This window comes from Gobius niger, assembly GCF_951799975.1.
Source record: "Gobius niger genome assembly, chromosome: 6".
In the NCBI taxonomy this organism is placed as follows: domain Eukaryota; kingdom Metazoa; phylum Chordata; class Actinopteri; order Gobiiformes; family Gobiidae; genus Gobius; species Gobius niger.
Genome location: NC_136857.1, coordinates 14,341,071 through 14,584,863, shown reverse-complemented (window position 1 = coordinate 14,584,863; position 243,793 = coordinate 14,341,071). Strand labels below are relative to the sequence as shown.

The following is a 243,793-nucleotide window of genomic DNA, read 5'->3' as shown; positions in this document are numbered from 1 at the left end:
CACTGACACCTCCTCTGAGCTGCAACGAGTCCGTGCGTACTGCGTAGCTCCGTGGGCGCGCGCTCCAGTTGGCTCCAGTTGACGCGCGGCCCAGACGTTGGCCGAAGCGAGCAGCGCGAGCGGCCACGGGTTGATGCGTAGAGGGCGGGTGCGTACTGCGTAGCTCCGAGGGCGCGCGCTCCAGTTGACGCAAGATCCAGACGTTGGCCGAAGCGAGCAGCCCGAGCGGCCCCGAGTTTGATGCGTGGAGGGCGGGCAGTTGGCGCTGGCAAGTCCCGCTGGATCCTGGATGTAACTGCCGGGCGGCTTTTGCGTCGCGGTGTCCACAGGCTAACCTCCGCTCGATGTTGTCACAGAAAACGGTCACGGCACCAGTGTAACGTGGATGACTCTGCGTTGTGTTATTTAGTAACGGTCAGGAGACGGGGTTGTTTTACAAGGGTTCTTTATCTGTGCAACAGACAAAAACGGCTGGTCAGCCTTGAACCTGGAACACCAACACTCATAGCAGCTCGGCTGCGCATTGACAGAATGGTCAAAATAAATACAATAAATGTAAAAATTAATAAATGTACCTGTGCAACAGACAAAAACGGCTGGTCAGCCTTGAACCTGGAACACCAACACTCATAGCAGCTAGTGGGGGGGGGGTACACGTTAGAAACCGTTAGTGGTGGTTTAACAAGTAATCAAATAAAAATGTAGAAATTATATAACTAAAACATGTCCTTAATAATTCTACAATCATACGACATTTATACAAATGATAATTAAATGTAGAAATAAAACTTAAACAGACACCCCAACAACCGTGACCTTACCTCGGCTGCGCATTGACAGAATGGTGCCGGGCTCACGCCGTCCCCACTATTTATAGAGTTTGCCGCCACTAGAGGGCGCTGCCCCACGATTAACACCAGTATCAAGTGGAATACAATAATTATCTGTTACACCAGCATATGCTAGTCAGTGTATACTAAAGTGTTTTGAATCATCTTGTCAAGTCGTTCTCATACTTTTCACATCAAGTACCACCTCATATAATATTTGATCTTCAAAGTACCACCAGACCACCAGAAGATAAGAAGAGGACTAAACAGACTAAAACATCTTTGATGTCTAAACAACACACCTGACTTAAACAAATTACCTCCTGCACAATGAAAGTTTATTAGAATGATTAGAATAAGTAAGATGAAATAGCAGTTGGCCCTTACACAGGTTCTCTCACGGGTAGATAAGCACAGGTAGATAAGCAGGGAGGTTGATGGTTAAACTTTAAGTGGGTCTGAGGGCGTGGGCTTGTTTAAAGGATGATAAGTCAACATATTCTCTGGTCTATGTCAACATCAGTGTGGCCTTTCTGGTTTGAACATCACACTTCTCATGTGATAGGCTGCTTGGACTGAATAAGCAGCTCATGTCAAAATATTCCTGTTGTTTTATTGTTTCTGGAAATGATCACAGATTAGGCTACTGGGAAACACTTGTAGGAGGAAGACACCTGCTATTATTGACTAACATTACAGGAAATTACAGCTCTCCGTCAACAGAGGGTGCTATAAAGTGATGTACAAAAAGTAAGATACTTGGTGCCATAGTTGACTTTTGGTTTGTTGATTCAAAATGTTTACTGCAACTTATTATCAGGTTGTATAGATTCATAGGCCAGATTTAAAAAGAAAAAAATAAATTACATAATATATAAGTAGCATGTAACATATTAACGCTGCAATAAAACGATAGGCTAGTGGTCTGATAATAACCTACTGCTATGATTGACAAATTGTCTACACTAGTATTAAGCCCCTCATGGACAACACCTCCCGCTCACTGCCCGAGACTGTAGGGGAGCTGAGCAGCTCCTTCAGTGACAGACTGAGGCGCCCTCACTACTAGAAGGAGAGTTACCGCAGATCCTTCATCCCCATTGTCATTGCTGTACAACCCTGCTGTGAAATGAAAAGGATAATTATTATGATTAACGTTGACATTTTATATTATGATTTCATTTAATTATTTCTATTATTTTCCCCTTTTTAAAGTTTTATTCATTTATTGTGCATAAGATAACTTTATTACTTGATTTACCGCACTACGCTGTTCTTTAATTCCCTTTTTTCCTGACTATTTGCACCCCTGAGTTTGGTTGAGAACTGATGTATCAGGTGAATTTCTCCATTGTGAGATGAAGTCCTATTTGTTAACCTTATCTCTTTGTGCACATACGTTAAAAGCAAACAATGACCCCCCTGGTATCAATCAATTACCACCAGTCTGAATGTAGCCTAGAGACCTTCCTAAAATAATGCTCCACACATTGCAACATTCGGACGCTAGGGCGCGCCCTAGACCCGCCGATTGGAGAGCATTTGGTTTGGGGCTCTGTGAGAGTGAGAGAGAACCAGAGGGAGTGGAGGAGGTCGCGGCGGTGGGAATGTACTGTAGGTCGGGCTGGGAACAGACAAGGTTGTCCGGTCGGTTTGGCAGCCTTCCTTTCGCCAAGCTGTTGGAGCTGCTGGCCCGCCTCGTCGGCGTGAACCCGACCGCGTGTAAAGCGGCGGACGGCCGCTGCGTCCTGGACCAAATTCGGCTCTTTAAACTAGAGCTCCACTGCAGTATTACTCTTTGGAAAGCCAATGGTAAGTGCACTGCTATTGCTGTCTCTCTGAGCTTTTCCCGCGGCTCTGACCGATAGGAGCTGCTCCGCACAGTGATATTTGGTACAGGTAGGAAACACAGTAATCCGATAGCAGTCGGACAAACGCGAACATCTGACTTGTACTATGTTTCCGTGCCGCTGTGATGATCGCTGCGGCGCTGGAACTGTTCTGCAGGACTGTACGAACCAGCGTGCCTCATACGCACAACACATTTTAATTGTGACACTCAAGTAGGATCAGACGTGCAAGACCGTGAGGGTGTTTTGTGGCACGTAAAGCAGCCAGTAGCCGAGCCTCTCTTTCCTTTGCGACCACTGACCTGTTTTTTCTTCCAAACATATCGCTGAGCCCATTAGGGGGCTGTTGGGCCCGGTGTGTCGCCTATGTGGAGACCCGGTTATTATGTATTCTTGCCCACAGCCTCCAAGATTCTTGGCAAGCTCTATGGTTAAAACCCATTGCCTAAGTTATCCAACGGAATTCTTTACTCTGAAGTTGCTGAGGTGCTGGATCGTGTCGGGGAGCACTTTCTCTCACAGCCTGCGCACACTGAGCAGGAGTTAACACAGGGCAATTGAAGACTACATTTGAACATCGGGGAGCTGTCGACTTCGCCTGTAGGCTACTTGGTGCATCCTGTTATGTAATGGGCTACTTCGGCCGATCGCCCGCAACCAAACCGCCGGGGCCCACACGTGTTAAATCTAAATGTTATTTTCAACATTGAGCCTTCTCAAACTTTATTGAAAGATTAGAAGTTGTCCTGTGTGTATAGGAGGAGATGGTGACTCGAGTCGTACTGATCTTCATTTACACAGTTTACATTACAAAGTGGCCTGTCATAATTGTATCAAACCTGACAGAGTTGTGTTGGTCAAACACATCACCGGAGCTTCCCTTTATTTGTCCACATTTCCAGGTTACGTGCTAAACTGATGCTCCATGTTTGGGATCTTTGTATCACAATAAATTGCACATTGAATTGTCTATTGATCCAGTCACTTTAGATGAACGAGGGATTAATGGCTGTCGGTTTGGTTATCCAGAGAAAACTGAGCCTTTGAGAGCAGAGAGGGATGTTAAAAAAAAAAAAAAAAATGAATTTGGGGTTGAATTATGCATACATAGACTGCAATTTTTCTGCCTTGTGTTCCGCCACATGAAAACATATTTTGGTTTATTTGTATTCTCTGTAGGAAAGTGGGTCATGAACAAGCTTACAGTATTTGGGCAGCAGCTGCTGGAGCACTTGATTATGATGAGTTTTTACTACTGTCTGGTAATGACATTGTGCTTTGCAAATGCAGGCACATAGGCTGGTGTTTATTGTACACATGTGCAGTGTGCAGTTGGCTGTTTGTCACAGCTCCCAGCCTGGCAGAGATTTGCCTATTAAGTTTAGAGGTTAGCAGTGTCCTTGACATGTTCTGCCAGAAGCCAACCATAGTGAGTCATCAAAGCTAATGGGGGAAGCATGGGCAATTTAATGTGGACTGGAGAGCTCTTGATCTCTGATGGTGCCCACTCAGAGAGGCTTTTGTTGTCAAATAGAGCACACCCATTGCTGCCCACTAGAGATGTGAGGTCAAAGTGCACTGATAGAGTTGAGAGTTTTCTTTTTATTGTTATCTTCAGTATTTGATTATGGCTTGAACCAGCCATGTGTCCCATCAGACGGTAACCAAAAAGATTTTGAACAGAAAACATCAGATTATTTCCACAAAATCGTCTTTTTCGGATGCTAGGAAGTGGGAAAGTAATTTGCTGGACATTATTCCCTGGCTATTGATCGTTGAAGTTCTGCCAATGTATCATGCATAAACACATGACTACTCACAAAATTACCACAGCTAATCAACAGCTTAATTATTGAAAAATGTTTGTGTTTATTGTAATAATCCTGATGTCACCCTGGACTGTGATCACTCAAAGTTATTATGTCTAAATTTTCCAGGAAAACTGGGGGAAAGAGGAGCGATGGACAGGGGACAGTTGCGCTGTCTGTCACTGAGACTCTGGTAGACACACCTCTGATGCCTCTGGCAGCACTGAGCTCATGGTGTGTGATCGCTGGGATCAACTAGTGGCACACAACAAAGCCCACACAGGTGAGGATACCGAAGGCATTGGTCTTTTCACAGCTCTGTCTGAATGTTTCTTCTGCTTATGGTGTGTAGGATGTCGTGGGCCAGAGGGCTCTTTGTACGAAGAGTGGACGAGCGAAAAACGGCATGGGGAGAGCGCAACGGCAAGAAGCGAAAAGACAGTTCATCTCTGTGCAACCCCCGCTATATGAGCTGTCTGCGGGATGCTGAAGACCTTGATTCTCCTAATGCAACCACTCAGAATTACCCCGGTGGGGCAGGTTCCAGTGCGGGCAACTATAACCTGCGCTGTGTGTGGCAGGAGGACCACTACCTGAAGAAGCCCAGTGCTGGAGACCTAGGTCTAAAGGCTGTGGACCTGGGATTTGAAGATGGTGACGTGAAGAGCAGGAAGGAAGAGGAACTGGGGGAACAGGGAGAGGGCAACTGTAAGGCCATGAGCATGGCAGACTGCTGGAGGAAAGTCATTTGGGTTTTTCAATCAAAGAAGTTTAGTTCAGCCAAGCTGGAGCGTCTCTACCAGCGCTACTTCTTCAGACTCAACCAGAGCTCTCTGACCATGCTAATGGGGGTTCTGGTGGTGGTATGTGGGGTCATGCTGGCATTTCACTGCACCAATGCGAGTCCAGACATTGCCTACGTCTCTGTCCTCTCTGTGGCCATGGCACTGTTCCTGGCCATGATGGTAGTGTGTAATCGTAATGGCTTCCATCAGGACTACATGTGGATGGTCAGTTACCTGGTGATGGGAGTGCTCATTGTGGTGCAGGTTTTTGGGGTGCTCATGGTACAGCCGCGCAGTGCCTCGGAGGGCGTCTGGTGGACAGTCTTCTTCATTTACATCATCTACACTCTGCTGCCTGTGCGCATGAGAGCCGCAGTGCTCAGTGGAGCTGTGCTGTCAACCATCCACCTGGTCACAGCCTGGCACCGCAACCAAGAGGACAAGTTCATTTTCACACAGGTAGGACAAACCACAGACTAGTTACAAATCAGCCACATCAAATTCATCACAGTACGACAGCAAAGCATTCTTGTTTCAAAAAACAATTCCCGTTGAAGTTAAGACGGTTAATTCTGATGATGTATTGTATTGATGACATTTTTGGTAACGATAAGCAGTAAGTTACTAGTTGCTGCAGGAGTTGTTGGGAGTTTACAGCACTTTACAAAAGGCTGTTTCGCTGATTCATTTGCAGCATTCCTGGTTATTAAGTTCACACCCAAACACAAGAACTGCTTTTAACTTTTGAGTGGCTATAAATAATAACATATTTAATTACACAATCTATAGTGTCACCACTTTCTGAGCTTGCTTCGATGGATATTGCAACACAAAACATCTGTGGTATGGACATGCAAATGCTCATTCATGAACAAAACAAAGCCTAGTTTCTCTAATTGGGACCTATACAATTTAGCACAATGTTGTTACTGTACTCGCCAGTGGAAACGCCCTACTTTCTCTCTCCATCGATGTGTGGCTAACAGTGTGGCAGGCCTCTCCTCCACTTTTCCTTGTCAGAGGTGGCATGCTAAAAGTAGATGGTGCTGTAGATGTTGGCAGCCTCTCAAATGAGATTTTTAATGAGCTTGTGTTTTGTCCTGTGTCTTTGAGCCGGTGACAGCTCTGTAGGGGTTTGTCGGAAGTCGTCTGGGTTGAGCGAAGCCTTTAGCAGCAGTGTGTGGAGAAAATATCATGATAATGTAGCATGGTGCCATTCAGGCCAGCTATCCCGCAAGACAAGGAGGCTATTGTAGTCAAATGAAAAAGGGTGGGATACGGAGATTGCGCAATGAAGTTGATGCAAAACAACATGATTAGTTCCTTGTATTCGATTCTGAGGAAAGGCATAAACAGATTTAAAAGTGTTTAGCAGCACATGGAACACATGGAAGCTATTGACTGCTTTACTGTATTTTTTTGTTGTTGGGGGGGGTTGGGGAGCCATATATTCTTTTTGGAATGGTGGTAGAAGTAGGTCACTCAAATCATGACTTCAATTCATTTATTTATATGACACACTGAAAACACCCAGAGCTTATGGTGTCAGAGGATTAAACAAACAGAATATCCAGGTCTTAATTATTTACAGCAATTATCCAAAAGTAAGTCTTAAATTGTGTCACTGTCAGCATCTTCTACAGTATTTGCACTGTTCCTGCCATTTTCAGTAAAGCCTTGAATATACTATCGCTTTATGTCAAAGACACCACAGTCCAGGCATGCAACAAAAATGGGCTATTATGCAAAAGCAGCACTAACTAATATTAAAGCTGCAAAAGTGTGTATTGTGTGTTTCTTCCAACAGACTTTATCTTGAAAAGCCTCAACAAACTCTCACGCTATTACAGTTTTCAGTCTGACTGCGTTGACCCTTTTGCACATTGATTAAGTTAGATATGATTGACACACTTTGATTGAATTCATCTGAATGTCCAGTTAAAGCACATTCAGCAAACAGGCTCCTCTGTTCCCCTGAGTGGAGTCATGCTCTGCTCTCCCAAACTTCAGCATTGGCCAACCTCACGAATATGGAGCCTGCACTGTGAATGAAGCAATATTGACTTAGCGCTGCTGGTCCACTGAGCTTTGTGCTAAGTGCCATGTCCCAGCGCAGGCAGTGCCCCTGCACCCAGGCCGGTCTGCTGGCTCCGTGCTGTGGGCTCGAGTTGGCTGTAGTCTGATGGAGTGCTGCTCTGCCCCAGGGCCCGGACCCGAATGCTCTACGTTCCACTTCTTTGAACAATCAATGATGGGACATGGGCCTGTGGTGTCGGACTGAGCGCTTACTTTCTCTGTTGGGATGTCTAGTGCTTCTCCACACTTGTTTAGGTTTTACACTAACCTGCCCTCTAGATTTTAATCTTTATATTGAGTTGATCATTTAGCTGCGCCTTGAAGGTTATGCATATTTTTATTCCAAACCCAACAATCAACGTTCCAGAGTGTCAAAACAAAAAAAACAACAAGCAATATCTCAACACTGACACTCGTTTGGCTTCTGTTGCCAACTTGCCGTGCTGTGATGTTATCTACATAGTCTTGATTGCTACACTTCATTCAAAAACATGTCAAATAGGCCAGAATGAATGCAGTGAGTGAGTGGTTGGACAGACTGGTCGCCTCGCCTCTGTCAGTCTACCCCAGGGCAGCTGTGGCTATATTAGTAGTTTACCACCATAGGGTATGGAGTGAATGAGTAATGACGACAGTGCGGTGCTTTGAGAAACTTTGTAATACAGCCTTGTAAAGCGCAACACAAGTGTAAGCCATTATTGTTGTTGCTGTAGTGGTAGTTGTAGTCCAATCTACCCAGGCTTGAGACTGGCACAACAAGAACACTTTACTTGTTATGTACCTAGAATGTATTTTTTTTATTTTGCTGGGTGCCTTTTTCAGGACATTTTACCATTAAAGGTTTTTGTTTATTCTTGATTGTTTGTAGTTTGGACTCATGTATACAGTGAATGGTCTTAACATTTCTGCTCGGCACGATGGCAGTTTGGCTTTCATGTCTGAACAATTCCAAGCCAGCATTATCTGGAAAAAACACCAGGTCTACATTACAGTGAAAGTTGATGATTAATTTGGATTTGGGACCAATCAGGCAACCAGTACCGCAGTTTGAGAACCACTGTACTTCTTTCTGGTAGTGTAGTTTCACCCTGGAGCGGTGAAATAGAGATGTTTCAGACTGACTTGCAGCTACTCAGTTCTGTGAATACTGGACCCATTGAGTCCATCACACGCTCCTCATCACACACGTAAGCCTCCGCAGCACACTGTGGCTCGGGGCGTCACATGGTCAGACATCCTGATCTGGGAACGCTGCAGCCTCTTCTTCAGGGATCTCACCGTCCTCGAGCTTTCTCTCTTTATCTTATCCTTTTTTTTTGTTTGTATGTTCCCTGCGGAGATGTTGAGGCAGAATCGGAGCTCAGAAGATGCAAGCCTGATGACGGATGGGACAATAGGGCTCTTTGTAGAGGACCTCCTCAAAGGGGCAGGGGGTTGTGGCGGTGACAAGGGGACGTCCATGGATAGTGTGAAATGAAGCTGGGTTGACGCATCGCTCTGTTAAAGCCCGTCGGTCTTTTTCCTTTCTGTGAGTCAGAGAAAATCCTCAGATGAAGTGGGCTTTTATTGGTGAGCTGCTCATAGGGATTGTGTCCATGATGTGCAGGCTTTAAAGTGCCTCCTTGGACCGCTGCAGAGAGATGAGGTGAAGCCTGTCAGAAAAAAAGATTAGCTCTGTTTTAGGGGAAAGATGGCACTGCCAGGGAAGGCATTCATACAGGTGGTTTTTGGTGGGAATTCTAATATAGAAATGACATTTTATCTAATAAACATGACTTCTCTGGTCCTCAGTTCTTTGACTTGCATTTACATTAAACCAAAGTTTAACCTTTGATATCCAGTATAGATATTATAATGTGGATTTATCACGTATTAAACATCCAATTATGATTAACTAAAGAATCGTATAGATATGTGTTGCGTAATGTTTAGTTACACTGAACATAGGGTAAAGATTCTTTATGTACAGTTCAGTACAGTATGTTTTTGACATGGGCATTAGTTTACTACCCATTCAAAAAGAACATGTGTCAGTTGAGACTCATTTTTTACTTCAAGTTAAATAATGGTTTACTGCAGACAACAGGTTTCTGCTCATCTTGCGATTGCAATCAATCCACGTTATAATGTTTATGGTGTTCACTCCCTCTGGAGCTACAGTTAAGATACATCAGGGTCCTTTCATTGTTCCCATGTCATCACTCATGTTACTTGGATTTTGCACGCTTCATCCTTTCGCTGCGTTTGGTTAGTGTCTGCTGCAGGCAGCTGTGACAGCTGAAGCTGTTTTGGAAGCTGTTTATTTCCTGCTGCTTGGCTGATAACCAGTATCTTTCGGTTGTTAGCCTTGACAACTTTTTCATTGTTAGTCAGTTTTTTGCTAATTTCTGATGTGGGATTCTGCTATGTAGCTGCTCTCCAGATAAGACCTAAGGCAAAGATAAAGCTGATTGCTGTGTAAAATGCCTCTTTATCTTGGTGTATCTTTAGCCTAGTCATCTGAGGTATGATTTCACCTCCGTGCAGAAACTGTGGCTTCAAGTCAAACTTGTCCAGCACAAATCGTCACATGTTTCACTGACTCCAGGCTGTTTCTGTGAGAGACCACCTGTCCCTCATGGTCTGTGTTTGAGGGAAGCCGCTCACTTTCAGATGAGCGATGTCCCAAAGTAAATTCCAGTTGATATTAGTTGTACATATACGACAGCTGTGCACTTCTGTGTCTTTGCAGGGATTACAAGACTTATCAAACAATTGTTTTAGTTCTAAAAATGATCAGCTATCTGGTGTGCAAGATTTCAAAGAGAGATTAACAACAAACTCCACACAAGAAGTTCTTTTATGTGATATATTTGGATAAGCAAATCACAAGTGGAGTCCTTCAGAGATGAGCTACCGGCTGCTGGTTGGAGTGTGTCTCAGAGGAACATCCGTCTGTGCGTTTGTTATTGTGAGCTAAAGCTGGAGCTAGAGGAAAAACCAGTTCTCTAAGCAGAGCGGCTGTTTTGGGGTCATCGCATGAGGGAGTATGGAAACGTACCGCGACCTATGGGGAAATGAAAGATAGGCCTACCATCACTACAATGACACTGACAACTAGAGGTGCAACGATCCAGCTTTTTTGCTACCAGTTTGAGTGTCTGCCGATATCCAATATTTATCAATGCCAAGAGACTTTCTTAAAAGTGGCTTTCTCTGTGTGAAAAATGGAATTGAGTCTTTTCTCCATTTAAGATCAATAAAGTCATGTTTTTTTGTCATGATGTTACAGATCAATTATATCTATTGATAAACTAATGGATGAACAATAACTAGGATCACTGGCCTTTTCTACGCTATTATTCTTGGGTATATTACATTAACAACTCACATGAAGTGATCTGATCTTTACAAATATGTCAGATCAGTTATTTCTTGAACTAAAGTAGGCAAGGCAAGTTTATTTGTAGAGCACAATTCATTCACAAGGCAATTCAAAGTGCTTCACAGTAGCATATAATTACAAGACAACAGACAAAATTAATAAAAACATCAATATAAAATTCATCAATTACGGTAAAAGGCAAGAGTTCAGATAAAATGCTTTCAGAGTTGAGGCCTGTCTCACAACTAACAGGTTCTTAGCTTTAAACGTATATACAGTATGCCCATATTAATTTAGATTAAGGTGGTAAAAGTTGTGTTTTTAAGGCGTTGAGAGCCAAAAATGATATTCGTACAGTATCGGATATTTGCAGCCGATACCCGATATCATATTTTTTCCAGTATCGGCTCCAGTATCCAATACCAGTATGGGATCGGCGCATCCCTACTAACAACCAGGGAATGCAAATGGATTTAGACTAGAACACTGTTCTTATGTAACAAACGCCTGACAAACATCACACTGTGCAGTTTAGCCTATAGGCGTCTCCTGATGTGCTCTCGGAGTGCACTGTCACCTATGTACCCTTCAATACAGCCATGGTTCTCTTGTAATACAATCATAGAATTTGAGATTAAGAACAATAATTAAAAGTATTGTAGACCCAGTTAACCAACATAATGACAACAACATTATGTGAGAACGTCATGTTATTTTAATTCATTTTTAAACGAAGGGTCAACAGTTTACTTAGTGGTCATGTTACTCAGCAATGTCACAAGAAATCCATGTGCTTGTCTTCAAGAGGTTTAGTTGACAATGTTCTATTGATTTAGCCAGTGCTTATGAACACAGCACTAATTGGACAACATATGATTAATGCGTGCTTCCTGTAGTGTCAAACTAATTATTGCCGTTGTCCTTGTTTATGTTGCTCTTCCACAAAAGCCGCTTGTGTGAGTTGAATGGATCATCTGCGCTTGCCTTGTGGCTACTATCAAATGGTGAGAACATCTTCAGGTACAGTGTAGGCCTAAACAATGAATGAAGTCAAATAATAGATCCCCTTTAGTACAACCCCACCCCCTGTGAGTGAGGGAGAGCTTGTGACTCATCCACTTATTGTATTACCACCAGAGGCAGTGATATGAGCCCGGATAACTTGCAGTATCAACAAGTGCGAGCACAATTAGGACCAGCGATAAGCAAAATATTGCTCTAAAAACAGCCGCTGATAAGAAAATAATAGCTCGACTATTAATAGCTTTGGATTGGGAAGTGTAGGCTCCTATTAACAGTTAATGGTTTACCAGCAACCAAAAGTAAACAGAGAGATTAAATGCGGAACTGCCATGGCACTGAGCCAGTAAATACATCTCAGAAGTCAATTAGTAGTGCTAAACGTCGAACTATGTGTTGTGCAACTCCCTGGGCTTTGAGTGGTGTTCGATTCAGCGCCGGGTTAAGCCAGGCGGCCGACACGCACACGAGACAACTGTTCGTTTGGCTATTTGTGTTACAATTATGTTCGGCTGCTATCAACATGTGTTAGATCAGTGAGAGGATAGTGTTAGTACGTGTTACACGCTTCACCTTTCTCACCACTGAAACAGACACCACATAACAAGACGCCACACGGCACGCAGATTGCTTTTATTATTGTGCAAAATAGAGGTTGTCTTTTCACTCCCTTCGCCATGTCCCCAAATGTCTCACGGTTAATCTTTTTGTTGATAATGTTGCACTCTTCCAGCTTGTTCTAATTTTCAGTAAATGATGTCAAGAACAATAACAGAGCCCTCGTCCCATGATGTCACTTCACTCACTCAGTGGACTGTGCGTCTTTTGCTGGCTCCTCCTACGGGACTTAACAGAATCACATATTGTGGTAATTTAATGATGGAGCTGTGTTTGCTGTTTGGCTGTTTATTACTTAATAAAGATTTGTGATTACTCGGGCTGCGCTCTATATCACTCAATGAGTGTTATTGCAATATTAGGTAACACAATATCCATGGACACTTTCAAAACTGTGCAAAAGTTCAGTTTTAGTCATGATTTTCCTTATTTATTTCCTCTTTTGGACCTGTTCTAGTATTTTTTTGAATGTTGATCTGAAGTTGAAGGATTGAAGCATTCATGTGCATATTATTTGTGTTATCCTGTTGTCCTGGGACTGACCTATAGCAAACGTTACTATGGAGGATGATGGTAGAACACTTTGTGACTTAATATCCTTCTTCGCACCGCTTTTAACTAAAATCGCAGCATTCCTTTCTCAATAAACGCACCCCATTAGTCTCTGTCAGTGAAATTATGACCGTGCTTCTTTTATAGCATGTTGTTCTTAAAAGGAAAAAGAGGCAGCAGAAATTCCTACATGATAAGCTCACAGTCCAACAAATCATCCGGCAAAGGAAGCGCAAACGGCTGCTAGATTCGCAAATTAATACACACTTCATAGGTGCGTGGTTGATCTTTGCTTTTGCGGCTGTTTGGATGTGAGCGGAGGGTGACTGAGGACAGGGATGGGAGGGACCGTTGGTTCCAAACAATGACCCCCTCCCTACGGGACACCAATACTATTGACAAACAGAAAGAGCACGTGACATTTCAAACAGCTTTAACTGTAACACTAATGCAGCATTATGTAACGCAGGGTAGTACACCTTATGTTTATCTTGGCCTTATCGTAGAATTATAATTGTCGGCATTAGCTTAATGCACTTTTGAATGTCTAGTTTCTTACTTGACCATTTGGACAGGCCTTTAAAGATCATGATCATTCTTAACCGCTCATAAATTTAGAAAAGACGGCAGAAGGTCGATGCATCTGCAAATGAGTGTCCAGTTTACTTTTTTAAAATCTGGGTATTGATATTTTGTGTTTACGCCCTAAGCCATGTGGATATTGCATCACCCAATGTTAACATTAATTTGGCGATATATTGTGCGCCCCTAGATGTAAAAGTAAATCTAATGGGCAACATGTGAATGAATGTGAGAGTTAAAGATCATGTAAGTCCTGAGGTGAACCAACCATTCCCAGGGTGAACCCCGTCTAAGGCCCATAGTTTCTGGCACTATGATCCAAACATGACCTGGAAGAAGATGAATGAATAGTTTATTATTAAATTGTCCACTCTCATATATTTGTATTACCAGGAGCTGTTGACATGTCTCTGTTAAATTCAATATTTATTCTGTTCGGTCATTTTATTTCCTGAAAGTGATATCTTGGAGAGGAAATGTCTTTTTTTCTTTTTTTTTTTTTACCAGAAAGACACCTAATACCTTTTATTAAATTCCTTCAAAGCTTTGGCAGGTTTCAACAAACAGGGACATAACTGTGCACGGATATTTACAACATGATGTTGTAATGTGTGATGCTCGTTTGTTACCGTTTTTCAGTGGATGCCTGTCCTTTTGTCTGGGCTCGAGAATCTGTTCAATACGAGTTTTTTACCTGATTTATAATACAGTTATAAATCTGTATTGTGTGCACTCTAGAGGCTTTTATTAATTCTCTACTCTACATGTTTTGTGCCGCACTGAGTGTCTGAAACAAATCAAACATTTTAACTTCTGTTGCCACATTGTTACCATGTTGTAGCATCATCTGCACTCTATAGATATACATTTTATGGGATTTAGTGAATACAAGTGTTGAAAAATAAAAATAAAGTTTATGGACATGTATGTTCCTCGTCTTAGTCACATGCTGTGTCCATGTCCAAGAAGAACGTGAACTAACCATCACAAAAACCACGGGAAACTTGGACCTTTTTCAATCAAAGTCTTATGTTTTTGTATATTGCATGTACTGGTAAGAGTTCTATACACTTGAAGTCCAATCATTTGAGAAACCATTTATCTCCCCTGTAAACTGTCTGGAGTTTGTTTTACTGAGTTATCTGGATGGGCCGGATATTTAATGTGTTTGCTCAGCGTTTATCAGTTACTCTTAATTCAGACTCTGTTTTTCTGACTGATGTGGGGCCTGCACAGAGCTTCACACAATCCGCTCCGGCATTTTCACAAAGATTACTTTCTGGCCTTACTGGTCGACTGAGACCAATTTTGGTTTTGGGCTCTATCCACAGCGAAAATGGAGCTCGTGGTCCAAGTGGCAGGGGCCCAAGATGGCACCGAGCGGCCGTCCCCTCCCTCCTCACTCTGTAGCATTTATCTTTATAAGGAATAACCGTGTTCTTGTGACAGGAATTGTCCTTCATGGTGTTTTCTATTTTTAACATTGGCTGACCACATGTTTTCATTGCAGTGTGTGTGTGTTAACATTTTGTAAGTCATTTTGAAAGCTCCTCTTGTTTCCTGTCATGAGCAGAGACTAGCCCTGAAGTCAAGAGCATTGTCCCCCGTGTGTTGACTCTTTGACCATTCAAAGTTTAAACTTGTAGCTTAAAGCGCAGGTCATGGATAGGGACGGAGCTCAACTTTCCTCACATTGCAAGTCTTTCCAAATACTTCCAGATAAGAGAGAAATCTATCCATGGATTATTTCTGAACAATAGCTGTATTTCACAACAGTGTCATTGGTCCAACAGTCTGTGCCACCATTTCACCGGGTTGTCACGCAAGTAAATACAAGCTTGAGCAATCTTCCAGGAGAAATCTTGGAAATAGATTTCTAATGCTCAAAGGATATAGTAGGGGCTAAATATACACAAATAAAGAGAACTAATTGTGTTTTATAATGCTAAAAACGAGCACAGTTTTCCAAATACCAGGTAAGTTTTACCTGGTAGTACCTGGTAAATAGTAATTTAAAGATATTATTTGGTTTTATCGTTCTACAATTGTTACAGCTTTGGGACTAACAAAAATACTCATATTTAAAGCAGTACTAAGTAACTCATGCCCCTAGAGGCCATAAGCGCCACTGCAAGTGTAGTAGCATGTTACGTTTTTTACTCATGAATTGTCCGTGAGAGTAAATAACTACACTGACAGAAAAGACTCAAACTTGACTGCAAATACTGTTAAAGTGGCGCTAGCCCACAGTTAGCTTTGCTGGTTAGCCTGTTAGCTTCTTCTTCATGATTCCATTAGTGTGTATTGGGGCCTCCGATCCGGAGGCAGCAAAGTTGCAATTGTGGTTATCTAGCCAGAGACACCAGGGGGAGATGAAAGACCCCCCAATCATCCCATTAACCCTTGTATTACTCCCAGAGGGACCATGAAAAGGATTTATTAAGGTAAACAAGTCACTTTGTGCTGCTTTAAAATAATTAAAAGGGGGCAGTAATGAGAAAATAATATAATATATATAGCTATATCATGTAGATAAATTCAGTGCAAAGTGTTGTGGTAAAAGAGAAATTGCATTTTATTCTACATATCTGGGATTTATTTGGGGGGGGGAGAATAGCTCTGCTGTTTGTTTGCAAGACCCAGATCTGCCCAAATCCTTTCCCTTCATTTTCTGTTTAATGCTCGATCCATCTGTCTTATTTCGTAAAGCACCTTGCCGTGAGCCGCACCTTATAAGCTAATGTTTGGTCTTCTTTTAACTTCACCGCCAGAGCTTCCTTCCAAAATAGACGTTGAGAATCACGGGCCCAAAGAGACTGGAGAAATAAGTCCAAAGCGCTGTTGCTGTGTTTTCGGTCTCTCTGTGTTGTGTTTGGGAGTGCCGGAGCAGAGCAGGCCAGGCAGGCGCACTGCTGGATTGTGAGGCCTGGATGATATAAGTGCATCAACAGACACAACACGCTGAGGATCAAAGAGCTGCCAGCGCAAAAAGAGTCACCCCCACAGCTCTCACTTCAAGATTTATTCAAAAACCTTCGTGAATGCCCCGCAATAATCTGCAGACAGAGCGGTGACTAAGCATCAGCATAAGTTGGCATTAACACCAACTTTGTTCACCGTGTTTCGCACTGCACTTATACTGTTACATGAAGACATCAGTCAAGAGCTGAGTCACCTATAATAATGCTAATCAGGGATGGAGGAGGCTGAGTGGATATATTAGACTTTTTGTTTGAGTTGTCGACTAAACCATGACTAAATTTTCACGGATCCGTTTTAAACTGCCTTGTTATTTACTGATACAATTTAGCGATTGGTTGCGCTGTCAATTTGAATAGGCAAATATGTGTTATCAGAACCTCCCTGAACAGGACTTTTAGATTGTCTCTAAAGTCAGGCATTGAGCTTGTTGCCAAACCTCCAGTCAAATCTGATTAGGATGATGTTACCTGTATGGGAGTTTTGATCGCTCCTCAGAGTGCTCTTCAGAGCTCCGTCCTGGGAACGACAGGTGGCCCAGTGTCTCAGACTGAAAACTTAACAAAGTTACGGCTTCTCTTTGTTCAGAGCCATCTGTTTAACTGGATGTGATCAATTTTTAGTGCAGACCCTCCACTGGTGGTCCAGTGTGCACGCATTAGAAGGACTCTGCCCTGTGAGGAGGACAAAGGCTAATCTCTGAGTGGCCGACAGGAGACAACTGCAATAACGCACAGTGCACATGAGTGGATGTTCTGCAGGTTTGTACGGATTTTTGATGGAGGGGTGATGAGGTGTCTCGCACCTCTTGGCAGCTTTGATCTGAATCATGTTTGATCTGTTATTCTTTATCATCCAGCGTCAAGGAGTTCATCAGAATGTGCTCCTTTCTTCAGGGTCTGGGCCTCTGAAATAAAAACTCCAGTTGTTGTGATGCTGACTCCCGTTGGTATTTGCCCTGTACATCAAAGACATGTTTTCTTCTCTATTAACTATGAATGGTTTTATTTTCATAATTACTCCAGAATTAGTTTATCCATTTATTAAAGTTACTCTTAATCCTCTTTGAACTGCTCTTGCTCTGGGTATTTGCCTATGGCAGTTCAGTGTTACTGTTGTTTTGTTTCATGTCCAGCTTGTTGGATGGTCTGTTGTGGCAATAGGGGCCCAGCCCTTGTGTGTACAGTGTAAACCTCAACCGCTGCCATCACTTTCACAGTTTATGGCTTTGTGTTTGTCAGAAATGTTATATTACCAGGCCACTACAGTGCAGCGTATTTAAGAGTTTAAACTGATAAAAAAGCAGGGTCACTACAACTATGCTGCGAATCCAGTCTCCAAGATAATCATCGTCTCTGCACTGGGTCTGGGCTTTTCTCATAGACTCAGTAGAAATACACACATGTGTACACACACACATACACACGCACACACAGGTTTGGCAGCATACCAGCAGATTCATAGTAAAGTGGTGTGGGTTTAAGTCGTGATGTTATTTTAAATGATTGTGAAGTCTCTTTGTTTAAGCGCATCCATCATGTTTACATGTTTTTTTCTCATTATTGATGATTTCATCTTCAGAGGAAACACTGTGTGCTCTGGTCATGGGTCAAGTGACTTTCCCAGGCTGAGTGTGTGCCTGTGTGTGTAGTGTAGTTCATTGTGGTGTCTGTTTTAAGGAACGCGGGGAAGTCCACAGCATCATACTGTAGACCAGAGGTGCTCAAGGAAACTTTTTACATTTTTATGATTTACATTTTTGTTGTCTCATAAAAACACACGTGACAGTGTATGGTGTTTTGTATGCACATGTATGAACAAAGTAACTGTTTTAATCTTCCTGAGGGTGCAGATGACAGGAATCAGCCTACACAAGAAAATAATGAAAATGTAAAGAAAGTTGCAATTATTTAGTGATATTTGTCTTTGAGAGTAGAGATGTATGTGATGATCAGCTGATGCCATCATTTTGGTCTTAAGAAATGTATAGACATTTATATTCTTCACATGCTCACATCATGCCCAAAATGTAAATTCACTGGAATGAACCTTGACGATGATTAGAATGATCAGCGTTATCCACTGCATTTGTACCGATTAGCTGGTTTTGTCCACTTGCACGGACATTGCGAGCCTGCCTTCCACAGAGGCACAGAGCATGCAGTGCAGAGGAATGCTTTTAAGGCCAATGACCCTGTAAAGCTAACTATCTAAACTGTACTTGCTCCATCGAGAGATAATGCTGTTATGTGCTTAAAAGACTTATTGTATAACTAGAATACCTCTGCACTCGGCACATGGAGCCTAAGATCTTGAACTGGGCTTTTTCTGTCTGCCATCCGCCATCTTTTAATGTCCATTTTGGATTTGGATTTTTATTATACATTTATAAAACCTCTATTATTGTATGTCTTTCCTGTTGTTATTTTTTTGTGTGTTGAATATTTGTGTTGGTTTTTTGGCTTTAATTTTCCATAAAAGGCCGATTTTTGTTTTCATTAATAATATCCTTCATGTACTACACAAGAAAATTAGGCAGAATTGTCTTTTTTTGCGATGTCTCTTTTTACTGGTCTTCGCTACAGACTGTGTCAGTGTATTATTAAACCATTTTGTCCGCAGTACATTTTGATCTGGGTACTGAAGGCCCTTGGTCCCTGAGGTCTCTACCACACTCCTAAATATAAGAGTCCAATGGCTGTGACACTTCTTAGTCCTGGTTCACATAGTTAAGTTGTGGTTTTGTTCTGAAATTGGGAACCTATAGTCCGTCTTTTGTCCAGTGGCATGTTTCACAGTAATTCTGTGTCCATTCCTCTGGACTCTGTTGTTTTGAGTCTTGACTGGAGTAACATTTGTACTGTCTCCTTCTATTACATTACATTCTGTTTATTTTAATGTATCCTTTCCGTAGTTCCTCTGAGGATGATACAAGTGTTAATGGGATGATTGGGGGGTCTTTCATCTCCCCCGGTGTTTATGGCCAGATATTTTCCGAACTATAAGTCGCACTTTTATTCATAGCTTGGGGTGTGACTTAAAGGGGCTAGATGCAAGTTTGCCATTTTATGCTCACTACTGCCATCTCAGGTAATACGTGTCACTGCACCCTCTATATTAAGCTCATGCATGACGGCACTTCGGACCCGAATTAACACCTTTTTGAGTGACATGATTTTAGAGGCAGTTGTGGTGAACAGGTCTGGGCTCATTCTACACATTAGGACATGGCTGGAACATGTAGGGGGAGGAAAATACATTATTTCAAGATTTTTAAACTCTGTATAGTCCCTTTAAATTCGGGTGCGACGTATCTATCAAAATGTATAATTTCACATGTCATAAGCGGAGGTTACTCTTACTGCAATGAAGATAACAAAAAAAAAAAGCTTATCGCGGGCTAAAAGCTAGATGGCCACAGCTAGAGGAACGAGTTTGCAAATGAGAGCTTGAACAGCGTGATGCCGGGAGAGGCTTGTCAACGGTGCAGTTTCGCCTCCATGCCCCCACTTATACTGAAACTACAGTAATTGTGATTATATTTAATTATTGCAACAGCACGTTTAGATTTATGAGAGGACATAAATAGAAACGGCAAAACTAAAACCGCAATGTATTTCAGAATACGTCTGCTTGTCTAAAAAAATGGGTTGGAATGACCCTTTGGTGTGGACGGGACATTGAGTTGCACAGCTTAATTAATTGCAATCATTGAAACTGAAATTAGTTGTGCTGCCCAAATACTGATGGCTCCCCAGGGGTTCATTTGAGGAATGTCGCAGTAAATGACATGGAGTGTTATCAACTTAGTTCTGTTGACCTCACCCAGGTCAGGCAGAGTTCACCCTGCTTTGTGATTTGACACGCACATACTTGGAGGGATTCAATGTGATTTTTCCCTTATTTGACCATGTTATGTGAATGTTTGCTTTCCAGATCAGTGCCAACGTGCTGGTCTTTCTGTGCACTAACATGATTGGGATTTGCACGCACTACCCCGCCGAAGTGTCCCAGAGGCAGGCCTTTCAAGAGACAAGAGGGTACATCCAGGCCAGGCTACATCTACAGAGGGAGAACCAGCAGCAGGTATATCGGCATACATGATTCCCAAGCAAATGAGCTCCACGCAGCCACATTCAAATGTGCAAAAGGAGCAGAGGGGTGTTTCCATTTTCTAATTTGTTTGTGTCAGGTACCAACAATATGTTCTGGAGTGTATTGAGTTGCGCCATCTCTCTGTGCTAGATGCTAGACTCGCACGATCCCACGCGTTGGCCAGCGTGGCACAGTGACTCATCGAGCCTTCACACATGAAAATAAATGAATGGACACAGCCTTTCTCTCCATATCTGTCTAATTTCCACTTATCCCTCCCCCCCCCCCCCCCCCCCCCCCCGCTCTCTGTCTCCCAGGAGCGCCTACTACTGTCGGTGCTGCCAAGGCATGTAGCCGTTGAGATGAAGGAGGACATCAATGCCAAGAAGGAAGATATGATGTTCCACAAGATCTACATCCAAAAGCATGACAATGTTAGGTAAATACCGTACAGTGGATTTGAATGTGATCAAAACAGTGGGAAACGAGAATGAACTAGAATGTCTATGTGTTTGTATTGTAAACTATATGAACCATTTCCCTCTGTTTTTAAATGCTGTGCTACGACAATCCCCATAATGAATAATTGTGATCTCGTAAGTAATGTTCTTGGACAAGGAGATGAGTTTGTAGGACGGATTAGCCTCTGCTAAGGGCACCTCAAGTTACAGCCAAAGTCAAATGCAAATCACTGCTGCAGAGAGGAAGAGAAATGTAAACAGTTTGTCGTTGTATTCATCCTAAGCTTTTACCTCGGCTTTTGTGTTTCAAGTTGGATAGAGATTGATATTTTACTAGGACTTGTTTAAATACTACTAATATCTCGCGCAGTTTTAAAAGCTTGATGCCTTTTTCTCTCCAGCTGGCTCTAAAGCAGGCAATGTGGGTGAAGTGTCTTGAGAGTATGTGACACAAAGACAATATGTGTATCTAGCAGGTGGGCAAGCGCTGAAACCTCATAAAGTAATATGAGTGGAAGTTGTTCGATGTGGTGGTTTGAAAATTACAACTTATATTAGAAAATGGGTTGATTGAGTTGAGGAAGCTTCACTTCTATGTTCACAAGCTTCTTTGTGCTAAGACTGGTAAAACACACTGCAGAGGTCTATGTAAACTCTGGTCACTAATGAGCGAAGTGGTCAGGGCTGCAATAACCCCTCATACGACATTTCACTGAACAATGTTTGTAATGGGCTGGGGGGAAACTGCGAAGCCTCTGAAGATGGAAGCGAAACGTTCTCTGTCAACCCAGTCCAGTCGACAGTGTATAAAATTACATTATCATCTTTTATACTTACAAGTTATGCAGGATATTCCTGTGTATTTATGTATATGCACTTTTTTTTTATACAAGTCACTTGGGTTGGCGACATTTCAAAAGTTGTGTATTATTTAAGCATGATGCGGGACTGGAGGACATGCAAACCCCCTGTGAACGCTCAACTGTATTTTCACGTCTCTAGTTGAGATTGTGTAACAAACAAGGTCAAAAACATGCATTTGTCATTTCGTTTTTTATTATGTTTCTAGGCAAAGATACGGTGAATCAAAGTTTTCTGAAATGGTCACATTGTTGCTGATTTGTTGAGAATTTGTTGTATGCAACATCCGACATGATTCAGGGATGACACACTGTGCCATCTGGTTTGTCCGTTGTCAAAGCATTATTTTGTTTTCAGCAGTACAATGACCCTAAACATGCCTCCAAGCTGAAAGTAATTTGACCGAGAAGCAGAGTAATGGGGTCCTGCATCAGATAACTTGCAACAGACAGGATTCAGGGCCCAGACGGATGAATAAACTCAAATGCACAGCATATGTGGCTATAGCTCAGGCGTTACAGAAAAGTATTCTAAGGAAGCTTCGCTAAAAGCTTGGGTGGTGCACTTCTTTATGACCATTTACTTATATAAAAGAGTGGCTTGTGGTTTTATCTCACACTGACACTTGAGTTACACCTTATTCTCATTCCTGATGGTGTGCATAAAACATGTGACATTGGCAAAAACACTAAGAGTGAAATTGCAATCTGCTTCAAATAGTGTGTTGAAGTTTAGTTCTGTGTTGGGAATCGTTTGGAACTGGGATAGTCCTAGTATGGTCATATAACAATTTGTCAGTACTTCTTCAGTTTTGTCACAATTGGTATGCACTTTGTATTGGCATTACATGACCAGGCATCTGCAACTGGCTGTAGATTCATATGCAGCTCTTTGCCCTTGGTAGAGTCCACACTTTGGCTCTAACATGTGGTAAAGTTCAGGGTTAGACGTGTCCTGGACTGGAGATACTTCGACCTGGTCTAATGTGGAGTCAGTTCTTAGTGAAACATTTTTTATACGGATTCAGTTGCAGCTAAACCTACTTAGTTGATTGTGGCTTTTATGGACAAGAATTTTGTCATTTTGGGAAAGATTGTTTTTTTGTATTGAAAAGGCTCCAGAACACTGAACTAAACTACTGAGCGCTCGCATTTCACTGTGATGGGTCGAATCCACCCGTCACTCACTCACAGCATGATGAAATCTGACCAGTAAGAGAAGAAGTTGACAAAAGTTGACAACTGATTTGGACCTAGTTTAGACCTTGGTTACTCTGGAGTTAGGTTCATTTCAGCTCACACCGCTGATATGAGTTGCAGTGTTTTTAATTTCTTCCACCTGACACCTGTGCACAATATGCATACAATACTGACACAACCACTTTACTTTACGTCATTTTGACTTTATGCAACCGCTACAATCTGGTTCACATTGAGTGGTGAATATGGTTTTCATGTTTTACAATAGCCCATTTTGTGAGCCCAGCTTGTGGCGTTGAATGTGCAGAGGATGAAATGAGGTTGCAGCAGAGATCTCCTCTTAGAGGTGACCCAAATAGTTGCAGGTGATGCTCTTAGTCGAACAAGTTGTTGAAGCCGCTCTGCTCTAAAAGGTGTATACTTACTAAAACAATCCATTACTTAAATGTAACCCTAGATTAGGGGCCTCCAATGCCCCCCATTCGACACAGGTCATATCCAAGTGCACCTGCCCCGGACAACGAACGCATATAAGATATTAATGAGGCAGATGGAGGTCAGATTTCATCGCCAGGGTTTGTTCTGCAGGGCTAGTTTTAATTATGGCCAACAATAGCACTTAGACTTCATCATAATTATTCTTTTGCACAACACGATACTGTTGTTTTACCTACATCTCGTGAGCAAACTCATTTGTACCATGCAGAGGCTTACATTACTTTACTTCACTGGACAGGCGGACATGTTGAACCTACTTTACATTTGAAACTACCTTTAATGCAGCATTGGTGAGTAAAAAATGTGTTGATGACCCTGCTGCTGATCAATTTGCTTGGTAAACGATCGCCGTGCATTTAATGTCTACTGCCTTTTAAATAAAGATTTGGGTTAGAGATGCAGGTCATCAAACTAGAGCTAAAAGGTTTTGATTCTTTGTTCCTCGTTATATAAAATAAACAGATTAATAAATATAATATAATCACTATATTATAACAATGCTCTCAACTTCCACGTGTAGTCAACTTCACTGACAGTCACCGTCTGTCACAATCAGGCAATACCACAATAATATGGTTATAATGTTTAATACAGAACAACTTTCCTATCACTGTATTTCACATTACCTATATACCTACTTACTGTATTATATCACATTCAATTCAGTCTGAGTGCTGCCCCCTAAAGGCCATAAGTGCACACAGCAAAATTCACTGTACATAAATAATCAACTTAACAGGAGAAGAGCGTTGCATGATGTTGCTTTACACTGAGGCTCAAAGCGTCACAATGCCAGCACTGACAGGTTTGACCGTTAGTTCCTGATCAGATGTTGGCTGGACAAAGTTCTTAAGAGGTGCAGAATTGTGTATGATTCTACTCGTGGGACACTTGCCAGTCTTTCAATATTTGAAAAGTCTGTATTCAGGAATATACAACATTTTAGAGCCTGTTTATGAATCTTTAATGTATTTTTAGGCCTGGGACCAGTAGTTGGCATAATAAGGTCGTGATCATCATAAAAAGGTTTTCACTGCCTTCAAGTGCAATGAGTTACTTAAACGTTTCAACATCAAAATTCATACTGTGACACGTCTGTTTAACAGGCTTTTAAAATGGCCTCCACTGTGACACCCAAATGAGCTTTGATAGTGGACTCTGACTCCTAAGTGTTGTCTTGAGATGAGACCAAAGATGTTGCTTGCTTAGTTGTGAAAAACGTGTTGGTGCTAACAGTGCCCCCTGTTGTCTCAGAGTGGAACTGTGCATCAGAGCTGTCGTTGTGTTACTATCAAAAGTAAGCAATGTGAGGCATGCAGGCATGGAGACAAGGGCTGCTGTCAATCAGAGGAACAGACAGGACGAGGTGACCTACATTGGACAGTGATGAGATCCAGAGTTGGACAACTGTCTGACCCCTCTGCCCTCCCTAAAGCATGAAGCAGCTGGCCAGTATACAGGTCAAACAAGGGGCTAGGATGTGCCACTATAATCAATCTTGTTCATATAACAATATAAAATGTCCTCTGTTTTATTTTCCACAGTATACTTTTTGCAGACATCGAAGGCTTCACCAGCCTGGCGTCCCAGTGCACAGCGCAGGAGCTGGTCATGACACTGAATGAGCTGTTTGCTCGCTTTGACAAACTGGCCTCGGTAAGAAACCTGCTGTGACCGTTTTCCCTAGGGAACTTTGAACAGTGTCCCTTATGTAACCAGACTGTAAATGACACACGGGATGCATAGGGAGAGATTACTGAAGTGTTGTGTAACAAATGAGACCACATGATGATCTATTTAAATTATGCATTATAAAGGCACTTAATGCACTGGTCTTTGCTGTGCAGGAGAACCACTGCCTGCGTATCAAGATCCTCGGAGACTGTTACTACTGTGTGTCAGGGCTGCCTGAGCCCCGCGCTGACCACGCCCACTGCTGTGTCGAGATGGGAGTCGACATGATTGAAGCCATTTCGTGAGTTTCAACATTCTCCTTGTGATCCCTCGTCGTCTTTTTCTTTCTCCCAAAGAAGCATTCATTATTCTAACTCATACACTGCTGTGCCGTCACTGTTTTGCTTAGGCACCAAAAGGTTGAGGTTAATTATAGGAAAGTGAGACTCACTACACTTTCGCTTGGTTTGAAGCCCTGGTTTTGTAATGAAGTCAGTGTCATAGTGGCTGCAGACACACAATGATTCTGATTAGATACTGTACTACAGGCACGCAGACCATTGGGAAAAGCATGAGCACTTGAAATGAGGCTGATGTTCAGGGGTAATACAGCTCTACAATCTTCATCTATTCATTGTCTTCAAAGTATTTGTGGATGGATAGTAGTCACATGAAATCCACGTAACTCACTGACTTTGAGTTTGTAAAACTCATGGCAAGAACCAGAATAGTTGAATAACTGCATTTGTTTTCTGGCAGGCTGGTGAGAGAGGTGACGGGAGTTAACGTGAACATGCGGGTGGGCATCCACAGTGGGAGAGTTCACTGTGGGGTGCTGGGTCTTCGCAAGTGGCAGTTTGACGTTTGGTCCAACGACGTGACTCTTGCCAACCAGATGGAGGCGGGGGGCAAAGCTGGGTAGGCCTCACAAAATCCATCTGCCTCTAGCCTCTTGGTCAAATGCTCTTCTCATTTATGATTTAACTTTGTGTTTAGGCGGATCCACATCACCAAAGCCACTCTGCAGTATCTAAACGGAGACTATGAGGTGGAGCCGGGGCATGGAGGGGAGAGGAACGCTTACCTGAAAGAGCAAGACATCGAAACATTCTTGGTGCTGGGCTGTAGCCAGAAGAGGGTTAGTCGCACATACGCACATCTCCTTGACCTCTCAACGATATCACAGCGGTGTCATATTTCACACAAACAGTATAATGGATTATGAGCTGACACAGTAGACCTTGTTTGTCATAGCATCTGCTCTAAAGCCTGTCCTGCTGGTGTCTTTGCAGAAGGAGGAGAAGGCCATGATGGCCAAGATGCAGAGAGCACGCGCAAACTCAGCGGACGGACCCATTTCACACTGGGTACAGGACAGATACTCCAGAAACAAGGGCTCCAAAGTCTTAAGGCAGATGGTGAGCTACACAAACACAAACCTGAGTAAAACAAGGCACCTGTTTACAGTTTGATATTTGATAAAAACAGCCATTACCGGATTACATTTTCTTGAGTAAGGCAAGAGCAATTTATTTGTAGAGCAACATTTTTTGCAGAATGCAAAATACTGTCAAAGTAAAGTGCTTTTTCGGAACAATGTGATGGTCAAATTGAGAATTATGTCAAGTGTATTCACTTTTGTAAACAAATGCTGTGGCCTGCGACTGAACTGCCAAAGGCTGAGTGTACACTTTGAGAGGGATGGGAAAAGGCATTTTCCAAGGCATATTGCAAAGTTAGTTATTCTATCTTTCTAACTTTTTTTTCTCTCAATTATGCTTTGTTTTGATAATAAATCCCCTCAGACCACATAACACCAGTTCCATCAGCTCCACTGGTGTCTGGTAAACTAAAGGACTGAACACAAACTTCTGTTAAGCTTCAAATCTCTCCATCATCTGGCCCCCACGTACATCTCCAACTTGATTCAGCTTTACACCCCATCGTGCTCACTCTGGCCCTTGTCTGCTACCCTGCTGTCCACACCCACCTTCAAACTAACCACGATGCTCCTGTAGCCTTCAACTGCTCAGCCTCCAGCTGAGCGCACTCCCACAGCACATCCATACTCTGGACTCTATAGACCTGTTCAAATCTGAAAACACACTTGTTCAAAGCTGTCTACTCACTCTGTCTTGTTTTAATTGTAAGGTGACCTTGGGTGGTAGAAAGGCGCCATCTAATAAAATGTACTATTATTAAATCTTGATAAGCATTGTTGAAAGGCAGCAAACATTTTTTTAAGAAGTTAAAAGTCAAGGGTAAGAAAATGGATTGACAGAAGCAGGGATGGTGCACGACTGAGCTCTCTGGGATCCCTGTAGCCTCATTACTACTCCGTCTAATCTGGTGAGGCTTCAGCTGGAGATCCTCCATCCTTCTGCTTCTTTCTGCCACTTCCTGAGTCTCTGTGAAGCATAAGTCTCATTTCCTCCTCTCCCATGCATTCTTACCATACCCTTAATGTCATTTTGTCCTCTCTCTCTCAGAGGGGTTTAAACCCAGGGGGCGACTTGGGTGTAATTTGAACCCTTCAAGCATTAATTAAAACATCAGTCTGGCTCGCAGGGATTAGCTGTGCAGATGTCCGAGGCACAGTCTATTTTTCAGTTGCGCAGACGCTTCATGATAATTCCCTACAGTCCACACTGTGCTTTACAGGGTTTAGGACGTTTTCAGATAAATATTGTATTTCATATTGTACTCGTCTGATGCTACAATCACATCCATTACATTTCTATCAGTAAAAGATGCATTAAAAGTCATAGGTTGAAGTTCAATGTCTTTGGTAGAAGCACGGCCAATCCAAAAAGCTGCTAGGGCTGGTAGAAGCTAAGACAAGATGCAATAACAGAAGTGTCAATCAACAATTCCTTAATGCTCTGTATATGTTCATGTACTGACTGGGATCTGTGTTGCCCGCAGGGCATCGATGAGGCCTCCAGCAAAGACAAGTGAGTCAAACCTTCCAACTTGTTGTTTGCTAAATCACATCTGTTTCCAAATGGCTGTACGTCTCATGTCTAACATTTAAACAAGTAAAAAACACACACCTTGTGAAAATCTGACTTACCAGATCTCGAGGTGTACAGGTGCAGAACAGAAGCTCCGTGTTACAACGGACTATAAATACCTGGGAATTATTTTTGATTCACAATTTACATTAAAAATATCAAGACGAAAGTCATTCAAACGTTGAACTAAATCTTGCAAATGTTAGGTACATCAGATAGAGTTTAGATACAGAAGCTGCTGAATTATTTTTCAATACTATGTTGATGCCACATCTGTCGTTTTGCGTCATCAGCTGGTCTCAGGGCTGTAAGACGACTCTGATACCAATCTATTCTGTCTATAAGCAGGCTCTGAAAGTCCTGGACATGAAACCTTTTCCTCATCGCCACTGCGTATATTGGATACATATTAACAGCTGAATTGGGAGTTCAAGATGCTAATCTGGTTTTTAAAATCCTGCGTGGCTTTGCCCCAGCACCACTTTCTAATTTTGTAAACCTGAGCAAGAGACAAACTAGATCCGCAACCTCAAATAACCCGATAGTCTCCCTCAAGAAAAGTGCCTTCAGCCAGTCGGCCTCCTCAGTGAGGGCAGTCCAGTTCTGGAACACTAACCCTTCTCATTTACGTAACGTTGATGCATTTAGAAATTTAAAAAAAAAAGAAAAGAAAAAGCTAAAATCAGGGTTACTCACTTGTGTGCATGACCGTTAATGTCTTTTATATTGTCTCCTGCTGGTTTTGTGTTACAATGTTACAGTGTTATTGTTCATGGTGCTGATGTTTAGTGCTTGTTGCCGTATGGTTGTGTGTGAGATCATATTAATATTGTTTTACTAGTTTCAGGTAGGCTACTAATGACTGTTGTTGTGTCTTGTTTGCGGCCGGCAATTTACATCTTACCCAGGGACGACAGTTGAAAATGAGTTATATAGCTCAAACAAATGTTGTTAATATGCATTGTTCCTGTTGTGACAATGCAATGCAATAAAAAATTTAAACCTACTAGCTCTGAGTCACACACTCACTGTCACAACACTGCCCCTCTCAAACCCCACAGTGATTTATGGTTTTGTGCGCCTTTAGTCGTTGCGCTCAAGAGTCGCTGAACCCTGAGGACGAGGTGGATGAGTTTCTGGGACGAGCCATTGACGCACGCAGCATCGACCAGCTCCGACGAGACCACGTCAAGAAGTTTTTCCTCACGTTTCAGACTCCGGACTTGGAAAAAAAGGTTTGCAGTTTTGCAGAGCGTATAGGGTAGTGAACAGTTGAGAATATAAACATTCATGAAAAAAGAACAAGAAAGAAAACATATATGGACAATTAAGTTGCAACTCTTACATTTTCTGATTCCAGTACTCCAAAAAGGTGGATGACCGTTTTGGAGGATACGTGGCCTGCACTCTTTTTGTATTCTGTTTCATCTGCTCCATTCAGATGACTGTATTTCAAAAGTAAGGATCTGTTTTGAACTATTAAATGCTAAGCATTTCCCCGTTAGCGTTGGACTGAACAGAGCATGGGAAATGTTGTGTGTACTAGTTTACAGTGAGCGCTATGCTTCATCATTTGTCCCCTTCTTCACAGAACTGCGCTTATGGTCGGCCTTTACATCAGTATCTTCATCTTGCTCGTCAACATCCTTTTCATTTGTGCCATTTACTCCTGTATAAAGGTAAGAAAATACTTGACAATACTGACATGTAATTATCGCTTCTCTGTAGTTATTGATCTTCGCTTCACTGTCATCTGTTATTCTAGCTCTTCCCAGCTGCCTTGCAGACTGCGACCAGGAAAATTGTCCAGTCTCGTGCACACAGTACTTTAGTGGGCGTCTTCACCATCCTCCTGCTCTTCATCTCATCCTTTGTTAACATGGTAAGCTGACAATTTTGTGACCATCTAGGTTCATCATTGATCACAATAACTAGTTATGGTACAGGGACGGGTTACAGCACAAAGGCAAATTTACACCTGTATTCCCAGTAAGCGATGCTGTATTCGAGACCTCATGAAACACAGCACATTGCTCAATGCACTATTATAGATATAAGATGCATCGGGGATCTATCTGCTGGAATACATGGAGAAGTGAACCGAGGCCTCGTTTACAGGGGATCTGAAGCAGCGCTCAAAACACTTCATTAGATCAGTGGTTCACAACCTTTTTTTATAGCCACGTCCCCCATTTTAACAGTTCATTAGGATCGTGACCCTTGCCCGGGTCAGACCATGGGAAAAACACATTAACCTATATAATTCTTAAAAAACAAAGAAAAAACAATGGCTAGAATAAAATTAATCAAATTTGGAACAAATAATAGCATGGTAAAATAAGCATGTATGCTACAATACCATAATAATAATATTGAAATATATATTTTTATCTATATGCTCTGGCGAGTGGCGACCCCCCCAAATTTGTCTCACCCCAGGTTGAGAACCCCTGCATTAGATCATGAGCAGTGAGCTCCAGCTTAATATCACTCGTCCCTGGATCGTCCCCAATCTATAAGTCAGTTTTACACATAAGTAGAACCGGGAAATGTTTAGTCCTGGTTCAGTTCTCAGATTCCCCCCGGTTGTTATGTTTTTTTGTTTGTTTTTTTGTCACATTATTATCACTTTTGTCACTTTTTTGTCACTTTTTTTTTTTTTTATCTAATGCCAATCAATTAGTCTTTATAAAGTACTTTTTACGAATTAAGCACTGGTTAAAACCCCTCACGCGATGGAAGGTTGGTGATTTAAGAGCCAGATAGTGACTGTGGTAGTTGATGTGAAATGTTTCTAAAATCACTGTGTTTACAAAGGGCTCTCCATCACTCTGCTTTATCTGTTAGAAGTGTATGTGATGAAATCCTGCATCGGTGTGGCATTTGCACAATTAGAGCATTGGCCTAAGGGGGCGCTATATTTAGAGGCTGAGCTGTAATTGCTCAAAATTCGCCTGTGTTGACAGATGGGGTGATCTATTTTTATCTGCCATATTTCTATTTACAAACACTGAGGACGGGGCGATATGTCAGTGGTTAAAGGGCAAGAAAATATATTAGTTGTAAATTTCGAAAGTGAGGTGTAGCAGCTCGATTTATGCATCGAGAAGGGTATTTTTTGGAAACCGTGTCTCACGTCGCTCTGTCCCAGGATGTTGCCTTCATTTTGTGGCCTGTCACGGTTTGCAGAGTGTGACTTTGGTCTTAATGTCTCGCCTGTCTCTCGTGCGCTCGGCTCCTTCGACCACGTTTGAATTTCTTAAGGATTATGCGCCGACTCACATGCTCCGTTCAGCACCTGCCTCTCCTAATCCTGCGCTGTTAAGCCCTCATACAACCAGCTTCTCTGTATGAATGTTGTATTCTGCGCTGCCTATTAACTGATAAGATTTCAGTGTCCTGAATGTTGCACGCTGCAATGATCCAAGGTCATTTGAGGAAACAATAACAGATCGGACGGTTAAGATTGAATAACTTGAACCCTATTATCAGATGCTACAGTATGCTCTTTGCATGCACTGGTTAAAGCACTTGCATTATGTAAATCAACTTGATCCTCCAAAAATATTACTGTTTTTTAATGAATAAATCACTTTTGGCTTCTGTAGCTTGGTATTACTGTTGGTGTCCGTAGCACTTTACTTTGTACAGTGATAGTGTGGTATTAGGATGGAAATAGTGTGGTGCCTAAAAGTGGGATAACATGGTAATTTTAACTGTAGCATTAACCCAGTGCAAAAAACTCATCTTTAGCAGTTTCTTAATAATCATTTTAAAAAACAAGGCTGCAATGCACTTTCCATTATTCCATATTATCTATCGTTATCCTGCTTTTACCATCTTATTACCATGTTAATACTGTGTTGTACATAAAGTGCCACCAAAGAATGTGATAACTGTATTTTTAATATTTTTAATAATATGAATTTAAATGCTTAAATGTCTGTGGTCAGACACTGCTTTTGTCAAGTTTCTGTCCCGCCTCAGGCCCCAAGCAGCAGCCAAACACTTAGAATTCCTGACTAACATTTCAGTTTATTTTCCACAAAAGACACAGCTGCACATAATTCAATTCTTTGACATGCACTTTTCAAAACTGGTAATATGACAAATGGATGTCAAAGAAGCTAAATCCATAATTATTAAAGGATAATTATTAAAGCAAATGATCACATGAAGCGCTCACTCCAGTTTGTTCCCAGACAGCTAACCTGCTTTCTCTTTCTGGATATAGTTCACATGCAGTATTGAGCGTCTGGACAAGTGCGTGGAAAAGGAGCTGAACACTTCAGTGAATCTGTGTCTCCTGCACAACCTGAGCGCCATGGCGAAAGACGGCCTGACTCTGTGCACCGCACAGTCCATGCCCTGCCATTTCCCTGAGGTCAGCATCAAAACATTTCACTGTGTTTGCTCTAGTGTAAACCAGCTCAGACTTAGCAGAGCTATATGTCAGCAGTGACAGCAGCAGACAACTTTGTAAGAGGACTAGAATAATATTTATAACCCTAAACTGAACATTCCTGAATGGAGCCTAAACATTACATGCTTTTTCAGGTAATATGGCTGCACGTTCTACTTATGTTTCATTAACATACACACAAAAAGTCATTTCCGCAACTAAACCCTCTCTTCAAATATAAATCTACACTTGTTATGTGCCTTAGTCAAATGAAGGTTACAGTAAAAAAAAAAAGGGTTTCATATATTTTTAATATCCTATAGATCTTTCAAAGCCTACTTATAATTAATTACATAATTTTCCTTAAATTTCACAATGCACACATCAGAGATGCACGTATGCTTGAACGTCTGTCTCCCTTCATCCCTCTCTCTCTCTCGTGTTCTCTGTCTCTCTGCCGCAGTATTTCTGCTACAGCGTGCTGCTGACCCTGCTGGCCTGCTCCGTGTTCCTGCACATCAGCAGCATTGGGAAGCTGGCTCTGATGCTCTTCGTTCAGTTCACTTTCCTACTGCTGCTGGAGTGGCCTCAGGTGGCTCTGTTTGACAACGCAGATATGCTCGTCAGCGCCATCACCCTGTGAGTATCCACACAGAAATAAACCAGACTGAGCTTTAGTGTCATTTACTTTGGAATGAGGAACAGATGATGAACACGGTGTTTGTTACTGTCTGTAATTAAATGTAGGTGTTTAACTATAGACCGACCTTTATTGAATCATTTTTAATCAAAACTGCTATTTTCTTCTACATTCGAACTTTTAAGGTACTTTTACATCTGTGGTATAAAAGTATACATATGTGTTAAATAATGAATATATTGAATCTATCATTATTATGTTCTCCTCTTTCCTCTAGGCCTAGTTTCAATGAAACAACAGAACAGTGGTAACTACCATTTTAATAGCACTATTATAGTACAGTTCACTCATAAAAATATTCACTATTAAAATCTACATTGTTTTCCACTTTAGCCTGGACAGTGTGAACAAAGTTCCCCTAAAAGTCATGACCCCTGTGATCCTCACTGTGTTTGTCCTTGCACTATACCTGCACGGCCAGCAGGTGGAGTCCACAGCACGCCTCGACTTCCTCTGGAAGCTACAGGTAACTTTGTAAAGTCATTTGTTCTCATACAGTGGTTCACATCATGTTAAATGTAGAAATAGATGTTTTTTTCATTCTTTAATTGTGCGATTTGCAATGTTTGTTTGTGTAGGCGACGGAGGAGAAAGAAGAGATGGAGGAGCTCCAGGCCTATAACAGACGTCTGCTCCACAACATTCTGCCCAAAGATGTAGCCGCTCACTTTTTGGCTCGAGAGCGGCGTAATGATGAGCTGTACTATCAGTCCTGTGAGTGCGTGGCTGTCATGTTCGCGTCCATCAGTAACTTTTCAGAGTTTTATGTGGAGCTGGAGGCAAACAATGAGGGTGTGGAGTGTCTTCGGCTGCTCAATGAGATCATCGCTGACTTTGACGAGGTGAGTGGGGTTTGCTAGTTCTTCCTCAGCTCTTCCTACCATAATTTTACCTGAGTTCTACCTGTCCCTTTGCATTTCCTATTGTCAGGTGTGATTTCTTCAGTCTATTCTCGCCTCACTGGCTCTTGTTTGTCCATAGATCATCAGTGAGGATCGCTTTCGTCAGCTGGAAAAGATCAAGACCATAGGTTCCACATACATGGCAGCTTCAGGCCTGAACGACTCCACTTACGACAAAGAGGGGAGGTCCCACATTCTGGCACTGGCCGACTACGCCATGAGGCTGAGGGAGCAGATGAAGTACATCAACGAGCACTCCTTCAACAACTTTCAGATGAAGATTGGTGAGTCTAAGAAATCGGGCTGAACGATTTACGGGAAAATGTGATTTTTGTGATGCAATTTATTTCAGGCAAGTATTGCTTTTGCACAAAACACCCTAATATTATTTCAGTGGAGTCATGTGGCTGTAGCATATAGTTCTGCTACTTCATCAGTGTATTTGTGTTAAACGGCTTGTTTTTTGTTTTTGGGATGTTTTTCATTTTGACTGTCACTGACCCACTAACCTTTATTCAATCGAGAAACAAAGAAAGAAATATATTGCAACGGATTTTTCAAAAGTAAATACTTAAAATGTAGTCTGTTTAAACAATTGGTGATTTGTTGTTTGAATATTCAGTGCTTTAGAAAACTATTAAGTGGGGGGAAATATAGTACATTACATTATATATAACAGATTAAACCGCACTGGTCTATGGGTTGAGATTTCTATTTGGGTCGTGAATAATGGAGCGTGAGAGATTTATCCTGTTCTACATCTGTATAAACATGAATGGTACAGGTCACACTCTCGCCGTTTCATCAGGAACAGGAGATCAATGACAGGTGGAATGAAATCCAAGTTAAAGGAATAGGCCACCGTTTTTACATACTGAGATATGTTCTTTAGGACCTGTCTGATCTTCCCCTGTGCCTTCAATCACGTAAACACAGCGCAGACGGCGTTAGCATTTAGCCTCTCCCCCCTCCACTATAGCTCCAAAACAGGTCGAGATAGAAGCTACCAAGCTCTTCCACGTTTTCCCTATTTAAATATGGTTACGTGAAGTGTTCCACTACAAAGTATAATTACACAAAATTAAACAATGTGGATTTTCTAGGCAGATAAAAGGGGGAACTATATTGTAAGGCGTAATAATACCAGGAGTAGTTCGAAATCCGCGCAGTAATCTTCACTTTACTGCTCAGTAATCTTCACTTTACTGTGCGGATGCCAAACTACTCCTGGTATTACTACGCCTTATATTATAGTTCCCCCTTTTATCAGCTTAGAAAATCCACATTGTTTAATTTTGTGTAATTATACTTTGTAGTGTAACACTTCACGTAACCATATTTTAATAGGGAAAACGTGGAAGAGCTTGGTAGCTTCTATCTTGACCTGTTTTGGAGCTATAGAGGGGAGGGGGAGAGGCTAAATGCTAACGCCGTCTGTGCTGTGTTTACGTGATTGAAGGCACGGGGGAAGATCAGACAGGTCCTAAAGAACTTGTCTAAGGTAAGAACATATCTCAGTATGTAAAAACGGTGGCCTATTCCTTTAAACCCTGTTACACGATAGGTGGTGATGCCTTTACTTATAGACAGTATGATTGTGATTGTTCAGGTCTGAACATGGGGCCCGTGGTGGCTGGAGTGATCGGAGCCAGGAAACCTCAGTATGACATCTGGGGGAACACGGTGAACGTGGCCAGCCGAATGGACAGCACAGGAGTCCCGGATTATATACAGGTGAACTATAACACGCTGTGACCATGCCTTCTATAAAATGTCATGGCTGTTTTAAAGTTATATGAATTACTGCATTCAATATTGTTGTATATTATTCTGCTGTAGCCAGAAGTCAATTTGTTGTTGCTACATTATAGGACAAAATATGTAGGATCATTACTCTTACGTCTTATTTAATTTTTAGTCTGTTTTACACAGTGTAATTATGTTTACCACTTAGAGTGTGATACTTTTATAGAGAAGATACTATTAATTATTATTGTGGTTCTTCCTGTAATCACCTACAGTAAACCAATAAACAGGAACATCACAGTTCTCCAAACAACCTTTAATGCAGCTCATTAATCTCTCTCCTCGTATTTGGCAAAATGTTGGATCACTTCCATTTCTGGATGGTTAATCTTATTGGACTTTTTGACCCAAATATTTTCTCCTCTAGAGAGGGAACAGAGGAGCAGTGCTGCTACCTGTTGCATATTATGTAGAACTACATAAAGAAATATGTTAGGGATTGAAATGGTAATTTATGATTTACAGGCACTTTCATGTATTGATTATTATTATCATTATCATTATCATTATCATTATTGTTCATATTCATTGTTATCATCATTAATATTTATTACTGATTCAATAAGTTCCATAGAAAAACATTATTTCTATTAAACATTCTGTGTATTAAAAGGGAGGAATATTGGTACGTTACAGATGTAGTAATAAACAAAACAGGTTTAGTGCATTTTAAAAATAATAACTAAATGAAAAGTCTGTAATAAAATCTAGGTCCTAACACCTCACCTTTTGTGGAGTAATGTTTCTTTGTAATATTTGTACTCTAGTAGAAGCAAGTAAGTAAGAAGTAGTGACCTAAAAATAATTATGTGAAAAATTACTTGGTAGAAATATTAGTTGATGATTGTGAGTACCGAATGGCTGTTTGAATATTTGTAGTGTTGTTGTAAACGTTGTATAATATTGATAATTGCATTTGATTCATTAAAAATCCTAATATTTCCAAAGAAATGAGCTAAAACAAATAATTCTCAAAAGGAGCCACGAGAAAACTCATCCTTTTCTCATATTTCAACATGAAGCTGGAGTAAGTGCAGCGGAGGACTTCCTGCCTCTGACTACAGTGTGATTAAGTTTCCCGTGTCTCCTTTTATTTTGTCTCAGGTGACGACAGACTTGTACCGCGTGCTTCTCCATCACGGATACAAGCTGGACTGTCGCGGCCTGGTCAAAGTCAAGGGGAAGGGCGAGATGACCACTTATTTCCTCACCAGCGGCCCTCAAGGCAGTTAACGACTGACCGCACTGCAGACAGTGTGAAACCCCTCCGCTGCACTGAGAGGACAGAGACTCCCAAAAAGAGTGGTCCATTTGGCTTTGAACACTAACGGATGGCGCGGATATGGCGGAGACGCAAGATGGCCGACCCAGATGACCCTCGTCTGGCAGAAGAAGAAGAAGCAGGAAGTGGTCATGAGTGAAGACTTTTTCCCCTGGAGCTGCTTGAAAAGAGATCACAAAAGCCCAGTTGCCTTAGGACGGAAGTGGCTATGCTTTTATGAGCAATAGTACAAGAATTTCATTGAGTCGTTATTTATTTTCATGGTTGGATTTGTTTTTGTGTGAATATACTGTACACTACTTAAAACGAAAATATGCAAACTGATGCACATGAAGGATGACTATGACCAAAGAACAAACATTTGATATGAGAAGTACAATAATGCTACGTAATTTATTCCTTTTTTTTTTTTTTTTCCTTTTCTTTTTTTTTCACTGCAAAAGGCCACGGAAAAAAACACACGTCTCAGCTGTGCACAGAGACCTGAAAGAGCACTCAAAAATCAAAAAAACTACTCATGCAAAATAATAACTTTGGCTAGGATTACTTTGATTTCCTGCCAGGGCGGTTTGTCTCTTTCTTAGCCTCGGTTTCGGCGCACACAGCTAACACATGAAATGTACGTTTGATGACTGCAATGTTTTTTTGTTCTTTTTTTTTTTTGCCAAATGAAATGGCACTTGAAGGACAGAAGAGTAATAATCTAATGGTACAATGAAGAGATTATGGAGATGTTTTGAAGAATGCGAGCACATGCATCTGATAGGGGCATACTGTACTTGTTCACTGTGAGGTTTTTACTGTACGAAAAACACTTTTTTTGCCAAACCGGTTGCGACGAGGCATGTTTTGTATTATTTCTCAAAATTATAATTGATTTAATAAGACGAGACGATAGACGATTTGAGAATAATTACTACATCTGTTGCAACTTTTACTGGACTGTGATTTCATTCCAACAAACGAAGAAGCCCGTCGTGTTTTTCTTGTTTTGTTTGGGACAGTTTCTCTGTGGCTTCAGTATTGACTGTATGGAGGGGGAAAAAAAGCTATTCTTTTTCACAAGTATTGCCTTTCAGAATATGCAGTTCAAGTCCATGTGTTATTTATGGACCAAAAATAACCACTTATGACAACAGTATTCGACAAACGCTAGTTACTACATTGGGCACTTGGAGGCCGTTTCTCCCCTTCAAATCGAAACAATCACTATTTGAATGTATTCGTCCACTATGAAGCTACTACTGAGGAGAACCACTTGTAAAAAAAATGCCTTTGGTACTGATAGAGGAGCAAAATAATTTATGTTGAAGTGATTTTATGACATAGGAGGTTTTTATTTTCCGCTATTTTCTACCTGAGCCTAAACTGTTGCCTTATCGGCTAAAGAAGTCCAATTTCTTCTGTTTGTCCCTCTGTGTCCTGGACTTATCAGGTCAATAAATCGCTGTTGCATTTTCTTTAAAATCAACAGTCTAAGGAACAGTGCTGTCATTGGTTTGAGTTATTCTCCTTTCAACTATGTCGGGCCGTTTTGTTTTTGAATGATGTAATTCTGGTCATTTCCACACACTGAAGATAATGGGTGAAAGTTCTATATCAGTGGTTCTCAAACGGTGGTACCATTGGTGGGCTTATTCAGGTAATGTTAGGCTATTCATTTTAATTGAAGATGAGCTGCATGAACGCTTTAGTAATACATGGTGTTTAAAACATGGTTTACACCCAGTTTCTATACAATTTGGTCTAAATAAGATCTACTTTAGACCTGGTTTTGTCCTGATGACTTAGTGACTTATTGGAATGCCAAATGTTTAATGAGGCTGTACTAGGTGTGAAACGTTTGAGAACCTTCATCAAAGCTTCCTATTTTATGGTTTGTGCTGGCGTTTTTGGACAACTTGGCGATGAGCAAGAAAAAGTCGAGCATAACGCTCGAATTACTGGATTGAAGCAGTTTAAATAAGGTAAAGAGTCAATAGCTGCTGACTAATGGCAAGAAATCATTTGAAGTTGAGGCAGTGCTGAAAGTGTTCAGTAATGTTGGACTTTAAAATCTTATGACATCAAAAGACCGTGTTTTGAAGTGTGTAAAACGAGGTGAACTGAACATGCAGGATTATTGAAACATGCATGAGTGAATCAAAACACCTACATGCTTGTTTTTAACCATGGACCATTATAGGGTTAAACATTTGGCGTTCCAATAAGTCACTAGATCAAGATTAAATGGGGACAAAACCAGGTCGACCTGAAATAGACCAAATGGTGTAAAAACTGGGAGTAAACCATGTTTAACCAGAATACGTTACTAAAGCACACATGAACTCATCTTTAAAAAATATGTTTTTTAAAGTTTTTAATTATGATCGTCTTTGTCAATTGTTGGTAACTGGTCTGATCTGGGCCATTTTTTAAATCTTAGTTATGGAGCAATTTTTGTCCCTTTTTTTTTTTCTTCTTTTATTACATTCATTATGTCTTCTGGTTTACAAAGTACCGGTACCTTTTAATGACAATTTTTGTCCCGTTATATATTTTTCCCCCATTTAAGTAAAATTGGTGAATTTGGACACAGCCCATGAGTGAAATAGGAGAAAGACAGAATTGTATGTCTTAAAGGCACACTATGCAACCTTTTTATGCAACGACAAAAAAGGTGATATTTGTGCGTTTGACATTGTAGTGACCCAGTAGCTCTATGAGTGGTCAGCATGGCGCATTTGCTTTTGATCACCGTGGTCCCTGCAAGGCTTCAGGATCAATTGTTTTGTAGGTTTTTGGTGTGAGGGTCCGTCAGGAGTAAAAACCTTCCAAACAACGGATCCTGGAGCGTCCTCGAGACCACTGTGATGGGAAGTAAAGGCTCCATGCGGACCACTCATACCGCTACTGGGTCATCACAATGTCAAATACACACAAATATCAACTTTTTTTCCCCACATATAAAGTTGCATAGTGCATCTTTCATTGTTAAATGTAATTTCACCACATCATACATTCACTGTTCATGAAATAAGGCTGTGTAGTTGTGGTGCCTGTTTGATGAAAGTGCATACCACAAAGCCGGTTTGGTCACATCTCTATCTGGTCTAAACTGGGAGTGTGCTGGCCAGGCGACACCTTTTGTTTTGCATAACTTTACCTACTAAGTATAGCACTCTATAAACTCTCTTTAAACATGACATTACTTAGAATACCACATCCCTGGCAGCGATCTTTTTTTCTTTTTTTTTTACCCATCAATCTGCACAGTACAATCAAGATTTCTGACCATGACAGTAACCCGAGACACACCTGCTTCTTCTCTCAATAAACCGGGCTACAGTTACAGGAGGGTGACACGAGACAGAGTACTTAATTTCTGGCATATGAATAATGTATTTGTGCAAAGGTAATGCCATGTTGTTCACTTGCAGCCCTCTATGCTGGTCATTAATTAAACAACATCAATTCTGCTAATCCCAGCTGAATAGACAATAATGTTACACCCCCTCGGGCGCCTGTGCAGTGACATGTACGTCTATCAGCTTACACATGTAGTTGTAATGTTTATCATTTTGCACCAATAGAGAACAATGAACTACTTAGCCGTGAGGATGTGCAGCGCCGTGTTTGTCCTGCAAGAACACTTGTGATTCATTTGCGGATACATGCCACTAAAGCTGGTGGTATAAAAGTATCTGAAAAACCCTGAAAGTTCTCAAGTTGTCTCAAGGCTATTCTGTGTGTACGTTTTAAAAGTTCATAGAGGCCGACTTGATGATAAAACACATTCTCACAGGCCAGTTAAAGTTTGATTAAGCACTCAACTATAAGCGGAGGGGGAAGAGTAGCTAAGAATACCAAAGATTACAAATATTTAGAAAAGTAACAGGCCTTTAGGCGATGTAAAATGAAAGTTAAAACATGAAAAGTACAAATAGTGATTTTTCTAAAGAACCCAGTGTTGGGGAGAATACTTGTATTTAGTTACTGAATACTGAAAACTTTCACATATTCTGTTACTTTGTCCAATTAGAGTTGTGTATACTGAATACTTTGAATACTTTTAGAATACATTGACTGTCATTATAGTTATGTATAAATGTGTCAAATATTTACAAACTGAAGACTTGTAACTTGTAACACCTGTTACAAACTCACTTAACATTAAACTCTAGGCAGATGGAGCAGCAGATGCAGCATCATGTGACACGTGTGCAGTGTTTGTATGAACTGTGGCATAAGGTGTTTTAGAAGGAAAACCGGTCAACATTAAAGGTTTTTCTTTATAATGTTGTGCAATACGGAGCTAAAAGTTAATGATTGATGTGTATTCCCTTGATATTTGGAAAGTAGCTGTATTCTAAATACTCTCAAATGAAAGTGTAACTTTACCGAAATACAGTTACTCAAAATGAGTATTCTAAATACTTATTCTAAGTGTATGTGTAGTTACTCTCCAACACTGAGAATACCATAAGCATTTGATGAGTCACTGAGAGACAGAATGTCACAGTGGGAGGAGTAACCAAAACCTTTATTCTATGAACTATACCCAACCGTTTCCTTCAAAAAGTAGGCTATTATTCAAGTACAAATAAAAGGTTTTGTTTAGGAAATAATCTACTTTTTTTGAGAAGTGTGATTTCTTTATATTTTTTAGTTGAAAGTTAAATGTAACTTACTTGAATAAGTGTAGGTACAGTGGAGAGAGAATCATACATTTGTGTGACTGCGTTTATTTGGAATATTAAAAGACACGACGCACAAGTATGTCCCGGTTTGCCAACACAAAGTTTGAAACTATTCTCTACTTCAAACAGCCTCCCCTTCAAAGTGTGACACTGTAGCCACCGCGTACCTGCCCAGCCCCAGTGCCATGTGCGCCATTGGACCAGCAGGGGTCTCACTGCAGCCAATCACTTCGACAATGGCACCTGTTCACTGTAAAGGGGAAGAGACAGGGAGGACGAGCCTCTTTCATCCAGCCTCATTCACAAATTATCGCTTTTCAACTTTTCCAACGCGTATTCACTGAGCGGCTCCCGCGGCGAACATCGAGGGACGGAAAACTGACACAGCAGCGCGGAAGATCAGACCCGACACAGGTACAACTGGTCCAAGTGAGTGAAGCTGACGAAGACGCACAACAAGTGCCGTGGTGGTGGTGTCATTGTGGCCACACAGTTAGTTTTGTTTCATGATCAGTCGACACTAAATGAAAGCCACTCAAAAAAAAACCAAAAAAAAAGAAATACGCGCGAAGTTTGCGAGTCATCCTTCCTCTTTCGTATTGGTTAGTTTACCGACGTGTGATTTATTTATTTATTTATTTGTTTATTTATATTGAGTTCTGTTGTCATTCTTTCATCTAATAATTCATTTCAAATGTTGAATCTAACTTGGCTTAGGCTGCAGTCAGTGCGTCCTCGGCTTTAGAGAGAGAGTCTGTTTTGTGGCAACACAGTGGGTGGATATACTGGTTGTCCCTAAAGAGTGTCCTCCACTTTAATCAGTAATGAAGTGCTTGAATAAATTAATCATGACCAAGTAAAAGTGAGTCTGACCGAGCTGTGATCACTAAAGGACACCGTCTGATGTCCTTGCTTTGTATTGATATCCTGTTTCACATTTCAGGAAACTGCCTCTCTATCGTGCCAAGGTTGAGCTTGAGCGTCCTGGTCATGCTTTGCCACACCTCCTGTGTGCAGGCAGACGATGTGGGCTTTGCCTTGTGCAGCTCATTGTAAAAGAGTGTCTTTGGAGAGGTGTGCATCACTCATTAACTAGAGTTGCCATCTGCTGCCACGTGGGGTCCTCAAGGAGTGTGCGCGGCTGTGTGGGGCAGGTGGCGTCAGGTGTTTACAAAGAGGTGTGGTGTTTGTTCTGTCTCTCCCCTCTCACATGTGCCTCCCTGCTCTCCCGCCCCACCTGCCTTCTGGGACTAAATTCCCCAGGTAGAGAGACAAGGGAGTGAGCTGGGAGTGTGGCTTGCGTTCTATTGTTGCTGCAATGACGCTTGATGAAAGACTCATTGAACCTGTTTTAATGCAATTTTTCTAAAGCTTGACATGTTTTGCTTTTGTAGGAACGACTTGAAGATGAAAAGATACGCACGTCAGAGGAAAAAGACCGTAGAATAGTGGTGTTTTTTCTCTGCTACTTGGACCTGTGAGAGAAACATGCGTCTCTTTCTGCGGCGCCGTCTGTCCCCCTTGAAGCTGGTCGTGTTCGGGGGGACACTCTTCATGGTGGCTTTAGTTGTTCTTCAAAAGGATGTTGTTTCTTCACCTGCGGTGGATCCCTGGTTTCAGGATCTGGTGGAGAGAAAAGACAAGATGATGGGTATGGTCCGAGAGGCCGTGAACAATATTGGGTTCCAAATAGGAGCTCCTCAGCCTCCCCCGGCCAATGAGCAGCCCACGGAGGACGCCAACTGTCCTTCTGGCTTCTACACACAGGCTGAGCTCAGGCCACACATGGAGAGGCCACTGCAAGACCGCTATTCCCCCGGAGCTGATGGGAAAGCGTTTCAGAAAGATAGCATGACCCCTGAAGAGGAGAAGGAGAAGGAGGAAGGCATGACGAGGCACTGTTTTAACCAGTTTGCCAGTGACCGGATCTCGCTGAGCCGAAGCCTTGGAGACGACACTCGACCCCCAGAGTGAGTCCTACATATTACTGTCACTAATCAGTGTTTTCCAACAGCCCTGCTCATGCCACAGGTGCACCGATAACGCTTCAAGAGTTTGCTGGAAGGCTGGTCAATTATTTACATTAATTTTAATACTGTCAGCTTCACTGCTCACACGTAATATAAATAACTCCCTTGAGTGAAACTTCTATATTGTAAATGTTACTGAAGAGTGCGCAGGTGCTTGAGTTCGTTTTAAAAAAGGTTATTATGGTGAATGATGTGTGTATTAATGAGTGCAGTGCTATAACTATCGGTGCCTGATACTAAAACTAGGGTGATTGTATTATAATCTCGGATTTTTAGTTATTACAAAATAATATAAAGAAATAAAAAGAGTTTGAAAGCACACATAGTGCAAAACTTTCAACGTCAGACTGCTGACTACACTTACTATACTTACCTTATTTATCACAAGTGAAGATAGAAGGATTTCTAACCATACAGTATGTGAATAGTGAAATATGTTGTTCATTTTTTATTAGTTTTATCGACTACATCAGTGTTAAGTCAAGCCCCACAGTTTGAAGCAGAACCATTGAACAATGACTTGGTTGTTCTTGAGGAACTTTCTTTGCCAATTCTCCCTCTCTCTCACATTGTATCTTGTGTTTCAGGTGCGTTGAAAGAAAGTTCCGCCGCTGCCCTCCTCTGCCCACCACCAGTGTCATTATCGTCTTCCACAACGAGGCCTGGTCCACTCTGCTCAGGACAGTCTTCAGCGTGATCTACTCCTCCCCTGCCCAGTTCCTCAAAGAAATCATTTTGGTGGACGACGCCAGTACAGCGGGTAAGGGCTACTAATGTGTATGCTTTCCAAAAGCTTAATAATCTGTCAACAATCATTATCAGTGAAACCTTCTGGAGTGGCAGTCAAATAAATCGACGAACAAACTGACAAACGCCTCTAGAAAACTCATATCCTTGTTGCAACGATGTGGTATCAGTTAAGTGCATTATTTACCTTTGTATAAGTGGTGGGAAAACAAAAGTCAAGATCAGACATTTCATCCCCGTGTGCATTATGGACCGACCTGAGTCACATGTTTTAACACTGGGAGAACAGGCACACTCTGCACAGACAAGCGTTTCACATCTGGGAATCGAAACCAGAACCTTTTTTTTTCTGTGAGTTAGTTTTGACACAACATTGACACTTCAAACTTGATTTTGATACAAAAGAAAACCCGCAAGTCGATACAACTTTTGATATCTCTACAAAATAATAAAAATACACTGCTTCAACATTTAATGCACAGTTTCTTATTAACTCCTTACTATTTATTTAGAATATTCAATACACATTACTTATTATATGACTGATTTTAGCATGCATTTTTACACTACTCTTTAAATTGAATAGTACAGAAGGCCTACCTGCTCCAGTGAGTATCTGTTTTAGATGCTAAGTTTTGTGTCAATCAGTATTTGATTATCTTTTCTCTGGGACAACCTTCGATGCCAGACAGTCCTAATCCGTGCACCATCACGCTGTCTGCTGGAAAATGCATTAATAAGTTATGAGTTTTTGTAGTGCACTTTGTGGGCTTTGTTCGACATTTTGGCACCGCGCAGTATGTCTCAAAATGTATGCAGAAAAATACCAATTTATTTCCCATACCTTGGATATTATCCAAAAGAGCTTCAAAGGAAATTACTTGGAGCTTGACTTTACACTTAATTTGTACTCTTTGAACTGTGGCATCAGTAAACTCATCTCTCAAATCTGAACCCCTGCTGTGACTTTTCACCAGAGAGAGCAGACAATGGAGATATTTTTAAAGGGCACGAAAGCAAATACCAGGAAGTGTTTGGGTTATTTCTGACGGCTGCTGAGGCTTTGTCACTTAGAGGAGGGGACAAGTCACAAAACACGATACGAGTATGAATGACTGCGTGGTTTAGCAAGTTGTGGTCAAGGCCCTGTGCAGATTATATGGCAAAATGAAATGTTTTTTGTTTGGGGAAGGATCTGTCCTTAAAATTCAGCTGATCTCCTTACCCTTGGTGCTGCCTCTCAAATATAATCAAAGACTGGGTCACTGGAGGCAGACAGCACTGACAGTGGCTTGTCTGCAGGTCATTGTGTTTTACAGACAAATGCACTGCATTATCCCAGGCTAAATACATTTTTAGATTTTTAGATTTTTGATTCAATACTTATATTCTTATATTTGCTACTTTAGGTATACAAGTTTCCCTACGTGGACATTCCATTAAGTCCGCTTTACTTTTATGGTGGTGTTTTTATGAGGGCGGGGACGTTTTGATAATAATTGATAATAATTGTTTTTCTGACACCACGGTCCTTCCAAACGGTGCTTACTGCTGCTAAACAAAACTACAACTCGATGTGTTTTTCAAAGGGAGTTTCCTACTGTACAGATAGTTCCTCTTCTGCTTCTGCTTTCTCAGTCAACATGTTATGTTCGATGCATTATACAAAGTCGCTGGTCCAACCATGGAGGCCATCTCTTATCTCACTGCTGCTCCTATTCTCATGGTTGTAATTAGAAGTCATTAGTCTGACGAGGCAGAAACGTTTTATGACTGTTGACATTTCCGTTAAGCCAAAACGTGGCCCACGTCCTGTTCGCTCTGCTCACAGGTGTGTTTCCCAGTAACCACAATGAAGCCATCAGGGCACCATAATACAAATGCCACGAACCTCAATATAATTATACTAATAGACAAGAGCAATAGTTCTTGAACACACCAAGTACCATTTCATAATATCTAATCGTCCTTGGGAGCACCGGGCCTAGATTGTGATTCAGTCAGAACTGTAAATCAACTCTAAACGTGACTTAATTATGTCTAAGTAAGTCTTACCAAGTGTAAGCAATGACTACACCAGAAAAACACTGAATGTAAAGCCACACAGTGTAACATTTCACCCAATAAATGCTTTTTTTTGTGAAATTTGAATCATGATTTATGTTAAGTAAAGAAGCCCATACTCTTCATTTGAGATTTTAACTTCAGAACATATTTGGGGATATCCTTCTATCTGGTAGTTCTCCACCCCTTCAAAGTTGTTCCCCTATGGGTTTATGATGCTTTTTATTATTATCTTGTACTTGTTGGACACAATCTGCAAGCATTTTTGAAAATATAGTAAAGTAATAAGTTGTTGTTTGTGTTGAAAATTCATTTTGGCTGCAAACAGTCCATTAGTAAAAGAAGCTCAAGGGGGGAGAAAAGGTGGAATACTTCTGTCGTAAATGCTCACATTAATCTTTGTTCCGTTTCCTCCTCAGACCATTTGAAGGAGCAGCTTGAGGTCTTTGTGGCTCAGCTGAAGATCGTGCGTATAATGAGACAACTGGAGAGAAAGGGCCTGATCACAGCTCGGCTCTTGGGGGCCAGTATCGCTCGGGGAGAAGTGCTCACCTTCTTGGACGCTCACTGTAAGAAGACACACACTTAATGCATGAATGAGTTCCTAACCACATCCACCCATTTACAGGGTTGAGCATGCATTTTTAATGATTGATTTTTACTGTGGTTGTCAATGCTTGTAACTCGCAAACATAATGTAATGTGCAAAGAAGGAGAATGTGGTTTCAGCTTTGAGCTTTTTATTACATGTGACAAAGCTTGTGGTTAATGGCCCTAAAGACCTTATCCCTAATTGTACCTTTTTGGAAGCCTGTAAAAAAAAAAATGGCTAGTTTTCAATTGTTAACTGTGGTCCAAATTTATTACTCACAACGTATTTGTAACATCCCGAATCTCCCTGGGAGTGACTTTATTAGCACACAGTTTTCAGGGAGCAGGACAGCGTGACCACAGAAACAAAATGAGTCTCTTGCTTTGACACTCTGTCCGTAATGTTGGAATAAAAATTATGGAAATGTATACCTTGAATATTTCCTTTTCCTTGTCCAGGTGAGTGTTTCCACGGCTGGTTGGAGCCACTGTTGCACCGGATCGTGGAAGAACCCACAGCTGTGGTCAGCCCAGAGATCAGCTCCATTGACATGAACTCCTTTCAGTTTCACAAACCAGTGGCCACTAACCGCGCCTACAACCGCGGCAACTTTGACTGGAGTCTGACATTTGGCTGGGAGCCAATCCCAGAGGAAGCCAAAAAGCTACGAAAAGATGAGACTTATCCAGTAAAGTAAGAAGCAATGATTTTACTGCTTATTTATACAGTCATTAAGCTATTTTATTTTTTATCTTTAGAACACCAACTTTTGCTGGAGGCCTCTTCTCGATATCAAAGAAGTATTTTGAGTACATTGGGACTTATGACGACAAGATGGAGATTTGGGGTGGTGAGAATGTGGAAATGTCATTCAGGGTGAGTACATAACATGATTAGATTCAGCTTTGACGAAACATTTCATTATAAAAGGCCAAGTTCAGTTCAGTATTAACACTAAATGTGTTTTAGTTGATATTATTGTTGTCTTTTTGACACAATCTGACCCTGCATTTAGTTTGACGTGTACAGATATTGTGTAAATTGAGGCACAAACATAGCGTTCAAGACTTCTGTTTTTGCCATGTCAGGTGTGGCAGTGTGGAGGTCAGCTTGAGATCATCCCTTGCTCTGTTGTGGGACATGTTTTCCGTTCAAAAAGCCCCCACACTTTCCCTAAAGGCACAGAAGTCATCACGCGCAACCAGGTCCGCCTTGCTGAGGTGTGGATGGACGACTACAAGAAGATCTTCTATCGTCGCAATAAGAACGCAGCCACTATGGCCAGTCAGGTGGGCGTCTTACAGCAAACTGGAGCCGGTTTAGACTTCGCTACATGCATGACACGCATTTGAATTGTATCTCACACAGAATCAATTTGGAGACATTTCTCAACGTTTGACGCTCAGGGAGCAGCTGCATTGCAAAAATTTCAGCTGGTATTTAAACACGGTCTACCCAGAGGGGTTCATCCCAGACCTGGACCCAGTCAAGTTTGGAGCCGTGAGTCACGTTTTCTTTCATTTGAATAAAGATATGAGCTGCCAGACTCACTGTCTGTTTGATAACTGTAAATACATGCTGTTATGTGTGTGTTTGCATTAGATTAAGAATTTGGGATCACAGAGTTGCCTTGACGTTGGTGAAAACAACCAAGGAGGCAAAGCTGTTATTATGTATCAATGTCATAACATGGGAGGAAACCAGGTACAAAACTAGGAAAAATGTGTTTCAACTTTTAATTCAACAGTTTCTGATAATTTTGTATGTTTTCTTCATAGTACTTCGAATACACATCCCACCGAGAGCTTCGGCACAACATCGGTAAGCAGCTGTGTCTTCACGCCCATGAGCAGCCCGATATGGTGAAGATCGAAGACTGCTGGTTAAAAGGAAAAGGCACAGTTTTGGCACCATATCAAGAGTGGATTTTCACTGAGGTAAGGAGCACCTTCTCTCGATGACTGTAGCTATGTTTTTTTTTTTATCTCTAACCAAGCATTTGCATCCCATGGAATATCAAAGAAATATTGCTCAAAAGATTCATGCTGTAATATTGTTTCATTGGTAGGTTGAAGAGGTGCAATCAAAAATAAGATAAGATAAACTTCATTAGCCCCAGAGGGAAATTTGTCTTGGGCTGCAGTGCCACTCGTCTGCGCACACAGTCCTACTATGACATTCACACTGAACAAAAAGTGCCACGTCTGCAGTGTCTATTACATTTGTTAAAAAAAAAAAAAGTGTCCCAGAGAAGCATCCTACTTAAACAATTATGTGCCAAGACTGTCTTCTCATAAATCACTTGGAGTCACGAAATCTCAGCAGGTCCAACTATTTTCATTGCAACCCGCACAAGTCACGAAAGATTTACTTTACCAAACAGATTTTTGGAAAGCTTTTATTTGCCGACAAACAAATAACGCTACACGTTTCAGTTATCCAACTCCTGCGGTCTGTCTCCATTACATTAGCTGGCAGTTGGCAGCTGTTACTTTCAGCCACATCAAAAGTGTTTCACTCCCCCTTGTGCAGAGGATGAATCCATGTGCTAAGGTGGAATTTAATTGAGTTACTTTCCACACATTTGTTTAAAGGGACTATACAGAGTTTAAGAATGTTAAAATTAAGTATTTCCCTTCCCCTACATGTTCCAGCAATGTCCTAATGTGTAGAATGAACCCAGACCTATTCACCACAACTCTCAACCACAACCTCTTAAATTCTGCACTGTATCTCAAAAAGGTGTTAATTCGGGTCCGAAGTGCCGTGCACAAGCTTAATATAGAACCTGCAGTTACGCGCAAGACCTGAGGTGGCAGTAGTGAGTGTAAAAATGACCAACTTGCATCTAGTCCCCTTAAAGGAACAGGCCACGTTTTTTCCATAATGAGATGTTCTTACCTGAGCTTAGACCAGTTGATGCGTACTTGTCTGGTCTTTGTGCGTGCCCTCGGTCACGCAAAACAACCCAAGATGTTGTTAGCATTTGGCCTCTCCCAGTATATTCCTATAGCTCCAAATGGGGTGAAGTTAGAAGCGACCAAGCTCTTCCACGGGCATGCACAAAGACCAGACAGGTACGTATCAACTCAGGGAAGAACATATCTCAGTATGGAAAAACAGTGGCCTGTTCCTTTTAAGGTCTTTTACATGAAATACCAATGCTAAAGTTTAAAAAAGTAAATAATATAACACAGATAAAAGACAGGCCTATTCAACCCAAAGGCCCCCCTCACTTCATCAAATTCATTAAGCCATGACTTAAAATAAACTGAATAAATCATGACCATTTGTAGCACTCTCTTGGCACATGTCGATGCTTACATGTTTTGGAGGAAGCTCCCCAGTGAGAGACGGGGACACTCCCCTCCTCCTGTATTCCCTTTTCTAAATCTGTGACCGTGATTTATATGTTTGAGGAATCCGATAAACAAAAATGCCCACCTTCTGTTGATTTATTAACTTGTAATTACAAAAGAAGACACAATTGCCGAGCACAGTTTGACCCCTTGTGAACCGCAGATAAGAAGTTATTAATTCCCTTTTTATTTTCCAGGAAAACCTTTTGAAGAATCCGACAAGTGGAAAGTGTTTGCGGCTGATTGGAGGCCAGATTCAGATAGACCAGTGCAACGCCGCTGATCTGTTCCAACACTGGACTTTTAGTTGACCCCCGGCCCCCGCAGTACAACTATGAACCAAAGAAAACCCTTTTCTCACCCGAGACTTGCCAAAGACCTTGATCCCGGTGCGGGAGCTGGGAGGACTTTGCGTTACAGACAAGCCGTAATTAACATGCAGGGAGACAGAGCAAAGAGAAGTGCGAAGCTTTTTGTTGGCGTTTGTTTGTTTTAAATTTATTTATGACGGAAACTCAGGAAGCACTGTTGAAGGTGGTGGGCGTCCCTCGAGTAAGGAGAGGAGAGCGGCAGCTTTGACCATGTGGAAAAGGCTGGGATTTGCAATAATGTGAAAGAAAATTTAAAGCACATTGAGCTGGAGATGAACATTTCCATTCCATTTTGTGACTTTTGTCTGGCACTCCATATTTAAGATAATGAGGAAATTGAGCAAGACTCGATATGCTTTTATTAATAATAAAATGCAAACGTGTCAGATGATACACTGTTGGTGATGTTTTATTAAAGTTTTATTGATTTTGGGCTTGGCTTATTTATACTGCATTGTTGCACGTTCACTGAAGCTTATCTGCATGCCACAATATTTGCTGGATATCTTTACAGAGCAAAAGGCGTGTCACTCTTTGACACAGTAACTGGTTTCTCAACATTGACTTAAGAAGTGGTCAAGGAGCAAGGGTTGTTTGTTAAATGTGCACCTGTTTCAACACACACAGAAGTTGAAGTAAAGACACCTGTACCTGAAGCATGAGATGAAAATTTTAGACCTAAAGGCATGCATATAAAATCAAATGGGTTTTATCTGGGTCAACATGGTTTTGGATCAGCAGGTGGCAGCATTTTCTTTGTCATGTTTTCTGCTCTGCAATGATGACAAGAGATTTCCACACACACACACTGTGCCGGCTGCAAAGGCTCAAACTTAAAGGAGAAAGTCCAATGCGTGGTTCAGGTTCACTGAGACACCGGACAGTTCAGAAATGTCCTATGAAGCAAACCGCAGTGAAGTGATAGGGCAGCTGAGGAAAGAGCTGTATGATGATCCACTGTCCACTCAAAAGGCTTACATTTTCGTTATCTTTGGAGCTTCAGTGAGTACAACTTTTTCCAAATAAATACTTTACAAGTCAGAACAGGATGTCTAAACATGATTTTGTGTGTATGTTTTTGTATGTTGTTTTTACAGCTGGTTGTTGGGTCAGTGTTGTAGCAGTGCTTATAAAGTGCTGATTTCTTTTGGTGTCCCCTAGTTTACAAACAGGTTACTCTTATCAATTAGACAAGGGTCGGTTTACAAGTTGATTTAGTTGTGGGACATGCACTAAAGGTTCTATAGATGTCTTTGTTTAATGTCTTACCCAGGGAGATCTTGCAAAGAAGAAAATCTACCCAACACTGTGGTAAGTTAATATTGATTTGCTGAAATTCTTGCAAAAGGCTTCTTGTTCTATTATGTAATATGGAGGAGGCTGAATTGCCCAATACTGACCGGCTCGGTTCACCTAGGTGGCTGTACAGAGATTACCTGCTCCCAGATGAGACCTACTTTGTGGGTTTTGCTCGCTCCAGCCTGACTATCCAGGACATCAAAACTGCATGCCTGCCACATATGAAAGTATGTATGGATAAATAGAGGCTCATTTTGCCAGTTCAAAGTGAGTCATAAAAGTATTTTTCTTCATGAGCGGTTTCTGGTAAAATGTCTATTACACACTGCATGAAATGTATTTTTGAATCCAATTCTTTGCACCCGGGTGAGTTATTACACTCAACAAAATTAAACGCAACCCCTTTTTCATGGGGTGAACTCAGACAACTTTTTCTATATACACAATTTCTTAAAGTGCATTTGACACATTAGACACATTCAAATGTAGTGAACACAATTATATTTAAGATTTTGCTAAGAATTGTGCCCAGCTTTCTTTAGTTTGACCATTTTTGTGATATTTATATTTTCACTTCCTTATTGGACAACAACAGGAAGTGACATAGAAGAAGGTAAACAATTGTTGCCGTGTTAAATCAATGGGAGAGGAGTCATGCTGCTATGGAATGTTACAAAAATGACTTTTCTCCCCAACATTTCTTCATTAAAATTGCTGCTTCACTGAAATGAACTTGTAACTGATGTTATCCTTCTAAATAAGCCATATTTCAAAAGCATTCAAACCTGTATATGCACTTTAAGTATTGTTCACACATCTATCGAGCACTTCTGTCCAGATATCACAGGCGTGGCATATCAAGATGCTGATCAGACCACATGAATATTGACCAGGTGTACCATAGGCTGTCCATGATAAAAGGACACTCTGAACAGTTTTACCCAGCACAATGCCACAGATGTTGTTTTGAGGGATCATGCCGTTTGCATGCTGACTGCAGGAATGTCCACCGGAGCTGTTGCATTGACTGCTCATTGCTCTTCCATAAAACGTCTCCAAAGGCGATTCAGTGAATTTGTCAGTACATCCACCGCTATCACAACTGCATACCACATGTAACCACACCAGACCTGGACTCCGCATGTTCATCTCGTCTGAGTCAGCTGCTGCAACAGTTTGCATAACCGAAGAATTTCTGCATAAACTGTCAGGAAGCATCTCCTTGAAGCTCATCTGCTGATCGTCGTCCTCAACGTGAATCTCGACCAGTAACCGACTTGAGCGGAGAAATGCAAAATTGGATGGTCTTCTTTCTTCGCAGGTGAATGTTCAGGGCAGATGGCAGACAGCGTTTGTGTCGTCGTGTGGGTGAGCGGTTTGCTGGCGTCAAAGGTTGTGCATCGAGTGGCCCATGGTGGCTGTGGGGTTATGGGCACAGAGACACTGGCTACGTTAACATGGAGATCTGATCTGATCTGATCATAATCTGATTTCTGGAGTTCAGATTATTGAAGGGACATGTAAACAGCATAATCTGATATACATTATCTGATATTCATATAATCTGATTTCTTCCTGATCTTTCACACATGTGACCTCAGGGAAACACATCAAAAAGGCCAAAATCATGTCAAAGATTTAAAGATATCCATGAAATAGTTATCCATGCAAAAGATAACTTGGATAAGTGGTTCTGCAGCTGGGCCTGATTGAAGGGAGGGGTGGAGACAATTCCTGCAGTTTTGGATTCTCCGATTTCTGAAGAGAAGGAAATATCTGATTATTGGGTTATCTGATTTCTACAGTTATCAGATTTTTCTGACCATGTAAACGTAGCCAATGTGCCCATTGTTGCGCCACATATTCATGGCCATGATCTCATGTTGCAGCATTATGATGTTACAACATGTTGCAAGGATCTGTTGCAAGCATCTGTACACAATTGCTGAAAGCTGAAAACATCACAGTTCTTGCATGATCAGAATACTGACTGGACATTCCCATTCAGCATGTTTGGGATGCTCAATGAGCAACATTCCACGGGCCACAATAGACAACTTGATCAACTCTACATGAAGGTGCGTTGAAGCTGCATTTCGTGATGAATGCTTCCTGCCCACAAGCAGAACGTACTGAAACGTACGATTTTTTTCCCCTCATGCGTAATCTTAGTCACTCTTGAATGCTCAAACTAGTGCAATGTTTTCTTGATTTCATGTCTCCAGGTCATGCACTGAAGGTGAAAAACTTCTCCTGAATAAGAGATCCAGACTCGGTTTCAGTTTTTTCCCTGGAGCAATCTCATGCACCTGCCTGCTTCATTGTCAATGTCTCCAAGAAGCTCACTTGGTGACTTAGGTCGGTGGCGCTGACATCTGTAGTCATGTCTGTTGAGTGCATGGTTATGCCCCACCTCAAGTCTATCACCGCATCAACCCTCTGTAGGTGGATCACTGACTTCCTGACAGACCAGAGGCGTTTTGTGCAGCTGTTTAAAGACTGTCTCGTACACCCTGACTATCAGCAGGACAATGTACAGTACTTTCCCCTTGATTTCCTCCCTGTTCACTAACTTCTGCACCTCGATCAGCCTGTAAAACTGACCACCCTCTTCAGGCTCATCTGGGATGTTGTTGAGTCTAGGCAGCAGAGAGGTGGGCCGGCTGGTATCTTGGCACAGCAGCTCATCAAGAAGGAGGATGTTCTTTCAACGGCAGCTGATGTTGATGCAGAAGCCTATGGTTGATGGGGTTTCAGTTGTGTTATTGTTTTATTCATTATTTATTTTTATACAGTTTTCTATTTTGCCCATTCTCTTGTGCAGCACTGTGATTTTTATCTGTGAAAGCACTTCAGAAATTATAATACAAAAGTAACCTTACTTATTATTTATGTCTGAAGTATTTGTTTATTGTAATACATGCCCTTTATGGCTTTATTATTATTACTTGCATGAACAAAAGAATAAATAGTTTGTGAATGCTGACAATGGTGGTGATTCTGATTCCTTTTCTTCACAGGTCACAGATGAGGAGAGTGACCGCCTGGCGTCCTTCTTTAGTAAAAACTCTTACATTAGCGGACGGTATGACGATGCCCCTTCCTTTAACAAACTCAATGATCATTTGTCGTCTCTGCCCAATGGAGCTGAGGCCAACCGGCTGTTCTACCTGGCGCTGCCTCCTACAGTGTACAAGAGCGTTACCACAAACATCAGCACACACTGCATCAGCCCCAAGTCGGTAAAGCTTAGCAGAAATCCCTCACATGCACTGCTCTGATCCCACTCTAATCAGCTGACATTGTGTGGGACAGGGGCTGGAGCAGGGTCATAGTGGAGAAGCCGTTTGGACGTGACCTGCAGAGTTCTCAGGAGCTCTCCTCTCACCTCTCCTCTCTCTTCAAAGAGGACCAGATCTACCGCATCGACCACTACCTGGGGAAGGAGATGGTTCAGAACCTCATGGTTCTAAGGTTCTTCATTTAAATGTGCCCTCACAAATCAAACCTTTTATATAACAAACAAGGTGCACTAATAGTGCTGCTCAATATGAGGGGAATGTATTTAGATGTTTGAATATTGAGATGCTTGAAGTGGAAAAGACTGCACACACAATTATATAGCATTTATTTGGACATTTCGATCCAAGTGCAGTTTAGCACACACACAAAATCAAGCATATCAATGGTCAATCCATTAACTATTGGAATTGTCAGTTCTACTGACTATAAAGTCCATGTACAGGAAATCTGAGATGTTTAATTGGAGTTATTATTATTTATTTTATCTTGATACCTTCAGTCGTATTTAAACAAAAAAAAGTCACCAGTTTTTTATTTTTTATTTTAATTCATCATGTTTTGTCAATATAGAATTATTATATTGTAAATCAGAGCCAATTAAAGGCTTTGAACTACATTTTAAAAATCATAGCCACAACTGAAATGTTGTACATTAAGTTACCGGCTGTTTTGATTGAAGGCTGTTCACCTCTGTCAGATGGAAAACCTGATTTTGCATTGTAGCTTCTTGCAATGTGGATACTGCATGCTGTGAAAATTTTGCAATGATTTATCAATATACTGAACAACCCTTGTTCATATTGAATAATTCCCACAGAACAACTCAAACTAGCGTGCTTCACTTTTGTGATTTTATAATGTCCTTTGTGGCAGGTTTGGAAACCGTATTTTCGGGCCGATCTGGAACAGGAACAGTGTGGCCTGTGTGGTCCTCACTTTTAAGGAGCCGTTTGGGACTCAGGGCCGCGGGGGCTACTTTGACAACTTCGGGATCATTCGGTATCTGAACGAACCGTGAAAACATTTGCTATTCCAACATTAAGGCATCTTCGACACTTGCATTCGTGCCCTTTCCTGCAGGGATGTGATGCAGAACCACTTGCTGCAAATTCTCTGTTTGGTTGCCATGGAGACGCCTGCATCTACTAACCCCGATGACGTGCGGGACGAAAAGGTAAAAACCTATGATTGCCAGTTTAGTTCATGTGCAAAGAATTTCTACATTAGGACATTACCGAAATTCAATTCAACTTAATTTCTATAACAGGTTTCATCAACAGTATTTTTTATTCACAACCAATTATCAAAGTAATAATCCAATAAAACCAGCTGATACCAGTACAGTATACAAAAAGTAATGCATGTTTAAAACTATCAAACCAGTAAAGCCAACACAAAAATAAAACCCCAACAAATCACTGAAGATTTGTTTAATAAAACACACAGAGGACTACACTACTCGTGCCAAAAGCCAGAGCATAAAAGTAGGACGGGACACTCGACTGTGGGGGATGAACTGACCACAGAAAAGGCCCTGTCCCCCCTTGACCAAGTGCATATAAACTAAAGATATGAATTTGGGCTGTACAGAGTAAGTCAGTAGGATGACGCTGCACAATAGATATTCTCAAAGTGGAAATGACTAACTCCTATATTATTCCTGAGAAAAGTTCTTGTGTTGTTTGCTTACCGATTACAGGTGAAAGTGTTGAAGTGCGTGTCCCCTGTCTCTGCCTCTGATGTGGTCCTGGGACAGTATGTGGGGGATCCAAATGGAGAGGGACAGGCCCGGTTTGGTTACCTTGATGACCCCACTGTCCCAGCTGGGTCATGCACACCGACCTATGCCACTGCAGTGCTCTATGTTCAAAACGAGCGATGGGATGGTGAGACCATTAAAGCCTAATGCTTTTGGCTTATGACACATTGACCCGTTGGATTTGACTTCTTTCCTATAATGTGGAGGCCTCAACTCCTGTGGTTCTGCTTCTGTGTGCATACCAAGTGTAGTCCAAATGATCTACCATCTCTGCATGTCCCTCGGTCAGGAGTTCCCTTCATCCTGCGCTGCGGTAAAGCCTTGAATGAGCGGAAAGCAGAATTGAGGCTGCAGTTCACTGATGTGCCGGGAGATATTTTCGGCGGGAGGTGTCAGAGGAATGAGCTGGTGGTGCGGGTGCAGCCGAATGAGGCCATTTACCTGAAGATGATGACCAAGAGCCCCGGGGTTCATTTTAGCCCCGTGGAGACGGAGCTGGATCTGACATACAAGAACAGATACAAGGTACAACAACTAAACATTAACTGCCCTGAAACACGACGTACTTTATAGGCAACTGGCAAACAAGTGCAGAAGGATAAAACTTCATTAGTCAATTATTTATCAGAGGAAATGGAACCCTTGCTACTTCGTTAATATTTGGTGTTGGTTAAGTTGAGGTTATTGTTAGAGCCGATCTAAGGCACGGGCCCAAGCTGCAGGTCTTGGGCGTCTTCAGGTGGTACTCGGGGTCATCTGTAATATTGGACTTTATTGATGTTAGAGATAGTTTCCATATAGTTTAGACACAATTTAGTCAGAATTGGCTTTAGTTTTGCATTAATTTGATCTTGATCTAGGCCTGGTGGCAAAAAGCTACTTCTTCTTTAAGGATTCTTGATTTTTAGTAACTTTGGGACTGAGCCGAAGTGCACAATTTTACAACACAAAGAAAGAAGGTGAATTTAGTGTCCTTCTATTAAGTCAGCGTGTCAGTCAATGATTGCAGATTGTGTTGTTTTTAAACAGTTATTTGGTGCTCATTTAGAAAATTATCTTCACATATTGTTTCACTTAAATATAACATATAAGTATAATATAAGCATGGATAATAGAAAAGAGGGATGTGGGGGGGAATGTAGAATTACTATCATTTTGTCTATAGTATTTATATATGTATAGGCTGTTTCTTTATATCTGGGCGTATCAATCAAATTTATGATTTATTTATTTCAAATATGAATCCTACTCCGGTTGAAATTTACTTTTCTGTTGTTGTGTTTGATGGATTGTGGCTTTCCTTGTTACCATGAAAAGAATAAATAAAATGAAATGCAGAAGTCCACTGGGGAGCTTTCTGAAAATCGCTGAGAAGCTTCTGATTGGAGACCACTGATTTAGATTGACCTATCCTCTTTATAAACTTGTGGTCACCTTTGTTTTATCCAGTACTGTGACTGGAAGCTGCTCTCTCATCTTTCTAGAATGTGAAGTTGCCAGATGCTTATGAAAGACTGATCCTGGATGTCTTCTGCGGAAATCAGATGCACTTTGTCCGGAGGTTAGCCTAAATATTTTTCACTTTCAAGTCCAGCAGAAAAATGCTATAATTTTTGAATAACCCGACACTCACTTGTGTTGTAGTGACGAGCTGCGGGAGGCCTGGAGAATCTTCACTCCACTCCTCTACAAGATAGAGGGCGAACAGACTGCCCCCACAAACTACACATATGGAAGGTACAATTTGGAGCCATATAACAGTTTATTTGGGTCACAGACCACATTTTTCTACAATGTAGTAAATCTAAACTAATTCACTTCAACTTGCTATGTTTTTCCCGCTTGTTTTTTCTTCATAGCCGTGGTCCAGCGGAGGCGGATGACCTCATGAGAAGGGTTGGATTTAACTATGGGGGAACATACAAGTGGGTGCAGCCCCACTTATGAAAAGTGTTGTTTACACATAAACTCAAGACCACGTGTTTGTTTACAGTGACCTTTTCATACCTGCATGAACAGCTCTTATGAATCATGTAGCAGCTTGACGTTCACTTGAAAAATGTTAATCTTAATAAATCATTGCACTTGTCTTATATCCTCCAATGAAGCATCACTTAAAGGCCCAGTACCTGATTTATTTTTTTCTCTCAAGAAAGTGAATTACAATGTTTTGACCCTCAGTTACTGTAAAAGGAGAAAAAGCCTGTATGCTGTGCTTGTAATGAAATGAAAGGAAATTTTCCCTCTGCATTTGACCCGTCCTTCGGTGCTGCTGGGGCAACCTGTAAGGAGCAATGGGCTTTTTCATTGTTTGCCTACAAAAAAAAATCAGGAATATGGCTTTTAAATAACATTTTTTTCTTTTAAAACCATTGCCTTCAAAAACAAAACATGTGTAATAATGTGTCACTTAGTAAAACAGGTCACAAACCAGTTCTGCACAAGGTAAGATGATTTTTTTTTTTTTTAAACCACTGAATTATTAACAAAACTAAACCATATAGATGCCTGATTATGTTCCCTCATTGTCATGAGCCATTTGAAATCTTTATTGTCTTGATAATGCTATTTTTATTGTTGTTTTATTGCCAGGCACATAGTCTGACCAGGAGTATAGGACAGTACAAATACTGTCCCTGCCAATATCTGGAGGACTCCGGGAAACCCAGCAAAAGGAACACATGTTGAACTCCTGTGGGACGGGTGCACCCCTTTTATGTGTGTGCTGCCGAGAAGTCATTGTGATGGAAATGTGACACAATGTGGAGTTACAGTACATTATGGGAAACTGTTGCATTTAAAACATATGACACAAGTTGATTGCAAGTAGACGTGTTACTGCTGTTTATAGATGAAAATTGCATAGATGAATAACAAACAAAGAGACTGACTTGTATGTTTGTTTTACTTGATGCTTGCAGCATAAATAAAGTTCATAATTTTGAAATTCAGCACTATAAAAATAATACCAAAAATAAATACATTGTTGCTTAACGGGGGTGGGCACAAGTGTGTGTGCATGGTGGACTAGTTCTGACACCAGCCTCTAGTCCAGGATGTATCTCCTCTCAGATGTCTCTTCTTTGCCTTTAATGGCTGTGTTGTCCTCTATGCCACGAGCGTATAGTCGGACCAACTGACCATGAACTCTGAAAGAGAAAAAGTTAAAATATAAGTCTTTTAGTTCCATGTTCCCTGTGAGCTTTGCTAAATTATGAGTACCCCTTCATTTGAGTTTATTTATTTTAGAAAGTAAGCAACCAAAACTGTTAAGCTAAACTTGCAAAGCTCAAAACAGAAATAAACATGCTACACACAGTGCATAGAGAAGGATGTAATTCAGTATATAAACCTTTGGCTCTTAGCAAAGTTATGGTCTGAGAAGTGGCGTGCTCACTCACTGTAGACTTGTGTAGATCATGTTATTCTTTTTATCAGTTATAATGTTACTCAGTGTGACTTTAATAGGGAGTAACATGGATGGGTAGGATTAGGAATAAGGTCATTTGCAGGTGATACAATACAGATACATTTAACTATTTCATAAAATGGGTCATTTCCAGCTCAAAACGCTACACAGACATACAGATACTCGTCATATAATTAGAATATCATGAAAACGTGCATTGACTTCTGTTATTCAACTTAAACTGTGAAACTAATATAGACTCACTACATGCAAAGTAAGATTTATAGCCTTTATTTGTGATCATTATGGCTCACAGCTTGTAAAAACACCAAATCAAAAATCTCAGAAAACTAGAATATTGTAAGCCATCATTATCAAAATGATATCAAACAAAGGCTTGACATTATGTCACTTTGCATGTAATGAGTCTATATCATATACTAGTTTCACACTTTAAGTTGAATTACAGAAGTAAATGCACTTTTTCATGACATTCTAAGTATATGACGAGTACCTGTAGAAGGCAACATGGATGTTTTGCCCAAAAACATTTTAACAATAAGCACTGACAGGACAGAAGCATCAACCTATGGATCAGAGGATGAACACTCCAAACTAAACTACAGACGAAAGTAAAGATGGTCAGATGACACCTCGAGTTGTGTGCCACACTTCCATGATTGTATCACACAGTATCACACAGTGAGCCTAAAAAATGAAGTAAACACTGGCTAATTTATTCTCATTCAGAAATGTGAACAAATGGTCACCAATGAGCTAAACAGCTGAGAATAAAATCCTCTTTCATAAAGAGATAACTGCAAAAAATATAAAAATAAAGATTCTTTTTTAACGGAGCATAATTAAGATAAATCCACAAGACAAAATGAACTGCCGCCTTTGTTCGTTGCATGTGACACTAAATGATACAAATTATCACGGAAAAGTGTCGGCCATGTGACTTTTCTTAAAATGAGACACACAGTGAAACAGCTCGGCTGAGGTGCTACTTTTTATGTCGGTGCATCGGATAATTGAGCCCATCACTAGACTGACCCTGTACATGCATGGCCTCTTTGTGCCTGGATGTACCTTGAATAGTGCGAGACTCTCCTGGACTGACCTGCAGTGAATCTCGGTGTAGGGTAGGATCTCTCCATCGCAGTTCCACACAGAAACCGCAGGGGTTTTCCTGCAGCACAGTCCACAGAGGAGCGAAGCAGGACTCTTCTTCTTCTTCTCCTGGTCACTCTCCACAAGATGCTGCTGAGAGCCACTGGTGCTCACTGTCTCTATACTGCTGGCCTTGTTACCTTTCTCTGCATCTGCGCTGGGACCGGCCACCTCCTGGTATCTCTCATCGTCTTCAGAGGAGAGGAAGAACTGGAAGGCCTTGACACGGTGGACTTCCACAAAAGGCAGGTCAAACTGCGGAGACAGGGGGCTATAAACTGGGAAAAACTACTGCTATAATCTTGAATCTATAGGAGGAATGTTCTTACCTGGTCTGCTGAGTTGGTATGTCTGTACAGGAATTTTAGAAAATTCAGTGGGTGAGTGTCCCACACCAAAATGAGGTCTCCCGTCCCATCAGCTAGGTGAGCAGAAGGGGACAGGCCCAGAGGACTTTTGGGGCAGGAGCTGGACATACAGGTGAGAGAGACACACCTGAATCTGCCTTTGACACTCAACCACTCTCCTAAAACGATTAACAGGATTCTCAAATTGTTTGCTCTTTACCCTAATGTCCGCTGTGTGCAGTGTTACCTTCAGAGTCACTGCTGAACTGGTTGAATTGGGAGCTGCACAGTGAAGCAGAATCAGCCGAGACGGGGAACAGTTTCTCTGAGCTCCTGGAGCAAATGCTGCATCTGATCAAGCAAAATACAACTGGATGACACAAACTGCAGATCAATTGTGTGAACTCAGCAAACAAACACTACACATTTATTGAGTTTCAAAGGTTTTTTCAAAAAGTTTGAAAATGTTTCCCCTAAGAGCAGAGAGCTTCTGCCTCAGACAAAGACATGGACTGAGGTATTCAGGCCGACAGAGCACGCTGCTCACCTTACATCAGATCAAGTTCCTTTGGTACTGGTCCTTAAGGTTCAACCAACACCTGAGCTACTGCTGTAGGCACTAGGGTTACAGCATCGACACTCACCTTGACCCATTTACTGCTACTTATACAATACCAAACTGCCCAAAACTATTTTCATCCCTGGGAAACAAAGATTCTTACAATATCATATTACATAAGATCAACAGCAGTGTCACAAACATTTATAAAAACACACATTCATATTCTTTGGTAGCTTCTTGACTGTCGTTTTTTTAATTGCCCCATGGGTATAATTGAAGTTGTTTGAAGTACAATTCTTTTTATTAATTTTATTGTTCTAGACAACAAAGACTGGACTGCAGATTTGTCGGTTCTGTGACTTACCCTGAGAGGCATCGTGTTTTGTCTCTGGGGCTGGAGAGCAGTGGGTCGGCTGGTAGGTACTGAACTATGCCAGCATAGCTCCTGTTGCTCAAATACACCATAGCACCTGTAAAAGAAGCAATGTTTGGGTTTTTTTACACTTTGACTTGGTGATGCATTTGATCATCTACAATATGTGGCTCATTTAGGTCTTGACCTGAGTAGTCATATCTGAGGGGCCCCATCCAGCGGTGCTTCTCACTCTCAGCCAAGACGTCTCCATAAAACCCATAGCCCACCAAAGAGACAGAGTAGTGCACCGGAGTGGACGGATGATGGACCGATGACACATCTAAAGGCTGGGAGTCTCCTGATCAAGGATAATGTGATTGGTATTCAATACAAATTCATGGCTTCTAATTTACAGTGGTGTTCTTTTATTTCTACCTATAATAATATGTAAAGCTGAGGTAACCGGGTCTATCACTCCCACTGTTGCGTAACATACACAGTCCGTGGAGCCTGCACATGCACAGAATGTTAGAAATTAGTTCACACTTGTTAAAGGGATATTTCGGGATTTTTGACATAGAGCCTCATTTCCTAGCTATCCAGAGTGTTGTGATTTCTGGAGATATATAAATGTATTTTTTTTTTTTATTCATGCAGTCCTTATGTTTGAATAGTTTAGTGGTGCTAGGCTAGCGCATGTCTACGGTAACTAGTAGCCTATATTAAAAACAGTCAGACCCAAGCACAGTGCACCTGAGGCAAATCACTTATAACACCAGACTACCCATTTAAAATAACTTATATTTGAGCAGCACCAGCTTCCTGGTTGTAAGGTGAGCAGCGGCGGAGTGATCTGCTAGGTTACCGGATCTACAGTAGTTTGTTTACCTGCGGCCGGCATTACTACACGTGGAATTCACAAAGGAGCTTTCTACAAATCAGATATGGCAACATTTGGAGGACGACCTGATGATTTTGAAGAGGTTTTTAATGCAGGCTACTAGTTACCAAAGACATGCGCTACAACCAGGAAGTTGATGCTGCTCAGATATAATTTCTTTTCAATGTGAAATGGCTATATTTCAAAAATGATTCAGTCAACACAGACATTTATATCGGTAGTCTGGTGTTATAAGTGATTTGCCTCAGGCGCACTGTGGTTGGGTCAGATTGTTTTTAATGCAGGCTACTAGTTACCATAGACATGCGCTAGCCTAGCACTAGCCTAGCACCACTAAACTCTTCAAATAGAAGGACTGCATGAATTTAAAAAATATATATCTCCAGAAATCAGCAACACTCTGGATAACTAGGAAATGAGGCCCTATGTCAAAAATCCTGAAACATCCCTTTAACCATGGAGTATGTGTAATGACAGTGATATTCAGTACCTGCAGGGATGATGCCAATATGAAGTGGGCAGGGATGCAGAGTCACGGTGGGGTCGTTCTCACAAAGGCCCGCCTCCTGCTGCGTGCGCCCAATCAAACCATGGAGTATTTCGCTGAACATGCCGTCTCCACCCACACACACCACACTGTCGAGAACACAAGAGGCTCTATAATGAAAAGGGCCTACCATGTGCTTAGCAATAATAAGACTTTCTAAACCACAGAGTTGACGTCGCTCTGACAGACCGCATGAAACGTCACTACTCGGCGGAAGTAAAATACAGTTTGGGAGCTACTTTAAGTCGTGCGGACATTTTTTGATCATCTCATCTATTGTTTTTTACTTTTTTTTAATTTAGCACAATTCTTAAGACAGGCATGTGCTTGTTTTTTGGTTGTGCAACATTGCTCTGACAGCTCTCACCCATCAAAACCGGTCAGGTCCTTTTTAAGCAGGTAGTCTCTGGCCTGGTTCGCCCGGTTGGTCACTAGAAAATAAACATGTACTTTTCTTAATTTTTTTTTTTTTTTTTTTTTACATACAACATCAGAACATTGCATAGACAGAGCAGTGGAAAGGAAACCTACCTATTACATGTGAGCTTATGCCAGCAAGCTCAAACAATGGTGCAACAAGGGTATGAAAGATTTGCTGTCCTTTCTTCTTGCCACCGAATGGGTTGATAAACACCAACAATCGGTTAGGACGCAATGGACCTACAGGGATGTCAGTGACAAAGACTATAGATTACTAAAATCAAAGGTAGAGGACAATGTTTTTGGATTATCTCAACATAATAAAGTACTTATAAAGATCTGTTCCCTTACTTACTGTGTGTTTTTTGAGCAGTACGCAGTTGTTTTGTCCACTGGTCTCTCAAGACTCGACTTGGACATGTGAACTGGGTCTGGCCGAGTCTCCACAGCACACCAGAGGAGCTCGCACGACTGCAGCGCTTGATATAAAAAACTACAAGAGACAAAGTAAACCACAGCGGCATTATGTAAAAAGAACCACACTGAGTAAACATAAACCAGTGGTGCAGAGTGCACTGGGGATAAATAATGAAAAGTCTCATCCAATAATAAAGCAGCAGCCCTTAACATTGCGCGCTTTAAAACTTGAGGTTTATGAAATGGGGTGCATTTTGGGGTTTGTAACACACTAAGGTGAAACTTAGAAAAATAAAATATTGTTCAAAAGTTCATTTAGCTCTGTAATTCAACTTAAAATGTGAAACTAATATATGATAGACTCATTACATGCAAAGTGACCAATTTTATTTGTTATCATTTTGATGATTATGGCTTTCAGTCCATTTTTAAAATATTCTAATTTTATGAGATCTTTAATTTGGGGTTTTTACAAGCTGAGCCATAATATTCAAAATTATTACAAACAAAGGCTATACATATCTCACTTTCCATGCAATGAGTCTACATCTTGTATTAGTTTCACAGTTTGAGTTGAATTACAGAAATGAATGCACTTTTTAGCGATATTCAAATTTTCCGAGTTTCACCTGCAGAAGGAGCCCCCACCTGTGAAGTCTTTGTCCGTGTCCTCGACCGACTTGTGGGGCAGGATCTGCACTCGGCCTTGCTCCACTCCCAACACTTCTGACACAGGCACCCTGACTACAAAACACAAAAATGTTACTTGCATCGTTTCAATTAAAACAGTAATAAATGAGTAATTTGAGTGAGGCGTAGGTTTAATGTGAGGAATTGTTTGTACGAAAGTCTTATTTATTCATTTATTCTCAGTTTGGTACTTTCACCAAATACTATATGCAATTGTATTTTTATGTTGTTATTATGTTTGAACCTTGACAAGAACACAGCCTATTTGTTTTACACTGAAATCAGGCACAAAATAGTTCACTGCATCTCTAATGAATTAAAATAGGCTACTGTGAGGAGAGAACAGGAACCAGCCATGAAGCACTTCACACGTAATCTTTTTTTAACTGTGATTGCTCCAGCTCATTGTTGTCAGTAAACATTGTTTGAGGGTGTCTTTCGTGCTCGTGCAGTTTGACTTGTTCTTCACGTTTCAGCAAACACTTAATTGCCTAGGAGGGAAAAAAAACTGACGATAGAAAAGACTAGCCTAGTGATGTCATTGCTTTTAAGTATTAGGTCTATTTCAAACGGACTGGAAATTAATTGTGTGTTACTGAAGTTACATTGATACACTGGGCTCACCTGCTTCTTCCATGGGATAGAATTGTTTCCAAATTGTAGGATCCATTTGGAATCCTGATAGATTCTAGGGGAAACTACACCTTTGCCAAATTAAATAAACTTCTCACTTGTTTTTTTGTTGCGGTTCTTCTTGTCCACCTCGGTCCAGTTGAAGTGCCAGCCTGTCAACACTGCCCGGTGTCGTTTGCTCCGGATCCACAGCGTGGACTCCAGACGCAGGTCGGTCTCCATCTGTGAAGACGCGCTCATCGGCTCCGCTCATCGGCTCCTCCGCACACCGGCACGGTCACTTTTAGCGCCCCGAAGGTGAAGGCGATCTGAATCTGCCATGGAACCACGTTTGTATATTCTTATACAAGTATATCACGACATAAGTGAAAGAGCCAATGAAGTAGGTAATAGCAACAGGAAGAGTGTTTTTCTAAACACTCAGTTGCCTCGTGTCCCTCCCCAGAGACACCTGCTGCATTTGCATGACGCAGTTCATTGGGCGGGAGTTTTTCCTGCAGAAAAGCACAGCACCGTGGCACAAAGGTGTAAGGTGTAAAGTGTCATCATGGGTGTGTTTTTGCCTAATAATAGAGAGGTATTTAAGCTGGTCATTTTCAGCGATGCTGTTAGTTGTGTTGCTGTGTTTGTTATCATAGCCTTGATCACTGAGAAGAAGACCATGTGCTTGTGATTTTGCCATAAAACAGAACATAGTTTCTTCTTTTGCTCAGTGAAAAAGTCTGGTAAGATGTACACGTGCATCCACCAAAATACAAAAATACAACAACAACACTTATACTAACTGCCTAACTTAAGGTGTTAGCAGTAATGTAAACGTTTTTAGTTTTTTTTTTAAATCCTTCATGAATCATTTAGTCAGTTTTGGCAGGTTTTAAATAGTTCTTCCCCTATTTGGGCCACACACAAAAAATCATGCTACTGTATATTATTTATATAGGCTATTGCCTAAAATACTGGTTCATATTTTGTTTACATTAAAGATTGTCTCTTTTCTCTACTAGAAAGTTCTTCTTGAAGAATATGCTATTTGCTTTAATTATTATGATAGCTGTTTGTGGCTACAGCAGCTGGTTTATCTGTTAGTGCGCATGTACTGTTCCATATGCGTCAGGGCCATTGATCTAAAATAGGGTAGGCTCGGGCTGGGATGATCCACTTTAGTATCATGATACCCAGGGGGCAATACAATATGTATTGCAATACAGCAAGCAATTATAAGTGACATGTTTACCTTAAAATGTGTAAAAAGCCACGTGTTCAAAGTTTATAAACCGAATGTCATTTGACATTTACTGAAGTGTTTAGATTGAAAAGAGCATTAACACAAAATGTAACAAAGTGCTGTGTAACTGTTACAGGAAAACAAGGAGTATGTGATGAAAATGCCTCCAAGTATTGAAAGTATTGCGATATAGTCTAAGTCCGATCCGATATTTTGTCCCAGCCCTAATATAGGGCCAACCTTATGCATAAATTATCTATGGCGTAAATGTTGTTTTATTTTGAAAGTCGTTTTTAACGCATACCGGAAACAACCTCCATTATTATGAAACGTTCGTTCGTGTCTCTTCCTCTTTAGCCAGCGAGCAGCGCAGAGCTAACGAGTATCCTCTTAAAACATCATAGTTGTCTTCACAATGAACTGACAGTTTAAACAGCTGTGATTCAATTAAGTCTTTCTATAAGTCTAATAAACAAGAAATCAAAATGAATATCAGAAACGCGCGGGTAAGTACAGATGAATCTTGAATAAGCCATGCTGTTCCTGTCTGAGCTACTGCTAAGCTACTTGTTAGCTCACCCGGCATCACAGTATCTTTTGGGCATGTTTGCAATTGTTTGACAGTATTGTTTGGTGTTTTGTGTTTGCAATCGCAGCCAGAAGACCTTATGAATATGCAGCACTGCAACCTGCTGTGTCTTCCTGAAAACTACCAGATGAAATATTATTTCTATCACGGACTGTCCTGGCCTCAGGTGAGTGCTCATTCGTGCTTTTCTGTCCCGTGATTGAATTATGATAACAATGTTTCTGACATGTTCTCGAACCCGTTTTAGCTGTCATACATTGCAGAAGATGAAAATGGGAAAATTGTGGGATATGTACTCGCTAAGATGTAAGTTTGGTTATTCTGGTCGTATTTAAACCTCAGCTTTGTATTGGAGTTTTAACTGTCTTATTCATGTTTTGCAGGGAAGAGGACCCGGATGATGTTCCCCATGGGCACATCACATCTCTGGTGAGTCTCTAACTAAAATATACCTCAAAGCCATATTCTTCCCTTTACAATAACTGATCATTATTTAACTATGGGCGACCTTTTAGGCAGTGAAGCGCTCTCACAGACGACTGGGCTTGGCTCAAAAACTAATGGATCAGGCCAGCCGGGCCATGATTGAAAACTTTAATGCTAAATATGTTTCTCTTCATGTTCGTAAAAGGTACATCAAAGTTGCTTTAGACACTGCATATCTTTCTAAGTGAAAGAATGTGTATTTTATAATTGTTTTTTTTTTCTGTCATTTCAGCAATCGGGCAGCCTTGCATTTGTATTCAAACACACTCAAATTCCAGTAAGTGTGACTGATAGCGTAAAGCTTTACCCTTACATGTCTAAAACACTGGAATTGCATGTGTTCAAATATGTGTATTGATATTACAGGATCAGTGAAGTAGAACCTAAGTACTATGCTGATGGGGAGGATGCTTATGCAATGAAGAGAGACCTGGCACACATGGCTGATGAGGTATGAATCTTCTACCACTACTCTGCTAATACTATAAAATATACTAAATGCTATTGCAGTGGTATAATAAACTATTACGTGTGTATTGTAAAAGTTTTTAATTTCAGAATTGTGACATTGGCATTGTTTTTAGCAGCTGAGAAAGAACGGTGTGCGGGTGTCGGGACAGGAGGTGCTGTCCGGCCAAATCCCATCAGGCTCCGGGGACCAAGAGCGGGAGAGCGAGCGAGACAGCGGTGGAGAGAGTAAAGAGCTGAGTGAAGTCAGCGAGGCCACAGAAAGCACAGACGTCAAAGATTCTTCATCTGATTCGCAATGATGCAGACCTAAGCATTTTTATTCCATCTCCTCTCCTTATTTTTATCTGGGACAGCTAACCCTTTGGCTTAATAGAGGTTTGCTGGCAGTAACATTTACACTGCTTATTCTCTTGACAGAGTGATAGATAATAAGCAGTGGACCATGTGTTCCCTTAAGGCCTTTTTATTGGTATATCATAAAAGTGGCCTAAAGTTCATAGACACTTTCAATATTGAAAATGAACTGTTTTGAATCAATCAGGTCCCCTATTTAACATACAAAATACAAATAAATCTTTGAAATACAAGAACATTGCTTATGTTTGTTGTGTTACTGTGCAGTCCCACTGAGTACTGATGAACTGATATAGTAATATTTAAAAACACGTGTTATGTAATTGAAATGAAAACAATTGCAATAACGTCTACATAGTATAAGTGTTGATTTTGGTGACCCCTGGTGGAGACAGAAGGCTATCGTAACCTAACCCCGCCTTGACCGAGCGTATTTTCTCCAGTTTGGCATTACCCAAATCTAAAGGCTTCTTGAAAAAAGTGACAAAGCCACAAAATGTGATGAACACGCATAAAAAAAACCCCTCAAAGTTATGTCAATGCAGTAGCAAGGAAATAATCTGTTTAGATTGTTTTTTTTTCTCCAGTTTAGCTTTACCAAAATCTTAAAGCTTAGTCTATAGGCCAGAGTAATGCCTGATTTGAAGCTAAGATCTACAAAACGGATCTAAGATTTTTTCTTGTCACTTTTTCGTCGTATTTTTGACATTTTTTGTTTTTTTTTGTTGTTGCTTTTTTATCTTTTTTTTTTTGTTTTTGTTTTTTTTGTTATTTTTTATGGTTTTTGTCATTTTTTTCCTCTATTTTGTCTCATTTTTGTTACATTTTTGTTGCGGTTTCATCCTTGTTCACATCTTGTTTTTGTCGCTACTTTTTTTCCAAGATACTTTTACATTTGGGTAAAGCTGAAATGGAGAAAATGTGCTCGGTTCAGGTGGGGGTTAAGAGGATAAAGTCCTAATTGATTTTTACTGGAGATTTCAACATTCAGTGAGATTAAACTGGAATTGGAAATCGGAAGTACTGCTAAAGTGTGACCTGGACTTCAAACTTAAATAGTTACAGCAAACTTCGGTTTATAGGGCAGATTAATTCTTCGTTGTTTTATGATGTCAAACCCTGAAAAGGCATGTTTTAGAGCCAATTAATTACTGACCTTTTAGAATGTCAAAACCTTTATTGCAAATCGCAAGTTTCTTACACCCCTCACACACAATTTCGCACTTTCAAAATGTCAGCAGTCACACTCATTCTCATAGATGCAAAGAAGGTATTCAGATGAGCCACACTTAAGTCATTTTGCATTGTATTCTTTTCCAATGTTTGCTCTCTCTATCTTGCTGCTGATTGTGTGCTTTGACAGGTTTGATGTGGTGGCTGATGTCACAATGTAGCCAGAAAGGAGGGACTAATCAGTAAGAACAGCTGGTCTCTGATTGCAACTGCACAGGGGAAGAGGCGGCACTAAACTGAGGGAGGTAAAAGTTTTAACTGGCGCATTTCTTCTGTCATTCTTGTGCAATAGCATGGCACTGTCTTACAAAGTGTGAGAGTGTGGTGAAAGCGAGAGAGAGAGCAGCAACAGTGTGAAAGACTCAAGACTGTGATGAGCGGCACTCCACCCACATCCATCCGTGTCCTAACTGAGGGGGAGGTGAAACAGTTGAGCGCTTTCTGTGCTAATAACCAGCATTTCATAGTTGTCTCTTGCCCTCGAGGAGCCACGAGTCCACACTGCTCACTATAAGGTAAATTACAAACTTTAAAAAAAAAATCTGCATCAAAAAAGTGTTGTGTTTGTAAATGACAGTAAACCGATTGTTAAGCTTGATATTGCACTTATGACACATGACTGCTCTCTGTGCCCTCTGGCCAAACGTGTTGCAAAACTCTGGTAGATCTATGTGTTGTTGAGACTTGTCAGAGTCTAAGCTCAACTTTTTGTATGCACCACCCTTAACGACAATTTGTAGAAGTTATTTTTTAACAAATGGTGACTTTGTTCTATGGATGTGATTCATGTCTGATCACATAGAAGAAGAATGGGAGTTGCTGTAATGGTAAGGGGTGACTTCAGTTGGAAAAACAGCCGCCCTGTTTTCTGGAAATATTTATTAATAATGCATTTGCAAAAGGGAAAGAAAATGTCGGCTGATGTGTGATGTTTGGCCTCTGAAAAGGAGAAGTAAAGGAGAAAAGAGAGAATGTGACTGTACAAAGGGTCAAAGACCCATTCTTCCTTTTTTCAATACACAGCTGTCAAATGTGCATAATGATATGCATAGAGCTAACTTTTACACATTCTATTGAAGCTGCAAATTTCAACCCCTGTGAGCCTCAGGTTTCTTTTTGTTTTTTCTCACCCCTTAAGCGTGATCCTGCTCTGAACAGCACCAGAGACATCGTTTTTGACTTTCCTTAAACAACAACTTTATATCCAACAGACCGTTGAGTTTAACTGCTGTATAAATCACTCTAGCTCAATTTGAAATAGATATTTAAAGCCACACTGCAGAACATTCCAGGTCTTATGATGTTTGGTCATGAAAGCACTGATAAAAAAAATATTTAGGCTATAAGGCTCCTAATGATCAACTTGACACTCAGCCAATGCTATTTTTGGCATTGTTAATTAAAACAAATAAACCATTTGGTCATAATGTATTTAGACCGTTTGACTGTACTTTACCTGAAGTAAAAAGCAAAGCAGTAACATTTCCCTGAAGACGTCCTGCTTCTGGCAAAGTGATGTCCTGCTTCCAATAAAGTTATGTTTTGAAACTTAGAAGTGAATGCTCATAGTTATATGCATGTTTTTTTTTTATCAATGAAAACCCATGTCATTTAATAACTGCTTGAATTTAATTCTATTTGCTGGGTGGAATTATACACAGTGGGGCTTTAAAATGGCAAGGCCATTGTCTGTATCTTTGAAGCATGTGTCGTCTAAGCTTTGACAATCACCCTGCAAGTCAAACTACTTGAAGCGTTACAACAAACGTATGCCATGGTTGTATGTGGTTCACTTTTGACTTTGACTGCACCTATTTTTAGTCGAGATGTTACTAGATCTATTTTGGGTTGTCATGCAAGACCGTCAGAATAGCCAGTGCACAGGGCAGTGGCACTTGCCAACTGGTTTGCTAGTTGTCTAGCAAGAGCACAACAACAACGAGGGGCGAGTTTCACGGGATGTGTTACAGTAAGATGAATGAGTGCTTTTTATTCTTTTTGAGGTGAGAGGACATTGGTTCTGTTGTGGGGCAAGTTCAACATATAAACTAATTTGGAGTTTAAATCTAAGCACAAGATTCTGTGTAATAGCAGAATAACTGTCTGCATTCACTAATATTGCCTGAATATGAATTTGAGAAATGTCACTTTACAGAATTCCACCCAGTTGGGACAACAATGACTTCCCATGTGAAACTCAGAAAGGACAAGGTCGGAATAGTGGACTATGACACACAAATTAAAGGTAACGGTTCACATGTATTATCATGCCTCATGCTACTTTCAACGAACAGAAAAGTCACACCTTTAAATTCCTTCCTGGCGCTCTAGCACTGGTTTCACAATAAGGCGTCTTTACTGTTTATGACGGTGTGTGTTTATCTCAGAGGTGCGATGCCAGCTTGTAGACCAGCTCAAAGTGTTAGACCTGCAGCTTGAACAGAAGAGCCAGCAACTCCAGGATCTCAATGATTATCTGAGGAGAAGGGGTGAGATCGAAAGCGAATATGCCCGCTCTCTGGACAAACTTGCAGAAAAGTTTACGTCAAGAATCAAACGGTAAAGTCTGCCACACACACACTCATACCGTGATATATATATTGTGTGGAAAATAGTACAAATGGTTTAATTGTTCTGCAGAAAGGATCCGAGTAACCATTCAGTGAGCAAAACCTGGGTTGCTCTACTGTCTCAAACTCGTCAAGAAAGCAGGGACCACAGCCTTCTGAGTGAGGCCTGCAGCACTTTCATTATTCAGCCTCTCACCCATTGCCTAGAATACACTCAGCGTCTCGCCAAAAAGGTAACAATATGCATAATGTTGCACAATATACTCCTAGGCCTCTGTGCTGTTGGTTTTAATTTAGAAGTCTTTTTAAAATAATTGTGAATGACCATTCTGTTTCTTGGTCATATTGTTTAAGACATGGCAGTTGATAAAGTGATAAACCATGCGTATTCATATTTCTCAATGTTTTGTCTGCCTTTCAGAGTCGGGATATTTGCACACATTTACAGGACAGCCTGCTCAAAGTCACCACTGAGATGCAGACCGTAAGTGCTAACCAAACCATCTGATGAGCTATTTTACATTTCCTCCAGACAAACGTGCTCATTGTTGTGTACTGTATGTGCAGGCCTGGCGGACATACTACCAGTACCACTCCGACTATGTGAGCGCAGAGGGGAAGCTGAAGGAGGCAGAGAAACAGGAAGAGAAGCAAAAAACTGTTGCCAAGAAACTGGAACGTCTGATAGAAAAAGTACTAAGTTGTTCCTCCAGTAAAAGTGTGCTTTTTTTTTTGGGTGGTTGTCGTCATGTCTTGCCATTACAGAGACAAAGTAAAGTGAATGACATCTACCTGAAGTGCAGTAAGGCCAGAAACGACTACCTCCTGAACCTCTCTGCAGCCAACGCCTCCATGAATAAGTATTATCTCCGGGACATCTCCACTCTTATAGACGTGAGTGTATCGCATTGCAGCCTGTTGCTACTGAATCGTGCATAGATTTACCTATTAATCTATGTCGGAGCGCAGAGTCGCAGCAGCTCACTAACCCTATGCAATTTCTTATTACTTAAAATCGATTACTGCACAGAAGCGTTTCACAGGTAGCTTTTTCCTTTTATCACTTAAATGATCCACTTTCTCTTTACTGCTAAGCTTTTACGACCTCCTTTTTTTATTACGCAGATCTTAACCCTGACCAAAAGGGGAAGTCGCTCCAACGGCGGATGAAATTACTTTGCGATTCACTTTTTAAAAAAATTTGTGGCCTTGAATATCTATATTTAACACAAGAGTTACTGTTATAGTTTCCAAAGATAAGCGCATTGATGGTATCTGAACTGAAATTTACATATACAGATATAAATTGAATGAAGTTACTGTAAAGATTGTATTTAGACTGTGTTTATGCGGCGATCCTGCTGCCGGTGCTTCTTGTAGCTGCCTGTGGGGTATTTTATCTGGATTTTACTTTCTGTGTTGATTCTAACTAAGAATGGTCATTGTGCACCATATAAGCCTGCTGTCACTCTGCCTCTGTCCAGGGACTACAGATGAACATTAGTTTGTGGCTATCTCTAGTCTTTGTTACATATATGTCGTGTCATTTCCCTGATGAATACATAAAGAAAAAACATAATGCATAAAAACAAATAATAATACTACAGTTCACAAATGTTTTATGTGTGAATCATGTGAAATCCCCGCTTGTTGTTCCTCAGTGTGCAGACACAGGGTACCATCTCACTCTTAGCCGGGTGATGCAGGCCTATCTGTCCAATCGGTGGAGGGCCCAAGAGAACCTCACGGCAGCTCTTCAGCAGCTTGAGGGAGCAGCGTCTGCCCTGGATCAGAGCCAGGACCGGGACACCCTTCTCCAGGACCACTCGAATGCCTTCTCCATGCCCCTGCGCTTCAACTACCAGCCCCATGAGGGAGACCTGGTGTGAGCTTTGGTCCTGTCATACCAGTGTCATTTAATGCCATTGTTTATACAGATATTTGTGCCCAGGTTACAGAGGTGAGTGCAGAGAGTGAGGTGATCTGTGAACTCGACACTAGGTTCAAACAAATCCAGACCAGGCTGAGAGCACTGACGGACGACACAGAGGAGGTATAATCCTCATGACACACACGGCCTTCCCCCATCTTATCTGACATTCTCATTAAACAACAAAGCAATCCAGTCCACTCAACAGTGAAGCTAACAATCTATGTGACGTCGTTTTCCAGGCCAGTAAAAGCATGTCTGCAGCCCAGTCGTCCCTCGTGGACTGTATGTGTGAGGATGATCTAGAGCTCAGTACAGGCTCTCAGGAGATCAGCTCGGACACAGTGATCGTCCGGCCCAGTGTGGCTCGCCGGAAAGCGAACTTGCAGGAGCTCGAGTCTGTCTACTTCACTGTGAGTTTACAGTTACTTGCTATAAAATGTGGATTTTTACCCTGCTTTGTATTAAGATCATTCTTTTATTGATCTCACAATGAAGAAATTCACGTCTGCCACATTTGGTTTGTTTCAGAGAGTAAAAGACTTCCTTGTGAACAGTTCCCTTGTTTCTAAACTACAAGCTAAACATGACTTGCTTAAAGTCGCTTTGGAAAAAGGTATAACCTCTGTATTTCTCACAATTCTCATATCTCACATTCAAATAAATCTTTACTATATGCAATATTATGTATCAAAATAACGATATACAAAAACACTTTTTTTTTCCTTTTCAGCTGAAGTCACAAATGGACATCAGCCAAAGTAAAAGGAGATGACATGTTTTTACAAATGCTTTATGCGAAATCTGTTATCGTTTCTTTCTCTATTCCAGACTCGCCACCAAATCCACACGTGTGAGGAGAAATCCTTCTAGTGCAAATCTGTTGCACAACCAAAAGCTTTTTAATACAGACATGCTGTCCTTCATTAAGGTATTTTTAAGAAAAGAGTTTATTTTGCATGTTTTTTTTCTTTTTGTTGTAAAAAAGTGCGTTTGCGTCCAGGCCTCAGGGCAGCAGATACCAATAATTGTGGAAAGCTGTATTCGCTTTATTAATCTGAATGGTATGTTGAGATGAATAGTATTTTTTTTTAAGCATATAATTTAATTGATCACAGATATCTCTGTGCTTTAGGTCTTCACCATGAAGGGATATTTCGGGTTCCAGGATCACAAATGGAAGTGAACGTACTGCGAGATGCATTTGAGCAAGGTAGGATGTAACGGTCTGTACTAGTTGCACAGTTGCTGTGGAGCATTAATAATGTTGGGTAGTGTGTTGTGGGCTTCCCCTTTAGGTGAGGACCCCCTGGCCGAGCAAAAGCACAACCTGGACTCAGTGGCTGGAGTCCTAAAGCTGTACTTTCGAGGTCTGACTAACCCACTGTTTTCCATTGAGAGCACAGGACAGCTACTGGAGTATGCACGTGAGTGTGATGAGGTTTTGAACTGGAGCGGTGCAAAACTGTCAGCATCATTTTAATAATACTATGTATTATTTTCTCTTAGAAATAAAGAATGAGGCAGAAAGAGCAGCTCAACTTAAAACAGTTGTTGAGTCTTATCCAGAGCCCATCATTATTGTCATGAGATATCTTTTTGCATTCCTTCATCAGTAAGTGTCACATTAATAACACAAGCTCAATCATATAGGCATTTTCATAATTGTCAGACATGTCAGTCAGCATGTGGAGTACCCTTGTTATTCATTTGTATTTGTTTGGCTAGTGTGTCTCAGTACAGTGACGAGAACATGATGCAGCCGTACAATCTGGCAGTGTGTTTTGGCCCAAGCCTTCTGCGTGGAGCTACTGAGGACGACATGGTCACGCTGCAGCCTCAGATCAATGACCTGGTCAAGAGCATCATCATCCTGCATGAACAAATCTTCCCCAGTCAGAGCCAAGTCCAAGGACCGGTTTATGAGAAATGCATGACCGAGGAGGATGGGTGGTAAGAATGGTTAACCAAATTGTTTAGTGTCCAGTATCTTATCATTTATGGGAACCGTAATATATAAGACCAGGGTGTGGGCTGCCGCCTTAACTAACTTCTTATTATTTTTGTTTATTTTTTGTATTTATTATTGGTGGCTCGACCTAATCGCGCGCCACCCCCAGGTTACCACTGCACATTTTAAGAGAAGAATTTTAGCTGCTTCATCTAGTGCAAAAATCACATTGATGTTAGAGGTAGTTGGGCCATTTTGTTTCCAAAGATTATAGTATTAATTAAAAACTTGGTTATGCTTATTGAGACCTGATTGTGATCTTGCAATGCTGATTCAAATCTTGCGAGTGTTTGTGCAGCCTAGAGTCCAAGTTACTATCATTTATCACATAAATTAATTCAAGCAGTATCTCAATTCACAACATTATGGCTAACGCACAAAATTGGAAACTCTCACATTTTGCTGCCAATTATAGACACACTTTGAAAGAGAACTAATCTCATTCATCACACACACCCAGAAGCTAATCCCAAATATTTACTATAAAAACAAGGGCTGTACTTTTGTCATTTCAGTGAACCTGTTATTGAAGAGGAGGGGGAAGCTGTAGATGCATGCACTTCAGACGGTGAGTTTCCGCTAATTTTAGTTGCTGTGTTGTCAAATAAAGTGTTTTTCTTGTTGCAACTCAGATTCAGAAGTGGTTCTTTCAGCTGACCACAATGCATTGCCAACTCAAAAAAAGGCAGAGCGCCCCAGAGCCAACAGCTGCGCCTTCGCCTCAGCCGAGCAAAGCAAATGGGCGACGACGCCAGCAGGGGGAAGCATTGTCTCAAGTGGCAAAGTCATGCTTCAAATCCCTGTGGGGCCCCAGAGCAAACCAAGACGTGTCCATTCACCTGGCTTTGTGCAGAGAGAGTAAGTTATAAAGCTGTCAGTGGGTCAAAACAGGCATTTTAGTTTTGACTTATACTTTTTTTCTCTCTCAGGTTACGTGAAAGCTCATCCAATGAAGATATTGTGCATTTAGATAAGGTTTGTTTTCTACTAGGGCAGTGCTTGCATAGAGTCTAGTTTGAGTATAGTGAGGGGGAAATAATTTTACATTACAAAAGGGGTGTAGGCCAAACAAAGCTTACTTTATCCCTTTCACCTCTCTCTCATCATTTGTTGTTGTTTTATTCAAACAGAGTGTGTGTCGCCAGATGGACTCTGTCTTTAAGGAGCTTCTTGCGCGACAGGCCTCACAGGATCCATCCAGCTCTTCCCCCCCTCTTTCTACCAAGGATCTCCAAAAGAAAGGCAGGCGAGATGTTCGACGAAGCAGAAAAGCGGGCCTGTTTAAATCTGCGGACCAACTCGACTGAGCAGGCTGACGAACTTCATAGATGACTCAAAGGGCGATACAAATGTAAATGAAGACCGGTCTAACAGCGGCTTTTAGCACTCCTTTGTCGATTGATATACTTGAGCACGCTCTTCTGTTTGCCTTTTCCAAGGCACTTTCAAGTGTCTTGTGAATCTGGTCATTTTTAGTCTTAAATTTTCATATAAAACTGTACCTTGATGATATAAGTTTATATAAGGGCCATGTAACAATTATTATCCACTGTTTGTCGCAGTCTTGGTGATGTGAAATAAATATTTTGTCCACAGGCCGCCTGTTTAATCTCACAAAGGGAACTGTTTATTTTGATACAAAACTTGATTAAATAAGTTCATGGCAATGAACTTAAAACTTTAGGCGCCAAAGTACAACGAGTGATTTTACCGAAAACGACAGGTTTTCTTACAAAAATGTTTCCTCTGGAACTTCATGGGTTTATCAGGAGCTCTACCCACACAATCAAATCCCCTTTCAGGGTCAAAGTAATACTCAGGACCGGTTGGAGTACTGTTTTGTTTTGTTTATTTTAAACATGTCACAAAATGTATATAAATAAATCTGGAAATGAATAGATAATAAGCAGTAATCTAGGTAAACAAAGACTATATCCTGTCTTAATATTAATATTTTTTCCTTTTTTTTTATTGCAACAATAAGTAAACAAGTGCATACAGGAATATATGTAATATGTCAGGGGGTATATTAAAATATATAATTGTACAATAATACAGTTACCAATATATTGTACTTTGAACAAATTCTGATAGTTTTCAAAGCCTTTTTGTTATTAGAACCTTCCAAAATCTTCATATAAGAGCGAGTAATGGCTACAATGAGTTTTAATACTGTCTTGTTTTGAGCTGACGTGGTCGTCAAGTGACAGTCCCATAATCCTTTGCGCCGTCAGTAGCTCGGTCACTGGTGCGCATGCTCAGTGGCGCTGTGCTGAGGTGGACTTGTTCCTTTCAGTCATTGAAGACACCCGCACATTCACCAACACGAAGAGGCAGAAACACAGGAAACCTCACAACTTCAAGATGATCAGGATAGCCGCTTTTCTCGCGCTGCTTGTGGCTGTCTGCTCTGGTACGTTACATAAAAGTTTGGAAATGAAGGAAGTTGGTTTGCTGGTCATGCTAATCAGAAAGCTAATATCACATCTCCGCTGAAACGGGTCCATTCACAGTTTAGGACAAGGTTGTCTATGTCTTTCGGAAGTAGTAGCAGTATGTAGGCCTAGTTGTCAAACTGCACCGCCTGTGTGTAATCTGAATGTATATTTGACAGGAGAGAGCTGCACGGACCCCGTCATTACTCCTTCGGCCTACACCACGTCAGACGCAGTCATCTCTTCTGAGTCTGTCTTCATCGTTGAACTGAGCCTGACCTGTGCAAACGGAGCTCAGGTAAACGCAGTCTATTTTATTGGGAAGTGATAAATGCACGTACAGTATCTATCTGACTAGTCTTGTTTGTTGCAGAGTGTTACTCTGTATGCTGATGTTAATGGAAGACAGTTCCCTGTGACCCGAGGCCAGGATGTTGGCAAGTACCAGGTATGACAGCAGTAGTTTACTTCTAGAAAGAGCTAATATCATCCAAATAAAAGCCCACACACAGAAGGAATTGAGCAGGAGCAGAGCACAAACCTAACCTTCATGAATAACATGTGCTGCCCTGCTTGCACCACACATTATTCCTTTTATTGTCAAAGGGGAAAAAAAACTTTACCAATTGCAACTTAGCCTTAGACATTTATTAAATGGTGCACTACCAATCCTTGTGCTTGGATTGCAAGATTTTTCCAATCATTGTGATTGCTTCATGCTTCTTGTTGAGATACTGAGTTGTCCCCCTCCCCCAGGTGTCATGGAGCATGCCTCATAAACAGGCCACCTCTGGGACATATCAGGTTAAATTCTTTGATGAGGAATCCTACAGTGCTCTGCGCAAGGTTTGTGTTCCTATACTTTTATCCATCTGAAATGTTTTTGTCTCAAAACAGTTGATTTCATTATCATCTCTTTTAGGCCCAGAGAAACAATGAAGATGTCAATGCCATCCAGCCTCTGTTCTCAGTCAACATTGACCACCGGGTAAGATTCAGTGAACATGTTAAAATAAAATAAAATATTGTTTTTGCTGATAACTATTATGTCTGTATATATAATATATACATTAATACTACAAAAAACAATATTCAAATGAACATGTTTTTACAATCCTAGAACTTGTCCCCATTCACGTCCTTAAGTGCTGATGCAGGCCACCTGTAGGTCCTGTCAAATAAGGAATGGCATGTCCATATACAGTGAAATGGAACTTATGCTTTTGTTTTCTGCAGAAAAAGGCAACCGAGGTTGTCGTTTCTATTGTAGCACCTTTTTAAACCAGTGGTTCCAAACCCTTTTTCCTTGAATCCCCCCCTGCGCACGGTCCCACAAATGTGTCATAACATCAAAAATTATGGTTCAAGCTGATATATGGAAATTAGAGTTTGTTATGCACCTGTACCCCTTTCTCAGTCATATGTCATTATTCTTAACCATTAAATTTGCTCAAATAACACTTCTGACCTGACCCTCTGCAATTCTAGGCACCCACCTGGGGAGGCTCGTCCCCCAGGTGGGCAACCACTGTTTTAAACCACTAAGACCGCACATCCTGCAGCTATTATCTCAACTTAAGTTTTTATCAATATTTTCAGTGTTTGTGGTAAACACGCTTCATACTACACGCTAATTCCCTCTAATAATCATCCTGCTTTATTCTTACTACAGGGTGCCTGGAACGGTCCGTGGGTGTCTACTGAGGTAGTGGCTGCTCTCATTGGAATCCTGGTCTATTACATGGCTTTCAGCGCGAAGAGCACAATACAAGCATAAACTGATAAACCTAATTATCTGCGGAACATGTTGAAATCACTATCAAAGACTGACTTCTGTGGGACTTGACCAACATCGTCAAGTATCGGGATTTGTTCATACTGCCTCACTGCCTGAAGATTAAGATGAGGAGGTCTGCAGCAGTCTTTGAACATTTTATTCAGACTATGTCTGTACTCAGTCAAGGCCATTTACAGCTTTTCCTTTTGTGGATTTGTATTTGTCAGAACATATTATTTGTTATGTTGCTTTTATAACCTGGACCACAAATTAGTACCACCCTGGATGCACTGACTGTGATGTGTGCACATATGCACTACAGTAGCAACAGAACAAGATGTTGTAAAATCTTAATGTGAGTGCACTGGCTGATACAAACAGTTGAGTGGAAATGTCTCTTACAGTAAAATGAATAAATGGCCTTTTTTCATTTTGCTATGTCGAATGTTTCTTTATGGTTTACTGGAGATTGACTTTTCCACCATTAATTCTCTTTACTGAAAAGATGGGCCAAATGATGAAATCCATCTCTAATTGCTTTCTAAATAAATCTTCTGTTTCTTGCTTGTGGTTAGATTTGTATGTCTAGACCAGTTATTATACCCCATTTACATCAAATCCTATCCCCCTAGACTTAGACAGGCTAAAGGGGGAAGATGGTTTGGCAGATACTCTCAAACTATTGTTGGTCTTCTGATAAAGTAATTTGATACGGTTGGTAGGATTTAGCAGAGAACACGCAACATTCCTCTGAAAACAAGCTTCTGTGGAGGTCACACAGTTTAGTCAAGTCTTGAGGGTACATGGGTTCATTTTGCACAGAACTTGGAGTGAAAACGGCTATTTCTGCCTCTGGAATTACAATAGTGAACGAGGCACCTCAGCAGCAGCCGTTATCCCTTTATTGTGTGTGGAGATTGTCTATCTTTGACCGGCCATTGATTTGTTATACTATAATACTATAATATTAATTCATAAAAGCAGTATATTAAACACATGCAGCTAATTCAGAATGCATGAACGCTCTTTGCAAATGACCACAGTCCCAGAAAACATAGAGCTATGAATAAAATACTTATGAATATGAAACCGAAATGTTATTAATTAATTCAATGTATCCCTTTGATACTATGAAAGTAACTGTATTCTAAACACCCTCAAATGAGATTGCAACTTTACCAGAATACTGTTACTCAAAACGAGTATTCTAAAAAATATGTATTAATTTACTCCTCTCTGTGGTTATACTGCACTCGTCCATAAACTGCAATGACTATTGTTGAACACGCGGGGGCAGCTTTGTGCAGTATGTTAGCGGGGAGGTTTGGTTTGTGTGTAAGGCCTACTAAAAATACTGGCGTTTTCCCACCTGTTGGTTATTTAATAAAACAAATGGTATTACAGACTGGAACAGTTAGATTTAGGTTTACGAGAGCACAGGCACGAAGCCTTTATCTGAATTTTCTTGACCCAAATGACATTCTGGCGCTTTGCTTTTTTTAATCCGAATCCTTTAGGACACACTTTGGATATGGAAAAGGCTAGTTTTATTTTATTTTGATTATCATTGTTGTATTATATTATGTTTATCTATTCATTAAAAAAAATCTCAGAACATGTGCTTCATGAAACAGGCGCACAACAGTTAATTGGTGGAGGAAACTCTACTTCTGAAGTAGCCTAAATTTACGCATTTTCACAGCGATGTTACGGCTCCCCGAAGGCGTATAAGGACCAGCTCGTTTGAAAGCTTGAAATGTCTACTTTCCAACACAAAACACCGCAAGTCTCTATCTATTTCTGTTCCAAAGTTATGCCCGAAAAGCGGCGGTGTTGTAGATGGCGGGAGCAAGGGGTTCAAAAATGAGAGCGCAATTTGGCGGCCGCGTGGGTCGCCTATGCCCAGGGCCGACCCTGTGAGTAGGCTACACTGAGCAGTCAGACTGCCGAAACATTTTCTACTTTCTGAACAAACACATGCAACTTGTCACCAGCTCTTTAAAGATTCTTGTTGTGGTCACTTAACACTTCGTCACAAACACTGTGCATCATAGGGAGAATTTTGGACTTTCTAGTTTGACAGCTATTTCTTTGTCAGGAAATGCCCTGTGCTGTTTTTAACATGCCAGCGTCTCTCCGGCCGGGAAAGGATCATGGTGCTGGCAAACCTGCTTTGGATTGGATTCTAGAGGGACCCTGGTTTCATCTGTGGGAAGTGAGGTATGTAACATACACAGCAACAGGAACAAGCGAACAGGCTTTTACAATGTGGTCATTCAACGGTCGATGTAGAGATTAAGTGCTGCTTTTCAAATCTTAAACATTAAGTCACTCAGACTGAACTTCAGAAGCACATAGGTTAAATAATGGACAATTATCAAATGGGCTCATATACTCAATACACATGTAGTAAAAAATGTTCAAAAAGCATCCAGTTTCCTCTGTGCAAACTATAGGCTGAGATATACAGTGCTCAACCTCTTGAATTATGCAGAGATTCACATCCCTTTTTCAATTTGACCCCATGACCCAAGGTATCAAAATCAAATTGGCAGTAAATGCAATAAAATCTGAAGAATTATGCTGAATAAACAGCCTACGGAGTCAAGTGAAGAATAAAATATATAGGCTATATAACGTTATATAAAGAAATGAGTCTGATCTATCCTGTGCTTATATGGCTGAGCCCAGGTTCACACATTTGGGGAACCATCTCCTATTAAACCTTCCCCATTTTATTTGTTTTTTGTTTATTATTTGTCTATCTACTAATGTATTTAATTATTAACTTTAAGCACACTTTCAAGTATACACATATGAGGATATAGGCTACAAATAGGCCTACTGACCTTTTGAAAAATATTCAAAGTCTCAATTGGAATGGTTCAGGGAAATCTTGTGAAGCCCCTTTATTGTGTGATGATGTAAAAGGTTCTTATGGATGTTGCTTGTGTACTTGTAGTTGTAAACAGACTGGATAATGAGTCCATAACTTTTCTAATCAGCGATGTAGCTTGATAAAAGTTACAATGTTGTTGTTATTATGACGCATTTATGGGGGAAGTACAACAAAGGTCCAAGGACGAGTCAGTCCATATTACATGTGAGAAAATGTGTGTAGTATTAATATCTGGGGCCTGTTTTATGCTTTGAGGTATAGAGCAAAACCAGAGAGACACCACTCATCAGACAGATTACTGAGATCCAGCGATGTGGAAGGAGTCTTTTCATGAATGATTCCCACACGAAGTCACAGTCTCTGTCCCAAACTGTTTTTACAGCCCATACTTCACACGTTTTGTAAAGCCCAACAAGATCAACAAAGCCAATAATCAGAAAACAGACTGTAACTTTTCGCGCCCGCTTCCCCTTCCGACCACTGGAATAATAACACATATTGTTCTGCTCAAGTGTGGGTGTACGCTGGCACTGCTTCAGAGTTTGAATGGGCCAAATCTCAAGTATGGTTTCAGTACATGTAAGTTGTGAATGATATTTTTGAGATTGAATTATTATTATAGGCTTTTTCTCAGGGCTGTAAATAAAAAAAATTAAAAAAAAGACAGACTAGCCTTGAGCATGCCTGTGCAGTTTAATGCCCGGGGGCCACATCCAACCCTTCAACATGTAGACCAGCCCCAAGACAGCGGAGGTGGTTTCGAGGAGTAGAAGGTTGAGAGGGCTAATGGTTCTGCTGCTGTGGGTGTTGGAGGTTTCAGGTTGAGAGTGACAGATAAGTGACAAAAGCAAGGTTAGAAATTCCAGTCAAGTCTTTGTGGTTGAATTTATGTTTGTGCTTCATTGATGTGAGAACTAGTTGATGATTATATGAAAAAGACCAAGGGGGGAATTGTATACAAAACACTGTAGTAAAAAAGACTTTTTCTAAATTATATTTATAATGGAATGCATGGTGTGGCTTATTTTTTATATTGGCTTAATTATAGGCCTACATTGTTACTGTCGTGCACCCTTACTTATTTTCAAAGACTCCCCATGTGCAGCAGTCTCTGGGCACATGCCTGAGACAGTCAATAGAGTCGATAGCAGCTTATACATGAGTGCTCTTGTCCTTTTTGGGTGTTCCTTATAATCCTCTTTCCAGTCGAGTGGCCCTTTATGAAAGAGCCTTATATGGGAATAAGGCCTTTACGAGCAGAAGTGGGTAAAGTAACCAAAAGATGCACTATAGGGCTGGGCACCGTTATATTTTTTCCAATAGAGTACGGGAATGTGATGTCATATCGCTAAGCATTATAGGATTAGCAGCAATTGTAAACTAACGGAGATTTTAAAAGTTTAAATACTGGAGTTATTGTTCATATTAAAACTCTTGGACACCACAGTGAGTTTCATGTATTTACCAGCAGTAACTCGGCAGCTAATGGAGATGTTCCACGCCTTTTTTCTCCACTTTTTATACTGTTTTTAGCTAATGTTAGTCAATGGAAATGTATGCTAACAGCTGCAAAGATGGCGGATCTCCATGGTAACTTAACGATACTTGGTTTATGCTGATACTGCTTAAGAAATCAGCATGAAGACACGATTCTTGCAAACTTTTATACCATGGTCTGGGTAAATACTCGATTCTGAAGTGTCCATTAAAAAGTGATAATGTACACCTCGTCCGACAGTTGAATAACTATTAAACATTTTCACTCCACTGTAGCTGCTTCTATAGTAACAATACACAATTGAGCTGGAACTAGCTTCAGGTAAAACTAAACAGCTTAAAAAGTGAGATAACTCCTCCCCAGGACTTAAAAAAATAAGCAAACAGGCCCCAATGAACAGTGTCAGTTCGCGGGACCATGGTCTAAGCGGGATAATGCACTCCGAGGTGTCCATTATCAGAATAACTGGCCCCGTGCATTATCCCTTACATATATTTCCTCACATTTGCACAAGTATTTTTACTCAAGTAGTAGTATTAAAACTATAGAGGTAGGAGCAAAAAGTATTATGTTACTCATACTCAATTCCATTTACCTGTTTGTAATTACTACCCACATCTAACCTGGCTAACACCATGCTGCTGTGTGCGCTCAAATTATTTCAAACTGCACAACAGCCTGGGGACCATGGCCGAAATTTTCGCATGGATTTGGGAACCAATCACAGAACAAGGAGGGCCGGCAAGACGATGACGCGCTATTCGATATATGGAAGCTTGTAGTTTATTTACGGATGAAAAAAAAAAGTTTTTTTACGGATCCAACATGAGAGCACCAGACACAATGGTATTTTTCGATCAAGCTTTAGACCTTGTTCTACATAATTTAGCTCAAAAGTTTACACCGGGTACGTCATACGTCATCTCATACGATGATACGATTGGCCATGGCTACGTGCAGACGCATGATAGACTTTTTTTTTTTTTTTTCGTATCGCCCAATAAACGACTATGGACGATCGTAAACCACACCTCTCCTACGAGAAAATGAATTGGTGGTCCCCAGACTAAATATCACTTGTGATTTTAGACTGGTGTTAGCCAGGCTAACCCACATCTGCCAATGAGACACATCTTTATATCACACTCAGAGGTAAGATTTACATGGAAATTTCTCCCTACTTAAACAGTAGCTGCAGACACATCACAACAAACCTACTCTAGGCCTGTAAATCTTGTGAAAGCATGTCAAGCGAGTCTCCATAAAAGTACGGTTTTATCAGGCTCAGTCCACATGCCATACTTTTACTATGAAGAAATTGCAGGCTTTTGTTTTATTACTAGGCAGTCCTTTAGGTAATCAAAACAAGGCGGGCCGTAGTGATAAACCACAGCTGATCCTCTCGGACATCATGAGAGTCTTTCTCTGCCTATACTTACGCGCATTTCATAGACCCTATAGATATAAAGTAAAACAAGCATGACTATATTTGGCTAAATGGTTTCTATCACGCTCTCGATCAAACAGTGTATATAATTGAAAATGATGTGGAGAAATGAATGGCTGGGTAGGATAAACACCCAAAACAAATTCAGCACAGCCTGGACATTATGAGATTCTTGTGATTAAAGGAAAACAAAACTGCTGCACTGAGGACAATTATTATAGTTACATTAATATACTGTGAACACTATATTACTAATAGTCCAGTTGCTGTGTAATTGCATTTCTGGGGGTAATTTTATATCAACATGTCCTAAATTTGTGCTACTCTATTTTGATTATTATTATTATGACTTTCTCTTCTTCTTTAACCTCATATTGCCTAATCATTAAAAAAAAAAAACTGCAGAAATAGCAGCTTAATGCGCAGCTTGACACCAACAATGCTTTGAAAATAAAGCATTTGCTAGGAAGTGTCATTTAAATCTAATTTATTTTTCCTGTTGTGAAATCCAAGCAGCGCTCCCAGTTCCAGCAAACTGTCAGGTCTGAGGAGAGACAAGTCCGCTCACTGTAAAAATGCACATATTTTTAACCAATGATGCAATTTACAGAGCCCAGGAAGGGGAAATAATAATACATATTTTTCAAGAGGCATATTCCTCCACTGATTATAGTTTGATGCTGGACTCAATAACATGTGGAGGTTGTGTAAGAGCTATAGGCTTAGAGACAATGCCTATATACCTCCCAGTGGTTTTGGGGGATCTTAAGTTAAGAAATGCAGACGCGTGCGCGAGGTTCCTGGCTCCAGCTGTGATTTACACTGACTTCAAGGGGCATCTGCTTGCTTGAGAGCCATTTTTTGACCAACATCAAATGGATTTGAAAGAGAGTAGTTTGCCCATACGCATTGTGACAGCATGAGAGCACGGCCAGTTTATTTTACCCCATAACGCTCCGACAGGAAACTACAGCCCGCTGTAATAAAGGAGTGACCTTGAGCTTAGATATCACCTTAGTTTGGCTGCTGTTAAGGTCACGACAGTGGCGGTACCTGAAGAAGACTGACAAATGCTCTATTGGCCTCTGAAAGGCCCACTGCATGTGCTGCTAGATCAGAGAATTCAGGAGTGCAGCAGATAAATTCATGTTTTCACGACAATACTTCAATTGATGAAACAAGCATGAAATTTGGCATAGACCTTCCCCATACGTCACGACTGGGTGTCCACTCTAGAATCCCACTTTTTATTTTTTCAGTATTTATCATAGGTTTTGGTGTCTCCGATCTTTTGCCTTTGCTTTGGCTTTACAGACTTAAGTTAGAGTCCACACGCAAAGGTGACAGGATTTCATAAAGCATACTATAAACAAAGATGCCGCCCAATATGACTGTCTGAAACAGGCTTCACGTGCCTGTGCACAGTTCAGGTGATGGTTTATTACATGTATAATTAATTTAAATATATTTTTTTTTAAAGAGTGGATATCACTGCTCAACAGGGCATACTGGTGACTTCACTGCTGTGTGACTCTGCATGGGGCTCAGTGTCAGCTAATGCTGCTCTACTTTCTGTACAATATTAGACGAGTACTAGTTGTAGTTTAGTGTTACAGATGCTGTCTAATAGCCCTGTATCAGTTAGGCTGAGCTGACAGGGTGTGCCAGCGCGGGAACGCCGAGACAAGGGCAGGGGGCTCAAGTACTTAGAAGAAGAAGAAGAAGATCTTTATTTATATAGCGCCTTTCACAAAGCGCTTTACATGAGACAGTTGTACATTCACTCCATACTCGGTGGTGGACTACACGACTACACACGTCTGCGCCAACGGACCCTCTGACCACCACCATACATTCACTCACACACATCATTCATCCTGGCCTATTGTGCATGTTTTTAGTGGTAGGGGAAACCGGAGTGCCCGGAGGAAACCTACGCAGACACGGGGAGAACATGCAAACTCCACACAGAAAGGCCCCGTCCAGGTGGGAATCGAACCCGGACCTTCTAGCTGTGAAGCGAGAGCACTAACCGTGCTAACCACTAACCACTAAGCGCTACCGTGAGGAGGTGGAGGATGTGCAGACTATGTCAGACTATTTTTACAATCTTTCATTTACACACAGATTTGTTGACAGAGGGGTTTTGTGAACACTTGTAGCAAATTTCATGCTTGTTTCACAGAACAAAATATTTTTCTACTTATCTGCGCCACTACAGTCTGAAGCAACCAAATCAAATGCACTGACAACTAATTTAATCAAAGACTGAGGAAAAAAAAAAAAAAAAAGCCACTACAGAGTGCCTTTAGCTACAAAGAAGGTGTACAAGGGCTCATTTGTGCCTAATGCTATAAAACTGCTGAATAAGCGCTAGTGGAGTATGCAGCACAATTGTTTTTCATTGTTTTTATCATTAACTTGTCTTTGATACTGTCTGTCATGTCTCTTGTAACTATGTGATTTTGTGACTGTGATGGTGAACCAAAGACAAATATCCACCGAGGTTGACAATAAAGTTAAATCTAAATCTATATCTACTGCATATACAGTGTCTGCAACCTTTGAAATGAACTGTCTGTAGAGACTATTTTTAGATTTTACTGTGATTCAGTGATATGATTCTGCTTGAATGTGTGGATTTTATAATTCAATAAGTCAAGTTAAATTAAAGTGGTTCTCAAAATATGGAACGCAGGTGGCTTCGAGTGGTGTTCAGGCTCTTCTGCAGTTTCATCTTTGTTTGCTTTAGAGACAGTTTTCTTTTCTTTTAAGTTAGTCCACGATTCTATCTATTTATAGACTTTATTTAGACCTGGTGGTACTTGGAAAGCTAAATATTTTCTTGTGGTGGTGTAAAAAGTTGGAACCATAGACCTTCACCTTTCAGAAACCAGAGATATGATCACACAATACCATGTTCCTTTGAATAAACTGTGCAAATGTGACATAATTATGTTACTTTCTGAGTTACCTTTGCACGTTTTCACAATCGTAATGAATCCTTTTCTAATATTTGTGATCCAGATCATGATTAAGAGATTATGCCAGCATTTGATAGACAAAGTTCTGTTATCAGCTTCACTTCTTGACTTGTGATTGTGTTGTCATGTCTTGACATATCCGTTATTTTGAGCATCTCTATTTATCTCCTGTTCAGTGTGAACTTAAAAGGGAGCATTAGATTGTACTGTCAAGTCGACATTAAGTTAACTAAGTTACTTCCCCTTTAAGAGTACACTCCCTGCACTGTAAAGCCTAATGGACCTGTGTCATTAATCTGGAGTGAAGTCTGGCCCTTTCGACACGACGCTCATTTGACCTATCAACTTCCCTAAAGGAAGAGGAGCCCACAGGGACACCCCAAGCTTTGGGAGGAGTTTGTCTATTTCCTGATGAAACAAAAGCTAATCCCAGCCCCAGGACACTGCTGCATGAGCGGTTTGTTTGGCACAAAATCAAAGTCTCCCCTTTGAGGGAGCAGGTGAAAGCAGACGTGCTTCAAGGAGCAACAACACGACCAGGCTGAGGAAGAAGTGAGGCTCCTGCTATGACCCAGACAGGCAGCCAGACAACTTCGTAACTGCTACTAATAACTATGAGCAAAAATAACACATGTTTGTGAATTACATAACCAACAGCTTAACCACCGTTACCATGTAATATTGATTTGTTTGTTTTTTGAAGAAAAAGAGATAGAGACTCCATAGTACAATGTCAAGTCATGCAGGTGATGGACAGATTGAGTTTATGCACAAAAAGGTGGTATCAAAACTATACATGAACAACATACAGTACAGACGAGATGCTGTGGTAGCATGTTATTTACAATAATAAATAGAGCATTAGAGAAATATGGCTCATGTTGCGACGACGGTTGCTCCATCTAAGAATATCTGCGCTGACATCATTTGAACATTAATCCGGAGAGGGAGCCCCTCGAAAAAATGCCAGCAGACGTTACGGGCACTTGGTCTGACAGGTCTTGTCTTAAGCTCCTTCAAACACTGACATAAGTGGCTTCATTCACATTACACGGAAAAGAGAACTGATTCACATGACATGTTTAATGACTGTGGTCAGACAGAAGCACCTCTTTGCACCTGGTCTAGAAGTTAAACCGAGATCAATATTGTGTCTTTGAATGCTGTTCACTTTCTTGGAAAGGAAACATCTAGATATTAATATGTATACTAATAGCTGTAGTGTTGTTACTGACACCTCACTGGAGTGCATGTAAAATTAGGCATAGATTTTTAGGAAGTGAGAACTTAGTGTAACTTTACTTATGTACCAGACAAGAACAAATGCATTGTGGGTTAACATAGCAATATTTAAATTTAGAAAATTAAAAAAACTGCACTTACATTCAGTTTGTAGTTAGCATAAATATATTAATATGTTATGTGCCACATGTTTAAATAAATAACTTTATACTGTCATTACTGTACATGGAATGGATATGTTTCCTGTCTGTGCCCCAAATGTTCATGTTTGTTCAAGAGCTGACAGGAAGGCAATTTGTGTACCTCACACTTGTGTTTGTACAAAACACGACACATAATTACATCCCTGTTGGCTGCGGAAACCAGGACTGTTCATTTGTATTCTGAGGTCAGTGCAACCCTGTCGTTGGTGTTGGTTTGCGTGTGTTGTGTCGCCCTCTCGACCTGTTTGCATTGATCTGTGCAGCTGCATTTCCTCCTGGAACAGTGTCTGTCCTCACTGAGTGTCTCTGTCCACTGCTATGACAATTCATTATTGTTCCTTCAAACTGGATTCCTCCTCAGAGAATATCCATTCAGGATCCACCCAAATCTACTTCCTTTGATTTAACAACATTTCTTCACATTATTACATTTCTGCGGGTCTTTTAGGGCTACTGCTGTAACATCTGTGTGGTCCTCGTGTCTTTACCACTGTCAGAGAGGCTCCTTCTCTTTGTTTTTACAAGGGCCATAGCTCAGATTTGTCTGCTGCTTTGCACATTAGGCGTGGCCTAGGACCTTAATACCCTGCATTCCAGTAGTGTGCTCTGTCTGAACAGGGTGAGAGACTGGTATTAATGCACAAGGTCTAGCTCAGTAGCAGCAGAGGTGAGTTTCTCTACATTCAAGGTCATCTTGAATTGCAGATGCTGTCAAGGGCTGTCATTGCATTTCCTCCGGTGCCCCACATAATCTAGTGCTGACATCTTCAATGACACCCTTCGCCGCTCTGAGGAGGGGCTGTGTGATTGCTCACAGGTCCTGTTGACAGTGCAACTGCCCTTTGTTGGTGGAAACATCTGGTGAAGGTCAGTTCTCTCTGTCCTGGGGCAGAGTTTCAGTGAGTGAAGCAAACGCTGCCCCTCAAAGATGCCCCTCATGGCCATGAGTCTGTGGTCTGTGTCAATACAGGCTGTCTTTGGTGGTAGAGGTATGAGTGGCACTTGAGTCGTCGGGCAGCGAGCCACGGCGTCCAGAGCGGGAGCCACAGTGCAGCAGGTGCTGCAGCTCCCGGGACACGCTGCTGGAGAAAGCAGTGTAGATCCAGGGGTTCGTGCAGGAGTTCAGACTGGCCAGCAGCATCAGGATGGTAAAGGCCACGCCTGCTGAGCCACACAAACACAAGCTTATTAAACTACTGAGTATGAAACACATACTTAACATACAGATAAGATAAAGAACAGACTGTCTGCAAAGCAGAGTGCGTCACTGTAGCATACCTCAATAATTCAGTTTGTTTAAAGTATGTTTACTGTTCTTTGTCTAATCAATAGAAATAACAGCAGACTATGCAGCATACACTTCCTCTTTATGTATTGCTTTTTTCCCTTTCAAATATTAATATCCTCTGTAGATCGGTTAAACATGGTATGACAGGAGCTGCTGAGGACAGTGATTGCTGATCACTGTCCCTTATTTATGCACTCTCGACCAGTGAGAGTGGACATCAAGTGTGCCGTGTGTTCGCATACATGAGAAAACCAAGTCTGTATGGTATGTGGGCTGCAGAGATCTCTGCTCTGAGCAAACTCATCATTGTGATGAAATGTAAACATGTAGTGCTGTTGCAAAAGCAGCTGGGGATAAGCAGGTAATTTATTTGCCTTTGGTGTTTGTCTTTAGCTCGAGATCTGAGGAAAACCAGTCAGTCCTGATTTAGTAACTTCAAATGGCTTCAACATTAACTACTGCAAGAACACACTCCCACAGAGATACGTAGGTTTTGATAAAGTTTAGAGTCTTGAGTGCCTTCAGAGGACATGCTGAGTGCCATTAGTGGATTTCCTGCCAACAAACCAGTGAAGTGTTGTCCTTGACCCACACTTGATTCTTCAGAACCTGAACTGTGTATTAAGTGCAGTAAGTTTTTGGAAAATGTAAGTAATGGGTGAAAAGGACAGGGAATTATAAATACATAGGTAATCCAAATGATGTGGCCTTGAAAAAGCATTTGTTTATCTATTTAGTCTTTTAATGGAGAAGCCAGTTTCTATTTGGTTTAGTGTTTGAGTCAATCAGTTCCCAGGATATTTTCACCACTGTTCCAGGCCAATAAACCAGGCAATAAACTACAATAGACTGTCCTTTACGTAGTTGTTGTGTGTGGAAAGTTTTCATATTTGTGTCGCAGAATAAAACGATTCAAAACAATAATAAAAAAATGTACGTAACAATGAAATTTTAAAAATGCAGTTTATTTCATAACTGTAAAAATCCTTTTTTTGTTGTTAAACCTACAGAATATGGAGTAAGCACCAAATCTAAATCAATTAATCAATTTCTGTTCTTCTTTTGTCTATTTATGTAAAGGCTTAGTGTGTTTGCTATTTCTATTTGGAACTTAACCCTAACCCTGATAAACTACCCATACCAAAATGAAAACCTAAACTTAACAGAATACTTCTCATGGGACTAACCTTGTTCGGGGGGATTGGGGTCCCAGGCTGCCCACAGCTGCACAATGAAGAATGGCGACCAGCAGACTGTATAAACCAGGACAATCACCAATGTCATTCGGACTGTCTTGGACATAGCTTTAGTGATGCTGGGGGGTGGAGTGCTCGGGCGCTGCTGCAGCTGCGGCGGGGCGGGGTATTCAAATGAACATCGCGCAGAGCCTGACTCCAGTTCGTATGAGGTATGGGGTTCTACACATTCAGAGCTGTTTAGTGCCGTTGTGGCTGTTACATGGTCACTGTACTGTAATGATGATGGCATGTAGTCATAACACTCCCCTGATTTGCTGTTTGTGAGCGGGTTGTTATTAACAGCCTTTAAAATGTGGCGTGCCCCTTTTGTGTCTCTACCCCCTGATGCTGACGCACGCCCTACTCGCTCCCTGCTGCTGCGCTCCTCGTCTTTTTTAAAACTATTAAAGCGAAACAGGATCTCGCTCTTCTTAAGTTCAGCCATGACTATCCGCTCCGACTTCAGATAGATGTTGTTGTGAATCTCCCTGAAGATCCTTATCTGAAAGAAAAAAACATGTTTATTTTAGATTTATATACGGTCAGAGGATTACTCAGTTTTATGACTGGCCCGTGCCAAGTCATTCAGCTGCACAGGCCACAGGCACTTGTGAAGTCATGGTGCATTGGTTTGCTTTATCAGCACAATAATAATCTTGCCGTCATTTTTTATGTAATAATAAATGACACCCTTTTTGTAAAATGAAGAGAGAAAAAATGTCGTAAAGTGTAACTACCACTGAGTTCCAAACCCAGGGTATAATAACAGTTCATGAGCTCTTGAGGCTTTTATATATCGTGCCGTTTACTCTTTCTTTAGTTTATGTTCCTTACCATTTTCATCAGCCACCTTTAAAAAGATTTATGAGAACATTGTCTAATTACCTGCTGTGGTCTTGTCCAAACCACAAAGTGAAGTGAACCACTTATCTCAATAAGACGTGGCACACAGAGGAATTTTGTGAATTAGTTCCTTCTGCAGAAACAACAGCTTCAGCCAAACTTTGCGAGTGAAAGCGCACATTTGAAATTTGATCATAAAAAGGCCATGGATTCCATGTTTGGCCGAGATCAGGCACATTCCTGCTACTGAGCGAAGGCGCCATGAGTGGCACACTTTCTGTGCAGTTGTCTCAGCGATGGTCCTGTGTCAATTAGGTGAAATAGTTAGACCTGGAAGTATGTTCCCCTAAATAGAGAGAGCCCAGTATGTGTCTTGGGAACCACATAACACAAACCACAGATCCCTGAGGACTACTGTACGGCAATGTTAAATACACACTCATCAAAATAAAGGGCCTGGGATCCACATCACATTAAGTGTTGTATAATGTTTCATGTAACACAGAAACTGGTTAACCCTCTGAGCCTCTCTCACCTGGCAGATGGTGATGATGAGCGCCGGCAGCAGGAACACTGCCACTGTCATCCAGGTGACATAGGCCTTGAGTCCCCATGGCTCAGTGAAGTGACCCCAACACTCAAACTCTCCGGGGGCCACTTCAGAGCGGGAGAAGATGAACACCTGCTCAAGACACACAATAAAAAACAGCGGTCAGTGCGCCCAGGAACTCTATGAGGTGAGCAACAGTGAGCTCACGCAGATAAAGTTATGAGCACGTCGAGTCCTGCTGTAATCTCAAGGTGTGAATACCTCATCTCTAATTCAACATGTGTATTCTTGGCTGTGTGCGTGTGATGACCATCCCTACCTGTGGTATACTCAGGACCAAGGCCAGCCCCCAGGCCACCATGGCCGGAGTGTTCCAGCGGGATACGGCTCCTCCACGATAGGCCTGCAAGGGGCAGCAGATGGCGTAGTGCCTGTCCACTGTCATAGCAACTATCATGTAGGACGAAGCAAACATGCCCACAATCTGCATGTACTTGACACAGCGGCACAGTATATCAGGACCCTGAAATCTCTCTGTGATGTCCCAAATCAGCTGTGGAAGGACCTAAATAGACACAGATAGAAAGTAAGCTAATTATATTGAAGGGATTAGTGTAGTGGTAAGCATGATTCTCCAAAGGCTAGAGCTCTTGTCAGCACATTTCGAGGAGGCCCATCATTAGTAAACCGGTGCTTTGTTTGGGATTTACTGGTATCTGGTGGTGATAAATAGCACACGCTTCACACACTGTGAAGTTAGGCAGAGTTATTTATGAGCTACTATAGAAACCGACATACAACACTGACAACAAAGACATCAACTTATAGAGCATTTTTGTTTTTAAAGAAACGGCTGCTTCACTGTCTCTTTCTATACTGCCCATCACAGAGGTAACCCAATATCTTTCTATTGCCTTTCTGTCTTTAAACAAAAGGTGTCTGGCAGCTCCAGATTTGGTATTTTGGCTTCACATCTCCACTGGCACTGCGCACATCATCACATCGGCCATATGAACCCCCCGCTTACAGACAGGGAAGCAACAGCTGCCGGAGAAGGGCCTCTTCCGAATAACTTTAACACTCTCACCCTCGCCTTGTCATATTTATGCTCAGCTATTGTTCGTCTTGTCAGGCGCATGCACTGCCAATGCAACCACTTCCAACCAATTAAGTAATATGAGAGATATTCCTTCAAATGGCTATATGTGTGGAGTCACCAGTCAGTTCATAAAAGATCCATTAACATAACCCTAATTTAATTTGTAAATCTAAATTGAAAAATGATTAAGGAAGATTAATGCTGACCTTGGCTGGCCCTGTAGTCCCTAAATTAACAGTAAGAGACTAATAGCCCTGTAAAGCTACACAATGAGGTTGTAATGTACGCCTGGTTAATTTTAATGACAATGTGTGTCTAGCTAAAACTATAACCTTTACGGTGAGAATGTTTTGTTTTAATGATATTGGACAAAGCCACTGATGCAGCCAGTGGTCAGGAAAGAACGACTGACCTCTGTAATGCATTAGGGGCTCTATACTGTAAAGTGTGGTTAAGGACAAGCCATAAACCCAGAACAATCACAAGCACAATATAGGGCCTCTTTATGTTTGGATATGTTTAAGGACACACTTAAGTTGGAACAAGGTTGCTTGCTCTGTACAAGGGGAGCATATTGGAAGCCTGAGGGCTATTCATCCGGTTTACTGCATACATAAAAACCTGATGTTCAATTTTGTTCAAATGCCAGCTGAAGAGGGATGATTTGGAAATTATTGTTGGAACACCAAGTAGTATCAAAGAAAATGTTTAACTGTAAAAGATTAGATATTAAGAAAAATGACAGCTAGTTTTATTATGATTACTTATAAGTGTTATTCTATTACGTTAACCCCTGCCTTAACCGAAAAGTGGCAAAAACACTCGACAAAAGAGTGATGAAAAAGTAACAAAAACGTGACGAAAATGCAGCAAAAAACGCAAAAAAAGAGACAAAATTGTGACAAAAGCAACAATTACACAACAAAAAAGCACCAAAACACAACTAACGAGTGATGAAAGAGCAACAAAAAATCAAAAAGAAAGCCACGGAAAGCCAAAGAAAGCCTCATTTTTGCCTTTTGGCAAAAATGAGGCAAAAAGGTTAAGATCAGTTTTGTTGGTCTTAGCTTTCAAGTGAGGCGTTAAACTGGCCTATAAGTTGTGAGCTCTAAAGGCAGGAAGCTTTTGCATCTGGTTTAGCCTAACTGGACAAAATGTGCTCGGTTAAGACGGGGGTTAAGAGGTTAACTCAGGGGGGAACAGAGCTTGGTCCCATTGGCCAAATGTGGCCATCGGAAAAAATGTTATTAACCCTCAGGGCTTCTTGCCGAAATGTCCCAAAATATAGAACTTTTACATGAAGTTTAACAAACATATGCCCTTGTGACCTCAGTAGGATTTGTTTCAGAGAGAGCAGAGCACAGTAAACATGGAATTGAAAACGCATTTTGAATGGTTGCAATTAGCCAATTAAAAAAGAAAAAGCACAATATCTTCCAAACAACTAACACTGTCTTTATGGGTTCTTAAAGTGCAAGTGAGACATTAGACACAATTTTTGCTAAAACATAGTTAACATGATTATATTTAAGAATTTGCTAAAGATTGTACCAGCTTTCTTTAGTTTGGCCATTTTTATGATGTTTATAGTTTCACTTCCTTATTGGACACCGACAGGAAGTGACATAGAAGATGGTAAACAATTTAAACTGTTGCCGTGCCAACCATGTTAAGTCAATGGGAAATTAGTCAAACTTCTATGGGACTTTACCTTCTTCTGTGTCACTTCCTGCCAGCAGCTTAAAATTCACTGCTTCACTTAAATAAAGTCATTCTTATGCAACTGATGAACTTGCTGTTATGCATCTAAATAAGTCATTTTAAAAGCATTAAAACCTGTCATGCACTTGAAGTGAAAACATACTCCTATAAACATTTTCCAAAACATGTTCTGAACAATTCACATTTCAGTCTTCGCCTAAATGTTTCTGCGGAATCGGCTTCTACTTTGCAGTTTACCTAGTTTAAACCTGGTTTGGAAGTAAATAAATAATCCACAGTAGGTTTTGGTAAAGGCTCAGTGTCCCACCCATAGATTGTATATCCCACCACTGGTTCCTATGGCAAATGTGTGAAATCTCCTCATCTTTTCAAAACAACCCATCAAAACATTTCTGCACTCTTGAATGAAATAATAAAGCAAATAAACACGGTCCTCCCTGACTCGTCCAAAAGCCAATAAACTGACCTGGAAGAAAGCCACCACCAGGTCGGCGATGCACAGGTTGACCATGAACACGTGCATGGGCGCGTTGTGTTTCCTCCTGCGCAGCAACACCCAGAGCACGAAGCTGTTCCCGAGGGTAGTGAGGGCCAGCACCACCCCGAGGACCGCGATCTCTGCCCGGGCCAGCCCCACGTCCCGCACCCTGGGCTGGGGCAGGGAGTGGGGCGCGCCGGTGGTAGTGGAGACGTTTTCGGGGAAGAGGCCAAAGAAGGAGCCCCCACTGTGAGAACTATTGAGGGTGTTGAGCTCAGAGACAAACAGGGCCGAGGAGGAGGAGGAGAAGTTGTTGGTGTGTCCAGGCGCAAACGCAGTGGAGAGGCCCAACCCGTCCCAGGCTGTTTCCACACTGATGCTTTCCATGCCTGCAAAACAAACAGAGCCGCTTATGAAGTCAATGTGTCAGAACGGACAGGCAACCCACCACAGTATAGTGTCTAATTTGTTCAATGCAGCCGTCTTGTGAAAAAAAGGTTACAGATAATAAGCTTTTGCCGCGCTTGCGCATCCGTCTCACAAAAATCTCTCCTTCTGTTCTGACGCAAATCCAGCCATGTTTATTTTCCCTCTCGTACTTTCTCGTGGTGGATTTGACAGCTTTCCCCCTCGATCCCACCAATGTCAGCTCACCCTGAACTGACATTCCTGCTTCCTCATCTCTGCCTTTCATAAGCACTTTGGTTTTCATTTATCATCTCGCCCCTCTCAGTGCGGGTCACACTCTGGCTTGAACGCAATAATATAGCGGTTTATTTGAAGGCAGTGTTGTGAGATCTGTGCCCGCTTTGGTGAACTAATTTGCGGCTACACAAAGTGGCGTTTCATCGTCTGCCAAATATAGTCTTGGTTGTAAATCTCTCCCAATAATAACGATTAGACAATTTCAGATTTACAAGTTTAAACAATGCTGCAGAGTTACGAGCTGGAAATGTACGGGCTAAAAATAGAAGGAAACCCTGATAGTGTTGTGCAACCGCCTGACACTAACAGGGCATTACAAGGTTGTTCTCACTACTCCATTGAGATTTAAGGGCCAATTTGCCGGTAATAGCTTACTCACTGTAGGGTGCAGCTGATAAGTCAGCTGCGCACATTGTCAAGAGGCTGGCTGTGCTGCAGGAATGTATTTTCATGAGAGGTTAGACCAGCTGGACATCTCTGTGTGGCAGAAATGTGCGCACCAGCAGCGAGGGGAATGCACCCAGCACAGGTGGAGAAATGAGCAGCAGGGATGTATTTAGAAAGTTTAGACAGGCATGAATTTCCCCCAATTGACTTGATTGTAGGCAGTGGTGTCTGCAAAGTGAAGCCATTTGAGATTTGTTTGTGTTGCATTGATTGACCAGTAGATTAAGGGATCAGTATTTGCCTGTTGTGTGTGAGAATTTAATTCATCGGTATAAAAGGCCTTGGTTAAACCTCTTAACTCTGAACGAAGTACCTTTTCGCAAGTTTGGTTTCCTCTAAAAGTGTCTTGAAAATAAGGGCCACGATGGCAAGTAAACGGGGATGAAAACGTAAAAAATGTGACAATGGTAGTGGCTCATTTAACTCAAAATGAACTATTTTTTTCTTTTCAAAAACATGGCAAAAAAGCTACAAAAATGTGTCAAAAAACAAACAAAAACATGGCAAAAAAAAAATACGTGACAGAATCGCGACAAAAAGGGATGACGCGGTCTTAGCTTTCAAATGAGGCTGTGAACTCTCCAGTCGAGAAGCTTATTGATTTGGGTAAAGCTGAACATGGAGAAAATGTGCTCGGCTAAGGCGGGGTTAAGAGATGAAGTATCTCGTAGCTAAAAAAAGAAAATATATGAATTTAAAAAATGATAATTAACTGGGTCACTGGGTCCATGATCTCTCTGTAAGACCAAAAATTTCCTCAAAAGCAAAATAATTTTTCCTCTATATAATAGTGTAGGCCTTTAGAATGTTGTGATGTCACCCAGCAATTTGGAAATAGTTATTGATGCGAACTCACCAAAGTTTACCTCGGCCTAAACATTCAGCCATGCATTTTTTAATTATTTTTTGACATTAAAAAAATTGTAAGAGCTGGCAATCAATTGCATTTGTGCTTGGGCGTTTTGTTGGAAGTCACTATCATGATCGGAGAGACCGATACGGTTTGACGCATCATCATCAAATGCAGACATGAAAAAATACAAAACAACACAAATATGACGACTGTGATAGATTCCAAAACAATGCCAATGTAGTTTGGCAAAGCACAGTCCGTAATAGGAAAATATTACGGACTGTGATTGAGATTGGGATTGTGATCTATGATTTGCTGAAACTATGTTGTTCACTTGATCATAAGCACGGCATTAGCCAATAGGCAGTATCTGAGTCTATTTATGGGCATGTTTTTTGAAATGTTAGATGGTATTGTTTGCAATGGTTTCACTATGCCATACTCAGGAGTTAAATGAGCCACTGCTATCCATTACTGCTTTGGTTTGCGGCAAAACGCAATCATCATTCTGGAAACGTGTTGATAGCCAGAGCAACTTGCTTTGTACGGGCTTTTAATAGTTTACGAGAACATTCTTCACAAATCTAATGCTAAAGGAATCTGAAACAAGAAATACAATGCAGGAAATGGACGTTTATGAGCGTAGTTTTGGTCAAATAAAACATCAGGCCAAAAAGGGAATCAAAAGGTTCCAATACATTCCTTCCACATTTTATTAAATATTATTCCTGGTGCAGATCTCCGCAAACATAGAGATCAAAGTTGGTCATTTCTCTTTTGAAAGCGCATGAATAACAAGCGTGTTTTAATCAAAGGCTATTCGAGCATCCCATTGTGCAGACGTGTGTAATCTCGTGGCCCAAACTATAATTACAGAATAATTCATGAGAGGAGACTTTGTGCTACTGTTATCCCCCATACTCCCTGTATAATCTCATTATGTATATTTGCCCATGTGACTGATATCTGAGGTGCAAGCCCTTTCAAGTCCTGCCACAATGTGGATAAGCACATCACTAAGTCCTCTTAAGCGTCAGCTACGATCACTGTCATGAAATTACTGAGCTGGAATCGTTCTATATGAATGCATTGTGTCTTTGTGTCCAGTAGAATAGCGTTAATTACTTTACCGAACATCATGTGACCAAATCGTGTTCCTGTGGCGGTGGTAGTTGAAGGAAAAATAAAGGAATTGGTAATAGTAGTTGTTCTATAGATTGAGCTGTTTTTACTTTACCATGAGTTTTATTCATGAGCAGTAGCAATATTTTTACTTCAATACTTCCAAATTGATTCATTCTACAAACTCATAACATAACTCTGTTTTATGCAGCAAATACCACACGAGGCAAATGCAAACAACATTCAGCCACATTTCAGAGCTCACTTTTACCAATTGGTAAACGTTCCAGATTAGTGTCTTTTGGAAAACTTTGGCTATTGTTGGAGCATAATTAATCTGTAATGAAACACAGCTTTTTGCACTAAAATGTATGCGTTACTGGTAATTGACTGAAGGAGACTCAGTGCTTTTGACTTGAGGCGCCGATGTCTCCTGACGACATTCATTCATTTAATCTCTGTGGATACGAGATCCATACTTAAAGCCACACCGCGTAACATTGTACCCAATAAATAAAATTGAGGTGCAAGCATTTATTTTATGACAGATGTTTCCATCTTTCGCAAATACCTCATAAATGTACAAACAAACATGCGTTTTTGAGCAGCTCAGCTCTCCTAAGACATGTAACTTTACCGGGAGTGGGTACGACTCCAGCTCGTCTCCATGGATATGTGACTAAAGTCAGCAGAATTTGAGATTTAAACAGGTTAGGTCTTTATCCATTCTTCGATTACCCATAATAGCATTTTCTGTGTCGAGCTGGTCATTGGGAGCATGTTTTGTGATGGCAACAGTATAGTCACAAAATGTTGCGCAGTGTGGCTTTAAGTAAAAAATATAGCAGATTAAACTGATATTTTGATTTTGAAAGAACGTCTTGAGGTGACTTTGTGCATCACTGTCCTAAATATATCAAAGCTGAAGTGAAATTATTTCTTTTAGCCTACACATGGGCGGCTCACTCTTTAATAAAACAGAGCTGTGTGTGATCGACTTGATGCACAGCACAAATTATTCCATCTGTGCAGCGTAGATGATGCGTCTTCACTCATTAGCTTTCGCCTCTCTCTCTTTCTCTCTCTCTCTCTCTCTCTCTCTTTCCATGTCTTTAAAGGTCTCATTCTGATTAATGAGCGAGCAAACCCCCTTTGGTTTCCATTTCCACGCACTCTTCACACAGCGCGCTACTGCACTGAGCCACACTGCCTCCGGGATGTCAGAAACAGGTAGTTAAGATGCACGGGGAAAAACGTTCAAATTTGTCAAGCGCTCGCATACTTCACCGTCTCACACGGTCAGAGATGTTGGCACATGCTACGGACGTGGTTTTACAACATGCACATGACTTTAACTACAAGGTCCAAGAGGTCCTATTTCATATAAGGAATGTCAAAGCTATTGTACAGTATATCTACCGCACTACTCCACTTTACAAAATATGATTTGTTGCGAACAAATAGGCCTAAATCCACTACTTTTGGATATTTGCAAGTTCCGAACGTCAACATCACCAATAAAACCTGTGGACCCTTTGCACAGATTTAGTGAACACATTACTTAAACCAGTGATTTACAAGCACAAGAGTAAACCCAATGGATAATTTCCCCCCGTGCTTGTAAATCACTATAGTCTGACTACACAAGATTAGAATATATTGTAAAGCCCTATAACCAATGCATGATTTGTAAATCAGTTGTTGCAGTGACACTTTTGGTCTGGTGTGATGGATTTGGGGCCCAAAACAGCTTAAACCAATTTATTGTCTAAAATCTATTCTCCGTTACTCCCAAAAATCAGGAGAATGTGTTCCTAAAACACCAGGAGAAAATAAGCCCCACCTACTGTATAAGATTTATGTTTTAATCCTATTAGGGCCTAAAACATCCACCCACAAAAAGGGGGGAAAAAGCCTTAAGATTCACACATTCACTTATATCTTGCAAAAGCACAACACATTGATAGTGTGCATAATTAGGTAAAACAAGGAAAAGCAATGAACAATGAACAGCAATGAACTTTTCTGAGGCCTAAAATAAAGAAGTTAGTTTCTTATTACATACAATCTCAAAAGTACAACACAACGGCTCGAGCAGAAAAAATGTAGAAAGTCTTGCCTGGCCAGTCTTTTAATAAACCTCAGCTGACCAATCACAACCAGGTCGGCAATCCCACATCTAAATATGCATCGTCAAATGTTCCTTCACATGAAACCATATCTGCATCACAAACTGTGTCCGATTGAGGAACATTCGAAGTGGAGCTTAAGGCAAAACATATTTGCCATTAAGTGTTGCAGTCGACCAAGAACGCGGCACCAGGGAGTTTCCAAAGTATTAGTGGGGAGTTGGCTGAGTTTTTCAGGGTACATTAAGAGTTGTTTACATACGTATATGTTTAAAATGCAATTCATGTGATGATTCAGTGCGTGTCATTTTATAACTTCGTGCTGCACAGCAAGAGAAACAAATGCTTACATTTTTGAGTCCTGGTTTGTCCTTTTGACTGAGCTCACAGAAAGGCCGCCCCGACATGTCCATATTTCATAAACATGTTTGATTCATTACTGTTCAGCAGAAACATCATTAAAACATGTGATGTTTCTACTCCACACTTTGTTTTTGATGTCAAAATATCACCCATGTGTTCCTTGTTAGAGGCTTTCCACAGCCATTTGCACCATAAGATGAATAGCACACAGTGGCACATTTGCCCTCAGCAGCACAGGCTGGAAGAGTATACGAGAAACTAGCTCAAATATTCTAGGACTAGAGTCCAGCTTTAGGTCTAATTTTAGAGATTTGTCTCGAACATGACTCGTGAGTGTCTGACAGGGTGAGGAGGATTACGGCTGATGGCCAGAGGTGGGTCAGTAGCAAAGTAAATTTGCTCAAGTGCTGAGCAAATTTACTCAGCAAAAAAACAAACATCTGGTTTTATTTTTGTTTGTCCAGGGGAGTCAATTTTCAATAAATTGAGCTACACGAATAAGATGTTGGAAAATCCTTCTAGGAAAACAAAAACAAAAAACGTTCAAAATATTGTCAAGCACAACAGTGTTTCACATAGCAGGCTGTACTTGCAATTATTTCAGATTAGAAAAGAAAGTGAAGTAGAATTAAAAAAAAAAAAAATCAGTAAAAGGTTTGATGATTCACATTATAAAATACTGAATAATCTTAGCTTAGTTAATAATATTAGCAAGATCCTCAGGGAAGGGCATACTCAGAGTATAAATGAACGACTCCATTGGTACGCTAGACAGAAAAGATTGGGAAATGTGGTGTTTGTTTAGGTGCAGATGTCGTTGTCACCACTAAAATTGCCCTTTAAGTTGCAATCTCCCAGATATCTTTGGAGAAATGGTGAGTGAGTGCTATAATAAAAGACCTTGTTGGGAAAGTTACACAATGGGGTGTTTCCTGGCCCAAAATCTAAAAAATGAACAATATAACCTATAAATGGCCCTACTCTCAAACCCTTGGTGCCAGAAACTACACGTACACACAGTTAATAGACAAAAATAGAAGTGGAGTTTATATTTTATTGACAACGCTCATGCCTTTGTTTAACCATGCCGCTGATTCCCAGATGCCCCATTTGTACCAGCCATGCCCATTTAACTATGTGTATCTGGAACTGTCGACCCCTCCTTCCCTCTCTACGTCTGTTTCATCTTTCAACGCTGATTCTTCTTCTCCGAGGGGGTCCTGCAAAGCTGAATCATCATCTCATCTTCAATAAATTCTTAATCATACCATAGTTGCGCAGGGGTCCTCACTAGTAGTGAATATATACATAATCGGGGGCAGCACAGTGAAGGAAGGAGAGAGTTCAGCCTCCCATCAGCCTGGTTGATGAAGCTGTCCTGGCAGTCGAAAAAACATCTTGTTGCTCGTAGTTACGTACAAACCCCTGCTCTCCATATGTAAGTTTGACATATAAGTGAGTTTGACATCCAATCTTACAAAGTGCACTATGGGTCCACTTTGTAAGCAAAAAGTTAATTTACAGTCAAAATGTACTACAGTCACTCATAAAAAAAAGAGTCTTATTTTAGCTCGAAAGCAAAGGAAACCCGACGCTCGTGGCAGCAGCAGCCAACAGGTGCGAGGCTGTGGGCGCTTCAATCGCAATTTAATCAAAATCCCAGCACTTTCTCACCTTCCTCTCATGTGTAGGCCCACGTCAGCCTTTCCGTTTGTCCCCGTTGAGCAGCTTTGACTGATTAATGGGGCCCCCTCTGTCCTCATTAAAGCCCAGTGTACACTCAAACACCCTGCGTTCATTTCTTCCTCCTGTCTGTCACCTGCTATTTACGCTCATTTTTCACATTTATCCTTTGTTTCCTGCTCCTGTCACAACAGATCCATCACGCCTTATCAGGGCTCAGAAAAGGGGGGATTTTCATTCAGAAAGACATCAGTAATTCTGCCTTTCAGGGGCAATTTGCACTCTTAAATGCATGGGCTTGCTTTTGTGATTGGTACAAATAGCAGTGGTAACACAAGGTAATGATTAATGAACCCCCCAAAAGAAGTCTTATCATCCTAATCTCTGAAATAGAGACAGCTAGAGCTTTATGTTTAAAAAAAAAAAAGGCAAGTTTCAAGACAAACCAGGTCCCTTCTAAGAGCTGTTTTCTGACTGAATTAGTGTTTTTGTTTTGTAAATAAACTTCAGTGTCACTGCTAAATCATAAAATCACATGATTTATAACTTTCAAGGTTCATTTGGTCAGACACTAGTGGGGTCAGGGTCAGGGTTAGGGTTAGGGTTACACTAGTAGATACAATGGTAAATGGAAGGAACCAGTCACCCAGTCACTCTCTCATTCACACACTAACGTACGCAGACACTGGAGGCAGGGTGGGTGAAGTGTCTTGCCCAAGGAGACAACAACAGTGCGCATCTTTTACAAGCTGGGATTCGAAACCCCGACCTCCCAACTGCGCCACTATCACCACAATGAACGTTACTAACCTATCACATGATGGTCGTCTCTAATGTTGCCAATGTCTATGATCAATGTGAGTGCAATGACTTAAAACAGTTCTTTCTTTTTTAAGGTATGTTTGGCCATGTGGAGAAAGGGGGTGAATAAGAGTGGGGAGAGACATTAATTTTTACTTTTATTTAAGACAGTTTTGACAGAATCTATTATCTATTATAGAAAACGCTATTTCAATGGCCGCCGCCTGGGCGCCGCCATGTTTATTTCCCATACCGACTTTGAAGCTAAGCAGGGACGGGCCTGGTTAGAACTGGGATGGGAGACCGTTCCTCCGAAGCTAAGCAGGGAAGGGCCTGGTTAGGACTGGGATGGGAGACCGTTTGGGAACATCAGGAAGCCTGGCGACAGTAGTGAGTTTGTGCGTGGTGCAGGCCCCCACGTTGCGGTCCCGCCGCCCGCGGCCATTGACCACGGGTCCATATGGACCGCGGTGCTGCTGTCCGAGGACAACCCGCCGTCACAACAACGCGAGTGCGCGAGATCTGACTGCCGTGCGTGTGCGCGCATTCAGACAGGGCGATGTGTGTGTGTGCGCGTGTGCGCGCGTTTGTGTGTGCGTCGGTGCGTGTATGTGCGCGCGCGTGCATCAAAACCGGGCGATGTGTGTCATTTGCTTTCACGTATTGTGAGCCCAGAGGTACATTTTATTCTAAAGCAGCTTTGCATTGCCAATTTTATTGTAAGGTTATAAATACTGTCTAACAACGATCATTCGGCTATTTCATTTCAAAACCAACTTATTTTTTTTTACATTGTACACTACCGTGACGCACCAAACCACGGGTCCTGCACCGTGAACCGACCCGTTACAGCTGAACCCCTCATATTTATCCATACTTATTCCACTGTCTCTTGAATTCTATTCCCTTTTAGCGAACATATTGTCGTTGTGGTTTATAAGAAAGGAGTACGGGTGCATCAAACACTCAAATTGCAGATTGTTTGAAATTATTTTTAGCATTAATTTTTTTCAACATTTGTATTGGCCATAGTTTTTGGAATGGGTTGGGAACCACTGGTCTACAGCTGAACTGTGTGACGGGTTGGACATTTCTTTGTAATAACTCATAATCTCAGACTATCAAATGTGCAAACTAGCGAGGCCCGGCCGAAGGCCGGGTCTCAGCTAGTTTGAATAGAAATGAAAACCATCCTGTCAGTACAGCCTTTAGTTTATACAGTATTTACACGTTTGGCTCTGATCCCGCATTGGTGATTTGCTTTTATTGAGAGTGCTTTTAAACACTGATTCATGTGTTTGTTTGAGTTATAGTCATGACATCACATATTATTTTTCTTTCTGTTTTTTTTTGTCCAGAAGCCTTTCCTGTTCTGTAATGAGAGATCTGAGGGAACTAAAGCGGGAGAGAAAAAAAACTCTGAGGCATCTTAAATTAATTGATGACTCTACCTAACCTTCTCGCACAGCCCTGAAAGTATAAATAATGTAAAGTAAACGCTCTGACAATTAATTTTCAAGGGATGTTGGAGTTTATTGTATTTTTTAATTAAACTTCAAAATCCCCTATCATCCCCGAAGGAACATCGACAGAGAACTGTACTCACAGATGTTGCACTCTGGATGTGTTCCTTTTCTTTCATAAACCAACAATGATAATGAGGAGACTGTTCTGTGCATAGCTTTATATTTATATGACTGCGGAATCTTTCCGCAGTCAATTATTGGATCCCGTTTCTTGGGGCTTCCACAAATTCATGGTTTTCAGCCATTTTTTCTGCAATTTCTGTATTTTGTGCATGTTGCTCCTGCAACTTCAACTGCAACAAAAAAATCACCTTCTGCAGTTTTCCAGTTTTTATCTACGGGATTTGGAATTCTGCCCAATCGTGTGTATGGGAAATCATTCAGCCACTGTTGGTCTGTAAATGCAGTAAATTAGAATAACTGCTCTCTCATAATGGCTGTAGTGAATGTCTTGAAATAGGCCTCTGTCTCTTTAAGAACCTCTGACCCTTTCCGACACGCCCCCTCCACACGCTGTCTGTGGCATCAGTGGGGAGGGGGTTCTGCTGAGGAGCAGTGGTTGGTTACTCGGCTGGTGACGAAAGCCTGGAGGCGTCTCCAGGAGGTGGGGGCGTTCCTAGGAGGACTCAGGCAAACCTGTCCCTAAAATGGCTGCCATCAGAGTTTTTACAGATTACTCAAAAATATGTGATTGTGCCAAGGCAACACTTCAGGCATGTTTTTAATGAGGGAATGTCATAAAAACATGATGTAAAGCTTGAAAAAGTCGATTTTGCATAATACCCCCCCTTTAAGCAGTTCGTGGAATTTAAAACGTTTATGCAACATAACTGTTAATGCCATTGACAAGTTTATGCAAATGGTGTAATTTATGTAAATTAACCAATTCATGCATTTAACCCGTTTATGCAAATTAGACAGTTTATGCAATTGAAAAAGTTTATGCAATTTCTGCATTTGCGTCTCCAATTCCACAGTTAAGCCATTGCAAAAATTTCTAGTTATAACTATGGTCTTTGCTTGTGACAAATCTACATCTCTATAACCACAGCGCCCAACGCTTTGGAGCTCGCTGCAGTATTTACATATGAATCAGTTGATAAGGGTCTGCATGAGTCAGATACAGCCACACTTTGCTCTGTGCGGCGTTTCATCTGATTGATAATGCCAATTTAAGCATTCCTTTATCTTTAAGCCCGCCGTATCAGTAAATGAGATCCCCATTGAGAACCCACGCATGCAACATAAGTCCCCCTGATTCAGCGAGATGCTCCCTCTGTTCTATAATATACGTCTGCATTTCATTTTCTAGGGGCACCTGCCACTCTCATTAAGGTTCTGTATGATTTATTCTCACAGCGAGCTTCCATAGCAATGTTCTTATATGTGAGCAATCAACGTCAACACTGCGTGCTGCGCCCTCAGTCTCTTGCAAAAACAACCCATTAACTGTTAATCCCAAGGACCCACACCTCACTGCATGCCAAGTTTTTTATAAAGGCATTGAACCAAACTAACCAGAGCAGCTTTACAACAATTTATGTACATATTAAAGACAAAGTACCGGGGCTGCCTTTCTGCATTTTTCTATGAACTGTAATAGGCCTTTAGTGTCACAACAACAAAGTTTAATATATTTAGCAGAAAATATTGAGATGAATAATATAATTAGACCATTTTATGCCACAGAAACTAACTTAACTGCAAATAAATGCACAGACAATAATTATAGAGTCTGAAACTTTGTTTTTTTTCTGTTATATTTATTGAACAATTGATATAGTAATGATACAGTTGATATAGTTATTATTGTGAGCTGATGCCGCCAATAAAGAGATACCATAGCATCAAAACAATAACAACTCAAATGCTATACAGCTTCTTTCCCACAGCAGTTAGAATGATGAATATGAATCTGTCTTCTCTGGACTCTATTTAATAATAATAATAGTTGTTATTATTATTATTATTATTATTATTATTATCATTATTATTATTATTATTATTGTTATTATTATATATTTTTAAATTCATTTTACATTGCAAGAAATGGTTGGATTCGTGTGAACGTAATTTTGTTTTTATGTTGCATAAAAATGACCAATAAAACGATCTATCTAACTTTCAAAAAAAGAAGGTCCAAGTCCGCTTATCGCTGTAGATAACGCTGTTCTTAGGACCCGTACAGACACTCACTGTTTTTCTTTTTATGTATCATTAACTAAAGCACAACACCAGTGACATGTGCACCCAACACAATTGCACAGTAGCTCTGCTTTTGACATCACACAAAACAGGATAATGGAAAATGGCTGCAGAGTGATGAAGGTATAACCAAGAGGCTTACTTCATTGGTCTACTTGTCAAGAAATATGTGTATTAATGCAGAGCTTTATTCCAAGTTAAATTGACTATGATAATAACAGCGGAGATGATGATTTTTCCTTATGGAGCTACATTCAGCAAAAGACAATTTAAACCGCCAGAAACATAGGCCTGATACTGTGACTCGTGGAAAAGATTTTTGGAGGCATTTTCCAACTGTGAAGTGGTTTAGATTGTATAATAAAACCATGCGATCAATAGTCTGCGAATGTCTATAAATCAAACTGTACTTAAGCCAATAAATCGATAGCCTTTGAAGATTTGTGTGCACAGTAAACACGGCAAAAGGATGCTGGGTCTGCAAATCTTCTTTTAATCGTCTAATTGACCTTTGATTTGCCAATAGAAAATGGCCACAGCGTACAGGCACAAAGCAAGGTGAGTCCGGCATTGTGACGAACCTTTTGTGCCTGTGTTGGGACGTTTCCTCATGCGTGTCCCATAGCTCTGTGGCTACAGGGACAAAGCATTAGACGCGTCACCATTACAGGCCATTACCATTACATGCTAGAGTAGATCTCATTAATGCACTGCCAGGTTCCTTCAGGCGTTTCAATACAGTCTATGAATCAACCCAAGATAACTCCATGCATTTTACAGTTCAATCCAACAACTGCAGCTGGTACTTGTCGCCATTATGTTTGTTGCGGTTGGGCTGTCAGGGTCTTTCGTACACACATTTCAACATGTGCCGCAACATTCAAGGCACATTATCATTATGGACCCAAGTGGGGCCCACAGCGGCCATGATTAATGAACAGGCTGTAAACTAACTCTGGTCAACTAAGGATGTACATTAATCAATTATATCTATAAAGGTACGATTTACTTAAAGCCACACTGTGTAGCATTTCACGCAATAAACAGATTTATTTAATTACAGATATTTTTATCATTTAAAAATGCTTTAAAAATGATCAAACAAACATGAGTTTTTGTTCATGGCGTCTTAGCGTCCTAAGACCTGACTGTGACTTCACTGGGAGGGGGGACGTCTCCAGCTTGACTGAAGATTTTAATAGGTTAGGTTCTCATCCAAATCCATACTTTGATTACCCACTGCAAAAATAGAGTTATTTGTGTCTAGCTGGTCATGAGGACTGTTTTGTGTTGCTGGCAACAGTATCTAAAATGTTATGCATTGTGCCTTTAAAATTTCACTTATTGAGATGATTTTGAAGGTGAGGGTTATGGGCTCTGCTTTTAAAAATGACACACAGGGTACTTAGGGCTGCGCTACTAATTGAAATCTAATCAGAATCACAATCTTAAATCTCAGTTATAAACGTGGGGATTTTCAGTGCAGCATCCTGAGGCAGAACAGCACCTGGAGAACATTGGGAGGTTGTTTTAGATTAAATGTAACGGGAGTGGAAAACATTATTTTTTGTTTAAGCTGATGTTCATGTTTCTTATGTTCATGAACTATGTTTGTTGAAGCTGAATTGATTTGTTTCTTATAAGAAAAAAAAAGAAAGAAATGAATGTAGGTTGATCAATATGTGGACAAAAATAGTACCGGTAATAATTTCTTAGTTCTTGGAATAGTTCTTGAGTAAATAAAAGGCTGATGAAAACAATGCAAATCTGGCTAGTTTGTGTTTGAACATGATTCACTGCAGGTGGACATAGAATGACCTACATAGTTGACTGAACAAATCAGCGTTTGTGAGTGATTTTTGGTTGATCTGGGTAAAAGGATTTCAAACTCATTTTTGACATAAATAATAGCCAATTTTTGAATGCCGTCATAAAATATGTGGTATTTGACAAAAAAGAAAAAAAAAGAAATGGTGCCTAAAATTAAAAGCAATTACTTACCTATTCTCCCACTGCAGTGCAAATGTGTGACAGGCAGCCGTTAAAATTCAACCCCACATGCTTACATCTTCAGTTGTCAGTGCGGGTCCCTGCTCTGTCAGAGTGAATGAAGCTGAACTCACTCAGTCAGTCCATGTCTGCTTCAAAGGCAGGTAGCTTCCCTTTCTTTTTTGTCACAGTCACAAAGAAGTTGTCCGGGCAAGTCCTCTGGGTTTTCTTGCTATTGTTGTACTTCTCAAGTGTGTCTGAGAATTATCCATTTGATAGGCATGTGTGCTCCCGGCCAGCTCCCGGCTCCCTCACTCCGGCAATGTGCAGCGCTTCCAGGAGCCGCGGCAGAAATGAATTTGAGCTCGGGCTGCTCTTCACCTCCCCCCCCCCCCTTCCCCTCCTCCCCCTAGGTCGACCAGCCTGCGCTCTCAGGCTGAGGTGGGAGGTGGAGCCAGTCTTGTACATACCTATAAAGTGCAATAGAGAGGCAGGATTAACTCTCCCGCTGTAATGTGAATTATGTCTCCATGCACATGAGCTGTTCACTTCTGCTACGGTCAGTGTTTGCACCAAAATAAGAGGAATTATTCGGATGCTTCCCCTCTCTCTGTGTGAAGCTGTCCCCTCTCTCTCTCTCTCTCTCTCTCTCTCTCTCTTCTGTGTGTGTGTGCGCTTTCTCTCACACCTTCCATCTTCATTGTTGCTGGTGGACAAGGGCCGGAGCGTTTCCACCCATCCGTGAGTGCCATTTTGCTGAGTCAACCACGGGCATGTCACGCCCTTGATGTACAAAGCAAAGTTCATGATGAAAAAAAAAAAACGCACAGCTGTCTCTGACTCTTTCAGACACTTCAGGTGCAAACAATGGATTCATAACACACACATTTTCACAGCTCATAACACATGCAAACACACGTGGACAAACTAACATGGAAACGTTTGCATTGGGCTCACATTTATTTGGGCAAGAAAACGGCCACTTCCTCTCAGATTTTCCGCTCAAAGCTACAAGGGGAAAATTTACTCCTGTTTGGGGGCCCCAGCAGCACACACACACACACACACACACACAACACACAAGCCCTCAGGCGCACCTCAGAGTGACAGTCCAGTGGAGGAAAGATTGTCCCGTGATGTCAGCACCAGCATGTCCAGCCCCCGAATCACTCTGATCTGATTATCTTCTGCGACTCCAGGACATTTTGTCACAAAGCGGCTGAGTAATTCCACTTTGATAACTGCACATGACGCCTGACGAGCAGGATGGAGCGGGGCCATTCTAGGCAAAAGAGAGAAGGCGCATTGTTTTAAGGAAATTGAATCACAGTGAACGAGGAGCCATGTTTGATATAATGTCTTCCATTTGTCAAAACAGCAGTAATATTTTACTAGCGCGTCAGTCATCAGGTAGAACATCTCATGTCAGGGCACAGCGTCTCTCACTCAAGAGGAATGCTTCTGAGGCCTTTAAATATCTCATCTATGACAAGCTTTTCCTTGGAGATTTGGGACTGGACATTCCCCCACATGTTAAGGCTTATTTCCAGCTCCTATTATTGTGCCCCACATAAAATGGCAGCTGTTTCCTCTGCCCCGTTTTGGGGCATTTGTGGTTAACTCCTCCAGGCACAAACAAATGCTCAAGAGGTTTTGACAATCAAAGACATTTTAGATAAACCCAATATGAATCATCTTTGTGGTCAACTCAGGGCCTCTTCTGCCTAAAGACACAGGGAAAAAAACAGCCCTGTCCTTAAACAGTCTCTCCATCACTTCCCAGACTCAAGTGCTGTGCTGTGGGACATATAAACAAGACTAAAGTCAGCAGCACAGAAAGCCCTATGGAATTATTTGTCATGTGTGGGATGGTTTTTGTTCAGCTGTGTACTGTCCTACGCCTGCTTTGGATGAAGTGATGCTGCACGTGTCCGTCCATGAGAACAATGAGGCGCAGAGAGAACAGTGCATTTACGTACAAATGTACATTTCTTCAAAACAACAACAACCATATCTATAATATTGCTTCTTGTATAAGCACACAGAGCAATAAAATTACATATAAGACATCGGTACACACTGGACATCAGTAGAGTTGCAAACAACTGTACTCAAAGTAGAATACTATAAATAGAATACAACCAGCAAAGTTAATATTTCTGGAAGCCACAAACCCTCAGTTGACCCAAACAGATGTGAGAAGCGTTTGGGCTCATCTTGTGTGAATTCATAATATTCCCAAGGTCCATTCACTGCCATTATACTGAAAGTGTTGCACAGAAGATGCTCAGAGCATGAATCACCATCTGTCACTGAAGCCTCTTCCATTTTTAGCTTGTAGCATATTTATAGCAGACAGACAATGAGTTAACAGAAGTTGCCAAACTCGATACTACAGAGAAATAATTATGTAGCTCAGAGTTTTGTTTCACCGGCATTGACCTGAAATGGCATCTGCCCCATGCTTAAGAAACAGAGTGGATTTAAAGATATCAATGGACGACATTCGCAGACAAAGCGCTGGTGATTCAAGCATTTTTCACACGTCTTTAATCTGCTCTCAGTGGCTGATTAAAGTTCACTGTCCTTCATAAAGTGTTTCACATCTAAAAGGGTTGAGTGTGGAGAAAGATATATTAGCACTTAAAAAGTACATTACCCAAACAAATGTACATTTGGACAAATATAGATAGTATGAATTACGGATGTTGGTAATGAAGCCTCTGGCCGGAGCTTCTGCTGAGATGAGTTTTGTGGCGTTTGAGCAACAGTGTAAGATCAATCAATCAATCAATCAAAACTTTATTTATAAAGCGCTTTTCATACAAGGTTGTAACACAAAGTGCTTTACAGATTAAAAGCAGTTCCCGCCCACCCAACCACCCACTCTTCCAAACAGACAACACTGCTCACCCCACCCCCCTCCCCATAGCCACACACACACACGCAGGCACACACACGCAGCCACACACACACGCAGCCACACACACACACACGCAGGCACATTATGACACAATGAGATAATGGACGTAGTGCTGAGTCTGGGTACTGATGAACCAGGTAAGGAAATGCCATCAGAGGAGCCGTCTGCACCGGGAGCGGTACATCAGCCACAGGGCACCACCACCGGACACCCAGCGGAGGTGCAGCAGAAACTGCAGATCTGAGCAAACACAATGAGCTGCCGTTAAGTGCCAACATTATCAATCTGTGCCTTGTTTACTTTGTGCTATTTAAAAAGACCGATTGTCTGTGACATAATGTGTTTATAAAATTTCAAAGCATTGAGCCTCAAGTGGGGAGTTCATTCATCATATCAGCGAACTCTGTATACGGTCACAGTATGATAACCGTGCACTTTTATCGTGCTTTTGAGCTATTATCTCTGCATGCTCTGTCATCTTAACAGCTGCCTATGGCAGAGATGAATACGTCATGCGGCCGACTCAAGATTCTCGCTGCAAAGTTCGGCGGATCTCATCTGTTGGCCTCCATGACAATAGATCACAGGGTTATCAGATGTTTGATAAAACAAACAAGCAAACTGGAACATAATGTGCCAACAATTCGATATACCGTGATTATTTTAGCCTAGTTTTTGGTTTGTTTATTTCAGCAGCTTAAAATTATGAAACGTTTAAAACAGGAAACAAATATTTTGGCACTCAAAAGGAGTGAGTTGAGGTTCACTGAACTTATGCAATCATGAAACTGCAGTTTGCGACATCAATTTTCAGTAGATAAGACAACAGAAATAATTGGCACAGATATACTCACTCATGCATAAAGTTTTTCCCCACAAATGTCTGTGTTTACAATAAGAGTACAAAACAAATTTTGTTCCACCACTCGAAAATAATCGAGTATATTGCCTTTAAGTCGCTTCTCAAACCCTTCATATTTGTAATTGTTTATGATCACGTTAAGTCCACATATGGAAAAAGAGAGAAAGAGAGCCCTCTTGGAGCAGGATCAAAGTATATGCCTCGTGCGCACGTACACTGTGTCACATCACGAGCCAATGTAGCCGAGACACTTGGAAAATGTAACTTTTAATAAAACTTAAATAGGGTCATGTGTTTGTTTGTGTTCAGAGAAGAACTGTCAACACTAACTAACCTCAAACCTGTTTTGTAAAGTTGCAGGTGACTGGTGCCGCTGTGTAAACACCACATTTAAATTTACAGCCCTTTTGACCGCATGTCCAGGTCAGTCCAGTGAAATATGGCTCACAAGAATGTGCCTCTGACCCACACCTTTAGACAAAATTTATCACACTTCGAGGGAGCTTCCCTTGACAAGTTCAAGGTTTAGAAAGTAGAACTGATCCGACTGGGCAGAGAGATGATTGGGGCAGTTCTAATACGGTGCATTAGTGTGTGTTAAATATTCAAAGTACACTATGCGGCCTGAGAACTGCTCTCCTCTGCAGAGGAGTCTGTCTCACAGATGTTTATCTGCTGCTCACTACTACAATATCAGGAGATTTTGTGCACTGCAAACGGCTAAAGGAATGTGGAAAAAGTATAGAGGCAAACAACAAAGCAAATACTGACAAAGGGAGGCTGAAAGAACAGTTACAAGATTTACAGAAAAAACATGGTCTGACCCAGAAGAAAACAGCAAATAAAGTTAACAAGTATTACTCAGTAGTTACTTTCTGGAAATTTGTATTCTGTAATGAGATCGTTTAAGGATGTGCCATTTCCATCAATCACGAAATTTAAAAAACAAACACAACCTGGGGCACTTACTCACTTTATCAGCATGTCCTCTGTGGGGAACAGTAAGGTTAGGAACAGGAAAAACAGGATTGGCCATAATTCAAGCACTGAAGATGGATGGAAAGCAGTGGACAGTGAGATGTGCCGATAGTGGAAAAGTAAAACATGGAGCCGGATGATAAAGAATTTGTGGAATTAAAAGGAAAGAAACTGCAACCATTTCAATCGAACTTATACAATAACATATAAACTGTATGAAAAAGACTGAACAAAGAATGACCATGTGAGAGGAGGCGCTTTTTAATTTTGACACAATCAAGAGAAATTCTAGTTATTTGGATCGTTTTAGATCATAATCACTGTTAATGTGTTTCAAAGAAGTCGGACAAGTAATAATATACTAAATGTTTTTATATAACAGTTTCCAATCGCAGCACACACGTGTTTGAATCACAAAATAAGGATGCGGTATATGATACAAACCGGAACATTGTTTAGAAAGTATATTTCAAATTCAACCATCTATAACCATTTACATAATATTGTTTGACAACGAACTTCATTGAAAATTGAAGTAGATATGCCTGCAATATTATTTATGTATTACTCTACCACAGAATATTACACAAGAATATTATAACAAAACCTACACTGAGCCCGTATTGCAAACACAGTGCGCAAAATGATAAAGTAGGGCGACGTGAGTACAGAGTGTCCGCGGCATGAACCAGAGCATGGCCTAAGCATGTTTCCACAAAGACAGGAGTTTGTTTAGGGAAGCGAGAGTGTGAGCAGTGCATATGCAGATGGAGATGCAGATGTGGTGCTCAATAGAACTCACTGTTTTCCAAGAGCATCGGTACAGTGTCGAGTATGAGTCAAGACAACTTAATCCCACCACATTTCCTCCCCCTCGCTAAAACAGACACTGAGGGAGATGTGCAGACAGCTCCTGACAAAACAAGTTATTTATCATTTATCACTGGGTGAACAGGGTAACATTACTACAATTAAAAATAATGTGAAGTGTGTCAAACTGCATATCTGTGACAGGTTTTAGTTTTTTTAGTTCCAAAGTGTTGTGTTTTGTTGGAAAAGACCATTTCAATTTGTTTTGGTTAAAGGAGCTATACCTGACTGGGTCACTCAAATTTCAAATTGCTATTTTGTGGTCCAAACTCACCTCAAACTTTCCTAATGCATTACAACATCAAAATTTGTCACAGCGACTGAGTTTAAACCAGGTTTCACAACTTTCTGGGAGGAAAACTGCACTTCACTGTAAAAAATGCCTACTTGCCTGACATTTTATGACTGTTTAAAAGGCTTTAAAAGCAGTGTTTTTTGGATAAATATCTGCTTTTACCATATACTAAAGGACAAAACAAATTTTATTCCAATACAGAAAATTAAAAAAAAATCAAGGATAGCTCCTTTAAGGCCAGTTGGGTTTGTAAATGTTTTAACAATGAACAATGAAGCATATACAGTATGTAGAAATATGTTGAAAAGTACGCCATAGGTCTGTGGGAAGAACTACTGTATTCTAAATTCTCCACGCTGCAAACCATCTGCCAGTGTGTTGTAAAAATGGCGGTTTGTGGCATAAATCTCCATTGTAATTATTCAAGCTGCTAATTGTAGCCTATAAACAGCCAATCAGCACACAATTATTCAACACGACTATGTCAAATTATAACGACAAAACCTCACTAATGGTCATATTTACAATTGTGAGTTTAATATACACGTATGGCATAAGATGCATTAAACTGAACAAAAAATAAACTAAATGCTCAGTTTTAGACAATGTATGGTGATGACCTGTCTGCATGAGCCAGGTGGACTAATGGAGTTCTCTGGGACAATGAGCTAAATGTATGTCCCCTTTAATGCAAAAATCACATTCTCCACATAATATTACAGTAATTTACAAAATTATTATTTATGTTTTAAATTCATTTTTAATCATTTTCCTCTTCCAAACCAGTTCATAGATTAGGTAATATTTGTGCAAGCAGTAATTGCAGGTTTCTGCTTGAGGCATAATATAATTATGCTGCCATGTGTGCTCAGCTGTGTATTCTGTGCTTGATTGATACTTGAAGGCAAAATGGAAGGTGCCTATGGAGGACACGGTGAGTGAGAGGAACATGTGGCCAGCGGGACCCCGTCACTGCTTTAGGGCCACCAGGAGGATGTCAATTTAGTTTTGTTATACATTGATTTCTCAGCACGCTCATGATTAAAGGAACCCCCAAATGAGCAGCATCTATTTGTTTGGACAAAGTGGCTAAAATCCTGGAACATCCCTCTTTAAAGGCGCCCGGGAGGACACAGCGAGACACACTATACAAACTCACGGAGAGGAATGGGGATTTGCGGTCGGAAAGAACAGGACAATGGAGTGGTATCAATCACACTTTGCAAATTCTACAGTGTATGTCAGATACAAAGGAGCGCTGGGGAGAAGGGCAAACAGTCCATCCAGTGAAATGCTAAAAAAGAGAAACACGCACATTAACAACCAGATGCAGGCTGGAGTCAGCGGGAAGATGGATGTGGGCCTGCAGTGACACTCAAATATGAACACTTGCGTACACATGCCAACTAAGGTGCTATGCTTTCTATCAAAGCGTTGATATGTTTACGCAACAAGGAGTATGTCCCGGAGGAAAAGCACTCCTTGCGTGCATGTGCTGCATATTTGCATATATTAAACTCAATGCCGGCTCCGGGTCTGTTTCCAGTCTTTATTGTGCGCTCTGTGGCCTGCTGACGTCACGGTGCTAATGATGATTATGATGATGGTGTTTATTTATCTGCAGAGGTGGAAAAACTGCATGTACCGGTTGAATGGGTACAGTGTGGTGCTTGGGCCGGAGAGGATCAGGGTGCAGGAAGAGCATGGGACAGGGGGACCCGGGCAGAGGGAGACCGAGCGGTAGGGGTGAATGGTGCTCTGTCCGAGGAGAGACCCAGCTGAGTGGGCCTCTTGTTGCTTGTTTACATGTCAATCTCTCTCCTCGTCTGATTGATCGTATCTGTGTCTGTCCGTGACGAGGGTCCGCGCCGAAATACAACGCTTTGGCTGGGATACCATTTCAATCTTGTGATAGGCTTAGTTGGCCCGGGACAGTGGTGGGTCAGTCTAAAGGGGTTGCATGTTAGGGATCAGATGCTGGAGATATTTGTGGGTGCTGTGCTTGTCTTGTAAATATTGATGCACAAGCACTTACTCGCAATTGGCCATGTTTGTTTGGTGAAATATCGATTATAATAACCCCCCTCTCCATACATTCTAACCAGACCAGACGTTTATTTATCAGTGTATATGTATCGATAAATATTTTTGGTATTGCTTATGTTTTATATCCAGACTGTTCCAAAGTTTTCAGATTAAACTTTATAAGATTTTACAACTTTGACTAAATCAACAGATTGTGAGTATGATCTAGAAAACCAACTTTGTGAATGATCCACGCAGCTCGTTTTAGATATATCACGATATTTTGCGAGACGATACTTCCGATATCGATACTTTTGATTATGTCGTGCATATTAATGAGCGACGAAGAATTCAGTCAGAACAGTAGCACTTTGACCAAACACTGTCACACAAATATATTACTTTTAATGACTTAATGCTAGTTTATATAACTGTAAATAAGATTAATTTTGGGTTGATTTATTCCTCTTGAAATAGGACTGTGATTTCTTCTATATTTAAATGCAAATGAAGCGACCGATCAATGGACCCAGTAAGTAAGTAAGTCAGGGATCAGTTATTTATTTATTTATTTTATTTTATTTATATAAGAAAAAAGGGGTACAAAGCATATGGAAACAAATGTATATGATGAAAAATATGTAGATACGTTAAAATAAAGGTTTGTTTAAAAAAATCGGGATGTATGGTATATTATTTTTGTGCAATATGTCGATTATTGCAGTATCGGCGTATCGTGAGATTGTCATTATCGTGAGCCATGTATCGCATATAATATAGAATTGTGAGGTACCCAGAGGTCCCCACCCCCACTGGTAAGTGTTTCCCCCTTTAAGTTTGGGGACATGTTTGGACAAAATGTATTGCCTTGGCGAGGGTCTGAGTGCTTTTTAAGTGAACAAGGCCACAACATCTAATAAATACAATTATTCCCAACACAACCCTATGGTTTATGTTGAGAACTGGTGACATTGTGGATCATTTCCCCAAATCTAAAACGTTACCTTATGCTTCTCTATTAAGTTACTGCTGTTGAGTTTTTAAATAGCCATTTGGCAGTCCGGTTCATTATCAAATTAGGCACCGTTCCCATGTCTGTACTTCCAGATGTGATCGCTTTTAGAGGCATAAAATAAAATATGCAACCAATGACAAGCTGTTCAATGTGTTTCTGTGATAAATGCAGCTTTGTAAAATCCAGAAATCATTACTTATAGCTGACTTTCAACTTTGGATGTTTTGGTAACTATAGAAACTGTCAAAACAGACCAGCAAATCTTATTTTGAGGAACATTGAGTATTTTTCCGGGGGACTTTTGGTACAGCAATAAGCAGCAAACAGGACCACTCCAACGGGAGGCAATAGCAGGGATCCACTACAGATGATTGGCAACCCTGATATGCGATCCTGTTTAGTGTCACTCTGAAAGCCCTGTGACATTTGCAGTTGTATTTATTGTTATTTTCGAGAATGCGGGTCACTCCAGGGCAGTCACACTGGAGATCAGATGAGAGCAGCATGAAGTCCCTCAGTTTAAATATACAATACATCACCAATTTTACATGTATAGGTCTTTGTCAGAGGAGCAGCTGTGGCTCAGATACATCTCCCTGAAATCACTCGAAAGATTATACTCGCTTTTACTACTTGGACTGTGTGTTAGTGTGTCTTTGTCAACTTGCCCCACGGCAAATGGAGCTACATTGTATTGTCTTAAAATGTGCTAAATTAATAATGCAGTTGTAAAGTGTCAATTAATAATACTTATGCAAGACGGATGGCAGTTACTGTTAAGTGCTGTCACCTCGACTGCAATGATATATAGCTCTTGATATATATTTATACTCTATAGATATATTTAGCTCTTGTACTTCACAGCTGGAGAAGGTCCTGGGTTCGATTTGCTTCCGTCAGTAAGTCACGGGGCACATGGTGAAACCCAATATAAGATTAGTGTAATTATTATTAAAGCTGGCAGTGTTGGGGAGTAACTAAATACATGTACTTAGAATAAGTATTTAGAATACTCATTTTGAGTAACTGTTTTCTGGTAAAGGTACACTTTCATTTGAGATTATTTAGAATACAGTTGCTTTCCAAATATCAAGGGAATACATCTCAGTATCATCCCAGTATTACATTTTAGCTCCATATTGCACAACATTATTAAGAAAAAACTTTTATGTTGACCTGTTTTTCCTCCTAAAAAATAAAAAAGATTTAATCGCCTTATGCCACAGTTCAAGCAAACAATGCACACGTGTCACATCATGCTGGATCTGCTGCTGCATTTGCCAACAGAGTTAAGGAGTTCCTATTAATGGTGAGTTTATAACAGGTGTTCCAACAATCGTAGTCAACATATTTATACATAAATATGATGACAATCAATGTGAAAGTATTCTAAAAGTATTCAGAGTATCCAGAATACAGTACTCTGATTAGACAAAGTAATGGAATATGTTACAAAATACATTTTAAGGCAAGTTTTCAGTAACTAAACACAATTTCAAAGTATTCTCCCCAACACTGAAAGCTGGGTACCTGATTTTTTCCTCCGGATGATCCGAGGAAACCTGGCTGCTCGTTGCTCCTACAAGAGGGCCCAGCGGCATTAAAGATGGGTCAAATGCAGAGAAGGGATTTTCCTACGGGGATTAATAAAGTATACATTAACTTAACAATGCCTGTTTTTGCTGCGTTTACATCATCTGCAACAACAAAAATACCCCAGCTTTTACTGCCACTATAATTTCATGCTATAAGTGTAATACTGTAAAACTGCCTGCCACAACGCTGGTATTGTACTTTGATAACAGTATACTCAGTGAGCACAAATGTAGCATATGTTTTGTTTATGCGAGCTTGAGGGTACTGCGTTGAACTTACTGCATGTGGCTGGGCTATAGACACAACTCACAGTCTCTCAGTGTGCTATCATACACTATGTGGATGTTTGTAATTTCGTTTAGTTTAGGACACTGTTTTTCAGGACTGGCAAGTACTTAGAGCGAGACGGTGCAAAAACCTCTGCTCCCCCTGACTCCACTGCTCTAATTTATCATGCCGTATGTGGCAGGGCACATAAATCCTGAGGCAGGCTGAGCTGCTGGGGCTGAGCGCGTACAGTGTGGGAGGTAGATATTTCATGCAGGAATAATGCTCCTCTGAAGTGTTTAATGTAAATGAAAAGTAACTTCATGTAATAACTCTATGATTGTTCAGTTGACGGGATTGCAAAACTTGTGTTAATCCATATTTTCTCAGACAGCCCAATGAAATGGAGCCACCGCTTGATCACAAGTTATTAAGATTCATCAGTAGATTCTGAGTCTGTGAAGAATTGCTTGAGAAATGTGGAAATGATTGTTATGGGCCTAAGGTGCACATCTGAGAGAGTTTGGGATAATTATGCAACAGGCAACATAAAAGGAGGAGACGGGGGAAAGAGGTTTAAGGTGAATGGCAAACACATTGGAGATGCATTTTTAAAGTCTTAAGTCAAAGTGACCCCAGAATAGTAAGATCAGTAACATGTTTCTTATGGAGCAGTAGTAGAAGGTCTAAATGATAGATGAATTATCAAAGTGTAGTTTGAAGAAATGTGTTGAAAAAAGAATAGTCGTAGTAGTAGCAGTGGCGTAGCAAGGGTACCAAGGGGCCCCAAGCAAGAATGTTGTTAGGGGGCCCCCTGTGTACTGCGCACTGGGAGAGAGGACGTCATTTGGGCAGGAGCTGGTCACCTGACAACTCCCATAATGCAGTTCTCTGCATAAGTTTTCCTCAGAACAGAAGGCTGAGGTTCTTTAGGTCATGAAGAGGGTTGCAATAAACTGGTTTCACTATGAGAAATATAATCTGGTGGAGCAATGAATAAAAACGTCTGTCCTCTTCTCATTATAAGTTAACATTAGGGAACCATGACTCACGAAAGCATGCGGCAGGATGGGGTTCAACAGCGCCAGGGCACTTTAGTGGAGGGATTGTGTAACTGCAATACCATAGTCATGAGGAAACGTACATATCAAGCCTTTGCTACAGTTCCATGAATGACGGGCTTGTTCACAGGGCCCTTGACTATTGGGGGCCCCAGGCAGCTGCCTGCTTTGCCATATGGCAAGCTATGCCTCTGAGTAGTAGTAGTAGTATTAGTAGTAGTAGTAGTCGAAGTAGTTGGATGCTTAGAAGTTTATGATAATCGAGCAGTGGCTAGTTGTAGAAATTACATCATCACAAGATAAATCTGACTTTCATGCTCAAACTCACTCAGTACTACTCAAATAGTATTTTTACCTGTTACTTTTAACTTTTACATGAGTAACTATTTTAATCAACACTTTTTTAACTTGAGTAAAATCACTTCAAACTAATGTTACTCTTTCTTGGGTTAAATATGGTGTGAATCTGAGAAAAGAAAAACCTGGTACCTATGTAGTAATGACGCTCCTTAATTTTAGATTGCCATGCTGTTAACAAAGTGGTTTATGTTTGATTTCTTTAAAGCAGTACTAAGTATCTCATGCCCCTAGAGGCCATAAGTGCCCCTGCAGGTGTCGTAGCATGTTGCGGTTTTTTACTCATTAATTGTCCGTGAGAGTAAATACTGCACTGACAGAAAAGACAAAGAGAGAAAGGGATAATTTTTTTCACTCAAACTTGGCTGCAAACATTGTTTAAGTGGCGCTAGCCCGCAGTTAGCTTTGCCCATTAGCCTGTTAGCTTCTTCTTTGTGATTCCATCAGTGTGTATTGCTCCTCCAACCCAGAGGCAGCGAAGTTGCAATTGCGGTTTTCTGACCAGAGACACCATGGGGAGATTAAAGACCCCCAATCATCCCATCAACACTTGTATCACCCCCAGAGGGACTACGAAAAGGATTTGTTAAGGTGAACAAGTTAAATCATGTTCTTCCCACTATCCACACTTTAATCTGAGTTTCTGCTTTTGCTGAATGCGAGAGCTCATCCAACTAAAAATAAAACTTGTTTTATTGTGTTGTGGAAACTGCTTCACGCCATAATAAGACATACAATAGATGGGGGAAAACCACACACAGCCCACATAAAGGACAGTTAGGAACAATCTCAAGTTACACTCAATGAAACTTTAAGTGGGTCAGAAGCCATAGCGTTAGCGTGAGACGACAAAGGTGTCAGGTTTGGTCTCTATGCTTTTAGGCTAAATGTGGAGATGGAGGGGGGGGAGGGGGGGGGGGGGGGGGGGGGCGGTGGCTGTGTCTGTGTGTTATTGTGTGTTCATGTCATGCATGTGTCTATTTTTACTGGACTAATTGAGCTCTTTCATGTGTAAAATGAGGCTTAACACCTCAGGCTCAGGATGGATGTGACACTTTATAAGCCCTAGGTCTAGACAAAATGTTCCATATCTATTCATTATTTACAACAGGTTCACAACTAGGATTGTTTTGCGGTTCAATCGTGCAACATGAAACATAAAACATATAACACATAACTTAGATAAATAATAAACTACACAAACTTTAAGACTGTATAAGGGATGCATTTTCAGGCAATACAGCAGTTGTTGTCATGCAGTGACCGAAACACTCCAAGAAGCATGATCCTGCACTTTCGAGGCTAGCGAGGCAGGAGACAGAGCGAGTGGAAAAAGAGCTTTGGCAGCATTACGACCATTCAGGACGACGATCTTAGTGCATTGATTTTTCTGCCCTTTCCCTTAGAGACTGTGTCAGTTGCACTCATGGGGTTTGGACCATTTGAATGATCTTCAGGTACTGTTTTTGTGTGCTGTAAGACACTTGCATAAGCTGTGTACTGGCTTCCAAGCGTTCCTCATTGCACTCATTGCACTCCAATGATGTAATGATGGTGACAGCCTTTTTGATCGACTTTTCATTGTACTTTCTTGCCATTTTTATCTATTTGTGGAATCAAAGTCCCATGACGCATTAAAAGCAGCCTTCAACGCACTAAGTGTCTATTAAAAAAAAAATTGTCTTTACAAAGTTTTTTCAAGCCCAAATAAACAATCTCTGGGTGGCCTCCTCTGTAGCGGATGTCCTCCCTGGTACAATAGGTCATAGTATAGCAATATAAACAGAACAGATTGGTTTAGTGTAAGAAGTCATGTGGCAGCCAATATGCTAGCAATTAGCATCACAGCACCTTATAAACAAGGAACTGTCACGCTGTTACTGAGGAGTTCCCGACGGAGAGAAACTAAAGGCCTTTAATTAGATATTTATGAGGAGCCTGAGCTTTCTAAAGGAAGCCATTGGGGATATTCAGAAACAATAATAGTCCTGTAAGATGGGTAGTGGACCCTACAGGGCGGATTAGGGCCTGATTTTCGTATTATATGTCCACGGAAAATGTCTGGAGAAAGGAACCGTTGACAAGCAGCAAGGCGTCGCAAGCAGTCTTCAGTGCCATTTGCTTTCCTAAGCCAAAATAAGACGCTTTTAGATATGGGAGAAACTCACAACTATAAAGTTTTCAAGAAACATGTTTGATGATTTGGGATGAAGCCATAATTGGGGACAAAGTCATGTGTTAACATTGACAAAATATGGGCCAGAAAATATTGCCTTGTAATCAAATGCATCCAGGTATTGTCTACTGTTAAAGGAATAGGCCACCATTTTTAAATACTGAGATAATGTTCTTACCTGAGCTTAGACGAGTTGATGCGTACTTGTCTGGTCTTTACGCGTGCCCTCAGTTCCGTGTCAGACGGCGTTAGCACGTCTGACCAAGGGACCAAGCTCTTCCACATTTTCCCTATTTAAATACGGTTACATGAGCCTTTACATGATCCAAATATACTCACACAAAATTAAACATGTCAATTTTCTAAGCGGATAAAAAGGGGAACTATATTGCAAGGCGTAATAATACCTTAGGAGCATTTTACTGTGTGGATGTCGAAGTGCTCCTGGTGTTACTACACCTTGCAATATAGTTCCCCTTTTTATCCACTTAGAAAATTGACATGTTTTAATTTTGTGTAACTATACTTGGATCAACTCCTCACGTAGCCGTATTAGTTTTAGCGATCAGACCCCGGCGGTAGACATCAATGTATGAAAGTCAGTATGGATGAACAGCTTGTAGTTAGTGATGTCTTCCCCAGAGCCTGGACACTGGTGGTGGCATGGAAGACCCATGAAGATGCAGGTAGAAGCCGTGGACGGAAAAGGCGGAGATGGGGTGGAGGCGGGTCACAGCGCAGCTGAGAAGCGAACAAACAATTGACAAACCTTGATTGCTGGGGCTTAAAAGTGGGACCAAGAGCGATGATTGGCTGCTACGGAGGTGCGGCTCTTAGCGCTGATGGCTGAGGTGGAGGTGTGGCCCTCTCGGAAGCTGTCATTGGCTGGAGGTATGTGACGCTGAAATTAGTCTCCCAGGTTGAATTAACGCCTAGGCTTAATTTATAGGGAAAACGTGGTCACTTCTAACTTCACTCCCGTTTGGGTCCATAGAGGAGAGGAGGAGAGGCTAAATGCTAATGCTGCCTGTGCTCTGTTTACGTGACTGAGCCACGCGTAAAGACCAGACAGGTACGCATCAACTCGTCTAAGCTAAGGAAAGAACATATGTGAGTATTTTAAAACAGTGGTTTATTCCTTTAAGTTAAAGGTCAAAGTGTCTCTATAGCTACTGTGGTGGGTTTTAGTGCTCAATAAAACATGTTAAAGATAAAATGGAGAATTGGTAGCACAAGACTCGTTCCAGCTGCTCTTAAAGAAACACATGCAGATGTGCAAACAAAAAACAAAGATAATCGTGTTTACTGAGATGCACAAAAGCATTCTGTAATCCTTTCTCATATTCTATGTTCTCTTTGCAACAGCACAACAAACCTTTATATAGTGCACTTTTAACCCAATTCCCACATTAACTGTCCCAAAAATGAAATATGACTGATCTAAAAATTACTGACAGCTCTGAACTACTTACAGTATGTCAACGCGGGCAGCAAACCAACACTGTGGAGCATGGAGGGGGAAAGTTTCTGCAATTAACTGAGGACACATGATTTGTTTTTATTGAATAATGCTGTAATTGGGTACATTTTGTATAGTACAGTGTACAATGTGCATGTGGCTGTTCGCTGAAAGATGAACATTGGAATTAATTTAACGATCGATTGATTCAATGTGTGTGTCACTTGACCAACTTGACTTGGCCAAAAAAAAGATAATGATGAAATGATGGTCCTATATTTCAGCCTTGGCCCCAGTGAAGTCTGCCTTAAGGTAAAGCCAGTGGAAATTAAAATTGTTAACTGATCTTCAGCCGCTCAAATTTTTATTACCTCTACTACTTACTTCAACTTTCAAGCAACTTAAAACCGTCACCCCTTTTCTGTTCTCATTCCCACCTTTTATGCATCTGATTTCCATAGATTGCATGTAAAGAAACAAGCTGAAGTCTACTGTTATACCCCACATTCCTGCAGAGCTGCTGACCTGCCGTTTCTTTCAGCAAGTCTTGAAGTGCACATACCTGGTAACCCCTTTCCCCTTTCTGCACTTCAAAGCCTCCACCGCGGCCTTATCATGCTTCCTATCGTCCTATTGCCTAATCTTAGAGCAACATTGAACGGAGTGCAGGAGAAGATAGCGGCACTCAAACATATGGCTTCATTTTCCATATTTTACAATGACCTCATTCTGTAAGACTGGTAAGCTGCAGTCATTAAATTCTTGATTTCTGTTAGGAAAGTTGTTTTAAAAATACGATGTATTTATTATGGGAAACTCAGCTCCCAATTTCATCACTGCAATGTCACATATCTGTGCTGGAGGCTGTGGCCAATACATTTTTCTTGAGGGAGTGAATTTTACTCCCAGGCAAAACTGAGACCCCTTCTTCTTTTACTTGGCTTTTTCAGGCTTAGTTGAACTACATTCATTTGAGAGAGAGATAAGCAACACAATATGTAAACCACATAATTATGATAATACTACCTGACCAGGACCTGTTTTAAGCTGACTGATAAAAACGTGCCTCGATAATTGCACCCTTCTTCATTCCCTTTTTCCACCAGTGTCTGTGCAAACTCTCAGTAAGAATGGCTCCTTGACAGTGGCGCAGATACAATAGCAGAGAGGGTCGTCTTGTGACAGGATGGTCGGTGGTTCGAATCCCGTACTGTCGTTGTGTCCTTTAGCAAGACACTTAGCACACCTTGTCTCAGTGTATGAATGAAAGTGCAAATTGGTAAGTGGTTCCTTGACTTAGTAATGATAATAATTCATTTTATTTGATGGCACCTTTCATATCACCCAAGGACACTATACAATTAAAGCCACTCTGCGTAAAATTTTAACCAATAAGAAATATTGAAATACAAGCATTTATTTTATGACAGATATTTTCATCATTGAAAAATACCTCATAAATGAACAAACAAACATGTGCTTTGCTGTTAGCGTCTGAGTTCTCATAAGACATGACTGTAACTTTACCGGGAGTGGGGACGTCTCCAGCATGTCTCCATGGTGATGGTGACTAAAGGCAGCAGAATTTGAGATTTAAACAGGTTAGGTCCTCATCCACATCCATTCTTTGATTACCCACTGCCTTTTCTGTGTCGTGCTGGTCATTGGGAGCATGTTTTGTGTTGATGGCAACAGTCTAGTCCAAAAAGTTACGCAGTGTACCTTTAAGAACACAAAAATACAAAATGTAAAATCACAAATACAATCACAGTGCATGGGCGGATTTGAAAAGGTAGGTCTTGAGCTGGGATTTAAAAGTAACTAAAGTCCAATTGATGGAGGGGTTGTGGTAAAGTGTTTCAGAGCTTTGGGGCAGAGTAGCTGAATGCTCTGGCTATTATTACGTATAGCACTTTGAGTGCCTAATGTGGCGAATGTAGTGCCCTTGAAGCAAAACAAATCAAACTGCAGAGATAGAAAAGCAATTTGTAGATATGTAAATTTGGCAGGTAGGCAGGTTGTGTCCAGTTACAGTAATTTAAGTATAACACATTTTATCCCGCAGTACTTTTTACTGCTTGAGAAATGTCATTTTGAAGTAACTGTACACATACTGGAACAAAACATTTGGTTACTCTGTCTACCGTGACTGGTGGTCAACCCCAAATGAATTTAAACTTCAATTGATTTTACATGTTACTTGTTACATATCTTGAGGATTATGACTTTCATCTAATTTTATAACGTGTTACTATGGTTTGCTTGTTCTACAACATCAACACTAAACTGTATATACATCTCTATACTTTTTACTTTTAGAGAAAAGGGGGTAGAGAGTGCTGCACTGTATCAACAAAGTCAAGGTGGTAAGTAGTCTTCTTGTGAAAAAACTTCCAAAAAACAGGTGCTCTTCAGGCTTAGAAGGCGTGAGATCTGTGCAAGGTATTGAGAAGCTGAGGCACTCTGAATTGCGAATACTGGCGCATTTCGACTCACCGGGTCTAATCTACTTTTTACTTTTATTTGACTAACTTAGGTCACTACTTTTACTTCAATTTGAGATATTCTAAAGTAATGTTCCTCTCACTTTAGTAAATACCAGTATTTTGGCCGATCCACTTGGACAACCCACATTCAGCACACATGGAACTGGAACACCAACATGTGACATTTGTTGAAATAATACTAACATGCACTTTTTAAACACTTTCAAAATCACAGTTACTGAAAGTTTTATTTCCCAAAACTGCATCCGGCCAAACCATTCAAAATGATGTGATCAAACCAAACAATACTTCCTCGGATCATGATAATCCGATTTGCTCGCCAAATTCTAACAAATGTTGAAATTCCCGTTGGTTCACTACACCTTTTGGGGTTAAATAATAAGACTGGTCCAAGTCTAGACCTATCAAAAATACCTTTGAGAATCTGTCTCAGATTTTATCCCGCATTCCTGTGTCTGACATTAGCATGTATAGCCTTTCGAATGCAACTCCTGACGGTGAGCAATGAGCAGAATAACATGAGCGCAGTGGGCCACAGGCGATTCCACTGGTCTCATCTGAACTGTGGCATTCTTCTGCCCTTCTCCCCGGGACAAATCTCACAGAGGAGCCAGACGATGTTTATGAAGGATGACTGCAGAGAGAGCTGAATCCTCCCTTATTGTCACAGCGTACAGCCAAACATAATCAAAGCTGTGTTTTATGGTGGATTTACAGACGGACATTTTCATAAAAACACTTGAGATTTTTCACTTAGGGGAGAGGAGACAACTGAAGCTAAGAAGAGAGGTCACAAGAGAAATCAGGAAATACTGCTGGAAGTGGAAAGAGGGCATGCAAGAGTTTGAAACGTGACCATATCAAAGCAAAAACATAACTGCCGTAAAATCTTCATGTGCTTTTACAGTTTTTCTCCATTGGTTTGGCTCATTTCTTGCAAACAGAAATGACATTCTTAAAACTCTGAGCTCATTTGGCAAAACAGGCTTACAGTTCAGCACAACACTATTGCTCACCTGCAAAAGCTCATATCTCTCCCAAAACAGTTCACTCATGCGTCAAAACTAAATTTCTTTCTCATTTAAACTGTTAATGCCCCCAAAAGGGCAACGATCCTTCTCAATTGCTGTGGTTCATTTCTTGAAACAGACCGGACGTTCTGAACACTCTTGGTGCTTTTGCCAAAATAACATGGATGGTTCAGCAAAACACCATGGTTCACCTGCAAAAGCTAATACCTTCACTCATGTGTCAAAACTAAATTTCCTTCTCATTTAAACAGTCAGTGCCCCCAAAATGCTTTGTCCCTTTGGCAATGTGTGAGCACTGCAAGTCTAAATGTTTAGATGTTTTGTCACTATGGCAGAGGACCATTGAAATGCCCCTCATGTCCTCCTTTCAGTGTTAGCTTCATTGACAATGGTTACTGTAACTTTTTTGTCTAGCTAACAGAACACAATTGTGCATAAAACTGAAAAAAAAAAGAAAAAAAAAAATAGGATTTGAGGTAAGAGTAGCCTCCAAGGTTTGACATTACACAGTGCACTCATACTGCCAAGGAAATTGTAAACATTATCATTCACACAAATAAAGTAACTTCCATACATCAGAGTAAAAAGAACGTTTTACTTGTAAGAGGAGGGTGGGTCGGGAGTGAAGACCAACTGCATCAGAGTGCCTCGGATTTCTTTTGCCACACACACTCACCTACAACCCAAGGCAAGTCTGCTATAACTAAAAGGAAAATGGATTCAGCATATAACATACTGTAACATAACACACAAACAAAAAACTATGAAAATTATATGCAGCCTACCGTGCTGTAAATAAAGCTGGAGTTTCACAACATATATGGTATTCATGGTGTTGTGTTCTTGACTAATTTTGACAATTGAACAGACTATTGTGCATGTGATGACTTAAACAATGAAATGACGCTGACACTTTTTGGAGCATTAGACTGAGAATCAGCAATCAGTTTAGATAAACAAGATCTATTCACTTGGAAATTGTGCTAATTGTCGGCTACATGTACTTAATCATTTGCAAAGATGTACAGAGATATTGTGACATGGAAATGAGAAATTCAATTCTGTCTCAAGTGGTTTGGAGATTTGTCCATGTTGTTTTGAGAATGTAATTTCTGTTTTCAAGAAATGAGAATTCTTCTGCGTGAACTCCATCTAAGTTGCATTTTACACAAGTGTTTTTGAAGCATAAGTAGCTCTCTGATGTTCATGTTGTGTAAAAGTAGCTCACCAGGCAAAAAAGGTTGGAGACCCCTGCTCTACATTGATGCACCTTTCACTGTCCATTGCTCGGTTTAAAAAAAACGATTCATTTGTTTTTTCATGTCCCCCCCCCCCCACGCCTCTGTATACTGTATGTGTGTACTTTGTTTTGGCAACTGGAGGGAAACACCGGGGTCTCTGGCGGTGCACACAGCTGGGAGTGGGTGAGGGGGTTGGGGCGTCTTGTCCCAGAGCCAAGACTCCAGCTCCAGTTTCAGGGTGCACATATTAGCAGTAATGACATCAGGGCAGTGTAATGTGACTTGTCATGAGCGCAGCACACTTGGCTTGATGTAATGTTATTCTGTAGCAGTGGATACAAAAGGTGATGTGAAAATGCACTGGGCAATATGGCCAAAAAACAAGCGATATGGTTCATGAGATATAGCCTATGTTTCAAAATAAACTTCCGCTTAAAGGAGTAGGCCACTGTTTTTACATACCGAGATATGTTCTTACCTTAGCTTAGACGAGTTTATACGTACCTGTCTGGTCTTTGTGCGTGCGCTCATTCACGCAAATATTGTTAGCATTTGGCCTCTTCCAGCAAAGGTATAGCTCCAAACTGGGGTGAAGTTAGAAGCTACCAAGCTGTTCCACGTTTTCCCTATTTAAATACAGTTACGTGCAAAGTGACACGATCCAAGTCTTGTTTCACAAAATCAAACATGTCTATTTTCTAAGCGGATAAAAAGGGGCACTATATTGTGAGGCGTAATAACATAGGAGCACTTTGACGTCCGCGCGGTGATATCGTCGAAGTACTCCAGGTGTTATTATAAACTCGTCTAAGCTAATATAAGAACATATCTCAGTATATAAAAACGGTGGCCTATTCCTTTGAGCAACAAATGAAGGCTTTCCACTCCAGTATAATTGAATGCAAAAGACGTTTTTCCATTGTTCCCCTCTAAGCTCCAAACAATGTGGTTTCAGCCACAGAATTGGCTATTGACCTGTCGATAAAAAGTGCCTCGCTGATGTTCGCAATCGGCCACAGATTTAATCACAATTCGATTGAAATTCAAATATTTTACGGCCTTAGAATCCAAGTTATCAAAGAATTCCCTGTTCCAACATTCATCCATACACACCGGTTTAGGGCTCTAAAGAAGTACCCTCCACCAAGACAGAAACGGTCCTGGAACAAAGCATTACAAAATCACATCGACAGAGGGAAGAAAGAATGATAGAGGATATGAACTGGATAAACACCGGCAGGCACTAAGACAAGCTTTGAACAAATCACTTGTCGATGAACCATCCATCAGTGCTTTTGCATCTCTGACGTAAAGTACTGCACATGTGGTTATCAGGTCTGGTGCTGTGGCCCTACTTCTTTCCCAGGACTAAAGGCAGCAATCTAAGCCTTTCCATATGCAGCAAGCAACGCAAGCAGCTAATTTATCAAAAACATGATACTAAACAGGAATGGCAGCCAGTGGTAGGACTACAGGTCATCCTCATCCACGATTTGCCATGAGAGTTTCAATGTTGAGGGACTGAGACATCGGGAAAAAGTGGGCAAGGCAGATGGGGATACTATTTAAGCAGAATGCAATAATGTACCATGCGCTTGTAACCTTTGTGGACGTCTGTGAGGCGGATTGTCAGCAAGGAGGACAAGGGAGAAAGCGTGCTCGGCACAGCACAGGTGGAACGAGTTTGTGCCGTCTGGGAAGAGAGAGCAAAGACAGCCGCTGTAAGAGCATTTGCAGACAGGCACATAAACGAGATGTACATGCAAAATTACAAACACACGAGTGGACTTTCGGGAGAGATGCCATGGCCTCAGATTTCCCCTCCTGAGGGTAAAAAAAACCCCTGAAGTCTAATATTGGCGTACAAATTTTCAAGCAAGACATAAGAAAGGGGGCTACAGATTCGTATGGGGACCTATAAAAAGTGTTTTCCTACATTTTGTCTATGATCTCAGCCAGCGCGGGAACGTTTTGTACAAATAAAGGCTCGGATTAATTGCGTCATCAAGGTTCATGGCCTCCAGATGTTCTTCCAAAAGTATAATTGAAATAGTTGTACAAGATGGAAGTACGCGCATTTCGGCTAAACATAAAGATATGTTGCAAGCAATATTACAAATTTGATTAATATAGTGTAAACCAATACATTGCTGGTTTTAGTTTGTGATCCTACAGCCCAAACCAGAGCGATTCAAAGCAAGTCCTGCCTCATCCCAAAAGTAAACGCCAGGCTTTAGGGTCATGTGGACGACAGAGTTCACTGCAGGAAAGACAACAAACACTGTTCAAAGACGTTCGTGTAGCCGCATTCACCTTTCACTGTCCATATTCCTTTCAGGCCTTTCAAGATGGGCAGAAACTAATAGAAAGAAAAAAAAAACATTTTCTCGACTCTTCTTCCTGATATCACCACTGAAAATAATCTCACCAGCTGTAATAATGCTGTACAATCACAAGGCACATTTCAATCTTAGCACACCGAGCTCAGATATCCTTTAGCAGCAATACCGCGCTAACAGGCTTCACTTCTGCAGCTTTGGCCACACTGATATGCTGTCAAAATGGATTAAAGTGTGTTGCTCAAGGACACAATGACAGTAGCATCAGAGGAGCATGAATTGAAGCAACATTCTTGAAGTGGTCGACCTCCAGCTCTCCCTCTGCCTCCATTTGATATTGTTTTCAGCGGAAATGTACTTTAACAATGCAGATGATACTGTTTAATACTGACTGAAGCTTTAGGTTAAACAGGATAACTTAGAATAACATACATTCTGTGTTTTGTATTATGTGCTGAACTGCAGTCAAACCTTAACAGGAAGCTTGTGTTTTTCTCAGGCCATAAACATTATCATTACGTTATTCACCGTGACCTGGATAATGGCCGACATGGTGGCTCACCAGATAGTCTGTCTGTGTTGAGTTGCATGTTCTCTACATGTCTGCAATAGATAGATAGATAGATAGATAGATAGATAGATAGATAGATAGATAGATAGATAGATAGATAGATAGATAGATTGGAACATGCGCGTCAGACTTTTACACCAAGTACAAGTTTTCAAAGTTTTCCCTCCTATATCCTCAATTAGCCTCCTCACCCCTCTCCATCCTTCCTCAGAGACTCCGTTCTCTCTTTTTTTCATCCGTCTGAGAACCACCCCTTGACCTGTTTTTTTTTTTTTTTCCTCTTCCAAGAAGCAAATCACCACCAGTCGACAAACTCAATACTCCTTCATAATTCCCCACTGATTAGGCCTGTCACTGCGGCTCAAGAAGACAGTGAATGTCCTTATTAAGGCCGAGCTGAAAGGCCACACAGTCAGGGAGAAAGGATGGCGGTCCAGTGACGTAGCTCATTGTAGTTAGGGGAGCTGGATGGCCCCATTAGCGCAGAGCAGCATGCCTGATGACTGGATACAGCTGCGCCACGATCTGATGCCTGCTTTGACTGATTAACTTCACCTGCAACCCACCGCAGTTTGTTTCATAACAGCGTATTAGAGTGGGAGTGAGCTGTAAGTTCTAAATGGGTTATAAAAACAAATTGCCCTGCGCTAATATAAACTGGATAAACACATTTACAGGTAATCAAAGAAAAACATTTCCTGCCAACTTATTATGAACTCGGAAATCTTGGTCGTATACATGCTTTAACCACCTGAACCGAATGGAATGCTTTTTCAATGCTTTGTTTCATTCCTTTTTTGACATACAAATACAAAAGTATGGGCACCCCTTTCCACATTTTGCCATACTATGGACCATAAACATAAATATATTTAATTGAAATTTTATGTGAACAACACACACTAAGCAACACACAATCGTGAAGTGAAATGAAATTTATACATGATTTGGATTTTTTGTTATAAATAAAAAACTGATAAGTATAGGCACCCTTTCCATTTAGTGCAACCAATTGCCTACAGAAGTTGCCTAATGATTTCTGAATGATCACATGTTGATTAATGACTAAATAAAGTCTACCTGTGGGCAATCTAATGTAAGTTTAAATACAGCTGCTCTGTGATGGTCTCAGAGGTCTTTTAAGAGACTATTGGGGAGCAGACAGCATCATGAAGTCCAAGAACACATCAGACAGGTTCGGGATGAAGTTATTGAGAAGTGTAAAGCTAGGTTAGGTTACAAAAAGATTTCCAAAGCTTTGAACATCTCTCAAAGTACAGTCAAATACACCATCCAGGAATGGAAAGAGTATGACATCACTGCAAACCTACCAAGACCCGGCCGTCCTCCTCAACTTACTGACCGAACAAGGACAACACTGACCAGAGCTGTTACCAAGAAGTCCATGATGACCCTGGATGAACTGCAGAGAGCTACAGCTCAGGTGGGGGAAACTGTCCACAGAACAACTATTAGTCATACTCGTCTAAGCTTAGGTAAGAACATATCTCAGTATGGAAAAATGTTGGCAAGACAATTTTCTCCACTCAAATTATATGCTATTGACATATTAGTACTAGGGTTGTCAAATAAATCGATTCTCGGATGGTAAGTTTTTGTCTTGGAATCAAAATAGAGTTTGAAACTGAATATTGTGTCTGTTTTTTCCGTCTCCTTTGTGCCAGTACAGATGACGCTGCTACACAATTGTTTAAACCTATGCAACGCTTATTGTTGCAATGGACCTCCTTCTGTCACTCAATGGTACGGAGAGACATTTCAGGTCTTGCCTCAGGCCTTTGTGAAAGATAATTGGGACAACTTTGACAAAACATGGCAACCTCTTCTAAAGCACAGGCCACGGGACTTGCCGGATTGCCAGTAGTTAATTGGGGGTGGGCCAGACTTTGATTTGGAATGATCGTGCTGTGGTAGATTGTTTTGCTTTGTTACATTTAATAGAATAGTGTTTAAAAAAAGAGGCACCATAACTTGCACCCTCATCCCCCTGTGACATTTTAGATGGATATCCCAAAAACGCATTACGACCAATGTACAGTATAATTCAGTTGTTTCAATACCAACTTTGAACCGACAGACTGCTCTGATGATGTCCTAGTTCATATCAGTCTCTTCTGTCTACAGTAATGCACTTAATAAATTACTTTAGACTCATTTCTGTAAAATAGAGGCCAAGTCTTGACTAGGAACCTTTGTGCCGACCTTTTGTGATATGATTGTTCCACTGATGTCAACAAACAAAATACTAAGCTGAGTTTGAAAATGGGTCATGGAGGTTGAATTTGATTAGTATCATAATTACTATATAGTTTTCATGACATACATTTGTTGTGAAAAGACAACAAATATAACTTAGCCTAATGAGAGTACAATTAGGCATGGCTTCTTTACATGCATGAATCCCATGAGCGTTCATTAACATGCACTGTCCTGACCAACTAAACAAACATGTTCAAGACAATGAATGAAATGTCAGTGTCCTAGAAAACACTTTATTGGTGTATTTGGGACGTCATAAATTGCACTTTTGGTCATGTCTGCATAATGTGGCCATGAAACAGATGGCGCAGCTGTGGTTCTGACAGCACTTTCTCAATCAGGCTTAGTCCGATTTGTCCAAAGTACTATTCACAATGAGTGACTACAGTCTTGGATCAGTATGATAATAATGGTTTGCATGAGAGAACATCTCGTTAACTTGTCTATGTAAATGTCATGACCGTCGATTTAGTGTAACATTTGTGAAACCGCACTATTTTTCCCTGAATTACAATGAAGCTTGAACTGGACTGCACTAGACATCGTGTTAATAAAGATAGATGGAAATCCAAAGAGGCAATTAAGATGACTGCATTGTTGTTGACACCACATAAAATGAAGACCTAAGTCGATAGACCAGGTTAAACAGCACCGAAACATGTGAGACGGTGGCACAGGCAGAAATAATGGCCAAAGAATGGAGAGCACTTCAGCAAAATGTGTTTCCAGAAACAAATTGCCTATTTTTCTGTACATATGACGGATGAACAGACGCCTGCAGTGCGCTCGGAGCACTTCCAATAAAAACGGCAAAATAATTGGGTCAAGGATAACACAACAGCTCAAAATCCCACACACGCTTCCAATCGCGTCTCAATTTTCCACAAGTCCGGTCTGTCAAGTTTGCCACGAGTACGCCTATTGTACTCTTAGCAAAACACAAAGGCAATGACCTTATCTTAAGGATAAAGATATGATGCCCAAGCCAAGGATTTTACTTTTTCTTCCAGACAGCCTAGCTTGATCCTTTCTTAAAAACTAAAGTAAATAGTGATCAGATTACTTTTGAAATAAAGTAATCAAAGAGGTAACTTGATTACTTTTAGAAGGAGGAACCAATAATCTGTAAGGGTTGAACTAAATCTGAACAAGCTTCTGACTCATCAGTGAGATTATCTGATAGACAAAGGTCAACACAGAGTACAAAGATAAAGTACAAACACAAACAGCTGAGTGTAAAACTAGGATAAAAGGGAAATGTCAATGGAGTTCAGGACTTCACTGCTTCTCTCTCTCTGAAGTCATCAGCTGGCTTTACTTCTTTGTTTATTTGTTGCTTTATTTGTTTTATTACACATTATCATTATACAAAATGTATCCTCTGCATTTACCCCATCCCTCGACGCCACTGGACGACCCCTAGGGAGCAGTGAGCCGCGGCAGTGCTGCGCCCGGGGACCCATCTCCAGATGTGGAGCCAGGCTGATTAACAGAAACACCTGGCTGGAGGATTCACCTATTGCACAAGGTGTTTGTGGTAGGGGAAACCGAAGTACCTGGAGGAAACCTACGCAGACACGGGGAGAACATGCAAACTCCACACAGAAAGGCCCCATCCAGGCGGGAATCGAACCCGGGACCTTCTAGTTGAGCTCTAACCGCTGCACTACCGTGTCTATCAGCTAATCTCACTCATCTTCATGTTCTGTAAGGCCAGCAAAGCACGAGTCAGAAGCTTGTTCAGATTTAGTTCAAACCTTACAAATTGGTAGTTGGATTACTTTTAATCCCAACAACACTGGATTGGACAGCATAGATCCTTCGTATAGTCCTGTTGTTTTCTAATTGTAATGTTTTCTCTGTAATTGAGGCCATTCCAGGATTTCTGTGGGATATGTCCTCATTTTGCCTTCCTCTCATCCTTCTGTCTTCCATCAATTGTATTTGTGCTTCTGGCTCTCACTTTTCGTTCGACTGACTGCATCTGAGAGCATGACATAATTCCAAGTTTTTTGCAGCACATCTTCATTGACATTGGTCTGCCGCAAAACTGATTTTTTCTTTATTTGCCAGGCCCTACTCACCCCTTATGGTTGGAACTATTATTGTTGAAACTATCTCACGACGTTAAAGAAAATATTTGTGGTCAATCAAAAATATTTCTCTAATTTTTCTACCAACCAAAACATGAATGAAAGTAACAATGTTATTTTAGAATTAACTTTTAATATTTTATGCCCTGAAGCGATATTGATCTTTAGTCAATATCTAATAAAAGTATTATTTTTTTTAACATGTTTTCATTAACATGCAATAAACAAACAACCACAGCGTCATTTAGAAATACCTTTTTATCCAGCCACAAATTCTTCTGCGTCAGATGATGGGCTTGCACTGGGTTATCTGAGGACTATATTGATGTGATCTGTCTGTAGCAACATTTGTACAAACATCTGATCGTCTGTGTCAGGGCCCGGGGCCAGCACATCCTTGACTCGGGACAGGGCTTTTTTGGTGCGTGAGGAGGCACTGAGAATGTGTGCCCTTTTTACAGAGATAAGAAGTGACTTGAGGTAAGGGTCCTCATATGGAACATATTCCAACGGCTGTCAGCGTGCACTGTGTGCAAGAACAATAAAGAAGATAAATTGAAAGAGAAACAAGCCGAGCACTGATGAGCCAACTCTTGTCTCTCTAAAGAGCAAATGACTGACAGAGGAGTATGGGGAATGTTAGAAACTGTACGCAGGAAAAACAAGTACTTCTGTACTTTCCACACATTGTAAAGTGAGGTCTGTTGTGATGTTTCAGCTCAACTAAATTGAAAAAAGTGCACCTGGTCAAAAATAATTCTATTCTCATATATATATATATATTTTTTAACGATTTGTTACATATTTTTTCCAACAGGTAACAATTCCTTTTTTTTTTTTAACAAACTCTTTCTCAAAGCCTCTATTGTGGTATTACAAATAGCATTGTGCGTTTGTTAATATTGCAGACTCCAAGTAGAAAGTCCATCTTTCAGTGTTGACACAGTCTGTAACCAGTTTGACTGCAAGATTTAGTGCAAGGTTTACAGAAACAAGGCTTATTAGCCTAATTGTGACAGTGAGACCTATTCTTGAATTATAACCCTTAACTGATCTGGAGGAATGTCAGGGGGGATTAAAGCCTCGGGAACCACTTCCTAACCTGAAGATAGATGAATGGCCAGATTTTCAAGAGGAATTAACGGCATTATTACAAGTATGCATTTGGAATAGTGTTTGCAAATGAAAGTAATGTATTATGTATTATTGCGCAAGCACCTGTCAAACTCTAGAAGTAACCTAAATAATTTTGCAAGGATTTTTTTGTTCCCATGGGACACGGAAACTGGGTGTGGCCTGATACTATTGGAAACCTGGAGTGGAAAACTATCATTTGTACAGCATACAGCAAGAGGAGGTTATTGCAGAAAGATCTATTGCTAACATAAGGCCCTCTCCAATGCAGTTCAAAAGGGACATTTTTCTTAATCCGACACTTACATGAGATCGTGGTGACAGCCTTAAAGAACCAGACAAAATAACTGTGAACTAAGTTGCTTTGAAAAGTGTGCAAGCGTCCAAAAGACAGACGAAGCCAACAACAATCACTCTTAGAAGAAAACAAGTTCTCTGAAGACCACATGTACACAAATATAGGGACAATTTCTGGCTGAGACAATATTTTCATTTTTAAGGGAAAAAGTATGAAAAATATCTGGACTTTTGAAGGTATACTGCATAACAGTTTTGATTATATTGTTGCCAGGAATACAAAACATGCTCCAAATGACTAGCTATGTTTGCAATGGATAATTAAAGGATGGATCTGGATGAGGACCTAACCTTTTAAAATCTTTTTAAATCTTTTTAAATGCCTTTAGTCGACATCTCCATGGAGACGAGTTTTAGATGTCCTACAGAATTATTATTATTTATTTATTTTTTGGGGGGGGGGGGGTATTTTTGAATGATAAAAATGTAATGCTTGTATTTTGTTCTATTTATTGGGTGAAGTTTTGATTGGACTGCACAGCCATTTAGGCCTTTATCTCCACCACTGTCCCACTGTTTCATTGTTCATGATGTTTAATCATCATTATCAAACTTGTATTGCAGACAAGACGTCCAATATAAAAACAAAACAAACAAGACACATAAAGGTTTAGAGCAGACAACTGTGCCAGTGACGCAGTTCAGACTTGTGGCACTGACTTTGACAATTAGCTCGTAATACTCATATTATCACAGTTGTTGAGCCGACAAATTAATCAGTTTCTCAAAACTGCATGAAATGTTTTGCTCCCAGCAGAAACAAATACGTGGCTGGCTCTCTCCCATGCTCTTTTCAGCACATAAGACAAAGAAATGTGTGTTGTGTAAGTGGTCTTCAAACTGTTCATATCAAGCACTAATTCATCAAATTTTTGACCTTCCAAGTACCACAGTCTAAGTCCTTGCATTTTCCAAAAAAGGGTCAAAAGTAGATTTTGACCAATTAAAACACACGTTATAAAGGACATGCAAAACAGCCATCGCTGTGCTGTACACAAGCAATACTTTGACTAAATATTGAAAAAATATCTTAACCATATAAACAACACAAAAAAACTGTAATGCGTCAGTAAAGCATAAATGATCTCCAATTAAAATGAATAAAGTCTAAGTCTAGTCTTGCCATCTTTTGTTATCTCACTTTTATAAAACGTTATTTGAAATGCGTGCATTCATGGGAATAAACATGGCCTTTATCTATAAGGCTCAAAGTTTAAAGCATGATTCCCGTCCATCAGCCCGTTCACCTATAATGAGTGGAAAATGTGCATCAACAACGTGAGGTTGTCAGCAAATTAGTAAATCGCATGGGTGAATACTGTATTCTCATTAATGTAGTGACTGACAGAAAAGTGTCGTTTCCATCTAGCGTCCAAACGTGTAACTACAACGCGTCAGCCGCTTTCCACAGACAGATATTTGATGGGGCGTGAAATTGTAAAACAAACGCAAGGATCAGCGAGCTGTGAGCTTGACCCTTGGTAACTAAAATGTCCTTATCCACTGAAGCAGGCCAGAAGAGACCTTTATTGATCTACATTGTGAAGCTTTTATAGCTCTGCCAAAGGATTTGTACTGATTTTCAAAAAGAAACAGTAATTCAGTATAACATTTATTGGTTGTACAGGTAAATACTGACAAACTACACTTTTCAATATATGTTGCCCAAACAAAAACATACAAATGAGATTTATTTGGTGCAATTTACTGAAGGATGAAAAAATAATGACACAGGCAAAGACGTTTGGTTTAAGCAGCTTAAAATTTATGGCCCTTTGCAATAAAGACTGGAGGATTTTAGCCGAAACAGAAAATAAATATCATACATTTGATTTAAGCTTTTTTTATGAATGATTTATCTTTATGTAAATATTTTAGTATTTCATCAGTATAATTTAGGATAACATGTCTTTGTGGAGTGATAATGTCAGACATCAAGAGTAAACCTTTTTAACTGATTATTTAGATGTATCTGACAAATACGATATAATTTATTAATCCTGAAGGACATTCCGTTTAAATGTGAGCGCATGTAACAGACATTTTCTGTAAAGGTGATCAAGATAAATAATACAAAAAAAGTTTAAGAAATAAAGACCATTATGAAACATGGCAGACTGTTCTGTTTTCTGTGCACCTGTGCACCTGTGATATAGAGTGTGGCTGGATGTTGATCATCTAGAGCTCTGCCGTGAGTTGTCCTTTACTCTGGATATTCTTCATAACAGACTGGACCACATCAGATGTAGTGCCCAGACCCCCGATATCTGGAGTGTGCAACTGCAAAACAAAACAGCCTTTATAACCATGGAACAATTTTAATATTAAGCGCTTAATGCCAAGCATTTATTACAATTTATTATCACAATGTATCCACATGGGAGCAATAAAGTCTGAAGTGCGCGCTCTATTCAATGAGCTGAGCAAATACATAGATCATGTTTTACAAGCACTGTAATTAATGCCATCGGAGGGACAATGTTAATCTGATACCAGACAATGGTGCACTTCATAAAAGCAGTGCGCCGGTGGCAACACACACAACTACTTTGTACGATGAGCCTAGGAAACATGCCAGACCTGCCTCCAGTGCCTCTGAGCCACATGTCACACTACAATAGCACAGCAGCTTAATGAGAGTGACAGCGTAAAGAGGAAGGGTGATCTGAGAAGAAAACTCACCCTGGTCTCATTCATGGTGGTAAGGACTGCATTACGGATCAGACTCGCATGATCATTCAGCCTGGGGAGAAAGACATGTATATTGTTGAGGTTAATATTTTTACACAACAATGTGGAAAAACCTATAGGTTTCAAGTTAAGACACAGACTTACTTTAGATGGTCCAGCATCATGCAGCTGGCCAACAGCATGGCAGTGGGGTTAGCAATGTTCCTGCCTGCAATACTTTTGCCTGTGTTTCTTGTGGCCTGATAAAATAACAAACACACTTCAGCAACACAATATGCATACATTGTCCTTTTCTGTCTCAAGAGATTAAAGTACTAACGGTTTCAAAAACAGCATAGTCACGGCCATAATTGGCACCAGGCACAAGGCCAGGCCCTCCCACTAGACCTGCACAAACATTGCTGACCACATTCCCGTACAGATTTGGCATCACCATTACATCAAACTGCTGTGGTTTGGACACCAGCTAGAAGACACAAACAGTAGCGGGAGACCTTTTAATGCCAACTCTTACAGAAATCAAACAAATGACATTTGAAATGTACTTGGCTCTTACTTGCATTGTAGTGTTGTCCACAATCATGCTGTCAAACGTGATGTCTGGATAGCCAGAGGCCACTTCTTTGCAGCATTGAAGAAACAGCCCATCACCGAGCTTCCTGTAAAAAACAAAGAGCACATTACCACTTCACTGTGAAAGGCAGTTACATTAGTGCGCAGATCAGCCCACATTGATTAGGACTCACTCACATGATATTGGCTTTATGCACAGCTGTGACCCGGTGCCGACCTTTCTCACGAGCCAATTTGAAGGCATACTCTGCAATTCTGAGAGAGTTGGTCCGGGTGATAATCTTTAGGCTCTCCACTACACCTGAAACACTCTATTTAAAATGCAAATGCACAAATAAACAAACAAGTAGAGGCTTGGTGAATCAAGTGTGATTCCATTAAAACCATAGATTTATTAACTTGGTACAATCAAGTCCGGCACAATAGCCTGACCAGAAGGTTCAGTTGTTCCCATTCACGAGACTATTCTCCCTTTCCTACCCTCACATAATAGTCCTGAGATCTGGGTAATGACCGAAAGGACAAGATCGCAGATACAAGAGGACGAAATGAGTTTCCTCTGCGGGGTGGCTGGGTGCACCCTTAGCGATAGGGTGAGGAGCTCGGAGTAGAGCCGCTGTTCCTTCATGTCGAAAAGAGCCAGCTGAGGTGGCTGAGGCATCTGTTTCGAATGTCTCCTGGTCACGTCACTCCAGGCATGTCCTATTGGGAGGAGGCCCCCGGGAAGACCCAGGACACACTGGAGGGACTATGGGCCTCATTCACGAAAATTTGAGAAGAACAAATTTGGAAGAACAAATCCCCAGAGTAGTCAGGAGGATGCATAAAAAAGTTCTCCAATTTTGTACACAATTATGCTCCTGAAGGAACCCAAAATTCTGAGTCATATACTGCGTTTGTACATAAAAGATGCATTAAATCTCATAATTGGATCCTCATTTCCCCCATAGCTCAGCAAAAGAAAAAGACCATAGTGTGTTTTGGTGGGTTAATGATCCTGACCTCGTGCTCCAGACTGCTGTACTCTCCCTCTGTGTTCTCCCTGATGATCATAATGTCGATATTCTTGTGCCGAGTCTGAACTCCGGGGAGAGACTGGCAGTGCATCACGTTGGCGTACAGGTCCAAGCTTGTGCTGAGGAAACCAAGTAATAGGGTCAACCATTACTACTAGAATGGGGAGGACACATGCAATATCAAGAACAACTCCACTAGACAAATGCGAAACAGGAGGATCTTACCGGAGAACATTGTTCCTGGATTTGACAGAAGGGGGTAGTGTATGTTTGGTCTCGATGTTACCTGTCCAAAGATTAGATAATAAAACATCAAATTGGAAAAAGAATCTTGTTTGTATAGCACTTTTCACAGACAAGAGTCACCCAAAGCTCTTCACAAGAGATTTTCATATTCTTACTCGGTGGTGGGTCAATAGCATGTGTTGCCGCAGCAAGACTGCAAATCTGCACCATTTGACCCTCCAACCACTTACTGCATTATTCAAGACAGTTATCGGGTCTTGCATATTTTCTCATTACTTACAGCCCTTAATTTAATTGACACTGAATGAAGGCAATCTTATTTGAATGGCGCCATAGTCCTTGGCAGACCATTCATGCACAGTGCTGCCATCTACTGAAATTAGTGGAGCTCTGCAACCTCATTAAAACAATTAGGCTGCGGACATGACATTACAATATCATGTTTCTGAAATATTGCAATGCCGGTTATTAGCATTATAACCATTACTGCAACTCAGTATCACAGCACGTTCCAAGTAATACATTGTCCAATGCAAAAAACAAAACAAAAAATACCTTTAAGGGCAACTCCATTACGGCGGATGGCTGTAATGGCATTATCCATATCATCATGGCTTTCCAGAGCGGAGTTCACATTTACAACTTCAAAGTCCACAGGTACACAGCTGTATCTATTACAAAAAATTACAAGCTACATTTAAAAAAAGGGAGTACATTAAAATAACATTATTTGCACACAATTTACCTAAAAACTTCTCTGACTTGACTGAGCAGCTCTGGACCAATCCCATCTCCAGGGATGAGAGTGACAGTGTGTCTACCTCCATACTTAGCGGGAGGGGGCTGTAGTAAACAAAAGGATGACCATGTTCATACATAAAATAATAAGATGCATTGATGAAAAAGATAAATAGCTGACAACAAGTATCAGAATAAGGCTGTTGTATATTAATAAAGCAATGAAGGAGTGAACCCCAAAAGAGTGTTACTTACAATATGTTCTCCCTGAAGTTTGATGAGTTGACAGCAGGGAAATAAAATAAAGAAATGTGTTAGTAGAATAAACATCCCAAAAGTATCAACAGCAGAAAGAATACGCCCCACTTCCACGTCCAAGTGTGAGAAATACATGTATGCCCAAAAAATCTGTTTCTCTTCACCAAAAACAGGACATTATGCAAGAATTATACATTTAACCACAGTTATTATCAAGGACAAGAGAGCAGCAATTAAAGTAATTCCCATCTTAATAATAATAATCGGATCCATACGCACAGTGAGGAAAGACTTGTTCCTCTGACTTGTCACTGATGCTGTCCCCAAAACCTGAAAAACAAAACAACCATTAGATTTGACCATGTTCAATGTTCAGTGCTAGCCTGCTAATGTAAAGCAAACCTATGACCTTGCGTTTAGATAAATGAACAAATCCTACCCCGATTTCCACCCACCCGCCACATACACAACAAACATTACACCTTTCGTGCCCCATTTAGACATACTTTGGCCGCACTTCCAAGGCGTCCTCCCCAAAGAGGACTGATGATTTTGGACATCGAGAGCGCAGCACTGTGGGCAGCCATGTTTCTCCAGAAGAGGTACAGACACAGGCAGGTGGCGTAGTTGTAACCTACATACATACAGAAAAATATAATTCAATTATTTACTATAACTATTTACCTATGTACAGGCATACTTCATTTTTTACATGTATCAGTATATATGTGGATAAACATAAATATCGGTAATAAATAATGTATTTGTTTTAGTCATGTGACCATTCTGCGCATGCGTATAACGCATAAGTAGGAGGTTGTCAAAGTATCCGGAAGTCGAGACAGATGAACCGAGGGTGGAAATAGCAAACACAAATCTGTATTATGTCGTGAAATCAGTCTTACAGTAAGCAAGTTGTGTTTGATTGGTTTACGTTTTAGCCTAAGACGTCAGAAGTGCGGGATTATATACTTGGAAACGTCCCGATGAGGAAACAACGCAAGAAATAGTCCCGAGAGGGGAAAGCAACATCCACACTCCACTGAGAAGCGTCGCCTGGGAAAAAAAACACCAATAAGTTTGACTACGACAGGTAAGATTAATGTGATTTTTACTGTAATGTAAGCATTAGGCCTTTGTCTGTAGGAAGGTAGACATATATACACCTATTATAACTTGTTGTAAGTAAGTAAGTGCTGTATTTGTCATTTTACAACAAAACTGCATTCAGATGTTGGGTTAGTTCTGAGCCGCTGAGGCTTGGGCGCAACCATTGTGGGCCAACCTGACCGGCATGTTTTTAGGGATCGGTTAAACCGGTGTACTGCCTTCAGTGCTCCTCTGAAACAGTGCAGCGCCTCTTGGGTGTGTCCCTGATTCAGAGCGTGGTGTCCTGCACTGGTCAGCTCAACCACCTCTTCCTTCCTCTTCCTCCTGCAGCTCACTCCGCTCCAAAACAGTCTTTCACCATTTTCTATAAAGGATGAATATAAGCCATTTTATTCTCCAGTGAACATTAGTAGTTGTAGGGTTAGAAGGCTTGTGTGGCTTAGCTGAAAGTCTTGCCCGGATACGTTTGTCCCTTATTTGTTTCCTGTAGCTCCTCTTGTGACGCCTCCGCCGTGTTGCAGCTGTGGGAGGCTCTTGGTGCCTCCTCAGTGTTTCAGAATAAAATATGTGTAGGTCTTAAATGTCTGTAGCACATAAATGTGACCATAAGTCTGTATCAAATATCTGACACACAAGCCTGGGGGAAAAGTCAGGCAATGCCAAAGTACATCATCTTCCCTATAATTGATATCGGCAAATTGTAGATTGTAATCGGAGACAAGTGCGTTTGTTCAATAAGTTTCTTCTTGTATATTGAAGACACTAATTTGGCCTAATTTAAATAACGATATACAATCACCTTCATGAGGCTAATATTGTGTGGGCAATAATTAACAATGTACTTCAAGTTGTTTGTGATCAATCAAAATATTAATTTGTGCCCTTTTGGTCTCCAGGTCTGATCAAGGGGAGACATGAGGATAACAGGTTAGTATAAGAACTGGGTTGTGCATTGGGTAAACGACAAAAATAATCAGGATACACTTCCAGTAAACAGCTTTGTAATTTTTGTTCCTTTTTGGCAGGTCCTCTGCGAGCGGTTGTGGTGCTCCTGTTAGTGGGGCTCAGCTGGCTCCTGGCAAATACCTTTTTTGGGGGAGAGAACAGCTCTTTTCGCATCTTCTTTGGTGGTACGCTAGACCGATAATTTACAGACCTATGAAGTGGGAAGTTCATGTTTGTTAAGATACTTTTCATCCACTCAATAGTTTTTGAGTTGCGATTTCGCCGAGTCAGATTCCACCTAATTCTTGGAAAAAAAATACTTTTCAACAGAGTTACTGTATGTTAGAATAAAACCCTGATTTTTACAAGGGTTGGGTAAATACATCAGAGAGCAAATATTGAGTCAGTACCATAATCTGAAGATGCTAATCAGACAAATTTTAAATTTATTTAAAAATGCAACTGAACCAAAGTGCTTTCTTTCCACTGCTTTTATGAAATACCGTTTGACTTCCAATATGCTTATGAGCATTTACAAAACAAAAAAAACAAACCTAAATGTATTTATTTTTTTATATGTGTTTGTTAAGATGCTTTTACTAATAATATTCTTGTTTTATATTTTAGGTGCAAGTGAGCAACCAACATCTGGTGAGTCTGATTAATACTACTCGAACAAACCTCATGTCATTGGCTTTCAACACCTTTCAACAAGTTCCACCTCATAAAATATGACCTTCCAAGTACCACCAGGTCGAGATCAAATTTCGACTAAATTAAATTATGTTGAAGATGTCTGTAAATGTGATGTCTTTGACAATGAGAATTTCCCCTACGGGATAAATAAAGTCAATTCTGATTTCTGATTTTGATTTCTAAGCATAGGTATAAATAAAATCTTATCAATTTGAATGAAATTTAAATCTCTAATTTAAACTATAGTCTAAAAGGGAAGATGACACTTTTACCACCTGGAGAAGGCCAAAGCCCATAGTTTGAGAACCATCACCGGTCATCTCAACTTTTAAGAAATTGTATTGTTTAACCATTTCTAATAAGGAACAGCATGTAATGTAATTCAAAATCAACTTGAAATAAACTAAATCTACTTTTAAGTTAATGTGTGTTGTTGTGAATTTTGTTATATTTTTCTGTCTAGTTGAAACTCGTCCTAGAAGGTACAAATGTGGTCTGGCAGCTCCCTGTCCTGCAAAGCACCTGGCTTTCCGTTTGGTATCTGGTGCTGCCAATGTAATTGGTCCCAAAATCTGCCTTGAGGATAAAATGTGAGTTGCTCACAACACGTGACTTTCTGTCTGAGCCATGAAGGCTTTATTTGTTTTCCATTCTCTCTTCCTCTGTGCATCAATAATGAAGCCTTTGAGTCAATGCAAATATTCTTTGTGGTTTTGTCCCTTGTTGTTTTGTGCAATGCTGTGACTGATTTAAAAAAAAAAAACTGTCAAAGCATATGCTGACCTTTTCTCTGGTTCTGGTAGGTTAATAAGCAGCGTAAAAGACAATGTTGGGAGAGGAATTAACATTGCATTAGTAAATGGTGAGTGGATCACACAAATCCCTTTTAACAACTTGTAAAATAATATTTGAGAAAATTAACTGTTACTTGCTACAGGTGTAAATGGCGAACTTTTAGAGACCAAATCATTTGACATGTGGGCAGGAGGTAATGACAAGCACCTGCACTGTCTGCTGCATAACATGTGAACATCTGAAACTACAGTTTTCCTGTTCTCTTTCAGATGTGTCAGACCTTTTGAAGTTCCTCAGACCACTGCATGAAGGGACTCTTGTATTTGCAGCTTCATTTGATGATCCGGCCACGAAGTAAGAATCTTCTCCCTTCTCTTTAACGGCTTATAAAGGCAGTTGTAAAACGGATATATCAAGTGTTGCTACTTGTGTTCCTGCAGAGTATAGTCCAAAGACATGCCTGAGTAAGATACCTCTTGCATGCTTTGTGGTAATTCCAGCTTAATGTTGTTTGATTCTGTGTTGCAGGTTGAATGATGAAGCTCGGAAACTGTTTGAAGAGCTCGGCAGCACAGCAATGAAGGAGCTTGCCTTCAGAGACAGCTGGGTGTTTGTGGGTGCCAAAGGCATTGAAAACAAGAGCCCATTTGAGCAAGTATGTGCTTGTTTTTCTCATGCAAAGTTGTATTAAAAAAATATGGTTTGTATTGACTTGTGGCTGTTTTGTCAGCGTATGAAGAACAGCAAAACCAGTAATAAATATGAGGGCTGGCCAGAGTCGCTGGAGATGGATGGCTGTATTCCCCTGCGGCCGCCATTGGAGAGTTAAGTCCACCTTTTCCATCCACTGCAACTGGAGTCAGTGGTTTAAAACACCAGGCACCTCACAGTGATTGACTATGGCCTTCCTTTTGGCAGAGGTACAAGCTGACTTTGAAGACTGCTTTAGCACAAGATTTATTTATAATCGCTGGATCCCGTTTAAAATGTGGAAGTAATCTTGATGTGATGAGACTGTAAGAGACATGAACGACCAAAGGTTTGACCAAATCTTTACTGTGACTTAGGAATAGATGCTGCTGGATGAGGAAGACTTCGAAACCCATTTATAGTTTTTCCTTGTGGTGCTTCTACAGTAGAAAAATGAAGCAGATCATCATTGCATGCCTCTTTTTTTTCTTTTTTTCTTTTTTTTTCCTTTTCTTTGTGTGACAACAAAGTACACCCAACGGAAACTGAATTCATAGTAGTTGCAATGTGTCCTCAACTCGGAGGTATAGCGACACCGCTGGGGTTTAGTCAGAGTCTGTATGATGGTGTTCTCAGACTCCTCCAGTCGCTGTGAAAATGTAAACGTTAAGTGTCTCAACAGCGCCTCACAGGTGGGAATGCGAACGTCCTTGAACAACTGGCTGGCACCTTTTTTTTAAAAATGTTTTATTTATCAAAATGTCTTCAATTATGCTTTGTGTTTTTGTGATGTATAGTTTATTGTATTTACACATTTGATTTTGAATTAGGACGCTTGCCAATTTTCCTTAACTATTTATTTATCAAACACATTGTGGAAATATATGTGGGGCAATGTCAACAGTGGCCACTTTAAACTGCCTTCAATGACCATACATTGGCCTTCTGTTTTTGTAGGCTCTCAGTTGACCAGGAATTGTCCATTGTAGTAGAGATTTAGTCAAAAGTAAAGCTAGTGGTCATGACAGACCTTTACCACACCTACTTTACTTTATATTATACTTTATTTTTTGTCCCAGCCCATAACAAAGATGGATTCGGAACATCCTCAGCTCAATCAGTCCAGTCGACGATATTCAAACTCCCTGCTCCAGTCCAGGACTTTGGGGCCTTCCTTGACACGGATTTCCATATTTAAATGATTGTTGGACCCTGTACTTATAATAGGTTGGCTCTTATATTCACCTCAAATTTACAGAAACAAAATTGTACAGCCTGGCAACGCTTGCACTAACCCTTCATGAACTTTTGAAGTGCTTTTTGAACCCCCATGTGTTATGTTGTAATGTTGAATGTATCGCCCGGCCCAACAAGTTACGCCTTACACTAAGTGATTTATCCATAAAACCTTTTTTTTGTGTTGGCTTGTTTGTGTGTGTGTATTGTAGTTTGTGTGACACTTAAACAAAATTGAATATCACAACACATCATGTTTATATTGTGATACTTATGCCAATTATAATAAAACATTTCAAATATTTCCGTTGCTACTTCCACAGATTAACAAACCATACATTCTCACAAGGGGGCGACATACGTCAGAGACCGGGGTTAGTCGGTTCATTGTGCTCGAGGCATTTTCTGGACGCGCGCACGCAACTTGCATATCGTGTGAGAAAACATAGTCGTCGCAGTCGCACTTACATTAAATCCGGCTTGGCTATTCACAGACACAATGGGTCTGTTTGGATGGCTATTTTACATTATACTTCAAAGTGACGATTGTATTGTTTCATTGAAGTGTATAATGGTGTGTTCAGAGGCGGTCAGATTTATTCTAACTTGGATTATTTTTTTCCCCCTCATAACATTTATTGAAGCCTATTATTTGCCCCAAGGCGTGCTTCATTTAATCTTTCATTAAAACATAACTATTATGATTATAGCATATACATTTTGCCAAGTATACATTCAACTACATAACTAGGCAAAATTTGCAAAGTCTTCTTTAAAAAGCAAAACAAAAATTGTACATTGAACATGAGAGTTTGTAAATGCTTCATGTGTGGGTGAAATGGTTCGCAGATGCGCCTGTTTGTCGCTGTGCGTGTCGTGCGTAATTTTAATCATTTGGAGCGCTAGTTTTCAAAAATTACGCAGCTGTTCTTGAAGGCAACACTGCAGTCACATAACAAACCGTGGACACAACCAGGGCCGTAGCCAGGATTTAAAAAACAGTGAGGTCCGGATAATTCTTTAAACTGGGGGGTCTGGGGGTCCTCCCCCAGGAATTTTTTAAAGATTCAGATATAATTTCCTGTATTTTAAGTGATCAAAAACACTTTTGTCTCATCCTTGAGCCATTTTCAAAAATTGCTTTTTGTTGCACCGTTTGGGACTGAAGTGAGTGAATGTGTGAGTGAGTGGATGGTGGTCTGGCCTCACTTCCATCAGTCGACCCATGGGCAGTGGGTGCAGCCGTACACCCCCTGATGTGTTAGGTGACGAGTCACGTACCCCATACTTTGACATGATGAATATCACAAAACAAAATATCTATTTAATATCTATTTCATCCATTATTACTGTGAAGCAGGTTTTCCAAACAGTTTTGCTCGCCTGAGTGAGAGGCAATAAGAAGGTCTTGTCCTAAATAAATACTGAAATATTAATTGAAAATTGTTTTGAAAACGAGGCTGTGGGTGTGAATGGGTAAAGCTGAGGGTTTTGCTTTGGCTCATTCTGAACATCAGACTCTGGTTTGGACTCTGCGCTCTGGCCCCGCCCCCTCTGCGTCGCCCTCACTGTCAAACCACTGGAGCTACAAAGGTAAATGCGCTGGTTTAAGCTCATTAAAGCGAAGATCATTTACACGCAGGACATTCTTTGCATGAGACAGAAACAAAGTGAGCAGCAGAGGAGGAGAGCAATGATGAGGCACAGACGCTTCTCCTCCTCCTCTCGCTCCACGGATCAGAATGAGGAAAACTCCTGTTGTAAATCGAGGTCACCGTGACGGCGCGCGCACTGGCTCCTCTCTCTTTATGACAGAGAGTAAAGAAATTGCATCTCGATCAAACTTTGGCGCGGTTCATGCGCTGCTGTTGTAGTGAGGCTGACGCACAGCCGCGCCCCCGCCTCCGCCGAGTTTTACGCACTCTGGTCCAAAGCGGCTCATGAGGTCCGGTTTCAGAGTGGACACGTTTAGGTTCAGAACAAGCTCATCCACGTCTGAATTAGAGACTCTTCCGCCTGTAGAAGCGCGTGTTTACAACATTCATTTGCGCAGGATTCAATGTGTAAAAAAAAAGCAAAAATTTTACCGAGGTCCGGACCTCGGTGACCTCAATGGTAGATACGGCCATGGACACAACCACACGATACAAACATGTAGCAGCTCTGCCCCTATGTGGCAGTGCGAGGTAGTTGCACTACGTGGATAATGATGATCCCTGTGGCAAGTGCAACGGGCAGGCACAGCGCGCGCACTGTACACCGGATCCTGCGCGAGGCCGTGTGGGGCTCTGCTTTGTAAATTATGTACATAAGTTATCAAATATTTCCAAGGTGCAAATGAATGGCCGCTCGTCAATACTGAGGCCACCAATTCGACGGAGTGAGCGAGCAGGAAAATCTAAGCTCCAGTTGGCATCGCCTGACGACGTACAGCAAGTCCTCTGCCTGCCGCTCACACACTGACCGAGGCTCGACGACTCCGATGGGAATTATTTATTTTTAAAGCACCGCAGCAAAAGGAGCCAACAACAAAGAGAAACGAGATACAAGGAGGCCTTATATGTTGAGTTTTTATTATTATAGCTATTTGTGAACATTCATTCCAGGCTTAGGCATCCAGGTGAAGATTGCAGGCTAAAGAAATTGCGGGGTTCTTTGAATGAAAATGGCTCAAACCCAGGAATAATCTAAGAAAGCTGTTTGACTGGACCCATCTGCTCACATTGGACTGCTGGACCTACTAAACGCAACGGAACATCTGTGAGAGCGCTTTGTTTCTTCGTTTACACTGTGTGTAGATCCTGAATTATTTACATTTACAGCAACAATGGGCATCCTATAGAGGCACTGGTGACGGTGTCTATCTAAGCCTCGCGTCTTGGTGTGTGGATCCTCGATGTTTTGAATCAAATTAGTCCTGGCAAAGCCCCAGTGAAGTGCTGACCCCGCGGCCACAGACAAGGCCACAAAGTGTTCTGAGACAATTTTCACGTCTCTGTGACAGCTCTATAAACGGTAAGGATTTGGAGATTTCTGGTTATTGTCTCAGTCAGCCCCTTCTTTTGTGTGTTTGATTTTACTATGATCCAAAATTCTCGTGCTGTGCATTTCTTCAGTCAGCTGAGCTCCAGTTCAGCCAATCCGTGTCATCCTTCAGCGTGGTGCCAGGTTCAGGCTTGAGCCTATTAATAACATGCATTAATTGCTTAAGAGTCACTAAACAAGAAAACACGACAATATGTCACGTGTTTGTAAGTAATTTGTGAGCTTCTCATTTAGGTCTTTACCTAAAATGTGTACCCCAGCATTTGACCTAAGGGCCAATGCACTTACTTTGCCCCAGTGCAGAAGACATTGGTGATTTTTTGGATCTGGAGCAGATGAGAGACAAAAAAAAAGAATGCTTAGATCACACAGATCTGTTCTGTGACAGTCTAGATATTATAGTACTCTGAGTACTCTGAACAGTACTCTGTGTGTGCTACCTACACTGCTCTCTCCCATGCTTGACCTGGATTGGACAAAGTCCTTGTTATGTTTTCAGCCTTGAGTTTCTCTAATGGGAAGGGGACAATTGCAGTAGTGTTAGATTGTCAGGGACTGCTTGATTTAAAAAAAAAAGAAAAAAAGATGAAATTATTTCAAAATGCCTCCTTGAGAAACAAAACAAGTGTTGAAATTACTTGGGAAATGATTACCATGCAGCATTTAGCACTTATCCCCCTGCCTATTTGTGTTGTTTGATACTCTGTATTAAAAGTAATTTTGCCTGTGATCTCTGTAGCTACTGTGCGTTCCTCCCTGATTCCAGGAAGCCATGGCAGAGTCAGCCAATATGCTCCTGTTGGATCTTAAGTCTCAAAGTAATATCAAGTCACTAAGAGTAGTTTCTATCACAACTACAGTGTTATTTCTATGGCAGATGGTTTACATGCCCATGTCTAAGGCTAAAAGCACCCTTGAGCAGCACTTAAACCTTGTTTCCTTGGAAACATGTGTCTGCATTCAGAGTCGTCCCTTCTTTTCTCTGACATTTAGACATTTCAAACCAGCCCTAGTCTGGCTGTAGTTCTGCATAGCCTCAGAGACACCTCTGTCCTGCCCCTCTCCCATAAACCCTCCAGCTTCACTAAATCTCTGTGGGACCGGTGCTGAGCTGGCACTGCCCGGGCCTGTGAAGTCAGATGGCATTAATCATGCACAGAGAATGTTTTAGAGACGCACTCAGTCAGATGATTAGCCACTTCATTTAGCAGAGAAAGATAATCGGGCTATGGCAGTTTGTAGTTGACTAACTTATTTCAACATTACAAACAGTGAGAGACTTTTCATCTTTACTGAAGTTTGTTTTGAAAAACTTTTACTCTAGTCTGTTTGATCTGAAGTTTTGCCATTGTCTTGTGTGTGTGCCTTTTAATAGTAAAGGTGTATTGTCAATTAGGACTAAAGCGCGTCTGGCATATCTTGTGCAACTCAATACTCAAATGAGGAACTACAAAGACAGAAGTCTGTTTTTGTCCGGTCACTGGCAACTTGTAAAGTTTATCATTCATTTAGCAGCGGCAGTGGCTCAGTTTGTTAAAACGTACTGATCTGAAGGTTGGTGGTCCCTATCGTAGCTTCTGCCAGTGCACAGTGTTGCTGTGTCTTTGGGAAAGACACTTAACCCCCCTCCTACGTCTAGCAGTTTCTTCTATTTGTTCATTGACGTAAAGTACTTTCAGTGCCCAGAGAGGGGAAAAGGCGCTATATCGTATTTGTGACCATTCACTCCACAAGGCTATGTCAGTATAACTACTAGTATTAGTATTGTTAATTCTCTGGTGCTAGTAATGTGTTTTCTGCTTCTACATTTCTATATCCAGAACACCTTTTCATGTTTTCATGGATTGGTCAGATTAAAGGCCCTGTATGTGATTATTTTTTCTACATAGTTAAATGAATTTTGTTTTGTCCTTATTAAAAGCAGATATTTGAGGGAACAAAGACCACTGTGCTATTTCTGATTGTGTTATAAATTATAATTTAGCAGGCTAGCCGTCGTTAGCATTGCCTTGACAGTAAATGTTCAATTTACTGCCATAAAGTTGTGAAATCTGCTTGAAAAGGAATTGGGATTTTGAAATGCGTTCAGAAAGTTAGGGATGAGATTGAACCACAACTAAAGCCCTATTCGCACGGGATTAGAATCACCTAAGGACCTCTGGTATAAAGTAAATATTCCTGACGTCCTCTATTCCTGTGCGAATCGGCCATGTCAGTAATTTAAAAGGTAAAAAATTCTCCCGGTTTTTACTTTGGGTAATTCTGCAAACTCCGAGATCTCTAGGTGGTTCTTGTCCCGCGCAAATAGTGCTTAACTGTTTAAACTCCTCGTTTTCTTTCATTGTTCAAGGAGACGAAGGATTTACAGCCTCTCAGTTCTGTTCTACTCAACATTATTTACAATGCCTCTGTAACTGTGATAATCAATACATGGCCTTTGAGGATAAGCTAGGATTTGAAAACATAAACAACAACATGTTAAAACAGGAGCAAACACTGCATGCACAGTTTTTGTTGAAGCAATTATTTTAATAATCAGAACAAATATACCCACATTCTGTTACTAATGGCGTATTGTAGTATAAACTGCACTTGCCTGTCTGTGTGCATAGTTTTGTGTAGCTCTGGGCAGCAGCAGGAGGATGATGTTAACAGTTTTATGGGCAGCAGTTCCTCTTGAATCTGCCACACACTGCCCAGCGTCTCTGGGACTCCACACACAAACCAGTGGAAACTATGCCTGTGCTAATGTAATCGCCTCATGTTTTCAACCATTTACACTTCTAACTGCTAAAGCATGCTTCCGCCAACCCTCTCTTCTCTTCTCACCCTCTCTCCTGCTCCTCTCTGCATTTCACCGTAGCAGCCATGGGCCCAGCAGAAATTTTGCTATAGTCACTGCTTTCATTCACACCAACATTGGCACATATTTTATCAGGCGAAATCCCCCGCCTAGCTCTTTTTGTCCGAAACACCCCCCCTCTCTTGATCTCTCTCTTGTTCTCATTCAAACACACATTTTTTCCCATCTACACGCTGCACCCCTCCACTGCCCCACGGTCCCGTGTCCCAGCAGCAACAATCCCTTCCTGTCCCTCTCGCCACTTTTGATTCACTCTTTTCATCAACACATCCTGCACAATTGCACTACTTATGTGCACAGACCGCGCACAACAGCACTCTTCGTCTGCCTGTCCAATATTCAAAGACAGTCGGGTTCCTTGGGATTTATGTGTAGCCCCATCAGGTGAGGGCTGCGCAAACGGCACAGTGGAGCGAGTTTTTACTGTTTAAACTACAGTGTAGAGTGTACTGTAAATCACAGCTCTTTAGGCGTGTCTAGTTAAGTCCGCAGATGTGTTGCAACTTTATTGGAAATGGATCTTCGTTCCTATAAGCCCAAACCGCTCTCCTGAACAAATGCCATGATTGCCACGTGCACACAATTCTGCATGCCTTACACACTGCTAACACTGTGAACAATCGCTGTTGCCAAGAAGTGATTTTGAATTGTTGAGAGTGCTTCCTTGATCTGCTGATTTGATCAAAAGAAGGAAGTAGTGCAGTGAGTTGAAAAATGTCTGTCCTTTTCTGACTTAGTTTTGTGGTTTGTGTTTTCAAACCACAATTCAGTTCACACATGTCGACAAGCATTATCCTGTTTCAAAAAGAATAAACTGCTAAAGGAATATGAGAATCACACACAATTCAGAACATATAGTTTTTAAAGATCTTAACTACAGGTGTTTTACATAAAAAGTCCCCATGGAATCGTGATATTTTGTTGTTTGCATAATATCGTATGTACAATTGCAGTCTTTGCTAATTGTCACCATTATCCTGCTGCTCTGGTTAAGAAGAGCAACATAGTATCACAAAGCCTCAGTTTATTCCTCTGATCTTTAGCAGTACCACATGAAACATGTTGGATTAAACCATGTACAGGCTTATTATTCCTTTAAAATCCTTGGCTGTAATGAAAGGAAGATGTTATAATGATTTTCACTGTGCATTTCAGAACAGATTCAGGCAGTTGCAGGTGATCCCTGACACCCTGGGGCAGACAGACTTCAGCTTGTCAGTATTTATGTGCACCGGCACCCGCCCATAAAACAAATGTTAAGCCATAATCGACTTTATTTCTCAGCCTTTAGTGCAGTTCGATATCACAAAAGTTTCACTTTAGTTAGCAGCATGTGTGTTATTTTGTTTGGCTTGTGTCAGTAAAGTCCTATGAATGTTCAGTCCTTCAAACATTACATGTTCATGAGTGAGGATGTGCGTGTTGTGTAGGCAGGGCCGAACACAGATTTGGCTGAGCATGTTTGATGTGCTGTGATAACTCTGTGCGGTATGTGGCTTTCATGGGAACTCCTTGCCCCATTGAATAAGCTTGTGTCTAAAGGGCCATTTCCCTCTTTATGCTTCCCACATCCTGTTAGTTTTTACCTTTTTAGATCCACTGTAGTACATTAGCCATATGGATTTGACAAGGGATATTTTTGAACCCATTTAGTGTAACTTTGTACACATAGCACACACTTGCTTTGCTTCCGAGCACTTTACTTCACAGCACAGTGATAGCATAGCATGTAACCATATCATGGTTAAACAAGACACTCAACTTGTTTATTTTACACTAAAACATAGTGTATGTCTGTTAATTCGCAGGAAACATGGCTAGTATTCTTTTGGTAATCATTTAGAAACTGTGCTGCTAAATCCCTCTTATTCCTGTTAGTTACCAATGCTATTTTTTTGCAAAAAAAGTAAGCTTATTTACAACGTTTCCTCAGATTTGCCCGAGGTCCGAGGGGTTCTTTGGTGTTTGCTGTGTTGCACTTTAGCCAACAGGAATTTGTTGACCATATTTACAAGCAGACATTTCTGTTCTGACAAACTTTATCACCATGAGAAAGAAGTAACAAAAGATATCTTAAAACCTATTGTGCAGAGAGAAGTGATGCATGATCTGGTTTCTTATTTGGAAATACAGTACCAGTTATATGTGGCCATAAAACTATTCTGCGATCTAGAAGTGCTATAATAAGACATAACCGATCAATATAAGCATTTGGTTGTGATGAAGGAATCTACTGCAGCTCTACTTTGTTATTAGTTCTATGTTTTTTACCCTTTAAAGCTTTATGGCTGTACTTGTTGTAAGTCAGCCACACTTCCTCTTTGTCTTACAGGTATGTGGTGTGTCATTGCTATCCTGTAATAATCACGCTCAGTCAGTGTCTAGACATGTTACTGAACTTGAATTTTAATGTGTTCATCCGCAACTTCTGGCAGTTGGTCTATTATTGGCTAACTGTGTTTTTAAATGTGACTGACAGCCTCCTGCATTGACTGTCAAATCAGTGTGTTCAAATCCTGCAGGGATGACCCATAGAGGACCTTGTTATAAAGGAGATAATAGGTGCCACGCAGCACTGTAAAGGGAGCCCCTACAGAGTCACAGCTTTGTTCAGTGTTCATTAAAGCAGGCATGCAATAGGTCTTTGATGAAGCTTGCATTCGAGAAAGACCTCTTGGCATACCACAGATGCCTGCATTGCTTTCAGAGTGTTGGTAACCTAAGACGGTTTTCCTTTTAGCTGCAGCGGTGCCAGCGCCACATGTAAAGTAATATGCACCGAGCAGTAAACTAATATGCAAAGTTAGTTAATACTCTAGCCCACTTGCCCACTTTACTCACTGCTTGCTGTTCTGTTGCCCTCATTTTGCCTTTTGTTATAATCTTATGCAGCTTTCCAGGGTGCTGAGAATTCATAAAGGGTGACTCTGGACTATAACACAGGGTAATTGGTTGCTCATCTCTGTCAGGGAGATATTGACTTGACTGTTTTGAGAATAAAGTATTGACAGGGAACAGGTTGGCTTTTGGCTATGCAGAGATGATAGCTTCTGGAAAATGTAAATAACTTTTACACAGTTACTCAGGGACTCCTCAGGGGCAGTAGACTACGCAATGTGCCACAAACTATCATTAATAAGAGAGACATGTAGGTTGGCACATGTTTATTCAGTTCTTTGTTAATGGTGGTGGTTTATAAAGCGGGATGCCCTACATAGTGTGACTGCAGTGGGCAAAAATGTCTGACACAATAATAGAAACAACAGTTTGCACTCTGACAATGGAAAATGATCATTGTAGCAACATGAAGGCGAATGAAGTAAGAGAGTGTAATCTGCTCTTTGAATCAGTATTACAGAGACAGATCAGTGTCAGGAGAAACCAGCTGCATTTATTTTCCCTTTCTTCTGTAGACCTGTCTCCCAGTGTGAATGGATAAATGACGGTGCTGATCATAATGCTAACTGTCGTTGTGTTAAATTAGTAGACTTATGTACACATGAGCTAGCAGTATTCCAGTGCAATCCTGCTGTCTATGAATTATTCACACTCCACTGGCCCATAGTTCATCATCCATATTTAATGTTTGGATCACATAGTTGTAACGGCAGCTTTCTGTTGACTAATGGAACAATTGAACCAACGTAAGACGCAAGATTCTGATTAATGCTGACAATGATTAACGGCAGGATAATGTAAATAGTTGGAGAAAGTTTCTTTAAGTGCCAAACGCAGCACGGATGCTTAATATTGATGTTTGGAGTGATTTCGGGACAATTACAAGAAACCATTGTGAGTGAGTTCTTGAAAACCACTTTCCATTACAATTTCCCCAGTGTAATACGTGTATTACTGTAATGATTATGGCTTTTATGTTTTTTCAAGGGCTCTCTGATCTGTTTTCATCCTTTGGAATATTTGACTGAATATTAACACAATATCTTTCTTCTTTCAGGATTTCCTGAAGACTTTCATCGAGGATTTTGAAGACAGATCAAGGAGGACAACGTTTTACCAGTAATGCAATCCAAGAACAAAATGTAGTCAACAATAAAGTGAGACTGCTGCTGGTGGCCTCTTGGGTCTTTTAAGAAACGGTTCGCAAAAGGATCAGAAGGGGTCCCACACACAGACTGAGAGACGGGGGCTGAGGCTGGAGCACAGCTTTGGAGGAGGAGGAAGTGCAGGTGGAGCACAGGGGCCCAGGTCTCATGGCCACAGACCCAGGAGAACCCACGGGCACCGAGGAGTCCTCGGACAAACCCGATGGACAGAGGGAGGAGGACGCAGAGCGGGATAGGGCCATCCCACTGCGGGACAGGACACACAGCACCCCCTCTGACTTTCCCTCCTCCCAGGCTGAAGAGCGCAGGCTGGCTGGAGGTGAGGGTGGGCAGGAGGTCCAGGGGAAATCAGGCCGATCCATTACATTCTCTGCTTCTCTGTCTGTGGACTCTGGACAGAAGCGTCTGAGGAGAGAGAAGCGCTTCTTCAGGAAGAGTGTGGAGATCTGTGAGGAGAAGGATGAGGTTGACATACCCCCTGAACCCCCTCACAGTGCCCCCCAGCTGGAGCTGCAGAGCTCAGACTCAGTCTTCATCAGTAGTGCCCCACAACAAGGAGCTGCCTCTGCCTGCGCTGCTCTGGGTCAGGACCACTCCTGCCCTGAAACCAGCCAGGACGCCGGCAAAGACCTGTCACTGTCCTCTCAGAAGAAGGACAAGGAACTGGAGGAGGAGGCTGAGATGAAGGCTGTGGCCACCTCACCTGGTGGACGCTTCCTCAAGTTTGACATCGAACTGGGTCGAGGAGCTTTCAAGACAGTTTATAAAGGGCTGGACACAGAGACCTGGGTGGAGGTGGCCTGGTGTGAACTACAGGTGAGTTTTGGCTGTACACTTGAAACATAAAGAAAGAGCCTGATCAGTATACCCATATTTGCCACAGTAGTGATTAACACTTTTGCCTTTCTGTTTTCATGTTCCCTCTATGCTTACATAGGTTTCCTCTGCATGCTCCAGTTTTCCCTACCTCTAAAGACATACTGTAGGATTCTCTCTGGGGCAGGATGAATCAGAGTGTTTGAGAGTGAATGTGGGACGGGTAGAAATTACCCCACAGCTACTATTTCACATGTTTGCATTCATAAGTCAGTGTGTCTCATGCACCTTCCCGACCAAATGAACAAATAGAATCAATCTCGAGACCTTCTCGCTGTGAAAAGAGAGCCCCAACCCCTACGCCATAGTTCAAATAAATAATATGTTTGAGAATCAGCCTCAATAGCCTAAAAATGTTTTAAATGACATGGGTTCGTCCTGTTGTCTGCTGCTATATTGGTTGAACAGGACTGTCAGCAGTGGTGATGGACAAACAGCTGGAGCCTGGATTTGTTGTTTTATGGAAATGATCAGTAAACAGTTAAAGCCCTCTATGATAAAATGTTGTGTTTAGCTCATTTCATTTGGCAAACATAGATTTCTCAATGTCTGAAAAGTATTTTGTGAAGCCAGAGGAAGTAGAGACAGACACATTGTTGTAATGCACTTTGTGGTCACATGATATTGAAACTGGTGAAAGCAGTTTGTTTTCTTTGCCCGTCATGACGTAGCTGTGTGGAGACTATTTATTTGAGAAGTAAATGAAGCATTGTTAGATGGTGTGTCTGAACATGTGGTGGGTTGTGCCAATGAATTGTACAGTATTTGTAGATTCTTTGTCCGAACAATAGTGAGCTGTGTATCGGTCGGCCTTCTGATCTCACTGCTAGCATTGTGGGAGAAAAGTCCGCCATGGTTTCAAGCTAATTTCAAAACAAGAGCCTTGGATGATCCTTGCAATCAGGCCCTCCCTGATTAGTGTGTCAGGCACGTTCCCAGCACAGCACCTGCCCTGGACCCACTTCAACCCAAGCCAGATTAATTTACTTAAGTAACAAGTGTTAGTGTTTTCTATATTGCTTAAGTCTCTTTTCCTCACATCTCAGCACAAATCGTGTGTTTCCATTTTCACCCTTAGTCCCCATTTTGCTCCAACTTCTCATAGACCACTTTATTACATTTAATCAAGTATGCAATTCAGTAAATCTCCATTGTAACATTCTACAGTGGACAAACTTGTGTACGTTTACTTATGCTGTACTGACAGACCAATGTACACACTTTCATTTGAATCTCAAGACATTTTATATAAACAATCTACATGAATGCTTTGAGCAGTTCAGAAGTTCACAGGAGTTGACAATGATAAGGCAAACACAATCACATAGTAATCTATAACAAGGACCGTACAGATGCATCTACGAGCGACGTAGCCAGAGCTGCCCTGGGATTGATTGACAGACACGAGGTTGCCAATCTGTGCATCTGCCCATTCGACCGCCACCAACCACTCACATACGCTCACCATTCACCCAACAGCGTCTCCTCAATGATCTGACAAGGTCGAGCATTGTCAAGGTGGTATGGCAATATGACGAGTGGCATGAAAGCAAGCACATACCACATAACTGTCAGTATAAGGTTATTTTGAGCCAAGCACCAGCTGCTCATTGTATATTACTTCATGAACTAAACTTCACCCTCTTTCCAGTCAGATCACACTCTCATAAAGTTAGAAAACAAGTGATCTTGTTCTGTGGTTGTGATATTTCGTTTTTAGGAAGGATGCATTCTTGTATCTCTCTCCCACAGAAGTAATATTCTGTTATTCTGCAAATACTGTATACATATTTTGAAGTAACATTATTTAAATACACCCTCCACCTCAGTTATCCAGTGAAGTCAGTGATGCTTAGCTCTTCTTTGTCTTCTGCGTCCTGTGGGAGCATGGCCCTGAAGCACATCTCTGTTCTCGTCTATGTCCACAGACAAGGGAAGCCTGGGATTAGTTGTCCAAATGGGGTTTGAAAGAGTGCATAATTAAACTTCACAAAGCGGCCCGCCATTCTTCTCTGTTGCCTGGGAGTCCTGTGGTTATACGTTCAGAGCTGTATATCCCTTATTGCTTTGTCATGACTCATCCACATTGACGCGGTTCCATGTTTGCTACAGTAATGATTGTGTGGATGCCATTGCAGCAGCTATGTCAACATACTGAGTGTAAAGTCTGTCACTTTCGCTCTCGCTCCATCACTGTGCGTGAATGAGAGTGACTGTGATCCCGGGAGTTAATTACAGACAGTGGGTGCTCGTCATGACTCCAAACAAAAACTCTGCACAGACAGCAGAACTCAGACTGGTTCAACCCAGTCCTCCTGATCCAGGCGCCATCACAAACCATAACAAATTTACCCAATGGCCAATTATACACCTTTCCTGTGCAATATGCCTTTTTTGTTCAGATACTATAAGCTACGGCCAAAGCAGGTGACCTGGTCAGTCAAACCACACGTTTTTTCTGTTCGTGTTGTCTGGACCCAGCGATATTGAGTTCCAATTGACAATTGATTGATTATGTCGATTGAGAATCAGAGAAATGCATGGACCTTGCAGAAATGGAAAAAGCTTTTCAAGCCTGTGTTACCAATTTTCTCAAAGCGCCACGCTGTAGTCATTATTCACTGACACCATTCTCGGTGGTGATTAGCTGATATTGTAGCGACATACACAGTACAGAGTAACTACTAGTACTTTATTATACTTTAAAAGCACAATGCCCTGCTCATGCAACATTGACAGCTATTTATGATTTGCATTGCACCAAATTGATAAAAGTGATGGGTTTGGTAAACATATGTTTGTTGCCACCAACGATAATGCAATGTGTACCCGATAACACAATGACAAATTGAGACTTGACGGAAGCGAGGCTACCACCACCAACCACTCACACGCTACATTCATTCTGGTCTATTGTACATGTTTTTTAGTGGTCGGGGAAACCGGAGGAAACCTATGCAGACACAGGGAGAACATGCAAACTCCACACAGAAAGACCCACTACAGGGAAAATAAATGTACATGTGATATGACCCATTCAGCCATTAATGTAACTACAAAGCAGCTTGCTATTAAGCTGTGTAAGGTTTGGTCTGCCACAAACAACTTCTTCCTAAAAACCTTATCCCTTTAATATCATTAATAAAGTTGACATAACATTGGATTAAAATGTGTACACAGCAGAACAAATAATTGGCCTATCCTAAACTAGCCTCTGATAACCGATTTTTATTTGTTAAACCTGTGTTGTGAGTTCAATAAAGTTCTATCTTATCTTATTGATCTATATTTTAAGTCTTGATGTTGATGAGTGACGGAAATTGAGTGAGTCACAATTGATCTCGGCACAAAATGAGTTGAAACCTAGCCACAAAAACTGCACTACTTAAAAATAAGAAGACTTTGAATATGACTTTGTTTCTAAATGAAAGTTTTATCGGCACTTTATCTTTCCTTTTAGAGAAAAAGGTCTTGATTGAGGACTAGTTTCCTCTATACCCGTTGCATGTGTAACCAGCAACACTAAACTGAATGCAGGCACATGTTCTGTCACAGGGCTCCTTGAGGCTGAATCCTCACCACAGTCGTGACCTGACTAGTCCAGACGGCGCACTGATAATCAATTGACCATTTGACCGACTATAACCTTTAACATATGAAACAAATCTAGTCCTCATTTTAGTGCTAAAACCCCTAACCATAACTCAACTATAACCAATTATAACCCAGTACTCTCAAATAAACCTAAAAGTACAACAGAAAAATAATTCATACAGTAAAAGTCAAGTGTGTGGACTGGAGACTAACTTCTAGAAATTGCTATTTTTTCAGTAGTGTTGCATCTATTCTTTCAATACAAAACTGATATCAAATATTGATAACTATTACTGCTGCTGTGGTTTACTGAACTTGCCCTACTAACCTCTCTCACTGCACCAGGCCTCTTCAACTTTCTATCTTGTTAGTCAGAGCTGTGCTAGCATATGGTAATCTAATCCCAGTCACCCGCCTCCTCAGGTTTTTAAACGCTGACGTGCTTCTTCTTCTACAGTATGGCTAACAGTGCGCAGTATTTATTGACAACAGTGTGTAAAAAGTGCGTCAAAATGATACATTTCGGCGTAAGGGATGAAAATTGTCATTGTTAAAATGTTGATGGACTGTAACGTATGTGACATTTGCTCGAGGAGGTCGTGTCTATTTCTCACCGTGTTTTATGAGGCTACTTAACCGACCCTTCTGCCCCAACAGATGTCTGCTGTGTAAAAGTGCATGACTAGTTCAGGGTCAAACACTGTTTACAAGTTTATGTAGACTTGACATGTCAACAACACTACAATAATTAATCTCAAATTCATACACACGTCAATGAATGTAGTAGTATTTCATAATTTCTCAATGGAAGAGTTCTCTATACGTAATAAGATGATGAAAATATAAGTAGATGATAATAATAATCGTCCAAAAAGAACATTTTTTTTAAAATTAAATTCATTTTATTGGAAGACCAAATTAACTTTTTGAATTAATATTAATATATTAACATGCATTAATATTGTAAAAAGCAACATAGAATTGTATGTAGATAATAATAAAGACAATAATAATACTTACATTGTACAATTGTTTTAATAAATGGTTAAATCCTTCATTTTTATTTCAATATGTAGTGTTAAATATTCTTTATAAAGCTTTCGTAATTCAATACTTTAATGCACTATTAAATCACTTTTTTTTTAGTTATTACTAATTAATGTAATTTCATCTTTCTTGATGTGTAATAATTATTGTTTATACAGACATTTTGGTAATTGTGAAAAATTGCTTTAACTCTTTCGTTTAGTTAGAATGTGCATTTAGACCACTGCAGTTTGTCATGAACTTGAAGTGGTTGACTCTTAAGAAGAAAATCAAGGAGAAGAAGGAGGCAGTGGACAATGTCGAACTGCCACTAAAGTGGATCAAGAGATGTATAGATGAAAAAAATAAATTAAAAAAAACCCACCAGCTTTCAGACAATCCTTGATAAAGTTGTGCAGGCTGACACTCCTTTGTGCATCATTTGGTATTTAGCAATCATTAATGACATTTAAAACTGTAACGCATTTAGCCAACTTATCTGTGGCCATATTAGGGCCCAGAGCAAGTGATTTGTTATTACTACTTCTGTTGAGACTAACTCTGCCAGACGGCCAGAACATCCTGAAAAGGACAGTGAGGGATGTCAAAGGATAGTCAAACAGTTGGTAACACTGACACTGACAAATATGGTGCTGGAGGGAAAAGTGAGGAACTGTACTATTTTATGTAGTATGTACAAATGTATGTAGGCCATTATAAAATGCATATTATTTTTTTATGTATATAATGATAATGACGAGGATGAATTAGACAGAAAAATGACAAAATAATTGTAAGCCAAACTGAATGAATGAATGAACAACTTCATTGTCATTATTGTATGAAATTGTGTAGATCAGAGGTTGCGCTGCTGCGACTCTGTGCGTCGCCACTGTGGTCCAACCTGACCAGCATGTTTTTGAAGGTTAGGGAAACCGGAGTACCCGGAGGAAACCTACGCAGGCTCAGGGAGAACATGCAAACTCCAAGTTCCAGACAATCAGGTCTCACAGCTTAACAAAAGATTATTTCAAAGAAGTTGAACATATTGAAAATGTTAACAGAGAAATGTGTTTTGTTTGTTTGTATACTTTATTGTAATTAATTGTAATTGTATTGTAATACAAATGATTAGTCCCTGCCTCTGTTGCTAATGTCTAATAGTATTATTGTCTGAACATCTTCTGGCCGCAGTCCTTTTATGAAAAGCTCCACCGCATCAATGCCATTGATCAGTGGAAATCCACTGTTATGGGGACTCTATTTATAGAGTGTCTGTGACACAGTGGTTGCCATCTAAAGTTAATTTTTCATTTCATATGACCGTACTGATAATGTCCACAATTTTTTTTCAATGTGGCATTATCTAGTCCTGATTAATACTGTTTAATATAAGAGCGTAAATACTGTTGTGGCCATTTTAGGTAAAAAAAAAAAAATTGAAAAAATCCTTTGTCACTCTTGCACTTGAATTAGCAGACAACAGTTGCCTCTGACATGTCCAACTAGACAAACCCCTCTATATTAGCCAATCAGATCTTTTCCTTGAAAAATTATGACATGATTTAAGATCAAGAAAATGCAGTTATGTGTATGTATGTATGTATGTATGTATGTATGTATGTATGTATGTATGTATGTATGTATGTATGTATGTATGTATGTATGTATGTATGTATGTATGTATGTATGTATGTATGTATGTATGTATGTATGTATGTATGTATGTATGTATGTATGTATGTGTGTGTGTGTGTGTGTATATATATATATATATATATATAACAAATCCAAAGCCCTAGTACAAGCAACACAACCTTGTCTTTGGAGTTCATGCATGTAGTGCTGTGCAACATCTGGCTGAGCCATATCCTTGTCCTTGGAGGTACTGGAGATGTGTTGTATCTGCCAGGATGTGGATGTGCAGCAGATGAACCAAATGTATTTTATACAGCTAAGGCATGGGTGTTGCCATAAGAGTGGCAAAACTACTATGTGCTAGTACCATCTAGTGGCAATAGGTTTAAATGCACTGTTTTTGTGTGAGAAAATATTCATTAATTTTACCTCTTTTCTCAGGACCGTAAACTGACCAAGGCTGAGCAGCAGAGGTTCAAAGAGGAGGCCGAGATGCTCAAAGGGCTCCAACATCCCAATATAGTACGCTTCTACGATTCCTGGGAATCAGTGCTGCGTGGCAAAAAGTGCATTGTGCTTGTAACTGAACTCATGACTTCAGGAACACTCAAAACGTGTGTATAACATTGCAATAGAAGAAGAAGATGAATGAATATTGTTGTTATTAATTTGGGATGTTCTTTCCTCACAGTTACCTAAAACGCTTTAAAGTAATGAAGCCTAAAGTCCTGCGCAGTTGGTGCCGTCAGATCCTGAAGGGGCTGCACTTCCTCCATACCAGAACCCCTCCCATAGTCCACAGAGATCTCAAGTGTGACAATATCTTTATAACAGGCCCCACAGGCTCAGTGAAGATAGGAGACCTGGGACTGGCCACTCTTATGAGGACTTCCTTTGCCAAGAGCGTCATAGGTGAACATAACCAATACCATTCATTCCTGAAAAACACTCCACTGACAAAAGTATTACGCTGTAAGCTAGTCTGCCAATCAGTGCCATCAGTCACTCCGAGCCCCACCAACGACTCACTCACTACACTCACACAGGCGGTGGGTGAAGTGTCTTGCCCAAGAACGCAATGACAATCTGCACCTGTGGGAGCCATTATACTGCCTCGTATTCATATATTCATTAAATACAAGGCAGTGAGTGTTGAATTATCTTCGTAATGTTTATATCAATGTTACTGTTTTCACATCCTAAAAGTGTACCACAACAGGTTTGACAAGAGATTTAGCTGATTAGGTTCTGCTCAATTTTGTCATAGGTGTTTGAAAATTAAAATTGATTGATAAAATGTTCTTTCAATATTAATTGTAACTGTCAATACAATGAAATTATGATTTATATAATCTGTTATCTGTTAACAGGAACTCCAGAGTTCATGGCCCCTGAGATGTATGAGGAGCACTATGACGAGTCTGTGGATGTCTATGCCTTTGGCATGTGCATGTTGGAAATGGCTACCTCAGAATACCCCTACTCTGAGTGCCAAAATGCTGCACAAATCTACCGTAAAGTCACAAGTGTAAGTCTATGGACACATATATTACACATATATGGCTCATGAAAATTCTACAAAAGCGGGCTCTGAAAACAATACATAATGTTAGATATAGAGATCCATCGAATCCACTCTTTATTAAATGTAATTTATTAAAATTTGAGGATATTGTAGACTATAATATCCTCCAGGTTTTGTATAAAGCAAATAGAAAAATATTGCCAGTGAACATCCAAGAAATGTTTGAGAAAAGAGAAAGTCACTATGATCTGAAAGGAACAGACATCTTTAACAAGCCCAGGTTCAATTCTAAAGCAATGGAACGAACTGTTACAGTGACAGGAATCAGTTTATGGAATAAACTCCAGAAAGAAGTGAAAAAGTCAGAAACTCTCCTGGAGTTTAAAAAACACATAAAAGCTACAATGTTAAAAAAGTATGAAGTACTTGGACATGAATAATGTGGGATATTTGATTTGAACAAACATGAATTTGACGGTTTGTTTCTTTTTGACCATTTGTAAATATTCAAGAATACGAAGGTTCTGTATTTTATACATTGAAAAACTGAATATAGAATATAAAAACATCTGTTAATACTGTAAATATACATATGTATAAACATAAGACTGTAAATATATGTATGTAGACATACCATTTTCCAAAGGACAACAGTGTGAAGTGTAAAGTGTGAAGTAACAAAAGGGGCAGATATTATAAGACTTGTTCTTCTCCTCTGCTCCGTTTCATTCATACTGTGTTGGCTTGGCGGTTTTATTGTGATTGCATAACATCACTTTTGAATGAAATGAATAAATAAAATGAAAAATGAAATGAATGAACTCTGATGAATTGTTCACATGTTGGTTTACTCTCACCAGGGGATTAAACCAGCAAGTTTTGATAAAGTTAATGATCCTGAGATTAAGGAGATCATTGAAGGCTGCATTCGTCAAAACAAAAGCCAGAGGTAAGCTATAGTCAGATACAGTATGTTAAACTGTGTCAGCAACTGAGCATCTGATATTGATGTGTTTGCGTCTGTGTTGTTTCCTACAGATTGTCAATTAAAGACTTGTTGAACCACGCCTTCTTCGGGGAGGACACAGGGGTGAGGGTAGAATTGGCTGAAGAAGACACAGGGCTCCAAGATTGTCTGGCCCTGCGAATCTGGGTTGACGAGCCTAAGAAACTCAAAGGGAAGCACAAAGACAATGAAGCCATTGAATTCAGCTATGACCTTGAGAATGATAGCGCAGAAGAAGTGGCCCTTGAAATGGTGAGAATACAGACTTTTATAGACTGTTTATGCTTTTTGAACAGTCTACACGAGGACCTTTTACACCACGTGCTACTGTTGTATAACAATAATTAGTGTCAACCGTGGACAGTGATTTTTGTTTTTAAAGCTTTGACAAACAAACAAATACTTAAATCAAAGAAATTTGGCAACAGATCAAAATGTGCATTATTTAATTTTTATATTTGATATTAGTGCAGATTTTGCCTTTCAGTCACCCAGCAGCTATATGGGCAGTTATCATAGCGCCTTTACCCTCCATCTAGGTGCTCCGGGATCAATTGTTTTTTGTAGGTTTCTCGTAGGTTTTTACTGCTGACTTTCTCCACAGTTACGCATCAATTCAGTAAGAGAAACCTACCAGAAACATCTGGAGCGCCCTAGAGGCTGCCTGGATGGAGGGTAAAGACGCAATGCTAATCACCCACACAGCTTACAACAACTTACTAACTATTTTGATCATAAAAAACTTACATAATGCACCATTAAATGAATGAAAACTACATTTACCTTTTGCTCATGCTCTCACCTTTTGTCCCAGGTAAAGTCGGGCTTCTTCCATGAGAGTGATGCAAAGGTGGTGGGAAAATCCATTCGGGATCGTGTTAATCAGATCAAGAAGTCACGGGAGCTCCGACAGCAGCAGCTTCTTCAACAGCAGCAAGGACTTGAAGAGAGGAGAGACCCCTCTCTCATCTCCTACACTTTCTCTCACCCGTCAGGCTACTCTTCTCTGGGGCCAGGTGGACAGTCTGAGGACAGTCATGATTTGGACCAATATGTCAGACAACACTGTATTATGAGTGGGACAACCTTCAGTCTGACAGGTTAGAATCCATTGTGCTATAGGTATTGAACTGAACATTTTAGAGATTTTAACCGTGTTTTATTATTCTTTTTCTTTCTGAAGGCGAGAGTCTTGGTTCAACCAGTTGTGAGTCTTACGCCAGTGGACTGAGCCAGGTTTACTATCATCAGGGGGATTCATTCACTACGCCTGCAAGTGTATGTAACTTTATTTGTAAGCTAATCAAAATGTACTCTTAATTTAACTCTTGTTTTAATTATTGGTGTAGCATACGTCTGCTGTGGTTCATCCTCAGTTGCCCACAGTGGGAGAAAGCGGCAGTGTCGCAAATGTCCCCATTGTTCAGGGAGAAGGGACATTTCTCCAACAAAGCACATTGATTCCACAGGTATCAGCAAGTGTACCTCAACAATACTTTCAGGTGAAAAAGGAAGCCACTGACTTAAAGTCTGCCCATTTTAATGTATTAATTACCTAATCGCTCTCATGTTTGGGTTTTCAATAACAATTTGTCCATATCGCCTATGTAATAATCAGATGTCAAAAATTCCCGGGTTTCTCCCAGAATGCTCAACATATTTACAACTATTTAGAATCAACTCATTGATATTGATGACATGCCAAAATAGTCACTGTACTAAATTATACTCTGTAATTGAGTATTATTTGTTTCATTTCATTTATTTATTCATCAGGACAATGTACAGTTACATTATGCTCGTGAGCAAAGATGCTTGTACCAGACTGTAGCTTTTTGAAGCTAATTTCCATCTGTAGTCCTAGTAGTCCTATTTGAAAGAGTGTTCTGTGGGAAACTCCGCTAAAATCACCTGTTGGTAATTTATGCTTTTGCCAAAGCTTGTACTTACCTATTTTTCTACTGCTGTTCTCTCTTCCTCCTCTGTCAACCCCTCTCTTCATGGCTCATTGTCACACATAGCCTCAGACATACCCAGCAGATGCATTTCCCTCTACCACTCCCCACGGGTCACTGACTGCCTCACAGGCATACATGCCCCCCATTTCACCACAGGCGCCCGTTAATGTTCTCAGTACATCTGCGTCAGTTGGTGATCCTACTGGCCTAGCAGGGACCATTGGGCCCCTTACTCAGCAAAGCCAGCCCCCTGCCACTCCCATGCAGCAGACTGACATCATTCTCCAGACAGCACCCCAGCAAACACAGCCCGAGCTGATCCCACTGCAAACTATTGTCCAGCAACAACAGATGGGGATGGATCCACATGCCTCCACCCTGCAGCTCCCACCAGTGCAGCAGCAGCAGCAAATGGAGGCCCAGGCTACTCTGCTTCAACAAGTTAGTGCCGCTCAGCCGCTACCAGAACATGGTCAACAGAGCCTTTCAGCATCGGCCGCCCACATGCATCACCATGAGGCTTTGCAGCAGACTGGTGTTCAGTGTGCTCTTCCTACTCAGCCTCAGACGCCGGTCGTACCTCCACCAACAGGTAGGGAGCCAGCTCTGCTCATACAGCAGCCCACAGAGCAGCCACCCTTTACCCAGCACCAATCAGGGGAACTACTAAAGCAGCCGCCGCTTCAACCTTCACCCCTGTTTGTCCAGCCTGAACAACTGCCAGAGCACCAACAGCTACCATATCTCCCCCAACAGCTTGGTCAGCAAGAACAAAAAACTCTGCTTCAGCAACAAGCCCATCTACAACAAGTAGAGCAGCAGCAAGCACAGATCCACAAACAATTACTGGATCAAGCCCTGATCAAACAGCAGCAACACCAAGTGCTGGTGCCACCACAAACTCAGCCTGCTCAGCCCTCTCAAACCACACAGATTTACTACCAACAGACACAAGAGGCAAAAAAGACACCTCTGAATGAACAACTGGTACAACAACAACAACATCAGAAAGAGCAAGAGTTTCATCAACAGGCTCTGCTGCAGCAGCACTTCCACAATCAGGTCCTTCTTCAGCAGCAGGAGCAGGCTCAGCTCCAGCAGCAGGCCTTACTCCACCAACATCTGGAACAGCAGCGGCAACAGCATGCTCTGCTACAACAGCAACAAGTGGAGAGGCAGACTCTCATACAACAGCTCCAAGAACAGCAACATGCTGCAATTGTTCAAATCCAACAAACAATGAAGCAAGAGGTTGTTCCTGTTCAATCTAGTCAGCCGGTTCAATGTCAACCAACCAGTCTGCAGCATGTCTGTGTGCCGCATGCGCAGGCTCCTCAGGCTCCTCAGGCTATCCTCTCACAGCATCATGGTATGGAGCAACAGCAGCAAACAACTCATATCCAAACTCAGCAAAGCATCTCACAGCCGCAACTTATTTCTCCAAACATGGAGAATTATCCTGTTCAGGTCGGAGCTCAGACTGAAGGTGTGCCTCATTCTCATTCGACAGCACAGGTTCCTGTGCTGTCCTCTGTCCCAACCCATGCCCTGCCTCAACAAACAGATGCTCTTACTCAGAACCAACAACAGTTTATATCTCCGTCAGCTGCTCCGGTGCCTCATGTTGTCAACGAGACAAAAGTAAATCTACCAGTGGCCCTCCAGGGTCAGTCTCAGAAGCCCCCTTTACAGCCTGTTTATTCTGGTTTTACCACATCTGCACAGAGCCAGGTGGGTGCCACAGCCTTTGTCCAGACTCAATCTCTGACTGTCAACCAGCCATCTATTCCTCATCCCACAATTTCAGCCAATAGCCAGCACCATGGTTTGACTCCTAAAAGTGCCCCTGTGACAGGACCAATGCAAGGACAGTTACATCCCCAAGCTTCTTTGAACCTTCAATATGTTGGTCAGTCTCTGACACAAACTGCATCATCTCTCCAGCCAGACACAACACACTTGACACCACCCCACTTTCAGCAGATGCTGCTGTCTCCCGGAGCCCATACCCCTGCTGTGGACCCTGTGAAGTTCATTTCAAGTCCCCAACCTGTGCAGCAGATGGGACAGGCATTAATTGTGGAGCAGCAAAGAGCTGCGTATCTTCAACAACAAACTGTTGGTAGCAGTGCTGAGTTTTCAACTATCCAACCCATTTCTCACCCTCATCCTATTGAGTACCAGCAGCAGCTGAAGGTTCTTCCCCAAATTCAACAGACTGCTTCTTCGCAGCAGGCCCTGCCCCAGTTACCAATGCAAACAGCAGTCGGTGTTGTGCAGATGCAGACTCCTCAAACACAAATGCATCTTGAAGAGCCTCAGATGGTCACGCATCAACCAACTCCTCCTCCAGCCAATGTTGGAGCCACTCAGACCCTACAGAATAACCTGCCCCTCTACAGCCGTGTTGTGGCTGGTGCTCCCTCTTCCCCTCAGCATCAGGAGAAACAGACATTGACTGCTCACACACAGTCCCAGATACAAACACAATCTCTCCCACAGACACTCACTGAGGCATCCACAGCTGAACCTCTTCTGCCTCATTCTGTTTTTCCTGCACAACCAACACCCCTCAGCCCTACTTACTCATGCACAGCAACATCACTACCATCCCTTTCATTGTTGCCATCCAACCATCCAGCTGTCCCTGCTCCAGAGTTGCCCTCATCTCCACCAGCTGCCCAGGTAACCCTACCGAGGCATGCCGACCACATCCTCCCCTCTCCTCAACCTGTTGCACCTTTAGAGGCGCTTGACTCTAATGCCCCCATTCTGCCCCACGCCTCGCTGCAAGACTGTGAGCTTTCCCTGTTGGGCAATGCACAGGTACAGGTTTAAATAAAATTGATTTTCTCAATTTGGATCTCATTTACCATTTGGAAAGCTAATGTTTATGATTCCGTTAAGAAACTAACATTGCTAATCTTATTGTGGTACCCTATTCTATACCAATAAATTCTCCATCAATAAAATTAATAACAAAAAGTGCTATACAATGTTATATTATATTTTATTCTTTGTTGTGTATTAATGTATTAATTCCCTTCAGGATGGACCCTTGCTCTTAAGTACAGAGGGAAATTCTTCATGTGGGTATGTTGTAACATTTCAGTATAATTAAACAAAATTGTAATAAAAAGACAACTTTAGTAATTGGCAACACTCTCCTTCTGTCCATAGATCATTTCCAGCAGGAGAAGAGAGTTTTCAGGTGATGCCCAATGGAAAATTAGAAAAAGTAAAATCTCAAAGAAGATCATCGTGCCAAAAGCCTGAAAAGGTGTTGCATCAGTTCCAGCTGAGCATGCTCCAGGTCAATATACAATGAACATGTTTGAAAGCTTTAGTTTACTTCAGTTGTGAATTTAAGTTGTTGTTCACAGGCGTCCAGCAGTGGCGACAATATGGTTGAATGTCAGCTGGAAACTCACAGCAACAAAATGGTGACATTTAAATTTGACATAGAAGGAGATTCCCCTGAGGATATTGCTGATTACATGGTAAATAAAGATTTGCATTGATTTGCAAAAAATATTTGCAAAATCGCAATATTTTGCAAGCCTTCTACACTGATGCACTGATGACGGGTTTTATAGGTGGAGGAAGACTTTGTTCTGGAGGTGGAAAGAGGCAAATTTATTGAGGAACTTAGAGCCATAGTTAGGAAAGCGCAAGAAATTCTTCAAACACATTCACGGGTAATGACTATTATCTATTATTATTTATTATATATATATATGTATATATATATATAGTAACGTGTAACTAAACAAAATCTTTATTTAGACCGGGTCCACTGACCAATTGCATGTGGGCACACCAACCTCTGCCTCTGGTAAGTGTAGGTGTAATAATCACATTTATGATTGATGCGGTAAGGTTTGCATTAACATGTGTTGTTCTTTAGGGGAGTCTGCCCCTCATTCATCGCCTGTGGGACGCTGGCGCTTCTTCATCAACCAGACCATTCGTCACAGAGACTCTTTGTCCACCGCAGCTGCAGAAGGAATGGCTGTGCAACCCTCTGACACAGAAAAGGGTATGGTTTCCTTTACTTCACCAAGACTGACTTACTGCACATTGACCTAAACCCCTCCTGTGCTCCTCTCTTGTAGACCATGGGGGCTCTCATGCCGAAACGTCTGGTCCTGATCAGAATGCTCCTGTCTCCTCTGTCTCGGCCCCTGCTTCTATTATCCCCACAACCACTGCAGCCTTCATTCCCCAAAGCACTGCATCAGCTCCATCCTCTACTCTACAGTGCCCAATCTCAGATAAAAAGCCATCGTCTGTCAATCCGATTAACAATACACCCATGTCTTTGGCCTCAGCTGGAGCTACTTTTTCCAGTATTGTGTCTCCAACACATACTGTGGCGTTTCCTCCAACAAATGCATCCCCAGGAAACAGTGGCAGCTCAACTGTTACTCAGACTTTAGGAGATGCAGTTGTGATTACCGCAGTGCCAAGTGTGCCCTCCAACACAGTTCAGTCTCCTCCGTCAAGCACCACTGTACTTTCTTCTGTTTGCCTGGCCCAGCAGGGCCTAATTCAGCAGATGGGTATGGCCACAGCCCAGTCATCACTTCAGCCTCAGCTTCCATCTGCTATACAACAGCATGTGCCGATATTGCAACAACAAATTCCAATTCCACCTGTTCATCAAGCTGCAGCAGTCACACCTGTGCAGCCAGTTCACCTGGTACAGCCAGTGAAGTCAGTCGCACCGGCACAGCAGAACTTGACCCCACTACCACAGCGGCAACAGACTCACATGGGCCCGGACAAGCTTCAGCTCCAGCAGTTGCAGCAGAAACAACAACAACAACAACAACAACAACAACAACAGCAACAACAGCAACAACAGCAACAACAGCAACAACAACAACAGCAACAACAGCAACAACAACAACAACAACAACAACAACAGCAACAACAGCAACAGCAGCAACAGCAACTGATGCAGCCAGTGCCATTGCAAATTCCACAACAGCAGAATGTTCCTCTGCAGCCGTTTGTACCAACTGCCCCTTTACAACATGCTAATGTTCAACAGACCACTGAGTTTTCACAGCAGCCAATTGCATCTCTCTCACAGCAGGCCTTGGCTCCTGCAGCAGGTGTCACTGTCCTTGCCCAGACACTGAATGAACAGTTGCATTTACAGCAGGTTCAACTACAGCAGCAGCTGTTACAAGGAAATGTGGCTTTAAATCCAGACCCGGTGCTTCCTTTGTCCATTAATCAACAGTTTGTTCCACAGCAGTCACAGCTCAGTTTTACCCCTGTCCCACTAGAGCAGATTCAACCATTGCATTTTACTCAAGAAACTCAACAGCAACATGTGCTCTCCCAGAATTTGCCACAGCACTTTGAGCCACAGGATACTGCCCAGAAACAGCAGCACTTTGCTGTGCAGAAACAGTCATCCCTAAGTCAACGGTCTGAGTCTGAGGTTTCCACAGAAGACGCGAGTGTGACAGAGGACTCTGGTGCTCCTCACCCTTCATCAGATTCATCCCTGCCACCTCTCTGTCTAAACACAGGAGAAAATCTGCCTGCACTGGCCCATGCAATGACACCATCTCCTGCACAGCCTTCGTCTGTCGCTGAGTCTGACAGTGAAGGCCCTCCAAAAATAGAGTTTGTGGACAATCGTATCAAGACCCTTGATGAAAAATTGCGTAATTTGTTGTATCAGGAATATACCAGTGGCACAGCGTTGACTGGGGGATCTTTGTCAGCTCCTACATCTGTGTCTGCTGGCTCTGCTGCAGGTGGAGACGAATCATCACAAGCACAATCCAAGCACTCTGGGACATATGCTCCTGCTACCTGTTCCTCTGATACCTCCCCACACTCCTCCACCTCTAGCACCTCCTCCACCACTCCCCGCTCCTCCTCCACCTCCCCTGAGCTGGAGAGGGCTGAAAGGGCTGATGAAGGTTTTCGTAAATCCTCTGAGGTGATCCCAGTGGAGCAACAGCCTGGCCCGTGTCTGCTCACAGGTGAGTGGAGTAGCCAAACTATTTACTCAAGCAAGAGTACTGTAAGTTAGTGACCCAAATATAATTATTTGATTAAAAGTACTTGAAGATGGATATACCACTTGAGCACTGGCAGTACTAAGTGTGCGTAAAAGTAGAATGTCCTGTGTGTTTCGGTCTGGCTGTCACACCCACAGTGGCGCAAGTTGTCACAAAAAGTCTTCACATAATGTGAAAAATATTTACAAGGTGCATTGATTTTACGAAAATGTATTCACGGTTAAACTAGTTAAACTTTATCTCACTTCCATCTGTCAACATGAAGCTCTGTCACTGACTGATTCACTCACAGTAGAAAGAGTAAGCAAATGTTATAAGAATGTTGTATGTGTTATTTTACTTCACATTACTTTAGTAGAAGTAAAAAGTACTGTGAGATAAAACTACTCCAAAAAGTAAACTTACTTCATAAAGTTATTAATAAATGTAACTGAGTATTACCTGCCCCTGCTCACAGACAACATCCTTCTCTCTTCCAAAGAGAAAAACACAATTGAGGGCCAGCGACCACCAGTCCCCGGAGAACCAGTAGTCCTTGTAAGTAGTGAAGTATTGCTGTTTTTTGTAAATGACTGTATTTGTGCTCCGTAACTCCACTCACCTCTGTATTTCTATGTTTCAGTGTTTGCATATGAATGTTTCAGTTTCTTGTAGCCATTATTTATTTTCTCAACTCTAGGCTGTACCCCCTCAATCTGACACCAGTACAACTGGAGAAGCATCCTGGCCCCCCCAGCAGTCGATCCCCCTCCGGCATGGACAACAGCAACGCAATGCAGGAGGTGGATATTTTGGCCTAAACCTGACATGTCCTAGTATCAAAAATCCTGTTAGCAAGAAATCGTGGACTCGCAAATTCAAAAACTGGGCGTGCAAACTGCGCCACTCCACCAGCTTGTTCAAGAAACCGAGAGTCCTGCAAGGTAGCGTCATTTTAGAGAGAGAGAGCGAATGGGATGCTGGGGCATGATCCTAATCCTAATACAATATAAATAGTGCTAGTACGATAACGTAGTTATTGCATTAACCCTGAGTAATAACTATTGAAAGATGTACTGCTAAATGTGTTTTGTTTTGTTTACGTGACTATAGTCATCCTCCTTATGTGTTGACGTCACTACATACATTACTGTTTTTTTCTGAATTCCTTTTAACAAAATTTTATTTTCTTGGAAGTCTTTCTGTTTGCATGGGTTGCTCAGGGATGAACAGTGGAGAGTAGATGCTCATTGTAGAAGCTTGATGCCTTTGACCAGAACATATCACCTCATATCACCCTTTTTGTCTGCCCCATGACCATGGGTGCAGCCAGCAGACAGTCCAACTTGTCTCCTCCTGCTGGTTCAGTGCACACAGCACCTGCCTTTACAACAGATAAGACACTGTAGATGCTAAGTCACTGGCATATCTCATTCGGACACATAAAAAGTAGCATAGCTATAATAGGTTATTCTAAAAAATTTCCTTTTGCATGTATTTATATGAAGCTAAGTTGGATCCCTGCATGATCCATATGTCTACATCTGTCTATTGGATGATTACCTGTAAGTAGTTCAACATATTTTGTATATATATTTATATATACGTTTTATTGTTTATACAATGCAGTCTTTTTGCCCACATTGCTAATATAGAATCCCTGATACCAACACAAAGAACAATTTCTAGATGATTTTGGGCTTTGTTGTTTGGTATATAATATGGGAGCCAATGCCAAAGAGTGGATGTGTGGCTGGGTGGGTTTTAGTGACATCAACTGCTGTTTGTCTTAATTTTTTTTTTTTAACATTTCCAATGTATTGTACCACCCCTCCCCACATGCCCGTACCAGTACCTAATTAGCATGTTTTTTACTGCCACTAAAATATCCCAAAAAAGTTTGCACATTTTGCTGACCTGCATGCAAACCATGTGGGTCTATAAGCTGAATATGTGATTAATGTATAGCTTTTTGTGTTTGTTCTCCACCTCTGTCTTTGTGAATCCATACTTTTGGCTGTCTTCTATTTCTGTCTTTTCTTTGTCAATGTGGTCTTTTTACTCGTGTTTTGTTTTTCTGTCGATGTCTACCCTATTCCCTGCCATTCATTTTATTAGATGAACCATCTAGTAGCCAGTCCTTTAGTGAGGAGAAAGAAGTGCCCGCTGAGAGCCCCCCAGAAATACGTTCTGGACGATTTCAGGTATAATTAGTCCACACTTTATGTCCTAATGGCCTTATACATCTATCCTACTTCCAATGCATCCTGTTCCTATGAATCTTCAGGTGACTCCAGTGACTCAGTCATCTTCCCCTAAAGAGGCACCAGACCACAACAGGACTCTGCGAAAAGTGGGTCGTTTCTGTGTAACTCGAGCTGAATCCAAGAAGGAGGATCCACAGACAGACAGCTCACCAGTATCTCCAGACCTAGAGAGAGAAAGGAGGAGATCTCGGCCAAAAGAAGGGGACAGAGATGATAGTAAAAGGACCCCAGCAATGTCCCGGTCCCACAGCCACACTCACTCCCCTCCAGGCAGCAGTGACGACGATGAAAGTGAGGTAGAAGATGAGGACCTGCGTAAGGAGCTACACAAACTGAGAGAAAAGTGAGAAGCTTGTTTCATCCAAATTTACCAGTGAAGTTGTTGTAACTCAGTAAAACCCTGCTTTGAAAGGGAGCTGTTTATACTTCAGATTAAAACATTTGTCTGTCTTCCTTTTCATACACTTTTCATACAATTTTGGAATGCAAAATTCTCTGTTTAAAGTCTTATAAAACATTGTACATTAAAAGTGCTTTGTTGCCAATGTCAGGAGTATTATGACTTGTCACAACTTTTCATTTGTAAAACAATGTAACAGTGTGATGTATAATCTCTGATTGCACCCATGCTGGTTTCCTTTTACAATGATTGCATTTATATTTACAGGCACATCAAGGAGGTGGTGTCCCTTCAAGCCCAGCAAAACCAGGAGCTGCAGGAGCTTTACCGACAGCTCCGTTCTCTGAAGGACCAGAGGCAGAGTCTGCCTGTTGTTCTTTCCCAAACTACACCTCTCCCTGCTGCACCCCCAGTGCTGTCCCCACGAAGACCCCGAACTGCCAAAGTCAAAATCCGGCAACGACCCCACTCTCACATAGACAACAATGGAGTCACGCATTCAGGTGCGGCTTGTATTGCGGACAACTAGCCTACTGTATATATATACATATTTTTGACCGATTTTTCTGGACTAGGCATCCAACTATCAAGTAGCTTGTCGGGTAGTGACCAGAGAATACCAATGTGCAACCCAGAACAGCAGTCCTCCCTGCCTAGTCAGAGAGGTACAATTCAGCACCCAGTTCCAGTTGATCAATGACAAAATATTGTTTTCCACCCCTAGCCCATCTCCATCCAAAATTCAAATGGATGGCATAGTTTGCATGCTTTCGATCCTCACAATGGAGAGCACAACAAAGAGACAACTGGCTTTGGGGCATCAGCGTTAGCTGTGCAACAACAAGTGGTTTATGCAATCTAATCATCAACATAGGCGCAATAACAGAATTGTTTGATGTCTTTCCACAGATCACAGTCCTTTAAGAAAAAGCACATTTACAGATGAACTGCACAAGCTGGTTGATAATTGGACAAAAGACCCAGTGGGATCTAATCCTCCAAAGCCTTCATTGAATCAAATAAAGCAGATTCAGCAGGTGCAGGAGTTAGGGGGCTGGGGCCAATCTACAGAGGTAAGGCCACAATGCAATAAAATATGGAGGAAAAAAAACATTGCAATCTAGAATTTAATAATCATTCATACTTACAGGTGACACAGCCCGGTTGGTTTCAAGTGCCCCCTGTGAATTCTCAGACACCTCCTGCCCCCGGGAGTACCTCTCACTTTGCAGGTGCAGGAGGAAACCTGTCTGGCCTGCATTCAGTTGGACCATCCCTACAGATGGCTCAAGTGCCCCAAATGCAACCGAGTTCACACCTCCACCAGTCTCTTCCCATCCAGCAAATGACCTATCAGCAGTCCCCTTTGCTACAGCAGATGCCACCACCAACCCGAATGCAAACACCTGTGTTATCCCAGTCACAACCACAGACACAGCCCGTCTCTCAAGTCACCCTCTCCTCACCACAAAGCCAGACGCTGCTACCTTCTCAAATGCCTACATCTCCAGTTTCAGCCACAGCACCTCTGCTCCCTGTCAGTGGCACCACCTCATCAGTGGATACTGCCACTACGACCCCAGCCACTTGCTCCGCTGCCTGCTCTACAGCTGCTGCTCTGCCGTCTTGTGCCAAAATTCACCCAAGTCCTCCCACATCAACTCTTCCTTTGGGACAAAAATGAATCCGAAGTAAAACGTGGAGACCTGGTTTATGGCATGGAAACTACTTGGTAAAAGATGTAAATTATTCTGATTGTTAGTTGTGTGTTTTTTGCGTGGGATGAGGAGTGAATGCTAAAGAGCATAAAGAAAGATTTGAGAATGTTCAGACAGAAGGCTACATGACTTTTGAACATGTTTGGATTATTGATTTGTAAAAATCATTAATGTATGAATGGGTGCAATGTTAACGAGTTTGAGCGAAAAACTCTTCCTACTGAGATACTTACATACAAGTCATAATTGTGTCTTGCTCCAAAAATTTATTAAAAAGTGCAATTAGCAATGATAATGAGCATGTGATATAATTTGAATTTAAACCAATTTTTGTTGAAGCACCTATGTAAAGACCAGATACAGTAGATACTTTGCAAAACGATTAAAAGATTTACCTGACAACAAATGCAAGCATAAATTTGAGTATGTAGCTATTGTCTCAAGAATCATTGTGTTTGAATCAATTTGTTTGCAGCCTCAAAATATCTGTTTAATTAATTAATTCACTATAGTATAATCCAAAGCCCAATAAAAATGCATAGACATTGAGGGTGCATGACTTTATCGACTTGCCTATAACATGCCCATAAGCATGGCAAGTTCTTGCACTTGCCGTATTAATTTATTTGTTATTCACTGGAGTTGGGTAAACTTGGATAGATTTCACATAATACTTTAAGCGTCAGAAGAATACATACTACCGGTACATATCTAACAGTACATTTATTAACCGTGTGTCCTACTGAAGAGAAACATTCAAGAAAAACTGCCAAATCATGTTTGGACTACGGACATCAAACGGGTTATTCCCATTTGCCTTGCAAGTTACTACTATTTTTGTGTGCTTAAGGATTTTTATTTTCGTGTGACAGGAATTTATGAGAGACCGGCTATTGCAATTACAAAGTGTGTCCCCGCTCTTTTTATTTAAACCAGCCTCCTAAATGTGCAAATGAAATAGATGTTTACAGGCATTTTATTTTATTTTATATCTTATTTTATTTGTATCGATCAAAACAAAGAGAGCTATCATGAGACTGCTGTAAGAAAGTGTCTTGTTGGACTTATGTCCAGGTTGGACTTATGTCAATCATCTGTTTAACCTTAGCCTTTCTCTCTAGACGACTGGGGGTACGGGACAGCTACGTGAACGTGAGCCCCACTTTACTAAAATAAACACTCCATTCCTTCAATCTTTTTCATGTAGTTGCTTTAGGTAATTAACATCGGAATATTATTAAAGTTAGCTCTGTTGACTCCTTTTAAAGCTTGTGACAAATATATTTTATTTTAGATGCAGTGATTTTGTTTCAGTGTAAAAATACAGCATTGCACTTGTTTTTTTTTTATTATTATTGGTTAATTGTATTGTTTGTGTTCAATTACACGAAAGGTGCACAACAAAAAACTTATCTTGTTATCATAGGTATCATATGAGTAAAAGGGTGATACTGTGAACTACAACCACAAGCTACAACTCAATTATGACTTGAGAAGAAGGGTTGAATATGTCCTTAAAGTAGTACCAAAATGTTATCTTAAAGATTATTTTTGTATGAAACAGGGTGAACAATTAAAAAAAAAAAAGAAAAAAGAAAGGAAGAAAGAAAGAAAGAAATTGTGTCCTCACTCCTCGAAAGATGATGTAAAACTGTAAGACACTGTGCTGGTTTTCATCTGTTGTTCATGGGACTCCCCAGACTTGGTAACTATATAGTATTCAAGGGTTGGATCAGGTTAAGATTTATTGTGTTTACAATAGTTAAGTTAGGAAATAATAATGCACCAGCAAGTAAACCTCCAACCTAACTATTTGGGGGGTCCCGCATAGCAAATATGTGAACCACCAAAAAATAAAAATAAAAAATAGGCTTAAGAAACCTTACAAAGGGTTGCTGTTGATTAACATCTGTAAATGTAACTAATTTCGTTGATTTTATTTATGTTTTGTAACTAATTACAATAAATGGGTTGAAACATTCAGTAGGTTATATATTGTGCAATGATTAAAAAACAACAACAAAGAAACAGTTGAACATCAGGTTTGAATTCGTTACACTCACTTGCAAAGGCTTTTTTAATAGTCTTGTCAGTGTAGTTGACCTTCAAGAGAAAGTCTGGTGTCACTAGGTCCAGTTTATGTTTTGAGTTTCATCGTAAAAATCATCAAAACATATATCTTTTATGATAATGTAGTAGATCTTGTGTAGTAATACACAGCCATTTTCCTTCAGCCCAAATGAATTTGCAGCATTCCCAAATACAGAGTGAATGATGGGCCTTGTTTGGCCCATGTGGGACTGAGCCACAGCAGCACTAGAGCCCAGCCTCTTTGATTGACTTGTGTCAACATCATATGGTGTTTAAGTGGCCCACATGGCAGACTTTCTAAGGCTATCCAAAATGTAGCCAAATATAAACTAAAAGTACATCAGGCTGACATAGCCTACCTGAATGAATGACCCAGAGTGGGGTGGGTTAATAATCTTAAAAGGGGCCAATAACTTAAATTGAGTTGGAGGAAGAGATCGTGGATCCAAGCGGCCGAAATTACTTTCCTTCGCAGGGTGGCTGGACGCACCCTTAGAGATATGGTGGGGAGCTCAGTCATCTTGGAGGAACTCAGAGTAGAGCTGCTGCTTCACGTCAAGAGGAGCCAGCTGCCTCCGTGATCCGACCCGGATAAAGCGGAAAAAAATGATTGGATGGATGGATGCAAGGGCTGCAAACAATGACTTTAATTTAATTTTGCTCAACTTTCTCCCATTATATGCACTAAACTATATCTGGAACTCGGTAAATATTGTAAAAAGACAAAATAACAGAACTGAGGTAAAGTGATATGTAAAGGAGTTGATATCACATTTTCATTCAAACTGCATTGACTTTTGAAATAAACAAATAAAAGATTTTAAAAAAAAAATTAAAGGAGTAATTTGGCCCGCTCTGGCACGGGATTGGTGTCTCTGATACGCGATCTTTTTTCAGGGAAGTCGCTTCCTCTACGTGGTTCTTCTAAGCGTTGTTGCTCCGGAGAACTGGCTCCCCCTTGCAGTAGCATTTGTGTTATGGTTTTACCTCGCCAAGTTTTGATGGCACTTGCCGTTTATGGATGTTGAAATATAAAAATAAAGATACAAATTTTAGTGTTTAGACAGAATGGTGCAAACCAAGCAACATGGTAAGCATTAAAGCTTTCTCTAATTTTTGCTAACATTTGGGACAGAAAATAACAATAATCATCATCATAATAATAATAATTACAACAACAACAATAATCATCATCAACAGCTTTTATTCTTGTTTTGCTTTTTGTTTTAGTAAAAGTAAAAAAAAAAATCATTTTCTTTGTTTTAGTAAAAGTAACTTTATTGACATTCATGCCCATTCCGTGACGTAGTGACGCAGCGACGTTGTTGTCTTTGAAATGGCGCTGATGCATTTATTCTCAACGTTTTTTGCAAATATTTTGGACTATTAAAGCTTTGCATGATTACGCTTCTCGGATTTACGAAAACAACTAAAACGGGAACTGTTTAATTGCAATTTGTGCTTGTAATAAGTATGTGGTGTTTGAAATAGCTACAAACAACATAACAGGGCCGCTACTTCCCCGGGCTTGCGTAGGGATTACATCGGCTTTGAGCAGCTCTGCCTCAGCTAGCTCTAGCTAACTCGGTAAGTTTCTGCAAATCTAGTATCTTTTGGCATTATTCACCCGTGCTGGCTTCGTGTTATGTGTCAGTCATGTGTTGTTTTAAACAATTCTCTTTGTGTTTTCTTGGTTTCTAGTGTTTTTTTGTGTATTTTATTTAGTTAAACGGCTATCGTTAGCCTCACGCTAACCGAACTTGCTAGCTTGTTTCTTTGATAACAGCCAGCTGTGTGTGTTGACAAACAGCACATGCAAAATGTCATCTGTACGTGTTAATTAAGATTATATAAACAACTCTAAAAGTACCGCACAATGCTATGCAATCGTATGTGGTCATTTCAGTTTTGTTATTACCTAACGTTAGTTTTTCATTTAAATATTACGAGATTAACGCGATATTAACTTTTGAAACAGTTTTGTTGGTCATTTTTTATGCATCCTGAAAACGAAAACGTTTCACACGTACCCAACAATTTAGTGCAATGTCAAATTCATTGAAAAAAGTTAATCAAGCGATTGAACGCTTGTTTAAATGTTTTCGTTTTTCAATGTAATTTCTCTCTGTAGGTGTGTTTGGTTTCCTTGGGCCATGAAGATTCATTATCAGCATTAAGTTTCTACTGGATTTCAACAACCAGTAAAGTGCTCGTTCTTTGCTACAACAAAGCAGTGTGAACACGTCCATTATGGCATCTGTACCAGTTTACTGCTTGTGCCGTCTGCCATATGATGTGACACGCTTTATGATTGAGTGTGATATTTGCCAAGACTGGTTTCATGGAAGGTGAGTTTTTTCTCCCTCATATTGTGACACGCTTAACAGATGCTGTTTTAGTTTTTAATTAACAAAGGACATGCAAGTATTTAACACAATGTTTATATTTTTATTATTATTTATAGTTGTGTTGGAGTCGAAGAGGACAAGGCAGCTGAAATTGACCTCTATCATTGTCCAAATTGTCAAGTTACACATGGACCATCTGTTAGTAAGTTCACAGTTCTTATTTTATTTATATTTCTACATGTAGTAGTAAGTACTTACTTATGCACTTATGTGTTGTTTTTTTAAGTGCGTAAACGCCGTGGAGGTAGCAAACAGTCAGATGCAAGTTCTGTTGGCCTTAGAGATCCAAGTCGACCTGTGAAAACAGGCAGTGCTCAGTTTGTGCGAGAGCTACGAAGTCGCACCTTCCCAAAGTAAGTATTTTTGGTAGAGCGCCTACATACTGTATAAATACCAGTGATTAACAACCTTGGGTTTGAACTTCACAGTGGCACATTATAAAGATTTGCATTTCTATGATGATAGAAAATAATAATGAAGTTGTGTTATTTTAAATTGTTCCGATTGTAAATTCTATATTGATTACTGATATTTTATTACCCTGACACTCACGTGAATGGCTTTTTCTTAAAATACAGTATTTTGTCTGGTATGAGAACAGTGTTGTTGACGTCATCAAAAATTTGGGGGGAAATGGCCTGGGCAGACAGAATTCACACTTTTTTCAATTAAAGAAACGTATGATCCGTCCTATCAAAACAAACAAGAAAGAAGGCTTACACAAGTTGGGAGAAATTAAAAAGTAGTACTCTGAAGATTTAGAAACTGTGGCATATTTTACCAAATCAATAGGACCGGTACTACACTTTTTATTTAAAGTTCAGTATTAATTATAGGAGAGTAACTACAGATTTATACCCTGTTTCAAATGTCTTTGTTTGTACTTTGACAATATATTAATACAAGTATTGTCTGTAATAAAGTGCGGACGAGGTCTTACTGAAGCCCACCGGTGCTCAGCTCACTGTTGAATTTCTTGAAGAGCACTCATTCAGCGTTCCTGTTATGGTACTTCGAAGGGATGGTCTTGGAATGACTTTGCCTCCATCTTCATTTACTGTCAGCGATGTAGAAAACTACATTGGTAAAAAATGTTTTTATAAAAATTAAAGAAATGCAAATCATCTGTTACTTTCAATATTATTATATGTATATTTTTCTTTTTTCCTTTTTTTTTTTTTTTTTTTTTTTTATTAATTACAGGTTCAGACAGGGAGATTGATGTGATTGATGTACCTCGCCAGTGTGACTTGAAGATGCGTTTAGGGGACTTTGTTGAGTATTACAACAGTCCTAATAGAGACAAAGTGCTTAATGTAATCAGCTTGGAGTTCTCTGAAACCAGGTAAGGACTTGTTATTTAATTACGCTAATTAAAATCCTTTTTGTTTTTATTTTCTATGTTTTATTTTCAGACTCTCAAATTTGGTCGAGACTCCAAAGATTGTACGGAAATTGTCATGGGTTGAAAACCTGTGGCCAGAGGAGTCTGTGTTTGAACGTCCCAATGTACAAAAGTACTGCCTGATGGGAGTCAAGGACAGCTATACAGACTTTCACATCGACTTTGGAGGCACCTCTGTGTGGTACCATGTTCTTAGAGTAAGAAGAAAGCCACATTATTTACTTGTATATTACCATTTAATGTACATAATTACTTGACTTTGTCTTTCAGGGGGAAAAAATATTCTATCTGATCTCTCCCACACCGGCCAACCTTGCACTTTTTGAGAGATGGAACTCTTCATCTAATCAAAATGAAATGTTCTTTGGCGATCAGGTTGATATGTGTTACAAGTGTTCACTGAAACAGGGGAACACGTTATTTATTCCAACAGGTATGCTAACAAAAAACAAGAAATATATATATATATATATATATATATATTTTAATCACTCACAGTAATGTATTTATATCTTGCCTTTTAGGATGGATTCATGCTGTCCTTACTCCAGTGGACTGTTTGGCCTTTGGAGGAAACTTTTTGCATAGCCTCAACATCGACATGCAACTACGGTTGGTTTTGAAGGACCGTCACCTGCATTGACACCTGAACCATCTATTTTAATTGTTCAGCTTAGAAGTGTTCTTGTTTCCCTACAGGGCGTATGAAATAGAGAAAAGATTGAGCACTGCAGACTTATTCAAGTTTCCCAATTTTGAAACGGTATGCTGGTATGTTGGGAAACACCTTCTGGACACTTTTAGAGGTAAGAGTTCTATTTAATAATCGAATTAAGTGTTGTCGTTGAAGTAATACTATACTGAAATAATTTAGGTTTAAGAGAAAACCGCAGACACCCTGCTTCTTACCTTGTCCATGGCGCTAAAGCGCTAAACAATGCTTTCCGCAGCTGGACCCGCAAAGAGGTTTGTTTAATTGTTTGTTTTTATTTTAAAAATATGAGAATTAAATGCATTTCACATGTTGTATTGAGCTTTTACATGATAAAATGATCACATTTCATATATTAACTTGTGACAATAGGCTTTAACAGACCATGAAATGGAGATTCCAGAAACAATCAATACTCAAATACTGGTGAAAGACCTGGCAAAAGAAATCCGTCTGGTTGAGGTAATTCAAAAATGTTAATTGATTTACAAATGCATTTCTTTAAAAATACACTTTTTTTTTCTCCCGTAGGACATTTTTCAACAAAACAAAGGTCGCACAGGAGCTCAGTATCCTGGCTCACCTCTTACAAAAGCTCCTCTAAATACACCTCAGAACTCAGGACGTCCCCCTGGAAAGAAAAAGGGTCTCAAACCGAAAGAAGTTACGGATACTTTCGGACAAATGGGAATAAAGAAAAAGGGTCAAAAAGGAGCTGTGAAAGTGGAGGCAGGAGAACTTGACCTCCTTGAGATTCACACAAAACACACCCTCAAGAAATTTCAGCCTGGAAAATCAAAAGGCAAAAACAGGGTAAAGTTCTGTATCAATGTCTGATGTGAGTCTTGCTTGCATGTATTCTTATTCTGGATTTGTTTATGTCTTAGCAGTTAGAGTTGCCATTAGATGACTTTGAAGGAAAATTTAATAAAAGCAAATTGAAGCTAGTTTTAACCAATGGAAAAATCCAAGGGTAAGTTTTTTATATATTTTTATCAGGTGCAGTTACCACACAGTGTTATTTAAATCTTGCCAGTCATTGTTTAAATTTTCTTTGCTTATAGTAAGAAGGATGGTAGTAGCAATGGAGCAGGATCAGCCACGAGCTACCAACAACTTGAGATGGAAGGATCAAGTGCTTCTGATTTTGAATCCGAGGATGAGCTGCAAATTGACGAGACTCCTCCTCCAAGACGCAAGCAAGCAGCATGCAGCAGAAAGAAGAAACTGAGTGGTAACCTCTTAAATTTGTCTTGGTCCCAGTACACACTTCAATAAATGTCTTTAAAGAGCATAACATGTTTGGGTGTTTGAGGGTGGTGAAGAGTGACAAAGCCTGCACACCTACTCCAATGAACCTGTATTTATGAAGTTTTGATCTAAGTGGATCTTCCTCAGGTCATGTTTGTAGGTGATAAAAATCAGATGCAGGGCGTTTATACACAGGCTCTTGTTAGGTCGACCTAATGGGGCTGTCGACCCGAGAGCAACACTTTCTTTTGGGTCAGTGTGAACCCAGTCGCAGTACTCTGGGCTGGTCTAAACAGCCGCTCCGAGTCAGGCTGAAACAGGTGGTCTCGGAGCGGCCTGAGCCGCACTCTGGGACGGGGCGGGTTTGGTGTGAAGGCGGCTGTCCTTGGGCCAAACTGCTTTCACGCCTCTTTTTTGCGCGACGAAAGAATGAATATACGCGCTGCATGACAACCTTTGGATTACTGCTCTGACCAGGCAAAATGGATCAACTGTATATCATTCAGGTATGTCTCTCTTCTGTCCCTCGTCCCTTCCTGCTGTGCAACAAAGCATTCCTCTTCATGAGCCGATTGAGGTCATTTCTCCTCGCCTTGCAAGTATTTAACTAAATGCATTTCCCCACAAGGGAGAAGAGTGACCATAGCGTAACATCAGGGAAGCACACACGTGTGTGTGAGTCGGCGCATTGACAGGTTGATGCCTGTTGATGAGAATAAGTTCAGCGAACAGCTGATCGTTTTTATGTGGCTTGTGGTCCGAAGTTTAACGTGGGCACGTGTGAACACAGACTAAACTAACCTTGAAGTAAATACTGTTGAAACTACGGAGATCTCGGATCGACCCTTGAGGTGCTCCAACATGTGTGAAAACGCCTTTAGGTAGCCATACTTTTCATTGTATTGTATTAGTACAATACATTAAGTATGGCTGCACAGAAAGAGCTGCACCACCCAATTCCAACAAATCTTGATAACTTGTTTATGAGAAAGTTCGCATGGCTATACATTTGTAGCAAGTGCATGGTGAAGAGAGGGACACACTCAGAGCTGCCACCAATGGGCTAGCAGGGCCTGGAGCCCAGAGGCCTACCATATACAAGGGCCTATCACGTGGGTCGGCAACCCGCGGTTCTTCAGCCTCCTTGTAGTGGCTCTTTGTCCCACTGGAGCAGCAACGAGTTTATCTACAAGGAGAACCGGTTCTGATGAGTAATCCATCATTTACAACGCCTCTTATTGATGCTGCAATTACAATTTACAATACAATTTTGTTTAAGCCCTGGGGCCTATGGGTACATCAAGGTGGACCTGGACACACTACAAACCTTCGACCCCCAGTGTAGTATGAATACAGATTTTAAGTGCTCAAGGGCCATAGTGTAACTAAAGCTACTATTCAGTCAATTCCTGTTTTTTACCATGAATGTTCTCATGAATGTTGTAAAATGTGTCCCAAGGTCTTCCTAGAAAGCTGCCTAGAGCAAAACCTTGCTCTGATCCTAATCGCATCAGAGAGCCTGGAGAGGTTGACTTTGACATTGAAGTAAGCATATTATTAACTTATGTGTTGGACAATGTGTGAATTTCACTTTCACAAAGTAAAAAACAAAACAAAAAAGCATTTTCCTATTGCCCTCAGGAGGATTATACCACAGATGAGGAGGCACTAGAGGCACATGGAGTGAAGGGCGGTGCTGGTGGAATTCTTGACCTACTCAAGGCCAGTAAACAGGTGGCAGGCTTGGACCCAGCTCTCGGGTGAGCACCCAACTAAAGGCTAAGATTTTCTATGAATATTTGTTCAGACTTTTACACTTTTGATGTTGTTGTGGAGCTTAGTCAAAATACAAATATATCTATATATTTTCCTCAGCGAAGAGGCTCCAGCTTCTCCCAGTACTCGTGATGCCATTCAAGGCATGCTCTCCATGGCCAACCCTCCTTCATCTTCATCTTCTTCCTCTTCCTCATCACCCTTGTCTATTTCTGGGGGTTTGACGGAAGGTCTTGGGGTGATAAAGGACAAAGGAGGCAGAGCTGTATGGATGACTGCTACTGGGGTCAAAAAGACTGAGAAGAAGCCCATCATTCAGAGACCAGGAAAACGACCCATTAAACGACCAGCACGTCATCTGAGTGATGAAGAGAGTCCTGATGAACAAGAAACACTTGGGACTTGTTTTAAAGACTCTGACTATGGTAAAGATATCTATCTGAGAACTGTAGTTAAGGAACTTTTAATTAAGCTCACAGTTGACAATGATTGCAAATGTCTTCAAAAACGCTAAAAGGCTAAATATATATATATTTTTTCATAAAGTCTGTTGTAGGCCCATTAAATACAAATACATTTTGTATTTCATTTTGGGCACTTTGGAAAGTGTAACTTAGTTAGTTTTTGGCTATCACTTTCATGTGAATTAAGTCGCTTCTTATGATTTTTATAGTGATAAATTCATCTATTGACGTTTACTACATGTTTTGTTTTTAGTTTACCCATCTTTGGAATCAGATGAAGATGACCATGCAAGTAGAGCCAAAACGAAAAGAAAGAAGAATTGGGATGATACACCTTGGAGTCCAAAGGGTAAACAGTTGATCAAAAACAAAGCTGATATTGTTCATGTTTCACTTATATATAACAATGTAACCTCTGTAAAAAAAAAAATGTAGCGAGGGTGATGCCTACACTTCCAAAACAAGAACGACCAGCCAGAGAAGGGGCAAGGGTCGCATCTGTAGAAACCGGTCTTGCTGCAGCTGCTGCCAAATTGGCACAACAAGTGTGTTCAATTTTGTTAGTTATTATGTACAGTTGATTATGTACAATTTCTGCCTTATTTTATGCTTTGTTTTGTTCTGATCCAGGAACAGCAAAAGCCTGCAAAAAGAAAGTACACCAAAAAGCCACGTCCTGCACCACCACCTGTGGCTTCTCCTCCACCTGTGCAAAATGAGCCATCTGCACCATCACCACCACCTGCCGCTGAATCCCCTGCAGACTTCAGCCCAGACAGGAGAATGGACTGCTATTCTGCCAGTCTGCTAGACCATGAGTACACAGCAGGACCAGGTCCCTACGGCCCTGGAGGACCGCGAGGCAGTGGTGCAATGGCTCCTGGCGTGTTCCTCACATCAAGACGACCTTCTTTGTCTCCACAAAACAGCAGTTCTCATTCTGCTGCATCACCTGCAGCATTAGTTAGCCAGGGCATCACGGGAGTTGGTCAAGGTAAGAATGAAAAGTGTAGGTAAAGAAACTTAAAATGTGTTCTGATTTATTGTCCCCTTTTCTTTTTATTAAAGGGAAACGTCCAAAGAAGGGACTTGCAACAGCAAAACAGAGACTTGGAAAAATTCTCAAAATTCACCGCAATGGCAAACTTCTTTTATGAGGAAATGTATTATTGTTAGAGACTGTTTGAGAAAACTCATATTTTTGACTAAGAAATGGGGTTCTCACCTGCATCTTGTTTTTTGTTTTTCATATAAATGCCATTTTCTGCTAGATATTCCACTTATCTGCATTGTCAAATAACCTTTTTTATTTCTTCTTTCTTTTCAAAAGACCTCAGCATAACTTGAAATCATCTGTTGCATGTATAATGACTGAAATGTAATAGAGCTTATATCAGTTTTTGATTTGACAAGATAGTTCTACAAGGTAGATTTTAAATGTGCTTTCTTTGACAGACCTTGTCTGTAACTAGCTTTTAAAGGGATATAATTTTATATAGTTTTGTAAAATTTGTACAGCTTCCATTGTCTCAATCTAAATGTACCCTTCTGTAGTTTTTTTTGTTTTGTTTGTTTTTTACACTTTTAATATCTCTAAATTGAAAAAGGATTCTCAGAAAAGATACAAATGTTAGATCTCTGGATAGTTGCTTTTTGTACAATATTTTCTATCGTTAAAGAATATATCCTTTTATTCTTGCATCTATTTGTGAAAACAGTAACACAAATAACATGACATGGTCTATTTATTCAAAATATTTATTTTTACCAAGGCAAATGTGATATAAACTACCTTGTTTGTTTAGGTTTTTCCTTTCCAAAGAACCTCAAATATTTTTTGACAAATCAAGACTTGTACAAAACTGTATCCACCATTTATTTCTAAATTTTACAGTTACACTTGTACATATTTGTATCTTTAATGTATATAGATATAGGGAACAAAAGGATTATTGACACCATTCTTCAGGCAGGTCTAGATTTGTGCTTTTTTCCCCCACAGAATGTACTAGTCACAAATGGTAGATTTAAAGGTGTGTAATGTGAAAATTGCAGGATTTTAATTGACGTGTAAATATGGGTTTTAACGTATGTTCTTTTATAGTTCCAAACTTTGAAATATTTCAACATGACTTGTACACAAGGTTTTGCTGTATTTTGAAGATAACAGATTTTTTTTTACTTTGTACACAGTAATTGTAATGTCACTTCTTGTCTTGTTTGTGTAATTATGAAAGTGTGCTGGAAAACCCTTGTTAAAATTATTAGTTACACATTGTGATCCCTTTGATATATGCTGTGTGTTATAACAATGTTTAAATACAATTTTAAACGAAAATGTTAGATATACATTTGTTGATTTATAGGTTTTATGCTTAAACTATCATGAGTTGCTCTAGTCTCGTCTATTTAGAGACTCATAACTGTCCCAGTTTTATACATTTAAAAAATATATATGTAATTTAGAGTGCAGCCATCATCCCTGCAAATCAAGGTAAATACTCGACTTTATGTTAAAAGAAAAAAGTAATGATTTATGAATTTAAGTGATCAAGGTTCAATCCATTAACTATAATTATGATTCCTGTATAAATAAATGAACAAATCGGTTCATAACTAATGTTCCATATATGCTGCGAAAGCATTTTACTGCTAAATTGTAATGTACTACAATGGTGAACAAAAAGCGCATTATGATTGCTTTTCACAACAAGGGAGTGCCCTAGCAGGGTGAGGGGAAAACCATGGGGTAACGCAGCAAAATGTGTTCTCGCGAGATTTCAGACTGTCCTACTCGCCAGTGCAAGATGGAGAAGCAAATGTAACACGCATTTGAGGTGAGTTGAAGTGTCGATTCTTTAGTCTAGCGTGTAGTTTTAACGATGTACGGGTTCCTTGGCTATAATGCAACATTGACGGTATCAATATTTTCACAGCAAACAAAAGCGGAGGTCATAGAAGTGGTCTTTTTGCTGGTAAATATGGATATTCTGTCGTGTAAACCGCCATTTTTAATTTAGCCATCATCCCACTGATAGAGCATTGTGAGGTTTTCGTCGCTAGCTTACTCATGCTCCGTGTGTGGTGGTATTTTTCACAAGTCAAAGGAGTTTGCACATTAGACAGAGTTTTTCCGAGTGTAACGGCAAAAAATCTACTTGTGTGATTACATTTTCCACCACATGCTAAAAAATTAAGCATCGGCTGTGCTATGTTCCCTAGTGTTGAAAGCTAACGACTTGCTAACGTCATGTAGCAATAACTTGAAACTTGGCTAATGATAGACTGCCAGTGACAATGTTTTTGCGCAGCCATGCCTGCCAGTATTGATAGAGGTTGGAAACGTTGTGTCAACGACATAAATGTGTGATTATGCTCCAACACGGGGAATACTTGTATAACTAAAAGTAAAGCGGCAGGCTAGGTTTTTTTTTTCTTTTTTTTTTTTTTTTTAGATTTCCGCCTCTTTTTTTCTTTTTCTTTTTTATAAGGTACTTCGCAAAGTAAAATGAAGCTGATAAAATCACATCGTTAACATTATTAAATTGTGTATCTTATTTATTATTATTGTTTTTGTTATTATTATTATTAATTGTAGTAATATAATATTAAAGCTATTGCACGTTTGGCTGCAGTTTCAGTGATTCGCGGTATTTTTATTTTTTGGTTTTGTCATTATACTCTATTATATCCTTATTGATGCATTGCTACAAAACACCAAACCAGTGGCTGTAAAACAAAGTTACTTTGTTAACTCAAATTAGATCAAGTATTTCGATTCAGACTTGCATTGTTGAATGGAGTCTTCATACATTTTACCATTTAAAATTACATATTAATAACCAATACATGGTACCCAAACGTTACGACCACTCTATTGGCGTGGATTTGCAGTGTTTTGCGATATATATATTTTATTTTATTTTTTCAGATCATCTGAAGCATTTGCAAAAAACAAAACAGCTCAAATAAACAGAATTCAAATGGTTGGGTTAATGAATCAAAGGAGTTTATGGTATGCAACTCTATTTTTTCCCTGTATAGTTAACCTAGCTACATTTTGTACTTTCTATTATAATCTCAACAAAAAGTTGTGTTTTTTTGGTGGTAAATGGCTACTATATTCTTATGACTAAATCCGATTTACGTGATTTACCAGTGTACTTTATTTTATGTAATTTATTGCTTCTGATCGCCTTTAACTGGATAGACAATGCAGTATAGTTTTATTTTTGCAATCTTATGAGTTAACGTAGCTGTAGATACAAGAGTTTATTGTAAGTTAATATAATTATACATTTATTGAGCACAAGTGAAAATTAGATACACATTTATATCGGTGCACATTTTGCGCACACACACACAACCCAGAGTCTCGACTGCCAACGGCTCTGTGCTACTTGGACAATTGCAAAAAGATCGTTTCGGATAGATATAATTTGTGCACTTGCGTACTAGTTTTACCCAGACTGTATAATCTGGTAAACAAAACTCGCAGTGTCAGGTTAGACGGTCCGACAATGATTCAGCGAGTTTATTGTGCATTTCTGCTGCCGGCTAACTTGGGCTAATAGGGAATGTGTAGCACTGAGGCTAAGCGCTTTTTTGACAGGAGTTTTCCGCTCTGAGGTATTCTACAGAGATGCATCGCATTCACACATGACGCTTGTGTCATTTACTGTTTCGTTTTCATGAAAACCGGACAGGCTGCGTAAAGTGAGTCAGTGTAATTTGAGGCCTGTAAAGCCTCGACCTGGATTTTTTTTTTTCATCTCCCGGGTAATTGTGGTGTGATGCTCTAAAAACCACACTGACAGCTGTGGCGGTGTTGGTTTGTTGGTTTTAGGAGTTGACCTTAGATGTACGTTTTCCCAAACATGATGTTAAGCTTTCGACTGTCTTAAGTTGCGCATACTGTAATCTAATGTTATATGGAGATGGCAACGACGTTTACTACCGGTATCACAGTGTTAGCTTGATAGGCTAACATCCGCAACAACAACATAGCTTTTCTTGTTTTGTTTAGTGTTTTACTCGACACACTCGTCTTTCTTTTCTCATGTATGTGTGCAAAGACCGTGACTCGTGTCTTTTTAGCAAACGAGTGTATTTCATATTTTAATGATTTAACTGCGTAAAGTGTAATAAATCAAGTGACTTTGTTGCTTTCTGGCCGTTAGTTGGTTTGAATACTATAACCGTTTTAGCTCTTGTTCCTTTTTCAGTAGTTTGATAGATATGCATGTATCTAGTATGTAACATTGTAAATATTTCACACTAGAACAGCAATCCATCTGATATGTTTGTAATACCTATTTGCAGTCCTTATGTGACAAAAAATATACTTATTAATAAAACACACAAATATATAATTCCTGTTAACATTGTTACTTGCATAACTGTCTAAATAAAGTGCTTGCTGTGGTTTACAAGGTTCTGTAAATATAACAAAACTAAATCCAGGTTGAATACAGTTCAGTGTAGGCAATGTCTTTTAAATACTGTATTGTGCTGAATTTAAAACCTAGGTGTCTGTTGCACATAATTTGCCTGATGATCTATATTTTTTTTTCTTTTTTAGGTAATCTGACTAAAATGCTGTTACCTGGATATTGCCAAACTGATTTCTGTAAGTAAAATTCACACAGCCAATGAAATGAGTGACTAATAGTACTATTGGTTGTAACATAAAAATTGTGTGTAGATAATTGATGAATGACAAAGAAACATTTGTCCCAGTGTCATAGAATGAGCTAAAGGAGATGACCGATGTTTTCTGACATTTGTGACTCGTAACATTTAAAATCAACAGAATCGGGGGCCACAGAAGGCGTAACGATGAAGGTAGACAGAAGCAAGTTAAAAAAGACTCCTACTGAAGCTGTGAGTATTTCTTCAGTTTATACTGCTGTCAAAGCTTGTGGTAGTGCATAGTTTTAAACCAGTGAAGGGGCAATTTTATGACGAAAACTTTAAACATTATTTGAAATTTTTTCTGTTCAAAGTACACTAAATTGTAATTTGCATTTGAATCTTTCTGCCTAGTCGTTTAATGTTCAAATGCAACTTTGTGTAATACTACATTTAATGGAGTTGTCTTAATTTGTAAGAGAAAGATTGATTAATAATTTCATTCATACCTTACACAGCCGGCTGACTGCAGGATACTTATTGAAAAGCTTAAGGCATGCAGTGATGAGCAGCTCCTGGTTGAACTGCAGCACATCAAGACCTGGAATATTGGCAAAGTGAGTTTCATAGTCATTTTCTGAAGGTTCAGTTTATAATGCCTAATTTTAAAACCTCATTCATTTCTGCTTTAGTGCGAACTGTACCACTGGGTGGACCTCCTGGACCGCTTTGATGGCATTCTCTGTGATGCAGGCCAGACAGTGGAGAATATGTCATGGCTGCTGGTGTGTGATCGTCCAGACAATGGGCAGCTCAAGGCTCTTCTGTTGGCAGTACTAAACTTCACAGCACTGTTAATTGAATATAGCTTCTCTAGGCACCTTTACAGCTCCATAGAGGTTGGTTTGAGATTACTGTCATATAGTATTTTATTGGTAATATATTAATACAATCTTTCTTTTCTACAGCACTTAACTACCTTGTTAGCGTCATGTGATATGCAGGTGGTCTTATCTGTGCTGAACCTTCTATACGTGTTCAGTAAGCGGTCCAACTACATCACAAGACTAGGGTCTGATAAAAGAACACCTTTATTAGCCCGTCTACAACACCTGGCAGAGGTATTTGTTTTATTTCACAGTTTTAGCTCCTCATCCACAAGTAAAAATGCTGGTACTCATGTATGTTGAATTTGTAGAGCTGGGGTGGAAAAGAGAATGGCTTTGGTCTCGCTGAATGCTGCAGGGATTTGCCTATGGCGGTAATTTGTTATGCTTTAAGGCTTTTTTAATCATGGTGTATACTCAAATTATGTATTGTTTACTTACTCTTCTTTGGGTTTTGTAATGCTTTTTTTTACAGAAGTACCCCCCGAGTGCCACCACACTGCACTTTGAATTCTATGCTGAACCAGGTCCCGACGTCAAAGTTGAGAGAAAGGTAAAGATGAGTAATACTTCGTACTTACAAGGTGTATTTGTCTTATTTATAACAATTGTTTCTGTAGCAGACCAGTAGTAATACACTACACTATATTCACATCGAGCAGCTTGACAAGGTAGTGTTTCTTAAAACCTATGAGTCACCCTTTTATTGACACACTGTAGAACGTCATTTTTTTTTTTTTGTGTTTTAGATTTCTGAAAGTCCGTCAGAAATTATGGAGTCATTGACAGCAATGTATAACATCCCTAAGGATAAGCAGACCCTACTGTTCACACACATTAGACTTGCCCATGGTTTCTCCAACCACAAGAAGAGGCTACAAGCTGTGCAAGCCAGACTACATGCAATTTCTATACTGGGTAAGAGAAAGTTCTTTTTAGTATAGTATTTAAAATGTGTAATCTAAATTCTTAATCTTTTTTAATAGTGTATTCAAACGCACTCCAAGAGTCCGCCAACAGTATTCTTTATAATGGCCTGATAGAGGAGCTTGTTGATGTTCTCCAAATTACAGACAAACAACTTGTTGTAAGTCTCGACTCGCAAAACATTACAACCGTATGTATTTGATGCAAATTAAGTCACTTTTTACATTTTTTTTAATAAGGATATTAAGGCAGCATCTTTGCGCACTTTAACATCAATTGTTCATCTGGAAAGGACCCCAAAGCTTTCAAATATCATAGACTGCACTGGCACGGCTTCCTATCATGGCTTTTTGCCTGTGTTGGTGCGTAACTGTATACAGGCAATGATTGGTGAGTACAACGGCAAAGACGTGTTGCCACTAATCCAGTCTAAAAACAAGAATATACACAATGTTCTTTTATTTGTAGATCCTCTGATGGAACCATATCCACACCAGTTTGCAACTGCTCTCTTCTCCTTCCTTTATCATTTGGCCAGCTATGATGCTGGAGGGGAGGCGCTTGTTTCTTGTGGTATGATGGAAGCTCTGTTGAAAGTAAGTACATCATAAATAATGTGTCCATTTCAGTTTCACTGTAGTTTTTATTTTAAGCACTGATTTTGATAATCTGTCTTTTTAAGGTGATAAAGTTTCTAGGGGATGAGCAGGATCAAATCACCTTTGTGACCCGAGCTGTCCGGGTTGTGGACCTCATTACCAACTTGGACATGGCTGCCTTTCAGTCCCACAGCGGCCTTACCATTTTTATTTGCCGGCTAGAGGTATTTTACTGCTTTCCATTTTAATATAGAAGAGTCTATGCCAGATGTACCTGTCATGTCTTTCTTTCCCACAATGCATTAATGCAGCATGAGGTAGACCTATCAAGAAAAGAGTGCCCTTTTGTCATCAAGCCAAAGATTCAAAGGCCTAACTCTGCAGTGGACGCGGAGGACATGGACACAGATATGGAAAGTGAGTTGCCATGTTTTGTTAAGACATTATTGGAGCCAGTGCAAGTTTAATATTGCAACTTTTCAGTGTATGATAATTGACCACCTAATTTTTGTGCTTGCTTTTTTTTGCTCAGTGTCTGAGGTTGCCATGGAAAGCAGTCCTGGCCCATCCACATCCTCTGGATCAAGATCAGATACAGACCATCGAGCACAGAACAATGCCGTTAATGCACCACGTGCAGGTATACCCTTGGAGACAAAAAAAAATACATGAATACATTTTATTTGACTTAACTTAATCTGTCCCCAAGGAGTGCAATGTATACCACAGCGAGCAGCATTGTTAAAATCAATGCTTAACTTCTTGAAGAAAGCCATCCAGGACTCTACTTTCACTGATGGTATCCGCCACAGTAAGCCATTTTATTGTTTGCATATGTTTATCATAATTATAAAACTGTTATAAAAGTGTGTGCAGTACATTGAAGTGCATGTTTCTCCCATAGTAATGGATGGATCATTGCCTACCTCACTCAAACACATCATTAGTAATGCTGAATATTATGGCCCCTCACTATTTCTCCTAGGTGAGTTTTTAAATCCTTTAGCCTGTTCTTAAACCTTTTTACGACTACGAAAATGAATTCATAGTTTATTTATCTGTGCTTTTCTTCTAATTTTAGCAACGGAGGTCGTGACAGTATTTGTGTTCCAGGAGCCATCCCTCTTGTCGTCTTTACAAGATAACGGCCTCACTGATGTTATGTTGCATGCACTTCTCATCAAAGATGTGGGTTTTGTTGTAGATTTGTTTTCTTGTCAACATTTTTGCTCAGATATATATATATTTTTTTAATCAGTTGCCCTCTAACCCCTCATTACATAAACTACAGGACCTCCTTTAGCTGCAGTTATGTACGATAGACATTGTGACGTTGATATGGTACTGCTTTGGAGTAGTCTGTAAAAAAAAAAAGTGTAATTTTCATGTGGCTCTTGGCACAGTTAGTAGGTGGTTGTCTATTGACTCAGCATTGGCTCGACATGCTTGTGGTTGGTCAACCAAACTAAGAGAAGGACCAGGTTCTAGGTGCCATCCCTGTGAGGCAACTCCTATTGTGATTTTGGCTATACAAATGTTTGATTGTTAAAACATTGTAAACATTTGTAACAAGCAGAAAAGGGCCACATTGTCAGGTCAATAACAATGGTTTCATTTGGGGAGACGGTGGTTGAGGCGGTCCTCCATGGATCCAAAAATCTGTGGTTTGATCCCATATCCAACTGGTGTATACTGTTATTTTTGGAAAGACATTTCATCCTCATTAACGTCAACAGATTATATAGCTCAGTAGCTACTAGCTAGCTACCTTTTTATAGCTTAATCGATATTTTATAAAAGCAATGTGTGCTGGACAGGTAATAACAGTTAAAACATTAGAGATTTATCTCATACTTGTTTCCAGTGCCACAAGTTATCTGCTTGTGATGATTTCCTTGTTAGCTGTGGGATGACTGCTGTGGGTTACCTCGCATTGACTGTGGAAAGTTAATAAATTCAATGTGAAGCACCTCTTGAAATAACATCTTACACCCGGAGTACCTTACAACAGTTTTAACAAGTGATTGGCATTTGATTATTTTTTTTCCATCTGTTGCTGACTGCTTGTTTAGACATTACATTTTGTTGAACATTATATTTGCCTGTACATTCATTGGTTATTGTTTCACTGTTTTAATGTTTGATGTAACCCTGTGATTTGATTTCCAGGTTCCTGCAACCCGCGAAGTTTTAGGGTCCCTTCCAAATGTGTTTAGCGCCCTATGCCTGAATGCAAGAGGACTGCACTCTTTTGTTCAGTGTCAACCATTTGAGCGACTCTTCAAAGTGCTTTTGTCTCCTGACTACCTGCCTGCCATGCGGCGGCGACGCAGCTCTGATCCATTGGGTGAGTTCAGTTGTGTATTTGACCTTGTCCTTTCGAGTAAGTTTATTCCATGTGCTTCATAGTTCTATTTTAATGTGCTTTTCAGGTGACACTGCATCCAATCTGGGCAGTGCAGTTGATGAGCTCATGAGGCACCAACCCACGTTGAAAACTGATGCTACTACAGCCATTATTAAGGTAGATGAATGTCACCGAGCTAAATTAAATCTCATTTGCTAATACAATATTCGAAAATTAACCGAAGCTGATTTTTTTTTTTGTAGTTGCTAGAGGAAATTTGCAACCTTGGCCGAGCACCAGAGTACATCTGTCAAAAACCATCTATCCAAAAAGCAGATGGCACAGTTGCTGTACCACCTGCCCGGTCCAGTCATGCAGCCGAAGAAGCCTCCAGTGAAGATGAAGAGGAGGAGGAGGCGCTTCATACGTTCAGCCAACAGCAGGGGGAGCCAGAGAGCAACAGACAGTCAGTGCCACTCCAACTGTATGATGCTGAGTTCACAACAATAGATATAAAAAAAAAGTCACTAGCTAGGCTTTCTTCACTCTGATGGATTACTATTTTTCAATTGGAGCCTCAATGTAATATATGCTGTGATTTATTGCAGGGTCGTGGGCACTGAGGAAAGGATACCTATTCCTCTCATGGATTATATCTTGAATGTGGTATGTATTGGTTCACGAGTCAAGTGCTGGTTATGTATTATTACTCCAATATTGGATATTTCTTGCAGATGAAATTTGTGGAATCCATACTGAGCAACAATACCACTGATGACCACTGTCAGGAATTTGTAAACCAGAAAGGATTGCTTCCTCTGGTTTCAATTCTTGGTTTACCTAATCTGCCCATAGACTTCCCCACATCCGCTGCCTGTCAGGCAGTTGCTGGTGTTTGCAAGTCAATACTGGTGAGGATGTTGTACTTAACTGATGTAAATAAACATGCTCAAATAACACTATTATGCATTTTAGACTCTTTCTCATGAACCTAAGGTCCTTCAAGAGGGCCTATGCCAACTGGACAGTATTTTGACATCATTGGAGCCTCTTCATCGGCCTATTGAGGTGCCTGGAGGATCTGTCCTGCTCAGAGAGCTGGCTAATGCAGGCCATGTAACCGATGCCACATTGTCGGCACGTGCCACTCCACTTCTGCATGCTCTGACAGCTGCTCATGCATACATTCTTATGTTTGTACATACCTGCAGAGTTGGACAGGTAAAATATCAGCAATTGTATTATGATTGTATGAATAAAGGTTGATCCACGTATTAACCTTGACACATGCATCTTTTGATCAGAGTGAAATCAGAGCTATTTCAGTCAACCAGTGGGGCTCCCAGTTAGGCCTGAGTGTTCTCAATAAGCTCAGTCAGCTCTACTGCTCTCTTGTATGGGAGAGCACTGTTCTGCTGTCCCTGTGCACTCCCAACAGGTATGTATAAGGTCTGTTACATATCAATGTTACAGGTTAACATATTATATGTTAAATCCATCTGTCCTGTAGTCTGCCTCCAGGTTGTGAGTTTGGTCAGGCTGACATGCAGAAATTAGTTCCCAAAGACGAGAAACCATCTTGTAGCACAACGGCTGGAGCATCAGGTTCCAAAAGAAATGGTAAATATTCCAGTCATTTATTTGTAGCGAAGCTAAATTGTCAACTGGACTGGGTTGGTTGAGTTGAGGAAATGTTGCTTCTATATATAGGAGGTACTTGAACATATTTGTCATTTTAGATATCACCCTTCTTGGTGATGGGTTCAGTGAAGTTTTGGTTTGACAACATCTATTGTTTTGCCTTAAATGAACAGAAACTGAAGCAGTATCTGTGGACACTTCTGCTGGTGGGTTGCTGGAGGGCATGGGTCTTGATGGGGATGCACTGGCCCCAATGGAGACTGATGAGCCTGCAACATCAGATCCTAAGACCAAATCCAAACTTACTCCAGCTATGGCCACTCGCATAAAACAGATCAAACCTCTTCTGTCTGGTAAGATTTTTCTTGAAACTTTATTTATTTGATGCCCTTTTAACATGATAATGAAAGAAGTGTACATTTTTGTTGGTCACATTTGTTGTGGTTGTCATTCTAGCTTCATCTCGGCTTGGAAGAGCTCTGGCGGAACTCTTTGGGTTGCTAGTGAAACTTTGTGTTGGCTCCCCTGTGCGACAGCGTCGCTCCCATCATGCCACAAACACAGGCACTACTCCAACACCTGCAGCTAGAGCTACTGCTTCTGCCCTCACCAAACTTCTGACAAAGGGTTTGAGCTGGCAGCCCCCACCATATACACCAACGCCACGCTTTAGGTTAATGTTATTTTCAAGTGTCATCATTAGTAATTGAATGTATAGAATTTTTTTCATTTTTTTTTTACCTCTTTTGCAGGTTGACCTTTTTTATTTGCTCAGTGGGATTCACTTCTCCAATGCTGTTTGATGAGAGGAAGTACCCCTATCACCTAATGCTGCAAAAGTTCTTCTGTTCAGGAGGGCATGACGCTCTGTTCGAGTGAGCATTTTCTGTGTTTGAAAAATAAAACACCCTTTGGGTTTTTTGGTTAAATTCACATAATGTAACGTAATTGTTAATATATTTTTTTTTGTTCTGCAGAACCTTTAACTGGGCCCTGTCAATGGGTGGCAAGGTGCCTGTGTCTGAAGGTCTGGAGCATACTGAATTGCCTGACGGGACCGGAGAGTTTTTGGATGCATGGTTAATGCTAGTGGAGAAGATGGTGAACCCCAGTACGGTCCTGGACTCTCCTCATTCCCTGCCAGCTAAAATGCCTGGGGTCACACCCACCATGCCTCAGTTCAGTGCCCTGAGATTCCTCATTGTCACGCAAAAAGTAAGTGTTTATAATATTTTATATTTGTGTGAAATGATATTTGGGGATCCTGTAAATATTCTAATATGATTATATTTATTTGCAATTCCTCTCAAAATGCTGTTACTGTAACTTTGTTTTTTCTTTTTCAAGGCTGCATTCAGCTGTATCCGCAACCTGTGGAACAGGAAGCCACTAAAAGTGTATGGAGGCCGGATGGCTGAGTCCATGTTGGCGATACTTTGTCACATCCTGAGAGGAGAGCCGGTGATCCAGGAGCGGCTCGCCAAGGAGCGAGAGGGGACTGTGCGCCCGGAGGAGGAGAGCGCCTCCACAGGCCCATTGGCAGGCACTGTGCCCCCTAGTTCCAGTACAACAACTGCAGAGAGCACTGCAACAACTGGATCCACAACTGTAGCACCACCTGCGGGATCAGCAGAAGATACCAGTAACTCAAGTTCCCGACGTGATCCTCAGGTTAACCAGGCCCAGCTCACACAGGTACTCAACACTGGTGCAGGACTATTTACTGTTTACAGGACTATCAGTGATGGTTCATTTTAGTTTGACAGAGCAGTATACATTAAAAGTGGCCAAATAGACAGAACAGACCTCTGTCTATTACCAACTTCACTCCATTTTGTGTATACACTGAATCCTGGGCCACCATTTGTTTTATAACAGGGAAGATGCAGAGGGCGAGGGAGGCACGAACAGGTCCGCCAGCAACACCTTCAGCAGGTATAATAGCCATCAGAGTGAGGAGAGGGTTAAAGATGACAAAATAACAGTTCAGAAAAACAGAGGTTTGAGGCTGTGTTAAAGAAAAGGCATTTTACGTCTGTTTGTTTTTCTCCTGGTTCCAAGTTTGATGCTTTTTCTTGTGTGGTTAATATGTTTTACCCTTTTTTTGTGTGTGTTATTGTAGCTCATGGACATGGGTTTCTCAAGAGAACATGCCATGGAGGCACTGTTGAATACCAGCACAATGGAACAGGCCACTGAATATTTGCTCACTCATCCTCCACCTCTTCTTGGTGGAGCAGTAAGAGTAAGGATTTTGTTTTTTAATAGAAGTGGGTTGACATATAAAGGCATCTTGGTTTATGTGAGTTTTTGTAAACCCAGGACCTCACCATGTCTGAGGAAGACCAGATGATGAGGGCCATTGCCATGTCTCTTGGTCAAGAGGTCAGCATGGAGCAACGCTCTGATTCTCCAGAGGTGTGACTTTTGTATTTAACTTGCTAGCATATGTTGTTAAAAGTTGTTAGTACTGCTGGATTAGTAGCAATTACTGAATATATTTTGGGTTTTATAGGAAGCAGCAAGACGTCGTGAAGAGGAAGATCGAAAAGCCAGGGAACGGGCAGAGGAAGAGGAAGCCCGTTGTTTGGAGCGCTTTATGGAAGCTGAGCCACTGGACTCCCAAGAGTTGCATTCCTTTACTGACGCCATGCTGCCCGGCTGCTTCCATCTTCTTGATGAGCTCCCTGATACGGTCTACCGACTGTGCGATCTTCTCATGACTGCCATTAAGAGGAGTGGACCGGAGTACAGAGATCTTATTCTTGGTCAAGTTGTTCACCAGGTAACGGAAATTATAAATTCAGAGTCCAATTTTTGTTGTCGTAATTGATTATCATTGTTATCATTATTATAATATCTTGTTTGACCTGTAGGTTTGGGAGGCAGCTGATGTGCTCATCAAGGCTGCTGTGCCTCTAACCACCAGTGACACAAAGACTGTTTCAGAGTGGACCAGGCAGATGTCTACACTACCACAGGCCTCTAAATTAGCCACACGAATTCTGTTGCTTACCCTTCTTTTTGAGGTAATAAGAATTTCCTACTTACTGAAAGTTAATTTCATTTATATTATACAAAATGGCCTTTGTTTAATAATTTCAGGAACTGAAGCTCATGTGTGCCAGAGTGGTGGAAAACAGTGGAATTCTTGATCTACTGATTAAACTTCTGGAAGTGGTACAGCCATGTCTGCAGGCAGCAAAGGAACAAAAAGACATCCAAACGCCAAAGTGAGATCAGTTCAAATTTTCATACAACAGTCTTTGTGTATTTTGCAGTTTAGTTTAGTTTATTTTTTGTTATATTCTTTTCTTACTACAGATGGATTACTCCAGTGTTGCTGCTTATTGATTTCTATGAAAAAATGGCTGTCTCTTCCAAGCGCAGAGCTGAAATGAACAAGGTAAAAAATAAAGTTGAGTAAAACTTCAACTATATCTTTTAATGTATTTATTTTTTATATCAAATTGCAAAGACTGCAACTATTTAGGCTACTTAAAGTCCAGCAACATTTGTCTCCAGAGGGTCTTGATTTGTGTTAAACCTGTTTATGGTTTCATTTTATACAAACATTGTTTTATGTTTTGTTCACAGTACCTGCAGCCTAATGGCAATAATTGGCGGTGGTTTGATGATCGTTCAGGCCGTTGGTGCAGTTATAGTGCATCAAACAACAGCACCATTGACTCTGCTTGGCGGGCCGGAGAGACCAGTGTCCGCTTCACAGCTGGACGCCGGAGATACACTGTGCAGTTCAACACCATGGTGCAGGTACTGGTCTAATCTTGTATAGTCTAATTTCAATAAAATGGAGAACTGTATATTTATAAAATATTAACGCAGGTGAACGAGGAGACTGGCAATCGAAGACCTGTGATGTTGACCGTCATTAGACTACCTAGGCTCGCCAAGACTACCAAGGCAAATAGTGTGACTGATTCTGAGAGAGAGGATGGAGAGAGGAACAAAGCTGAAGAAACTCAACCAGAGACTGACTCTGTGGCACCAGTGGAGATGGTTGCTCCTAAGGTGGATTCAAGCCAAATAAAAGAGGCCACCTCAGTACCATCATCTTCCCAGGAGCCTGAGCAGGCTCAAAGCACTGATATTGTTGTACAAGGACTGAGTGAGGACATGACTACCATCCTCATTCGGGCCTGTGTCAGTATGATAAGTGTTCCTGTCGATCCAGACACACTCCATGCTACACTAAGGCTCTGTTTGCGTCTCACACGCAATCACCAGTATGCCATGATGTTTGCTGAGTTGAAGAGCACACGTATGATTTTAGGTCTTACTCAGAGTTCTAGTTTTAATGGCTTTACCCCACTCGTGACGTTGCTCTTCAGGCACATCATAGAAGATCCAGCTACTCTCCGGCACACTATGGAAAAGGTAAGACTTCCTCAGTTCTATGGGACAATTGTTTGGCATCAGTTGTCTAATTCTTAGTTTGTTTTGCTTTTTTAAGGTGGTGAGGTCAGCTGTCACTAGTGGTGCAGGTAGCACTACCTCAGGAGTAGTGTCAGGCAGTCTTGGCTCCAGGGAAATAAACTACATCCTCCGTGTCTTGGGCCCAGCTGCATGTCGCAATCCTGAGTGCTTCATTGAAACTGCTAGTAATTGTGTCCGTATTGCTTTACCTGCTCCTCGAGGGGCCGGCACAGGTCAGTTTTGAATTGACAGGTGATGTTACTCTTTATTAGAAGTAATGAATTTCGAAACAACTGATTGCTTTTGTTCATGCAGCGTCTGATGATGAGTTTGAAAACCTAAGAATTAGAGGTCCGAATGCTGTGCAGCTGGTGAAGACTACGCCACTAAAGTTGTCACCTTTGCCATCTATTCCTGATACTATCAAGGAGGTTCTCTATGACATGCTCAATGCTTTGGCAGCGTATCATGCACCTGAAGAACGTAAGACATCTATCAACAACATTCCTTAAATGTATTGAGTATTTGACTGACTCCGGACTCGCACTGTGTAGCCGAGCGCCCAGAGGAGCGTGCTGCTGCAGTACCTGGTGGACAAGACCTTTGCCAAATACTGCAGGATGTCGGTGATGATGTTTACCAGCAGTACAGGCTCACGCGACAAGGCAGCGACTTTGACTCCCAGTCTGCATTCCACATCAATGTGGGTCTGAAAAACATATCTCACTCGCTTGGTATCTAGTAAATTGGTTTTAATATCGCCTGTGTACAATCTTGTAGACTCAAGTATTTGCTGCTGATGGTGCTGTGGCTGAGACGTCCCAAACCGGAACCCCACAAGGAGAAGGTTGGCCATTTCAAGTTTATACCCAGCTTCAACTTTCTAATAAACTCCTCTGTGTTTGTAAACAATATTTATTTGCTTTTTTTTTTTTTAGCAAACTCCCCTGAGGAAATGCGTGAAGAGAAAAAAGAACAAGAAGGGGAAAAAAGCACCAGCTCAGAAGAGGGTAAAGCTGCCAAGGCAAAGGCTACTAAGCCATTAATGCCGACTTCTACCATCCTCAGACTACTGGCTGAACTTGTGCGCTCCTATGTGGGAATTGCCACATTAATTGCTTCATACTGCTACACTGCAGGACAGTCTGAGCTAATTAAAGAGGTTTGTTGTTCTTTTATAAGCGTGCCTACTTGATCCTGTAATAAGTTTTAACGCATTCTCCTAATTTCCCGTGTCATAGGATTGCAGTGTTCTTGCGTTTGTTCTCGACCATTTACTTCCTCATACCCAGAGTTCGGAAGACAAAGACACTCCAGCTCTTGCACGTCTCTTTTTGGCCAGTTTGGCAGCTGCTGGCACAGGTACAGACGCTCAAGTGGCCCTGGTGAATGAGGTGAAGGCCGCACTCAGTCGTGCACTTGCTATGACAGAAGGTGCTGAAAAACATGCAAGGTAAATGGACTGTACAACAAATGTGGTAAAAGGTGCTCTAAACTGGAATTAATTTAGTCTATTTTTAACCCTTTAGACTTCAAGCGGTTATGTGTATTATCAGCACAATTATGGAGTCGTGCCCTTCGACCTCCAGCTTCTACAGCACTGCAGCAGCAAAAACCCAACACAACGGCATGAATAATATAATAAGGCTTTTTCTCAAGAAAGGACTTGTGAATGATTTGGCTCGAGTACCTCACAGCTTAGATTTGTCAAGGTACAGAATACACACATTGACTTTACTTTATATATTATTGAACTAACTGTACAATACAAATAATTTATTCTATTTTTTTTTTTTGATGGTGTAGTCCGAATATGGCTAATACAGTTAACGCTGCTCTAAAACCCCTGGAAACACTGTCCCGCATTGTTAATCAACCCAGCAGTCTGTTTGGAGGCAAGGGAGGATCTACCAAGAATAAGCCTGAGCATGACACTGTGGGAACTGCAAGAGACAGTAACAGCAATACCCAGGACCAAAGTATATTATTCAACCAATACCAGCTTCCGCGTCTTGCCTACAACGGTATTGTTTGCTAATCCTTATTTTTCTCAACAGATGAGTCTGAACCAGTTGAGGGAAATCATAGAGTCCAAGGACCTGATAGTGACCTGATGGATGGAGAGGCGGAAGGAGACACGGTTGTAATTGCTGGACAGCCAGAGGTTCTTAGCACACAAGCCATGCAGGTAGCTCTTCATTTACACTTTTTCTTCTTCTGGAGAATGCATTAGCTTCCTACTTTCCCACTTCTTGTTATTTTACCTGTTTTAAAGTGATTTCTTGCTATTATGTGTAGGTGGAGAATGAGTTGGTGGATCTAATTGATGAACTGTTGGAAAGAGATGCTGGTACTGTCAACAGCACAATCATTGGTAAATGACACAAAACGCAACCGTTGTTATGCAACTGTAAGTTGTTGTAAGCGATGCTCAAAAAACCTTCTTGTTATTAGTGGGGCGGACTGGTGAGGACGAGTCACAGGAAGATGTGTTAATGGATGAGGCTCCATCTAATATTAGCCAAGCTTCTACACTTCAGGCAAACCGTGAAGGTACAACAATATCACAGTGTGTTGGTTTGATTTACAACATGACGTGAACATGATCCCTTCCTGTTCATTAGACTCTATGAACATCTTGGAACCAGAGGATGAGGAGCACACACAAGAGGAAGATTCCAGTGGCAGTAATGATGATGAAGACAGTCAGGATGAGGAGGAAGAAGAGGAGGAGGAAGAGGAGGAGGATCAGGTGTGATCAAATTAAAGATAGATTTAACATAATCTATACCTAACCTATTATTTTCAATAGGATGATGAAGAAGGCGACGAGGATGATGATGATGAAGGTTCTGAGATGGAATTGGACGAAGACTTCCCTGACATTAATGCTGCTCCTCACATTCGGTTTGAGCGATTCGACAGGGATGATGACCTCATCATAGAGTTTGACAACATGTTTTCCAACAACGGTAAATATATTGATTTACATATATAAATATATACACACATGCAGTTTACATAGCATCTAATTTTTGTCTTCTCACAGCGGACATCCCTCCATCTCCAGGAAACATTCCCAGCTCTCACCCGCTCATGGTGCGACATGCTGATCACAGTTCACTGACTCTCGGCGTGGCAGGTTCCAGCAGCCGCCTGGCCCAGGGCATGGGGCGCAGCCAAAGAACACTGCGACAGCTGACTGCCAACAGTGGACACACCATCCATGTCCACTATCCTGGGAACCGTCAACCCAACCCGCCCCTCATCTTGCAAAGGTGAAAGCATTGCTGTACTTTTATCAAAGGTTTAAGACAAGTGGAAAGATGGCAAAAATTCTCGTTTTGCATGGTTGGCTCTTATTAAGGTTCCAAGTAGAACTACAATATGCAAGAAGAAATGACTATGAAAATAATTGAGTAACCTTATTTAAAACAACAATAACAATAACACTGAAATAGGCGGTTTTCCAGCTAAAGACCTGTCACCAGTTCTGTGTAAAAATGTGCATTCAGTGTCATTTTCTGTCAGGTATTCTCACTGACATGACGTCAAGATGGCACAGGCATAACATTTCTCATTAGGTCGGGTTGTTGAGCTGTATAAGCAGGGCCTCTCGCAGCACTGAGTAGGAGGATCTGATGGGCTGTCCGTCAAGACACTGGGCGATCCTCGACCCAAGTTACTGGAGCCGACTGCAGCCCAATAACCATCAGATGACATCTGCGGCTGAAGTGCTTCAAAAACAAACATTTTTAAAGGCCTCATCTCCTTGAGCACCACAGAACTGTTTGGATTTTCAGAGCACCAAACATGGGACATTGAAAGGTGTAAGAAAAAAAACAGGAACCTTGTATCCAACCATGCATCTTTCAACTGGTCTTATACTTTTGATCAGGACTGTTGTAAATGGTGTAGCTGTAAGACTGCACTTGTTGCTTTTATGTTAATATTGTTCCCTATCTTCCAGATTGTTGGGTCCCAGCGCAGCAGCAGACATCTTGCAGTTGTCAAGTTCTCTTCCTCTGCAGTCTCGAGGCCGAGCTCGTTTGCTGGTTGGAAATGAAGACGTGCATATCATCGCTCGGTCCGATGACGAGTTGTTTGATGATTTCTTCCATGAACAGAGTGGCACTGGTGGACAAGCAGGTATGACTCATTTGAATCATTGTCCCGCATATCTAGATAATGTCCCGCTTTTTTTTATCACTCCTTTCACCTACTTGCCTGGCAGCTACTCACAGACAAACAAAGCAGCAGCAGCGACAAGACTAACGAAAAGGCGACATTTGGCATGCGGGACATAGAAAAAACAAGCTTGTGGTACAATAGGGAACGAACAAAAATGGGCAGAGGGAGCACTGTGCTCTTTGTAACAAATTTCTCTTTCACCAACTGAGGGGAATGTAATTTAAAGTGGCACAGCACACATGGGAGCTATGTCCAAGCTGCTGTCATTGCTGCTGCTGAAGAACAAAAATAGTGACAAACGCAGAGACATCATTCATCCTGGCCTACTGTACATATTTTTTTTATTGAAACCTGGGGAGAATATGCTAGCACAGAAAGGACATGTCCAGCACAGGGATTGAACCCAGGACCTTCTTGCTCTAAGGCTTGTGCACATCCGCTGAAGCCACGGTACCACCTAAAAAAGGTCCAGACTGCATCTTTCTGTGTGGGCTTTTTCTACCTATGTCCAGCTGTAGTGGAGAATCTTAATGAGACTTTCTTTATTTTTAAACTTTGCTTACTTAAACAACAGTCAAAGATTAGGGTGTACATTATTGATCCCTGTTGGAGAAATTGGTCCTATATTGATATGATATGAGATGCACTCTTTTTCTTTAGGCACTCTTTCCAGTATTCCCACTGCGCTGACGAGATGGACTGATGAGTGTAAAGTTCTTGATGCTGAAAGTATGCATGATTGTGTTGCTGGTAAGTTTGACCAATGAATGGGAGGGATTATTTTTGGTTTTTTTACTTGATTTCAGTTTCATGCATTATTACTGAATTGTTTATTTTAGTTATTTTAATGTTTTTTTTCTGCAGTTGTGAAAATCCCGATTCTTCAGCACTTGGAATATCTTCGAGATGAGGAACTGGAAGAAAGAAGGGAAAAGCGAAGGAGACAAATGGCTGAAGAAGAGGAGTCTAAGCAGAATGAAAGAAGAGCATCAGGAGCAGAACAGTCAAGGGAGCAGAGTCTGCAGGTTTGTTTGTTTTTTTGTCTGGAAAGCACCATTCTGTTTCTCATTACAGTGAATTTTAGTCTGATCATATAATTAATTCCTAGGGCTCTGGACTCGGGACAGTGAATGGTGCAGAGAATGCTGCAGGTACATTTGGATATTACACAATGTTGAATGTTTACAGTGGAAGAAATACATGCATGGCTCTTTGTGAAGACAAATCTGACGGAGCATGTCATGAGATGAGGTAGTAGTTTGTATAGTTTTAGGATCACACCAGATCTGGGAGGTAACTATACAGTCTACTGTCTTTCTTATGACATTGCCAAAGCAGCGTGATTATCCATCAGTGGCTGAAGAACTCTTCAATGTGTATTTGCTCTGCTGTGGTGAGGTAGTAAGTTGTGTTGTTTGTTGGGGATCAGGATTGCAAACCCCGTTCAGGAGATAACTATACAACTTACTGCCTTCCTCAGTGAAAGCAGCTTTCTCCAACGTAATTGTTTGTGTTCTGTGCTTTATTTTGGGAGGAGGGATGTCTTGAAATTATTTTTGTGATTCAAAAATGTTTGTGTCCATCTTAATTTCACTTCACACTTTCTATGGCTATTTCAGAGGGTGAGCAGGCTCAGGGCAGCACAGTGACATGTTTGGACCCCCCCAGAGTTGAAGGTTTCCTCACTGCACCACCATCTGGAGAGGTCACTCCCACCACCCCTGCTCCTCATGAACAGGCCTTGGTCTCCTTAGAAACCGCTATAAGTCAGCAGGTGCACCAGCCTATCGCTGACCTGCTGTTGGCTGAATCGCATGCCAGTTCCCTGGCTGCTCTTGCAGGGGCAGGCCTTCCTCCTTTGTCAGCTGCTGACAGGCAAAGCAGTGAAGTGGAGGCATCTCAAATGGAAATGTCCCCGGCACCGACAATTGGTGAGCGAGCCGGAGGAAGTGGTGGAGAAGGAGGAGCGGATGAAGGCAGGGAAGGTAGAACAACTTTAAAAACTATTAAATACAGCCTGGCCACAGTAGAAAGGAAATGCTTACCCTAAGGGTCAATGTGAACCGGTGCTTTTTGAAGATTAGTGTAAATTTAAGTATAATTTCTTTTTAGTATTTCTTTTTTTTTAAATATTGTTTGTCCTCTATAGCCTCTCTCAGTCCAGATATTGCTGAGTCTTCGGAGCCTGCAGCAGTTGGTGTATCACAGCTGGAGGGCTCACCTATGGATACCAGTAGTCCAGCTTCTGCCACACAAGAGGAGGCCGCTCCTGCTCCCCCTCAAACTACCCATCTGTCCCAGGATCTTTCTGGCAGTGGGGAGAGTGGATTGACCGATAGGCAGACAGATGGAGAGACAGGGTAAATATTTTTTGCGTTTGGATGTGACGTTGCTGAGTCGTGACCAAAAAATAAAAATAAATGTACCATTTTTAGGTCGACATCCGTTTCTTCCCCTGGTGAAACTATGCCCAGAAGTGATAGTGCTGACAGTCAGTCTCAGGCCATCCAGGAAGAGCCGCTACCCTCAACTAGCAATGACGATGAGGACCCGCTTGCAGGTACAATGTCTTTATCTTTTGTCATAAGTCTATTTAAATGTTGGTCCTTATTATCGACCTTTAGAAACATTTCACTTTTATGTGGTTCAACAGGTATCAGTCTACCAGAGGGTGTAGACCCTTCTTTCCTGGCTGCTCTTCCAGAAGACATCCGTCGAGAGGTGCTCCAAAACCAGCTGGGCATTAGACCACCTTCCCGTCCACCTGTGGCCACTACTGTGCCCCCATCGACTGCGCCTGTTCTCGGAGGACCGGGAGTTACTGAGGTCAGCCCTGAGTTTCTGGCTGCCCTGCCTCCCGCCATCCAAGAGGAGGTAAGTGTTCTATATAATGATAACCATAATGATACTTCAGTCAATTCAGTTGGTGCCATTCTCAACTTAATCTGTTGGCCCAGGTTTTGGCCCAGCAACGGGCAGAGCAGCAGAGGAGGGAATTATCTCAACAGCCCACACAGGGCGACACTCCTCTCGACCCCGTCACATTCATCCAGACACTTCCCTCAGAACTCCGCCGCAGTGTGCTGGAAGACATGGAGGACAGTGTATTGGCAGTCATGCCTCCTGACATTGCAGCAGAAGCAGCTGCTTTGCGCAGAGAACAAGAAGCACGGCAAAGACAGCTGATGCACGAGCGCTTATTTGGTCACAGCTCATCATCGGCGTTATCAGCCATCTTAAGATCACCAGCTTTTACCAGTCGCCTGGGCAGCAACCGAGGAGTCCAGTACACTCGTCTTGCTGTACAGAGAGGAGGGACCTTTCAAATGGCGGGAGGAACAAATCACAGGTGCAGTAATGTTTTTCACTGTGATCTTCATATGTGATCTTCATGTCTGATAAACTGACTGTCATTTTTATTCAGACCCTCCAGTTCCAATGTGGACTCCCTGTTGCGATTGCGTGGGCGGCTGTTGCTGGACCATGAGGCCCTATCCTGCCTACTGGTGCTGCTGTTTGTAGATGAGCCTAAGCTTAATACAAGCCGTCTTCACCGTGTCCTCAGGAACCTCTGCTACCATTCCCAAACCCGTGGCTGGGTCATCCGCAGCCTGTTGTCAATCCTCCAGCGCAGCAGTGAGAGTGAAGTGTGTGTTGAAACGTCCCGCCTAGAAGACGCACGTGGCAAGAGAAGTATCCAGAGTGGCTGTGGAGGCAAAGGGTCAGCAGTATCTTCCCTCTCTTCCTCTTCATCTTCCTCATTAGAGCTGCTAAACCGTGTGGAGTCCCGAAGTTCAAGCCAGTTGTCATGGCTCTCTGTTTCTATGGATGCGGCATTGGGCTGTCGAACCAACATTTTCCAAATTCAACGAGCTTCAGGTAGAAAGCATGCTGAACGTCACTCAGCTGGGGGATCAACAGGGGCTGGGACGATAGGGGCTGGAGTGTCTGGGGCTGCTGCAGGGGTGACATGTGCTGGTGGAGGCTCTACTGTCCACATTCACCCGCAAGCTGCACCTGTGGTGTGTCGACATGTCCTGGATACACTAATCCAACTAGCAAAGGTAATCTTTAATCCTGTTTTCACTGTTAAGCACTGTGATTGTCACGTTCCCTTAATATTTAAAATGTTCTGTATTATCTGCCACTACAGGTGTTTCCCAGCCACTTCACGCAACAGCGCTGTAAAGACTTGTCCTCAACTTCATCTGACATGGACTCTCGCCTCTGTTCGGGCCCGGGTGGAGCGAGTGGTGGAGTTGGTGGCAGCAGGGCAGGATCTCAGTCTCAGACCAGTATCTGTTCAAATACCTCCAACTCCCAAAACACCTTTGGCTCTTCTGTTGCTACTCCTCAATCACTGGGAATTTCCACAGATTTTTGGGACTTGTTAGTGAAGTTGGATAACATGAATGTCAGTCGCAAAGGCAAAGCATCCATGAAGACTGTGCCTCTAGGGGGAAGTGCGGAGGCAGAAGGAGCTCAGTATAGCTTAGAGTCTTCACCTCTGGGTCAGCTGATGAACATGTTGTCTCACCCTGTCATCCGAAGGAGCTCTTTGCTTACAGAAAAGTTACTACGGTTACTATCTCTCATATCAATAGCTTTACCTGATAATAAAGCCACAGAGGTTCCAGCCGGGCACCCCACTCCACAGGCTGCCAATCCAAGTTCAGCTAGTAGCTCAGGCACCACCGTCCCAGTCACAACCCAGAGCACAGCATCAGCCAGCTCCACTCAGGTCACAGTCACTGTGCCCAGCTCCTCCACTGGCACTGTGTCCCAGGGCACATCCTCTACAACGCCCTTGACCACTATCTCCATACCCACATCCACTGGAACCAATGTCGCAGGTATCAGCATATACTCAGTATAGTTCAGTATTGTATTGGTTAGTTGGTTAGTTTTAAATTGATTCTTAACATTTAATGTTCTTCCAGGAAAACTGAAAGGTACAACCAGCTCCATAGACATTGAGAAAATGGTCTCCTCTGGGCTGACCGAGAAACAACTTCAACTCTCTGTAGAGGTAATAATTATAATGGCACATTTGTATTGCGCTTCGCAAGTTTGACAGCTTCTCAAGTGCAGCACTAGTCATTATTCAGCGTACTTGGCAGCAATGAGCTTCTATTGTAGCCACAGATGCACTGCTGCCAGGATTTGAAACATAAAGCCTTGGATCTGTGGACCATTTTGCTGAGCCTCTGTCGTACCAAACCTGGACAGAACAAGCATCAATTTAATTGCGCATTTTATTTACACTTTGCTTTGTCCAGGTGTTGACGTCTCACTCATGCTCAGAGGAGGGTCTGGAGGATGCAGCTAACATCTTGTTGCAGCTGTCGAGGGGGGACGGTAGTACCAGAGACACAGTGCTGAGATTGCTACTCAGTGGAGCAAGACATCTTGGATACACTCTTTGCAAACAGATTGGTAAGTAAATCACACTAGCACAAACTTTGACATTAAAGTTAAAAGTGCTACATCTAACAGATTTACTTTTTAAGGTACGTTACTGGCGGAATTAAGAGAGTACAATTTGGAGCAGCAAAGGAGAGCACATGCAGACTCTCACTCCCCTGATGCCCCTCCAGACGATACGTCCCTCTCAGGCAGACTCAAGGGCAAGATGACCAGCAGGTAATTTGTTGAGCTTGATAGTATTATCTGACAACTGTGTTTAATGTAGAGGTGCATAATGTTTTTTCCCCTTTTTATAATTATTTGGTGTAGGTTTGATGGAGCAGAGAGTGTAGTAATTGTCGCAGCCCAAAAACGGACTCTTGGAGGACGTGAACTGCAGCTTCCCTGTATGAGTTCATTAACGTCAAAAACATCAACACAAAAGTTTTTCTTACGAGTACTTCAGGTCATAATCCAGCTAAGGGAAGACACACGGCGCGCAAATAAAAAAGCCAAACAAACCGGACGACTAGGTAAGAAAATATGAGTTTTGTTAGTTTTAAACTGAAATGGGTACAATAAATGTGTTGTTCTGAATCATCAGGTTCTGCAAGTCTGGGCTCGGCGAGCAGCATCCAGGCTGCAGTGCGTCAGCTGGAGGCTGAGGCTGATGCCATCATTCAGATGGTGAGGGAGGGTCAGCGTGCACGTCGTCTCCAGCAGGCGGCGCCACCCACTGCATCTGCTGCTGTGTCTGTCGCAGCTGGATCGTCTGTGGCAGCTCCCCATGCTCCTACTGGTGCTGCTCCCCCTGCTGGCACAGCTGCTGCTGCCACGGTTAGCATGGGCCGGACTGATAGCAAGCATACTTAATGGCACTGCAGTACACAATAATCATTAACATATATCTTATGAAGTAGAACCCATCAGTGTGTTTTTGTGGGTCGTCCGGTCACTGGCAGCATTATTAAGAATATGTTGCTCACAGTTTGCATATTTCCTAAAATGGTCCAGTTTGTCTTTAGAAAAGACTCACTTTAGTCAAGTGCACCTCAAGCTGTAATGATATTGGGTTAAACTGACGTATTGCCTGCTTGAGAGTATGTTCTGATGATTTTTTGCTGGCTGGCATAGCTTCTTGCTTTTCTCCCCGTATCCCAGGCATTGTGTTCAAGGAAAATGCATGACTGCATTATTGGGAACAAAACAACGTGTTAACTTTCTATTTTGTCTTTTTGCTACTTCCACACACTATAAAGTCTGAAGTACCAGCTGCATCAGAGACTCAGGCAGCTCAAAGAGATGATTCACCCATGGATGTAGATCAGCCTTCCCCCCTTGAGCAGGACCCAGCACCATTGGGTATGTAGCACTTCATAAACTCAAAGAATTTGCCTTCTTGTTTTGGCAGAAGCCATGCTTTAGAGCAGTTGGCTCATGCGGTTAATGTTGTACTTTTTTATTTTTTTTAGATGAAGATGGGAATGGTCAGAGTGAAGGAGAAGAGCGACTTCCAGACCTTCCTCTGCTCAGTGAGCAGCTGCTGCTGGATGAGCTCTGGGACATGCTCGGGGAGTGCCTCAAAGAGCTGGAGGAGTCTCATGACCAACATGCTGTACTGGGTAGGTTTCCTTTGTAAACATGACCTCGACAGAAGTACATTGTTGCATTTGGTTAAAACGTGTCTTTTGTTTTAGTTCTCCAGCCTGCTGTGGAGGCCTTCTTCTTGGTCCATGCCACCGAACGGGAGAGCAAACCTCCCGTGCGGGACACTCGGGAGAGCCAACTGTCCCACATCAAAGATGAACCTCCACCACTGTCCCCTGCTCCTCTCACTCCAGCCACGCCCTCCTCCCTCGACCCCTTCTTTTCCAGAGAACCATCCTCCATGCACATCTCTTCAAATCTGCCCCCAGACACTCAGAAGTTCCTCCGCTTTGCAGGTATATTGACATTGCACACATTGATAGTTATAGAATGGCCCTCCTCTATAAAACAACTATTGTTTTACAGAAACGCACCGCACAGTTCTTAACCAGATTCTCCGGCAGTCCACTACCCATTTGGCTGATGGGCCTTTTGCAGTTTTGGTTGACTACATCCGAATCCTGGACTTTGATGTGAAGCGGAAGTAAGAAGACTTGTGCATGTTGTTGCATTAAGAACTATTTATTTTTGCTTTAACACTGTTCATATTTGCAGATACTTCCGTCAAGAACTCGAGCGACTGGACGAGGGCCTTAGGAAGGAGGACATGGCGGTGCATGTGAGGAGAGATCATGTGTTTGAGGACTCCTACAGAGAGCTGCATCGCAAAAGCCCAGAGGACATGAAGAACAGACTGTAGGGCCCTGATGCATTTAATTTTTTACCATAACTGTACTACTTGATTGATTTTTTTCTAATCTTTCTGTCGCAGATATATTGTGTTTGAAGGAGAGGAAGGCCAGGATGCGGGTGGTCTTTTGAGGGAATGGTACATGATCATTTCCAGGGAGATGTTCAATCCAATGTATGCTCTTTTCCGCACATCACCGGGCGACCGCGTGACCTACACCATCAACCCTTCCTCTCACTGCAACCCCAACCACCTCAGTTACTTCAAGTTTGTGGGCCGTGTGGTGGCTAAGGCTGTCTACGATAACCGCTTACTGGAGTGTTACTTCACACGCAGCTTCTACAAGCACATCCTGGGCAAAAGTGTCAGGTATAGGCAAAGTGCACCTTGACAAGTGTTCTCCACTTCTCTAGTCACTTTCGTATTTTGGTCTATGTGACATTTGTGTTTGAGAACACTTTCTGTTTGGTTTAGGTACACTGACATGGAGAGTGAGGACTACCCATTCTTCCAGGGCTTAGTGTACTTGTTGGAGAATGATGTGTCCACACTAGGCTATGAGCTGACATTCAGCACAGAGGTAAGCACTACAATTGTTGCCCATTCAGATCATCTGCTATGTTCATCTGAATCGACCAGATGTGACAAAAGCTCTTTGTTTTCTGTCTAGGTTCAAGAGTTTGGGGTGTGTGAAGTCAGAGACCTCAAACCAAATGGCGCCAATATCCTTGTTACAGAGGAGAATAAGAAGGAATATGTCCACCTCGTCTGTCAGATGAAGATGACTGGTGAGTGTGCTTTTTCTGCAGCTCAACCTTTTTGTTAGTGAATCGCACTGAAACCACTAGATGGCATCATTTGTATTTCAAAAAACGTCACCATATGGAGATGAGCAAAAGTGTTTTCAGATTGAAGATGGCTGATTGTGATTAGCATCTTCCTCCAGCTGTGGCCTTTAAACTGTTCTATGGGGTTACTGTGGGTCCTCAGCTGTTTTGTTAAATATGCTGCACAGTGATTAATACAACAGTGGTGGTTGCCTAGCAAACATAATTTATGTTTAATGACTTGAACAACCCAGAGTGTTGCCTTATATTGCTTGTGCTATTTTTAAGGTGCAATCCGCAAACAGCTGGCAGCTTTCCTTGAGGGCTTTTATGAAATCATTCCCAAGAGGCTGATCTCCATCTTCACTGAACAAGAGCTGGAGCTCCTCATTTCAGGCCTACCCACCATAGACATTGACGATCTCAAGGCCAACACAGAGTACCACAAGTACCAGTCCAGCTCAATACAGGTGTGCATTGGTTATAGTAATCATGTTTGTTACAGTCGTAGTATTATCTCTAGCATAAATAGTTATCTATATTCTCATTCATATTGCGATACATACATTTGAGTCCATACAGCAAAGCGCTATTGTTTGTGTCTGAACTGATTTCTGGTTCTCTGTAGATCCAGTGGTTCTGGAGGGCTCTGCGCTCGTTCGACCAGGCCGACCGGGCCAAGTTCCTGCAGTTTGTGACGGGCACATCTAAGGTCCCGCTGCAGGGCTTCGCTGCTCTCGAAGGAATGAACGGCATTCAGAAATTTCAGATCCACAGAGATGACCGATCCACTGACCGCCTACCGTCTGCTCACACCTGGTAAGCATCGATTTGACTTGGACGTTCATGTTTTTGGAGTTTATTTTGTATACATGATTCAGATTCTGACTTTTCTCCCCTAGCTTTAACCAGTTGGACCTTCCAGCTTATGAGAGCTATGAGAAGTTGAGACATATGCTGCTGCTGGCCATTCAGGAGTGCTCCGAGGGTTTTGGACTGGCTTAAACGGAGACTCTGCACTTATTTAAACTAGTTTGCCTAAGCCACATACATTCACACTAAGATTTGAACATGTACAACACAGTCTCATCAACATCACTGGAAACGTGTTGGATGGCCTGGACTTACTGGTTTCTATTCCGTATTAAACAAGCAAAACCAGCAAGAGTACGAACTGATAGATATAAAGCTGAGGGCCTCATATTGACACGTGTCTCCCAGCCGAGTTTAACGGTAAATGCAACTGCAGAAGATAAAACATGGACTAATTCAAGAGACATTTTCTTCATATAGTTTGTTTCTCTGTACAAAAGGTTTGGGAGTTTATTATGTTTAATCTTTTTTGTTCTGGCTGTGTAAAAAGATCTGAGAATGTTGTTTGAACAGGATGGTTATAAAACATTTGGGGAAAACTGTTGGTTTCTTGTTGCTAATTTGTGACCTCACAAGCCTTGACAATGGGGACATTTTTATGGGGAGGGGGGGAGGATGTACAAACAACTTAAGAAGTTTGAGATATTCACAAAAATGCACTTTTCAACGTTTTGTGGCATTTTTAAGGAAGTATGGTACAGAAAATGAAGAGAATCTGAAGGAGATAAGACATTAACCATAAATCCTAGAGTATTTTTGGCTATTAAACCCAGCCTTGAGCCTTTGATTCAGAGTGAAATAACTACATGAATAAATGCATAAAATTGCGTCCATTGTCTCCTTTTACATGGATATCAAAAAGGTACATATTTCTCCCCATTTTAAGGAATTCCTGGCCTAATACAACTGAATTGTGAAAAATATTTTTTTTTATGTTGGATATAATTCCTCAAGTCACCAAAGTGTCCTGGTTAAATCATAAATTTGCCACAGAATAGACTTTTGTTGCCACAGTGTAACCAAGAGTCTCCATACAGGGCGATGAACAGTGGATCTCTAATGTTGGCGGTATACTTTTCCATTGGGGCGGGGAAATAACGGAGTTTGACAACATTTTATAAACTGTTTTTAGTGACGACATATACAGACCCAAGCGGCAGGATACAGACCATTGATGAGTTATACAAGTTTAAGGTCTCGTCCATTCGTTGCTCACGGTTCAGAAATATTATGTAGCAAGTGTACTTTTTCTAAAGTTTCCCATCACCCCATCTCTGAGCACTTTCAGCATGGGTCCTCAAGAGCTTGAGAGTTCAGTGCAGTATCTTTGCTTTTCCTAGAACTGCAATTTTCTGTGAAGAAATGTAAATGTTTTGTTTGGATTCCCTCTTGGCCAGGACTCCCTTGAAAAAGAGGTTTATAATCTCAAGAGGACTTTCCTGGTTAAATAAAATGACCTAGACATGGTCATGCTACACCTGATTGAGAGGCCACTGAGCTTGAGAGTGGATTCAGAGCTGTAACCCTCGCCAAAGGAGGCAACACCAAGTACGTATTAAAGGGGCGCAGTAATTGTGACTAAGTGTTTTATATAACTTAAGACTTTTTGTTTTTGTAGTATGAGGCTAAATATTTAAAGTTGAAGTGTATAAATACACAGAATGGGATTCTTTTAATTTTGCCAATATAAACAAGCAGCCTTGTTTATATTGGCAAGCCTCTCTCTTGGTACAGCTGTGGTTTTTGCCTTTTTCTGCAAACTGCATTTGCAGTTTCTGTTCCACACTGTTTTACTGGATGCTTTTGTACGTCTTTGCCGTGTTTTTTGAGGTTGGGTGATTTTTTTTTACTGCAGAGAGTCCATCCTGAAGAAGGCAGCTTTTTAAAGTTAAACAGCTAGCTCATGAGCTTAACACATTTGAGACCTACACATTCATTTTTCTGAAACACTGAAGAGGCAGCAAGAGCCCCCCACAGCTGCAGCACAAAAAGGACAAACGAGGAGTTATATCCGGGCAAGACACACATGCCTTCTATCCCTACTAGTGTTCCAGCTAATGGACATTCACTGGAGAATATACAGATTAACTGCTAAACTCTTCCCAAAGCATGTTGTTAGACTGTTGTGGTGCGGAGGGAGCTGTGCAGGAGGAAGAGGAGGAGCTGACCAGTGCAGGACACCACGCTCTGAAACGGGGACAAATCCCGGAGGGGCTGCACCGTTTCAGAGGAAGAAAACAATGGCAGCACAGCTCAGTCGCAGCACAATTTTGTTGTACAATGACAAAAAAGCACTTGCAGTGAGAACCATATGTTTACATACACTTAATAAAAAGACACATTAGCATTTTTTCCCCTCACTGTCTGACATGAAACCAGAATTAACTTTTATTTTTTTTTAGGTCAATTAGAATTTTAAAAAATATGTTTGCTAAATTCCAGAAGAATGCGAGATAGAATCAATCAAACAATTCGGGAAAGCCCAGATGACGATGTCATGTCCTTGGAAGCACGAGTCTGGTTCATCCTTGGGTGTAGTTTCAAGACACTTGAAGGTGCCACGTTCATTTGTTAAAACAATGATGGAAATGACCAGTCGTCATACAGATCAGAAAGAAGGCGGGGTCTGTGTCCCAGAGATGAACAGGCTGTGGTCTGAAATGTGAATGTCAGGAGAGGGTTCTCTGCCAGAATGAAGCCCTCACTCCAAAAGAAAGATCAGAAAGCCAGTTTGGCGTTTGCAAATAAAAAAGGATAAATACTTTTTTTGAGACATTACCTGTGGTCTGACGAAGAAAAAAAAAATCAACACGTTTCGAGGAAAAAGGGGGAATCTTGCAAGCCTGAGAACACCATCCCAACTGTGGGGTTGTTTTGCTGTGGGAGGGACTGGTGCACTTCACAAAATAGATGACATCATGAAGAAAGAACTCTATGTGGAAATATTGGAGCAACATCTCAAGACATCAGCCAGGAAGTTAAAGCTTGGGCTCAGATGGGTCCAAATGGACAATGACCCAAAGCAAACTGCTAATACTGGTTACAAAGTGGCCTAAGGAAAACAAAGTCAAGGTTTTGAAGTGGTCATCACAAAGTCCGGATCTCAATCCAGTTGAAAATGTATGGGCAGAGCTGAAAAGGTACAAGGTGGCTACAAATGTGTCTCAGTTACAACAGTTCTGTTTGGAGGAATGGACCAGAATTCCTGCCAACTATTGTGAGAAGCTTGTGGAAGGAAATCCAAAACATTTGACCCAAGTTATACAGTTTAAAAAGCAATGCTACCAAATATTAATGAAATGTAAACTTTTGGTTTTGTAAAAACATAAAACCGTGAAAAATTCTATTTCATATTCTTATGGAATTTAGCGAATAGAAGTAATAATAATAATAAATAACATTCTACTTGATGAAATTCTACCTAAAATATATATATATATATATATATATATATATATATATATATATACACTGCTCACAAAAACTTAGGGCACACTCAAAAAACACAATGTATCTCCAAGTCAGTCGAATTTCTGGGATATCAGACTGTCCAGTTAGGAAGCCACGCTTATTGTGAATCAGTTTCACTTGGTGTTGTGGAAATTAAACAGACACAGGTGGAAATGAGAGGCAATTAGCAAGATCACTCCAAAAGAGGAATGGTTTTGCAGGTGGTGACCACAGACCATTTCCCTGTCTTCATCCTTTGTACCGTATTTTTGGAACACTTTTGCATTTGCCCAGTGTTCTCACCACTAGAGGTATCATGAGGAGCATCTACAACCCACAGAAGCTGCTCAGGGAGTGATGCTCATCCAAAATGGCACGTCCATTCGTGCTGTGGCAAGAAGGTTTGCTGTGTCTCCCAGCGCAGTGTCCAGAGCCTGGAGGAGATACCAGGAGACAGGCCAGTACACCAGGAGACCTGGGGGGGGCCGACCAAGGTCAACAACCCAGCAGCAGGACCGCTATCTGCTCATTTGTGCACGGAGAAACAGGAGAAGCACTGCCCGAGCCCTACAAAATGACCTCCAGAGGGCCACAAATGTGCATGTTGGTCCTCAAACGGTCAGAAACCGACTCCATGAGGGTGATATGAGGGCCCGACGTCCACAAGTTGGGCCGGTACTTACTGCCCAACACCGTGCAGCCCGATTGGCATTTGCCCGAGAACACAGCGATTGGCAGATTGGCCAATGGTGCCCTGTGCTCTTCACGGATGAGAGCAGGTTCACCCTGAGCACATGTGACAGACGTGACAGAGTCTGGAGACGCCCTGGAGAACGTTCTGCTGTTGCAACATCATCCAGCATGACCGGTTTGGTGGTGGGTCAGTGATGGTCTGGGGAGGCATTTCATTGGAGGGCCGCACAGCCCTCCATGTGCGAGCCAGAGGTTCCCTGACTGGCATTGGGGACCGGGATGAGATCCTCAGACCTATTGTAAGACCATATGCTGGTGCTGTGGGCCCTGGGTTCCTTCTGATGCCTGATAATGCCAGGCCACATGTGGCAAGAGTGTGTCAGCAGGTCCTGCATGATGAAGGTATTGATGTTCTGGACTGGCCTGCCCGTTCCCCAGACTTAAATCCAATAGAGCACATCTGGGACATCATGTCTCGGTCCATCCATCAACGCCACGTCGCACCACAGACTGTCCAGGAGCTGACTGATGCTCTAATCCAGGTCTGGGAGGAGATCCCTCAGGAGGACATCCGTGGTCTCATCAGGAGCATGACCAGGCGTTGTAGGGAGTGCATTCAGGCACGTGGAGGCCACACACACGACTGAGGATGATACAGACTCGTTTGGAGGAATTTCTACAGAATCTGGATCAACCAGTGACCTGATTTGTCACTTTGATTTTGACTATAATTTTGGATCTAGACCTCCAGGGGCTGAGAATTTGATTTCCATTATCATTCTTATGTTATTTTCTTCTCAACACATTGCCCTACACTATGAATAAAAATTTTAATCCGAAAAATTTAATTGATTGACATTTAGCATGTGTTTTTTGAGTGTGCCCTAAGTTTTTGTGAGCAGTGTATATATAAATAAACATAATTCTGGTTTAATGTCAGACAGTGAGAAAAAAATGCAAATGTGTCTTTTATAAAGTGTAAGTAAACACAGTAATTACTTACTTGCTCTTCCACAGATAGTGGTAGGCCTTAATTTGTCTCCCTTGTTGCCCTTCTTATCCTATTTGGCTTCCTTTAAAAGCCTTCCTATGTTTCCTTTACCCCTTTCCCTCTCAATCTTGTTTACTTTTCTGTTTCTGCAAGTCTCTTGCGTGCTGAATTTGTTCCACTCCACAACCTGCTGCTAGAAGGGAAGAAATCGAGTCCCAATTGCCAATGCCTGCTGCTTTTTTGACCTGCCTCCCACCTCCGCCGCACCGTAAACCCCCACTGGTTGCAGAATAGGGCGCATCCATGTCTGATTTGGTGTGTGGTGAAGCGTGTTAAATGAAATTACAGGTCCGTCGCGCAGGGACTGCCAACCTCACACTAAGCTGAACATGGGACAGCACCTCATCCCCCTCCAAGTCTTGAAACACAAGCAATTTTCTGGTGGCCACACCTGATTTGCATTTTCACCAAGCATCTGTTGCTCTATAATGGTTTTTGCATGCAATTAGGTTTAACAGTGTGAAGTTTTCTAATGCAGCAGTGTTGACAACAGATTTCTTCACCAGATTTTGATTTTCCCAGGAGAGCCAAGTCATTTTGAACATGTGATTTTGCCTGTCACTTTGCGAGGAGCATATCTGATGAGGTGTGTCTTCACTGAGCAGGGGTCATTAGACATGAATGGGGTGATCCTTGTCCCTCATTTCTCGTGTCATTTTACATTGTATTGGGCTTTCAACAGAGTCATTAATGTTTTTAATTTCATGCTTCAAGAACAATTTGGTTTGGACCCACGTACAGGTTTAATAACTGCTGCTGAGAACACACAATTTCTACTCTGATCACACCCACAGAAAAATGATGTGGCTTTATTTCATGCAGGGGAAGCCACAGCGATACATTGTTTTTGGTGTCTTCAAATACTGCAGTGCATTCTTCAAAGCAGCACATACAACTAGATGGTTATAGTGTGTGTTATTTGTTCAGTCTGTGTTGAGTCTTCTGTCCAGTCTTCCATCATGGAAATACATCAAATCAGATCAGATGTAACTGAGGTGGTGATTTCAAGTTTATCAGAAAAATTGTTGAACAGAGGTGAACTAGCTGAGCTACCAAGGCAAGGGCTCAACTTTTAGCTTTGAATCCTGGCACTGACATTTTTTTCCGATACTAGTACTTTAACGGTGCTTTGTTTACCAAAAAATCGATACCTGTATCAAAGATAATGTTCATGTATTTCTTCTATAGCACTTTACAACTACACCTTGGTAGACCAATGCTTTCCATGTCAAATGACAGGATAAAAACAGGATAAAATACAGCATTAGGCGTTATGGAAGGCTTGTCGATATAAGGTTGTTTTTAATCTGGACTTACAGTGGCAGGCCCAGTGATGACTCGCAGCTTGACTGGGAATTCCACTAATGCATGGATCGTAACACTAACTCTAACCAAAACCAGTAGTTTTTATAATTTTGCCCTATTGGGCTGGGTCAACCAGGTAACTTCCTTTACTGGTGTCTCAAGACACACGTATCAACACTTATATACATATATTTTTGGTACTAATGTATTTGTTTAAACCAGTGGTACCTTGACTGTCTTCTCCTCTGGCACCACACTGGTACCCAGCCCTTGGGCAAAGCACTTTGCCCACATCACCTGTGGAAGTGTGAGTGAATGGACAATGGCACAGATTGGCAGCCACATCAGTAGCCAGTGCTAAGTAAACCAGTACTGCTTATTATGTTGTATGCGGCTATTTAATATTTTACAGTTTAATAAATCTGTAAAAAGGCAGTGACACTTATTGTATAAGCAGGACGGGTCTTAAACCCCTCCATGTACAGGTTGGAGACCTCATTTGTTGTGTCAGTTCATGCTTCATTTATTGTAGAGAAATCTCAGTGGGCCTCGGGCCAACCTTAAATCCCCAGAGAAATGCTTTTGATAAAAATAGCATTTTTCCATTATCATTATTAAAAGGCAAAGGCTTGGTACTAAACAACATGGCTACTGTAGTGATGGCTTGTTCTTGGTGGGGCTGTTGCAGAGGAAGTGTATAGGCCTGAAGCTCATTAATAATGGCCGCTTTGTGTGTGAGCCAGAGAGCCTAATACATTTAGTTCTGCTGTCCTGTGTGCGGGGCATAAATCACTGTTGTATAGTCCCCAGAACAAAATGATAAAAGCTCCTTCAGACGGCTGCCAAATCGGGCAACGGTTCATTACAGTAATTGGTTGACTGTTTCTAATTAGCTTGAGAGATATTTATACTTAAGGAAATGAATGAATGGGCTTCTTTATATGAATGCATCACTCTTGTGTCATTCAGGGGAAATGTCTTTATCAAAGAAAAAAGTGATGAAATTAGTTAATGTTGTTATTTTGAGCATGTGAGAAAACCGTCTCCTTGGTTGACACTGCTTTCTTGATAAATAAACCTATCCTTTTGTCTAGTTTTTTTCCTGTATCCCTATCCTTGAGAAACTTAAGGATAAATACTGTCCAAATGGAAATAAAAAAGGCAAGGAACTCCCACAAAAAATATTTTACTGGCCTCTGAACTTTGCCTTGAATGAAGCCAGGGGAGTTTCAGAGATGATCTTCAACGTAACATAATATTCCAGAAGCCGGACTTGACCTACTTTTGACTTGACTTTACTTGTTCACAGTGAAGCTTGAGAAAAGTGATGTCCTAAATACTCCAGCACAATGTTTCACTCTTGTGTTTTCTCAATCCTGTTCTCCATACTTTGAGAAAGTTTTATCCTGACTATAATACTGAGAAGGACGTAGGGTTTGGTTTTGATGGTCTGATGCCTTGGGAAGTGTGACGTTGTGAGTCTGTCACTTTTGTCATCACCTCCTGATGCTGTTATCTCTGCTCTGCCCGGGAGGACTGAGGCGTGACGTGTGGAAAACATTAAGTTGGAGGTGGCCAGACACAAATATGGGATGGCACAGCAGGCTAAACGGTTATATAACCTCACAGCAGGTGTTGTACAGTGGATTTTAAGATGCATCTCAGTTGTGTTTGTCGTCCCAGTATATCATTCTGTTAAAAACAGGTACATGGACAGGGATGTTCCCAGCTGTTTTGGTCAGTGGTGTGACTGGGTCGTATTTTTTGTGTACTTACCATCAGAAATAATATTTTCAAAAAAATATTACTTTTTTTGAGGTCGTATCATGATTGGGGGGTCGGGGGTTTAAAGCCCACCTACTCCAGGCGCACACTGCTGTTGTGCCCTTGGGCAAGACACTTCACCCACCTTGTCTCCGGTGTCTGTGTGCACTGGTGTATGAATGAGTGTGAGTGGGTGTCTGGTTTCTTGCTGTAAAGCAGGTGCCTAATGTAGGTTGGAAAAGTGCTATATAGGTTAAATTCACCATTTACCATCTGAGTGCATCCGCTTTGACCTCTGCATGTACCAACACTGGCAAAGCAAAAGGTCTGGGCAATATGTTGACCAATTCATAAGTTCCTTCTTGATTTTTTATCATCCTGATAGCAAATTTGGCCTTTACTAATGTGGTTTGTGAGAGAGATGTTTAAAACAAACCCTCACGTTTAAAGTTCAGTTTTAAAGTCTGTAATATTGCAAAATGAGGAGAGAGAGAAATTTCTAAAGTTAACAATCAATTATTTAAAATAAAACTGTGAAAATGAATGTTATATGAAAATGGTTTTGAATGAAAAATTCATTTAAATGATGATTTGGTAGTTTATGTCGGTTCATGTCAACATCCAGGTCAAGATACAAATGTTATTTTGATGGGCTGTGGCTCCTGTGACTTTCGGATCATTTTGATCAAAAAGTCACAGGAGGGTTAAAACCTTCACATCCAAGATCAGAAAGACACACATGGCAGAGTAGTAGAAAAGGTGAGGCGACAGTCCAATTCTCTGCCTTATTCTTAAAATATTTATACTTGGGTTGTGCCCTTGCTGCAAAGGTAAGTCTATAGGGAGAACAGTGGCCTTCTTCTGTGTTTAACAGCTCTGAGTCCAGACTTAAACTGAAAGTGACAGCGCGTCTACTGTAAAGGTCAGAGTCTTTATCACTATGAGTGTCCTCCTCCACTCTAGGACTCTCTCTGGTCTCATATCAGAGGCAGTCGGTACCTAGTGGCATGTGGAGTGAGTAAAGGTATACCTTTTTGTCCTCTGCATTTGACCCATCCCTCAATATCACTGGAACAACCTGTCAGAAGGAGCGAGCGACAGCAGCACCGTCTCCAGATCGTGAGCTACAGACTCATTGTCTGGAGCTGTGGGATTAACTTATTGGGCATTCTACCTTGATGGGTGAAACTGGAGCACTCAGAGGAAACACATTCAGACATAAGAACATGAAAACTTCACACATAAAAGTCCAGGAGTTTTCCTTAGTCTGAGCATTGTTATGTTATTGATCATATTGTGAAGTAACTTGACATGAACAGCTTTAAATCTGTATGTGAACTGGAAGTACAAGTTGATCTTACAAAATGTTAGGAAGGAAATTAGCAGACCATGTCATTGTAATGGCAGCTAAGAGTAATTATTTTGGGGTTCATTAATTATTTTGGGGTTCATTTCTTTGTTTAGACTAAGCCATTTAGTTTGTTCAGTGAAAGCTCTATGTAAATGCACTATTTGAACATCACTGCAATGTGTGCGCAGGAGTTCGTGGTTTGTTCCCCGGGCGGGTGTGGAGTTTGCATGTTCTCCCCGTGTCTGTGTAGTTCCCCATACCACAAAAACTTTAACTTTAAAGCACGAGCCTATATTGGAATTCATGGAAATGTTATAGAACAAATGAGTAAAAAGTGACACAAAAATAGACTGCGCTTTGAACTTCCTACGGTTCCCATTTGCAGACTTTAGATATAAGTTTTACAGCTCAAACCTGCTGAGAAACAGGCGCAACATTTTTTTCTGCAGCTGCCAACATGCTTAATGGCATTGTGCTCATATTCAGTCTGACGGGCCACTTTGCGACTCATTTTACATCAATTACAGAGTGATTAACGCCGGGTCAGAGATGGCTTCCTGACCCTCCGACCAGATAATCACTTTAACACAATCAATGTCTCTCTGATACCGACAGCCCCAGACACGGGAAACAAGGGAACGCTCTAGACCAGTGGTTCTCAAACTATTCACACCAAGTACCACCTTATTCAATATTTCACCTTTCAAGTGCCAACAAAACGAGAGCAAATCTCAATGATCTGTCTGCTGGTAAGTTATAAACACTATATGGGGGCACCGTGAGACAGCGATTATGCTCCTGCTTCACAGCTAGAAGCTCCCAGGTTCGCTCCCCAGCCGGAGGAGGCTTCACTCTGTGGATTTTGCATGTTCTCCCCGTTTCTGCATAGGTTTTTTGTGTGTGTGTGGTTGTTCGGAGCAGCAAATGGTAATTGGTCTCAACTTATATAGCACTTCTCTACCTTCATTAGGCCCAAAGCTTTACAGCAAGGAACCAGTCACCCATTCACACTCTCATTCATACACCAACCAACGCAGACACTGGAGGCAAAGTGGATGAAGTGCAGCTGGAGTAGGCGGGATTTGAACCCCCGACCCCCCGATCATGAGACATCCCGCTCAACCATCTGTGCCACTGTTGCCCAGAATGATACAGAATGATATAGATGCAGTGTCTGCGTACATTGGTGTATGAATGAGAGTATGAATGGGTGAGTGGATCCTTGCTGGAAAGCGCTTTGAGTGCCTAATGTAGGTGGAAAAGCGCTATATAAGTTGAGACCATTTGCCATTTTACCATGCATCTTAAAATCCACTGGACAACACCTGCTGTGAGGTTATATAACCGTTTAGTCTGCTGTGCCATCCCATATTTGTGTCTGCCACCTCCAACTTAATGTTTTCCACATGTCACGCCTCAGTCCTCCCGGGCAGAGCAGAGATAACAGCAGTGAGCATCTTCAGAAGGTGGGATTCGAACCCCCGGTCTTCTGATCATGAGACGCACAGACTGTTAGCCTCGCTTTCGTCTGTCTACCCCAGGGCAGCTGTGGAGCGAATGAATAATGACTACAGTGCAGAGCTTTGTGAAACTTGGTAAAACAGGTTTGTAATGCATAATACAAGTGTAAGCCATTATTAATATCACATCATACAGCAGCTGTTAGTCACCTGCTGGGGTTTTTGCCCCACTATTGCCATTATTTGTCTCTCCAAGATTATTTCTGGCCAGTGTTATGCTGTTACTTCATTGATATTTCTCTTACTATTGGTTTCTCCTTGTTCCTTGACAAAGTCTGTGCTCGATACTAAGTCCAATCTGTCTCCCTTTGCCCTAAACTGGCTCTGACTGCAGCCATTTACTATATGGTCCCGTGTCTCCTTTTTAGGCTGATGCTCTTCACTCTGCTACGCTGTTTGCTGACTGCAGGCCTTTTTCCTGCAACTCTAGACTTTGACTTGTTCATTCATAGCCTCAGCTCTCTCCTGCTCGTTCATCACACTATCTTACGTGCCATTGTATCGAAGAAACAGCTGAAGACAAAGAAAGACTAGTTTTCGGGTACCTTTTAGGGCCAGTTGGTTTTGATGAGTAGACTGTGATCAAATCAATGGAGTGCAATGATCCGTTTGGGGATTTTTAATCGACAGTTCCAGCGGCCGCTCCTGTGGCAATAACAGCACATGGTTTAGAGTGGTTTTTACTTTAGGGGAATGAAAAAAAAAAAAGGCTTTGGTGTTTAATGCTTCTGGAGTAGAAAACACTGAGCTGTTGTTGATTAACAAAACATCAATCCATAATTAATTGATTTGCCATGTCGCCCTCCTCGTATTGTAGTAACAAGTACAACTATAACAGTAAAGGCTTGTATTGCACTTTACAAGCGTAAAGGAACAGGCCACCGATTTTCCATACTGAGATGTTCTTACCTTAGCTTAGACAAGTTGAAAATCGACATGTTGAATTTTGTGTGACTATAAATGGATTGTGTAACTTCACCCCCGTTTGGCCCCATAGAGGAGAGAAGGAGAGGCTAAATGCTAACAACATCTGGTCTTTTTGCGTGACTGAGTGCAATACAAGATCGCGAATACAAGCGGCCGAAATGAGTTTGCTTCGCAGGGTGGCTGGGCGCACCCTTCGAGATCGGGTAAGGAACTCAGTTACCCGGGAGGAGCTCGGAGTAGAGTCGCTGCTCCTTCACGTCGAAAGGAGGCAGCTGAGGTGGCTCAGGCATCTGTTCCGGATGCCTCCTGGTTGCCTCCTGTGGGAGGTGCTCCAAGCATGTCCTATTGGGAGGAGGCCTCAGGGTCTTCCACGAGCCTGGTGTCGCCTCGGGGTCCCCCCAGAACAGCTAGGGGAGGTGTGAGTAGTTCGGGAACTCTGGGCATCTCTGCTGAGACTGCTGCCTCTGTGACCCGGCCCCGGATAAAGCGGAAGAAAATGAATAGATGGATGGATGAGTGCACGCATGAAGACCAGATAGGTACGCATCAACTCAGCTAAGCTCAGGTAAGAACATTATCTCAGTGTGGAAAAACGGTTGCCTAGTCCTTTTATACATTTCTAAAAGGGCAACACTGTAGCCTATTCATTATTCATTCATTCTTGGTGGTGATAATACTGCATCCACAGTTGCCCTGGGGCAGACTGATGAAAGTGAGGCTGCTAATCTGCGCCGTCGCCCCCTCCGAACAACACCATGCACTCACTCACACATTCACCAAGACAAGGTGAGTGAAATGTCTTGCTCAAGGGATAGTATTGCATAAGTCTGGGTGAGCCTCCATAAATTGACTTCTTAAAGGAATAACCTGTATTCACAATTCAAATTTGCAATAGTCTGTCTCTAAAGCGCCGTGACAGCCTCTAAACAAGGGAACTGCTTTTCAAACCTCGGTGAAACAGTTTGACAAGAGGCAGGATGTGCATTATCTGTATTGATTTGTCTGAGTGACATTTCCTCCAAGGCACCGGCTAATTTTCCTTTGTTCGGCACTTGTCCTGCCCTTTAAATATTAGTGTTGGCCTTGTTCTAATAGCCGGTTAGAGGCTGAGGCTGACTCCGTGTCGTGTTCGCCGGCGGTAACATCTTAATAACCATCTCCAAATGTTAGATCAGTTCCTGTTCTTTCAATACACACCACAGCATTTAAGCTTGTGTAAATAATGTTTTTGACTGTGTGCAAAGTCTTCAAAACAGCTGATGATTAACTTTGATTGCCTTTTGTCTCCAGTGCTGGCATGTTTCCAGGTGTTGTTGACCCTGGACTGCTGGTCTTCACATAATTGAGGAGGTCCCTCACCTTCATCAAGTGGCATCATCAATCATTTCTCCTCCTGGCTGTCCGTCCTGTCCCAGCTTTTGTCTGCGCGCTTGGCAAATCAAGGAGCACTCGCAGCAGATGGGCACGCACTGGCATCGGCGAGCGAGAGGCAAAAGCACAGAGAAGAAATATTATACTCCGGCAGATTGGAGATAGAAGCTTGAGACTGGACACTACACTGCCCCAGTTACCTGCTCTGTGCGGTATTTTTAGGAGCAGAGCATAAATCCATGTCGATTTCTCTGGTCCAGACTTGCTTCCCTGCTCATTTGTTTGGGAAGCCCATTCTGAGACCTAATTTTTTATACCTGATTATTGATAACAGCTAGTCGTTTGCATCATCTTTCCTGTAGTGGAGGAGTAATGATGCATAAATAACAGTAATCCATTAGACTTATATTGTGCTTTTCCAGATCAAGCTCAAAGTCACAGCTTCATACATTATTCATTCACTCCACACTCGGTGCTATAAAAGTAGCCAGAACTGCCCTGGAGGAGACTGACGGAAGCAAGGCTGCCAATCTGCGCGACTGACCCCTCCGACCACTCACTCACTTTCACAATAAAAGATGAAATTCCTTGGGTTTATTCTGGTAACCTGCTGATGATGTCGTGACTCATGAGGCGGTGCTCCTCATGACCTGGCTTCACAGGTCACGTTCTAATTATTTCAACACACAAATTGCCTACGCTGCACACTAATTCTGCATTGTTTATAGTTTTACATAAACGGCTTCACTCCTCTCCGTGTCAGCAGAGGGGGAGTTCATGTATTTTGTGTGCAATAGCGTAGAACTGGATACTCATATTCCACACATTGTTATAAGTAACAGTCCTAAGGTGTTATAAAGCACAAAATAGGACCCTTCTCCAAGCTTTTTTCTTCAAGCTTTACCCAAATCCATAAGGTCACAGCCTATAGGCCAGTGTAATGCCACATTTGAAAGCTCAGACCTGCAAAACACATTTTTTTTGGACCTTTTTTCCCCCATCGCTTTTCTTGTAGGGTTTTCGTCACATTTTTTTGCTCTTTTGTGGCCTCTTTCGTCACACATTTTTGGCACTTTACTTATCTTTTTTTTGTCTTTTTCTCATCTCTTTTTTGGCTTTTTCAGTCACTTTGTCGTCACGCATTTTTGCCACTTTTCCAGCTCTTTTTTGTCACTTTTCAGTCGCTCTTTTTGGCGTTTTTTGGTCACACATTTTTGACATTCACTTGTTGCATTTCCATCCTCATTTTTGTCGCTATTTTGACACCTTTTTCAAAAAGCTTTTGGATTTGGGTAAAAATGTGCTTGGTTCAGGTCAGATAATTATAATGGATCCATGGTTAAGGTGAGCCTTAAGAGGTTAAACTTGATTAAAAAGTGGCTTGTTTGTGTTTCTTCCTATTCAACCTGAAACTGGGTTATAATTTCAACATACTCCACGTGTGGCTCCCTTTTCCTGAGAATTCATCACCCTATTTTTGTCTGTGTGTTTATGCCATTATTGTATGAGAAAATAACCTATTCCACACTCTGTTGGAAACTGTGGTCCCTTGAAGTGTACGAATGAGAAAAGTAATTTTGGGTCAGATTTACAGGTTTTGATGGAGGTGAATGAGTTCTCTATTTGTGCGTCAAAAATATAGAGAACCTATTGTGTTTTCTTAACACTAAACACAGTCGACAGGGCCTGGATACATCGAAAAATAGTCTGAATGAATATTTTTGCATTATTGTGTCTTAATGGGCTTATAAGACACCAATAACACTAACAAAAGGACCAGATGCCAGACAGTAGGCACACAATGCGATACATAAACTTATTTGAAGAAACAAGTCTGCCGCCTCATCCAGGCTTTACAAACAAAAGAAGCCAATTTAAACACATTAGAATTAATCAACCATTTCATCTTGTCGTCATCACTGATCCAAAACATTTCAGGCTTTTGACCAAACAATTCACCAAACAATACATTTCTACGATCATCGCACCGTGGACAATATAACACAAAATGAGTTTCACTTTCAACTGCTCCTAACTCATATAATCTCCAGAGTCTGTCCTCTTCAGGAGTTTGAGTGAACCTGCCTGTTTCTAAGGCCAGGGGGAGGATTCCAGTTCGCAGTTAAGCCATCAAAGATCTTTGGTTCCTTGTCAGGTTTGCCTTTACATACAACTCTGTTTCAAATACATCTTTAATTTGTTAGTAATTCCTTAGCTTTGGCTTCGACATAATCCCAGTCAACCATTTGTGTTCAAAGTTTGACATTAAATTTGATCTGATGGTTTTAACACAACAGAACAAATTATTCTGAAATACATACTGGAGTTGTGCATCAGCAAGTCCGCAGCCCAGGGACACTTACTTTTACTCCATTGAAAGACTTCTTTTGCTACTCTATTCTCAGGCAGGTTAATGAGTCGATTCCACAGCCTCACCATTTCACATTTCCTTTGGACTGATCCAGGAACCCAGCCCATATCACCCTGCGCTGTGTCAAGAAATACATTTGTAACTGCTTGCTTAAAACGTATAAAAACTTGTTCATGTTATGATTTCTCTTGTCTCCTTATCAAATACATGTCCCATGTGGAAAAGTACTGGCCGATGTGTTTTGACGAATGTACTACGTTAATGATTTATGTTTCAATCAATATGAGACGGTTAAACAAACTTGTTTTGTTAAAGACTTGCACGTACTGCTTTAAGGTCAGTTTGTAGCCTGATTTAGAGGCAGGGCTAAAAGCATAAAAGACTAAGACTAAACTGATTAGAGAGACTTCCTATCATATACTTGTTAAGATGTAACTTGTATTATTCACTGTTAAATCGAAGACTTTTTCGAACAAATTCATTCTTCTGAGGTTTTTTTCCTAAAGTCCCAGACCGGAGCAAAAAACTCAAAGCTGCCAGAACTGGGACAAACTTATGAACCCAAGATTGCACGTTTTTTTTACAGCGTCCAAGGCCGGGCTCTGCTCGGCCCCTCACACACCAGCAGCTTTGCTTAACACAGAGGACACGCAGGCGGCATACAACTGGGAGAAAGTTCCATAACCAAAATTTTAACAGATTTTTGACTTGTTTATCACAGAACCCAGGGCTCTACTGGCTGAAGCAGCTAGGGGGGTATTATGCAAAATCGACTTTTTCAAGCTTTACATCATGTTATTATGTCATTCCCTCATTAAAAACATGCCTGAAGTGTTGCCTTGGCAAATTCACGTATTTTTGAGTAATCTGTAAAAACTCTGAAGGCAGCCATTTTAGGGATAGGTTTGCCTGAGTCCTCCTAGGAACGCCCCCACCTCCTGGAGACGCCTCCGAGCTTTCGTCACCAGCCGAGTAACCAACCACTGCCCCTCAGCCGAACCCCCTCCACACTGATGCCACAGACAGCGTGTGGAGGGGGCGTGTCGGAAAGGGTCAGAGGTTCTTAAAGAGACAGAGGCCTATTTCAAGACATTCACTACAGCCACTTTGAGAGAGCAATTTTATACAAGGCAGTTATTCTAATTTACTGCATTTACAAACCAACAGAAAGTTTTCTCATCATTGTAGTGTGTTATAGACTGGTGTTATGTGATTGAAAGCACATAGCATCAAACGTCATCCATCCATCCATTTTCTTCCGCTTTATCCGGGGCCGGGTCGCGGGGGCAGCAGTCTCAGCAGAGATGCCCAAACTTCCTGATCCACGCACACCTCCTCCAGCTGTTCTGGGGGGACCCCGAGGCGACACCAGGCCAGTTAAATTCATCAAATACAAATCCTAGATACTTATACTGGGCTGCATACTCAAGAAAGGTATTGCCAAAAGTAAAAACGTTTGTGCTTTGTGGACAAAATAACTGAGAAATTGTAATGTAATGGTTTCGGAAGTTTTAAAACCAGTTTGAGGATTAGGAACATTCCCCAGAAACAGCAGAGGCCTCCGATTTGAACCAAAGAGAAGAAGAGTTCACACGTTCACGGGTTTCTTGCACTGCCTGATTTACTTAACACCTTACTATTGTGTTATTTTCATCTTTGTGTTATACTATTATTACATACAGTACACAAAGGGAATGCAAACAAACCTGCTCGACACTCTGCTGGGATCTACAGCCAGAAAGATCTGCTCATGCAGTCCTTATATTTGAAGAGTTTAGTGGTGCTAGGCTAGGGCTCGGCTAGCGCATGTCTATGGTAACTAGTAGCCTGCATTAAAAACCTCTTCAAAATCATGGGGTAGTCCTCCAAACGTTGCCATATCTGATTTGTAGAAAGCTCCTTTGTGAATCCCATGTGTAGTAATTCCGGCCG

General features: G+C 41.2%; 13 protein-coding genes across 32 annotated transcripts; 10 read left to right on the top strand and 3 right to left on the bottom strand.

Annotated features, from left to right (window-relative positions):
* Positions 1–2,419: 2,419 nt before the first annotated feature.
* Positions 2,420–38,829, top strand: LOC306965021 (adenylate cyclase type 6-like). The gene is made up of 23 exons (XM_079559228.1): positions 2,420–2,642; positions 4,618–4,771; positions 4,841–5,732; positions 20,401–20,550; positions 20,877–20,998; positions 25,123–25,234; positions 25,426–25,553; positions 26,012–26,170; positions 26,249–26,390; positions 26,545–26,670; positions 28,178–28,206; positions 29,354–29,501; positions 29,627–29,724; positions 29,858–29,945; positions 30,032–30,148; positions 32,501–32,650; positions 33,132–33,307; positions 33,586–33,615; positions 33,702–33,834; positions 33,947–34,210; positions 34,350–34,554; positions 35,880–36,004; positions 37,181–38,829. Exons 3-23 carry the CDS (start codon positions 4,842–4,844, stop codon positions 37,307–37,309), a joined length of 3,522 nt encoding a protein of 1,173 aa, XP_079415354.1. The 5' UTR covers positions 2,420–2,642; positions 4,618–4,771; position 4,841; the 3' UTR covers positions 37,310–38,829.
* A 4,691-nt stretch (positions 38,830–43,520) lies between these two features.
* On the top strand, positions 43,521–51,548 carry galnt6 (UDP-N-acetyl-alpha-D-galactosamine:polypeptide N-acetylgalactosaminyltransferase 6 (GalNAc-T6)). 2 transcript variants are annotated; one of them, XM_079558731.1, is made up of 10 exons: positions 43,521–44,007; positions 44,655–44,827; positions 47,298–47,447; positions 47,929–48,163; positions 48,229–48,346; positions 48,559–48,759; positions 48,839–48,970; positions 49,073–49,174; positions 49,249–49,407; positions 51,027–51,548. In XM_079558731.1, exons 1-10 carry the CDS (start codon positions 43,526–43,528, stop codon positions 51,138–51,140), a joined length of 1,866 nt encoding a protein of 621 aa, XP_079414857.1. In that variant the 5' UTR covers positions 43,521–43,525; the 3' UTR covers positions 51,141–51,548. The 2 variants fall into 2 exon arrangements, 1 of the variants encoding a protein (XP_079414857.1); XR_013792989.1 differs by lacking the exon at positions 51,027–51,548 and having other exon boundaries at positions 48,839–48,974; positions 49,079–49,174; positions 49,249–49,383.
* A 528-nt stretch (positions 51,549–52,076) lies between these two features.
* Positions 52,077–59,558, top strand: LOC306964630 (glucose-6-phosphate 1-dehydrogenase-like). Its single transcript, XM_079558711.1, has 12 exons — positions 52,077–52,202; positions 52,474–52,511; positions 52,618–52,726; positions 55,520–55,737; positions 55,815–55,973; positions 56,676–56,801; positions 56,883–56,976; positions 57,502–57,688; positions 57,851–58,086; positions 59,046–59,122; positions 59,206–59,298; positions 59,421–59,558. The coding sequence occupies exons 1-12, from the start codon at positions 52,092–52,094 to the stop codon at positions 59,506–59,508; spliced, it is 1,536 nt and encodes a 511-aa protein (XP_079414837.1). The 5' UTR covers positions 52,077–52,091; the 3' UTR covers positions 59,509–59,558.
* A 944-nt stretch (positions 59,559–60,502) lies between these two features.
* LOC306965046 (ceramide kinase) lies at positions 60,503–67,491 on the bottom strand. Its single transcript, XM_079559267.1, has 13 exons — positions 67,114–67,491; positions 66,341–66,436; positions 65,631–65,768; positions 65,387–65,515; positions 65,223–65,286; positions 64,799–64,944; positions 63,843–63,917; positions 63,613–63,765; positions 63,417–63,522; positions 62,738–62,841; positions 62,473–62,669; positions 62,094–62,398; positions 60,503–60,710 (listed from the first exon to the last, which is right to left on the bottom strand). Exons 1-13 carry the CDS (start codon positions 67,253–67,255, stop codon positions 60,608–60,610), a joined length of 1,758 nt encoding a protein of 585 aa, XP_079415393.1. The 5' UTR covers positions 67,256–67,491; the 3' UTR covers positions 60,503–60,607.
* A 1,083-nt stretch (positions 67,492–68,574) lies between these two features.
* On the top strand, positions 68,575–70,362 carry naa10 (N-alpha-acetyltransferase 10, NatA catalytic subuni). 2 transcript variants are annotated; one of them, XM_079559121.1, is made up of 8 exons: positions 68,575–68,746; positions 68,897–68,995; positions 69,077–69,135; positions 69,213–69,258; positions 69,345–69,460; positions 69,548–69,592; positions 69,682–69,766; positions 69,903–70,362. In XM_079559121.1, exons 1-8 carry the CDS (start codon positions 68,726–68,728, stop codon positions 70,083–70,085), a joined length of 654 nt encoding a protein of 217 aa, XP_079415247.1. In that variant the 5' UTR covers positions 68,575–68,725; the 3' UTR covers positions 70,086–70,362. The 2 variants fall into 2 exon arrangements, with proteins under 2 accessions (XP_079415247.1, XP_079415246.1); XM_079559120.1 differs by having other exon boundaries at positions 68,576–68,746; positions 69,900–70,361.
* Positions 70,363–71,354: 992 nt separating this feature from the next.
* On the top strand, positions 71,355–79,337 carry LOC306965033 (SLIT-ROBO Rho GTPase-activating protein 3-like). 2 transcript variants are annotated; one of them, XM_079559247.1, is made up of 23 exons: positions 71,355–71,618; positions 71,859–71,888; positions 73,529–73,618; positions 73,761–73,932; positions 74,014–74,176; positions 74,365–74,427; positions 74,511–74,636; positions 74,709–74,837; positions 75,605–75,826; positions 75,895–75,996; positions 76,116–76,286; positions 76,405–76,489; positions 76,607–76,634; positions 76,705–76,804; positions 76,877–76,937; positions 77,009–77,086; positions 77,172–77,300; positions 77,383–77,488; positions 77,602–77,826; positions 78,400–78,452; positions 78,517–78,742; positions 78,814–78,859; positions 79,015–79,337. In XM_079559247.1, exons 3-23 carry the CDS (start codon positions 73,552–73,554, stop codon positions 79,189–79,191), a joined length of 2,529 nt encoding a protein of 842 aa, XP_079415373.1. In that variant the 5' UTR covers positions 71,355–71,618; positions 71,859–71,888; positions 73,529–73,551; the 3' UTR covers positions 79,192–79,337. The 2 variants fall into 2 exon arrangements, with proteins under 2 accessions (XP_079415373.1, XP_079415372.1); XM_079559246.1 differs by lacking the exon at positions 71,355–71,618 and having other exon boundaries at positions 71,636–71,888.
* A 794-nt stretch (positions 79,338–80,131) lies between these two features.
* Positions 80,132–82,534, top strand: ssr4 (signal sequence receptor, delta). The gene is made up of 6 exons (XM_079559258.1): positions 80,132–80,297; positions 80,499–80,617; positions 80,693–80,767; positions 81,076–81,165; positions 81,242–81,307; positions 81,992–82,534. Exons 1-6 carry the CDS (start codon positions 80,249–80,251, stop codon positions 82,094–82,096), a joined length of 504 nt encoding a protein of 167 aa, XP_079415384.1. The 5' UTR covers positions 80,132–80,248; the 3' UTR covers positions 82,097–82,534.
* A 9,173-nt stretch (positions 82,535–91,707) lies between these two features.
* avpr2aa (arginine vasopressin receptor 2a, duplicate a) lies at positions 91,708–113,758 on the bottom strand. 2 transcript variants are annotated; one of them, XM_079558882.1, is made up of 6 exons: positions 113,423–113,758; positions 99,576–99,976; positions 96,608–96,853; positions 96,274–96,420; positions 94,845–95,397; positions 91,708–93,533 (listed from the first exon to the last, which is right to left on the bottom strand). In XM_079558882.1, exons 2-6 carry the CDS (start codon positions 99,972–99,974, stop codon positions 93,331–93,333), a joined length of 1,548 nt encoding a protein of 515 aa, XP_079415008.1. In that variant the 5' UTR covers positions 99,975–99,976; positions 113,423–113,758; the 3' UTR covers positions 91,708–93,330. The 2 variants fall into 2 exon arrangements, with proteins under 2 accessions (XP_079415008.1, XP_079415009.1); XM_079558883.1 differs by having other exon boundaries at positions 91,708–93,530.
* A 31,126-nt stretch (positions 113,759–144,884) lies between these two features.
* Positions 144,885–148,971, bottom strand: idh3g (isocitrate dehydrogenase (NAD(+)) 3 non-catalytic subunit gamma). Its single transcript, XM_079558885.1, has 13 exons — positions 148,876–148,971; positions 148,649–148,699; positions 148,367–148,378; positions 148,119–148,216; positions 147,929–148,044; positions 147,353–147,413; positions 147,114–147,246; positions 146,289–146,422; positions 146,095–146,197; positions 145,858–146,004; positions 145,683–145,777; positions 145,530–145,590; positions 144,885–145,127 (listed from the first exon to the last, which is right to left on the bottom strand). The coding sequence occupies exons 1-13, from the start codon at positions 148,954–148,956 to the stop codon at positions 145,026–145,028; spliced, it is 1,194 nt and encodes a 397-aa protein (XP_079415011.1). The 5' UTR covers positions 148,957–148,971; the 3' UTR covers positions 144,885–145,025.
* A 220-nt stretch (positions 148,972–149,191) lies between these two features.
* On the top strand, positions 149,192–153,095 carry fam3a (FAM3 metabolism regulating signaling molecule A). Its single transcript, XM_079557909.1, has 10 exons — positions 149,192–149,462; positions 150,376–150,406; positions 150,505–150,609; positions 151,052–151,075; positions 151,584–151,710; positions 151,924–151,982; positions 152,058–152,108; positions 152,185–152,269; positions 152,444–152,570; positions 152,646–153,095. Exons 2-10 carry the CDS (start codon positions 150,394–150,396, stop codon positions 152,742–152,744), a joined length of 690 nt encoding a protein of 229 aa, XP_079414035.1. The 5' UTR covers positions 149,192–149,462; positions 150,376–150,393; the 3' UTR covers positions 152,745–153,095.
* Positions 153,096–163,719: 10,624 nt separating this feature from the next.
* wnk3 (WNK lysine deficient protein kinase 3) lies at positions 163,720–187,685 on the top strand. Of its 9 annotated transcripts, none has more exons than XM_079557935.1 (25): positions 163,720–164,629; positions 171,389–171,561; positions 171,639–171,859; positions 172,318–172,475; positions 173,333–173,421; positions 173,511–173,730; positions 174,293–174,578; positions 174,662–174,756; positions 174,828–174,947; positions 175,500–178,262; positions 178,486–178,529; positions 178,617–178,749; positions 178,820–178,936; positions 179,033–179,134; positions 179,223–179,271; positions 179,344–179,475; positions 179,552–181,444; positions 181,941–182,020; positions 182,163–182,406; positions 183,581–183,666; positions 183,750–184,072; positions 184,397–184,632; positions 184,705–184,794; positions 185,039–185,202; positions 185,280–187,685. In XM_079557935.1, exons 1-25 carry the CDS (start codon positions 163,961–163,963, stop codon positions 185,811–185,813), a joined length of 9,021 nt encoding a protein of 3,006 aa, XP_079414061.1. In that variant the 5' UTR covers positions 163,720–163,960; the 3' UTR covers positions 185,814–187,685. The 9 variants fall into 9 exon arrangements, with proteins under 9 accessions (XP_079414061.1, XP_079414060.1, XP_079414063.1 ...); XM_079557934.1 differs by having other exon boundaries at positions 174,828–174,980; positions 181,965–182,020; XM_079557937.1 differs by having other exon boundaries at positions 174,828–174,980; positions 182,163–182,265.
* Positions 187,686–189,256: 1,571 nt separating this feature from the next.
* On the top strand, positions 189,257–198,210 carry phf8 (PHD finger protein 8). 2 transcript variants are annotated; one of them, XM_079558919.1, is made up of 22 exons: positions 189,257–189,525; positions 190,070–190,286; positions 190,403–190,488; positions 190,573–190,699; positions 191,270–191,430; positions 191,550–191,691; positions 191,762–191,948; positions 192,022–192,184; positions 192,276–192,363; positions 192,451–192,557; positions 192,626–192,717; positions 192,836–192,925; positions 192,995–193,276; positions 193,354–193,436; positions 193,528–193,697; positions 195,174–195,259; positions 195,356–195,474; positions 195,590–195,915; positions 196,208–196,303; positions 196,390–196,499; positions 196,585–196,948; positions 197,023–198,210. In XM_079558919.1, exons 2-22 carry the CDS (start codon positions 190,189–190,191, stop codon positions 197,109–197,111), a joined length of 3,066 nt encoding a protein of 1,021 aa, XP_079415045.1. In that variant the 5' UTR covers positions 189,257–189,525; positions 190,070–190,188; the 3' UTR covers positions 197,112–198,210. The 2 variants fall into 2 exon arrangements, with proteins under 2 accessions (XP_079415045.1, XP_079415044.1); XM_079558918.1 differs by having other exon boundaries at positions 193,351–193,436.
* A 539-nt stretch (positions 198,211–198,749) lies between these two features.
* huwe1 (HECT, UBA and WWE domain containing E3 ubiquitin protein ligase 1) lies at positions 198,750–226,860 on the top strand. 7 transcript variants are annotated; one of them, XM_079558874.1, is made up of 83 exons: positions 198,774–198,791; positions 198,891–198,929; positions 199,886–199,969; positions 201,536–201,583; positions 201,767–201,837; positions 202,104–202,202; positions 202,278–202,484; positions 202,554–202,706; positions 202,784–202,846; positions 202,948–203,025; positions 203,096–203,143; positions 203,222–203,390; positions 203,459–203,559; positions 203,639–203,789; positions 203,868–203,995; positions 204,082–204,222; positions 204,310–204,415; positions 204,531–204,638; positions 204,708–204,809; positions 204,903–204,983; positions 205,080–205,186; positions 206,168–206,345; positions 206,431–206,522; positions 206,609–206,829; positions 206,954–207,011; positions 207,080–207,256; positions 207,321–207,566; positions 207,650–207,783; positions 207,856–207,965; positions 208,160–208,339; positions 208,443–208,659; positions 208,739–208,861; positions 208,964–209,201; positions 209,334–209,681; positions 210,109–210,231; positions 210,309–210,404; positions 210,502–210,771; positions 210,863–211,015; positions 211,092–211,219; positions 211,311–211,392; positions 211,584–211,760; positions 211,833–212,384; positions 212,461–212,656; positions 212,739–212,906; positions 212,978–213,126; positions 213,204–213,270; positions 213,362–213,585; positions 213,665–213,876; positions 213,953–214,135; positions 214,230–214,402; positions 214,481–214,611; positions 214,722–214,797; positions 214,878–214,976; positions 215,048–215,175; positions 215,236–215,395; positions 215,473–215,701; positions 216,394–216,572; positions 217,275–217,364; positions 217,479–217,639; positions 217,723–217,765; positions 218,234–218,599; positions 218,764–218,974; positions 219,050–219,174; positions 219,268–219,488; positions 219,572–219,963; positions 220,039–220,678; positions 220,768–221,467; positions 221,555–221,643; positions 221,894–222,050; positions 222,125–222,257; positions 222,351–222,553; positions 222,625–222,857; positions 223,280–223,382; positions 223,493–223,642; positions 223,718–223,963; positions 224,034–224,151; positions 224,223–224,363; positions 224,440–224,727; positions 224,833–224,938; positions 225,029–225,146; positions 225,474–225,655; positions 225,814–226,004; positions 226,088–226,860. In XM_079558874.1, exons 5-83 carry the CDS (start codon positions 201,793–201,795, stop codon positions 226,188–226,190), a joined length of 13,674 nt encoding a protein of 4,557 aa, XP_079415000.1. In that variant the 5' UTR covers positions 198,774–198,791; positions 198,891–198,929; positions 199,886–199,969; positions 201,536–201,583; positions 201,767–201,792; the 3' UTR covers positions 226,191–226,860. The 7 variants fall into 7 exon arrangements, with proteins under 7 accessions (XP_079414998.1, XP_079415000.1, XP_079415001.1 ...); XM_079558875.1 differs by having other exon boundaries at positions 203,093–203,143; positions 206,609–206,811; XM_079558876.1 differs by having other exon boundaries at positions 203,093–203,143; positions 218,234–218,545.
* Positions 226,861–243,793: the final 16,933 nt, after the last annotated feature.

What these genes read in the sequence shown, in the direction of transcription:
- LOC306965021 (XM_079559228.1), top strand. Translation starts at nt 4,842, where the DNA reads ATGTCGTGGGCCAGAGGGCTCTTTGTACGAAGAGTGGACGAGCGAAAA. An exon ending in GACATGATTGAAGCCATTTC is followed by an intron (nt 25,554 to 26,011) that starts GTGAGTTTCAAC and finishes GTTTTCTGGCAG; the next exon opens with GCTGGTGAGAGAGGTGACGG. An exon ending in GAGGCCTCCAGCAAAGACAA is followed by an intron (nt 28,207 to 29,353) that starts GTGAGTCAAACC and finishes GTGCGCCTTTAG; the next exon opens with TCGTTGCGCTCAAGAGTCGC.
- galnt6 (XM_079558731.1), top strand. Translation starts at nt 43,526, where the DNA reads ATGCGTCTCTTTCTGCGGCGCCGTCTGTCCCCCTTGAAGCTGGTCGTG. An exon ending in ATGTGGAAATGTCATTCAGG is followed by an intron (nt 48,347 to 48,558) that starts GTGAGTACATAA and finishes TTGCCATGTCAG; the next exon opens with GTGTGGCAGTGTGGAGGTCA. An exon ending in CAGCCACTATGGCCAGTCAG is followed by an intron (nt 48,760 to 48,838) that starts GTGGGCGTCTTA and finishes TATCTCACACAG; the next exon opens with AATCAATTTGGAGACATTTC.
- LOC306964630 (XM_079558711.1), top strand. Translation starts at nt 52,092, where the DNA reads ATGTCCTATGAAGCAAACCGCAGTGAAGTGATAGGGCAGCTGAGGAAA. An exon ending in GACAACTTCGGGATCATTCG is followed by an intron (nt 56,802 to 56,882) that starts GTATCTGAACGA and finishes CCTTTCCTGCAG; the next exon opens with GGATGTGATGCAGAACCACT. An exon ending in ACAAACTACACATATGGAAG is followed by an intron (nt 59,299 to 59,420) that starts GTACAATTTGGA and finishes TTTTCTTCATAG; the next exon opens with CCGTGGTCCAGCGGAGGCGG.
- LOC306965046 (XM_079559267.1), bottom strand. Translation starts at nt 67,255, where the DNA reads ATGAGCGCGTCTTCACAGATGGAGACCGACCTGCGTCTGGAGTCCACG. An exon ending in CACGGACAAAGACTTCACAG is followed by an intron (nt 65,769 to 66,340) that starts GTGGGGGCTCCT and finishes TGTCTCTTGTAG; the next exon opens with TTTTTTATATCAAGCGCTGC. An exon ending in GTTCAGCAGTGACTCTGAAG is followed by an intron (nt 62,670 to 62,737) that starts GTAACACTGCAC and finishes TAATCGTTTTAG; the next exon opens with GAGAGTGGTTGAGTGTCAAA.
- naa10 (XM_079559120.1), top strand. Translation starts at nt 68,726, where the DNA reads ATGAATATCAGAAACGCGCGG. An exon ending in GGATATGTACTCGCTAAGAT is followed by an intron (nt 69,136 to 69,212) that starts GTAAGTTTGGTT and finishes CATGTTTTGCAG; the next exon opens with GGAAGAGGACCCGGATGATG. An exon ending in TGGCACACATGGCTGATGAG is followed by an intron (nt 69,767 to 69,899) that starts GTATGAATCTTC and finishes CATTGTTTTTAG; the next exon opens with CAGCTGAGAAAGAACGGTGT.
- LOC306965033 (XM_079559247.1), top strand. Translation starts at nt 73,552, where the DNA reads ATGACTTCCCATGTGAAACTCAGAAAGGACAAGGTCGGAATAGTGGAC. An exon ending in TCGCTTTATTAATCTGAATG is followed by an intron (nt 76,938 to 77,008) that starts GTATGTTGAGAT and finishes TCTGTGCTTTAG; the next exon opens with GTCTTCACCATGAAGGGATA. An exon ending in AGATGCATGCACTTCAGACG is followed by an intron (nt 78,453 to 78,516) that starts GTGAGTTTCCGC and finishes GTTGCAACTCAG; the next exon opens with ATTCAGAAGTGGTTCTTTCA.
- ssr4 (XM_079559258.1), top strand. Translation starts at nt 80,249, where the DNA reads ATGATCAGGATAGCCGCTTTTCTCGCGCTGCTTGTGGCTGTCTGCTCT. An exon ending in CCTGTGCAAACGGAGCTCAG is followed by an intron (nt 80,618 to 80,692) that starts GTAAACGCAGTC and finishes TGTTTGTTGCAG; the next exon opens with AGTGTTACTCTGTATGCTGA. An exon ending in AGGATGTTGGCAAGTACCAG is followed by an intron (nt 80,768 to 81,075) that starts GTATGACAGCAG and finishes CCCCTCCCCCAG; the next exon opens with GTGTCATGGAGCATGCCTCA.
- avpr2aa (XM_079558882.1), bottom strand. Translation starts at nt 99,974, where the DNA reads ATGGAAAGCATCAGTGTGGAAACAGCCTGGGACGGGTTGGGCCTCTCC. An exon ending in TGGTCCTGAGTATACCACAG is followed by an intron (nt 96,421 to 96,607) that starts GTAGGGATGGTC and finishes TGTCTTGAGCAG; the next exon opens with GTGTTCATCTTCTCCCGCTC. An exon ending in TCATCATCACCATCTGCCAG is followed by an intron (nt 95,398 to 96,273) that starts GTGAGAGAGGCT and finishes TTTTTCTTTCAG; the next exon opens with ATAAGGATCTTCAGGGAGAT.
- idh3g (XM_079558885.1), bottom strand. Translation starts at nt 148,956, where the DNA reads ATGGCTGCCCACAGTGCTGCGCTCTCGATGTCCAAAATCATCAGTCCT. An exon ending in GTGCATAAAGCCAATATCAT is followed by an intron (nt 146,198 to 146,288) that starts GTGAGTGAGTCC and finishes TGTTTTTTACAG; the next exon opens with GAAGCTCGGTGATGGGCTGT. An exon ending in ATGATGCTGGACCATCTAAA is followed by an intron (nt 145,591 to 145,682) that starts GTAAGTCTGTGT and finishes CTTTCTCCCCAG; the next exon opens with GCTGAATGATCATGCGAGTC.
- fam3a (XM_079557909.1), top strand. An exon ending in TTTTCGCATCTTCTTTGGTG is followed by an intron (nt 150,610 to 151,051) that starts GTACGCTAGACC and finishes TTTATATTTTAG; the next exon opens with GTGCAAGTGAGCAACCAACA. An exon ending in ACAAGAGCCCATTTGAGCAA is followed by an intron (nt 152,571 to 152,645) that starts GTATGTGCTTGT and finishes CTGTTTTGTCAG; the next exon opens with CGTATGAAGAACAGCAAAAC.
- wnk3 (XM_079557933.1), top strand. Translation starts at nt 163,961, where the DNA reads ATGGCCACAGACCCAGGAGAACCCACGGGCACCGAGGAGTCCTCGGAC. An exon ending in GACAACCTTCAGTCTGACAG is followed by an intron (nt 174,579 to 174,661) that starts GTTAGAATCCAT and finishes TTCTTTCTGAAG; the next exon opens with GCGAGAGTCTTGGTTCAACC. An exon ending in AGGATATTGCTGATTACATG is followed by an intron (nt 178,937 to 179,032) that starts GTAAATAAAGAT and finishes CGGGTTTTATAG; the next exon opens with GTGGAGGAAGACTTTGTTCT.
- phf8 (XM_079558918.1), top strand. Translation starts at nt 190,189, where the DNA reads ATGGCATCTGTACCAGTTTACTGCTTGTGCCGTCTGCCATATGATGTG. An exon ending in AACATCGACATGCAACTACG is followed by an intron (nt 192,364 to 192,450) that starts GTTGGTTTTGAA and finishes GTTTCCCTACAG; the next exon opens with GGCGTATGAAATAGAGAAAA. An exon ending in AATCAAAAGGCAAAAACAGG is followed by an intron (nt 193,277 to 193,350) that starts GTAAAGTTCTGT and finishes TTTATGTCTTAG; the next exon opens with CAGTTAGAGTTGCCATTAGA.
- huwe1 (XM_079558872.1), top strand. Translation starts at nt 201,793, where the DNA reads ATGAAGGTAGACAGAAGCAAGTTAAAAAAGACTCCTACTGAAGCT. An exon ending in TGATGGAAGCTCTGTTGAAA is followed by an intron (nt 203,996 to 204,081) that starts GTAAGTACATCA and finishes TGTCTTTTTAAG; the next exon opens with GTGATAAAGTTTCTAGGGGA. An exon ending in TTGGTCAAGTTGTTCACCAG is followed by an intron (nt 210,772 to 210,862) that starts GTAACGGAAATT and finishes TTTGACCTGTAG; the next exon opens with GTTTGGGAGGCAGCTGATGT.